Here is a 288,358-nt window from a genome sequence, read left to right on the forward strand (position 1 = left end):
ATCATCAATTAAATATATAAATTGAAATATGAATATATGAAGTATACATCTATATATACATATAGATAGGGATTCAAGAAGATGATCAGTGCAGAAACACATAGTATAGAGTGGAGGGTAGAAAGGCTGGAGGTAGGAAAAACAATGAAGAGCCTGATTCAATAGCATAATTGAGATATAACAAAAGCTGGAACCACAATCATAGGTTCTTGGGTAGAGAAATCTCCTGTGAGTTCCTTGTGGCTAGGGAATGTGTCTATGAACTCTGGTTTATTGTCTTCTCCCGAGTACTTAGTACAGTGCTCGGCACACAGTAAGGGCTCAATGAATACGATTGATTGATTAACTGAGGAATGTTGTGGGAAATCTCTATAGAAAAAACCTGACAGGATTTAGAAATAATTCAAAATACTGAGCGCTGGAAACTAGTGAGGACTTGAGCATAATACCAAGATGGGAGAATGGTAGTGTTTTCAATAAAAATAAGAAAATTAGAAAGAGGAGTGGTTCCGTTTCACACGTGGAGTTTGAGATATTAGCAGATCATCAAGAACAACTTGGAGGCATGAGATATGAGATTATAAATTAGGTGAAAAATAAGAGTTAGAGAGCTAGATTTGGGATCCACCTGTATAAAATTGATTGCTGAAGCCTTGTGAGCAGATGAGCACAGCCAGAGAGTGATAGAAGAGCAGAAGTAATAGGGGATCCAGTATACAGTCTTGCTTGAGGCAGACTGTTCCCTCTCCTCTCCCTAAGCTTGGGAAATCAATCTTCAGATATGCATGGTGACTTGCTTCTGACCCTTAGTAATACTCCTGATTCTACTTCCATTATATGTTACCTCTGGGCTGTGGTCCACAGCCTAGGCCAAGCTAGTCACAAGAGGCAGAAAAGTACAACAACATCAGCTCTACTGGGTAATAGGTGTCAGTCACACAGACTCTTTCACCAGTCACAGTTGGCCTAATTACTTGCAAGGATATAATACCACTGAGATTTCACTCCCAAGAATTTCAGCTCTAAATAAAAAAAACTTGAAGTTTTGGATATTCATTATTTTTTTACTGTTGCTTTCCAAAGAGCTTTGCCATCAATTATCTCATTTTATTCTCACAACATCCCTGAGAGGTAGGGTGAGGTCATCTTGGTTTTATAGAAGAAGGCACTGAGGTCCAAAGTTACACAGCAGGCCAGTAGAAGATTTTTTTTAATAGTATTTGTAAAGTTCATACTATGTGCCAAGCACTCTATAAAGTGCTGGAGTAGATGCAAGCTAATCAGAATAGACAGGTTCAGACACTGACTCAACATAGGAAAAGCATGCTCTGAAAGGACATAACTGTGATATTTGTTAAGTGCTTACTATATGTCAAGGACTGTACTAAGCTTTAGGATAGAATAGAGATAATCAGGTCCCACTCTAAGTTCACAGTCTAAGAAGGAGAAGAGGCACTGAATCCCTATTCTACAGATGAGGGAACTGAGTCAAAGAGAAGTTGAGTGACTTGCTCAAGATCAAGCAGCAGATGTGGTTGTTCCAATCAGATCTGCACTCCAACCAGCAGTCAGGATGAGGTCCCCAGCTTCCCAGAGTTTATTTGGGTTGGGTAGTTGGTTGAAATGGCTGATTGAGGGTCAGAACAAAGAACTCTGAGCCTTACTATGTAAAATAAGTAATGTCTGTGCTTTAAAGCAAATACATGATTTTAAACCCAAGCAGCAGTCAAAGTTTTAGTTCACTGACAAATGGGAAAGTTTTAGGTTTCCTCAAAAGAGGTGCAAGGAGCCTCATGGCCTGGAGGAAAGAGCATGGACCTGAAGGTCAGAGGATCTAGTTTTAAAACTGGCACTGCCACTTGCCTGCTGTGTAGTCTTGTGCAAGTTTTTTGACTTCTCTATGCCTAGTTTTTTCATCTCTAAAATGGGGATTTGATACTTTTTTCCTTCATTCAATCATATTTATTGAGCGCTTACTGTGTGCAGAACACCATACTAAGTGCTTGGAAAGTACATTTCGGGAACCAGTAGAGACAATCCTTACTCAACAATGGGCTCACAGTCTAGAAAGGGGGAGACAGACAACAAAGCAAAACAAAACAGGTAGACAGGCATCAATAGCGTCAATACGAATAAATAGAAAACCTTTTCTCCCTCCCATTTAGGCTGTGAGCCTCTTTTGGGACAGGGACTCTGTCCAACCTAATTGTCCTGTACCTATCCCAGTTCTTATTATGGTGCTTAACAAATGTTGTTATATTAATGTTATTATTATTATTATTATCATTATTATTATCATCATCTAGCAGAAATGCTATGGGTGGCAATATGGTGAGGTTGGTTATACCTGAATTGAATTGAACACTTCTCTTTATCCCTTAGCCAAAAGATGAATGTAAAAAGCATTCATATCCTAAGGGAGGAGAATTAGAAAACACATCAAAACACTGACAGAGCTAACATTCAGTAAAAAGTGAAGCAGCATGGCTTACTGGAAAGTTTGCCAGTCTTGGAAGTTAAGACCTGGGTTCTATTCTCTACTCTCCCACTTGTCTGCTGTGTGACCTCGACCTCGGAAAAGTCAATTCACTTCTCTGCTTCTCAATTTCCCCCGATTAGACTGTAAGCCTGTCAGAGGGCAGGGACAGTATCTGTTACAGATTTGTACATTCCAAGCGCTTAGTACAGTGCTCTGCACATAGTAAGCGCTCAATAAATACTATTGAATGAATGAATGTTTATAAAATTGGGATCAAATATGTGTTCTGCCCCCCGTTCCTTAGACTGTGTTCTGCATGAGACAGGGAATATATCCATCTAATTGTACGGTGTCTACTCAAGTGCCTAGTACAGTTCTTGGCTCATAGTCACTGTTTAAAACATACTATAACTATTATTAAAAGTGTCATCTGTGTTCTGTGAAGGACTGAATGCCCCATCCAAGATTCCGCTACCCTCTCCATTCTGGCTACATTGTGCAACACTACAAACTTTATAAAGAAATGCTTGGATGAAGCTATTCTGAGCTACCTTTCCTACAGAGTTGGTTTTATCCTCCTCTCTGGATTTCCCAATAGACCTGTGAGTCTGGTTTTTGTAGTGTGTCAAAAGGAAAGCTTGCAGGTCCTGAAATGAATCAAAAGTCTCTCTTGCTGTATGGACCAAGTGAGAAAAAAAATAGACATAAATTTGAGGGCCTAGAGGTTCCAAATGCAATGAAAATTATATATGAGATGCTGGAAAACTCTGGATCTGAAAAAATGGGTTCTGGTACCAGATAAGTAGCTAGGACTTAAAAAGATGAGACATAGATCAGGCTAAAACAATTGTTCCCCTTGGCAAATGACTCTATATGAGTGTAGATCCCAGAGAAGATAGACATAGCTCCAAGCAATATGGTCTGGTGTAAAGAACTCAGGCCCCAGAGTAATAAGGCCTGGATTACAATCCTGACTCTTCATAAAATCAGTCAGTCATATTTATTGAACACTTACTGTGTGTGGAGCACTGTACTAAACACTAGGGAGCGTAAACACAACAATGTAATGATATAACACACATTCCCTGCCAACAGTGACCTTATGGTTAGAGGGGGACACAGACAGTAATATAAATTAATAAATTATGGATATGTACATAAATTCTGTGGTTCTGGGTGTGGGATTGGTCAATAAAGGGAGCAAGTCAGGGTGGGTGATGCAAAATGGAGTGGGAAAAGAGGAAACGAGGGCTTTTTCCAAGGAAGGCCTCTAGGAAGAGGTCTTCAAAGACTTCAAAGTGGGGGTTAGTAATTGTCTGCTGGATATGAAAAAGGAGGGTGTTCCAGGGCAGAGGCAGGATGTGGGTAGCAAGATAGATGAGGTCAAGGTACAGTGAATAGGTTGCCATTAGAGGAACAGAGTGTGCAGGCTGGGAGGTAGTGGAGTGTAGCGAGGTGTGGAAGGAGGGGGCAAGGTGATAGAGTGCTTTAAAGCCTATGTTAAGCAGTTTCCCTTTGATGTGAAGGTGGATGGTCAACCACTGGAGGTTCTTGAGGAGTGGGGAAGCGTAGACTGACTGTTTCTGTAGAAATATGATCTGGGCAGCCATATGAAGTATGGACTGGAGTAGGGAGAGACAGAAGACTGGAAGGGCAGTGAGGAGGCCAATATAGTAATCACGGGGGGCTAGGATAAGAGCTCGCCTTTACGTGGTAGCAATTTGGATTGAAAGGAAAAGTTGGATTTTAGCAAATAGATTTTAGGATTTTTGACTGCCACTTTCCTGCTTTGTGACCTGGGGCAAATCACTTAACTTCTCTATGCCATGGTGTCCTCATCTGTAAAATGGGACTTAAATACCTATTCCTCCTCAATACCTGTTCCTCCTCATACTTAGACTTGTATCACCCCAGTGCTAGTACAGTGCTTGGAGCAAAATAAGCTCTTAGCAAATACCAAAATAATTTTTTTTTGTCTTTACCAACTATGTTCTATATATTTTCTTGTATTCGGCTCATTTTCAATTATCCAATTATTGTTAGCAGCAGTAGGGGCTGAAAACCTTTATAATTTGACTAAAGTAAAGTTTAGGAATTATCTTTAGATTTCCATTTCATAGCATGCTCCTGGTCCATTAACATGAGTAATCAACAGTGGTTCAGCACACAAGACATTTCATTCAATCATACTTATTGAGCACTTACTGTGTGCAGAGTACTGTACTAAGCACTAGGAAAGTACAATTTGGAAACAGATAGACAATGCCGACCCAACAATGGGCTCACAGTCTAGAAGGAGACAGACAGCAAAACAAAGCAAGTAGACAGGTAGAAAGGCAATTGAGAGCTTATTATGTGCAGTGCACTGAACCAAAGCCGTAGAAGAGAACAATACAATGAAGTTGTTAGACACAATTGCTGTCCTCAAGGAGATTACAATTTAACGGTGGTGCTTTTACAATCTACTTAAACAATACAGCCTAAAAGGGTGTGTGACCAGTGGACCAGTGTGACCAGTCCACAATGGCTGTAGGAGATATTCCTCATTGTTTTTGGCTCCAAAGCAGTGGGTATTTGAGTTTCTGCAACCTTCTCTTGCTACTAACTATAATCCTGTAGTGTGGCACACATTCATTAATGCCCAACACAAAGAAAGTTTGTATAAGCTCATCTTCTAGACTGTAAGAGTGTTGTGGGTAGGGAATGTGTCTGTTATATTGTTGTGATGTACTGTCCCAATAAACATGATTGATTGACTGAGGGCAGAAGTAGATATTTATTGCTGCCTATGATGTGGGAGACTTTGTAGAAGTACTTAGAAGCAGCGTGGCCTTCAAGAAAGAGCATAGAATGAGGAGTCAGGAGACCCAGGTTCTAATCCCAGGTTTGTCACTGATTTACTGTGTGACCTGGGGAAAGTCACTTAACTTCGCTGTGCCTCAGTTTCCTTTTCTGGAAAATAGGGACTAGATACTTGTTCTCCTCCCCTTTAGACTGTGATCCCATGTGGGTCAGGGACTGCTCTGATTGCATTATATGGTAAGTGTTTAACTGAGATTACAATTAATTAATTGGAGACTTGCTGCTTTAAGATATATAGAGAGTGTTCAGAGGTTATCAGAATTTATAGATGCCAACTTTTCCTCTTGTAGTGGGGGGCTGAAAAGAGGGCAAGAGTTTTAGTGGGGAGGGTCAGATTGCATAAAGCTCACAGGCTGGAAAGCTAATATTTGGGGTCTTTTCAAACCTGTTAGAGAACTCTCTGGTCTTGTCAGAGACTTTAGATGTGTTAGTCTGGGAGCCCAACTCAAAAAGCTCAAAAACTACCCCTACAGAATTGGCACCTTTCATACATTCAGTAGTATTTATTGAGTGCTTACAATATGCAGACCACTGTACTAAGTCCTTGGAATGTACAATTCGGGAACAGATAGAGACAATCCCTGCCCAATGACGGGCTCACAGTCTAATCGGGAGAGACAGACAAAAAAAAGACAACATAATCACAATAAATAGAATCACCTCATTAACAAACTAAATAGGGTAATAAAAATATATATACAAATGAGCACAGTGCTGAGGGGAGGGGAAGGGAGAAGGGGAGGAGCAGAGGGAAAGCGGGTCTTAGCTGAGGGGAGGTGAAGGGTAGAAGGGGGAGGAGCAGAGGGTGGAAGGGGAGCAGAAAGGGAGCAGAGGGAGCAGAGGGAAAAGGGGTTGCTCAGTCTGGGAAGGCCTCTTGGAGGAGGTGAGCTCTCAGTAGGTCTTTGAAGAGGGGAAGAGAGTTAGTTTGGCAGAGGTGAGGAGGGTGGGCATTCCAGGACAGCAGTAGGATGTGGGCCAGAGGTCAAAGACGGGATAGGTGTGAATGGGGGACAGTGAGGAGGTAAGCGGCAGAGGAGCTGAATGTGCAGGGTGGGCAGTAGAAAGAGAGAATGGAGGTGAGGTAGGAGGGAGCAAGGTGATGGAGAGCCTTGAAGCCAAGAGTGAGGAGTTTCTGTTTCATGTGGAGGTTGATGGGCAACCACTGGAGGTTTTTAAGGAGGGGAGTGACAAGCCCAGAGCGTTTCTGCAGGAAGATGATCCTTGCAGTGGAATGAAGAATAGACTGGAGTGGGGAGAGACAGGAATAAGGGAGATCAGAGAGAAGGCTGACACAATAATCCAGCCGGGATATTATGAGAGCTTGTACCAGTACGATAGCTATTTGGATGGAGAGGAAAGGGTGGATCTTGGCGATATTGTAAAGGTGAGACCGCCAGGTATTGGTGACAGATTGGATGTGTGGGGTGAATGAGAGAGCCGAGTCAAAGATGACACTGAGGTTGCAGGCCTGAGAGACGGGAAGGATGGTCGTACCATCCACAGTGATAGGGAAGTCAGGAAGAGGACAGAGTTTGAGAGGGAAGATGAGGAGCTCAGTTTTGGCCATGTTGAGTTTTAGGTGGCGGGCAGACATCCAGATAGAGACGTCTTGGAGACAGGAGGAGATACGAGCCTGAAGGGAGAGGGAGAGAACAGGGGAGGAGATGTAGATTTGCTTGTCATCTGCATAGAAATGATAATTGAAACCACGGGAGCAAATGGGTTCACCAAGTGGGTGAGTATAGATGGAGAACAGAAGAGGGCCAAGAACTGACCTTTGAGGAACCCCTACAGTTAGTGGATGGGAGGGGGAGGAGGAGCCCAAGAAGGAGACCAAGAATGAACGGCCAGAAAGATAAGAGGAGAACCAGGAGAGGACGGAGTCCATGAAGCCAAGGTGAGATAAGGTGTGGAGGAGAAGGGGATGGTCGACAGTGTCAAAGGCAGCTAAGAGGTCGAGGAGGATTAGGATAGAGTAGGAGCCATTGGATTTGGCAAGAAGGAGGTCATGGGTGACCTCTGAGAGAGCAGTCTCGGTAGAGTGGAAAGGACGGAAGCCAGATTGGAGGGGGTCCAGAAGAGAGCTGGAGTTGAGGAATTCAAGGTAGCAAATGTAGATGACTCATTCTAGGAGTTTAGAAAGGAAGGGTAGGAGGGAGGGAGGGTGATAACTGGAAAGGGAAGTGGGGTCGAGATGATTTTTATAAGGTGAGCGGGAATGGGGTCCGAAGCACAGGTGGAGGGGGTGGCACTTGTGAGGAGGGAGGTGATCTCCTCTGAGGATACTGCAGGGCGTGATGGGAAAGTAGGGGAGAGGGTTGCAGGGGGATGGGGGGGAAGCAGAAGAGGGAAGGGTGACTTTGGGGAGCTCAGACCTGATTGTGTTACTTTTTGTGATGAAGTAAGTGGCCAGATCATTGGGGGTAAGGGATGGGGGAGGCGGAGGAACAGGGGGCCTGAGGAGAGAGTTAAAAGTCCAGAACAATAGGACCTCTACCTATCAGCCTTATTTGGCTACTATAACTAGATCAGCATAATCAATTGAGAGGATAATTGTGGTATTTTTTAAGGGTTTAGTATGTGCCAAGCATTTTACTAAACTGTGGGGATAATCAAGTGCTGTGGGGATAATCAAGTCTCACAAGGCTTCACATTCTAAGTAGGAGGGAATACAACTATTGAATCCTCATTTTGCAGATGAGGAAACTAAAGCACAGAGAAGTTGAGTAACCTGTTCCAGGTCACACAGCAGACACACTGCAGAGTCAATATTAGAACCCAGATCTTCTGATGCCTAGGTCCATGCTCTTTCTTCTAGACCATGCTGCTTCCAGAATAAGTTGATACATTTTTTTGTTAAGTTCATCCTATCAACTGTGGACTCACTAAAAACTAGAATAATTCTAAGTGCAATTTTTCACAGTAACAGTGTTTGAGGCTTAAAAAAAAAAGACACTCTACCAGCACCTCTGCACACTCAAAGAACAGCTGCTATTCTCACACATCTCTGTCCAGATCACTGCAATTTCACACTTTTTCCCCTTTAGAATCCTGAAATGGATACCATCTGGGACCCAGTGATTTACTGCACTTGAGTTTCTCAAGTGGTTCCCTAAGTGCTTCTTTGGATACTTCAATGTCTGGTCAGACCACACTGATTTCACCCCCAAGCCCCTGGTGGAACTGGAAATCCTGCAAGGTCCTCCAGAGAAAAGCCACTTCCAAAAAGGAATGTTTAATTAGGGGTTTGTAGAATTGTTGTTACTAAGTAAAGGAAAATGTGGCTGCTGGGTCTTTAAAAGGGTCAGTTTGATGGGGCTGCCAGAAAGGGGCTAGGTTATAAATCTAACAATTTCATCCAGACGGGCCTTATAAAGATTTTGGAAATCTAGTGTTTCATGATATATTACATATACTCATGTTAATCTGCTTATTTTTACTGTGACATCCACAAATCACAGCAAGCATTTATGCAAAGTAAGTTTATTTGTTCAAACAAAGACTCATTTGGCTTTTGGATATGATCTTCATTTGGGTCAGAGTAGTCTGACTACAACAGGATAATAGAAGTTTTGCAAAACATTTTTAGTCTCAACAAGAATGAAAACATCTGTGTTAGAGGAAAATTGATATCTTTTCAATCTTTTGACAGGAAATCTTTTTGTTTTTAAAGCAGAGTACCTTTTAAGGGACTTTTTTTTAAACAATCAAGCATTTTTTTTATACAGGTTAATGCTTCTTTAACACAAATTTTGAGACCCTTTCTGGCCCTGATTTATAGGAAATGTTTTGGGAATCATGGTGGAAGCCTCACATGGAAGTATACATGGAGAAGGCAGACTGTTTTGCATTCCTGTGTTCAGTATGAGGTTGTTATGTGACACCCTGGATGGGGAGTACTACTGATAGCAGGTACACTGGTTGGGCTATGGTGGGGAAGGGAGAAGCTGGGGCAGGGATCAAATGGACATTCTGGTAATGCTGCTAGCATGGCCACCATTTCTCCATTCCTCTGAAAGCCAACATAGCCTAGATGAAAAAGCACAGGTCTGGGAGTCAGAGGACCTGGGTTCTAATGCTGGCTCCACCTCTCATATGCTATGTGATTTTGGGAAAGTCACTGCACTTTTCTGTGCCTCAGTTACCTCATCTGTAAAATGGGGATTAAGACTGTGACCCTATGTGGTATATGGACTGTCACTAACTTGATTATCTTTCATCTACCCCAACACTTAGTACAATATCTGGGACACAGTATAAGTGCTTAACAAATACCATTTAAAAAGTATCTGAATGAGGTATATCAGAGCAGAACATGATGCAGATTTGCAGCTTCAGCAAGCTATTTTGTACCTGAAGAAGAGAGAGAATAAGAAAGGGGGCAAAAAGAGAATGATTTCCTATCCACGGCTCTCAGGAGTATGTTTCAGACTCCTCAGGAACTCAAGAAGAGTGTGGGGTTCATTGTTGGGTACCTACTCTGGATAAGGGTTTGGTTAATAGGGAGGAAAATGTGTTTCTATGGTTACCAAGGAGAGGCTTGTCAGTAATGTATCATTTTCTGTGAAATCATAGTGGTAACTGTTGAAAAAGTGTATTCACAATTTGAGCATATACACTTAGAATAGATTATAAGCCAATAAAGTTAATATTTTATATCATGCTGGAGAGTTTATGCATGAAATAGTCTGCATGATAGCATCTATTAGATATGCTTACTTACTTCTGAACCTTTGTATTCTTCAGTTCCCTATTATTTTACAATTTCAAATGAAGACAGTTCTATTCATTACATTGATTAAGGCTTTTAAAAGTGAGTGATAGCTCTGGGGATATTGCTAATTAGTAAGCATGAAAATGTCCCTTTCCTAGTATTCTTCTTCTTTAAATCCAAAGTGGCTAGTGGGCTTTTTAAGCAGAAATATTAGAGAGGAAAGAGGGAAAAAATGGGATTAGGTACTATAGAATAGTGGAAAAAATACCTTTTTTCACCGCATTATCACAGAACAGTGGGAAAATATGAGACTCAAGGACTCTTTTCTAAGTTCAGGCTTTGTATGAAAGTCATATTAGAACTCATAATTTTGTTCTTCTATTAAAATTAAAATGGTGGTCTGGAGGAAAACTAGCAATATAAGTTGTGGAGAGGGAGCAGGGCTGGCAGCTTTCTATATCTAATTAGACCAAGTTATAAGGGTCTGAGAGATCCTGGAAAAGAGAGAGACAAGAGTAGAGGAAAGGAAGAGAAAGAACCAGATTCCTTAATGCAAGGGCAGACCCAGTCCCTTCCAGAAAAGGAACGAGATACTAACCTAGATTAGTGGGAAGGGCACAGGACTCGAAGTCAAGAGATTTGATTTCTAGTCTTGCCAAGGCCACTTGCCTGCTGTGTGGCCTTGAGCAAGTCACTTAACTTCTTTGTGCTTCAGTTGCCTCATCTATGAAATGGAGATTAACCTCCTGTTCTGCCTCCCACTTAGACTCTAAGGTAGGACAGTCTCTACTCCAGTACTTAGCACAGTTCTTGGCTCTCCGTAAGTGGTTAACAAATACCCAATTATGATTTACTAGTTTATAAGCTCCTTGAGAGCTGGGATTGGGTACTTAAGTGTACTTGCCAAGTGTTGCTTATTGTGGTGCTCTCTACACAGTAAGTGCTCAATAAGGACCACTGAATGTCGGGGGTATACCTACCACTCGGAGAATCCTCTGCCTTCCTGGTTCATTAAGATCACTTGCCCTATCCCAGGAAGATTTAATGAGAAATATTGGAGCAGAAACCAGAGAGAAGATCTAACTTTTGAGCTATTCCTGGAGGCGGTGGGGAATTTTTGGCTAGAGAGCTCAAGTGGGAAGAAGGGCTAGAACCTGCACCCCTAACCCACATTTCCCATTCCCCCTTCTTGAAAAAGAGTCTAAAATTGACTGAATCTCGGTTCTCAACTCATTCTGTCCCACCTGCTGGCTGTTTCCCACTTCTCATCCACTTCTCATCCTTTACTTTGACTTTATTGACCGTGAGGAGTGGGCAGAATGACAGTATCAATAATGAATATCCTTACACATATTAATCAAAATGCACATGAATAGTAGATTGCTCTGTCAAGCTTTCTACTGCTTTGTACTGATGGCACAAAAATTTGAATTACTAACCTGCCTCTGTCAGTGCACTGCGAGGTTGGGGTTTACAATGAAAAGGCTTTCTTTTTCTTTAAAATCAAAGACAGGAAGAAGGAACATAGGCAAGGGGTGGTAGGGAATCATCTGACATTTGGATAGGAAAGGGGGAGAAGTGAAGGGAGAGCCACTGACCCATTGATTTAGTCAGCTCTCATTTGCTAATTTCTCCCAGGCACTCCAAAGAGCCAGAATATTTTATATTGGGACTGAAGGACCTCACAGACTTTTACTTGGCCCTGCCCTCCAGGAGACATTTTAGACAACCTGTAAGGCAAATGACGGCATTTGTGTAAAAAACAATTATGAAGATCCTGCCATTCATGGAACTAAATGTTCAAGTTCATGAGTTTTCTTGCAGAACATTTGGGGTGACTGTATTGTTATAGCTCATTCTCTGAAAGAGTAAATTCCCTTAATGTTGTCAGATGTTGACTGGAAGACAGAATATTGTTTAAATGATGGATCTGATTTCTTTGGAATAGGACAGACCACAGAGAAAGGATCCCATTCCTTCTGCTTTTCTTCTTTTTGGGAGGACAGCTGTTTTGGGTTTGCAAAGGAAAGACACGGAAGAAAGTTTCTGTTCTTGAAAATGAAATCATTTAATACAAGGTTGTGGGAAAGATTTGGAGGTACACTCCTTGTAGACTTGGCCAAGAAACTGTGAACCCCATTTGAGATAGGGACTATGTCTCACCTGATTTTCTTGTATCTACCCAAGTGCTTAGTTCAATGCTTAACCTATAGTACGTGCTTAACACAAACCACATTTTTTAATAGGTGGATTCTCTAATTAGATGTCTTTGGAAGCCAAAGACTTCTCTGGATCCCAGCATAGACAGCACCAGCTTGAATATAGACAGAGTTCAGCTGATTATTTCACTCTTCTATGTTTCCATCTATCAATAAATCTGTAGTATTTATTGGATAATTACTTTATGCAAAGCACTGCAGTGAGTACCTGAGTACAAATGAGGTAAAAGACACAAGGAGTCTTCTAGGAACCATCTAACAGGGTTAAAGTAGACACTAGGGCTATATAGATGGGGAAAAGCTGGGTTTCACCTGACTTCTAAAATTATAATTGTGATATTTGCTAAGTGCTTGTCTTGTCTTATGCTATTGAGTCATCTCCGACCCATAGCGATGCCATGGTCACATCTCTCCCAATACATCCCACTTCCATCTGCAGTCATTCTGGTAAATGACTGTATCCATAGAATTTTCTTGGTAAAAATACAGAAGTAGTTTAGCATTGCCTCCCTCCATGCAGTAAACTTGAGTCTCTACCCTCGATTCTCTCCCATGCTGCTGCTGTCCAACACAGGTGAGTTTTGATTTGCAACAGATTACCTTCCACTCGCTAGACACTGTTCAAGCTAGGAATTAAATGGGATTCCTCTGCTTGGTTCTCCCTCTTGTAGTCGAGACTGGTAGACTACTGGAAACTCTCCAGGTGTGACCCTAAGAGGGGAGCTAAGTGTTTACTATATGACAGACATTGGACTATGCATAGGAGAAGATACAGGAAAATCATATTAGACATAGTCCCTGACCCACCTGGGATTTATAGTGTAAGAGGGAGGGAGAATAACTATTAATACCTATTTTACAGATGAGGAAATTAAGGCACAGAGAATAACAAGGCTTAGTAGCAAGAGCCCAGGCTGGGAGTCTGAAGGTCATGGGTTCTAATCCCAACTTTGCCACTTGTCTACTGCGTGACCTTGGCCAAGACACTTAACTTCTCTGTGTCTAAAGTACCTTATCTGTAAAATGGGGATTAAAAGTGTGAGCCCCAAGTGGGACAACTTGATTACCCTGTATCTACCAGCTCTTAGAACAGTGTTTGGCACATAGTAGGTACTTAACAAATACCATTACTTTGAGAAGTGATGTGGCTCAGTGGAAAGAGCACGGGCTTGGGAGTCAGAGGTCATGGGTTCTAATCCCGCATCTGCCACTTGTCAGCTGTGTGACTTTGGACAAGTCACTAACTTATCTGTGCCTCAGTTGCCTCATCTGTAAAATGGGGCTGAAGGCTGTGAGCCCCACGTGGAACACCGTGTTTACCTTATATCTCCCCCAGTGCTTAGAACAGTGCTTGGCACATAGTAAGCATTTAACAAATATCATCCAAGTCTTTTGCCCAAATTCAGACAGCAGTCAAGTGGTGTACCTGGGATTAGAACCTAGGTTTCCTGATTCCCAGGCCTGTGCTTTTTCCGCTACAATACTGGCAGAGTCCTTCCTCTTTAAGGAGCACTGAGAGTTACTTTCAATCACAGGTTAAAACTTGAGGATCTGTGACCACGAGTTCCACTCTCCTCCACATTTAGGAAAGCAAGGAAGAAGCAGGGAGTAACTCCCTGAAACGTGGTTAAACCAATTAGACGAAAGGATTGGGGAGAAAGTAGAGAGGACAGTCTGGGGAAGAGGAGACAGATCCTCAGCCATCTTGAGGAGAGGAAAAGAGAGTTGTGTGTCTGAAGGAGCGGGATATGGAGACAGATCATGCTGTGGACCCTGGGTGGAGACAGGATACAGGGAGAGATTGGAGAGGATGCTTGGAGGTTCACAGTCCAGCAGCTAAGACTGTAGAAGAGTGAGATTTCTGCCCCTGAGTGGGAGAAGCCTGCAAAGAAATACAGAAAGTCCTGTATAAGGAAGAAGTAAATCCAGGAAAAGGCGAGGGCAGAGACTCAAGTTGACTACATGGAAGGAGGCAGTGGAAAGCCACTTCCATATTTTTACCAAGAAAACTCTAGGGATACACTATCAGAAAACAAACTGGATTTGCTTTCATTTTTTACCTTGTTAAGAACTTATTAGACATTGTGGCGTTTTCATATCTTGGTGTTTGCTCACAGCAGGGACTGGAGGAGAAACTAGTCCTGGAGACACATGAACAAATGAGCTGTGGGTGGGGGAAGGAGCTCATTGCTTTATAATAATAATGTTGGTATTTGTTTAGTGCTTAATATGTGCAGAGCACTGTTCTAAGCACTGGGGTAGATACAGGGTAATCAGGTTGTCCCACATGAGGCTCACAGTTAATTCCCATTTTACAGATGAGGTAACTGAGGCACAGAGAAGTTAAGTGACTTGCCCACAGTCACACAGCTGACAAGTGGCAGAGCCGGGAGTCGAACCCATGACCTCTGACTCCGAAGCCCAGGCTCTTTCCACTGAGCCACGCTGCTTCCCCTAGACCTTCCTGCAACCAGTCCTGGGAGAGGGCTGTTAAACCAGTTCCCTTATGACCTCTATATCTTTGGCGAAATGTTTAGGCTTCAACCGGAGAGTGGTGGCAGGGATAGAGGTGCAAGGACTTGGGGAAAAATGAATAAGATGCCCCAAAACAGGTGCTCGAAGAATGGGACTACTGGAGAGTATTTGGACTAAGTGGAGGCTGACCAGAATCAGGCCTCTCCTAAAAATTTAGCCAGGAGCTCTTTCAGCCAGGAATTAGGGCTAAAATTCCTGATAACATCACAGAGTCCCATGTCATTTGTGTGCTGATGGTCAATTTAGCAAATATGACCTCTTCAAAGGCACTGGATTTATGGTCAGAGTTCTTTCTCCATTCCTCCAGTGTTTTAGAGTGTATTGGACCATGTAAACTCAATCTGTCCCTGCAGCATGCACCCAAATGCTGCTTGATCTGGATCTGCTAGAGAGAAAGGGCCTGAACTCTGTCTCTCCCTCTCCCTTGTTGGGTTCTAGAAAGTCATTCTTCAGGCAGCAGATTAGGAATTTAGGTTTCTCTCCTCCCGTGCATCAAGGAGGTGAGCAGATGTAAGGGGAGCAGTAGGGTGGACTTGGAACCCTAAGGCTCCCTTACCCTCAGAACATGGCAACTCCAAACCCATATCACCAAGGAGACTGGGAACTTTGGGATGCAAGGGGAGTGAGGCACATTGAGCCAGCCTGGGGCTCAGACATGGAAATGGCCATGGATTGTGCTAAAGGACTCATGGTCAAAACTAGAAGATTCCATGGGTGAAGATGGGACACAATCTGGCCCTCCCTCCAAAAGTTTTCTGTATCTTTAGTGACCACCTACTGTGAGAGTGCTGTACTAAGCACTGGAGAAACATACAGAAGTAAAAGACATAATACCTGCTCTTGAGTAGTACACAGTCTAATCAAAAATAATAGATACAAGTAAATTGACCAATTTAAGAGTGAGACAATAGATATAAAAACTCTGCACCTCTAGGCCTGTCCCTTCCCACCTCTAAAATTGATCACTCATTCTCCACCACCACTATTTTCAACCTCTCCCTCCCCCTGCCTTAAAATATGCTCTACTTCTCCATAAGATTGAAACCATCTCTTGATTCCATGCCCCCTCCAGCTATTGGCCCCCATCTTCCAGCTCCCATTCTTATTCAAATGAGTGGTATATATCCACTGCCTTCATTTCCTCCCCACTTACTTTAATAACAATAATTGTGGTATTTCTTAAGTGCTTACTCTATGTCAAGTACTGTTCAATCCATAGGGGTAGATACCAGGTAATCAGTTTAGACACAGTCCTTGTTCGCATGGCACTCACAACTTAATTAAAAGGGAGAACAGGTATTGCATTCCTATTTTTCAGATGAGGAAATTGAGCCACAGAGAAGTTGTTACTCATCCAAGATCACTCAGCAGGGCAAGTGTTGGAGTCAAAATTAGAAACTAAGGCCTCTTGCTTCCAGATTTGTGATTTTTCCACTAGGTCATGGTATTTTCAACTTCTTTACTCCATCACGACTTGCATTCACAAGGACAAAAATGACCTTGGAATAACTAATTCAGAGGGCCATACTTGGTCCTATTCATCCTCAACTCTCAACTGCTTTTTGACACGGTGGACCATTTCCTCTCCAAAGAACCCTTTTAGGTCTTGAGATGTTAGCATCTAAATTTCCCCTTACATTTCTGACTTTTCTGTCACCAATGCACTTACTCGGGGATTGTATGTCAGCTGCATGCTCCGCAGCACTTAATACGGTAATATGTGCATCATAGGTGCTCAATAAATACTGGTGATACAAATGATAATGATGGGGATCATACAGCTGATGCCCAAATTGCAGAAAACAAAATCGTTTTCGGTGCATAATGTTAAAATTTATGGACAGTACTTCCATATATCTAAATTACACTGGCAGCACCCTTCTGTTTGGGTACAGCTAGGAAGCGTGATGAACTGTGAAGGAACCAGTCATTCCCACAATATTATCTCCTTCTGGCCTGACCAAGAGTGGATTTTCCCTCTTGAGAAAGAGATTTAAAGCCCTTGCCTTATTCTTCAAATTGTTCCCTTTGCCTGGTATAGTAATCCATTCAGCCTACCATGGTTCATTTAGTAAATCCCCACTAAATGACCTTTGAAAGAATGAATGACTTTCTGCTTAGTTAGCACCACCCTAAGGGAGCAATTGAATGGGTTATAATCAGGAAGATTTTTTTTCCAAAACAAATGAGTAGATGGTTAAAAAATGACACAACCAAGAGGGTTGAGTTGAAGTATACTACCATATCAATCTACTCAAATTACTTTTATTAAGATCCATCTACACCAGGCACAATCACCACATCTGTCCACACAAAATTTAGACATGGCTTCTGCTCTTTGAGATTTCACCAATCTGAGCTAATTAAGAAATTGTTAGCTCAGAGTGATCTTTGAAAATCTGAATGTCCTGTGAAGGTTGTGATCCCAAACAGTTCTCTCTATTAGCATGTCATACCCAATTTTGGCTGCTTCTAGGGACATGACCTACTTTAGTAAATATATAACAACACCAAAGCAGGTAGATAACATGATTTTCATTTCCTTTACATGCAAGGAGTAGAATCTAAATTACCCATTGCTCTCTTATGGAATCTCACCAGTGGATAAAAAGAAACACACTTAATGGAAGGTCTATCTGAAGATTTACATAATCTCTTGCCTCTTGTGTACTGTAACATTTTTGGGAAATATTTTCTGGGAATAACATATGGTGGAACAATCTTTCAGGTTACCTGTGGTGACCCTGGTCTTGCTTCATGGAGGGAAAAATGTGCTTTCAATTCAGTTAGCCTCAGGAGGATGATATGCTTTATGAATTCAGGTGAAAAATAACTAAGGATCCTGGTCTGTGCCTGACAGCTGGAGCAAGGCACCTGAATCAATAAAACTCTATTAATTCCAGCCCAAGCTCAAGATATTGGTTCAACATTGACATAATTCCACTACATGCTAGAGATCTGGAAATTTCTATATCAGTGTATTTTGCACTATAATATACCTAAGATGGCAAAAGACTACTTAATATGATTAGACTGAGACCATACCACCATCCTTCCTGTCTCATAAAACTGTAACCTTGGCATTATCCTCAACTCATCTCTCTTATTAAATCCACATATTTAATCTGTCACTAAATCCTGTCAGTTCAACCTTCACAACATTGCCAAAATCCACCCTTTCCTTTCCATCCTCACTGCCATCACATTAGTCCAAGCACTTATCCTATCCCACCTTGATTATTGCATCAGCCTCCTTGCTGAACTCCCAGCCTTTTGTCTTTCCACACTTCACTCTGATGGCTAGTTCATTTTTCTACAAAACTGTTCAGTCCATGCTTTTCCACTCCTTAAGAACCTCCAGTAGTTTTCTATTCACCTCCATCTCAATCAATCATATTTATTGAGTGCTTACTGTGCAGAGCACTGTTCTAAGCACAGAAACTCCTTACCATTGGATTCAAACCACTCAATCACCACCACCCCCAACCTTACCTCACTGTTTTCCTTCTACAGCCCAGTCCACACACTTTGGTCCTCCAATGCCAACCTGAAACTGGTCACTGTACCTTCATCTTGTCTATCTCGCTGCCAATCTTTTGCCTATGTCCTGTCTCTAGTCTTGAAGGCCCTCCTTCTTCAGAACCAACAAACAATCACACTCCCCACCTTCAAAGCCTTATTGAAGGCACATATTCTTTTCATTCCATCATATTTATTGAATGCTTACTGTTTGCAAAGCACTTGGGAGAGTACAATAGATTAAATAACAAACAGACACATTCCTGTTCATAATGAGCTCACAGTCTAGAGATGGAGACATACATTAATATGAATAAATAGAAGAATAAATGAAAAAGTAAAAAATATTACAGATATATACATATGTGCTGTGAGGATGGGAGGGGAGATGAATGAAGGAGCAAGAAAGAGTGGCGCCGAAGAAAAGTGGCAGAAGAGAGAGGAGAGTTTAGTCAGAGAACGCTTCTTGGAAGAGATATGCTTTCAATAAGATTTTGAAGTGGGGGAGAGCAATTGTCTGTTTAATATAAAGAAAGAGGATGTTTCAGACCAGACTACCTCTTTGAGTGAGCCAGATGAGACTGAGGTACAATGAGAAGGTTAGCATTAGAGGAATGAAGTGTGCAGGCTGGGTTGAAGTAGGAGAATAGCAAGTTGAGGTAGGAGGGGGCAAGGTGATTAAGTGCTTATAAGCCATTGGCGAGGAGTTTTTGTTTGATGCAGATGTGGATAGACAACCACTGGAGCTTCTTGTGGAGTAGGGAAACATAGCCTGAACATTTTTGAAGGGAAAGGATTTGGGCAGCAGAATGGGGTATGGACTGGAGTGGGGAGAGACAGAAGGCAGGGAGATAAGCGAGTAAGTTGATACAATCAATAATCAAGGTGGGATGGGATAAGTGCTTGCATTAATGTGGCAGCAGTTTGGACACAGAGGAAGGGGAGGATTTTGGTGATGTTGTGAAGGTAGAACTGATGGGATTTAGTGATGGCTTCAATATGTGGGTGGAATGAGAGAGAGGACTCAAGGATAATATCAAGGTTACAGACTTGTGAGACAGAAAGGATGCTGGTGCCATCAACAGTGATGGGATAGTGATCATAGGGCAAGGTTTGGGTGGGAAGATAAGTTCATTTTTAGCCATACTAAGTTTGAGGTGATGGGAGGACATCCAAATAGAAATGTCTTGCAGGCAGGAGAAAATGTGAGACTGCAGAGACGGAGAGAAGGTGTCATCAACATAGAGGTGATAGTTGAAGCCCATGTGAGCAAATGAATTTTCCAAGTGTAGAGGGAGAAAAGAAGGGAACCTAGAACTTGAGGGACACCCACAGTTAGGGAATGGGCAGCAGAAGAGGAATCCGTGAAAGAGACTGAGAATGAGCAGCCAGAGAGATAGGAGGAGAATCAGGAGAGGACAGTGTCAGTGAAGTGAGGTTGGATAATGTTTCCAGGAGAAGGGAGTGGTCAGCTTTGTCAAAGATAGCTGAGAGGTCGAGGAGGATTAGGATGGAGTAGTTGGATTTGGCGAGGAGGAGATCATTAGTGACCTTTGAGAGAGTAGTTTCTGTGAAGTTAAGAAGTTTGGAAGCCAGATTGGAAGGGGTCAAGGAGAGAATTGGAGGAGAGAAATTTGAGATAGCAGGTGTAGACTGCTTGCTCAAGGATTTTGAAGAGAAATGGTAGGAGGGAGATGGGACAATAACTGGAGAGAGCCTTGGGGACAAGATTTTTTTTTTGTAGGATAAGGGAGATATGGGCATGTTCAAAAGCAGTGGGGAAAAAGCCATTGAGAATGAACAGTTGCAGATGGCAATTAGGGAGGTAAGAAGAGAGGGGGGAAGTGTTTTGATGAAGTTCGAAGGAATGGGATCAGATGCATAGGTAGAGGGGGTGGATTTTGAGAGAAGGTGGGAGATTGTCTCTGGAGATAGTGCTGGGAAAGATGGGGGAGTTGAATAAGGTGCAGGAGAGGGGAAGGACTGGAGAGGGACAGGGGAGGATTTGGGGAAATCATGCCTGATAGTGTCAATTTGTTGATGAAGTAAGTGGCCAGGTCATTTGGGGCAAGGAATGGGGGAGGCAAGGGGACAGGGGACCAGAGTAGGGAGTTAATGTCTGGAACAACTGCTGAGGGCGATGGGCATGGGTGCCAATAAGGGTGAAGAAATAGGTATGCCAGGCAGAGGAGAGGACAGAGTTAAAGTGTACAAGAATAAACTTGAATTGGAAAAAATCAACTGATATCGAGATTTCCAAAAGGAAAGCTCTGTGGCTGATGAACAGGAGTGAAGGAGGTGGACTATAGAGGTGATCCAGGGCTGTGGGTAGTGGTACAAGAGCAATGAACGAATAGGGGAGCAAGTTAGTTGAGTTCAGTAGAGAGGCTGGGGTTGGGACAGTCAATCTGGTCATTAAGGGAAAGTAGTTTGGGTATCGAGGCCAAATGGGGCATGATGACTTGAGAAAATTGGATGGGATCAAGAGATCAGAGATCCTCTGTGGAGGAACAGTACAGATTTATGAGGAGGAGATGTGTGGGAGAGAAGGCAGATGAGAGGTTTGTGAACAGATAGAGGGATTTCAGAGTTGGTGAGGGTAGAGACCCCATTCAGGGTCATACCTGGAGAGTTTTCAGTACTCCACCAGTCTTGACTAGAGGAGGGAGAGTCAAGCAGAGGCATACCCATTCCATTCCTAGCTTGGGCAGTGGCTAGTAAGTGGAAGGCAATTTGCTACAATTCAAAACTCCCTTGTGCTGGGCAGCAGTGGCATGGGAGAGACTTGAGGGTGGATATTTAGGTTTACTGTGCAGAAGGAGGTAATGGTAAGCCCCTTCCATATTTTTACCAAGAAAATTCTATGGATTCATTCATTCAATAGTATTTATTGAGCGCTTACTATGTGCAGAGCACTTTACTAAGCACTTGGGATGAACAAGTCGGCAACAGATAGAGACAGTCCCTGCTGTTTGACAGGCTTACAGTCTGATCGGAGGAGACGGACAGACAAGAACAATGGCAATAAATAGAGTCAAGGGGAAGAACATCTCGTAAAAACAATGGCAACTAAATAGAATCAAGGCGATGTACAATTCATTAACAAAATAAATAGGGTAACGAAAATATATACAGTTGAGCGGGCGAGTACAGTGCTGTGGGGATGGGAAGGGAGAGGTGGAGGAGCAGAGGGAAAAGGGGAAAATGAGGGTTTAGCTGCAGAGAGGTAAAGGGGGGATGGCAGAGGGAGTAGAGGGAGAAGAGGAGCTCAGTCTGGGAACGCCTCTTGGAGGAGGTGAGTTTTAAGTAGGGTTTTGAAGAGGGAACGAGAATCAGTTTGGCGGAGGTGAGGAGGGAGGGCATTCCAGGACCGCGGGAGGACGTGACCCAGGGGTCGACGGCGGAATAGGCGAGACCGAGGGACGGTGAGGAGGTGGGCGGCAGAGGAGCAGAGCGTGCGGGGTGGGCGGTAGAAAGAGAGAAGGGAGGAGAGGTAGGAAGGGGCAAGGTGATGGAGAGCCTTGAAGCCTAGAGTGAGGAGTTTTTGTTTGGAGTGGAGGTTGATAGGCAACCACTGGAGTTGTTTAAGAAGGGGAGTGATATGCCCAGATCATTTCTCGAGGAAGATGAGCCGGGCAGCGGAGTGAAGAATAGACTGGAGCGGGGCGAGAGAGGAGGAAGGGAGGTCAGAGAGAAGGCTGACACAGTAGTCTAGCCGGGATATAACGAGAGCCCGTAACAGTAAGGTAGCCGTTTGGGTGGAGAGGAAAGGGCGGATCTTGGCGATATTGTAGAGGTGAAACTGGCAGGTCTTGGTAACGGATAGGATGTGTGGGGTGAATCCACTGGATCCACTACCAGAATGATTGCAGATGGAAGTGGGAGATCTGGGACAGATGTGTCTACGGTGTCGATATGGGTCGGAGACAACTAGACAGCACAGGACAAGACAAGAGGGCAGAGATTGTGCAGTGGCTAGAGATGACGAGATCATCTTCTCCAAGAAGCCTTCCCCAACTATGGTTTCATTTCCTGTTCTCCCACTCCCTTCTGCATCACTCTTGCAGTTGGATTTTCACACTTTATTCATCCCTCTTTTAGCCCTACAGTACTTATGTACATATCCATCATTCATTTATTTATATAAATGCCTTTCTCTCTCTCTAGACTGAAAACTCATTGTGGGCAGGGAATGTGTGTTCAAAACTGTTATTTTGTAGTCTCCCACAAGCTCAGTACAGGGCTATGCACACAGTAAGCACTCAGTAAATTGACTCATTAGCACTATCATGACTGTTTGAAGAACTGTGGATAACCGAGATTTCATTTAAAGTAAGATTTCCTCACCTTCCTGACCTCTTTCTCACATGGAAAAATATTAAGAAGCTTCTACATCAAACTGAGCTTTCTTGGGGTGGACTTGTTCAACTTTTCTTCCTCAGTTTCAAATGTTGAACAAATCCAGTTCAACTAAATAGCTTTGTTTGAACCACTTTGCAACTCAGATGCTAGACCACTATGAAAGATTTCCTAGCTACAGAAATTCTTTTTGGGAAAGTAATATATTTGTAATTGACAAGTAATTTGGAATTAGCTGGGAGTTATCCTAATTTGTAGTATACTTATGTGGGACTATCAATTTTTGTTCTGTACCTTCTCATTTTTGGGTAGGATTTTCCTCTGGTTGGAAGAATATAATTTGGTGAACTTCAAATCCACTTAGCCTTTGAACACTTTCAAAACCAAAACAGAGAGTCCAGATCTATTTGCATGCTTAAGCAATGAGGCAAGGAAAGATCAAGTGAGAACATTGAAAGGATAGAGACTGAATGGAAGAAAAGCAAACATTAATCATTTTTGCAGGGGCTCAGGACAGAGGGAAGAGGTTTTTCTCAGTTAAGCAGAACTCTGTGATAGTGGCTGAATCTGATTGGGCAGAGGTATTTTTAAAAAATATAATATCCTCTGGTTTAGTCTGTATGGACAAGAACATTATTTGACTGTTTGATTTCATCGCGAATGTTTGTTTTGCCTCAAATCTGTGTGGGAACAACTAACCTTAATAATAAATAAGCATCTATGCAGATTGCCCCATGCAAAGGGATTGTTTATTGGCAAGCACAACCCTACAGTCTGCCCTGAGAATTTAACTTCAGAACACCACCTGTTAGACAACCTACACTTACAACACTTATGTAAGTTTCTTTGCCCGGCCTTGACTCTCACAATCATATACAATCCGTATTGTATGTCAGAGTTTCCTTCCTTTCTTCTGTCTCTTTCAACTCACAGGAAAAGGGCAAGGAATGGAACTTGTAACAGTGTAAACTGAAGATATTAATAGATACATCCAGGAAAAAGTAATTTCTCCCCAGAGGAGTAAATACAAGCTAAAGAAGTTACCAACAACATTTTAATAGACAAGAAGGAGATTGTCCTTTTCTCTTTTAGAGGATCCCTTCACTTGAAAGTTATACTGTAGGTCCACATTTACCCATTTGGAATCTGTATGATTTCTTCTTATGCTCTGTCACTACCATGCCAGGTATATAAAATAGGAGACTGTGAAGATCTGTGTTACTGAGAGGATCAAAGTTAGAAGAGGTTCCGAGAATAGATGGTTTCCATTTGAATCACATCGGTTTCTCTGAGCCAGGGCTTGCAGATCTGAGTGACTTTCACTGTGAGCAGCTTTCATTGGATTTAAGCTCTGCCAAGTTACTTGCTGTTTGCCAATAGTTAAAGGTAAAGGTGTTGCCCATCTGTTGCTATAATTAGTCTTTCAAGTTAAAAGTCCATTAAGACGGAAAAGGTTCACACATTTTTAAGATTGTTGTGTTGGTTCCTGGGCTCAATCAGCATGGTACCTGCAGTCAAATGTCCTATGGATCCCTAGTTTGAGGACCCTACTCTTTGTACAACACAACAGTTGTTTTTTTTCTGAAAGAACAAAAGAAACATGTTTCAAGATTTTCCTACATTCTTTCACTGGTGGGATAGGAAAGCATGGAAGAGGCAGTTGTTTACTGTCAAATCCAAAAACTCCTTGACCAATCAGATGAATGACATGGAGAGGTAAAGTGAAATGGAGAGCAGCTGATTCTACTACATTATACAAACCAGTAGTCAAATCTGTAGCATTAAAAATGATGTAGTGAAGGTTGGCATCATTGAAAACCATAGGTATTTCCTTCAAATCATTACTAGTTTACCCCATACCATCCTGGCCAGATGAGGCCAGTGATAACGTAGGGCTGGTCTTCCCCCAAAAAGCAAGAAGTCAACTGGCACATGAGCATCATTTGGCCCGCTCTTTCTGATTTCCTATTAGACAACAGGGTTGACAGGTGCCCAGTTTTATATTGAACAATCTGGATCTCTGCAAGTCCAATCCCTTCCTAGTATGGGTGTCACAATGGGCAACTTTATGTCCAGTAACTTTATTTTCAACTCTCAGTCGCTCCCATCCCTCCACCTCCCTTGACTCTTGTTGTCAAATTTCACAACTCAGAAGTGACTCCTGTGTTCAGAGGGACCTAGGAGGGAAACACAGTGACTCTGGACCTATTGGTGGGTTCAGGAACCCCTTCAGAGAAACATTCTAGGGTTGAGTGACTTCTGAACGATTTCTGCAATTATGTGTGACCTAATTGTGTTATGTTGCATTTGTAGTGTAACTGATGTGATGTCACCTGTCCAAACATCTGATATTTCTGAATGCCAACAGGGTCCACTTAATCAGTGGTAGTTATTGAGTGCTTCCTGTATGCAAAATACTATATGAAACACTTGGGAGAGTACAATATATAGCAGAGTAGGTAAACACATTCCCTGGCATAAGGAGCTTACAGTCTATTGGTAAATTAAATTTTACTTCTTTTAGGCAAATCGCACCCTCTCTACAACCCTACTAGGGTATTCTGCATCCAGTGGGCACAGAATAAATGTTTTTCACTGACTAATTATTTTTTGCTTGGCCTTCTTCCATTTATATCTCAAGACCCTCCAGTGACCCTTGTAAATTAACTTTTGACTTACTTAGGTGCTACACACTTTCTTTACTTGAATTCTGTATATTGCCAGAAATTCTATGAATATTTAACAAAATGCTGACAAAATTCACTTTCATCTCAACTAATGTCCAAAATTATTCCAAAATAAGAACACCAGACTTTATTGAAGAAATCTACATACATAATAATATTGCCATCTCAAAATTAAATTTGACACAGCTTTCCATATTTGATTTGCATAGGCTGTAGAAATTATTTAAGTTATTTTACAGAATAGTTTCCTAGTGTCCATTTCTGATTTATTGAATAATAGTGTTCTGACATTATTTTAGGGAAAGACTGCTTTACAGACAGATTTCAGCTAATTCAACTTTCCAAACCAAGGGTCTTGTATAGTATGGAAAAAAACTACAATTAGCCAAAAATAATTCATAAGAAATTGAGGATTGAATTCTTATTAATTCATAAACCAACTATATGCTTCATATTTCCAATATTCAAGGGCCACATAAGTAATATGGACACAAAGGATCAAATTTGTAAATTGCATTAATCTGACCATTCTTATTGTAGCTACTGGATCCTGTGTTGAAACTTTTTTTTCTGGTCTTAATTGTTGTGTGCCATAACTCCTAACTGAAGAAAAAGGAAAGTAAAGTGATTTTGATGTATGAAACAAATATGGGAGGTCGTAATATGTTTCCAGGATTTGGCAAGTTGCCATTGACCACAACCTCTTGGAACTAGATAAAGTCATTCAAATAGTTAACAGATGTTAACCATAGCTGAACACAAAAGTGCTATTGCTAAAAATGACTTAGGGTCACATTCAAACCTGGCTCTTTGTCCATAACTTAACTGACTTGGCAAATGAAAAGTAGGATTCAAAGGCATAGTGCAGAGTATCAAGGCCACACACCATGTGGGATCTTATAAACTACTGAAAACATGTGTCTGGTGTTAATCCAGGTTGATTAAGAATTAAAAAGGTATTTAAAATATGGGGAAATATGCAGTTACTTTCAAAAAACTATTTTTGGAATAGTTTATCACATCAAATGTTACATGCTTTTTAAAATTTAAAGTCAAAATAATACACTGAAAATCATTTTATAATTGGTGTCAGTCTTCTGCTATTTACTGTGCAGGAATAATTCATTTCCAAAATTACAGTGATTCTACATAATACTTCAACATAACAAACATTTTAAAGAAAGCTCTCTTCCACTGTAATGATTCTCATATGGGCGAGAGTTCAGGGAACTGATCTTCAGAAACTTCCAAGCAAATTCATTCGATTCCAACATTGAAAGAGGCCTGTGCTACTTTAGAGTTGGTGGTCTTATTGACAGCCATGCAAATGAAGTTTCCAGCTTCCATCACTTTATAAAGGTTCACACCCTGAATGGGAAAAAAAAAAGATTCTTATTAATTGTGTCAATTTTGCATGGATAAAAGTACATAATGACATCATGGAAAACTTGGACATAGACAAGAAGATGTCATTACCTAATGGGAAACTGTTCAGTGCTCTGTAAAGGTCAACATTATATCAAAGACCTACAGAAAAAGGTAACTACAAGGAGGAGTTTTCTAAGATCAATAAATCAATAAATCAATCAATGATATTTATTGAGCACTTAATGTATACTGAGCACTTGATGTGGGGGAGAACAATACAATAAAGTTGATAGTCAACTTTACTGCCCTCATCTGACAAAAAGTCCTCTGGCTTTAACTCATCATTATCTTAATTATGGAATACTTTCATCATGTATTAACAGTGTGCAGAACACTGTACTAGGCACTCAGGAACATGCAACATAAGTAAATGACACAGTTGTTATGCTCCTAGAATTTACAGTATAATGGAGAAGACTAACCTTCATCCCCATCAATCAGTAGTATTTTTTGAGTGCTCATTGTGCTCTGCACATACTGAGAGCTTGGGAGAGTTCAATATAAGAGAGTTGATAGACATGCTCCCTGCTCACATTTACAGCTATGTTAGGAAGTCAATAGTTCTGGGAAATTTTTGTATAAAATTATTAATTTGATCAGCCAAAATATTTTAAGTAAAAGAAAACAATGGATGGTTCTCTGATAAAAATGATTTACACAAATGCCCTCCTTTTGTTTTTTGTATATGACTTTCATTATTCCAAAGTACATTCATATCAATCATATCATTTCATTTCAACCTGACAATATCATTGTGAGTTAAGGAAAGGTTGGTATTATTACATCTGTTTTACAGATGAGGTAATCAAGGAACAGAGTTGTTAAGGTCAAACAACAGAACCAGCAGCGTGGCTCAGTGGAAAGAGCACGGGCTTTGGAGTCAGGGCTCATGAGTTCGAATCCCAGCTCTGCCACTTGTCGGCTGTGTGACTGTGGGCAAGTCACTTAACTTCTCTGTGCCTCAGTTCCCTCAACTGTAAAATGGGGATTAAGACTGTGAGCCCCACGTGGGACAACCCGATTCCCCTATGTCTACCCCAGCGCTTAGAACAGTGCTCGGCACATAGTAAGCGCTTAACAAATACCAACATTACCAACATTAACCAGTGGCAGAACTAGGGCTAGAAACTGGGACTTTTGAGTTCCAGCTACTCCTGCTTTATACTAGATCACATGCTCCTCTCAAAATTCTGTTTGTTTGTCTATCAAAGAAGGGAAGGATAAATTCCATTTTATCATAACATAGCAGGGATATGGTCTCAGAAGTTTAATGGAATGTTTAATGCTATATTTTCTATATCCATAAAGCACTTTATAGCAATAGGTATATTGCTAGAAAACACATAGAATACTGATTTTTCATCAGTTAATTTTGTCAACAATTTTCACCTTTATAAACTTTTCTAGGACATTGAATTTTAGTCAACCCCCCTAATTTTAAAAAGTTATTGAATAATCTCTAAACATGGATATATAGCTAAAGCAGTTGTATAATTTTAAACATTTTAAATTCTTTGGACCAATTGTTGTGACAGGGTGAGACACTTGGTACAGGCCCAGTGATGCACTAAAAGAAAGATCATTCTGGACATTTTGGACAAAAAAAGTTCTACTCCCTTATACAATGGCTAAAAAGAAAACTTCCATCTGATTGGCTGTATAATCTCTCAGCTCATAATTATCATCCAACAAATGCTCACATGGGAATGATAAAACTTCATCAGCCACCAGACCCCTTCACCACCTCCAAAGAATGCAATTTTTAACAGTCATTTAAATGTTACCTGTTGAAATAATGAAAAAGGAGGAGAAGGTTGTTTGCCCTGCTCTCTACTTCTCACTTGAAAATGACAGACTGAGAACAGAAGTTTCAGCACTGCTTAAAATGTTTCTGACTAAAAAACATGATCCTGAAGAAGAATGCAACTACTTTTCCTGCTGAGATCAACTCTTCAAACTCTTCACCTATTTCCAGGGATCCAAGCTCAGAAGTCTTTGAATGCTACTGAAGTACAGGTTTGCCTAACAGTTGAAGACATTCAGAACCAGGTTAAGGTTCAAATATATTTTTTGTTGTTGCATGTCGATGTTGAAAAATGCACAATATTAAACATAATGGATAGAATGCTGTGCTATTAATACTAAGCCGCTGGCATGATGCATGGGTACCAGAAAGGAGACACAACTTATGCTTGATTGGAAGAAAAGAAAGCCTAAATGGGAGAAATGATATAGTGAAGGGATTGGAAGCCCTCGAAAAGAGTTCCAAGTAGGCAGTTAGGCAAGGGTAAAGCAGCATATTGTAACAGTACAGGGACATCGTCAACAAGTAGGCCCAAACAGCAGACAGAGGGAGAAGAAGAAGAAGGAGAAGGGGGGGGAGGAAAAGGAGGGGAAAGGGGGAAAGTAAGGAAGAGGAGGAGGAGGAGAAGGAGGAGGAGGAAGACAGGAGCAGGAAGAGAGAAGGAGAAGGTAGAAAAACCAAGCAAGAAGAAAAGAGGGAAGAAAGGATAAAGAGGAGAGAAGAAGGAAATTAAGAGGGCTACTCTAGAGAAGTGGTTGTTAGAAGACAACATATTTTCCAGGACCCTCATTCTCTAGAGTCAGTGTAAGGGCAGGCCCCTGCTACTGGCACTATTCTTGGAGAAGAGACACTGAAAGTAGGGGCACAAGGATACACCACCTTGAGAAAGTCCTCTGAATTCAGAACTCCATTGCCTTTAGATACCAGTTTGCCCCCTGCAGAAACTTTATCCAGAATGGAAGAGATCAAACCACATTCCAATTCCCTCCATTAAGCCACTTTGACATGTGGAAAGGTCAAACTTGTAATGTGTCCATGGGAGGGATCAAGAAAGCCAGAGGAACTGACCCCTGCTGGGTACATAGAGATAAGCCTTTCTGGGAACAAGGTGAGGAAATTCCATTTAAGAGTAGTACATATTTTCATCTTTTCATCTGACAGACCCCTTGCAAATGTGAACCTACTATGCATGACTGCCCCTAAGTAAGTAACCAAGAGAAAGGCTCAAGAACAAGAAGCTAACTGCAGTTTTGGATTGTTGTAGGTATTTGGACAGTGGAGAATAATTTTTAAATCCACATCTGAAAGGGAAGATGGGCCAGAAGAGACGATAATGAAATAAAGAAATAGAGAATAGCAGGGTTGGACAGCACTGATCATTTCGGCTTTCAGCTTTCACTATGAGCATGGCTTTTGAATGCTCTTGTTCATGAAGAATGGACTTACAAGGCATGTGGGGAATACGCAGAGAAGGCCTTCCATGACCAAGCCCTCTTTTCCTCTTCTCCCACTCCCTTCTGCATCACCTTGCTTGTTCCCTTTACTCTACCACTCCCCCTACCCCAACAGCCCCACATCACTTATGTAAATATCTGTAATTTATTTATATTAATGTGTCTCCCTGCTCTAGACTCTTAGCTCTTGTAGGTAGGGAATGTGTCTGTTTATTGTTGTATTCTACTCTCCTAAGTGCTTAGTACAGTGCTCTGCACACAGTAAGTGCTCAATAAATATGATTGAATGAATTGAATGAAAGGAGGATGAACAATATGTAAGGACCTGATACTTTTTGTGGTACTTGTTAAATGCTTACCATTTTCCAAGCACTGTACTAAGCCCTGGGGTAAATACAACATAAGCAGTTGGACTTATTCCTGGTTCCATATGGGGCTTGCAGTTTAAAAGGGAGGGAGAACAGGTATTTAGTTGCTATTTTGCAGATGCTTAAACTGAGGCACAGAGACTTTAAATCACTTGCTCAAGGTCACACAGCAGGACAGTGTCAGAGCCAGGTTTAGAACCTACATCCCCTGACTCTCTCAGGCTCATCCTCTTTCCATTCATTAGGGCATGCTAATTCTCTGGCTAGGTCATTTTGATACCTGCTGGTGGGAGTTCTAAGGCATCTATGGCTCCAAAACATCTGGGATGAAACAGATGAAACATCCTGTAACCAGGTGCACAGTGACATCTCAGAAGTTTGCCAAAGTCACTAAGGTCACAAGAAAGACAGAGCCAATCAGGAAGGAGGCTTATAATGGTCAGCATAGGAAGCCTTTTGTGTTTAGCCCCTTAATTGTTGGATACTAAAGTAGGAAGCAAGATGGTGTTTTAGTCTCAAAGGAAGAAAAGACTGGCCCCTACATCCGGAGAATAAAAAAAAAAAATGACTGCATGAATATGTGAAAGATCAGAAGATTCAGTTCCCTACCCTTCTAGAAGGAAGATGAAGATGCTGCTAGCTGGCAAATCATCTGGGTAAATAAAGTCAGCAAATGACATGAAAGAATCAGTGTCATTGAGTGTCAAACCAAGGATACTGCTTGAGCTGATTCAGATGGGAATTCTGGGAAGATACTTATTTGCCATCAGTGAATACTCAGTATCCTATCTTAGATAGTAATGCTCAGGAAAAGCATGACGGTAGCCCTCCTTTAATACACCCTCATTATTAAGGATAAATCGTTGGACATTCCTATATTTCTCCTCTACAACTCACTTTGAACCTGCCTTCCATGAATCTGTTTAAACCATTATAAATCATCCCAACATCAGACACGTTTCTTTCTAACAGAAGCACATGGGCTAAGTAAACTTTAAGGGTGGTGGGAAAATGTCTACAGGGCAAATTCTATTGGTGCCTTGCGTAGGTGAAAGCTAGGTTATGACAATAAATATACAGAGCACCATGGGCAACTGGAGATATTTTTTAAGGAAAAGGGTACAGGATAGTTCTTTTAATTTCCTTTTTTTCAGTTGTATTTGCTAAGCACTTATTATGTGCCAGGTACTGTACTAAGCACTGGGGTAGATACTAGCTAATTAGGTTGGACAAAGTCCAAAACCCACATGGGTGTCACAGTATTAATCCCCATTTTACAGATTAGGTAACTGAGGAACAAAGAAGTGACTTGCCCAAGGTCACACGGCAAACAAGTGGCAGAGTACGGATTAAAACGAGGTCCTTCTGACTCCCAGGCCCCTGTTGTATCCACTCAGCCATGTTCCTTCTTGTGAGAAAAGCACTGACTTTCATGGTGAGAAAGTTGAGGGAGTAAAGTTGTTTTTTGTACTACTAGAGCAGAAAGGGAGACCTGTTGAGGATTACTAGCTGCTACTGCTCAAAATGATTCAGATAGGAACTCTGGGAGTACACATATTTGCCATTGGTGAAGTAAGGCATTGGAAAATGTTTTAATATAATCTATACTAATAACAAGATTAAGAAAAAAGAATAACAGTGAAAAACACTTGGCATTTTCACTTTGAAAAATGTGACGTCTCAAGTTTTATGTAGATTAGATTTCAGTCACGAAGTTCAAAATATTATTTCTCCCTGTTCCCCTTTTCTTTGAGACAATGTTTGCAATTAACAGTTACAAATTGATTTTGCTCCATTATCATCTCTTACAGTCCCTCTGAAGGACATGCTTATACAAACATTAATTATTCTTGAAGGCATAGCCATTCTGAAATTCTTAATGAGTGTTCATGGGACAAGGTGTCCCTTTGCCTTATTTTTAGGGATAGTTTGTTATTAATTTGGGAGCATAAGAACACAAGGGCAAAGACACAGCAAAGCCAAGTACAAATGAGAAGAGTAATTATGATCTTTTATAAATTTGCTAATGTTGAAAACAAATATGGAAGGATTTGGTGTGGTGACTGGCATATCTTAAATTGATTAAATAAATTAAATTGATCCCTGGCATTTAATGGCAGCATTTAGCATGGGGGCTTTGCTAGCAAACATTTGTGATTTTCCTTTCCAGCTGCATTAAGATTATAATATACTTGCTTTAGTTGCAGCTATTCAATCTATCAATCAATCAATGGTATTGATTGAGTGATTAGTGTGTGCAGAGCACTGTACCAATTGCTTGGGAGAAGATAATACAACAATGCTGGCAGGTATGATCCCTGCCCATAACAAGCTTACAGTCTAGAGGGTGAGAGGAATATTAATAAAAATATAGAAATTAAAGATGTGTACAAACATTCTATAGGGCTGAGAGTGGAATTAATATCAAGTGTCCAAAGGGCTCACATCCAAGTTTATAGATGACTCAGAAGGGAAAGGGAGTTGGGGAAAGAAGGCTTAATTGGGGAAGGCCTCTTGGAGGAGGTGTGAGATAAGACTTGAAGGTGGGGAGAATAGTGGTCTGGCATATATGAAGGAGAGGGGCATTCTAGGGCAGAGGATGTGGGAAAGGAGTTGGCAGGGAGGTAGTTAGGATCGGGGCACAGTGAGCAAGCTGGCACTAAAGGAGTAAAATGTGTGGGCTGGGGAGTAGTAGAGGATCAGTGAGGTAAGGTAGGCAGTAAAGCTGATTGAGCATTTTAAAACTGGATGTAAAGAGTTTCTGTTAGATGTGGAGGTGGATAGGCAACCATCCAAGGTTCTTGAGGAGTGGGGAAATGTGGACAAAATTTTTTTTAAGAAAAAATAAACTTGGTAGCAGAGTGAAGTATGGACTGCAGTGGGGAGAGACAGGAGGCAGGGAAGTCAGTGAGGAGACAGTAATCAAGGTGAATTAGAACAAATGCTGGGATCAGCATAGTTTGGACAAAGAGGAAAGGATGGATTTTAGTGATATTATAAAAGTAACAGGACAGGACAGGATTTGGGGACAGATTAAATATGAAAGGTAGGAGTTGAGAATAATACCAAGGTATCGGGCTTGTGAAATAAGCTCATTGTGGGCAGGGACATGTCTAGCATGTCCAGTTCTTTTATACTCTGCCAAGCACTTGGTAACATGTTCTGCACACAGTAAGTGCTCAATAAATACCACTGATTGATCAATAAGGAAAACAGTGGAATTGTCTACAGTGATGAGAAAGGTAAAGGGAGGACAGGATTTGGATGGGAAGATAAGAAATTATGTTTTGAACTGAGTTTGAGGTTTTAGCAGGACAACATTTGGATATGTCCTGAAAGCAGGAGGAAATGTGAGACTGCAGAAAAGGAGGTAAATTTGGGAATCATCTGTGTAAAGATGGCATTTGAAGCTATGAGAACTAATGAGCCCCAAAGGAATGGTTGTAGATGAAGAATAGAAGAGGACCCAGAACTGAGCTTTAAGGGACCCCCGCTCTCAGAGGGTGGGAGGCAGAGGAGGAGCCTAGATAAGGGACTGAAAAGGAGCAGTCAAAAAGAAAGGAGAACCAGTAGAGGATGGTGTCAGTGAAGGCAATTGGATAACGTTTCCAGGAGAAGGGGGTGTTTGTTCCACACTATCAAAGGCAGCTGAGAGGTCTAGAATGATTAGAATGGAGTAGAGGCTGTCAGACTGGATAAGAAGAAGGTTATGGTTTCTGCAGTAGATGAGACTCAGTTAAAACTCCAATAGGGCAAAATATAGATCAATAGTGTGAAATTTAGAAAACTTCCAAATTTAAAATGGTAGTTTTCTCAAGTTGATCTTAGGATGTAAGAAAGCAAGGTAGTGTCATGTAGTGAGAAGAGCCAGAAACTGGGAATCAAAAATCCCAGGATCAAATCACATCTCTGCCATTGGGCTTTTCTATGACCTTGGATAAATCATTTAATCTCTCTTTTCCTCAGTTTCCTCATCTGTAAAATGAAGATAAAATACATGTGCTCCCTATCACTTAGATTGTGAACCCCATATGGGAGAGGAACCTAATCTAATCTTGTTAACTTGTTTCTATCCTAACATTTAGAACAGTGTTTGGCACATAATAAAAATAATAAATCATTATTATTGTTATTATTATTAGTAGTGCTAGTATTGCTGTTGTGCCCCAAGGTTAGTGGAGTGTCACTGGGAGAAGAGGATTGGCAGATAGGAAATTCTGGACACTTGAATTCCTTTAGGTTTGGTCCCCTGGTGGCAAAGTGCTTCAGGGAAATCCCAGATCCAAATTTGAAGAGGGTGGGGGGCTTCAGACCTTCTAAACAGGCCTGTGCCTCATCCCATGAACAGATCCCTGTTGGCACTCAACTACTTGTTAGCTTAATTAAGTTGCTTTAGATGTTGGAATACCATTGTTTGATACTACCAAATCTTTGTTTCAGTAATGGTCCTTTATTAAGTGTTTGTTAGGTACCAAGCACTGGGCAAAGCACTGGAGTAGAAACAAGAAAATCAGATCAAACATAGTCCCTGTCCCACACAGGGCTTGGAATATTTTACAATTGAGGAAACTAAGACCTAGAGAGGTTAAGTGATTTTTGTCCAGAGTCAAACAGCGGGCAAGGGGCAGAATAAAGATTCAAACCTGGGTCTTCTGACTTTAAGCCACAGGGTTTTTCACCAGGCCATGTTGATTTTTAGGAAACAATCTTGAGACTTGGGGGAGAGTCTTGGAAGAGTGGTGTCAGTACTTGTGAGGACTGTATCATTTATCTTTTGTTAAAAAAAAGTAACACCAAGAAACAGCTTTTGATTTGGGAAGGAAAAGAAAATCTCTGAACTAGGTCATGAGACACAGTGTTTCGTAGTTGATAGAGCATGTGCCTAGGAGTCAGAAGGAGCTGGATTCTAATCCCAGCTCCACCACTTGTCTGCTGTGTGACGATGAGTAAGTCACTTCACTTCTCTGTGCCTCAGTTACCTCATCTATAAAATGGGGATAAAAACTGTGAGTCCCATGCGGAACAGAGACTGTGTCCAACCTAATTAGCTTGTATCTATTCCAATGTTTAGTACAGTGCTGGCACATGATGAGCACTTAACAAATGCCATAAAAAAATACATTTCTGAAACCTTCTGTTACCAGTTGAATTGATGGGTTTATTACATGTCCAATGTCAAGGACAGGAATCAGAGCCTTCTTAATAGTTGTGATTCTACTTTCCTGTGTGTTGAGCAACCAAAAGGGTGGAAGAGGAAAGAGAAGAAGCAAGGGACATCAATTCCGCTGGAAAAAACCTCCATTACACCTGACTTGAACTGTACTGATCTCTCTCCCTTCTCTATAGTCTTTCATTTCCTCCTCCCTTCAAGACATCTCTACCTGGATGTCCTCCCATCACCTCAACCTTAGTATGTATAAAACAGAACTTCTTATCTTCCCTCCCAAACCCTGTCTGCACCATGACTTTCCATCACTGTAGATGGCAGCACCATCCTTCCAGTCTCACAAGCTCAACCTTGGTGTTTTTCTTGGCTCCGCTCTCTCATTCAACCCACATAGTCAATTCATCACTAAATTCTGTAGGTTCTAGCTTCACAATATCTCTAAAATCCAGGCTTCTCTCTCCATACAAACTGCTACCACGTTAATCCAAATACTTATCTAGTAATCACTTATTCAATTAAATTCTTGATTACTGTACCAGCCTCTTGCTGACCTCTCTGCCACTTGTCTCTCCCTACTCCAGTCCATACTTCATTCTGCTACCCAGATCATTTTTCTACAAAAATGTTCAGGCCCTGTTTCTCACGCTTCAAAAACCTCCAGTTGTTGCCCATCCATCTCTGCATCAAACAAAAACTCCTCAACATTAATTTTAAAACATTCAATCACCTTGCCTCCTCCTACTTCACCTCATTACTCTCTTACTACAATGCAGACTCTGAACTTAGCTCTTCTAATGCTAGCCTTCTCACTGTATCTTGATCCTGTCTATCTTCCCTCCAAACTCTCATCTATGTCCTGCCTCTGGCTTGGAATGTTTTCCCTCCTCATATCCAACAGACAATTACTCTCCCACCCTTTAAAGCATATTGAAGGGACATCTCCTCCAACAGGCTTCCCTGACTAAGTTCTCCTTTCCTATTCTCCCACTTCCTTATCCGTCACCCTGATTTGTTCGCTTTATTCAGCTCCCATCCGAAACCCATGGCACTTATGTAAATATATGTTATTTATTTATATTAATGTCTGTATTCCCCTATAGACTGTAAACTTGTTGTGGGTAGGGAATGGGTCTGTTTATTTTGATACTGTATGCTCCCAAATGCTTAGTATAGTGCTCAGCACACAATAAACTCAATAAATACAGTTGAATGAATGAATGAATTAATGCAGGAGGATTAAGACTGCGAGCCCTGTGTGGGACAGGGACTGCGTCCAAACTGATTAAGTTTATAGCTAGCCAGCTCTTAGTACTTAATCAATACCATAAAAAAGTGACTTCTATCCCTTAAGTAATTAATGCTTCTCCACAAGAATACAGAAGCTATTGACTCCTGATCATAGATACTGATACTGTAATTCATGATCTTAACCAAGTATTTCCTCCTGAGCATTCATCTTTGTAGTACTGATTATTAAGGGTGCTATTCAAAGAGCATCATGGCCCCTGCCCTTGATGAGTTTACAACTTTATAGTAGAGGGAATGTCTAACTCCCTGCCTCCTTTTCTTGGGGACTCCAGAGTCAATAAATTTATGTTAGAAATCCCAAAAGCGTAAGTGTCGAGAATTGAAAGAAACTTACTGTATTGATTCCCAGACCATTAAGCATGTATATCACATCTTCTGTGGCAACGTTTCCTGTAGCACCTTTTGCATAGGGGCAGCCACCCAATCCAGACACAGAAGAATCAACAACACTAATTCCCATCTGTGAAAGAGGTGAGAAAAAAATACCCATCATTACTTTGAGAAGAGTAAAGCCTGCTGTGTTCAAATTGTGACATGTTCTTATTAAGAGTTTGAATGGGATAGGGCTGGTGAGGATGGTCTCTCTTAGAATTTGAAAAGCCGATGAAGAAATATAACCTTATGAGAATGTTTCATTGAGTAGACTGTGAACATTATTTTAATAGAATACTCTTGATTTATCTGACTTTTCTAGGTTTTACCTGGGTGCTCTGCCCTCAGAAGGGAAAATGAAGGATAATTTTGTATTTGAGGATGGGAATAATAACATGCCAGTAGTCTATTTAAATGAGGATAGAATAGTGGCAGGAAAAAAAAAAAATCAGCTCCCCATCCTGCTTTCCCCATCCTTCCAAATGCAACTGCAGTCAGGAACCTGGGATTATATGAGAAGCAGCATGGTTCAGTGGAAAGAGCACGGGTTTGGGAGTCAGAGGTCATGGGTTCGAATCCCTGCTCTGCTACTTGTCAGCTGTGTGACTGTGGGCAAATCACTTAACTTCTCTGTGCCTCAGTTTCCTCATCTGTAAAATGGGGATTAATAATAATGTTGGTATTTGTTAAGCAGTTACTATGTGCAGAGCACTGTTCTAAGCACTGGGGTAGATATAGGGTAATCAGGTTGTCCCACATGAGGCTCACAGTAAGTCTACGTGCAGAGTACTGTTCTAAGCGCTGGGGTAGAGACTTACTGTGAGCCTCACGTGGGACAACCTGATTACCCTGTATCTACCCCAGCACTTAGAACAGTGCTCTACACATAGTAAGCACTTAAATACCAACATTATTATTATTATTATTATTATAAGGGAAGGGGTTATTCACTAGAACCTGAGGGTGACTTCTGAGGTTTCATATCAAGTTAAACTTCATGCAAACCTACAGTGTTTATTTTGCATATCATTTAAGAATATATATTGTTCTAGCTCACCAGGGAAGCAGCATGACCTAATGGAGAGAGTACAGGCCTGGGAGTCTGAGGACCTGGGTTCTAATCCTGATTCCACCACATACATATCTGCAGTGTGATATCAGGCAAGTCACTTAACTTTTTTATAGCTCAGTTTCTCATCTGTGAAATAGAGATTAAATCTCAATCCCTTCTGCTTAGACTGTGGGACAGAGGACTGTGTCCAACCTAATTATCTTGTATCTACCCTGCTCTTAGCACAATGCTTGGAACACTAAGCACTTAATAAATAACCTAATAAAGATATATTTCCAGGAAGCCAAATATAAGATGACCAGATTGATATTTGCACCTGGTTCATTCATTCAATAGTATTTATTGAGCGCTTACTATGTGCAGAGCACTGTACTAAGTGCTTGGAATGAACAAGTCGGCAACAGATAGAGACAGTCCCTGCTGTTTGACGGGCTTACAGTCTAATTGGGGGAGACAGGCAGACAAGAACAATGGCAATAGAGTCAAGGGGAAGAACATCTCATAAAAACAATGGTAACTAAATAGAATCAGGGTGATGTACATCTCATTAAACAAAATAAACCAAATAAATAGGGTGATAAAGATATATACAGTCGAGCAGATGAGTACAGTGCTGAGGGGGTGGGATGGGAGAGGGGGAGGAGGAGAGGGAAGTGGGGAGAAGAGAGTTTAGCTGTGGAGAGGTGAAGGGGGGTAGAGGGAGCAAAGGGAAAAAGGGGGGAGCTCAGTCTCGGAAGGCCTCTTGGAGGAGGTGAGTTTTAATTAGGGATTTGAAGAGGGGAAGAGAAGTAGATTGTCTGAGGTGAGGAGGAGTGCTTAACCTTTGCAGCTACATGATACTCCTTTGCATTTCTTAGCCCATCTGTGCATCTCACTGCCCTAATTTCAAGTACCGTTCCTACATAGACTATTCTTTAGGTAGTTCCAGAGTGGCCCTTAAAGTCCCTTCTATCCTCTCCTCTCCCCAGACCTATTATCTTAATCTTCCCTCTGGACATTGCATTACCCCATCCCGTTAAACACCTCTTTGCAAACCTACAGCTAACATTTTCATTTCTCCATTTGTGCAGTCTTTATCCCTAACCATGCCTGTGATTTGCATCCCCCCTTTTATGAATCTCATTAGAATACTTAAGTTGGGTCCTCAGTGGGAGTACTCTTTTCATAAGAGGCATTTAGTGGCTTGACAAATTTTTCTGGGTGTCATCTAAAATCTACAAATGTTTAGTAGAAGGGATGGAACTTTGACCCAGCATAAGGTCAGCTCCCACTGCCATATATGATGCAAACTGATGCCAGTCTGATTCCTACTTCCTGCTCATAGCCCATGGCCACAGTGCTCCTGAGTGCCAGAGTTGCATCTGCCTTGGCCCAATACTGGCCCTGCAGCATTTAAAAAAAAATTTAAATGAAAAGAAAACAAACAAGAGGCTTCTTATTCCATCCCTTCTAAACATCCTAAGGCTGGGGCTGGAGGGTCTGGGGTCTGGAGATGAATTGCATATGGTGGTTCTGTTTTCCCTGCTCTGAGCTGATGATTGGGCAGCTCAATCCCTCCTGAGGATTTGGGAGATCCCCCAGCTGCAGTGGCCCAAATTGGAATCCCCATCCCCTACCACAAGGATCAGGTCCAGGTTCACCCACTCATCCTTCAGTTCTGGAGGAAACGGTGTGCATGCTTGTGTCCCCTGTGCATCAGTCCCTTCTTCCTAAAGAGATTCATGGAAAAGCCATCTCCCTGGCATCACTCCTTGCTCAGAAGATCAAAACCTAGTAATTTAAACTATGAGTGGATCAATCAGTAGACATTAAAAACTGCCCCTTTTTTATACCATCTTGAAGGATTTCACCTGAATAACGTTTTGCACAACAAAATGCTCCAACCTGCCATGAAACCTTAGCCTTGCCCATCTCATGACACGCTGTCTTTAATGTCTCCACAAACCATTCTGTTGGCTGAACATATCACTGCATTTCATGCCCACAAAATTCACTGGGCTAGTCCATTTTGGCTTTTCATTACAGTTTGCTCATGACAGTAGTGCATTCCATTTGCATATCTCATTACATGATTCCATTGAAGTGTATCTTTTATGGGTATGCGTTAAATGCTTATTACCGGCATTGCACAGCACTAAACGCTGGGGTAGATATAAGATATTCAAGTTGGACATGGTCTGTGGCCCATGTGGGGTTCACGGTCTTAATCCTCATTTTACAAATTAGATACCTGAAGCACAGGGAAGTTAAGTGAGTTGCTTCAGGTTACACAGTGGACAGGTAGTAGGGCCAGGATTAAAACCCAGGTCTTGTTCTAACCCCTAGGGTACACTGCTTCTTATTGCTTTACACTATTATATATCTCCTAACAAGATCCCATTCTAGAGGGAATTTGAATGACTGCAGGGGCTCCTAGGAATGTCACGCTCCCTTGCATAGTCTCTGAATTGGGAACTGGACAATTAGCACTGAACTGGAGTGGAACTGTATTGGGCAATCCTTCGGGTGGAACACTGTACTGAACTATTAGAGACATGAAAGACAGTTCTTGCCCTCAAATAATTTACAATCAGATGGAAGAGTCAAAGGGGATGATAAAAAATACAACTGAATAATACTTTGCTAATGGGTGGAATAACCAGGAATATGGAGGATTAGACAAGGAATGCTTCTTGGGAGGCATTGTTTTAGAAGAGCTTTGAAGGGAGGCAGGGATTGGTTTAGTGCACCTGAGAGGAGAGGCAAAATCATAGTGAAAACTTGGAGCTGGTGGTCTGAGTATATAGGTGGTGGCTTCTTGGGATGTGCTGTTCCCAGAGTTGTGGGAGCAGGAAGGGTGGAGGTGGTAGAAGGGAGGCTTGTCTGAAGCCTACAGGATTGGGTAAGTCCTTAAGATATCCCTTTCTGATTACTAGGTGATGAGGTTTATTGATGAGTTACACTACCATTCATTAAAATTAGATAATTCAAATTATCCATGGCATTCTAATTTATGGTATACATTGGAGCCAATTTTCAAGCCTTATCAATCAGATTATTTCCATCTCTGAGTTCTTTTTGTGGCCTCTAAGTAAAAACATTTGATTATTTCCACCAGTGAGATCACACCGTTCTCTAATCAGTAATTGCTTTGCTTAAACCAAACCATAAATAGCCCGATGTTAGCCCCTCTGGGGCATGGGACGTGTTAAATTGCCTTTTATGTTGACAGAAGGATTTCTACTTAAGTAGATCCCTTTCTGAAACATAAGGAAAGTGGTGGAATCAGAATCATTCCAAATGTGAAAGTCAGCTTAATTCCCGCTATGCTCTACTGAAAGTTTCACATCTTTGAAAAAAAAAAGGCCCTCTGCCTTTGTCATTAATTAAAACAGAAGAGGCTTGATTCATGGCCTGAAGTAAAATTCCCACAGAACGCTGAAGAGAGCCTGCCACAGAGCTAGACACTCTTCCAGGCAAATGTTTCCCAGGGCAGGATTCCAGACACACACTATGGTGTGACAAGCAGAACCCTGCAGAGGTGTTACATGAACCCACATATTCCAATTTAAACATGCCAATCCTCTCAGTGAATGAGATACCAAAATAGTCTTTCACTGATGCTCATTTGACTCAGACAATGGAGTATTCAGGCTTCTATGTGACAAACAAATTTGAAATGTTTTTACTGCAGAAGTCACAGAGTGAATGCTAATTCTTTTTCCACAGATTACCTCATTCCCAGGACCAAGCAGTACAGTTTTTCTAATTTATTGAATATAGCAGCTTATATCAATGAGTTTGAATAGAGATATGAAATTAGAACCTTCCTGATGAGAGTTTACTGTTGTTTGAAATGCTCATTTCATTTATTTATGAAAGAGCATAGTCGCTTTGGTTGAAAACTGGATAGGAGAGCACACATACATGCTAGTGATAAATTGCAAAAGGAATCTTGTGTTTAGTTCTTTCCCATTTAACAGTTATATTAATGATCTGGGAGAAAATAGCACATTTGTGAAATGTATAGATCATACTGAATTTGGAAATAGTACAAACACTGGGAGAAGGCAAGAGAAACATAAAGAGTTTAGAATTAAAAAAAAATCAGCTTGGAAAATGCAAACCAATATAGCTGGAGAAAAATAATCTTCAGTACTGCTTTCCTGCAGGTGAAGAAAATTAGAAAGCAATTAAATTGAAAAGTAATGACAGTAATACTTTGTATTTTGATGCTGTGTAGAGGTCAATCTCATTATTCCAGCCAGAAAATTAAGATGTGAAAATAAAATTTCATTTAAAATCAGTTAAGGATAAAATAACTACATTTTAGGGTGAAAGACATATTTATAGCCAATAGCATTAGTTGGGAAGAGACTGGCCTTTCTCCACCTTGGGTAGGCAACATTTTAAATGAAATGACCAAAGAAAACATAAGAATCATTCAATCCAATTTAGTGCTTGGTAATGAGGTGGGAACTGCTTTCTCTAAATAGCTTAAGGCTTTGTATAGAGATAATCTAATTTAACTTTATGACAGTGTCCAGGTCATCAGATCAACTAGCAAAGTACCTACATGTGCACAATGTGGAAAAAAACAGATTTGAAATTTTCTGTCCTGACTTCTGACCACACTCAATATCAAATGACAGGGCCTGATTAAAAAAAATACAACTCTGGAATTTAGGGATCACAAGGAGGAAATGCTCGCAACCACACAGCTTCATTGTGTAGAAAAAAATGAGGAGAATAGATTATAGAGGAGGATACCCAAGGGGGTGGGAGTGGGGGAGAAGAATAATGAATAAAGGCGAGGTGAAGCACTGTCTCTCCTCTTGCCTGCATCCGTGTTCACATTAACTCAGTGCCTGGAAATCCCTTTTAGACCTAGAGCACAGCCCTCCCAAATCCAATCATTCCAACAGTCATTCATTCATCCATTATTCATTCATTCATTCAATCACATTTATTGAGCACATATTGTGGGTAGAGCACTGTACTAAACACTTGGGAGAGTATAGTACAACAATAAACTGGCAAGCTTACAATCTAGAGAGGGGAAGACAGATGTCAGTACAAATAAATAAATTACAGATATGTACATAAGTGCTGTGGGACTGGGAGCAGGGAAGAATGGGTCACCCAGAGGGATTGGGAGAAGAGGAAAGGGAGGGGGGCTTAGTCTGGGACAGCCTCTTGGAGGACGAGATGTGCCTTTAATGGGCTTTGAAGTGGGGGGAGAGTAATTGTCTGTCAGAATTAAGGAGGGTGGGCATTCCAGGTCAGAGGCAGGATTCATTCAATCGTATTTATTGAGCACTTACTGTGTGCAGAGCACTGTACTAAGCACTTGGAATGTACAATTTGGCAAAAGATAGAGACAATTCCTGTCCAACAACGGGCTCACAGTCTAAAATGTGTTCTAAGGGTTGGTGGCCAGAGAGATGAGATCAAGGCAGAGTGAGAAGGTTAAGGTTAGAGGAGCCAAGTGTGAGAGCTGTGAAAGCTCCTTGTGAGCAGTGATCATGACTACCAACTTTATTGTATTGAACTCTCCCAAATGCTTAGTACAGTGCTCTGCATACAATAAGTGCTCAACAAGAGAAACAGTGTGGCCTAGTGGATAGAGGATGGGCCTGGGAGTCAGAAGGAACTGTGTTCTAATCTCTGCTCTGCCACAAGACTGCTGTGTGACCTTGGACAAGTTACTTAACTTCTCTATGTCTCAATTACCTCATTTGTAAAATGGGGACTAAGACTATGAACCCCATGTGACACGTGGACTGTGCCCAAACTGATTAGCTTGTATCTACCCTAGCGCTTAGTACAGTCAGTGCCTGGGACATAATAAGCACTTAACAAATACCATAAAAAGATAAATAAATATCATTGAATAATTATCATTACATTAATTCTTGCATATACATTTATTTAACAGTAACAATAATAGTATTTGCTGAATACTTACTAAGTGCCAAACACTGGAGTAAGATAGAACACATACACATCAGGCACAGCCCTATTCAACACTGGGGAATCACTAAATCTCCATTATCTTGTCTAATGCTGACATGTCACCTCCAACCTGTAGCTACACAATGGACACATCTCTCCCAGATTGCCCCACCTCCATCTGCAATTGTTTTGGTAGTGATCTACAGAACTTTTTTGGTAAAAATTCGGTAGTGGTTTATCATTATTCAGATGAATAAAGTGAGGCATAGAAAAGGAAAGTGGCTTGTCTAAGTTCACAGCAGGCAAGTGCCAAAGCTGGAATTAGATTTCAGCTCTGCTGACTACCAGGTCCCTGCTCTTTCCACTAAGCCATGTTATTTCTCTGCCCATCATCAGCAAATGTAAATATATTCAAGCTTCAGAGGAAGTGTCTTGTGTTTCCATTGTACTTCCCAAATGCTTACTTAATCTAGTGCATTGCACTCTGTGGGTACTCAATAAATACTGGAATTACTATCGCTACTACAAAAAAAGCATTGTTTATTTGCCCTACCCTTAAGGAACCTTAGGAGATCTCTCTCAGTAACTTAAGTAATGTCATTCAGGATATTCCAGTCCTTAGCATTTATGCCTTTAAGTGGCTCTATAGTCATCCCCAAAATTTATTCTACATTTCTGCAGGTTCAGGTGCAAAGGAAAAAGAATGTATTTTTCATCATCTTCTATAGGGTATTGAAAGTATAAGCAATTATAGTTTCCATCAGGGGATAGGCTTTCTAGAAATCCTAAAAGGGAAGTTAAATTTATCATGAATCCAGGAGGGACAATGGTGTTAACCTTAGACATGCATCTGAAACTGTTAGCCATCTTCTTTACATTCCCCAAACCACTTCTGCTTTTCATTGCAAACAGCTGCTGATGGAGGTGAGAGACACAGAGATACTCCCTCAGCCACCAGAGAGTTGTTGCTGCTGAAGTTCCTAAAATCTTTCCAATCTAGAGAATTTAGCTTTCCTTCATCCAAGCTCCCTGGAAACCAGAAAGAGATTATTCTTCCCTTAGAATAAACTTTGGAAATGAAGGAATTATTTTCTTCCTTAGTTTTCTGTTCTTCAGGACATGCATCCATACACTATTGAATATACGCACAAGAATGTGGTTGAGTAAATGTCTTTCCTTCTTGGAAAAAAAATTGAATGCCATTTAAAAAATTAAGTTTTCAGAATGTAGCATGGTTTTCTTTCCTTCCCCCATGTACATTACATAACTCCTTTTAGTACATCTCTAATAAACTGTTCATAAAATGAACATCAGAGGTTGTAATAGCTGCATGCATCTGTTCTCATAAAGAGCACTTATTTTGCACAGCATAAGCACATGACAATAATTATCTGGCTCGCACCCAGAATCATTGCAGCTTGCCCCTGACATGGCCTCATTTGAAGGACTCAGGAAAGTGGATAGAAAGTGCCCTTAAGACATCCAAATACTGCTTGGTAGTACATTTTACTGTGAATTTGCATTTCATTTTTCTTCTAAGGACTTTGAAGTGTTTGATGTAGAATTCCCGATTTGACCTTCCAATATCTCTAGGAGCTAAGTAGATGAGAAGGATCATTATTTCCATTTTTCTTTAGAGAAATTGAGGCCTAGAGAAGTTGCTATTTTCTCCCACTATGCAGAGCTAGATTTAACAATCAGGCACCCTGAAAACTAACCTATAGCATGATCCTGTCCTATCTACTTAGTGCAACCTATACATTAATGATTATTGAATCTGAATTTCAACTAGGAAGAAAGGCTAAAATTATACTTAGCTGCTAGGTTTTTGGAGAATGGGGGAAGGAAGAACCTGTTTCTAGTTGAATGTTTGGCAAAGTAAGAGTATCACTTTTATCTCAATTTCAGACTATATAATAGGATTAAAAACTATGAAGATGTGCAACCAATTCAATCTTTAGAGCTTCTTCAACAATTTATCCTTGCCTATTTTTCTATAATCTAAACGTTTATTCTTAAAGAATCTACCACTGATGGTGAGATTCACTTTTGAGCATTGTATGTGGTTAAAAATTCTACTACAAGACCCATATTCCGGATCACACTGTCACCTCACATAAACTGTTCTTAGTTGAGAAGTTGTATAAGCTGTTTCTGGCCTCTTTCACTTCTTAGTCACATGCTACTCTTGAAGGTTTTGTTCAAAATGAGATGGTTCTCTATGGATTTCAGTGTGACATGCAAGTCTGTCTTGCTGCAGTGTGCAGTGTCCCCCCTGCCAGGTTTCAGGTGAGATGCATCAATGTCTAATGTCTTGTTTTATTTTATAAAGTATTTTTTCTCTGCCATCTTGTTTTCAGTAGTCTAATTTCAGCTCACCATAGAGTAATGGTTTGACCTCTCAGCTGCCTTTGACACTGTCGACCATCCCCTTCTCCTCCACACCTTATCTCACCTTGTCTTCACAGACTCCGTCCTCTCCTGGTTCTCCTCTTATCTCTCTGGCCGGTCATTCTCGGTCTCCTTCGCAGGCGCCTCCTCCCCCTCCCATCCTTTAACTGTTGGAGTTCCTCAAGGGTGAGTTCTTGGCCCTCTTCTGTTCTCCATTTACACTCACTCACTTGGTGAACTCATTGGCTCTCATGGCTTCAACTACCATCTCTACACAGATGACATGCAGATCTACATCTCTGCCCCTGTCCTCTCCCCCTCCCTTCAGGCTCGCATCTCCTCCTGTCTCCAGGACATCTCCACCTGGATGTGTGCCCGCCACCTAAACTCAACATGGCCAAAACTGAGCTCCTCATTTTCCCTCCTAAGCCCTGTCCTCTCCCAGACTTCCCTATCACCATGGATGGTACGACCATCCTTCCCATCTCTCAATCCCTCAACCTCGGTGTCATCTTTGACTCGTCTCTCTCATTCACCCCACACATCCGATCCGTTACCAAGACCTGCCAGTCTCACCTTTATAATATCGCAAGATTCACCCTTTCCTCTCCACCCTAATGGCTACTTTACTGCTACAGGCTCTCATAATATCCCGGCTAAGCTACTGTGTCAGCCTTCTCTCTGATCTCCCTTCCTCCTCTCTCTCCCCACTCCAGTCTATTCTTCACTCTGCTGCCCGGCTCATCTTCCTGCAGAAACGTTCTGCGCATGTCACTCCCCTTCTTAAAAACCTCCAGTGGTTGCCTATCAATCTCAGCTCCAAACAAAAACTCCTCACTCTAGGCTTCAATCATCACCTTGCCCCTTCCTACCTCTCCTCCCTTCTCTCTTTCTACCGCCCACCCCGCACGCTCCGCTCTTCTGCCGCCCACCTCCTCACCGTCCCTCGGTCTCGCTTATCCCGCCGTCGACCCCTGCGCCACTTCCTCCCGCGGTCCTGGAATGCCCTCCCTCCTCACCTCAGACAATCTAATTCTCTTCCCCTCTTCAAATTCCTACTTAAAGCTCACCTCCTCCAATAGGCCTTCCCAGACTGAGCTCCCCCCTTTTTTCCTCTGCTCCCTCTACCCCCGCTTCACTTCTCTACAGCTAAACCCTCTTCTCCCCCACTTTCCCTCTCCTCCTCCCCCTCTCCAGTCCCACCCCCTCAGCACTATACTCATCCGCTCATCTGTATATATCTTCATCACCCTATTCATTTTGTTTAATGAGATGTTCATCACCCTGATTCTATTTATTTGCCATTGTTTTTATGAGATGTTCTTCCCCTTGACTCTATTTATTGCCATTGTTCTTGTTTGCCTGTCTCCCCCGATTAGACTGTAAGCCCATCCGAGGGCAGGTACTGTCTCTATCTGTTGCCTATTTGTACATTCCAAGTGCTTAGTACAGTGCTCTGCACATAGTAAGTGCTCAATAAATACTATTGAATGAATGAATAATGGTTTGATTATTCTACAACAATTATGCCCACCATAAAGGAGTCCTAAGCAGATCATGGCCAGGATAAGGGTTTTGAAGACAATTCGACAGGAATGAAAAGGAAGTTACCTTTTTTTTTCTCTTTTTTGAGGGGGGGCTAGATAAAAATTGGATTAAAATTTTTAAAATATCAAAAAAATTGACTTTTGCTTAGTTTTTAATTGTAAGCACTGCATACAATAATAGTTACTTGACAACTCTTTCTTTGGTAATATTACTTCTCTCTGGCATTTGCAAATAAGATAAATGAATAAACAAAAATATTCAATGGCACAGTTCTCTGTTGGCATATACATAGTAATATTTAAGAATCTAAGAGAAGGCTTCACATTCCAGCTTCAATCAAGACTTGATAATGACTTAATTTTGCTTTGGAGAAGAGAGTTCATTGTCTGCTTGATAAGAATGATGATACATCAAAACATTTTTTAAATTGACATGAGTAACAGTTTCCTAATATATCTTTATATTCTATGCAAAGTGGGAAAATATCTCTCCCTGGGAAAAAAAAATACTGTTCTTTTAAAAATGATCAAATTTCACAGAAATCACATTCCTAAATATATATTGATTCTAACAGTGCCAATGTAGAGACATTGATTATGCATCTCACAAATACGCTAAATTGGCTTAAGGCTATCTGGCAGAATTAAGAAGAATTTTTCAATCACTTTAAGTCTATTTGGCAATGAATGTTTTTATTAAAAATTAAATTAGTCTGAATTCTTAACAATGATTTGCTGCTTAGAAATTGGATTCAATAGTTTAAACTACAAAAATTCTAAACCTTAAATGTGGCAGGGTGCTGAAGACTAATATATATTGAATAGTTGTGGTTGTGAGTGTGTTGGGGTTTACAGTCTATAGTTAGGTGTTCCTGGAAGTGGTACTAAAGAAATAAGTTATAAGAAGCTACACATTAGTAACCTGATCTTTTTTAATATTTTTAGTTTTGACTACAGCTGGGGCTTGGGCTGGTTTAACTATTCGATTAGACTGTAAGCCCATCAAACGGCAGGGACTGTATCTGTTGCTGACTTGTTCATCCCAAGCGCTTAGTACAGTGCTCTGCACATAGTAAGTGCTCAATAAATACTACTGAATGAATGAATATTCTTTTGAATTCAACTGAAAGACTACATTAAGAAGTTCTATTTTGGTCCTATCAGTTAGAAGTATGGTGCCCATGGAGAGCATTTTAACTTATTTGGCTTGGGTTTTCAAGAGATCATTTGATTTTTTTCCACACATTCTTCCCATTTCTTGTAAGTATTTTCCATTTCAAATATATCATTCACCAACTAAAGTTCTTGTTGGTTCTCTTTTTTTCATGGAATAAGCTGAATACATAGAAGAATAGAGGTTATATCCTTCATGAAGCATCCATTGATATAAAACATAGGAACATTTCTGATTCATGGAACTTGGCTTCAGGAGTTGAGGCACAGGGATGCTGGGTGGTTAAAATAATCATACATAGAGGCATTTGGAGCTATATTAATATGGAACAGGGGTCAGAGCCGATTTAAAGTGGTATAAGACTAGGTGAACGGCCACCCTAGCAACAGAAGGCAGCAGAAGCTGAGGTAAGGGGTTGATGGGCATCACCCTTATTCAAACTCTGGACAAGTCAGCCTCCTACCAGAGAGGGTGGAAGCAAGTTGCCAGCTGACATATGGTGCAAACAGCTCTCTGCAGCCCTGACAATTCCAACTTCTATATACCAAGTTCCAAGATATGCTTATTACCTTTGGTCACCTCACTTTCTCATGGATTGCCAACTGCCCATACTTTCGTAGAATCTACCTTGAAATTTATATTGGAATTCAGTTGAGGACTGCTATAGGTGGTACATCTGGGTTTTGCTCTGCTATCTCCTTTTGCAAAGTCTTTGTGCATCCAAAGTCCAAGGAAAACGTGCTGGTTTCTTACACCCATGTGGGCGAGGGTTGCACTACAATGCTCACTGTAGTCCATGTACACCACGACTCGGAGGGAGATGAAAAGCAAGAAGCATCTGCTGTCACCTGGAAATTTGGGTTACTAGTTCTCTTTCTCCTAATTCTACATCCATAATTTTTACCATCTACTTTCATCTGGGGCCAAGGATTGCTTTTCTGCTCTTTGCTCTTCTTTCATATTTCCTCTCATAAATAGCTTCCCCCTGCTTTGCACTCTTCTGGCATTCCTGGGAATGTTAAATCGCTAAAAATTGTTTTGTATCTACTCCCTTACTTACCCAATGTTCCAAGTCTCAAATTCTCTAGAACCTTAATCAATTCACTTTCTTATTCAGAATCTTCAGTTTTTAGGGCAGTAGAATTGTGTTCCTTTACAACTAATTGAGCTAATTAGAGAATTTAGCAATTAGATAAAAGACAGCTAATTGAAATTTTAATGGTCACTGCCAATATAAATTGTTCCTTCTCCCTTACTCACATGTTTTGTGTGGCTAAACATAAATTCGGGAAAAACACAGAATTGGAAAAATATTTGCATCTCATGGTGACTACATTTTCTGCGACTTGGACAAAATTCTCCATTAGTTTTTACTTATCATTGTCTGTCATTCAAAGGGTTACAATCTGATAAAACCCATAATCATGACCTCCTTTTGTAAGATGGCCCCCACACCTCTTAGGTCAAATGATAGGAGGACAACTTGAAGATTTCGGTATACACTCCTTTGTTTCAAATATCACCAAATTTTGGGTGGCTCAACCACAGCACACAGGCACCCATCCATTCCTGTCAGTACTTCAGTAATGTCTGTCTGGATAGATGGACATTGTCAGAAGAACCTTCTCTAATTTCTTCACAGAGATCTAGCCCAAACGCATAGTGAAAACATACATTATAGAAGATCTGAGTTTACATATATTTTGTTAGGAAAGTACTGAACTCTTGATTTTAGTCCTTTAGACCCAGAACCACAAGGTGGTGCTCTTGCCTTAATATCAATAATTTCACCAAATTTGGTGGGACTCAATAGACTATTATGTTTCAGCTATAGAAACTACGGATCCATAGACCAAGATGGCATTTGTTAAGTACAGTTATACTTACCACCAATTTATTTTCATTATTTAAACCTTCAAATTCACATCATTTCTACTCAATGCAAAACAAGAATACAATCATTCATGCAGACAAAATCTTGGAGTGTCAATACATATACGCAAGACAACAATATTTTAGCCATGCTGTAATTTTGATCCTATCTGGGGGCACAGATCTGTATAGGAATCAGTAAATAAATTGAGTGGACTTTCTTCACTAGTGGAAAGAGTACGGGCTTGGAAGTCAGAGGTCTTGTATTCTAATCCCAGCTGCACCACTTGTCTGCTGTGTGACCTTGGGCCAGTCACTTAACTTCTCTATGCCTCAGTTATTTCATCTGTAAAATGGGGATTGAGACTATGAACCCCATGTGGGACAGGAACTATGCTCAACCTGATTGCCTTGTATCTATCCCACCACTTAGAAAAGTGTTTGGCACATAGTAAGTGCTTAACAAATACTGCAATTATTATTATTATTTTTCACTGGCTAAGTAGTCAGTGATGCAAACATAACTAACTCCATCTCTGATTTTCCCCCACTGATAGGAATTTATTTCCCCATTAGCCTGCTTCCATGAAGGATCTCATCACCTGGATGTCCCTACAGAGCATTTAACTACTCCTTTGTATACCAGAGCCCTATCCTATGGAATCATTAGCTCATTAAAGCCTCTGCACATAGTAAGAACTCAATAAATGCCATTGATGATGATTAAAAAAAGATCTTTCTATGCCCATGGGTGGGTTTCTGGCATAATGATAATAATGATATTTATTAAGCTCCAACTATATCCCAAGCACATTACTAAGCACTTGGGTAGATACAATCAGACCCCACATGGAGCTCACAGTCTAAATAGGACAGATATTGAATCTACATTTTGCAGATGAGGGAACTGAAGCACAAAGAACTTAAGTGACTGGCCCAGGATCACATAACAATAAGTGGTAGAATGGACTAGAACCCAGATCCTCCGACTCCCAGGCCCATGCTCTTTGCACTAGCCTTTGTGGGTTCTCTAACTCATCACTGTGTTTGTTCCTACCACCTTTCCCTACCACTCCCCTATGCCTTCCCTAGTCTTTTGTGATATATTTTTCAGCATTCCAGATTGTAAACTCCTTTGAGGGCAGTGGTCATGTCTCTTATTTCTGTTGAACATTCCCAAGAGTCTAATGAAATGTTGTGCATTGAGTAGGTGCACAATAAATACTCTCATTGATAATGATGGTGAAGATGATGATATGGTCATCTAGTGTAATACCAGGGTGATGCCCTTACTTTCCTCCTTCACTTTTCCCTTACTTCCCTCTCACTTTTTTATGACATTTTTAAGCACTTCTTATGCATCAAGTACTGTTTTAAAGACTGTGGAAGGTTCAAGTTAACCAGGTTGGACACAGTACCTGTTCCACAGAAGCTCACAGTCTAAGTACCAGGGAGAACAGGTATTTAATCCCCATTTTACAGTTGAGAAAACAGAAGCACAGAAAAGTTAAGTGTTTTGCCCAAGGTTTCAAAACATGCAATTAGTGAAGGCGATACTCTGATACTCTGATTCTCAGGGCATTATCTTCCTGTTAAATCATGATGCTCCCTATTCTTTCTCCTCTCCCTGACACAATTCCTTGATCTCTCTCTCTCTGAAAAGTTTCACATTTCCTCCTGCCTTCAAGACACCTTTACTTTGATGTCCTGCTGTTACCTCAAAATTAACATTTCAAAAACAGAACTCTTTATTTTCCCATCCAAACTCTGCCTTCTCAATCACTGTAGACAGCACCACCATCCTTATTATCTCACAAGATGGTAATCTAATCTTGGCATTATCTTTGACTCCTCTCTCTCATTCAACCCATATATTTAATCTATCACAAAATCCTGTTTGTTTATCCTTCTCGACATTGCTAAAATTTGCCCTTCCCTCTCCACCCAAAATGCTACCACATTAATCCAGACATTTATCCAATCCTTCCTTTATTACTATATCAGCCTCCTTGCTGACCTCCCTGCCCCTTGCCTCTCCCCACTCCAGTCCATACTTCTCTCTGCTTTCTGGATCATTTTTCTACCAAAACAGTCAATACATGTTTCTTTACTCCTCAAGAATCCCTAGTGGTTGGCCATACACCTGCACATCAAACAGATGCTCCTTACCATTGGCTTTAAAGCATTTAATCATCTTGCCCCCTCCTACCTTACCTAACTGCTCTCCTACTACAACCCAGCCTGCACACTTCACTCCTCGAATTCATTCATTCATTCATTCACTAGTATTTAATGAGGGCTTACTATGTGCAGAGCACTGTACTAAGCGCTTGGAATGTACAATCTGCAAAAGATAGAGACAATCCCTGCCCAATAATGGGCTCACAGTATAAATGGGGGAGACAGACAGCAAAGCAAAACAGAACGAAACAAAACCAGACAACATCATCAAGATAAATAGCATCATGGAGATATACATCTCATTAACAAAATAAATAGGGTAACAAATAATATTTACGAATGAGCACATGCTGAGGGGAGGGGAAGGGGGAAGAGCAGAGGGTGGCGGGAGGGAAGTGGAGGGGGAGCAGAGGGAAAGGGGGGGCTCACTCTGGGCGGGCCTCCTGGAGGAGGCAAGCTCTCAGTAGGGCTTTGAAGAGGGGAAGAGAGTTAGTTTGGCGGACGTGAGGAGGGAGGGCATTCCATGACAGCAGTAGGATGTGAGCCAGGGGTCGATGGTGGGATAGGCATGAATGGGGACCATGAAGAGGTGAGTGGCAGAGGAGCGGAGTGCATGGGGTGGGCAGTAGAAAGAGAGAATGGAGGTGAAGTAGGAGAGGATAAGGTGATGGAGAGATATGAAGCCAAGAGTGAGGAGTTTTTGTTTCGCCAACCTACTCAAAGTACCTCTATCTTGTCTATCTCACTGCCAACCTCTCACTCATGCCCTGCCTCTGGCCTTCATATCTGATAATTACTCTCCTCTCCTTCAAAGCCTTATTGAAGGCACATCCCCTCTAAGAGGCCTTTCCTAAGCCATCCCTTTCTCTTCTTCTACTCCCTTCTGCATAGCCCTGACCTGTTCCCTTTATTCATCTCCCATCCCAACTCCTCAGCATTTATGTATATATCCATAATTTGTTTATTTACATTAATGTCTATCTCCCCTTCTAGGCTGTAAGTTTGTGTTGGGCAGGATATGTCTGTTATATTGTTGAATTATATTCTTCCAAGTGCTTAGTACAATGCTCTATACATAGTAAGGGCTCAATAAATATGATTGATTGATTGACCATCCTGAGGAAAAAACATGGCATTAGACAATGGATTAGCATGGCTCCAAGAGCACAATGAAATCTAGTAAAAGTAGATAGTTGTTATTGAAAGGGACCAGTAAATATGTTTATACACTTTTGTGAGATCTGTTTTTTTATTTCTGGTCATCCAGTGATTTGTCTCAAGTAGACATAGACCATGTATTACGAGCAAAGAGAAGTGTAAAATTGAAAGGAAAGAAGGTATTTGATAAAGTGAGACAGTGTAGGAATAGAGTGCATGCAATATTCTATACTAGGAAAGAAATGAAATATTTTGACTCCAGTAAAGGGAAATTTTAAGATGAGGAAACTTTTTTAATGAATTTTTTAAGCACTTACCATGTGACTGGCACTGTACAAAGTTCTGAGGTAACAATAATTGTGGTATTTAAGTGCTTACTATGTGCCAAGCACTCTTCTAAGCACTGGAATAGATACAAAATAATCAGGTTGTACACAGTCCCATCCCACATGGGGCTCATAGTCTTAATCCCCATTTTATAGATGAGGTAACTGAGGCAGAGAGAAATGAAGTGGCTTGCCCAAGGTTATACAGCAACACGAGGCAGAGCCGGGATTAGAATCAACATCCTCTGACTCCCAGACTCGATATCTTTCCACAAGACCATGCTGCTTCCCTGGATACAAGCTAATCAAGTTGGCTATAGTCCATGTCCCACTTGGGACTCATAGTCTTAATCTCCATTTAACAGATGGGTAACTAAGATACGGAGAAGTTGAGTGACTTGCCCAAGGCAACACCCATGGTTTCAAATGTGGTCTTCTGTTTCTGGTGTCAGGAGACCTGTGTTATAGTTGTAAGTAGTGGAGCCAGGATTAGACCCCAGGACTTTCTGACTCCCAGGCTTGTGATACTAGGCAGTGCTCTTTCTTGATACTGAAGGGTGCTGGCTAGTGTGAACTTGGAATTGTGGTTCCCCCAATTCCAAAAGAACAAGACAAGGGAGCACCCACTGGAGGCTGAAGGTAATAGGTTCAAAACAAGAAAATGGAAAATTTTCTTCCCTGGCATGGAAAGCATATGGAATTTGTTAGTAAAGAAATGTGGGCATCCCAGAGAGAACATCAAGCTTCAAGAGGGGTTTGAATTAATTTGTTGACGAATGGTACAGAATGGGCTATGAGTGGGCAAGTTTGGAATGAAGTAGGGAAGAAATAGATGAGTCACATGATCCATTGCTAACTTTGAAATGAATGTCACCAGAGGCGCAGTTTCTCAGTTTATCCAAACATCCTGTTTCAATTTTGAAGGAAGAATACTGGATTGGATGGTACATTGGCCTGGGTCTTTAAGAGCAATGCTTATGTTATCAAAATACAGAATAAGGGAATAAAAGATACCTAGGTGAATGTGATTTGGAGGATGCTAAGGAAAGGGGAGAGATAATAAGTGTCACTGACAGTCTTCCGGTCCAGGAAAGTCCTGGTTTGTATGAGCTGGGGGGCTTGGGTCAGTGTCAAACCTCACTGATCTAAGAACTGGGGAAGGTGTAAATTAATTAGGTAGACACAGTCCCTGTCCTGCATGGGGCCCACAGTTTAAGTAGGAGAAAGACTAGGTACTTAATCCCCATTTTATAGTCAAGGAAACTGAGGCACAGAGAAGTAAAATGACTTCCCCGAGGTCACACAGGAACCAATGGGCAAAACTGGGATTAGAACCAAGGTTCTCTGACACCCAGACCCATGTTTTTTCTACTAGGCCACTCTGCTTCACAGTCTTTCCACCTTATTCCCAGACAAATTTCCTCAATCCATTTTAGTGTCTGACTATCTGTGAATATTAGAAGTCTCCCTATCCTTCAATACCATTTTCCTGCTCTTAAGTAATTTATCTATCTCTATATCTTATTTCTTAAGGAATATAAGTGATTGTCTTGCATGTTCTGTTTGTTTCTGCCTGCAGTCTTACACTTAGAGATTTCAAAGTTAGACAAAAATGGGAAAATAAACAGAAAAACAAAGTCAAAGGACAGTAAGAGGGAAAGATAAAAGTGTAGTATATTATTCTAATTTTGAAAGAAAAGTCATTTTGTTTTCAATTTCCAAAAACTGACCCTAGAAAATTTTCCTTAGGCAGTTTATAAGCTTTCTCAAGTCAAAAGGGAATTTCCTCTTATCCTGTTCATTAAGGAGACCAATATTACCAATTTTTACTTTCCCCAGTGTTTCCTCAGTGCTAAGCACAAAGCAAATGCTCAATAAATAGCTATAACCAATTAAAATCACACAGCTACCTGAGTGGATCAGGAGGGGAGTAAGGAGCTGAGAACAGACTAGTGATGGAAAATATTTGGAAACTCTTAAAAAGAACCCATAAGAGAGGGGTGAGGCCTGGAGGAGGACAAAGCACACAGGAAGGGTTTGAGAGGAGACAGAGGAGGAAAGAGAGGGGGAAGTAAGCAGAGAAGCAGTGTTGCTCAGTGGAAAGAGCACGGGTTTGGAAGTCAGAGGTCATGGGTTCTAATCCCAGCTGCTCCACCTGTCAGCTGTATGACTTTGGGCAAGTCACTTCATTTCTCTGTGCCTCAGTTACCTCATCTTTAAAATGGGGATTAAGACTGTGAGCCCCATGTGGGACAACCTGATTACCTTGTATCCCTGCCAAAGCTTAGAATAATGCTTGGCACATAGTAATTGCTTAACAAATACTATTATTATTATTATTATTAAGAGGAAAGAGGGAGAGGGAGAGAGAGAGAAGATGGAAAAAAAGAAGAAAAGGTAAAAAGGGAATGAGGGAAAAGGGAAACAGACATTTGTAGCACTTGTTTATTTATACCTATTGTCAGCACTTAGGTATGTTCATAACATGTTAATCACTTATTCATTTTATCATCTTTCAGAGCTTCCAGGTTAAATCCTCACGATCCACAAATACACTGTGTTCACATGACTCCCCCACAGATTACTACCTCATTGAGTGTAGGAAATGTGACTTTTGTTTCTGTAGGATTTTTTCCATGTGTTTATTATAATATTTTACACAATGCAGGTGCTCAATGGATATCATCAATTGATTGTAGGAAAGAGATAAGGGAGAAGGAAAAGGTGGGAAATGTCAGGGGTGATTAGTTAGGGATGGGGCCACTTTCAATGGAAACAAGCAAGAAAGGCAATTAGGGAGGAGACCATTATGGTTCCAATACCATCCCAGCATTCTTGTGACTTTGGGATGGTATGGTGTGCTCTGTAAGGGAGGGAATCTGTCAGGAAGAGAGCTCCTTGAGGGCAGGAATCTTGCCTATCAACTCTATTTTACTGGGGTCTCCCTAATGTTTAATATAGTACACTGCACAAAGTGCACAAGGAATGAAATGAAGAGAAAGAAAGAAAAAAGGAGAGGAGGATGAAAGGAAGGAAGGGAAATAAAGGATGGAAATGGTGAAAGGAAGGGAAATAAAGGAAGGAAAGGATGAGAGGAAGGAAAGGATGAGAGGAAGGAAGGAAGAAAGAAAGAAAGAAAGGAAGGAAGGAAGGAAGGAAGGAAGGAAGGAAGGAAGGAAGGAAGGAAGGAAGGAAGGAAGGAAGGAAGGAAGGAAGGAAGGAAGGAAGGAAGGAAGGAAGGAAGGAAGGAAGGAAGGAAGGAAGGAAGGAAGGAAGGAAGGAAGGAAGATAATTGAGGACGAGAGTTGAATAGGACCAGAAATAAGGATGAGGCAGTGGGAGGGAGAGGGGAAGAAGTCAAGGCAAAATTCATAGAAAACAATAATACCATATTTTATAATATCTTAATAGGGATATCAGTGACAGATTCATTGCAATTATTCAATCAGTGGTATTTACTGAACCCTTACTGTGTGGAGAGCAGTATATTAAGCCCTTGGGAGAAGAGTGCTCTGCACACAGTAAGCACTCAATAAATATGATTGAATGAATGACTACAGTGTTGGTAGATGTGATCCCTGTTTACATGAACCTTAAGTTCAAATAAACACATTGGGTGAAATAGTTTCCAGTTCCACAGTGGGTCTTCCTAAGATTCAAACAACTATCTTTCCAAATGGAAGAATAAATAGTTTGTACTGTGGAAGAATTAGAATCAGAATAGGTAATAGTGTGAATTCTGAATAATAGTCTGCAAAAGTGGAATATCATGGAAGGTCTTTGTGAACAAGCCTAGTTTTCTCTCTCCTCACCATTGCATCATATATTTTAGGAAGCTTCATTGTGAGAAATTCTAGAAACACACTTTTTTCCTGTATCATGGCTGTCCATTTCAGATGACCATATGCATACGATACATGACCTTATTAAGATCACATCTACACCAGCAGGCCTTCCCCAATTAACCCTCTTTTCTCTGGTTCCCTCTACCTTCTGCATTATCTTACAAGGAAAAAACACTGAAAATGTGTGTGGAGTAGGGTTGGAAAGTTGTGTCTTTTGTTCTTGAGTGAGCAAGGAGATGCTTCTGACTTTAATCTCTCATTCACCTATGACTGAGAAAGCCCTGAGAAGTCTGTTCTCATTGCATTTTTTAGTGTAATGTCTAGAACTAGTGGCTTTGGTCACTTCCCCATAAGCCCCTATGGTCTTATGATCTCATATGTATCTTGGCACATAGAAAGTGCTGAACAAATACCACAGTTTTTATTATTACTCCATATTACAATCTCTGTAGTGTTAGTGGCACCTCTACCTTCCTAAATTGGAAGCATGTTGTTACAGCAATATTCCATTAGGTAGTCATCAATGGGCCAGTGGATAATGCTGATAAAGTGTCTGGGAAAATGAAACACCAAAGCCCCGAGAGGCATGGGAAGACTGAGAGAGACGAGGGGGGTGATGAGGTGGGTAGCTGGGAAGCTGGAAACCTTTATTTTTATTTGGAAATTTTACTTGATTCAGCATCCCATTAAGCAGGCCAGGGATGGTCTCTTTTAGGTAGGTGCAATCCTTGGTGGATTCTCAACTGTGAAGCATCACCTCTCCATCAAGCCTTTATACTTCAAAATGTCAGCTTCTTTCCCTTAAGGAAGGACCTGGAGATACAGATTTAACTTTCAGCTGGTAAAGTGATTTCAATTGAAGGCTAGTATGAAGTAATTTAATGTATTCCAATTTGCTGAAATGGTTAAATTAGTGCAGTTCTGGATCCCACACTCTGTCAATAACAGGGCAATTTGATTACTTCCCCAAATTCACATCTCTCCAAAATTCCCAGATGCAATTTGGCTGAAGTCCTAAGGATGACCAAAATGGACTGGGAGTCTTATTTTTCTCAAAATCCCTCAGTATAGTTCTGTCCTGTGTAATGACAGGTATTAATTTTGGATGTATTTCTCCAGCACTTACAGCTTGGAGACCAATGGTTGATTTGAGTAGGGCAGGTATTCCCTGAGCAGCTGCAGATATCTTGAACCCATTGTGTTCACTGCTAACGGCCAGGAAAAAAAATCACATAAAATCAAGTTTCAAATTCTTGTTGAAGGGTCTCCTTGGGGGTGCCAAACCTACAAATAATTTGTACTTATGGCAAGGCAGCCCGAAACTGCTGTCTAACATATCTTCTTTTGTGACATGTGGAAGATAAGTAGTCTTTTACAGGGATTTATTTCAAGATTCTACAGTCAACTTCTTCAGTGTCCCAGCTTAGAAGTCATATGGTGCAGTCCCCAAACCCGAGATACCTCCAAATGCTTAGACCATCTAGAGTTTCTTTTTCAAATTGTCTTGGATTTTCAAGAGAAAAAATGGGTGCAGAGGGGCTAATTTATTTAAAAGCCCCAACTTCTCACTCTAAATGAAAGGGAGGTATTTTTAAAAAATGTCCTTTTTATGAAAGGATGAAAACCTCATCGGGACTATAGAAAAGCAATCAATCAATCAATTATATTTATTGAGTGCTTATTGTGTGAAGGACAATCAATAAATCAGTGGTATTTATTTAGTGCTTTCTATGTGCAGAGCACTGTACTAAGCTCTTGGAAGAGTACCATTCAACAGAGTTGGTAAACATGTTCCCTTCCCTCATAGAGCTTGCAGTCAGTCTGTCGGGGCTGGGGCGGGGGAGGGACACAGACATTGAAATAAATGGCGGATATCTACATGAATGTTGTAGGCTGAGGGAAGATGAAGGAAAGGGTACAAATCCAAATGAAAGGACGGTGCTGAAGGGAGAGGGAATAGAAAAAATGAGGGATTAATCAGGGAAGGCCTCTAGGACAAGATATGATTTTAATAAGGCTTTGAAGATTGGTAGAGTGATTGTCTTTCAGATATAAAGGGGAAGGGAGTTCCAGGTTAGAGGTGGGATGTGGCTGAGGGATTGACAGCAACATAGATGAGATTGAGCTACAATGAGTAGGTTGTTTTTAGAGGAGTAAAGTGAGAAGCTGAATTTTAGTAGGGGATTAGTGAGGTAAAGTAGGAGGGGACAAGGTGATTGAGTTCTTTAAAGCCAATGGTAAGGAGCTTCTTTTTCATGTGAAGGTGGATGGGCAATCATTGGAAGCTCTTGAGGAGTGGGACAACATGGCCTAAATGGTTTTTAGAAAAATGATCCAGGCAGCAGAGTGAAGTATGGACTGAATGGAGAGAGACAGGAGTCAAGGAGGTCAGCAAGGAGGATGATGCACTAGTCAAGGTGGGATAAAATAAGTGTTTGGATCAACATAATAGCAGTGGGGATGGGGAGCAAAGGATAGATTTTAGTGCTGGTGTAAAAGTCGACTGACAAGATTTGGCAACAGGTCGTATATGTGGATTGAATGAGAGAGATTGTCAAGGATAATGTCCTAATGTACAATAAAAAAAAATGTTAGAGAAAATATCTAGCCTCCACCCAGATTTAGTGTTGTACTTCTCCTCTTTTGGGCTTCCTTTCTTTTTACCTGTCATTATCTTCCTGGCATTATTGCTCCCCCAACACTTTTCGTTCCTCTCACCAAGGACACCTGTCTTCTCTGTTTTCCTATTTCTCTAAGTAGTGATCCTCTCTCCACACCTGAATTCCCATCTCAGCCCTAAATGAATGTACAATTCCATAACAAAATATCTACTTATTTGACCACACATAGATCATTGATATGCAATGATATGCAAGTGTTAGTTGACTATGATAATGATAATAATAACAAAAGTAATGATGATAATAATAATAATAATGTTAAGCATTTACTAGGTGTTAACCTCTGAACTAAGCACTGGAGGAGATACAAGAATAATCAGGACATAAACAGTTCCCATCACACATTTCTGTAAAATGCCTTTTCTTGGACTCATGACAGTGGTCATTTCATATTCTCTGAAAAAATTTGGATCGAGCTTAGTAAAGGAGATGACACCTGTCACCAAGTATCTGAAAAATTCAATAGTTCACAACATTTGAAGAGATGGACTGTTTCTAAGTAGCGAACCACTCTGGAAGTAAAGAGCCTCTAGTAGTCAGAGTCTTTATATGAAATAGAGACACAGCATGGCTTAGTGGCAAGAGCCTGGGCTTGGGAGTCGGAGGATATGGATTCTAATCCCGACTCTGCCACTTGTCTGCTGTGTGATCCTGGGCAGGCCACTTAACTTCTCTGTGCCTCAGTTACCTCATCTGTAGAATGGGGATTAAGACTGTGAGCCCCACGTGGGACAACCTGCTTATCTTATAGCTACTCCAGCGCTTAGAACAATGCTTGGCAAAAGCACTTTGCACATAGTAAGTGCTTAACAAATACCATCATTATCATTATACTTTAGAGTAGAGACGGGCTAGTGGAGACATACAGTGTCTAATATTTACTTACTTTGGGATGGTATAAATGTTTTGGTAGTGTTGACCAAAAGAAGCAGAATGGCATAGTGAAAAAAACACAGGTCTGGGAGTCAGAGGAGCTGGGTTCTAATCCCAGATCTACCACTTACTTGATATGTGACCTTGGCCAAGTCAATTTACTTCTCTGGACTTCAGTTGTCTCATCAGTAAAACGGGGGTAAAATTTCTGTTCTCCACCCTAAGCTAACTATTAAGCATTTTTTAACATGTTTCCCAGTGCATATTGGGGCTTACAACTAATTGTGACAAGTCATAATGGAATGATGATAGGCTCTCTTTTTTAGAATTAAAAATAATCTTTGGTCTTGAGACTTAATGAAATGGAATTGATCATTGTGCTAGTGATTTGAGTAACTCCATTCATGCCCTTTCTTCCCTGCCAGTAGTATTCCCACTGGAGCACCAATTGCAACAAGTGAATAGGTGTGTGAAAGTATAGCACATCCTAAATAGTGTTTAAAGCGATGATTCTGGGCCCAGCCCCACAAATTAGCTGGTGGTTGCTTTAGTAGCTGCTGTGGTCTTTGCCATCTGCATACCTACATAGAAAGACCTGCATAGAAAGTCTGTAACACAAGGTAGTGAGCCAGGCAGTGTTCTGCCAAGTTATTCCAGCAGATACATGTCCAACCTGTAGTCATGACATGAAAAGTGATGTTTACTTTTGGACTACAAAAATCAGATTCCTGTAGAACTAATATAAACAGCTGCCTGCCCCTATATCTAGATATAATAATAATAATATTTATTAAGCACTTACTATGTGCCTTGCACTGTACTAAGTGCTCAGGTGGATACAAACTAATTGGGATGGGGAGGATATGAGATGGTGGCCAGGGTCTCCAAAGTCACAGTGCCAGGGACTTAGAAGAAGTCAGGAGAAGCTGAACCATGACCACAGCTTAGATCACATTGTGCCCTTAGGTGCAGTTGTCATTTCTGTCTGCCAATCCCTAGTATAAAACTCCCTCTTTAACCATTAAATTCAGCTTTCTCACCTCCTCAAACTTAACAAGAACTAGTAAAAGGATGCCAAATGGGCTGACTGAAGTTTTATCTCCTTTCTCAGGCATTCCCTGCTGGAAATGCGAGATGTTACAAGGCTATAAAATAGGTTCAGAGGAAGAGAAAAACAAAGGCGAAGGAAAAGTAAGATGTATGAAGAATCCAGAAACTAGACGATTGATTAGTCCCTGAATATCTAAGCGCTTGCTATCATCTGAATTGGGTAAATTTACAAAAGATCTACTCAGGTTACAGATTTGGCACATTTACTCAAAAGAAAATGTTACTTAGAGTTGCCAAATGCTTTTAATTTGGCATCGTCTCTACCTCTCTATTACACTACATTGGGACCATAACTATTTCCTTCTGAAAGAAAATGTTCTTAGAGACACATGAACACATTTTCTGCATTACTGTTATAGATTCCTTGAAATAATTTTTTAAATAGTTTTTTAAGTCTATTCCCGCTATGAATCTTGGCTAATCAATTTTATCTCAGGAAAGCAAATCAAAGTAGCCCAATCTCAACAGAAGTCCTAACTCAGAATAAACTTTTCAAGTGACATCTGGGTGGAAAAACATAAAACATTTAGCTGACCTTCTATAGTTAAAAAGGGGAGCTACAGAAAATTTATAAGCTTCTGGCAATATCTTCTAGCCTTCTTTAAGGCTTCCACCTTTATGGTGATGCTATATGTTTTGGGCTTCAATTTATTCTACTATTATCACCAAAAAAAAGAAGAAATTAAAATCAAAGAGCATACAATTCTGTTCCATAGTGATTTATTTGCAACCAGTGAACTTAACCAAGAATAATGACATAACGAACGCTTTCAGTCATCTACCCATCATTTTTTAGGATTGCAAAGATAGTCTGAGTGAATAGCAAAGGAAGGTTTCTAAATAGTAGAAAGGAAAGACATGTGGAAAGCATTCCTGAGAATTCTATTCTCCAACTGCAAATGATACATGTACTTTTCAAAGATGAACAAAAAGAACTGAGGGTGTGGTTTCTCAACCTAACTTCCTCCAAAGAAAACAAATGATAGGATGTGATTGCCATCAAATGGAATTGCTGTCAAAGTGGTGCTACCAGTGGCCTGGTACTTGTTAACGATAGAAAGAAAAATGTTCTATATTAAAAAATCATGCCGCTACCAACATTGAAATAAAACAGAAAATGTTAGTAGAACATTGGCTTGTTGAAACTGATTTGTTCCTGGTTTTAATTTAAATAGCATATGAATTTACTAAATGAGCACTAACTTTTTTTCACTGAACATTTCAATGAGAACCACAACTGATCTTTAGACTACAGTACAGTTTATACATGATTTCAAAAATACAAAACATCAGGTTAGAAGATAGTGATCACATAGTAAGTAGTTTTTTACAGCACAAATAATTTTATGTAATAATTCCATCGATTTCAGCAAGACAAAAGAGAACTGGAATGAAGAACAATGATAATTAAAGCATCAGACAAGCCAACACAAATTTAAGGAATGGATGGGAAGGACAATATATCTGAAGGTCATATAGAAGTGCTTTTATATTTTCATTTGTCATGCTTCAAGACAGCCCTAACCTTTGTTTCTTTATTGATACTGTTCTTTATGAGCTACGGCTTCCTCAACTACTGCAATCTTCTCTCTTGAGATCTCTCCTTTCCCCAAATTCCAAGGACAGATGATTCCTTTGTATCCAGAATGCAAAGTCATTTCCTCTGTCATCTGCTGATCCAGTCTCTAGCCCCCTAAAATTCCTTCCTTGTTTTTCTTATTTCCAGGGTATCACATCTTTTTCTTCAGTTCGTTCAGAGTCCTATTCCCCACTAGCCCAATCTTCACTTTCATCCTGCCTGCCTGGTTTTTCAATCTGCCTACTGGCATTTCTGCCATTACTCTGTATCTGGAATAAAGCTTTCCTTTTTCCTCCTCAAAGTGTGTTTTCAAGTTTCATTCAATCCTTGAACTTCATTTTCCCTGAATTTCAAACTCTTTAAGAGCAGGGATTATTTTTACTAATTTCATCACACTGTCCCAAGTGCTTAATACAATCCCCTGCATATAATAGGGAAGCAGCATAGCCTGGTGGATAGAGCATGTGCCTGTGAGTCAGAAGGAACTGGTTTCTAATCCCAGGTCTGCCATTTGTCTGCTGCATGACCTTGGACAAGTCACTTAACTTCTCTGTGCTTCAGGTACTACATCTTTAAAATGGGAACTAAGGCTGTGAGCACTATGTGGGAAAGGGATTGTGACCAACCCAATTACCTTGTATCTAACCCAGCGCTTAATATGGTGCCTGGCACAAAGTAAGCACTTAACAAGTACCACAGTAATAATAATAGGTGCTCAGTAAATAATATTGATTTGTGTGTATATCAAGTTCACCCATCTTGCCTAGTGAACAATAAACATTTATTACTAATAATATTGTTAACATTAATTATGACCATCTATTATTCACAAGTAAAATTAGAGAAGTACCGTGGGCTAGTAGAAAGAGGCTTGGGATTCAGAGGATTTAGGTTCTAATCTCGGCTCTGCCACCTTTGTACACTGTGACCTTGGACAAGTGTCTTCGTTTCTCCATCCCTCATTTTCCTCATCTGTAAAATGGAGATTCAATACTTGTTCTCCCTTCTACTTAGGCTTTGTTCTCCTTGTAAAACAGAGACTATGTCTGTCCTGATTATTTTATAGTCACCTTTATGCATAGTACAGTGCTAAGCACAGAATAATACAATAATACAATACAGTAATACAATAAGGATAGAATAATCCTTAACAAATACTACAGTTGTTATTATTATAAGGCATTGAAGAATCAATTGCTCCTTTTGCCCCTGACCTACTCCCAAAACTCTCCATTTGGCTAGCCCCTCCTGACAATCCCCACCACTTGGTCTTGGCTTTGGATGATAAATACTATGTATGGAGTGTCAACTTTTGGAACAAAAATCCACCCTAAATACATCCTATTTATAAGAACTTTAGACTTGTTTAAAGGAGTTTCCCTCACTGTGGAAAATTAGGAAATTTAATATAGGAAATTTAGTTCTCCATTTATGTCCTTTCATTCATTCATTCAATCATATATATTGAGCACTTACTGTGTGCAGATCACTGTTCTAAATGCTTGGAAAGTACAATTCAGCAACAAAGAGAGACAATCCCTGCCCATAGCGGGCTCACAGACACTAAAATAAGCAAACAGGCATCAATACCAGCAATATAAATAAATAGAATCATAGATATATATACATAGAACAAGTAAACAGGCATTAATATAAAGAAATAGAATTATAGATGTGTACATATATACACAAGTGTTGTGGGGTAGGGAGGAGGGTAGAGCAAAGGGCGATGGGAAGGGGAGAGGGAGCTGAGGAAAAGGGGGACTTGGTCTGGGAAGGCCTCCTGGAAGAGGTGAGTCTTCAGTAGGGCTTTGAAGGGGGAAGTGTGATTTACGCCTACTTCCTGTGTACTGGGGTACAGATTGGTTATCTCAAATTCCACAGAAAACTGCATAAGACTTGCCCCCATTTTTGAGGGGTTAAGCACAAGTCTTGGAATATGGGTGAAGGCAAGATGACAAGTAAGCGATATTAGTGAAAGTTAAAAGGAAGGAATTACTAGAAAATGAGAAGAGACAGGGAAGCGTAAGTAAATGGCTATGAAAATGAAAGAAAAATAAAATCCAGACATTTCCTTTTCTAAATTAGTTTTTCCCCTTTCTTTTTTTATTGATGAAATAGAAACAGAAAGAAATTTTCAATTTTGAGAGAATATTTCTTTAACTACAGTTTTAAAATATACAATTGAAACACATAGTTTTGGTTGTAATTATTAGGGCCCTTGCAGATATTCAAACACTGACACTAGAGTTTCTGTCATTTTTCCAAAATCAGTAATCTCAAAACACCTTTCCATGCAGACTCAATATCAGTGTAAAATGGTCTTGGTCTTTTGTTCTGTTTTTGACTGATCTTTTGCTCTCTTTACTGTACATTCCCCTCCTTTTCAGATAGAGCACATGGGATCATCTTTCAGTGTAAAATATTTTTCAGTTCCTTTAAATGCTCTGGCCTCAGCTCTGGGCCAATTCTCGGCATGTGCAAGATCATAAAAATGTTTTAAAAATGAGAATGCAGCACAGGTGGACTCCAGAACCCACAGCACAGCATTTCACTAAAACCGGATTCCATTTTTAGCATTGTATTTTTGCGTCTAGAGAGCCATTCGTTATTCTTAGTGAACTGTGCTCTCTGACCTCCATTTTTGCAATTTCATTTAACCAATGCTATTGGAGACTCCAAAATCATTTGTCTGTCTATGATTACTGTAAAGCTAAATCTTTCCTGAGAAACATCCCTTCCAGATTCAAGGAATTATTCATACATTTCAATTCTTTAAATTAAGTGGAAATCCAGTGTAATCTAAATATGCACATTACAGCAGATTTCCAATGAAATAGTCATATTGAGAGTTCTAATAAAAGCAAATGTTAAAGAATTCAGGTTCTGAAAATTGTGGTTAAAGCATTGTTAGTGCTAGGTATTCTCCACTCAGACCTGGTCCCTGGGGCACCAAGCTAGATGACACAGGCCCTCTTTCCATCTTTGTTTGAGTAGGAGAGAGAAAAAGAGTTTAAGGAGCAGAGATCTTGGGGGTGATATAGGTCTAATTCAAAATGCCTAGCCAATTTCCTCGACCTCAGCCCTGAGATATTAATCCTGGACACTTTGTCTTGGTTTGTATGTGTGACTGTAAGCTCGTCAAAGGGCAGGGACTGTCTCTATCTGGTACCGATTTGTACATTCCAAGCACTTAGTATAGTGCTCTGGCCCATAGTAAGCACTCAATAAATACTACTGAATGAATGACTGAAATGGACAGAGCCAACTAAAAACTCCTGTTTCATTGGCTTCTAACATTAGTAAAAAAATAGAGACCTTTTCTGCAGTGGGATCTAGTGAAAAGAACATGGGGTTGGAGTCAGAAGATTGGGGTTCTAATCCTGCCCTGCCAGTTGATTGCTGATTGACTTTGGGGAAGCCACTTAACTTCCTATGCCTCAGTTTCCTCATCTGCAAAATGCAGATTTATCACCTGTCCTCCCCACTACTTAGACTGGGAGCTGATGATCTCGATTCTACCTCTGTGTTTAGTATAGGGCTTAACACATAATAGCCTGAATAAAAAACATGATTATTATTATTACTATTATTATTATATTTGTTAAGTTTTCTTCTAAGTGCTAAACACTGTACTAAATGCTGAAGTTGATGCAATATCATCAGATTATCAGTTAAGGGAAAAGTAAATTTGACAACCAACCAGGAAAATTTTATAATAATGCTTACAATTATGATGTGGGGAAATGGTTTGGCCTATTGGAAAGTGTACAGTGAAAAGAGGTTCTTAATCCTGATTCCATCACTGCCTGCTATGTGATTTTGGGCAAGTCACTTAACTTCTCAGTGCTTCAGTTTTCTTTATTTTAAAATGGGGATTTAATACCTGTTCTCCCTCCTGCTGAGACTTAAGGCCTGTGTAGAATAGCAACTGTGTCCATTCTGATTATCCTATATTAAGCAGCATGGCTCAGTGGTAAGAGCACGGGCTTGGGAGTCAGAGGTCATGGGTTCTAATCCTGGCTCCGCCACTTGTCAGCTGTGTGACTTTTGGGCAAGTTACTTAACTTCTCTGGGTCTCAGTTACCTCATCTGTAAAATGGGGATGAAGACTGTGAGCCCCATAAGGGACAACCTGATCACCTTGTATCCACCCAGCACTTAGAACAGTGCTTTGCACATAGTAAGCGCTTAACAAATAACATTATTATTATTATTATTACTTAGTACAGTGCCTGGAACATAATTATTGCTTTAAAAATAATAAAATTAATTAATTAGTTAATATTTACTTAACATTTACAATAGGCCAAAGTACTGTTCTAAACATCGGGATAGATCAGATAGAACAAATTCTCCTGACCTCGGAGTGGATGTGGGTGAAGTGGATACACTGTATGAAAACTCTTTGATATAGAAAAGTCTATGCGTTTCAGTGAAACTTTTTTTTTAGGGCTGGACTGGCTCCTTCTTCATGAATGTTATGTCCGCATTCAAATTCAGTGGTCAACCTTTTCCAAAATATGTTCTGGCTAGCATGGAGGTACAACCTTTATGAATTTTGAGGTTTACTTCTGAAAATATTCCCACTCTGGGCCTCTGGATGCTTAAATGAGACCAAGGAAAGAGAAATTTTCACTGGCTAATAGCCATTTCAATCCTCTCCAATTAAAGACCAAATCCCCAGACAAAAGCCACACCGATACTCTACTGTAAATCTGCAAGTTTGTGTCAGTGTTGGTAGGCTATATTCTTGGTCTGCATATATGTATTTCCCCAGAAACCATATAATAAAAATTTTTATTCAAATTTAACATTTCCATTACTACAAACCTGCCCTAATTCATTAAGAATTTTTAGGGAAAAAAACAGTCTAATACATATGATCTTTAGAGGAAACTCACAGAGTAAAAGGATAAGAGTAAGAGTAAAGTAAAAGTAGAGGCTGAACCAAGGAGGTTTTAGGATCCTGGAAATTTTTCTCCTACTGAACTGGAGAGGAGGGGAAAAAGAGGAGTAAGAGGAAATCCCAGCTCTGCCATTTGACAGCTGTGTGACTGTGGACAAGTCACTTAACTTCTCTGTGCCTCAGTTACCTCATCTGTCAAATGGGGATTAACTGTGAGCCTCACATGAGACAACCTGATTACCCTGTATCTACCCCAGTGCTTAGAACAGTGCTCTGCACATAGTAAGTGCTTAATACCAAAATTATTATTATTATGACTGCAAGCTCTCTGAGGACAGGGTGTGTGTCTTTCTACTAGCTCTTTTCTACTCTTCCCAGGATCTACTAGTGGGCCATCTTGCTGAGCCTTGTTTGTATAAAAGTAGAAAGTTAAAGTGTTGAGTGTGTTTTTCTTCCTTCAGCAATCTAGGGTTGGCAATCTAGAGTTTGTGAGCTACATCGGGCTCTTATTGCCCACTGTGGTACTCGGGCCTCAAATCAGTGGCAAAATTAACATGAAAATTTAATCCCAGGTGAAAGTAAAACAATTTTGGCATAATACAATGAGTCAGGTTTCATGTTTTAAATGACTGAGGATGTTTCATATCATGTTGACTAAAAGAGGAGAGAGAACTGCTGCCGCTCACCCTACAGCCCAGTGAGACAGTGGAAATACCACTGTTCCCTAGCCTGGGGTCCACATCCGTTCTCCGCCATCCCCACCTTGGATTTACCACCACACGCTTCATCCTACCACATCCAGAGTCATGCTGGGCTATTACTATCCACTAGATTATAAGCTCCTTGAGGACAGGGATCATATCTACCTACTCAATTGTGCTGTACTATCCCAAGTGCTTTGTAAAGTCTGCCCTCAGTGCATGCTCAGTATATACAATTGATTGACTGATTGAATTATTCTGTGGGAGCAGATAGCATTGCTACTGATTAATGGAAGAAGGGGTTGAACATCTGCAAAATGCTTAACTTGTCTTGTTTCATGCCGTCGAGTTGTCTCCGACCCATAGTGACACCATGGGCATCTCTCTCCCAGAATACCCTACCTCCACCTGCAATCATTCTGGTAGCATATTCACAGAGTTTTCTTGATATATGGAAGTGTCTTACCATTGTCTCCTTCCACACACTAAACTTGAGTATCTTCCCTCAACTCTCTCCCATGCTGCTGCTGCCCAGCACAGGGGAGTTTTGACTTGTAGCAGATTGCCTTCCACTTGCTAGTTGCTGCCCAAGCAAGAATGTAATGGGTATGCCTCTGTTTGAGTCTCCCTCCCATAGTTGAGACTGGTAGAGTACTGGAAACTCTCCAGCTGCAACCTGAGAGGGGAAATGTTTAATTTACCAGCTATCAACTGAACTTCAAAAACTCAGCAAAATGATGTAGGAGCCGAAGTCCTATTAGAGACCAGTGATAATGAATAATAATGATAACTGCTCAGAAGTTTCATTTTGGTGAATTTTGTGTATTCTTCTGCACTCGGTAGTTGCCACTGTGTCTAGCTGGGGAGCCCTTGGTTGACAGAGTTTGTCTCTTATTCAATATTCCAATATCTGGTTCCAAGATCTGGTTCCAAGGCCTCTGTTTCAATGCTATATACATTGTAGATTCTGGAAAAAGGATATTGATGAGGATTATGATTTCTGGAGAAAATCTCCTTGGAGATTTTATAGACTCTTGGAATAAAGAGATTTCACTGTATAATGTTCAGGACTCAAGTGGTGAAAAAACAAAAGATCTTTGAATACATTTAAGGCCTCTAGGCCTTAATCTCCTTGTGGGCAGGGAACATATCTACCATCTCTGTTGTACTGTGCTTTCCCAAGAAGTTAGTACCACGTTCTGAATACAGTAAGTTCTTAATAAATATAAGTGATTGAGTGAACTCTGACTCATCACTGGGATAACATTTTTAAGATGGCACCAGGGTTCTGCAGCCTCACAGCACTATGCAAGGGCTAATGAGAGAGAAATCCCCTCAATCCCTCTCCTTCTTCTGAATCATTCCCAGGGTCAAGAGCAATGTACAGAAGTATCAATAGTGTTTATTGACTGGCTATTTTGTGCAGGACATTTAATGGTGCTTAGGAACATGTAATTGAAGCAATAGATATGACCCTTTCCCTCAAGGAAATTACAAACTAATGAGTAAACAAGCTTTGAGTAAGGGAATAGAGACAAGTAATAATAGATACAACAGAATATGAAAATAACAATCAATCAATTATATTTATTGAGCACTTACTGTGTACAGAGCACACAGTACTAAGCACTTGGGAGAGTACAGTATAACAGAGTAGGTTAGTTGCCTGCCCACAGGAAGTTTACAATCTAGAGTGAATCAATCGATCAATCAGTTGCATTTATTGAGCACTTACTGTGTGCAGAACACTGTAATAAGCATTTGGAAGAGTACAAAACAACAATATAACAGAAATTCCCTGTACACAGCAAAACAAACAAACAAACAAATAGGCATATGAATGCATGAATGCTGAGGGTATTGATGGGATGGCATGCATGAGAAAAAGAGGGAATTAATCCAGGGAAAGCTCTTGGAGAAAGTGGAATTCTGGAAGATCTCCCCATTAACCAAGTTCCTTTGGGTTGGGGAGCCAGTTTAATAAAATTAATGTTATTTCTGACACTGGCTCCAAGGCTCTCTACTAGCATTTTACATCTTACAGATAAATTATGTTTACTTGCCATTACTCAGCTCATTGTCTTCAGTCCTCTCAAGTGCATCTTCTAACTATACAATCCATCAGTCAATCAATTGGTGATATTCTTTGATGACTTACTATGTGCAAGTGTTTGGGAGAGAACAAAACAATAATGTTCAAAGACATGATTTCTGTCCTCTAAGAGTTTACAATCTAAAGGAGGAGACAGACAATAAAATGAATAACAGGCAGGAGAAGTGGAAGAGTATAGGATATTTACATGAATGCTTTAGTGCTGGATGTGGGGTAAATGCCAACGTGCTTAAGAGATTCAGATCCAAGTGTATCTGTGAAATAGAAGATAGGGAAAACAGGGTAGGAGAAGAGAGGTTTCTGAGGGAAGGATTTTTGGAGAAGATATAATTTCAGCGGGGTGTCGAAGATAAGCAGAGTGGTGGTTAATGGATTTGAAATGGGCAAGAGTTCCAGGCAGGAGGAGGATGTGTGGAAGGGGTCAACAGCAAGAGAGAAGAGACTGAAGGACAGAATATAGGTTGGTGTTAGAGGTTAGAGGTGCTGTAGTAAAAGAGAAATGTTAGGTAGGAGCTGATTGAGGATTTTAAGCTGATGGCAAAGAGTTTCTGTTTTATATGGAGATGAACAGACAGCCACTGAAGGTTTTTGAGGAGTCAGGAACCATGCATTAAATAATTATTTTGAAAAATGATCAGGGTAGCAAAGTGAAGTACGGACTGGAAAGGAGAGAAGGCTGGACCCAGAGGGGTCAGTGAGGATGCTGATTCAGTAGTCTAGGCAATTTGTGATGAGTGTTTGGCCCGGCATAGTAGAAATTTGGATGGAAATGGAGGGGTAGATTCTAGAAATGGTGTGAAGGTAGAATTGATAGGATTTATCCCCAGACAGCATATACCTCACTCATATGTCTTTCATCTCTGCCTGCTCACAGTGTTCCTCTGCCACATTGCTCTGCCTTCCTTTTTCTTACTAAACCTGCTAGACCTCAGACTTTCTCCCCCTCTATAGACTGTAAGCCCACTGTGGGCAGGGAATGTCACTGTTTATTGTTGTATTGTACTATCCCAAGCACTTAGTACAGTGCTCTGCACACAGTAAGCACTCAATAAATATGAATGAGTGAATGAATATTTTCAAACCCCTTGTAGAATTCCACCTCCTCCAGGAGCTTTTCCCAATTGTCACACATCAGCTGCATCAACACAACAACCATGCCTAGCACTTTTATTCCTTACCTCTGCATTAATGTAAATGTGCACATTGTATACATCTGTATATTCAGTTCTATGATTATTTGTAGATTCAATTTTTAATTCTATTATTTCTTCTTTGTGTAATTGTACTACTTTTCCTGTTCCTCTGCTCCCACTATTTTTGAAATTTTATTTTGTCTGTCTCCCCAGTTAGATCGTAAGCTACATAAGGGCAGGGAGTGTGTGTCTTGATTCAGCTGTATTCTCCTACCTGTTTCATACAGAACTTTGCATAAGGTGGGCATTTAATGAATACAGTTGATTGATTTACTGTCATCGTATGGTCCACAAAGCCACAGGTATACAGTAGAGAACTGAAACATATAACTCTTTCCTGGCTTTATCTTAATCATCCTTCCTTCCCAGGGATTGAACAATGGGAGAGAAAGGTTTATTTTTTTTTAATTCAGAGGGTTATTATAATGGCACTTTCATTGACTTTATAAAATGATATTTTCAATGACTTTGTAAGCACAGCCAAATCCAATGGCTCCTACTCCATTCTAATCCTCCTTGACCTCTCTGCTGCCTTTGACACTGTCGACCATCCTCCATACCTTATCTCACCTTGGCCTCACGGACTCCATCCTCTCCTGGTTCTCCTCTTATATCTCTGGCCAGTCATTCTCGGTCTCCTTTGCAGGCGCCTCCTCCCCCTCCCATCCTTTAACTGTTGGAGTTCCTCAAGGGTCAGTTCTTGGCCCTCTTCTGTTCTCCATTTACACTCACTCCCTTGGTGAACTCATTCGCTCTCACGGCTTTGACTACCATCTCTACGCAGATGACACACAGATCTACATCTCTGCCCCTGTCCTCTCCCCCTCCCTTCAGGCTCGCATCTCCTGCCTCCAGGATGTCTCCACCTGGATGTCGGTCTGCCACCTAAAACTCAACATGAGCAAGACTGAGCTCCTCATCATCCCTCCCAAGCCCGCACCTCTCCCAGACTTCCCTATCACCGTGGATGGCACGACCATCCTTCCTGTCTCTCAGGCCCGCAATCTCGGTGTCATCTTTGACTCGTCTCTCTCGTTCACCCCACACATCCTATCCGTTACCAAGACCTGCCGGTTTCACCTTTACAATATCGCCAAGATCTGCCCTTTCCTCTCCACCCAAACGGCTACCTTACTGCCACAGGCTCTTGTTATATCCCGACTAGACTACTGTGTCAGCCTTCTCTCTGATCTCCCTTCCTCCTCTCTCGCCCCACTCCAGTCTATTCTTCACTCCGTTGCCCGGCTCATCTTCCAGCAGAAATGATCTGGGCATGTCACTCCCTTTCTTAAACACCTCCAGTGGTTGCCTATCAACCTCTGCTCCAAACAAAAACTCATCACTCTAGGCTTCAAGGCTCTACATCACCTTGCCCCTTCCTATCTCTCCTCCCTTCTCTCTTTCTACCGCCCACCCCGCACGCTCCGCTCCTCTGCCGCCCACCTCCTCACCGTCCCTCGGTCTCGCCTATCCCGCCGTCGATCCCTGGGCCATGTCCTCCCGTGGTCCTGGAATGCCCTCTCTCCTCACCTCCGCCAAACTGATTCTCTTCCCCTCTTCAAAACCCTACTTAAAACTCACCTCCTCCAAGAGGCCTTCCTAGACTGAGCTCCCCTTCTCCCTCTACTCCCTCTACCGCCCCCCCTCCACCTCTCCGTAGCTTAACTCTCTTTTCCCCCCATTTCCCTATGCTCTTCCCCCTCTACCTTCCCATCCCCTAAGCACTGTACTCATCTGCTCAACTGTATATATTTTCATTACCCTATTTATTTTGTTAATGAAATGTACTTTGCCTTGATTCTATATAGTTGCCCTTGTTTTTAGGAGATATTCTTCCCATTTACTCTATTTATTGCCATTGTTCTTGTCTGTCTGTCTCCCCCAATTAGACTGTAAGCCGGTCAAACGGCAGGGACTGTCTCTATCTGTTGCCGACTTGTTCATTCCAAGTGCTTAGTACAGTACTCTGCACATAGTAAGCGCTCAATAAATACTATTGAATAAATGAATCAGAGAATCCTGCTTTTTTCCCAGACTTTCTTAATGAAGAAAATTTAGTTATATTATGGCTGTGTGATTTAACAAATTCCAAATTTAAGAAATAATCTTAATTAAGCTAAAAGCACAATACCCAGAGTTCCCCTTGATCCCAATTTAGATAATGTTGGAAGATTACAAATCATCAAAATTATGATCACACCAACTATAATGCCCCAGTGGCAAAAGACCCACCCAGTGATGAGGGTAACCAGCTGGGAACCACAAAAAAGTTGACCTAAAATCACTGACTATTGGAAAGCAAATGAGAAGGCATTCCTGAGCATAAGTAAGGGGCTTTATGACATTTTCTATACTCAACAATTTAAGAGTGAAATGGAGCCTGAATAGAACCAAGAGCAGAACCACTAAAATGATTAAAGAGTTTGAAAAAAGATCTGCAGAGAGAGGTACTGTCTTTTGCCAATAGAAGGTTAAGAAATGAATAAATATTCTTTAGGAATATGGCAAAGAGGGTACACGTAATCGGTGTATTATAAGAAAGATAAGCTTTTCACAGATTATCAGTTATAAGCTATAGATTAATTGACCACTGGTCTTAGATGGAATTCATTCCAATGAATAAGAAAGTATCAAGTTATATATAAGAAAGTATTGCACCAAGGTGAGAGATATTTATCTTTGGAACATGTGGAAACTCTTTTTTTGAAGGATGTTTGATTTAATTTTCATGTCTGGTTGGTTCAGGGGAAGTCCTACTTGGGAGGAGGGATATGGACTCAATGACCCATTTTGACCCAGTGACTCAACATGATCATTTTTCCTTTTTCTAATTGTATTCTGTAGGTTCTTTCTCCTAAAATGATTTTCCACATATTGGTATAGTCCAAGATCAGTAAAGCCTGATTGGGCCAGCAGAGTTTCAGTTCAGTTTTCACTGATATGTTGCAAATTTTCAATCTCCATCACAACAGCAGAAAATAAAGGCTTTCTTGACAATTCTGCTAACATTCATGCATTCTCTGAATTCCCCAGAAACCAAAATGGGAATCTATGCTTTACCAGAATCCCCTGGGATGTAACTAACAATATTCTACTACATCCACCATTGCAATCCAATTTTAACTAGTTAGATTAGTTACACCACATAACTTTCTCCAAACCACAAACTCATGAAAGAGAGAAGTAGTTGGGGTAGAATCTCCTATTCATACTATTTTTATTTCCTTTTACCTCTATTTTACTCTAGAAAATGATTGTTGATAGTATCCATAAATATTCAAAAACTTCAATATATTATTCAGTATAAGGATCAATCACTTTATCAATCGATGACATTTATTGCATGCTTACTGTGTGCAGAGCATTGTACTAAGCACTAAGCATTGAGAAGCAGCATGGCCTTGTGGTTAGAGCAGGGGCTTGGGAGTCAGAGGTGTGGGTTTGTAAGCCCAGCTGTGCCACTAGTCTGCTGTGTGACCTTGTGCAAGTCACTTAACTTCTTCGTGCCTAAATTATCTCATCTGTAAAATGGGGATTGAGACTCTGAGAGCCAGGTGGGACAACCTGATTACCTTGTATCTATTCCAGTTCTTAGAACAGTGTTAGGCACATCGTATGCACTTAACAAATACCATAATTATATATTTATTATTTATTACTAAGTGCTTGGGATAGTACAATTCAATAGAATTAGCAGACATGTTCACTGCCCATAATGAGCTTACAGTCAAGAGATAAAAATGATATGCATAGAGAGTATAGACTGATATAAAGTGTCAGTACATGGTGGAGAAGGAAACAGCAGATTACTTGAATTCTTAGCTTTAAGAAGTTAGAGACAGACAGGCTGGTCCTGAGACTAGAAATTCTTAGTACAGTGCTCTGCTCACAGTAAGCGCTCAATAAATACGATTGAATGAACTAGAAAACTAAAACCAAAACCATATAACAAACACACACACACAACATACACAAATAACATTCACACAAATACTGTGAGAATCAGTCCTGAATCCACTATCTTGTCTTGATTTCTGCTGGCGTGTCATTTCTGACCCACAGAAACTCCACGGGCACATCTGTCCCAGAACATCCCACCTCCATCTGCAGTAGTTCTGGTAGTGTATCTAGTGCTTGCAAAAACTAATCTCCTGTCAGCCAAAAAGGATTATTCCTTCATTCATTCAATCGTATTTATTGAGCATTTACTGTGTCCAGAGCACTGTACTAAGCACTTGGGAAGTAAAATTCAGCAACAAATAGAGACAATCACTGCCCACAATGGGCTCACAGTCTAGAAGGAGAGAGACAGACATCAAAACAAGTAAATAGGCATCAGTAGCGTCATAAATAACATTAAAATAAATTACATTAATAAAAGTAAATAGAATTATAATTATGAATATGTAGATATATACACAAGTGGTTTGGGGTGGGGAGTGGGGTAGAGCAAAGGGAGCGAATTGGGGTGATGGGTAGGGGAGAGGGGGGGAGCAGAGGAAAAGGGGGGCTTAGTCTGGAAAGGCCTACTGGAGGAGGTGAGCTTTCAGTAGGGCTTTGAAGGGGGGCTTTCCAGCACTAGTGAGTTTGGTACTTCATTCCAACCTTTCTGCCACCTACAGCCTTCATGATTATATAATTGAAGTTTTCTAGGCAATGATTGATGACTCGTCTCTCATACTGGCTCACTTCATTCCTACACCAACCTACTTTCTTAGCTTCAATTTAATCTCCGTTACTTTGATCCCCTAGTCATCCCCTTTCTCTTGCCTGGAAATCCCTCCCACTTCAAATGCATCACCTATTATCTTGTATCTGTAAGCCCTTAAGCACTTGGTATTCACATCATGCTTAGAGTCACAGCACATATGTACATATTTTTACACTGTCATTTCCCCTCTTCTTGTGGTCAGAGCAAGTCATTTCACTTCTCTGGGCCTCAGTTACCTCATCTGTAAAATGGGGATTGAGACTGTAAGCCCCAGATGGGACAGGAACTGTGTCCCACCTGGTTTGCTTGTATTCTTTCCAGTGCTTAGTTCGGTGCCTGGCAGATAGTAAGCATTTAACAAATACCAAAATTATCATTATTATTATTAAATGGCAGAGCATGTATTAGAATCCAGGTCCTCTGACTCTCCGGCCTGTGCTCTTTCCAATAAGTGAGAAACAGCATGGAATGGTGGATAGAGCATGGAGCCTGGGAACTGGAAGGTCATGGGTTCTAATCCAGGCTCCACCACTTATCTGCTGTGTGACCGTGGGCAAGTCATGTCACTTCTTTGGTCCTCAGATACCAAATTTTTAAAAAGGGATTAAGACTGTGAGCCCCATGCATCCAACGTGTTTTTCTTGTAACTACCCCCATGCTAAGTACAGTGCCTGGCACATAGTATATGCTTAACAAATACCATTTACAAAAAAAGAGAGAATGGGGGGAAATGAGTTAGTAAAGACATCTTACAAGACATCTGATTTTAATAGGGCTTTGAATTACTTTATCAATGGAATTCATTGACTGCTAATTGTGTGCAGAGCACTGTACTAAAGTGGTTGGGTAAATACTATACAATAGAGTTGGTAGACATGAATCCCTCCCCTCAAGAATAGGGGAAATGGCAAGATAAGAAAATGTGCATATATGCTGTGACAGTGAGCATGGGGTGAATATCAAGAGCTTAAGGAGTAAAGATCCAAGATAATAGGTGATGCATTTGGAGAGAGTTCAAGGCAACAGAAAGGATGAGTAAGGGATCAACGCGACATAGATGAGATTAAGGCAGAAGATATAGGTTCGTGTAAGAGTGAAGTCAGTGAGTGTGAGAGATGAGTATGCTGTGCTGCCTATTTCACAGGACAATCATCAATCTTGGCAATCTTGGGCAAGGCAGTTAATTTCTTTGTGCCAATTTCTTTATCTGTAAAATGAAGATTCAATACCTGTTCTCCCTTCTACTTAGACTGTGAGCCCCCTGTGGGACAGAGACTATATTCAATCTTATTTTGAATCAATCACTGAACTTGATAAAGTCCTTAGCACATAGTAAGTGCGCAACACATAGTAAGTGCTCAATAAATACAATGGTAACAATACTCTCAATAATTGTCCCTACTCAAAGTTTCATGTAAAAGTCTGAATAAAAGGTTTAAAAATGCTCAGAATTAGAGTCCCAAAGTATAAGCCAAATGTAAATGAGTGATGAGAGTCAACAAGTTTGGGAATATAATGGGATATAATGGGACTCAGAGGATGGGGGCCAAATGGATAGGAAGGAAAACCTCTTTCTCTTGAGTCAAGAGGGTTTGGGGTGAATCAGGCTGGCTCTCTCTCTACGGCGACCTGAAGGCAAGCCCAGCAATGCCCTCTCTATTTCCTTACTGAGCCCTTGAATTCTCTAGGGGATGTAACAAGAAGTCAAGGAAGTTTTGATATTTACCCAGTAATTGCTTCATGACCAAAGAACATATCCTTTCTCCTTCTTATCTCCATTTGTTTACCATCCACCCACCCTTGACCCTGTAGAGTCTATTATCTGGCCCTCTCCATTCAGTTCATTCAACCATATATCCTCCCACCTCTGCCTCTTCTCTTCTAGTTAAGTGACAGGATTTCCATGGTACTGACTGGAATCCCTATTTTCTTGCTTGAATCAGGGCTGATGGGTTGGCTCTGATGGTAGAGAATTCCATCTTGTCCTCATGGAACTATCTGACCAGCTTGGCTCAGTGGTGATCACCAGGTCACTATGGTCGGAGGTAACCACACAGTTATCCAGCTCCAGCAGTATATTGGACAACATGTTAGTTATCTGGTTGATGTGCACAATTGTGCATTCAGCACACAGTATCACTACTCTTATCAATCTATCAATCAATCAATTAATGCCATTTATTGAGTTCTTACTGCATGCAGAGAGTGCAATGCAGAGTGCAATGCAAGAAGCACTCGGTAGAGTGCAATAGAACTGGTAGACCCAGTTTCTACCCTTCAAGGATTTTATAATTCAAGGAGTTCTCCTTTAGACTACTGTTCTAATAATAATAATAGCAATAAATAGATAAGCACTGGGGTAGATGGTAGATACAAGATAAGGATTTTATAATTCAAGTTCTCCTTTAGACTATTGTTCTAATAATAATAATAGCAATAAATAGATAAGCACTGGGGTAGATACAAGATAATCAGATTGGACACAGAGGAAGGAGAACTGGTATTGTATAAATGAGGAAACCAAAACAAACAAGTGATTTGCCATAGGTCAGACAGCAGGCAATTGGGGAAGAGCACATAATATAGAGCCAGAACTTAGTATAGTGCCTGGCACATATGAAGTGCTTAAAAATACTATTATCATTATTGTTATTTTTAATAATGAGAACCCAAGTAGCCACCTATTCTATTTATGGCACATATATATTCATTCTTCCCAAGAAAGAAATTCCTGACCATCTTTGCTGCTTTTGTTTTATTGTTTTCTTTTTGAAAGGCTTCACTAACCTTCATAGTTTGCCACTTTTGGCCAGTTGTGTTACTATCCTTCAGATGAGCCTGTGTGAGATATTTGTTGTTCTGTTTGTTAGTATTTATTGGAAAGCCGATCCAATACAGAAATCAGAAAATGACAAATGCTAGAAGTAAATCTGTACACTTTCTATGTCCATCCAGATTGTAAGCTCGCTGTGGGCAGAGATCATGTCTACCAACTCTGTTACACTGTACTCTCCCAAAAAGCCTAGTACAGTGCTCTGCACAGAGAAAGTGCTCAATAAATAAAATCAATTGATTGAGGAAGATGCAGGTGTATCTTCATCCTCTAGCTCATTTAGGAAATGGAATGTGTTCCCTGCTCAAGTGCTATTAAGTTATTTACAACTAGATCTATAGCCTCAATATTTATCATGGAGCATCAAGCCAAATGTCCCCTTTCAGGAGCACCGAAGAGTAACAGATTAAAATGTTTTCCACATGTCCATTTTAATGTCAGGATAATTTTACAGACGTTTCCCAGCTTCCACAGCTGAGCCAGATGTCACAGGATCCCACAGGGAAGAGGATTGACAGAGATGACGTCCTCCTGACCCCAGCAATGTTTGATCAGTGAGCAGTTTAAAGGCTAAAGGACCATTTCTTGCTGAGGCCTGAAATGTGTTTTGGGCTTTTCCTCTCACAATTACCCAAAATTGCTGACTCTGTTCATCGAGTGATGGGCAAAAGCATATCTTATGACTCCTCTCACACTGCGCTGTAATTGAGGTTTATCTAGGCACAGGAAAAGTAATGAGTCTTCCACTGTATATTCTGATCTCTAGTTTCAGTGACATCGGTATAGGTATAGGTATATAGGTATAGGTACCTGCCACAAGTTTTGTTGCATAAACAGTGACTGATACTTCACCCTGTCAATAACCAGGGTATGGCCTCCAATTACCTGAGCTTGAGAGACTTCAGATGGACAATTTGTAAATTGTAATTGTAAATATTTTCAAAAGCTCCTCCTGAATGATTTTTCTCTCTAATCATTTTCTCTGGGAGAAACTGTGGCTATAATCCATCTAGAATTACAATGCGATATTTCATTTGTTTAAGTAGTTGTTACACATATTTCACTTTGCTATTTTTAAGACTAAGCATCTTTGAAATCTAGTGTTTAATGAATTAGATGCTTGATATTTATATATTTCCTTAATCAATTAACCAATTAAGGTTATTTAATTTAGTACTCATTGTGTGCAGAGTACTCGTTGTGGACAGGGAACGGATTCTGTTAGAGTCTACCAAGTGTTTAGTACAGTGCTCTGCATACAGTAAGCACTCAATAAATATGACTGATTGACCAGTTGATGGGCAGAGTACAATTCAATAGAATTGGTAGTCAGTCAGTCAACTGGATTTATTGAGTACTTATTGTGTACAGAGCACTTTACTAAGCACTTGGGAGAAGCTTTCAGTCTAGAGGGGCAGACACATATTAAGTAAATTACAAATAGGGGAAGTAAGAGAGTATAGGGATAGGTTATAAGTGCTATGGGGATGAGGATGATGTGATTGAAGGGTACAGATCCAAGAGTATAAGTGACATAGAGGAAATGACAGCTTAGTCAGGGAAGGCCTCATATAGGAGATGTAATTTAAATAGACTCTGAAGGAAAGGAAAGTGATAGTCTCTCAGATATGAAGAATGAAGGAGTTCCATTCTAGAGGGAAGACATGGGCAAGAGGTCAGTGACAGTAAAGATAAGATCAAGGTACCTTGAGGGGATAAGCGTTAAAGGAGTGAAGTGTGGAGGGTGATTTGTAGTAGGACACGAGTGAGGTAAGGTAGAAGCTGGAGAGCTGATTGACTGCCTTAGAGCCAAAGGTAAGGAGCTTCTGTTTAATGTGAATGTGGATGGGCCACCACTGGAACTCTTTGAGGAGATGTGGGTTGAACATATTTTTAGAAAAACAACCTGGACAGCAGAGTGAAGTAAGGACTAGAGTGGGGAGAAACTGGAGTCAGGGAGTTCAGCAAAGACTGGCTGATGCAGTTGTCAGTATCCAAGGAGGGCTATTATAAGTGTTAGGGTCAGTATGGTGCCACTTTGGAAGGAGAGGAAGGAACATATTCTAGAGATGCTATGAAGGTTAAGTGGACAGGATTTCGAGTCAGAATGAATATACAGATTGAATGACAGAGATGAGTGAAAGATAATGCCACTGTTACAGGCTTTTGAGGCATGAAGTACGTTGGCTGGTCTACCATGTTCGAAAAGCCTTGGGGTGGACAGGTTTGGGGTGGACAGGTTTGGGTGGGAAGTTGAGAAGTTCATTTTGGGCAGACTGTTGTATTAGAGGGGAAAGTCTTAAATGAATCATATTAATTCTATATTCATTCATTCAATTGTATTTATTGAATGCTTACTGTGCACAAAGCACTCTACTAAGCACTTGGAAAGTACAATACAGCAATAAAGAGAGACAATCCCTGCCCACAACAGGCTTACAGTCTAGAGGGGAGAAGACAGACATCAAAACAAGTAAACAGGTATCAATATGAACAAATAGAATTATAAATATATGTATATAAACTTAAGGGGGAGCGGGGAAGAGTAAAGGGAGTGAGTCAAGGTGAAGTGGAAGGGAGAGAGAGCTGTGGAAAAGGGGGCTTAGTCTGGGAAGGCCTCTTGGGGGAGGTGTGGCTTCAGTATGGTTTTAAAGGGGGGAGGAGTGATTGTTCGGTGGGAGGAGTGATTGTTCGGTGTATTTGAGGAGGAATGGTGTTCCAGGCAAGAAGTAGGATGTGGGCCAGGGGTCGGTGGAGAGACAGGCGAGATTGAGGCACAGTAGGATAGATAGCTCCAGACGAATGGAGTGTGGGGGCTGCAATGCAGAAGGAGAGAAGGGAGATGAGGTAAGAAGGGCAAGGAGATGTAGACCTTTAAAGCCAATAATGAGGAGTTTTTGATTGATATGGAGGTTTATAGGCAACTACTGGAGATTTTTGAGATTTTTGACTGCCCTGAACACTGCTGTAGAAAGATAATCCGGGTAGTGGAGTGAAGTATAAATTCAAAAGGTGAGATAGTGGTGATGAAATAGTTATCAATGTATTTGAGTATGCCTAACAAGATCAATGCTTGACTAAAAACTCCTTCCACACTCTGTCCTTGCAAACAATATTGCTTGTGGGATTCTAGTCATCCATCAATCAATTGTATGTATTGAGCACTTACTGTGTCCAGAACACTATATTAAGAATTTGAGAAAGTATAACAGAGTTGGTATGCACATTCCCTTCCAACAAGCATACAGTCTAGGTGGGTAGACAGACATTAATTATGGACATATACATAAGTGCTGTTGGGCTAAGGGAGGAGTGAATAAAAGGTACAAATCCAAGTGCAAGGACAACAAAGAAGGGAATGGGAGAAGAAGAAAAGATGGTTTAATCGGGGAAATCCTCTTGGAGGAGATGTGTTTTTAATAAGGTTTTAAGGTTTTCAAAGTGGGGAAAGTGATCACCTGTTGGGTAAGAAGATGGATGGAGTTCCAGGACAGAAGCAGGATGTGGGGAGGGGTCAGCAGAGAGATAGACAAGATCAGAATATAATGAGTAGGTTGGCATTAGAGGACCAAAGTGTGGACTGGTTAAAGAAGGAAATTAGGGAAGTAAGGTAGTAGGTGGCAAAGTGACTGAATGCCTTAAAGCCAATGGTAAGGAGTTTTTGTTGATAAGGAGGTGGATAGGCAACCACTGGTGGTTCTTGAAGTGTGGGAAAACATGGACTGAATACTTGCAGAAAAATGATCCGGGCAGTAGAGGGAAGTATGGACTGGAGGTTACAGACTGTGAGACAGGGAGGTTGGTGATGCTGCCTATAATGGTGGGAAAGTCATGAAGTGGGCAAGGTTTGGGTGGGAAGATGAGGAGTTCCGTTTTGGACATGTTAAGTTTGAGGTGTTTGTGGGGGCAACCAAGTAGAGATGTCCTGAAGACAGGAGGAAATATGAGACAGCAGAGAAGAAGAAAGATCAGAGTTGGAAATGCAAACTTGGGAATCACTCATGTAGAGATGGTAGTTGAAGCCATGGGAGTTAATGAGTTCTTCAAGGGAGATGAAGAATAGAAGGGGGCCCAGAACTGAGTCTTGTGGGACTTGCATAGTTGGGGGTGGGAGGCAGGGGAAAAGCCCATGAGACTGAGAATGAATGCCCAGAGAGATAGAAGGAGAACCAGGAGAGGAGAGTGCCTATTAATGCTTCCAGATGAAGGGGTTTGTCCTCTGTGTCAAAGAAAGCTGAGAGGTTGAGGGTATTCTAGATAGTCTAGATTTTAGAGGTCATAGATATTCTAGTATATCTTTTCCTTGAGATCTGTTGTCATTCTCTCTTCCGCCTCTCTGTGTCCAAATCTCCTTTGTACGTCTCTCTCTAAGACAGCCAACAACATTTCTATTGTCCATGTCCCAAGTTTGTTTTTGGCAGAAGGCTACCTACTGTTCACAGCTCTGCCCGCTGTTGGAAGTTTTGCTGCACTGTCTTTAAAGCCTTTTTCTATCTTCCTTGATTATAGTATCTCATTTTAACTCACATTATATCAACTTTTGGGATATCCTGTAGCTATGCGTTATCTTCATTTAACCTGCACAGTAAAGGTCTGATGTAAAGAGCAGCACTTCAATACTGGTGGGCTGATTTTATTCTAGGTCCTCTTTGTTTGGGAACCTGGGAGGTTAGATTAGACACATATGTCATATCACTGGAACTTCTCTAGAAGTCAGGTAAAATAAATTCTCACAGCTGTATAGAAATTGCCCTAGAGACCTTCATTTGGTGTGAAATTTGAAGCTATATTGGTGCCATTCTCTGCTGGATAACCAAGACTGTAAGTTCAACGTGTGCCGGGAATGCATCTACCAACTCCCTTGCACTGTACTTTCCCTAGGGCTTAGTATAGTGCTCTGCAGTGAATCAATCATAGTTATTGAGTGCTTACTGTGTGCAGAGCACTGTACTAAGCACTTGGGAAAGTACAATATAACAGAGTTGGAAGACATGTTCCCTGTCCAGAATGAGTGTACAGTCTAGACAACCATTAGTGAGCACTCAATAAATACCACTGATTGATATATTAACCCTCACAATTTGGCTTTCTATTTCTAGCTATGGTTGAATTGTGGGGGAGAGGATTTAGCTCTGCATTACTGTATTTAGAGTTTGCCAGATAAAAACAAGTACATTATATTGATCTTCGGGATAATTGTCAGGCCATCTGTTTTGCTGATTCTGGATGACTTCTTGAATGGTTATTCCAGAACACAGTTATCACATAAGAGAGCTCTATATTGATAGTTCAAGAACTTGGGATGATTTTCCTAATCTATTGAGTTGGAAGAGTTTCTTGGAAGATCGGAATCACATTTTGATATTTGCGTCCAAATCAATTAATCATATTTATTTAGAGCTTACTGCCTGCAGAACACTACACTAAACACCTAGGAGAGTACAATAATACAGAGTTGGTGGACATGTTCCCTGGCCACAACAAGCTTACAGTCTAGAGGGTCAGACAGACATTAAAATAAATTTTTTTTAAAAAATACCTCTCATTTTTGTCCCAGGCCACACAATCTCTTCCAGCTTTCTAAATTATTTATTGCAGTGAGTATCACTTCATAAAATAGTTTGAATGAGAATGAACCTGGTACATAGTCTTGCTTTACTTCATGGTGATGGGGAAAGGAACAGATGTGTAGTAAACAGATAATTGTGATAAATTATTTTGGGGCAGCCAAACACTGTAGGCCAGAAACACTGTCTGGTCCCTGGAAAATCAGTAATGATAATTGAGGTATTTGGTGATTGCCAGGCATTGTACTAGGTTCTGGGGTAGATACAAGGTAATCAGGTCAGACAAAGAGTCTGTCCCACATGGGGCTTACAACCTAAGTAGGAGAGAGAACAAATATTGAATCCCCATTTTACAGGTGAGGAAACTGATGAATGAGAAGGCAAATGATTTGCCCAAGGTCACACAGCAGATAAGTGGCAAAGCTGGGATTAGAACCAAGATTGTCTGACTTCTCATCCCAGGCTTTTTCCACTAGGCCTCACTAGTTCTCAGTAAGCACAGGATTGATCCCATCATTCCCCCCTGCTTTGGCCTACCCTCCCTCTGCAAGCATCTTTTACCTATCCTGCCAAATCATTCCTTAAAGTAGGTCAGATGCCCCCAAGAGGCAATTTTGGGGGTTGTTTCACTGGACACTCTAGTCAAAATGGAAAAGCAGAAGGAAAGTTTCTTCCTGGATAAGCCTAGATCCCCCCCGCACCATCCAACGCTAATTACTCCTCCCCACTTCCCTTCCCCTCCCAAAGCCTTATTGAAGGCACAACTTCTCCAAAAAGCCTTCCCTGGCTAAGCCCTCTTTTTCTTTTCTTCACTCCCTTCTGCATCATCCTGACTTCCTCCCTTTATTCATCCCCTCTCACAGTCCCACAGCACTTATGTACATATATGTAATTTATTTATATTAATTTCTGTTTCCCCCTCTAGATGGATTAGAGGAGCAAAGAGATGCCCTATGTGACTGTTGAGAGAGCAAGTTGTTTGGACCTTTGGAATATAAAATTGAAGTCCAGGGACTTTTACTTTCATTCAGTTGGTGAAAGTTAATGTTCTTTCTGATCAGCTGAGTTGGTCTGCCTAAAAGACAAAGAACATCAAATGTCTCAAATTAAGGCTATCTCTAAGCCCTGAGTGCTTGTAAGAAGAGAGTCACTGTTAAAATCTGTAATAGACATAAAAAAAGCTTTTCTTACAGAGAGGAAACAACATTCCTATAACACTTTTCAGGAATTTCATGACAAATCAGTGAGCAGTTGATACTGAAACAATTATCTCTCCTAAAAACATTAACTGAATGGTACTTTATTGAATAATGATAGCTAATTTAGAAATTTGAATATCAAGTTAAATACAAGTATAATGAGCCTACATCCTCAAACCTACACCATGTTCCCTCAACCTTTTAACTTCAGTAATTTAAGGTTTTCTATATCCTCTAAAAGAAGACTTGAGCAATGCCCAAGAAATGGCAAGGCATTCAATCATTTGGTATAAACAAGAAAAAAGTTTCCACAAGGAACAATAAAGGACTCACTGCCCTGACTCAATTGGCAGAATTTTTCTCTTCTAATTATGGCCCTAGGGAGAAATCCAAATGTTGGTTAGGTTCTTCTGATTCGAATTGCTTACATGCAATAGACTTGTTCAATATATAGGGATTTGCAAGCCAGACGAAGGGAATCAAAGATGAAGGCAAATGAGTAATTACATCCCTTGGTGCAAAATCCAAAACATGCCAACTTTAACATTGTAAGTTAAATGGCCAAATGGAATCATAGTCTACATTTAAATGGATGAAACTAAAAGTGCCTGGGTTTTAATTTTATATTCCAAAGGTCCAAACAACGTGCTCTCTCAACAGTCTCCTGGGGCATCTCTCTTCTCCTCTAGTCTTTTCAACACATAACAGTAAGATTCCTCTTCTTTAGGTTTTGATTCAGTTGCTTCCTGAATCATATTAAAAACTTTAAGGTCTTCTACCAATGCCCGCCCACCAGCTGATTTTCCTATGTTTTCCACTACAATCCAACTATTTCCCCAACCAAACCAATCTGCTCACCACCTCTCACTTATCTTTTACCTTTTAGCAAAACCACTGCAAATGCCATTCACTCCACCTGGAGTATTTCTGAAATCATCTAAAATGAACATTTTGGTTTCATACTCCTCTGATCTACCTGACCCATTCTTGAACTGATATGCATCATTCCAGTTCAACCAGAGCCTGAGGTACAACTAGTAGCTCACAACCTGGACTCAGAAGGAGACTTTCTCTGCTCTGGCCCTGAGTATTTCAGTTTATCAGTCTCTGGAGTAGCATTTATACCCCTTGCCCTCTGTCTTCTCACAGTCATTGGATGAAGACATTGTCCCATTTGTGAATAGGATTGTCAGATCAACTATTTAACTCGTATCTAATTTTCCTTCTTCCTAACTGTAATTTATCTCAACATGTCACTTCGGATAGATTTTAAACTCTTTGAGAGCAGCCTCACAGCATTTATGTACATAACCTTCTACTCTACTATTCTCCTATCTATAATTTCTCTGTCTTTTCTGTAGACTCTATGCTTCTTGTAGGACGGGATCACATCTGACAACTCCATATTCTACACTCCCAAATTATTTGTATAGTGCTCTGCAACAAGTTAGTTCTTAATGAATACCTTTGAGTGATCGATTGATCTAGTCCATTATCTGTCAAGCTCTCCCAATTATTTAGTATTGTGAAGAGGCATACAACAGGTGCTCAATAAATACTATTGATTAATTCTGTCTTTGTCTCTATGTGTACATTCCACTAAAAACTGTCCTTCATTTAGTCTCCCCATGTTACATTTAAGGTATCTCATGCTTATTATTAATTATTAATACAGCATGGACTATTTCCATTCATGATTTTATGTAGTTTTTGTGTTCTAAATATGGGCAGTTTTATAAAGTAACACAGGATTCCCACATTGTTAGACCAGTATCAGTCTTTGCTACCATTTGGGGATATACTAATCACTTCCCCCTGGGATTTGACATTCTGACAGTTCTTTTCTCTCTAGAATGTAAGCTCGATATGGGCAGGGAACGTTTCTGTACATTGTTATACTGTCCTATTTCAAGTGTTTACTACAGTGCTCTGCACACAGTAAGCACTCAATAATGGAATTACTGCCCGACATGACTCCTTTCCACATTTGACAAGAGATCAGAACCTTAGTTCTTGGCCAAGAGAAAAGTGGAAGAGAGTGTATCAAATGCACTATATGAACTGAGGTGGGGCAAACTCTGGAGAGATCAGCACACCAATATTTCATAACCATAGTGACAACTAGCAGGAATCTTCTCATCATAAGAATAAACAAGGGCAACAACAACACATATGATTTCTCTCCTATATTCTTGCTTGGTCCATAGATCTTGGACTTCAAACCCCCAAACTCAAGACTTGCTAACCTTCCCGCCACTCCCAGCCCAGCCCAATCTTGTGCATTCACACTCAGCCTACCCCTGTGCATTCCTCACACTCCACTTGCTTTAAGTAGGGCCCATAGAAGCAGGCAGCTGAAGAGGCTGGAATGCTCCCCAAGAGACACAGATCAGCTCTTCATTAAAAGGCCACCTTAATATGCAATATTTTATTACAAAAATGTACACAAAATTACTACAAGCTAGACAAATTGTTAAATTGTTAAATTCAATTTTTAGTCCAATTTAACTCAAAATAAAATGTCAAGAAATTTATTGCTCTCCTCTTTCCCCTCCTACCTGGAGGGACCCTCATCAAATCCACTCAGTTCAGGGGACCTTGTTTGTTCCAAAAGCTCCTTCATACTCTTCTCAATAGTTGAAGAGGAAGAAGGATAGAAGTGACAAAAGAGAATAAGAGGGGAATGGGAGGACAAGGTAGAAATGTTATGGGGGGTAAAAATGCCATTTCAAACTAATTTTGATTATGATAGCCTCCCTATTTTGGTGCCACAGAAGTACTTCATAAGATCATCTATTTGGGCAATTACCCTCACACATACACATATTCTGCCCATTACATAGACTTTGCAAGCTCTTTCTCCTACTTTTCTCCCTCCTTCTTGCTCCCTGGAAAATCTGCCCTTTCCACTGTGTATGGTTTCTGAGCTCTATATTACTCAAGGTGGGCTGTCCAGATGGTGGGAGTGGACAGGAAAGGCACAGAGAGTGCTTTAACAAGGAATCTTCCTGATTCTCTTCCTTTAAAAGATCATCTTTGATATGTCCCTGAATTCTGAGTAGGGAGTTCAAAGCTAATGCAATAATGGGTTCATCGAGCTAAGGTAGATAATTTCCCACATAGCTTGAATGCAAATCTGAGTAAAGGGAAGAATCCAGGAGGAATCCAGGAGTGGAAACACTCAGGGATAAATATTGTTACCTTGAAGGGAAGAATTGAGCTCATTATGGAACTCTCCATATATAAATATCATGAAAAAAAAATCCTGGCCCTTTGATATTACACTGCTGACTACTTAGCAAACACAGTCATCTGTAGCATCAAAATTGGAAATTAGTCCATAGTCCATACCTTTTGAGTAACTGGGTGCAGAGCACTGTATTGAGTGCTCTAGCACTGAATCGGGGTGGTAGGCTTATTCATGATTGTAGAAATCAAGCTCTATATTGTTCATTGCCTTGGGATATTGGAATATGAGTTTATTGTGGATATTTTAAATAAATTTAGTATGAATGATTTAATGAATACAAAATGTGCAGGCGAGCCAAAACCTTTAACACTTCCCACAGACTATCAGGGGAGGTATGGAAGGCATTCCAATTCCAAGACCTCTTGATCCTTGGTCGTTTGACTCTGACAGCCAAGACTGGTTCCAGTTACGATGGCAGGAACACTTTTCGTGCTGATGGACTCTGACCATTAACCCATTGGATGACAATAGATCACAGAAGAGTTACCCAATGGAAACAACTTAAGTTCAGTACCAGAGTCAGCAGAATTTAAACCAGCAATCCAGAGGTGAAAGGGTCTGTATTCCATTACCAACTCTGAGCCAAAAAGGCTTTATTTTTTATAAAATGCCCTTGTCAGAATTATTGCAGTGAGGAAAGGGGGCAAATATAGGAAAGTCATGAAGAGAAAATAGAAAATGAAAGGATAAATGTGTTTTATACAAACAACAGGACATAACAACAAGATTTCTGAATTAGAAACACATGTGTGGAGAGAGAAATGTGACAGCTACTTGGTCAAACCGATCCATTGGCTGAAAAATTTAAATGAGTGGAGCTTGAACGAGGGGTAGAAACAGTAGTAGCAAAGAAATAGGGCCTTAATAATCAACTCCCTCTAAGATACTGAATCTACTCTCCTGTATTCCAATGGGGGAAGCATTTCACAGTCTTGACTCACAATGTTTAAGCACAGGATGTAGAATCTTAAGATATATTACTCAGCTGAAGATATAGCTAAGCAAAGAAGTGTGGGAAAGAAATAAATTCTAAGTCTAGTGAGAGAACTCAAATAACTTTTGAGATAAAGATGACTTGTTCCTAAAGCCAACAGAAATCAAATTGATTCCAAACTCTTTTCAGGGTATGTAACAAATATCAATCTTGGAAAATGTTTATTCTGGTAATTACATGTTTAAAATTATCAGTAAGTAAATGATAAAATAATTGAAAATGAACCAAAGGATGCTTTAAAATCATGAAAAGGAGGAAGATGTCCTGGACAGTCAGATAATGTTTATGTTCGAAATGTTGAGGAGAATCCCTTGAAGGAGTTCTGATGCTGAAATAACGGGTCTTGGGAAAAGAAAATCATTAGTATTGGAAGGAGAGTAACTGTCTATAGGAAATCCACCACACCTTTCAGCATCTTATGGGAATAGTTCATGTGAATTGCTATGTATTCTCTTCAAATATGTTTTTAAAATACAAATGGCACTTGCCCAAACCCAGTTTAACGATGCAAAGCAAAATGGAGAAAATAAAGACCATTTCAAAGCTACACAGCCAACAAGGTAGATGCTTGGATGAATTAACCAAATAAATATGAGCAAGCTGAGAGATGCCATTTTAATTTAGACAATGGCAGGATAATTAAAAATAGAGGAAAAAATCATGGCATTAAGGCATAAAGCAAGATGATAATATACAGCATAACTGATACTGCATATAAGGATTGTAATTTACTATGATGAGTTACAAGGAGATGAGTCATTTTCTTCTCTGAAGGCCTTTAAAAGTAGACAAATTTATCTATCTTAAGATAGAAGGTATGGGCCAGAGAATCTCAGGGGATCCAGAATTTAGGTAACTTCACTAGTTTGTAAGATCCTATAGGGCAATCATCACACAAAGCCTTATGCAGGACTCATCTCCTCCAAGAGGCTTCCTTAAATAAGCCCTCCTTTCCTCTTCTCCCACTCCCTTCTCTGTCACCTTCACTTACTTCCTCTGTTTTTCCCACCTCCTAGCCCCACAGTACTTATGCACATATCTGTAATTTATTTATTTATATTAATGTCTGTTTCCCCTGTTTAAACTGTAAGCTCGTTGCAGGCAGGAACTGTATCTGTTTATTGTTGTATTGCACTCTCCCAAGCACTTAGTACATTCATTCATTTATTTGTATTTATTGAGTGCTTATTATGTGTGAAGCATTGTACTAAGCACTTGGAAAGTACAATCCAGCAACAAATAGAGACAATCCCTGCCCACAACAGGTTCACAGTCAAGAAAACTGCTCTGCACACAGAAAGCACTCAATAAATATGATTGAATTAATATCTATCAAATTCCATTGTACTATATTCTCACAAGCCACTGTAATTGTAAATTACTACAACAAGTTACAAGGAGGTGAACCATTTTCATCACATCATCGTATCCACCAACTCCATTGTATTGTACTCTCACAAGCACTTGTAATTGCAAATTGCAATTAACTAGGACAAGTTACAGGGCGGTGAGTTATTTTCTTCTCTGGAAGTCTTTAAAAGTAAAATAGAAATTCTTCTGTCTCAGTGTAGAAGGGATGTGGCAGAAAATCTCAGTAGATCTAGATTTGAAGTTCCTCCTCTAGGCTGTAAGCTCATTCAGGGCAATCATCATATTTATCAATTCTGCAAATTGTATTGTACTCTCACAAGTGCTTACAGTGTTAATAATGTTGGTATTTGTTAAGCGCTTACTATGTGCCGAGCACTGTTCTAAGCGCTGGGGTAAACACAGGGGAATCAGGTTGTCCCACGTGGGGCTCACAGTCTTAATCCCCATTTTACAGATGAGGGAACTGAGGCACAGAGAAGTTAAGTGACTTGCCCAGAGTCACACAGCTGACAAGTGGCAGAGCTGGGATTTGAACTCATGAGCCCTGACTCCAAAGCCCGTGCTCTTTCCACTGCGCCACGCTGCTCCTCTAACATAGTAAGCACTCAACAAATACCTTGAATGATTACTATTCTTTGAAGTCTTAATGAGGTGTTTCAGTTAGTACATGATTCTGTGTAAAGTATAAATCTTATTTGACAAGGATAATAATATCAATAATAATGATTATTGTGCTATTTGTTAAATACCTATGTGCTAAGCACTGTATTTGACAATAATAATAGTTCTTATTGTTCTGTATATTATTTGTTTACTATCTGTCAAACAGTGTTCTTGAAGTTGGGGTAGACACATATTATTATCATTGTTGATAGTAATAATTCAGTAAAAATATTATTATTGTATTTGTTAAGTACTTACTATGTGTCAAGTATTGTAGTAGATGCTGGGGTAAATAGAAGATAAATCAGGTTGAGCACAGTCTTTTTCCCACGTGGGGCTCACATTCTAAGTAGGGTGGAGAATGATTTAACCCCTTTTTTACAGAGAAGGAAACTGAGTCACAGAAATTAAGTGACTTGTCCAAAGTCAAACAGGAGGCAAGTGGCAAAACTGGAATAACAATTGCGATACTTGTTTAGCGCTCATTATGTGCTATGTTCCATACTAAATGCTGGGGTGGATACAAGCAAATAAGCCTGGACAGGAGTCCCTGTCCCACATGGAACTCACAGTCTAATTCCCCATTTTACAGATGAGGTAACTGAGGCACATAACCTTCTCACTGTGCCTTGCTCTTGCCTGTTCTGCCATCAATCCCTGGCCCTGTCCTACCTCTGGCCTGGAATGCCCTCCCTCCTCAAATTCACCAAATGATCACACTTCACCCACTTCACCCCTTCAAAGCCCTACTGAAGGCTCACCTCCTCCAGGAGGCCTTCCCAGACTAAGCCCCACTTTTCCTCAGCTCCCCCTCCCTTCCCCTCCACCCCAACTCGTTCCCTTTGCTCTACTCTCCCTCCCCGCCCCACAGCACTTGTGTATATATGCCTTGTCTTATGTTTTTGAGTCATCTATGACCCATAGCGACACCATGGACACATATCTACCAGAATGCCCCAACTTTATCTGTGCTTTTTCTGGTAATGAATCCATAGAGTTTTCTCGGTAAAAATATGTAAGAGGTTTACCACTGCCTCCTTTCACACAAACTTAAGTCTCCAGCCTTGACTCTCTCCCATGCCGCTGCTGCCCAGCAGAGGGTAGTTTTGACTTGTAGCAGATTGCCTTCCACTCACTAGCCACTGCCCAAGGAAGGAATGGAATGAGTAGGCCTCTGCTTTGCTTTCCCTCCCATAGTCGAGACTGGTAGAGTACTGGAAACTCTCCAGGTGTGACTCTGAGAGGGGGGTGTATATATGTACATATCTGTAATTCTATTTATTATATTCATGCCTTTTTACTTGTTTTGATGTCTGTCTTCCCCCTTCTAAACTGTGAGTCCGTTGTGGGCATGGATTGTTTCTCTTTATTGCTGAATTGCACTTTCCAAGTGCTTAGTACAGTGCTCTGCACACAGTAAGTGCTCAATAAATACAAAAGAATGAATGAATTAATTAAGTGACTTCCCCAGGGTCATACGGCAGACAAGTGGCTAAGCCAGGATTAGAACCCAGGACCTTCTGACTCTCAGGCCCCTGTCCTATCCATTACACCATGCTGCTTCAGATAGAATAATAATAATAATGTTGGTATTTGTTAAGCGCTTACTATGTGCCGAGCACTGTTCTAAGCGCTGGGGTAGACATAGAGGAATCAGGTTGTCCCACGTGGGGCTCACAGTCTTAATCCCCATTTTACAGATGAGGGAACTGAGGCGCAGAGAAGTGAAGTGACTTGCCCACAGTCACACAGCCGACAAGTGGCAGAGCTGGGATTCGAACTCATGAGCCCTGACTCCAAAGCCCGTGCTCTTTCCACTGAGCCACGCTGCTTCTCAATGCAGTAAACTGTTGATCAGATCAGTAGATTTTTCAACTTACATTTTTTAATGTCCTAGCTTCTGAAGCATGTAGACAAATACTGGAATGTAACAGAGATCAGTCAAGCCCCTGAGGGGGAATGACACATGAATGTGGGAATGGATCCATATTTTTTTCCCCAATCTTCTTCAGAAGTCTTGTTCTGTATACACTGCACCTATTCTCCCTAACAGTCATCTCACAGTGCATGCTCTTGGCAAAGGGGGTTGGACAAGAGATTGTGTATAGCTTAATGCAAACTATCATCTCTTCTGCAAAAACAACCCTGCAAAAACAGCTGCTGGGGGTAGAACATACCCTTGTCCCATTAACCACTGGTTCTAAGCAATGCTCACCCAAATGGCAAGGGATCAGAAAAGGTGCTGGATTGTATTTGCATCAAAGTGAACAAGTGTGGAAAAGATTTGCTCAAATATTCACACTGCTGTTGACACTGAGAACTCCCTTTTCTTAGGAAACACACTCTAAACTTTTCAGGTATTATTCTCTTCTAGTCCTCTTAGTTCTCCTGTCAATCCTCCTCTTTATCGATCTTTCACTGAGTCTTCCACTCATTCTCACTCCCTTAATGATGGTAGCTTTCAAAACTTGGTTCTGGGTCCTCTTCTCTTCTTAATAACAATAATGATGGCATTTGTTAAGCGCTATGTACAAAGCACTGTTCTAAGCACTGGAGTGGATACAAGGTGATTAGGTTGTCCCATGTGGGGCTCACAGTCTTAGTTCCCATTTTACAGATGAGGTAACTGAGACACAGAGAAGTTAAATGACTTGCCCAAAGTCACACAGCTGACAAGCTGCTGAGCTGGGATTTGAACCCATGACCTCTGACTCCCAACACGTGCTCTTTCCACTGAGCCAAACTGCTTCTCACTGCTTCACACTGCTTAATTTACAGACATTATCCTGTGGAGCTCATCATCCACTCTCATAACTTCAACTGCCACCTCTGTGCAGTTGACTCTCAAATTTACCTTTATAGCCCTTACTTCTCTCCTCTGTAACTTCATATTCCTTCCAGCTTCCAAAACATCTCTAAATGGATATCCAGCAGGTCCCTCAAACTAAATATGTCCTGAAACTGAACATCCCATGTTGCCTCCCAAATCTTTTCTTCACTTCACTTTCTCACCATAATTGATAACATCAATATCAATATCAATATAATATCAATATCTCCTATTTGCTCAGCTTCACAAACTAAGCATTATCCTTGAAACCTCCATCTCTTTCTTGGAGACAATGTGTCTTAATGGAAAGAGCATGGACATGCAAGAAGAGGACCTGAGTTCTTATGCCAACTCTTCTACTTCCTTGCTCTGTCATGTTGGGCAAGTCACTTTACTTCGAAGCAGTGTGGCTTTGTGGAAAGAGCATGGGCTTGGGAGTTAAAGGTCATGGGTTCTAATCCCCGCTCTGCCACTTATCTGCTGTGCGACTTTGGACAAGTCACTTAGCTTCTCTATGCCTCAGTTACCTCATCTGGAAAATGGGGATTAGGACTGTGAGCCCCATGTTGGACAACCTGATTACCTTGTACCTACCCCAGAGCTTAGAACAGAGTTTGGCACATAGGTTTTAGGTCATGGGTTCTAATCCCGGCTCTGCCACTTGCCTGCTGTTTGACCTTGGGCAAATCCCTTCACTTCTCTGGGCCTCAGTTCCCTCATCTGCAAAATAGGGATTGAGACTCTAAGCCCCATGTGGGATAGGGACTGTGTCCAACCCAATTTGCTTGTATACACCCCAGCGCTTAGTACAGTGCTTGGCACATAGTAAGTGCTTAACAAATACCAGAATTACTATTATTATAATTTACTGGGCCTCAGTTTCCTTATCTATACAATGGGAATTAAATATCTGTCCTCCCTCCAATTTAGATTGTGAGCCCCATGTGGAACAGGGACTGAGTCCAAGCTAATTATCTTGTATCTACCCAGCATGTAGTACTTGTTATGTAGTAAGTGCCTAACAAATACAATAATAATAACTATAATAGTACAGTTCTTGTCACATACCATTATATGCTTAATAAATACCATTATTAAGCATTCAATCATTCATTCAATAGTATTTATTGAGTGCTTACTTAAAATTGAATGATTATGATTATTATTATTTTTTCAACTCCCATATTCAATCAGTCACCAAATCATCCTGATTTTTGTTCCACAACATTTCCTGGATCCACCCCTTCATGACACAGTAAGTGCTTAATAAATATGATTGAATGAATAATAATAATAAGTATTATCATGATTACTACTGTATTTGTTAAGTCCTTTTATGTGGCAAACACTGTACTAAGTGCTGGGGTAGATATATGCAGATTGGACATAGTCTGTACCCCAGAAGGAGCCATGGTGTAAGTATGCAGGAGATCAGGTACTTAACCTCTATTTTAAAGGAAGAAACTGGGGCATGGAGAAATTAAGTGACTTGTAAATGACAGTGCAGGAACTAGAACCCAAGTCCTCTAACTCCCAGACCTATGCTCTTTCCACTGTGCCACATTGCTTCTCTAAACTTCATTTGAAATGCTCCCTTGATGGTACCAAGGCTTGTCATAGCCCAGTTTCACTACTGCATCAGCCTACTCACTAATCTCCCTGGCTCTATTCTTTCTTCTCTACAATCTCTCCTCACTCTGAGACGTAAATCATTTTTCTAAAACGTCCTGAACATATCTTCCTATTCCTTAAAACACTGCTCATTCCTCTCCGAATGAAGCAGGGATTTCCTATCCTTGGTTTTAAAGCACCCAATCAGATCTCTCCCCTTCCTTAACCCTTTTTTACACACCTTACAATCCACCTTGCATAATGTATTCCTCCTAAATCAACCCACTCACTGTGCATTGCTCTAATCTCTCCCACCTCTTATTCCCTCCCTACTGTCAGAAACTGCTTCACTCTTCCTAAATGGAAAATAAAATCTCTGTCCACTAGGCTGTAAGCTCCTTGAAGGCAGTGATTGGGTCTGAAACACATTTCCAGGAGGTCTTCCCAAATTAATTTCTAATCTCTAATCTCCAATTACTGTGTGTGCAGTGTTGAACAAACATTTGGGAGAGTAAAATACATTAATGAAGAGTGACAATCCCTGCCCGCAATCAGCTCACAGTCTAGAGGGGGAGACAGACATCAATATAAAAAGGCAGCAATCAATAAATAAATAAAATTACAGATACCTATATTAGTGCTGTGGGGCTGGGAGACGGGGGAAGACCAAAGGGAGCAAGTCAGGGTGACACAGAAGGGAGATGAGGAAAAATGGGGCTTATTCTGGGAAGGCCTCTTGGAGGAGATATGCCTCAGTAAGGCTTTGAAAGGGGGAAGAGTAATTGTCTGTCGGATTTGAAGGAGGGTGTTCTAGGCCAGATGCAGGATGTGGGCCAGGGGATGGCAGTAAGACAGGTGAGAATGTAGTACAGTGAGAGGGTTAGCACTATAGGAGTGAAGTATGTGGGCTGGGTTGCAGAAAGAGAGAAACAAGGTGAGGTAGAAAGGGACAAGGTAATGGAGTGCTTTAAAGCAAAGGGTGAGGGGTTTTTGTTTCATACAGAGGTGGATCGGCAAGCACTGGACATTTTTGAGGAGAGGGGTGACTCCTAAATGCATGTGACATCTACTCATTATATTGGACATGCAATATCACCATTTTGCTGATGTTCGCTCAAAGCCTGTTACCTTTTATCATGTTCACCTTTTATGTGACAATTATATCGTGGCTCAGTGGAAAGAGCCCAAGCTGGGGAGTCAGAGGTCATGGGTTCTAATCCTGGCTCCGCTGCTTGTCAGCTATGTGACCTTGGGCAAGTCACTTAACTTCTCTGTGCCTCAGTTATCTCATCTGTAAAATGGGGATGAAGACTGTGAGCCCTAAGTGGGACAACCTGATTACCTTGTATCTACGCCAGAGCTTAGAACAGTGCTTGGCACATAGTAAGCACTTAACAAAAACCAACATTATTATTATTATCCTATCACTTAAGCAGTTTGATACTCACCTCAGTCCCACAGCACTAATGTTGAAGCAGCGTGGCTCAGTGGAAAGAGCACGGGCTTTGGAGTCAGGGCTCATGAGTTCGAATCCCAGCTTTGCTACTTGTCCGCTGTGTGACTGTGGACAAGTCACTTAACTTCTCTGTGCCTCAGTTCCCTCATCTGTAAAATGGGGATTAAGACTGTGAGCCCCACATGGGACAACCTGATTCCCCTATGTCTACCCCAGCGCTTAGAACAGTGCTCGGCACATAGTAAGCGCTTAACAAATACCAACATTATTATTATTATTATTAAACATTCTTATACTCTAAAACTTCCCCTAACTAGTAGATAGAGCATGGACATGGGAGTCAGAAGTTAGTGGGTTCTAGTCCTGGCTCCACCACTTGTCTGCTGTGTAATCTTGGGTAAGTCACTTCATTTTTCATGCCCCAGTTATCTCATCTGTAAAATGGAATTAGACTATGCACCCCATATGGGACAGGGGCTGTTTCCAACCTGATTAGCTTGTATCTACCCCAGGGCCTAGTATAGTGCTTGGCACATAGTATAACCACTTAACAAATATCATAAAAAAAAATTAAGTGGTTACTCTTTCGGTTTTACAGGCCAGGAAACAGGTATAGAGTTGAAAAGCAGCTTCCAAGTCACATAAAGAGAATTAGTTGCAGAACAGGGATTAACAAATCTCAACTAGACGCCTAAAAGAAATTAAGGCCGACACAAAGGAAATTAGAAGGCACGCTTCACAGAGATTTAATGGGCTCTACCTCTCCTTACAATTCCCTAATTGTTCACTCTTTATAGGTATTTGTGCTTGTGGAAGAAAATTAGGAAGGGTCTGGTTGCAACAGATAGATGAATGGTCTAGGTATGACTGCTAGCAGATACAAAGGCAGCTTCAGTGCAAAAAACACACAACAATCCCAAATAGACTTTCAGGAACCTGAAAAAAAAGTTTTTGGAGGAATATTTTGGGGGAGAAATCTGTAGAGTGAATTTTATGGATAAATTTCAAGGATACTCTACTTCCCCTAATGGAGTACTTAAAAACAGAATAAACCCCAAGGAAAATCTCTCAAGTAATTAGTACAGTACTCTGCACAGAGTAAACATTCAATAAATATGACTGACTGAGTAGCTTCAGAACAGTATAGATAGTAACATCTGCTGGTAAAAAGAGAGTAATCTCAAAACTGCAAAATAATTAGTCTTGGAATAGGTATCTGATTTAGTTGAAATGTGCCAATCAATCAGTGTTTTCTACTGAGTGCTTACTGTGTGCAGAGCACTGACTAAGCACTTGAGAGAAGACAATACAACTGGTAGATGCCTGTCCTGAAACAACAAATGGTAAACACAGTACTGATTGGGATGGAGTATGGGGTAAAGACTGGAGGAAACCCTGTATCTATTAGGTCAGTGCACACCAAGAGAAAGACAGAAGACAAATTACAGTAAAAATTTGACTATCCAGAAGGCAGAGGCCAAAACCTTCTGGATACAAAAACATTCTGAATAGTGAATCAAATGGTGTTGGGGAAGGAATGTTTTGGGGAATCATAGCCACTAAAAGTAACCCTCTGCCACCTCCTATCACTGCAGTCACCACTGGAGATCACGGAAAGGCCCCTTAGATTAAAACCCCTGAGGTTTTTCATTCATTCATTCATTCAATTGTATTCATTGAGCACTTACTGTGGGTGGAGCACTGTACAGAGAGCACAATAAAACTATAAACAGACACCTTCCCTGTTCACAATGAGCTTACAGTCCTACTTTTTCCGATTGCCACCACTCCTTGACTTAACTTTCATCTCCCTCTCCACCAGGTTAATCAATCAATCATATTTATTGAGCGCTTAGTGGGTCAAGAGGAGGTTCTGCTCTTCTAGGTAACACTCAGGGGCTAAATCTCAACTGGAAGAGATCTTAGGCCTTCCTTCCAGGCTGGGAAGGGAACACATCTATTAACTTCATTGCATTGTTGTAGTGTTCTGCATAGATTAAACAATCAATTAATCAATTGTATTTTTTGAGCACTGTGAAGAGCACTGTACTATGCACTTGGGAAAGTCAAATATCACTGATTTGGTAGACATATTCCCTACCCACAAAAAGATGACAGCCTACAACCTAAACACTAAACAAATACCATTTAATTGATAGATTGGATAACATGCCTCTAAGACTGACTTTCCATCTAATAAAACACAAGTACTAAAAAAGGTTAATATTCCAATAGAAACAACAGGAAAAATTAACTCTGAACAGAACCATCTAACCTTGCTCTTAAAGGCCTCTAACTCAGGGGAGCAATCGCTCTTCCTAAACCAAGGGAGCAACCCTTACTTTCCATATTTAAGAATTAGCTATAACCAGCTAGGGATTTCCAAGCTTCTTCTTATCTGTCATTATAGTTATTCCAACAAAGGGCTCTTGGTAGACAGAACCAGATGTAGAGTCATAAAATAAGTTTGTGCATGTGCACGACATTGAAGAAAGTGTTAGTACTGCCACACAAGTTTCCTTGATAAGTAGCCCCCATGTTATCAGAAAATTGACTGTTCTTATTTATTGGACACTTAAGAATGAAGAGTTAAACATGCTGTTATTGCTGTGCTATGCTCTCCCTGACCTAGGTCAGGAAAGTTCAGAATTTCACTCTACCTTGTGAATATTATATCCCTTACAATAATAATTAATATTTGTGATAATTAAGTGCCTAATGTGTACTAAGTACTGTATTAAGCACTTGGATAGATACAAGATAATCAGGTCAAACACAGTCTCTGTCCACATGGAGCTCACAGTCTTGTGGGGGACGGGGAAGGGGAGAACAGGTATCCCCATTTTACAGATGAAGAAACTGAGGCATGAAGAAGTTAAGTGACTTATCCAAGGTCACACAGCAGGCAAGTGACAGAGCCAGGATTAGAAATAATCAATTAAAATATTACTATTTCCCTGCCCTTACATTGGTTTGAAATAAAATTTCTAGATCTACATGATAGACCTAGACATCCCCAAAGAGTCTGAGCTCTCTGGATAACTGAGTTTTCTAGATCGTAACTGTAAACAATAACTTTGGACTCTTTAATTTATTAAGAGTATGTGACAGCCTGATGAATTTGACTTTCAGCTGAAGGCCAATTAAGCATTCCATGCAGCACCCTCCCGGCATCCCCACCAATGTCTCCAGTGGTAACCAGGAATTGATCACCCTCTCCCAGCCTTGTCTCTGAACTGCCCAAGTCTCTTCTGTGAACCTCATGCCTTCAGCACCCCTCAACTTATTGAATTGTTTGAAAACATGTCCACATGACAATTCAGACAATGGCTATGTTGATGCAAATGTTCATATCAATATATTTGTCAGTTGGAGGTTTCCTGCCCTACTTTCTCAATTGTATCCATTTGTAAACTGGCATATTACTACTTGGATTTTAATTTTCCATTAGATTGCAAACTTTTCTGGGCCAGGGACTATCTCTTGCTAGCATTGTATTCTCTCTAGTGCCTGGTTCTATAAAACTATTGAATAATGGTGTTGGTAAGGGTATTATGGCATTTACCCTTGAAACATATTTATTTTAATAATTAATTTTGGCATTTGTTAAACGCTTACTATGTGTCAAACACAGTTCTAAATATTGGGGTAGATATTAGATGATCAGGCTGGACACAGTCTCTGTCCCATAAGAGGCTTACAATCTAAGCAGGGGTGAGTAGGATTTAATTCCCATTTTGCAGATTATAAAATGAGGCACAGAGAAGTTAAGTGATTCGCCCAAGGTCAGGAGAAAAGTGGTGGAGCTGGAATTGGAACCCCGGTGCTCTGACTCCCAGCCCCATGTTCTTTTCACTAGGCCAAACTTCTGATACTCAAAGCCTTAAAAATGCATGATCTATTGAATTGGGAAAACTTTCCATTTACACCAGCAGTGTGTTCCAAAATAAAGACCTAATAGAGAAATTAAACAACTAAGTATGAAGTAGAATTCACATAGTGAGTAATAAGCATATGGAATACATTACAAGGAAAGAGGACTAAGCAAAATGCATTCATAAGTTCAAGAGACACCTTGGCTTAGCCCTTCAGGAGAAGATTAAGTGGTATGGTGAAAAGACAGGAAGGTGGGGCTAAGATAAATTTTTTAAAAGGACAGGTTTGTTGGACCAGATGGCTTTTTCCCATTACTGAAATATTTCGCGTTCTTTTTTCACCCTATTGATCCAACACTTTAGTTTAGCCTGATTACTAAATTTCCCACCCTATCCTGCAAAAACATAGCTTCTTATTAGTGCTGCTACTGACTCGTTATTTGAAAATGTACAATTTTTGCTTTTTAATACAATCATCTACAGTATACTGCGAGGCATATGTTTAAGTAATAAAAATCTGGGATCCTGAGACTGATGCCTCCACTGCCGTGCTAGTATGTGCTTTCCAGACTGAAAAAATAAGTTCCATTTACAACTCCCATTTGTTTCCTGCTATTAGGCCAACTTTCCATTTATTATATGTCTCTCTGAACCTCAGTGTTCACTTCCAGGACAGAACACTGTAAACCGTTTCCCGGAAAAGCAAAGTGTATGATGTCCCCCACATATCCTGTGTCTGCCTCGGGTGCAGTAGCTTCAAAGCTTCCAGAAAAGCACTGTGCCAGCTGTCTGAGGCCTCTATGCATGATATTCTTCATTGAGCTATGCTTCTCTTCAGTCTCCTCCACTTGAAGATTGAGGCTTCCTTCCAGTTTGGGCCTTGAATGCAGGGAATACTATTTGTTAAGTACTTAGTATGTGCCAAGCACTGTATTAAGCGCTGAGGTAGATACAAAATAATCAGGACCCAAGTGGGGTTCACAGTCTAAATAGGATGGAGAATAGATATTGGGTACCTACTTTGCAGATGAGGGAACTGAAGCACAGAAAAGTGAAATGACTTGCCCAAGGTCACACAGCGGGTACATGGTGGAGCTGAGATTAGAACTTCCGATTCCCAGACCTGTGGTCTTTCCACTAGGCTACTCTGCTTCTTAGGGAAGCAGTCTAATTGCACCTCATAGAGACCGTTTGTGGCCAGTAATGACAGATGTGTAGTAATTTTCCTTTAGTCAAAAGCTGTTTCACCTATAAAATTTCTCAGGTATGCGTGATTTCACGAATCAGTATTGTACCTACTCCCTTTTCTAGGATCATGGAATTGATAGGCAAAGTTACAAACTTCCATATTATCTTTCCCTCAAGTCCCATTTCACCATAGGTACTCAAACCCTGGATACTCTTTGCTTACATGCCTTCTTTCCATTTCTCTCTCTCTCCCGCTCCTGCTCTCTCTCTCTCTCCTCTCTCTTGCTCCTTTCTCTCACTTCTGGGTTCATGTTGATGCCACTGTACAGTAGAAGTGGTAATGGTAATATAGAGCACTTATTCTGGGTAGAGCACTGGGAGTGAACACACAGTTGGGAATTAGACAAGGTCCCTGTCTACCGGATGGAGTCACAATAAATGGGAAAATGTGGCTGAAATGACCAATCTAAGACCATCAGTCTTTTCCACCATCAGCACAGAACCAGTCAATTACATTTGTTGTGCTTACTGGGTTTCTGAGCACTTGGGACAGTACAATATAACAGTATAACAGACACACTTCCTGCCCACAGTGAGACCTTGGTGTGAGCCACTAGTTTTTGGAAGGCCACTTGATTCAGCTCATACTGGTTTGATTGTAGAATGTGGAACCTCTTCCCTCTGCTCCTCCACCTCTCCCTTCCCATCCCCACAGCACTGTACTCGTCCGCTCAACTGTATATATTTTCGTTACCCTATTTATTTTGTTAATGAATTGTACATCGCCTTGATTATATTTAGTTGCCATTGTTTTTACGAGATGTTCTTCCCCTTGACTCTATTTATTGCCATTGTTCTCGTCTGTCCGTCTCCCCCGATTAGACTGTAAGCCCGTCAAACGGCAGGGACTGTCTCTATCTGTTGCCGACTTGTTCATTCCAAGCGCTTAGTACAGTGATCTGCACATAGTAAGCGCTCAATAAATACTATTGAATGAATGAACCTCCATTTCCTCCAGAACCTTTGCCTTCCCCTATCATGTCAGTGTGAAGTCAGTCCTGAGGTGCAGCTTCTGAGACACACAATTTAGAAGCAGGAACCAGGGCTGAAGGATCCTCAGCACCAAAACCTAGACAACAAACATAATAGCACCTGCTGTCATAACAGATTCAGAAGAAGACAGACCAGCAGTAAGCCTACTGTCTGGTGTAATACCAGACTTCAGACCACGCTAAGATTGTTCTTTGCTGAGTTACTCTTGGTTGCTATTTGGAGAGCCTAGTCATTTCTTTATTCTTCTTGAATCAGAATCTTTCCCAAACATCAATTTAAGAAGACTCACCCCTCCTCCTAGTTGTTATAGAGCAGGTTCACTGGCCTACTGTTCTATCAGGGGGTGTTGCTCAGCTCATTCCTTGATAAACGATGATAGAAGTTGCGCTTCAGTATTTCTAAAAGCCTCATGCCCTCTCTGTGTAGGACTTTCCTTTTAGGCAAACCATTCAGGAACTGCTTGGCTATTCTGCTATTTTCCATTACCTGCACATTTTAACTTAGAGATGTCTCTCAGTATATTTTTCTGAGCCTTTTTTAGCATTTAATGTGATACATTGTCTAACTGTGTTGCTGTTGAAAGTGATGGAGAAATCTACACACTGCTGTGGTAACTCAGCTTTAGGCAGTTTGTTATAGATTTTTTGATGTTCAGGTTGGTCTGTCCTAAATCCCAAAACCTCCAATTCCTCCCAAATTCATTCATTCATTCATTCATTCATATTTATTGAGTGCTTACTGCGTGCAAGAGCACTGTACTAAGCGCTTGGAAAGTACAGTACGGAAAAGAAGAGAGACAATCCCTGCCTACACGGGCTTACAGTCTCATGCCTTACAGCTGCCCAAATATGATCTGACATATATTCCCCTTGTAATTAAGGATCAAAAAATTGATTTGAGACACTTAATCTCACGGACAAGGAATCAGAGAAAATGTGGATGGAGGTTAGAAATGTCATCAAGGAAGAAAGCAATACAGTATTGCAAAAAGTCAGGAAGCAGAAAAAGCCAAAGTGTATGTCGAACATAATTCTGGAAGTAGCCAGAAAAAGAAAGAAAGCAAAAATCAGAGGACAGAAGAAACTGGTTAAAAACTGAGCTGAGAATTCCATTGCTCTGCCAGGAAGGACAAACAGGAATATTATAAAGCATATGTCAAGAAATGGAATTCAATAATAAATGTGGTTGGACAAGATCACTATTTCAGAAGATTAAGGAAATTAAGGGAAAATGTCATCCTCGGATTGGCTTTGTCAAAAGCAAAGATGGACTGATGATAAATGATGCCAATGGAATCAGAGATGCAAGGAATACACAGAGGAACTATACCAGAGAGTATACAAGAAGTATTTGAAGAAGTTTCTTTTGAATTAGAACCACTTATCATTGAATGTGAAGTTAGGCCAGCTTTACACCATCTTGCCAAAAATAAGGCATTTGGCTTGGTAGGCTTCCTATTGAGGTTGAGGTGTTTCAGGCAGCTGGAGACTTGTTTAAAGTCCTTACCAAACTATGTCAACAGGTATGGCTAACCAGTCAATGGCCATCTGATTGGAAGAGATCTGTTTATGTTCCAATACTGAAGAAAGAAGAAACAAATAATGCAACAATTATCGTATAGTTTACTTGAACTCACACATCAGCAAGGTATTGCTAAAAGTTATATAGCATCGAATGGAGACCTAAATGGAATGTGAATTGCCTGTTGTTCCAGCAGGATTCTGGAAAGGATGAGGGATGTGAGATATTATTGCTGATGTCCGTTGGATAATTCAGAGGACAAGAGAATACCAAAAGGAAGTCAGCATGTGCTTTACTGATTATAGTAAGGTCTTTGCGTGAATCACGAGGAACTCTGGAGCACATTAAGGAAAATGGGTATGCCAGCCATTAATTGCATTTATATGGAAACTGTATGCTGAACAGGAGGCTACAATAAGAACAAAATAAGGAGAAATGGATTGGTTTCCCATTAGTAAGGGTATAAGACAAGGATGTATCTTATTGCCTTATCTTTTCTTTTTTTATACTGAATACATAATTAGAGAAGCTGGATTGGATTAAGACGAGTATGATGAAGGGATGAAGATAAAGGGGAATAAAGATTGGAGGAAGGACTATAAACAACCTTCATTATGCTGATGGTGCTACCCTACTAGCAGAAAGTGAAGATTTGAAGGGCTTATTGTTATTATCCAACAGAGCAAAAGGAACAGAGCGAAAGGATGGGCCTACATTTGAATGTCAAGAAAACAAAGATCGTGACAACTGGAAGTTTTAACTCATCTGTAGTGGATGGAGAGAAGAGTGAAATATTTGACAGTTTTTCTCTCCTGAAATCAATAGTCAATAATAAAGGAACTAATAGTCAAGAAATATGCTGAAGATTAATGATAAAAAGACTTGCTGTGAAGAGCCTGGAAAAAGTCATGAAATGTGCTGTTGTAACAATTGTCACAAAAATACAAATTGTAAATTCTATGATATTTCCAGTGACAACCTATGGATCTGAAAGGTGGACAGTGAAAAAACAGGATAGAAAGAGTATCGATTCTTTTGAAATGTGGTGTTGGAGAAGGCTTTTGAGAATACTATCGACTGCCCAAAAAACAAATAAATAGATTTTGGAACAAATTAAGCCAAAATGGTGTTTGGAAGGCCAAATAATTCAACTTAGATTAGCATATTTTGGACACATCATCAGTAGGTCTAATTCTCTGGAAAAGACATTAATGCTAGGAAAAGTCCAGATAAAATGTGGAAGAGGCAGACCAGCAGCTAGATGGTTAGAGACCATAACAACAATAACAAAGAAACATTAGAAAAGTTATGGATTATGGCAGAAGAAAATATAGTCATAGACTCGCTGTGAATCGGAAATTCATTCAATAGTTTTATTGAGAGCTTACTATGTGCAGAGCACTGTACTAAGCACTTGGAATGAACAAGTCGGCAACAAATAGAGACAGTCCCTGCCATTTGATGGGCTTACAGTCTAATCGGGGGAGACAGACAGACAAGAACAATGGCAATAAATAGCGTCAAGGGGAAGAACATCTCATAAAAACAATAGCAACTAAATAGAATCAAGGCGATGTACATTTCATTAACAAAATAAATGGGGTAATGAAAATATATACAGTTGAGCAGGCGAATTCAGTGCTGAGGGGATGGGAAGGGAGAGGGGGAGGAGCAGAGGGAAATGGGGGGGAAAAGAGGGTTAAGCTGCGGAGAGGTGAAGGGGGGGTGGTAGAGGGAGTAGAGGGAGAAGAGGAGCTCAGTCTGGGAAGGCCTCTTGGAGGAGGTGAGTTTTAAGTAGGGTTTTGAAGAGGGGAAGAGAATCAGTTTGGCGGAGGTTATGGAGTTTAATAATAGTGATAATAATCTCTTAAACCCAATTCCATAACAAACCCAAAGGAAGAACTTCTCTGTCTGAAAAAAGTTGTGTAAGTGAATTCCAGTGGTAAACATGCTTTAGAAAGTAACACGATTTTCCTTGAAGCTCCAGAATTCCTTGTCTTTGAATGACTCTGTTGTGTTAGTAAATAAAGCGAGAGGCTTGATTGGGCTGTTGGTTTGACTGGGAGCAGGTAAGGGAAGGTTAAAAAGTGGTGATGTGAGAGCCAGTCTTGCTGAAGCAGAGAGCAGATTTAATATAGTAACATTAACAATGTATTTAATTGACATTTCTTTTTTTTTTTGGAATGTGACAATATGTGGACAAAGAGGAAAGTGCAGGTTTAAGAAGTTAATATTTATAAAATGTGAAAGGCACAGTGGCTAGGATAACTTTTTGTGGGGCATGGAGGGTTGTGGAGGGGGGGGAAGTGAAAAGGGATCTTAATTTGTTTCTTCATTTTGGGGTTTGCTTTTGGTGGGCGGGAGGGAGGGTGCTGTTTTTGGCCTGGCCAAGGGCTTTGCCATTTTTCTGTGTACCAGGCTTTGCCTAAAATTTGTGCAGGTGATTAAAAAAAAAGTTTGTTCATTTTCTATAATGATTCTGTGTTTGGCCAGAACTTGACTGTGTCACAGTATTAGCTGTGCCTCAGTTAAAGGTTTAATTTTTGTTTAAACCTAGAAGTGCAATAACAGTTTTACCACAGTCTGCACTTGTAGAAAAAAAAATTCCACATTTATTTTTTGTGCCTACCTCATTGTTTTTATGCATTAAAATAAGAGGTGGTTTACTTTATATGTTTTTAGAGGGAAAAATTGTCTAATTTAATCTTAATATTGAAACCACCAGTTGAAAAGTTTGACTGTTAATCTGTAGTGAGTTTCAGCAGGAGAGAAGAGTTGGTCACAGAAATGGGGTAAACAGCTCTATGGCATTAAAATACTGATGGATGTGATTTGCTTACTGATTTTGTAAAGCGAAGTGCTTCATTTAGTGGGTTCACCATGAATGGCAGATGGCTGAAATGAGTCTTCAATTGGAGAGATTTCACTTTTCTAAATTTGCATTTGAGTAGCGGGCAGATTGACGTTTGGATAGTTCTACAAACTGTTACTATTTTCAGGAAACTCTTGAAGAAGTTGCTTTTCATTTCTAAAAATGCAATGCACTAAAACTATTTTAAGAATGTAGTTAATTCTGTGTATTCATACCACAGTATATATATCTTGGGTTCTAGATGGATGATCCATCTAAAACCTATCTAAGACCCACCCGAAACCCATGAGAAACAGCATGGCGTATGAGAAGCAGCATTATATAGTGGCTAGAGCACAGGCCTGGGCATCAGAAGGTTGGGGTTCTAATCCCGGCTCTTCCACTTATCTGCTGTGTGACCTTGGGCAAGTAACTTCACTTCTCTGGGCCTCAGGTACCTCATCTGTAAAATGAGGATTAAGATTGTGAGACCCATGTGGGACAACCTGATTACCTTGTATCTACCCCAGAGCTTAGAACAGTGTTTGGCACATAGTAAGTACTTAACAAATTCCTATTATTATTATTATTCCCCAGGAGATTAGACTTTAACCCACTGTAGTTCTGTAGTTCTATGTGAATCAGTCAATAAGTCAATGGCATTTCCTGAACACTAACTGCGTGTGGAGGCACTTACTATAGGAGGTGCTTGGAAGAGTATAATACAATAAAGTAAGAAGATGGAATCCCTTCCCTCAAGGAGTTTACAATCTGGTGGTACAGAGAGACATTGAAATAAATTACAATAAAGGAAGCAGCAAAGTATAATGATTTGTCCATATGTGCTGTGGAGCTGGAGGTGGGTTGAGTATCCAAATTGTTACTGGGTAGAGACCCAAGTACTTAGATGATGTAGAAGGGACAGTGAATGTGGTGGGAAAATGACACATGAGTCAGGGAAGATTTGTTGCAGGAAATGAGATAATGAAGATGGAGGGAGTAGCAGTCTGTCAGACATGAAAGAAGAGAGATTCCAAAAGGCCGGAGGGAGGACATACATGAGCAAGGGGTCAATGATGAGAAAGGTGAGATTGAGGCACAGTAAGTAGGTTGGTGTTAGAGGAGTGAAATGAGCAGGCTGGGTTGTAGTGGGAAATGAGTAAGGTTAGGTAGGAGGGGGAGATGAAAAGAATGAAACCACTTAGATATTGATAAGATTTTTAGGCAAGAAAAGATGATCAAAAAACTTCATTCTTCCCCCTAAGAACAACAGAAGTGGCAATACCCAACTAGTTATCTTAACCTCAACTGAAATTATAACAATGATAATAATAATGATAATAATTCTGCTATTATGGCAAGGATCTGGTCTACAAACTCTATTGTTTTGTACTCTTCCAAACTCTTAGGACAGATCTCTGAGCACAGTAAGGGCTCAATAAGTATCAGTGATTGATTGGTATTTGTTAAGTGCTTACTTTGTGACAAGCATTGTACTAAGCACTGGGGTTGATACAATTTAAGCAGAAAAGCTACAGTCCATGCCCACATAGGACTAAGAGTTTAAAAGGGATGGAGAACAGGTATTTCACAGATGAAGTAACTTGCCCACGGTCAAAAAGCAGGCAAGTTGTGGAGCTGGAATTTGAACCTGGATGCTCTGACTCTGAGATTTGGCTTTTTCAGTCAGGCCACGCTCTTTCCCATGAAGTACACTCCTAAACAAGGCAATTTAATAAATCAATTTTCTTAAAAATGGCATGTCTTTTAATATTAAATCTCACAAGCAAACTGTCTTTTTTTTTCCTAGATTCAGCTCTGGAAGGGACACTGAAAGACTATCTATTCCTCTTTCTAATCCTTGGAAATTTGTTCTATTTCCAGTAATCATGATCTCTCCAAGTCTAGAGTTAATGCATTAAATTCTACAAAGACATTCCTCATAATTCAATAGGAGGAAAATCTTTGTGCTGTAGTTTGTGTACAGTAGTCTTGGGAGAAGAAAGTTGGATTGTCCAACTTCTGTGGGCATTTTATAGTCTGGTAAAATCACATTAGCTATTCCTATGTACTTTTCCAGGCATGCTTTGTTCATAGTGTGGAATAAATACCAATGGTAAATTGATTGATTAGATGTTGATAAATGTAATTTTATTGATTTAATTCTTAGAACAATTTAAAGAATGGCCTAAAACAGGGGTTGTTAACTGATGTTATTTTCTACATCAGTCTAGGTTAAAGTTTAGCTCTCTACTGTTAATCTTTGCTGTTGAAAATCTAATTCAGCAGTGTGGCTCAGTGAAAAGAGCCCGGGCTTGGGAGTCAGAGGTCATGGGATCTAATCCCATCTCCGCCACTTATCAGCTGTGTGACCTTGGGCAAGTCACAACTTCTCTGGGCCTCAGTTACCTCATCTGTAAAATGGGGATTAAGACTGAGCCCCATGTGGGACAACCTGATTACCTTGTAGCCCCCCAGTGCTTGGAACATAGTAAGTGCTTAACAAATGCCATTATTACTATTATTATTATTATTATTCTCGTCAGTGTCCATTTGGCCTATTGGAAAGAGCGCAAGCCTGGAAGCCAAAGGACCTGGATTCTAAATCTGGCTTTGCCACATATCTGCAATGTCATCTTCAGAAAATCATTTATTTCTCTGTACCTCAGTTACCTACATCTATAAAATGGGGCTTAAGATTTTGAATTCCATTTGGGGCATGGGACTGTGTCAATCAATCAATAGGTGTTTACTGAGTGCTTATTATCTGCAGAGCTCTGTTCTATGTGCCTGGGTGAGGACAATACATGAGAATTAGTAGACACATTTCCTGCCTATAATTAATTTACAGTCTACAGGGAGAGACAGGCATTGATATGAATAAAAAATTTATAAGCAATAATTTAAAGATATTTAATTTAAAACGTCCAACTGGTTAGTTTGTTCTAACCGCACTTCACACTGCCTGGCACATAGTAATTAACTAATATAATTTTTTAAAGTGTCAAAATTAAGCAAATAAACATTAAGTGGGTTATAGAACTTGTTACGGACATTGACATCTATCTAGTTAAGTCAAATCATGAGTCCAAATTAAGCAAAAAATTCATCAATTTATTCACCTATTTACTTGTTATTGCTGTTATTATTTACCCAAGTTGATTATATTAGCAAATAGTATCATTCTCATTATTAAACTGTATATTCATTACTTAATTCTTACGTGTCTCCTCCATAAGGTTGTAGGTTCCCTGAGAGTAAGGACCACATGCTTAACCTTTTCTGAAAACCCCAAAATGCCTAGCACATTAGACACTCAAATACTTTTGATTATCATGTCACCTACCCACACTGCTATGCTTCCTCCAAGCCTGTTTGTTTTCTTAAAAATATAAACTATAGATTCTTGCTAATCTCCTGATCTAAATAGGTTTCAAACATTCTGTGAAAAGTTAGTCATATTTCAAATTTTATGTGTGCTCTCAACATGAATGTAGTACATTTCTAAATGGTAGTTTGGGTTTTTTTGGTTTGTTTTTAGTCAATTCTTTCTGATATCTTATAAAAATGATCAGTTAGGGCTTTAATAATAATAATGATAATAATAATTGTTCTGTTTGTTGAGCATTTACTACGTGCCAGGCAGGGTGAAGTGCGGCGGTGGATACAAGCAAATCAGGCTGGACACAGTCCCTGTCCCACATGAGGCTCACAGTTTCAATCCCCATTGTACAGATGACTTAACAAAGGCACAGAAAAATGAAGTGACTTGCCCAAGGTCACACAGCAGACAAGTGGCAGAGCCAGGATTAGAACCCATATCCTCCTGACTGCCAGGCCCATGCTCAATCCACTAGGCCATGTTGCTTCTCTTTCAAAGGTATGCCTTACATGTACCTCAGAAGACAAAGATATTGCTGCACATCAAACTTAAAGCTATCCCTAATGTCTACAAATATTCATACACAAACATTCAACTGTATTCTTTTACCCATTCTTTCATTAATACCTTTAATTTGATATTATTCAAATCTAGACTGTGAGCCTGTTGTTATGCAGGGATTGTCTCTGTTGCCAAATTTTACTTTCCAAGCGCTTAGTACAATGCTCTGCACACAGTAAGTGCTTGATAAATATGAGTGAATGAAGAAAAATCACCTTGATATTAACCATCGGAGGAATTAACCTTGCATACCAAGTCCACAATAAGGAAGGATATATTTCATCATAAATTGTTTTATTTTATTAGATAAGACTCTCAGCCTGGATAATATCTCTATACCCCAATAATATAAAATATTTCTTATATATAACCCTCCATGTAGTATCTCATATAATGAAGTACAATAATATGCATTTTAAAGCATTTGCAGGACTAAAATGTTCTTTGGGAAACACATTCCAACTAAGGTTTGTTTCACTGGATGTTAACTGCAGCATTTCTGCATAGATACACTCATCTATTGAAAAACTTTTCTGTACCTGCAGAATCTAGTGCGTATTAATTAATATAAGATGTAAATCCAATTCCACACTCCCCTTGTTGTTTTCAAAAAGAGAGAATATTTTACCTATAGGTTCAATTATTAAAACTAAGTGTCAAATTCTGCAATATGACACATGCAAAAAAAAAGAGTTTGCATCCCATGTCATCTGTACCACTCTTTGCCCCCAGCAGATTCTACCTCTGCCTAATCTGGACTATTCTTTAATTATTCATCCTCTAGTAACTGAGTCTGGGCAAGTGTGAAGTATAGAGAATAAAGAATAAAGGAAAGAAAAAGAAGAAGAAAGTAGAGAGAGCCCAAGATAATACATTAGATTAAATAATCAAGGTCATTATTTTGCTATCAGAAACTACCACCCCTGGGTCAGGAAGTAAAATTAACTGACATGTTCTCTTAATGCTGACAATCTTGCAGGCACACTGATGTACCTGGGATAGACTCTAGGAAGAAATCAGTGGCACAAGGCTTGGAAAATTTTACTCTGACTTATAGCTCTCTCTATGGAGTGGTGCTGGAATTAGATGTGCCCTGGGCAGAGCTAAGTCATAAAATAAAATTTCCCACAGAAAAAATCCTCCCCCAAATAATTTTCTGCAGAGAAACCCATATCATACAATTAAGAGAACAGAACCCCAAATAGATGTTTTCCATTGTTTTTAACATTAGGTTACATTTCCTCCCACTCAAGAAAGAAAACAGTGTACAGTTCCTTTCCTCCGTGATCCCACATAAGATTTTTTCCTTACTTCTCCTTACAAAAGGATTTGTGCACATATGTTTGTAAATCACAATAAACCCTTATTGGGATTTATATTAGCATTCCATTTAAACATCCGCCAGGCAGCTCTATACCAAAGACTAAGGGCTTAGATTTACTTATTGATTTGCACTACGAAAACCTTTGTGTGTGGTCTTATTGACATACACCTCTACTCTGAGAATAAAAGATAGACTGGTTTCAATTGAGTTTAAACAATGTTACTTTGGCAAAAACCAAAAGTCACTACAGTACATTGCTCTTTCAATACAAAAAAAGTCTTAAAAATGTTTCTCTATCATTTGCACTCACATGTAATATGTGATTATTTCTCTGGATTTATTATGGACTCTTTGTGTTAAGATAACCACTGGAAGTCCCTCATTCTATTAATATTAAATAAATTTCAAGGGGAAAGAGAATCTGACAAAATCTAAAGGATATTTTCAAAAAATGATTTAAAAGTGTAAACTGGAAACTCCACTCAGCAATATACACTGAAGACTGAGTTTATTACACTGAGCACAATTCTTAGAGAAGGAGCATTGCCTAGTGGAAACAACAAGGTCCTGAGAGTCAGAGGACCTAGTTTCTAATCCCAGCTTTGCCATTTGTATACTGTGTGATTTAAGGCAAATCAACTTCGCTGTGCCTCCGTTACCTCATCTGTAAAAACGGGGATTAAGACTATGAGCCCCACATGTGACATGGGCTGTGACCATCCTAATTAGCTTGTATCTGCTCCAGTGCTTGGTTTGGTGCCTGGCACATAGTAAGTGCTAAACAAATATCATTTAAAAAAAAAAATCTCCCAAGCTAAAAGTGAAATGTAAGATATTAAGCACCCTTTTATCACTGGACATTTCTCCCCACCTATTGGGGGCTGATAGGTCTCCATATTCCAAGTAACCTACAGGAATATAGTTCAAGTATTCTGTGATTTATCACACAGAAGAGAGATTTCCTGATCTCCCCATTCCAGTGAGGCTCCCATCAGCCTCTGATCCAGCCTGGAAGCAAAAGCTCCTCCGTCGCTCTCTTACTGCCAAACTTCAGGGCTGATTAAACAAGTGAGAGGTTGGCCCAACCCTATGTTTCCAAGGCTCTCACTGGCCCATGATCCAGCCCAGAAAGGACTCAAACAAGTGGCAGCATGGCTTATCAACTTTCAAAATGTTGGGAAGGCCACCATCATGACTACCGCCGTGACTTCTATGACTGTTCTAAACCGTTAAAAGCCTGAAGCCCTGTTGTTTGCATAGTACTTATTATCACCCATGGCACATACTTTTGTTTCCACTTTCCTTAGATGTCTCTCCAAGTGCATCGACCCCATATTCTTAGATTGTAGAGTTCAGTAAAATGTCTATATCTCAGTGCTTTCCAAACAATAGATGCTTAACAAATACTATGGCTACTAGGATACTCCTTCATGAAACTAGTAAATAAATGGAACTCTTTGAGTCTTCAAAACTCCCTGCATGAGAAGCAGGAAAGATAATGATTCCAAATATTTATTTGACTCAAACTGTGAAATACTACTTATGCTTTAAAAACAGAGAAAAAAGTGAAAATTACCTGCAAGGCAGTGAGAATATTTGCTAAGGCCTGTCCATAAGTGTCATGACAATGTACAGCAAGAGCACTTAGTGGGATTTCTTTCATAACACTTTCCAACATTTTTTTCATGTTTCCAGGAGTCCCCACTCCAATTGTATCCCCCAAAGATATCTCATAGCAGCCCATGCCATAGAGTTTCTTAGATACCTGTTGAGAAAAGATGAAGTTCTATTAAAAGTAGGGAACTGAGGAGGCATAAGACAAACAATAAATGATCAATCCCTACATTCATCAGCAAGGATAATCTAAACATAAGAAAAACAGTGTGGCCTAGTTGATAGGTCCTAGTTAGGCCTGGGAGTCAGAAGGATCTGGGTTCTAATCTCTGATCTCCCACTTGTCAGCTCTATGACCTTGGGCAAGTGACAACTTCTCTGTGCCTCAGTTACCTCATCTGTAAAATGGGGATTAAGACTGTGACCCCCACATAGGACGTAGACCTAGTGCAACCCAATGAGCTTGTGTCTATCCCAGTCCAGCACTTAGTAGAGTGCCTGGCACATAGTAAGACCATAACATACACTACAAAAAAAAAAACGTAGTTCCAAAGATGAACCTTCGGAAAACAAATTGCTTTCTATTAATAGAATATACCAGTGTTCAAATTAAAATTCATTAATAAATGGGAAAGCATCATAAATTTATTTTTCTATACTTGTAAAGGTACCCAAAATGTTATACAAGGAGGCTCTTGTCCCTTTAGGAAAATGATCAAGTCAGCTTTCACCTAAGTTAACTTTGTAGGTCAACACACAATAAAGACATTTGGAAATTGGTTTAAAATGCATTTCTAGGTATGTAGGTTTATTCAAGCACACTGAAAATGAGCTTTTTAATTAAGATTTAGCCAACAGAACAGCTGGGCAAATGAATGCACATTTGTTTCTAGGGAGGGATATCATTTGCAATGCCCTGATAATGCATCAGCCATTCAAAAATTTCATAAATAAATTTTGGGGAACACATTTACAGTATTTCCAAGGTTGGGGCCTGATGAAGTACTTTATTAACTTGAAAGAAAAGAGGAATAAATTGTGCATAGACTGATTATTCTGGGCACATATTGCATAAGGTTTAATAATATGCTGTGATTTTTTTTCCCCATAATGATTACTGTTTTGTAAAGGACTGTTATTGGTTAAGCAATTAAACTCTTTATCAATGAGTCACTAAGTCAAAGACAGCAGTAGATTTTGTACTGATGGAGAGTCTTCAAAATAAAGTGGAAGACATGCTATTCATTTTGCATTATTAAGTTTTCCAATTGTTCAGTCAATACATTTTGGAGATACCATAAGTTAAGAGTCTATTAGGTGCTACAACATCATTTATTTCCTTTCTTTTACCATGGAGATCTTTCGAATGGCATGTTATAACTGGGATTTATTGAGTGTTAGCCAGATGATTTTACTAGCAGCTGACTACATGCTCTCTTGAGACCTTGTTCACTAAGACACTTCCCTAGCTCTAGACCCATGGAACAAAAATAACACTTCAAATGGGTCAAGGAGCTCCTTGGCCTGGGCAAATAACAGACTTCAAAATAAATAGCAAAGAAGTCTACCTTTTCACTGGATGAGAAATAATACTGTAATAAGACATGACAGCATCTATTATTGATCTTTGGATCTTCTAGAAACAAGTAGGCCTTCTGCCAAGTAAACTAAAATCCCCCTATCTCAGAGGAATCAGTCTTGCTAATCCAGCATGCAATGCTTCACTGTAATGCCCTCATTATTTTCCTTTTCAGAACTCTAACATTATTTAAAATCCATTCTGTGTTTATATTTTTAGGGTGATATAATGGAATTGAGCATTGTTTGGAATAGGACAGGAAAAATCAATGATAGACATAACAGAAGACAGATGGACTCATACAGCCCTTCAACTTTTAAAAAGAAATCCACAAGGAGAATGGAAACAGATACATATTCATAATGATTCTTGTTTAACAACCTGCCTTTCCATTTTCCCCTGCAGATCTGTTCACCAAATCTCCACTGGTGACAGCTGCTTTCAAGAGCTGGAGCTGGTTCATTCTTATTTCTCATTATGGAATAATATCCTCAAGGTAGACTTTCCTTAAAGTAAGTGCTAAAGGAGAGTAGCTTCAGATGAATTGCAGTCTGCCTCACTTTTTGCTTTTATAATGCTGATTTTCCACTTGTGACATAACCTTCAGTGAAGCTTTCAGTACTGCTTCACTTAGAGCCCAGCCACTTTTACCTTTCATTTTTTATTAAAACCAGCTAAACATATCCCTTAACCTACCATAAAAGGTACCATAAAAACTTAATCACCTGACATGCATGAGGCCAAAACCAGTCCATCTAACTGGATATTCCAGATAATTGAGTTTTACCCTGGCATTATCGGAAGTGCAGGCTTTTTCTGACATGGGCCTAGATGAACTACAGGGCGATATGGGGTCATTGCCTCAAGCCTGGTGGGAGTCCAGGTGACTTCAAGAGAATTCAAGATCAGTTCCTAACTCTGAGCATGTTCCCTCAAGACCCTGAAGATCCCAGGCAGACTCCTTATAGTAGTATTAGGCAGCCTCTGAGAAAGGCTCGCAGAGCTAAGAGATGTGGAATCCAGATAGGGAAGTTTTATCTGCATTTTTCTAATGTGAATAAAAAACCTGAACCACTTTGTCACAAGCTTGTCACATTGGTTGTGCTGTAGGAAACCCATAAAATAAAAGGAAGAAATTAAGGTGAAACAAACAAAAAAAATCACAGGAAAAATCAATGTGCCTCTTAAAAAAAAGTTCTATAAATGATCAAATGTATTAGACAATACATAGAGTGAAGGCCAAGTGGTATGCTTTAAAAATCTAACAGGCCAGGGTAAATCTTCACAAAATATTTGAAGTTAAGGAAAGGACAAGAAAAACCTCAGACTCCAGGAGCAAAGGGGCTCTTTAGCCTCTGCATTCCAGAAGCCATTGAAATATCTTGGGACAAGATTGCTCTCAGTGGACTTGAGTTATCCTCAGGGTTGACTGGCAAAAGCCTCTGGCTACTCTGTTGCTTTGTCCCCTGCTGATAACTAATTCCTTCTCCTCCCACCCCCAATTTCTTCTGGTCTGGGTCTCTGCTAGAAATTTTCCCATGTGGTGAAGTGGTTTTCTCTCAGATTAAGCTTTAATTTAGGGCATTTTCCATCTAAAGCTGTTTCCACTATCCTCTCTAAGCAAAAGCCTTGGTCCCTGTGGCTCCAAGCACAGCTCAGAAAACTATCCGTATTTCTACAATTATCTCTGGGTCTAGAGAGGCCAAACCTTAGCCTTTGTATCTCTCTTCTGATATTTTCATTAACTGTGATATTGAATAAACATTGGCTTTGGTTTACTCTGGGGAAGAGTCTAGTTCAGCCATGATGCCAGAGGCCTTTCCAGTTAGCAACAGATCCTTACTAGCTTCTCTAACTTCTTTTTCCTCTGAATTACTCTGAAAGTATAATGATCCCTATTCTTATTAGTTTTAATCCTAACAGTGTAAGGCAGGTAAGAGGCTCCAATCTTAGGAAGCAGCACATGCTTCTTGTTCTAAGAAGTGGCAGCCCACTTTCACATAACAACCATACTCAAGGGTAGCATTTTTCATCAATGGGAAAAAAGATGAGAGAAATAAAAAGTTCATGCACATTCAGAATTGCTATACTATTCTTGTTATGAAATCAAGAAGGCAATAGATATGTTCTTACTTCTGCCACTTTATCAGGTGCAATGTTTCCTTCGTATGGACAGCCCAGTGCACAAGACACATACCTAAATGTGAAATACACATAAATGTTGATATTTGTATTCTGTATATGATTAACTTTTTTCTACACAAAGAAAAGGAAATAAAAAGTCAAATATATATTACTCAATTATATTTACACACCTCTTATCCTTTCATCCTACATATTTACCATGAATCAACCAATACTAGATTTTTTGGATGTCGACATTATCTACTATGCTGTCTAAAGGCAACCTTGTCAAATTTGACAATATTCAAAATTGTTTCAGAGCAGTGGGATGAAAAACAAACTTGTTTATTAAAAAATCAATTTGATAGCTTTTATTAAGTCCTTACTCTATTCTCCTTCTTCCAGGATCACACTTCAACTATTCAACCTATATAGTATCTGCCATGTTCTCAGATATGTCCAGTAAGCAATTCCAGCTTTCAGTAGTTCATATTGTAAGTACCTCATTGCATCTAATGCAATGTCCCTTCTCCAATTTAAGTCACAGTCATTTAATCAATCATTATTTTGATTTTTTTCAAAATTGTTATTACTAACAATAATAATAATTGTGGTATTTGTGAAGCGCTTATTTTGTGTCAGGCAATGTATGAAGCACTGGGGTGGATACCAGAAAATCAGGTTCAACACAGTCCCTGTCCTTCATGAGGCTCACAGTGTTAATCCCCCATTTTACAGATGAGATAACTGAGGCACAGAGAAGTGAAAAGACTTGCCCAAGGTCATATAGCAGACAAGTGGCAGAGCCAGGAGTGGAACCCGGGAGCTGAGATTAGAACCCAGGTGCCCAGGTGCCCTGTTCCATTCCTTCAGCCACACTGCTTTCCTGTATTGCTTACTCTATGCAGAACCACTGTACAAAGCACTTGGGGAGAGTACAATAGAGCTGAAAGACAAAATTAGTAGACAGTGAGATGGAAAACATCGAACCACTAATCTTCTACCTACCATTATTATATTTAAGTAAATCATCACCCTTCAGCCTTTTTATCTCTAGGCCCAACAATCCCAAATTCTTTTAACCTTCACTCATAGCCTTCCATTTTCCAAAGCTTCAGTGAGTTTGTTCCTCTCTTCTGGACCTTTCTCCAAGTTTTCCACAACTCTCAGTATGTGGAACCCTATACTGGACATAATTGCTCTCACAGAAACCTGAAAAATGACTGGTATAATGAGCGGCTTACTTCCACAACTCCCATTAAGTCCCATTCCCTTGAACATATCCCAGCACTGTCCCTGTTTTTCTTTGTTTAATTAACTCATGCTAGACTGTTGAGAGCTGCTACTCAAAGTTAAACTCAGCCTTTAGTCCCACTATGTAAAGAACATGTGAAAAAATATTACTATTCTTTCAAATACTTACACTTACAAGTTTTTTTCAACACTGCTCTATTGGAATTCCTCAGTTTAAAATGCAAACTGCAGAGGACAGTTCAATCTGAACAACTACCACTTCATGTTATAGCTCTTCTAGCAAAAGTTACACTGGGATTGACTTTCTCCACCTGTCTAAAATTTCCATGTCCTTCCACTGGTTAGGCAGGAAAGGAGGCTTTCACTGAAGTAGAATTCTTGATTCATAGCTAACAAAGAGAAGAGAGTTTCTGGGCAAATTTCTTTATGCCCAGACTCCACATATTTAAAATGTAATTTTTCTTTCCCATTCCTTTATTCTCCAAGCACTCCTTGACACATCCAAGCAGTAGGAGTTATTAAGCACTTAGCATTTTATGCACAGGTTGGTTTTGCATACAGATAATTCTTGTGAACAGTCCTTCCAAACCAGCCCATAAGCCACAATGGCTTTCTATTGACACTGCACTGCTACTGAAACAATGTCCCTTACTTGAGTATACATTTTTTCTGGTGCTTCTGCTGTTTTGGGGCTCAGATATGTCTGGTGGAACAGAGGGAAAACTATGGTTTTTGGGGGTTGCTTTGCTACTGCTGTAGTTCTGTGGGTTTTTTTGTTTTTTTTTTGCTTTTCCCTGGTTTTTGTAAGCGACTCTATCATTCTTGGAGATGTCTTACCAAAAAGGCAAGATTCCAATGGTTTCTGCAAATATTCTATTTGGTGACCATAGACTCCATACCTTTTCCTTATATATCACTTTGTAATTGCAGGTTGAGGAACCCCAGAACAAGAAAATATGGATAGCTCATTGCAAACTAACATCACTTCTGCAAAAACAACTCAGGCCCACTTCCTGCGTACCTATCCCCTCTTTGTCACTGATGTCTGAACAACATTCACCCCAAATGGAAAGGAGTCAGAAAAGTAATACTATACATTTCATGGTGGAGTGTGAAATTAAGCAAGAGAGTCTCAGGAACCTCGGTGTCATCTTTGACTCGTCTCTCTCATTCACCCCACACATCCGATCCGTTACCAAGACCAGCCGGTCTCACCTTTACAATATCGCCAAGATCCGCCCTTTCCTCTCCATCAAACGGCTACCTTACTGCTACAGGCTCTTGTTATATCCCGACTAGACTACTGTGTCAGCCTTCTCTCTGATCTCCCTTCCTCCTCTCTCGCCCTGCTCCAGTCTATTCTTCACTCCGCTGCCCAGCTCATCTTCCTGCAGAAACAATGTGGGCAAGTCACTCCCCTTCTTAAACACCTCCAGTGGTTGCTTACCAACCTCCGCTCAAAACAAAAACTCCTCACTCTAGGCTTCAAGGCTCTCCATCACCTTGCCCCTTCCTACCTCTCCTCCTTTCTCTCTTTCTACTGCCCACCCCGCACGCTCCACTCCTCTGCCGCCCACCTCCTCACCGTCCCTCGGTATCGCCTATCCCGCTGTTGACCTCTGGGCCACATCCTCCCGCGGTCCTGGAATGCCCTCCCTCCTCATCTCAGACAATCTAATTCTCTTCCCCCTTCAAAACCCTTCCCAGACTGAGCTCCCCCCTTTTTTCCCTCTGCTCCCTCGACCCCCCCTTCACCTCTCCGCAGCTAAACATTCTTCACCCCCCTTTCCCACTCCTCCTCCCCCTCTCCCGTCCCACCCCCTCAGCACTATACTCATCCGCTCGACTGTATATATCTTTATCACCCTATTTATTTTGTTTATTTTGTTTAATGAGATGTCCATCACCCTGATTCTATTTAGTTGCTATTGTTTTTATGAGATGTTCTTCCCCTTGACTCTATTTATTGCCATTGTTCTTGTCTGCCTGTCTCCCCCGATTAGACTGTAAGCCCATCAAAGGGCAGGGACTATCTCTGCTGCTGACCTGTACATTCCAAGCACTTAGTACAGTGCTCTGCACATAGTAAGTGCTCAATAAATACTATTGAATGAATAGTTGTACTGTGGTGAATGATTTTTTACCATCATCAACAGTAGCAGCTTCATGGACAAATCCATTATAGAGTATTGATGGGGAATAATAGATTTTTGATAAAGATGTGTATAACTGACAAAAGTATTTTTGTCAAGTAGCCATATCTCAAATTTAGACATGAGGACTTCTCAGACCAAGACCTCAAATGAGGACTTCTCAGACCAAGACCTTAGACAGTAAACCACCAGTTAAAACCTCATCTGGAGAGCTATGATTTGGTAGGCTGCATACCATTTGTAAAGATGATGCCTACATGCTACAGTATCTCTCTTCTTGTTCTTCGAATAGAATTTCTCTCCATCAATTGGTCTGGCTGTATACTCTGAAAAAGAGTCTGTGACACGGGTGGAATTTTGTTGACATGGACAGGATAATCTGGATTATTGTTTGAAAGAAATCAGAGCATTTAGTACAGTGTGCTGCTCACAGTAAGTGTTCTACAAAAAACATTGATTGACTGATCTTCTGCAGGATTTGGCAATTTTTGGTGTATACCATAAAGGCTGTACAAAGCAAAATCACTAGCCAAATAGCGGATGATGTGCTTGAATGGATGTATTCAGCCAAAAATTCATTTAACCTCCCTTTCCCTCCAAGTAAAACCCAAATGTGTGGCCATATGAAACATACTAGTGTTCCTTCATAAACAGATGCCCACAAGAAATAAACAAAAGAAGAATGGAAAGAAGCTGGGGATTTTAGCTCATTGCCTGATTTTCATTAAACCATTTGTTTACTACAGCACGCCAAGGTTTCACAATCAACATGCGTTAAAGACATATCTAAAGTCAAATTAGCCTCATCACTTAGTTTCAGAAATACCCTAAAGTCATAACTATAACTGTTTATGTAGCTGGAAACCCAGCTTCTCAAACTCAGATGTTGATGCTGAACAGCTATTATAATGAAGTAAATTTGGATGTCGGGTTGCCACCTCAATTCAGATGTATTTATTTTTATTGGTCAGACAAAAATGCACATTTATGCCTTTCAGAAAATGCACAGTTCAAGTTGATTTGTTACATGCCCTCATAGAGGAAGCTGTTTGTCAGAAGCAAATTTTGCTACTGGGCAGAGGAAAGGCGAATAAGTAATGAGAGATGTCTTCTTCAAGAAATAACGACATTATCTTCTAGCATTCAAGTTCTGAGCAAACAAATGAATCCACTACCCGCAGGCCATGACATTTCTTTTTCCTTTAAATTCAACTAAATAACAAGCAGATTTCTTTTGTTAGCTGTCTAGCTAAACCCCAATAATCAGACCACTGAAATAACTCAAAGAACAGTCCAATTTTTAAAAGCCACCTTTAAAAAAGGTCTTAAATAATGTCCTATTTGGGCCTAAACCTGTAATGAAAAATGAATATTCATTCAATAGTATTTAATGAGTGCTAACTATATACAGAGCACTGTACTAAGCACTTGGAATGTACAATTCGGCAACAGATAGAGACAATCCCTGTCCAATGGCAGGCATATGGAACAAGAGGAGTTAGAGAAAACAGGAGGTTCAGTGCAGATTAAAGTCTGTTCCAATGCTTTTAGCCAATGACTACAGAGTTCTTTCAGGAAAAACTAAAGGCAAAAACTAGGGCTCCCAAAAATCTATCTGTGAACAAGCAATCAGCTTAGTGAATGAACAAGTGAGTGTTTTAGTCATGTTTAACTTTATAGTTGGTTAATTTGAAGCCTATTGAAATTCCTCTAATCAATCCTATACAGTTCCTTCTTTTGATATCCATAATGAGCCTCATGCATTACAAAATTAATAGTTTAGGAAAACAGAAAAAGTACTAAGAAAAAAATTAAAGTGGGATTCTGTGTCCAAAGAGTCCCTTTTATGGCACCAGAAATTGAAGATGCTCTTTCTAAAACAATTTACAAACTCATCAAAAGAAACAAGGATATATATATATATTATGCATGTATCTATAGATCTATCTATAGATACGTATATCTGGTGTATATATACACACACTCATATGTTTATATATATTTATGTGTGTGTGTATGCATTTGTGTATATATCACAGATTTTACCAGTCCTACCACATTTTCAAGGATCTACCCTAGTGCTCAGTACAATGCTTGACCTATAGTAAATGCTCAGTCTGTCATCCCTGTGGTAGATAGCCTCTCATTTTATAGAGGCTCACTCTACAGAATACTGCATTATACAATTGTTTTGTATACATGGATAATATATATTATATAGACTTTTAGACTGTGAGTCCATTGTTGTGCAGGGATTGTCTCTATCTGTTGCTGAATTGTACATTCCAAGCGCTTAGTACAGTGCTCTGCACACAATAAATGCTCAATAAATATGATTGAATGAATGAATGAATATGCATATATTCCTCTGATTAATAATGATAATAATAATAATAAGGGTTGTTAATATATGTATTTGCACATGCATATATATACAATTATTCTAAAATGATCATTTTCTCTCTCTCTGAAAATGTATATGTGCAAATGTATAGCTCATATACCACAAAACTACAAACAAGGATGGAAATAGTTGGAGATCTAGGATAACCAAAGAATGAACATGATGACAAGATGGAGCTACTAAAATTAATTCAAAAGGAATGTTCCAAAAGAAGAGAGGAGAAGGGAATTTTTTATATACCTAAAAATAGCATGAAGAGAAAACATTTCGCTCTCAAAGGACTCAAGACTTCAGAAAATAGCTAACAAGAGAAAAGCAAAAAGTGAGCAAAATTTTTATGGGAAACTTAAGGAAAGAGCAGTGTTGCCTAATAGAAGGAGCAAAGTCCTGCGAGTTTGAGAACCTGGATTCTACTTCTGGTTCCACCACTAGTCTCCTGTGTGATCTTGGGCAAGTTACTTAACTTCTCTGTGTCTTAGGTTCCTCATCTGTAAATGGGGATTAAAGCCTATTCCATCCTACTTTTACCTCCTACTGTGAGCCCCATGTGAAACAGGGACTGTATCCTACCAAATTTTCTTGTATCTACCCCACTGCTTAGTTCAGTGCTTGACATATACTAAGTGCCTAACAAACTCACTGTGGGCAGGGAAGTGTCTGCTGATTGTTGTACAATCCCAAGTACTTAGTACAAAACTGCGCACACAGTAACTGCTCAATAAATACGATTAAATGAAGTGCCATAATAAAGTTTTACTCTGTCAACACTGTGATACATGGCCTCATTTTATTGTGGCTCCCTGTATAGAATACTGCATGCATTCAACTGCTTTAACTCAAGTAATGAGTTGTGGAACCCAAGATAACAATTACAGTATTTGTTAAGCATTTACTGGTTGACAAGCACTGTTCTAGGAACTGGAGTGGTTACAATGTAATCAGATTGGTCACAGTCCCTGTTCTACATAGGGCTCACAGTTTTAATTCCATTTTATTGATTCAGTTCAATCATATTTATTAAGCACTTATTCTGTACACATCGGTACAGTTGAGTGAACTGAGACCCATAGAAGTGAAGTGACTTTCCAAATTTTCCCAAAGGTCACACAAAGGACAAGTGGCAGAGCTGGGATTAGAACCCATATGAAAACATTATGATCTTTAAAAAAGTCTACCCAATACCAGCATTCATTTTCCTCAATCATTTGACAGAGTATTTGTCTTTACAGTTATCCCCTGACAAAAAACTGAACTAGATAGAACAGAGAGTCAAGTGACTGAGAAAATCAGTCCACTAAGCCTTTTCTATACAAACACTTAAGAATGAGCAAACATTTAGGACAGACCTAACAATGACCAGCATGCTTTCATTCAAGTTTGGAAAGGTTCTGCAGAAAACTTGTTTGCAATTTGCCACTTAAGTTCCTAGGATTTGTGGCAATTTCCTCCAATCGACATTTAGATATCAAAATAACATTTGGAGAAGCCAACAATTATTTTATGCTCACAAATAAATACCATTTAGATAAAGGCAATCCTAATTTTGTTCATACCACAAGGAGAGTATGGTTAAATAAACCAAAAATTATGTGATGAAAAAAAAGTGGTTTGACATTTTCAGAAAGAACCAAATATCAAGCTCTTGAGGAACTGAGTTGAATGAGAATGTTACCGAAGATAATCTAATCTCACAAACTACTTTAGCACACTCAGAAAGCTGAATAAAAAAATAAAAAGAATCGCACATTATCATGCAGATAAAAGCAAATGAAATTTTATAATACAAACACAGAATGACCCAATATCAACTGTTTGTGTGGTCTCTATTATTGCTTTTGTATTCTTACGTCATCTGCACATCTCACAATATAGCATTATAATTCACTTATTTTGGTCACCAAGGAGCAGTTTTACAATAATTATGATATTTTTTAAGTACTTACTATGTCATGCACTGTTCTAAGCACCAAGGTAGCTACAAATTAATCAGGTCAATCACAGTCCATATCTCATATGGGGTACACAGTTCAAGTAGATGGTCTGACTAACCCCCATCTTCCTTTCTCATCCTTTCAGCCTCCCTTAGTACCTATGTGCATATATGCTTATTTATTCTACTTGTTAATTTATTTATTCATTTTACGATTACTTTTATTTTTATCAGTTGTTTCTAACCCAAGTATCCAATTGGTGTTAGCTGGCTCACTTCAGTTGGAAACTCCTCGAGGGAAAAGACCATATCTCTTACTTTGTTTACTGAGTACTGCTATGTGCTGGTCAAAGCAAGCGAATTGCCTTAAGCTGCTATTGCTTGTCCCCCCACCTTCTCCATCAGAGACCACCCAATGCTTCTTGCCTCTTCATTCATTCAACCATATTTATTGAATGCTTACTGCGTGCAGAGCACTGTACATAAGGGCTGTGGGGCTGGGAAGAGGTAAGAACAGAGGGAGAAAAACATGGAACGCTTCACAAACTTGAATTGCTCCCAACATGCCCTGAATATCATGAGCCACCTGAGTGGACTTGGGACACCGCTGATCTCCCCCCGGGACTGTCCTGCCTGGGGGTCCTGAGACTCCTCTGGATATCTGCCACCCACCATCAGGCTTTCAGGGACCTCAGCATCTTCCTCTACTGTACTGCTATGCTGCCTCCACAGGATCTCTCCCTGGCTCTCTTCAGTGTCACTCAGTACCCTCCATCCTGACCTGCCTTTCACCACAATGACAAGGCAGAGAAAAGCCACTGCAGACTGGCACCACTTCCACAAAGCCTCATTCCTTCAATTCAATTGTATTTATTGAGCGCTTACTGTGTGCAGAGCACTGTACTAACCTCAGGAAGTCTGTGGAAGCCAGTGCTGAAGCTGTGGTATTTCACCAAGGCTGTGCTTGTGTCTGTGGGCTCTGTTCTGTAAGGATTCTGAAATCTCCTCTAGCCATGGTACCCTATTGACCTTTGTTTCTCTCTTTTGTGTTTTGTTTCATCTCTCCTTATGTATCTGTCATCAGTCCCTGCTCCCTAATTTCATTGTGAGATTGTGAGTTACCCAAGGGACATGGACTCTATTTCCTACATGTGCATTCCTTCCCAGCACTTAGTACAGTACTGAGCACTGGAGAAGCAGCAAGGCGTAGTGGATAGAGCACGGGTCTGGGAGTCAGGAGGTCATGAGTTCTAATCCCAGCTCGGCCACCTGTCTGGTGTGTGACCTTGGGGAAGTCACTTCACTTCTCTGAGCCTCAATTATCTCATCTGTAAAATGGGGATTGAGACTGTGAGCCCTATGTGGGACAGAGACAGTGTCCAACCTGATTTGCTTGTATCAACCCCAATGCCTGGCACATAGTAAGCACTTAAATACCAAAATTATTATTATCATTATTACTTCACACACATTAAGCACATACTGGCTCTCCCACGAGTCTGCTATGCAACCTTGGGCAAGACACTTATTTTCTCTGTGCCTCAGTTTTCGCATCTGTAAAATGGGGATTGAGACTGTGAGCCCTATGTGGAGAGGGACTGTGTCCAACCCGATTTGCTTGCAACCATCCTAGGGCTTAGTACAATGTGTGGCACATAGTAAGTGCCTAACAAATACCATGTTTGTCATTATTATTATTGTTATTGCAAAAAATAATAATAAATAATCTTGGTACTACCACTAGAACTAGTATTATATTACTACTTTGCGCTCAGTACGTGCTAAATACCCTTGAATGAATGAATAAATGAATAGTCGAATGGACTTCGATCTGATTGATACAATAAAAATAATAATACTATTAATAATTATGGTGATATTTGTGATGTGCTTTCTATATGCCAAAATGCACTTAGAGGTGGGATAGACAGAATGCAGTCAGATCACTCACGGTCTGTCCTTGTCCCATATGGACCTCACAATCTGAGGGGGAGGGAGAACAGCTATTTTACCTCCATTTGGCAGATTCAAAAATCAGGCAAAGAGAATTTAAGTGACTTGCACAAGGTCACATTGCAGTCCAGAGGCCGACACGAGATTAGAACCAGGTCTCTTGACTATCAGCCCTGTGCTCTTTTCATTAGACCACAGTGTTTCTCAAGGTTACTTCAAATCTAAAAATCTTTGCATTTGTCTATACAAAATCATATTTAAAGTTTGACATTATAAAGAGAAACAGTATAGACTAATGGCTAGAGCATGGGCCTGGCAATCAGGAACACCTGGTTTCTAATCCCTGCTCAGCCACTTGTCCAACATGTGACCTTGGGCAAATCACTTAATTTCTCTGTGCCTCAATTACCTCTCCTGTAAACTGGGGATTAAGACTGTGAGCCCCACGTGGGACATGGACTGTGTCCTGATTATCTTGCATCTACCCTGTGCTTAGTTCTCCTACAAAATGGCCTCTTCACTCTCACAAACCCCTGGACAATTCAACCATCTACTCAGGGTATCACCAGATTAATTTATTATTGCTGTCTTTTACCTCAACTACAACTTCACCCATCCCACCATGACCCTTCAATCTTCCCGCCCTCCAGTCAGCCCAGCCCAGTCCTCTCTGTCCACCACACTTCTTCCACCCCCATGCCCCAATCCTTCCCCACCCCCTGCCCTGTCCCCACCCTTGTTCTCAGCCCCATCCCTGTAAATCTGTCTCAGTGCCGCTCCTCACCCCTCTCACCCTGATCCGACCCTCATCAACTCACTCTTATCCTACCCCTCCCCATCCCTTGCGCTGTCCCTCCAGCTCCTCCAAACCATCCCCAACTAGCCTCAACCAAGTATGGCCTATTGAACACCTCCTCCATCATGGGGAAGCTTCCCTTCATTATTGACCTGTCCCTGACCCAGTCACTATTACACAGTCACAACCACCAAACAACCATATTTTCCCCCTTCACTGGGAAAGGAGGAGATGTTGGGTTCTTTCTTTTACCCCAATGTCTTTTTTGCACCATTCCACCTTCCCCATCTATTTATTTTCCTTCCTTAGAAGCCCATATCATGTGCCTCCACCACCAACTCCAGATTCTAGTAACAGTCATATACCAGTCCTATCACTACTCAGGTCCCATCTCTACTTCTTCAATCTTTGATCCCATTGTCACATTTTTTCTCTCTTTCTTTTTGTCTACACTGATCCTTGAGGACTTCAATATCCACATAGATGTTCCTGATGACCCATCCACTGCCTGCCTTCTCTCACTCCTCAACTCCACTGACCTCCTGAACCATCCCACCCCGCCTACTCACCACCTTGGACACACACTCGATCTCATCATCTCTAGGCACTGCACAATCTCTACCCTCACCAACCCTGAAAATCCTCTGATCAAAACCTCCTCACTTGCCTTCTCTCCCACACACTTTCTCCACATAAATCTGCACTGTTCCCTCACAGAGACCTCTGATTTTTTGGTCCCATCCAGTTTTCTCAACTCATCATACCCCACTTAGCCTCCATTCCCAAATTATCTTCCCATGATGACCAAGTAGACTTTCTCAACACCATCCTCTCTACTGTACTCAACTCACTCTCTCCCCTATTCCTTCATTGATCTTGTACCACTAACCCATAGCCCTGGATCACCTCCACAGTCTATGTTCTTCGCTCTTGAGCACAAGCCTCAAAGTCCTGCTGCTGGAAAACTAGATATCAGACCAACTTCATCCACTTCATGTTTTCTCCTGTGTGCTTTAACTCTGCCCTCTCCTCTGCCTGGAATAATTATTTTTCCAATCTCATTGACACCCATGCCCACTGCTCTGGCAAGTTGTTCCAGATATTTAACTCCCACCTCAAACCCTCTGCTCCCCGGTCTCACCCTCCCTTGCCCCCAGTGACCTGGCCACTTTCTTTGTTAAGAAAAACTGACATGATCAGATATGATACCCCTAAAATTCCCCTGCCTCAACCACCTCCTGGACCTTCTTCAACTTTCCTATCTTTCCCAGCATTATCTCTAGAGGAGATCTCCTGCCTCCTCTCAAAATCCACCCCCTCCACCTGCACAACCAACCCCATTCCTTCACAACTTATCCAAACACTTTCCCAACCCCATTCCCTCACACCTTATCAAACACTTTCCCTGTCCCTTCTTCCCTCCCTAACAGCTACCTTCAACAGTTCGCTTTCCAACGGCTTCTTCCCCCACTGCTTTCAAACATGCCCATATCTCTCCTATCTTAAAAAAAATCATCGCTTGGATCCCATGGCTCCCTACAGTTATAGGCCCCCATCTCCCTTCTACATTTCTCTCCAGACTCCATGAGCGAGTTTTCTATACTCGCTCCCTCAAATTCCTTTCCTCCAATTCTCTCTTTGCTGCCCCTCTAATCTGGCTTTCAACCCTTGACTCTATAGAAATCACCTCTCAAAGGTCACCAATGATCTCCTGTCAAATCCAACAGCTCTACTCTGCCCCAAAATCCTTCTCTACCTAACAACTGCTTTCGACACTGTCAATCACCCCCTTCTCCTGGAAACATTATCCAACCTCGGCCTCACTGAATCCTGTTGATGTCCACCTTCACAACATAGCTAAAATCTGCCCTTTTCCTCTGCAATCTAAACTGCTACCCATGCTAATACAATCACTTATCCTCCTTCCACCCACCCTAACTTTGCTCCCTTTATGCCCATAGCACTTATATGCATATCTGTAATTAATTTATTTGTATTAATGTTTGTGCCCCCTCTAGACTATAAACTCATTGTGGGCAGGGAATGTGTTAGTTTATTGTACCCTCCCAAGTGCTTAGTAATAGTACTGTGCACACAGTAAGCACTCAATAAATATGATTGAATGAATGAATGGATGAATCCTGCCTTGAGTTTTATATCGGCCTCCTTGCTGACCTCCCATCTTCTTGTTTCTCCAGTCCATATTTCACTCTGCTGCCCGGATCATTTTTCTACAAAAATGTTCAAGACATATTTCCCCACTCCTCAAGACACTTCAGAGGTTTTCAAACCACCTTCACATCAAACAGAAACTCCTCACTGCTGACTTTAAAGCACTCAATCACCTAGCCCCCTCCTATCTCCCTCTCTACTCTCTTACTAGAACCCAGCCTGCCACTGGTCACTCTTCTTATGCTAACCTTCTCACTGTCCTCGATCTCATCTAACTCACCTCTGACCACTCACCCATCGTCCAGCTTCTGGCCTGAAATGCCCTCCATCCTCAATTTGAGAGCATTTACTCTCCCTGCATTCAAAGCCTGATTGAAGGCATGTCGCTTCCCAAGAGGCCTTCCTGACTAAGCCTTCCTTTTCTCATCCACTTCCTTCTGCATTTTCTTGATTTGTTCCCTTTATTCATCCTCCTTCCCAGTGTCACAGCACTTATGTATATATATGTAATTCAAATTTATTTATATTACTGTCTGTCCCAGTGTAGACTGTAAGCTCATTGTGGGCCAGGAATGTGTCTGTTTATTGTTATGTTGTACTCTCCCAAGCACTTAGTTCAATGCTCTCCACACAGTAAGTGCTCAATAAATATGATTGCATGAATGAATGAATGAAAGAACCTGGCACATAGTAAGCATATAGCAAATACCATAAGAATAAAAAGGGTGGATAATTCCCATGGCAATTCAGGGTAAGCAATACTTAACTACTTTCACTGTTTAACTCATCAGTTGGCAATTTTTATTCCTTTTCAATTTCCCCTGAATCCCCATTTTTTCCATGTGTTTAAGAAGACATGGAGCAGTCAACAGCCTGTATGTTTTTGGTTAGTCTTTTTCTTAAGAATCGGAGAAATACATTTGCTTGGGTCTGAAGATAAATACAATAACTATATTGAATTCATCTGGCTAAGGCCTTCTGTGGGTCAACCAGTGGTCAAATGAGGCCCAGCTTGAGGCTACAAAATGACTAAATCTTACATTTCAACATCTTTTTATGGCCATGTTCTTTAGGGTAATAACACTGGTAACTTTGACTGATAGGTACGTGTTTATTTTTTTAATTTCCTAACAAATACATAAAGATCCCCTATTAATACCAACTTATATAGCAAACTTTTTAGTAGTACTTTTCACTGAGATTTGACATGCTTGAAGATTGGAGTATTTTAATCCTTAAAAAAATGTTTTAACTGTTTCTGGTGACCGATGGGGTAAATCCTAAATGGTTTAGTATTTAACATAGGATGTAGATATCATTTGAAGCCAGATTTCCTAGTGAATTGGGAATTAATGAATTTCATTATCTTGAAAAATATCTACACAATACAGTAGTTAATATTTGATTAATATATTATTATGAATTGCCATTGATAAAATACAAGCAAAAAGGTGTTTGACTCATTTTTTTAATAGTGATGATGGTTTGCACTGAGCCATCCACATCTTCCGTAAATCAACTGCACACCTTATGAAACATTTGGTTAGGTAATTGGCACAGTCTCAGCAGAAGACCCTGCTGTGCCCTCATCTGGTTTATATACATTTAATCTGACACGTCCTCTGTATCTATCATTGTGGTATTCACTAATGATGGTGAATACTGTTGATGGTGGGAGACTTCAAACCTCCAAACCTGCAAAAGTCTTAACCAAGTAGGTGAGCCAGGATATTGGTCACTGAAAAGACAGCAGCACTACTCAGCATAATCCTGTATGACTAAAATAGCCCTATTTAAGAATACCCAGTTTACCTGAATGGGAAAGGGGACTGGAAAAGGTATCTCTATATATGTCCTATCTCATTCAGCTCTACCATATAATGCAGCTACTGTGGTGGAAAATCAATTATAAAGGCTTGTATTAAGGATTGTATCACGGACCATGACAGTATCCTACATGACGATGACAACAGTCATCATCCTGTAAGAAGAACAGCTCTGATAGATGTTAACTGGTCAGATACAGAATCACAGCATTAGGAGAAGCTAAACAACTGGAAGAAGGCCTGCTTACAGAATTTGGTCTCTGATCTCTCAACTGCTTTTTATACTATAGATTACCCCCTGCTCCTTGTTATGCTATCTAACCTTTGTTTTCCTGACACAATTCTCTTCTGGTGCTCTATCAACTTCACTGGCTGATTCTTGTCAACCTTTCACTAGCTCCTACTATACCTCTCATTCTCAAAATGTGAGTGGATAGAGTTTGGGCCAGGGTTCTAACCCCGGCTCTGCCGCATGTCTTTTGTGTGACTTTGGGCAAATCACTTAACTTCTCTGGGCCTTGGTTACCTCATCTGTTAAATAGAGATGAAGAGTGTGAGCCCAGTGTGGGACAGGGACTGTGTCCAACCTGATTAGCTTGTATCTGAGAAGCAGCGTGGCTCACTGGAAAGAGCACGGGCTTTGGAGTCAGAAGTCATGGGTTCGAACCCCGGATCTGCCACTTGCCAGCTGTGTGACTTTGGGCAAGTCACTTAACTTCTCGGTGCCTCAGTTCCCTCATCTGTAAAATGGGGATTAAGACTGTGAGCCCCACGTGGGACAACCTGATTCCCCTGTGTCTACCCCAGCGCTTAGAACAGTGCTCGGCACATAGTAAGCGCTTAACAAATACCAACATTATTATCTACCCCAGCACTTGGAACAGTGCTTGGCACATGGTAAGTGCTTAACAAGTACCATAATTATTATTATTATTATTATTAGTTGAATTCTGGGTTCTGTTCTCATCTCAATATGTACTCACTCCCTTGGAGAGTTCATGTGCTCCCATGGCTTCGACTATCACCAGTATGTGGATGGTTCCCAAATTTACTTTGCAAGTCTTGACGTCCCTCCGCCTTTGCAGTCTCACATTTACTCCTGCCTTCAAGACATGTCTACGAATGTCCCACGGCATCTCAAGCTCAAACACGTCCAAAATGGCTGTACTCATCTGCCTTCCTAAATACTCTCCTCCCCATATCTTTCCCATCACAGTTCACAATTACATCAATACCCCAGCCTCCTCAACTCCAAAACTTGGTCCTCTTCTTGATGCCACCCTTTTTTCCACACCTTTATTCAGGCTACCATCAAATCCTGTTGATCATTCCTTTATAACATCTCCAGAATCATCCCCTGCCTCTTGACCCAGACTGCAAATATGCTGGGCCAGGTATTAGTCCTATCCTGACGACATCCTATCCTATTACGTTTACCTCCTCGCTGACCTTTCTACCCCCACTTTCTCCCTTCTCCAGTTCAAAGTTTGCTCTGTTGCCCAATCTTCTAAAGCCTTACTCTGTACTCACCTCCCAATTCCTCAGAAACCTCCTATGATTGTGCGGTCTTTTCCAAAACAAGCAGAAAGAATGACTAATGGCTATAAAGTCTTCAAGAAACTCTCTACCCCACAAATCCTTATCACTCTTATCTCATTAAAGGCCAACTCATATGCTTAGTTCTTCTCAAGCCAACCAAATCACTGGGCCTCACTCACAATGCATTCAGTGCTAACTTCTTGCTCAAACCCTCCTTTCAGTTGGAAATCTCTTTCCCTTCATGTTTGTCAGACAACTGCTCTCTCCATCTTCAAACCTCTTTTTAGATCACATATCCTCCAGGAGGCATTCCTTTATTAGTCTTTTGCCTCCCCATCCTACAATTGCCTCATCTCAACAACTGCCACATCAGTACTTCTGCATCTCCTAAGGACTTGCGTACTTAGTGTACCCCATCCCCAACCCTGTCACAGTTACATGTAATCTTTATGCTCTACTACTCCCTCCTATCTGTAATTTCTTTTAGTATCTATTGCCCTTACTAAATACTAGTAAGAGAGCTGAAATCAAATATATTAATTTTATTGCATGCTTGTAAACATTTAATATAGAATTTTACATACATACAGTGGGCACTCAGTACATACTATTGATCGATTGAAATTGATGTAGCAGTTAGAATCCTGAAAAATGGCAAAGCACCTGGACACAGGAGCATACCTGTTGAGAACTATAAGCATGGGAAGGGGCAATCTGTTTAAGCACTTATACAAGCACTTCCTCTAAATAAGGCACATCAAGGAAATGTAACAGGATTTCGAAAACACCACGGTCATCACCATCTTCCAAAAGGAAGTCAAAAGATCCGATTGCATAATTATCAAGGCACCTCATTACTTTTCAATCAGTCATTGCCAGTCTTCACTGCCAAACGATTAGTCAGAGTACTCCTGGATTGGCTATTAAAGAATATAATTGAACCACAACATGGTGCAGACAACACAGTCTCTTGCGATGGTTCAGATGCAGTCAAAATACAGGGAAAAGCAGCATGGCTTAGTGGATACAGCATGGGCCTGGGAGTCAGAAGGTAATGGGTTCTAATTCCAGCTTTACTACTTGTCCTCTATGTGAACTTGAGCAAGCTACTTCACTTCTCTGTGCCTCAGTTGCTTCATCTGTAAAATGGGGATTAAGACTATGAGCTCCATGTGGGACATTAAGACAAACCTGATTATCTTGTATCTAACCCAGCATTTTGTACAGTATCTGGCATATAGTAAAAACAGTTATTATTATTGTTATTAGGCACTAAAATATGTTTCTACATCCCTGGGAAACTCTTCCAACTCAAAGAGTTTTGGGCATCCCCCAAAATCCTAGAAACAGTTAAACAAAAATTGCTGTAGGCATATGATTGGTTTCGATATGAAGTGATTTACTATCTGCTTCACCAACTCTCTTATGTGTTTCAGAATGATAAGTCTAAAACAAAATCAAAGTGATTCATCAGTCTAGACCAGGAAAGCCATACAAAAATCTACATTGGAAACCTAGATCTAAACGTGATGAGATTTCTGTTGCCTCAGCAAGGCCCTAATAATAATAATAATGTAATTATTATTATTCATATTATGATTATTATTATGGTATTTGTTGAGTGCTTACTATGAGTCAGGCCCTGTTCTAAGAGCTGGGGTAGGTAAGAGATAATTTGGTTGGACACAGTCCCTGTCCCATATAGGGCTTCTCAGTCTTAATCCCCATTTTACAGATGAGGTAACTGAGGCACAGAGAAGTTAAGTGACTTGCCCAAGGACACCCAGAAGACAAGTGGCAGAGCCAAATCAGAACCCAGACCCTGATCTTTAACATAACTATAGACAAAACAGAAGCACCATGGTCTAGTAGATAGAACAGGGGCCTGGGAGTCAGAAGGACCTGGCTTCTAAACCCTGCTCCGCCACTTGTCTGCTTTGTGACCTTGGGTCTGTCAGTTGACTTCTCTGTGCCTCAGTTACCATATCTGTAAACTGGGGATTAAGACTGTGAGCCCCATATGGAACATGACTGTGTCCCACTTGATTAGCTCAGTGGAAAGAACCTGGGCTTCGGAGTCAGAGGTCATGAGTTCAATTCCTGGCTCTGCCACTTGTCAGCTGTGTGACTGTGGGCAAGTCACTTAACTTCTCTGTGACTCAGTTACCTCATCTGAAAATGGGGATTAAAACTGTGTGAGCCCCATGTGGGACAACCTGATTACCCTGTATCTCCTCCAGTGCTTATAACAGTGCTTGGCACCTAGTAAGCACTTAACAAATACCAACATCATTACCCCAGTGATCAGTACGGTGCCCAGCACATAGTAAGTGATTAATGTACCATTTAGAAAAAAAAAGGAGAAAAAATCAAGTAGGCCAGAACTTCCTTTGTGAGATAGTCAAACAGAATATGGGGCAGCATGGTATTAGGATCCAAACTAAACTAAAAATCTAGAAGGGTGAAGTGCTGCTGCCCAATTTTATCTATGGTTCTGAGACCCGTACTCCACCAAACACTACATTTGACTTCTTGAGAAATTCCATCAGCATCATTCATGGGCTATACTCAACATCAAATGGCAAGGCAGGACCATGACCAATGAAATTCTAGAGCAAAGTCAGTCTCCTAGCATTGAAGCTATGCTCACCTTAACACAGCTGTACTAGGTGGCACATTTGAGGAGAATAAACAGCAACAGGTTCCCCAAACAGCTGATATATGGTCAATTGCAAGTGAAAATCCCAAAGCAAGATGAGAAAGGAAAAGTTTTAAGGTTACTAATAAAACAAAGTCTCAAAACTGCATTCTAGCCAAATACACAAAATGTTACCACCAAGAGGTGATTAAGAACACTACAATAAAGAAAGGGCTGTTCTTTTAGAGCAGATGGCTTTGAAACACTTTAGAGTTAAGGGTGTAAAAGAAAAAATGGTACCAGGTACTCTAAACATAAAACATGACAGCACAACGAGGAACAAACCATTATTATGTGTGCACAATGTGGCTGGGACTTGTATCTTAGCGCTCCATCATGCACAGTGCCCTAATAGGTGAATTCCACCATCAGTAACATTTTCTTCCAAGATGAAAAACAACTATATATACTATGCATATATAAATGCATTTATTATGCACTTTTCATTTTTCCTCTGTCTGTCTTTTTCAATTTAGAAAACTGCTGGAAAAAATAACAGGGGTTTTCAAAAATGTCACCTGAATTACACATTAAAGAATGAAGCTTTTACTGTAGACACTTCAATGCCGTTTCATGTACAAAGTATGTGTAGTAGTAGTTAGCTGACCACACATTTTATAATACTGATTTGGCACAGGATTTTTTGAGGAATGCATCCCAGATGTTATCTGAAGTTTCGTTCATGTACAAAAAGCGCGTGTGTGTGTGTGTATACATATATCTCAAACAATAGACTTTATGGCTCTAATAAAAGCTACTATTTAGACCATATGCACATTTTCTTTTTTATAAACATTTAAACAGTTTCGGTAAACATTTAGAAAATGTGTACTTCTTTATAGACTTTAAACCTGACAGCTGACGGCATAAATTTTCTGGATGATGATCAAGTACATGTTGATGCAGCTGTTGCAACAGCAAGACATGCTGAAGCTTTAACTTTGGTTTCAACTGAACATTTTTTACAAGATCCACCAATGGCCAATGATTTACACTGACTATGTGAATTCTAGATTGCCAGGAAAAATATGAAGTGAAATTTGAACCCTATGTTAAAGAAAAAAAAAGCATTTTTCAAATACACTTCAAAATGTTACTTAACTAATCTCCTAAAAATACATACAATTTTCGAATAAAGTTTTAAAAACAGGAAAACATCCATATGGCAATCTACATAAGATGCCCTTTATACAGAACCTTGGCTAATTTTAACTTCTTAGTAACAAGTAAAGTGACACTTGAATTTTATTCTGGATTTCCTAAAAAAAAACTGCTATAATAAGGTGCGAAAAAGAAAAGGTTGAACATTCTATTTTCAAAGAATTCCTTCCACTAGAAAAATTAGCCCAACAAAGTGCAAAAATTATGTTCATTGCCTCTCACATCTCTGAGCTTATAAAAATTTATTTAGAGTACAACTGCAGGTACTTTTATTTAGCAGAACTCCCACCTCTGGAAAACAACTATTAGGGACTTTGATGTAATTCAGTAGCTTGGGCTTGGTCCAGAAGAGCTCAAAGTAAGACAGATGGCTGAAAGGAAGAGTGTAATCCAGGACCACTGATGGAGAGGCTCAGCCCTGAGCACCCACTTGGCAGAAATGTACAAGAGGCCCTCAAATTCTCAATGAAAACCTGCTGAAATAACCAAACCCTCCCAAATCCCACTGTAGATGCCCACGGGAGATTTGCAGACTATGGTATAGGGAGAATAACCAAAATCGAAAGGGTGGAATCTGGGCTCAAGAAATAGGGGGTTAATGAAAAGAAAATAACCTAATACAATTTAAAAGAAGGAAAAATACACAAAAGGAATGGACATAGAGGAAGTGGGTGATGAAAATGTCAAAACTTTGCAATGAAAACACAGATCTCTATCTAAATAAAAGTTCCTTCATACTCAAAAAATATGCCACTAATTGTGGAATTCACCTATTAGTACGTGTGTGGATGAAGAGGCAAAAGTGAGAGTTGCAGTTGTACAGTTATTACTTGTAGTAACTGCCAGTTTTCACTTCTGCTTCCTTGTGTCAGGATTCTTAAAACTGTCTGATAGAGTAGATCCACTTCTTTCTTGGTTGGTGTGCTATGTTGGACAGCCAATTTTCAGCTGAAATGCAGTAATGTGAGAATCTTTTATTTAGTGTTTCCTTAAGGTGATGGTTCTGCCCCTCTTGCCTTCAGTTTCCCAATTTCACCTCACCATATAAATTACTTTTGTCTTGCTCTCCTCACATGTCCCATCCAGAGGAACTGTGTTGAGGTGAATATAGCTTCAATACTAGGAAATGGACTTTGTTTTTTACTATCCTGTTCTTTCATTGCATGTTAAGTATGAACACTAAGTGGCATTGATGGAAATCTTTATAAAGTCAGCTGTGGCATCTGTGGAAAGTCCAGATCTCAAAAACCAAGAGAAAGTGAAAAGCACTACCACTCTGTAGACCTGAAGTTTAGTCTGGGGCTTATTATCACACTGCCACAACCCTTTGACAGCCTCCCAGTGAAAATGCTTGCTTTCTTGATTCCATTTTCTAATAATAATAACTGTGGTATTCATTAAGTGCCTGCTATGTGCCACACACTGTAGTAAGCATTGGGGTAGATACATGGTACCCAGGTTGGACACAGTCCCTGTCCCTCAATTTGTATTGATGATATACATTTTTGGTTGAGGGTGTGGCTTAACTTGTGCCAGTTGATAAATCACCTTAGTTTTCTTTACAGTGTTGGTAACCCATAACATATCATTGGATTGGGAAAGCAAATTTGCATCTCATCTGGGATGCATGCCTCATCTGTTAAATGGGGATTAAGACTGTGAACCTCATCTGGGACAGGGACTGTATCGAATCTGATTTGCTTATATTGATCCCAGAGATTAGTACAGCATCTGGCACATAGTAAGAACTTAACAAATACCACCATTAAGCCTCTAGAGCACAGTCGGATTGTATTTAGCAATGCGTGGGGCTGTGTTTGGGACTTTGGATGATACTCAAAGCCTATTGATTTGGAAGTGCTTCAGAAAGGAACTGTATTCTCTTCTAATATCCGCATCTAGGCCTCTTGCTACATCCACAAGCATGGATGCATAGAATCTATTTAGTAGGACTAGACTTACTTCATCCCCCTACTTTACCCCATTAGTGATGGGGAATGGAGTGAAATGGAGGTCCCCACCTCTGATAGAACATGCCTGCTGTCATGAGCTAGTCTCAAAAATGTTAATGAACTCTTCAAGCCCATTAAATTTACTAACCAGTTTCCTGAGTCTAGTTTCCTGGTGTCAAATACTTCTGTGGGGTCATGAAAATCACTTAGAATCCTTGATACAGGAAGCAGTATCTGACAAGCTGCAAGATCATATGCACTTTGCTATGCTGTAACAGGTTTTACCTTTGAAGCTATACTGTCACTGTGAGAGGATGGATGGATGATTCTTCATTGACTGACCCAGAGGTACTTTGGCCAGGATCTTGTTGCTGATGCTTCTATTGTGATGCTAATGATTCCCAAATCTACCTCTCCAGCCCTGACCTCTCTCTTTCTCTAGTCTCAATTTCCTCTTGCCTTCAGGACAATTCTACTTGGATCCTTCACAGGCACCTCGAACTTAAAATGTCCAAAACAAAAATCCCTATCCTCCTACCCAAAACCTGTCCTCCCCGAGACTTTCCCATTACTTTAGACAACACCATCATCCAGCCTTTATCACAAAGCAACATGAGAAGCAGCATGAAATAGTGGATAGAGCACAAGCATGAGAGTCAGAATGAAGGTCATGGGTTCTAATCCCGAGTCCACCATATGTCTGCTGTGTGACCTTGGGCACGTCATTTCTCTTGTCTATGCCTCCGTTATGTCATTTGTAAAATGGGGATTGAGACTGTGAGCCCCACGTGGGACAGGGCTGTGTACAAACTAATTTGCCTGTACCTACCCCAGGGCTTAGTACAGTGCTTGGCACATAAGTGTTTAACAAATATCACATTTATTATTATTACTACAAACCCATATCTTTGGCATTTTCCTCAACTGATCTCTCTTATTCAATCCACATATTCAATGTCAGCAAATCCTGTCAGTTTTACCTTTGCAGTATCTCTAGAATCTGTCCTTTCTCCTCCATCCAAACTGCAAGGATGCAGCCCCAACCACTTATCATATCCTGCCTTGACTACTGCATCAAACTCTCCCCTCTCCAGTCCAAACTTCACTGTGCTCCCAGATCACTTTTTCTAGAAAAAGCATTCAATCCATTTCTTCTTCCCACTCTTCAAAAACCTCCAATGGTTGCTCATCCAAGCATGCATCAAATAGAAACTCATTCACTCCTATCTGACCCTTCCCCACCCCTCATGCCATCCTCCCCATAGAACGCCCTCCTTTCAACAACAGCCTCAGACAAACAGTTCCAAATCCTGTGGAACCTCCACTCCATTATAGGAAAGCTCCCCTTCATCCTTGACCTGTTCCTGACCCAATCACTGCTCCTCCTTGCCATCACTGAAATCTGGCTCTCCCCAGATGAGACAGTCTTCCCTGATGCCCTCTCTAGAGGGGGTCTCACCTTCACTTACTCCCCAAGACTCACTGGGAAAAGGGGAGGAGTTGGTTTACTTCTCAATTCCCAAGGTCACTTTCGCACCATTCCACCTTCCCATTTCTCTCTTTCCCTTCCTTTGAAATCTATATCATCAGCCTCTACCACCCATTCCAGATGCTAGTCATGGTCACCTACTGCCCCCCACCCCACCAGGGTGCACATCCAATTTTTTTAACCATTTTGATTCTTTTCTCATATTCTGTCTCTTTCTCCATCCCTACACAGATCCCTGGGGACTTCAAAATCCACATAGTTGTTCCTGATGACACTTCAGCTACCTGCTTTTTACCACTCCTCCACTCTACCTATCTTCTGCTCCACCCCAGTTCTCCCATTTACCCACTTTGACACACACTAGAGATGTGTGTCATCTCTAATCACTGGATAATCTCTACCCTTACTAACTCCATCCAGCCACCACCTCCTCAATTGCCTTCTCTCTCACACAACCCCCTGCAAATCTGTCCTATTCCCCCACAGGGACACCCAATCTTTGGACCCCATCCAATTTTCTCAAGTCATCATGCCTCATTAAGCCTCCATACTGAAACTACCTTCCCTTAATAACCAAATTGACATCCTCAACACCACTCTACTAAACTCAATGCACTCACTCCTCTAACCCTTCGTCAATCTTGTACCACTAACCCGTGGTACACTTCCACAGTTTGCTTCCTTCATTCCTGTGAATGAGGTGCAGAGGCTGTTGGAGGAAATCTAGATAACAGACTGACTTCCTTCACCTCAAGTTCATCCTTGTGTGCTTTAACTCTGCCCTGTCTTCTGCCTGGTAAAAATTATTTATCCATCCTTACTAATATTCTGGCCATTGTCCTTGCCGGTTATTCCAGATGTTTCACTCCCTTCTCAAATCCCCCGTACTCCTGCTTCTGTCTCTCACCCTTAATGACCAGGCTACCTGCTTTATTGAGAAAATTTAAATGATCAGGCACAATCTCTCTAGACTATCCCCTGCTCCTCTCCAGTTCCTCCCTCCTCCTGCCCCTTCTCCAATTTTCTCATCCTACCTATCAGTATCTCTAAAAATCTCCTGCCTTCTCTCATAATCTACCCCCACCACCTGTGCATCTGACCCCATTTCCATGCACCTTATCAAAACACTTTCCCACTCCCACATTTCCTCCTGATTTCAAGACATCTCTACTTGGTTGTACTGATAACACCTCAAACCTTAACAAGTCCAAAGTAGAATTCCTTATCTTCCCACCCAAACTCCTGACTTTCCAATCTCTGTAGTGACACCAACATCCCTATCCTTCCTGTCTCACTAGCACATCACCTTGGCATTATCTTTGACTCCTCTCTCTCATTCAACCCTCACATTCAATCTATCACTAAATCCCTTAGGTTCAACTTCACAATATTGCCAAAATCCATCCTTTCCTCACCATATGAAGAGCTAACATGCTAAACCAAGCACTTATCCCAACTTGATTACTGTATCAAACTCCTTGCCTACCTCCCTGTTTCCTGTCTATCTTCAATTCAGTCCACATTTCACTCTGCTGCCCAGATCATTTTTGTAGAAGAACATTCAGACCATGCTTGCCCCCTCCTCAAGGATCTCCAGTAGTTGTCCATCCACCTCTGCATCAAACAGGAACTGTTTACCATTGACTTTAAAGCACTTAATCACCTTGCCCCCTCCTATCTCCCCTCACTACTCTCCTACTACAACCCAGTCCACACACTTCGCTCCTCTAATGCCAACCTACTCACTGTACCTCAATCTCATCTATCTTGCCACTAACCTCTTGCCCATGTCTTACTTCTGGACTGTAATGCCCACCCCTTTCATATCTGACAGATAATTACTGAAGGCACATTTCCATAAGGCCTTCCCTCACTAAGCCTTCTTCCCCTTTTTCTCACTCCCTTCTGCATCACCCTGACTCATTCCTTTTATTCACCACTCATCCCCCTAGCCCTTATGCACATATCCATGATTTATTTTTTTATATATTCATGTCTGTCTTCAACTTTAGATTGCAAGCTCTTTGTTGGCAGGGAATGTGTCTGTTATATTATTGTGTTATACTCTTCCTAGTGCTTAGTACACACAGTAAACCCTCAATAAATATGATTAACAGATTGACTGAAGGCACTCAATCAGCTTTTGCATTTCTCCCTTATCTCACTGAACTCCGACTACATCGTAACCCACACACTTTGCTCCTCCATTGCCAACCTAGTTATTTTACTTTGATCTCATTTACCTCACCACTGATTCATTGTCTATATCCTCCCTGTGGCCTGGAACTACTTCCTATTCATATCCTAAAATTTACCACTCTCCCCACCTTCAAAGCCAACCTAGAATTACACCTTCTCAAGAGGCATTCTCTATGTCCTTTCTCCTACTTGCTTTCCCCTTTGCATTGTCTATACGTTTGGATCTATACCCCTTAAGCCCATAATATTCACCCCATCTCCAGCCCCACAGCAATATATACATATCCTTACACTCTGCCATTTTCCTTATTTATAATTTACTTTAATGTCTGTCTCCTCATCTAGATTATAAACTCCTAATGGGCAGGTATCATGTCTACCATCTTTTTTATATTGTACTCCCTTAAGTGCTTAGTACAGTGCTTTGCACACAGCAAGTGCTCAATAAATGCCTATTGATTGCATGATTGAATGCATGTTCTTTACTTCTAATGGTGCACCAAAATGAAGATCTGAATCTGAATATTGAAATGGGAAGCAGTGTTGCCTAATTGATAGAGCACAGGTCTGGGATTCAGAAAGACCTGGGTTAATCCTGGCTCCTCCTTGGTCTGCTGTGTGACCTCGAGCAGGTCACATAACTTCTCAATGCCTGAATTCCCTCATCTGTAAAATGGGTATTGATACTGTGAGTCCCATATGGGACATGGACTGTGTCTAACCTAAGTTGCTTGTATCTACCCCAGTGGTAGAGAAGCAGCGTGGCTCAGTGGAAAGAGCACGGGCTTTGGAGTCAGAGGTCATGGGTTCGAATCCTGGCCCTGCCACTTGTCAGCTGTGTGACTGTGAGCAAGTCACTTCACTTCTCTGTGCTGCAGTTACCTCATCTGTAAAATGGGGATTAAGACTGTAAGCCCCAGGTGGGACAACCTGATTCCCCTGTGTCTACCCCAGCACTTAGAACAGTGCTCTGCACATAGTAAGCGCTTAACAAATACCATCATTATTATTAGTAGTAGTATAGTGCCTGGCACATAGTAAATGTTAACCAATGCTACATGGTGTTGTTGGTTTTGCTGAAAGTAGACTTTTTATTTATAAATCATTTGTGTTCATCCAGTGCCAGTCTTAGTAAATTCATCTTCCCATGCCCAGTGCCTTAACTGCTATCTGGTAGGTAGAACATGCGAAAATGCCCATTTGTTGCTGATCTCATTCCCTGGTTCTGGGTCTCAGGGTTTGGCTCCAAGGAGAGATTTTTGTCAGCTTTTGTATTCAGGCTCATCATGATTCATTCATTCATTCAATCATATTTATTGAGTGGTTACTGTGTGCAGAGCACTGTACTAAGCACTTGGAATGCACATTTCGGGAACAGATAGAGACAATCCCTGCCCAACAACAGGCTCACAGTCTAAAAGGGGGAGACAGACAATAAAACAAAACAAGTAGGCATCAATACCATCAAGATACATAGAATCATAGATAGATACACATCATTAATAAAATAGAGTAGTAAATGATATATACAAATATGCTCAGTGTTGTGGGGAGGGGAAGGGGGTAGAACAGAGGGAGGGAGTAGGGGGAATGGGGAGGGGAGGAGGGGCAGAGGGAAAGAGAGGGCTCAGTCTGGGAAGGCCTCCTGGAGGAGAACTCTCAGTAGGGCTTTGAAGAGGGGAAGAGAGTTAGTTTGGCGGATAGGAGGAGGGAGGGCATTCCAGGTCAGTGGTAGGACATGGGCCAGGGGTGGACGGCAGGACAGGCAAGAAGGAGGGGCCGAGAGGATGTAAGCCGCAGAGAAGCGGAGTGTACAGGGTGGCTGTAGAAGGAGAGAAGGGAGGTGAGGTAGGAGGGGCCCAGGTGATGGAGAGCTTTGAAGCCAAGAGTGAGGAGTTTTGTGTCATGTGAAGGTTGATAGGTAACCACTGGATATGAATACAAAGACAACACTTCACTATATTTCCAGGTTAGCCAGAAGACTATCAGCAGGGAAAAATGGTTCTATACAAACCATCCTTCCCTTGACCAAGTCAATGGAGGGACATGGAGGCATAAGAGGAAAATGCAAATATAAAGAGAGAAATAGCTTGTTTGCCTCCTTTCTACTGCCTGGATCCAAGAAACATTACAACAAAACCTCTCAGGTCTGCAGGACCAGCTGACAAGTATTTTGGCTTTCAGTATCAGAAAAATGAGAGGAGCCATAAAAACACATTTTCAGGGGGCTGAAAGTAAGGGGGCGAATAAGTCCTTTATGGAAATCCAATGTCTAAATAATATGCAAGTTTTATACCCTATGTTTCTCCATTTAAAATAAACACACTAGAGGATTATTAGGGGAGGAAGACATGAGAGGATGAAAAAGAATGAAGTGCCATTACCCAGGTCAGGGTTCTGGAATGTCCCCAAATAAATCTGCTTCAACCTTTTCAAGACAATGTCCCACCTAGTAAAATCTCTCTCACCAACTGTAAAATTCCACTCCTCTATTTTTTCAGAATACAGATTAGCTCACCCTCTACATCTTCCATGAAACCTCTTTTTTTTTTTCTTTTTGGTAGGAAAAAAAGGAACAGAGTAGCTACAACTCAAAGTTAACTTTGAGGTGTTTTCCACATACGATGCAAATTTACATATCTATTTAGAAACTGACCCACGAACACATATAGTTTTATTGTTTATGTTCTCTCATCTTAGTTGTATTGGATGGCGTATTGGCTGGGACTGTTTAAGATCATAATTTCCAAAAATACTCCTCTCCTCTTACCCAATGCAAGAATGCATGCCTTGCTTAGAGCAAGGATTTCGATAAGATTGGGACACCAAGGAGGAGCAATGGCTCCCTAATGAGGATATCATTAGCACTGCCTAGTAGACTGGGCTTCCTACATGGCTGTTTCCTGACAGTTGTTCTGAGCCGTGGATGGATGCAGTGCTGCCGGGGACTGTGGAAGCCACTGGATCCCAGACAGTGAGTCTCTTCTTAAATTAGGAAGAAGTCTAGTTTAAGTGGAGAGTATGAAATTTCAATAGAATTCTCCTCCTAGAGGCACAATAGTGCAGCATGAGACTCAAGGGCCAGAACAGAGTTCAGTTTATGATAAATTAAGCCATAAATTGAAGAATGGGACAACAAGGAGGAGCAATGAAAATGACTAGTGATTTAGGATAACATCTGTGAAGGCAGCATCCTTTGCCCTTGACCAGTATGGAAGGAATTTCCGGTCACACATTGGAATGTTAGTCACCCTCAGGATCTCACCATAACTGCATTATCATCCTACCCACAGGCCAAGAACCACATATTCTAAAATACATACACAACCCAATAGATGTTCAATAATTACTTAGTGCCAATGGTTAGTATAAACTCAACTCTCAGAATAGATTAAGAGAAGCAGTGTGGCCTAATGGATAGAGAATGAGGCTGGGAGTCAGAAGGACCGGGGTTCTAATCCCGGCTCCCCATTAGCTTGCTGTGTGACCTCATCTGTAAAATGGGGATTAAGACTGTGAACCCCAGGTGGGACAGTGACTGTGTCCAACCTGATTTGCTTGTATCTACCACAGTGCTTAATACAATATCTGCCAGATAGTAAGCACTTAAGAATTGCACAGTTATCATTATCAAGGCCCAAGGAGGTCTTGGAGAAAAGCACAATTTCAAGTACCTAAGATTTGTTTAAATGACAAAAGAATTTAAAAAAAGCAAGTTGTGGCTTATAAAATGCAATTGCTTGCAAAGTTTCGTAAATACCCTCGCACTGGTATATTCATGTGTCTTGCCGATTTAATGACTGCTTCAAACTTGTCCATGCTTTCGCCAATGGAGCAGTTAATATTCTTTCTGCTGAAGGATTCAGAGGCTGCCCCAAACACAGATACCTCACTGGCTCCTGCTGCGACCTGCAAAACAGGATTCAAAGCTCCCAATCAATCAATCAGTCAATCATATTCACTGAGCTATTACTGTGAGCAGAGCACTGTACTTTGTGCATGGGAGAATACAATATAGTAATATAACAGATGCACATTCCCTGTCCACAGTGAGCATATTCATTCATTTATTCAACTCATTCATTCATATATTTGAAGGCTTACTGTGTGCAGAACACTGTGTTAAGCTCTTGGAAAAGTAACAATACAATAGTAAACATAAACATTCCCTGCCCATAATGAGCTTACAGCCTAGAGGCGGAAGACAGAAATCAGTACAAATACAGAAATTAAAGATACATACATAAGTGCTGAGGGGCTGGAAGGGGGTAAAAACAAAGGGAGCAAGTCAGGGTGACACAGAAGGGAATAGGAGAAGAGGAAATGGGGGGCCGAGTCTGGGAAGACTTCTTGGAGGAGATGTGCTCCAATAAGCTTTGAAGGAGGGGAGAGTAAATGTCTGTCATATTTAAATAGGGAGGGCATTCCAGGCCAGAGGCAGGACGTGGGCCATGGGTCAGCAGAGGACAGGTGAGACCAAGGCACAGTGAGAAGGATAATATTACAGGAGTGAAGTGTGTGGGCTGGGTTCAAGAAGGAGTGTGGCAAGACAAGTTAGGAGGGGGCAAGGTGGTGGAGTGTTTTAAAGCCAAGGTGAGGAGTTTTTGTGTGATGCAAAGGTGGATGGGCAATCACTGGAGATGACAAGTCGTGAACATTTTTGTAGAAAAATGACCTGGACAGCAGAGTGAAGTATGAAGTATGGACTGGAATGAGGAAGAGACAGGTGGCTGGGAGGTCAGCAAAGAGACTGATGCAGTAATCCAGTCCGGGATAGGATGAGTGATTACATTAATGTGGTACCAGTTTGGATGGACAGGAAAGGGCAGATTTTAACTTACAACCTGGGGGGGGTAGAAATTAATATAAATGAATAAATTGCTGATAAATTATAATTTGAATGATTTTTCCAGGCAAAGATGGAGAATAGACTGCCCCATATCTGCAAAGGAAAATGTATTTTCCCAAGAATTCATATGGGCTTGGTCTTGCTTGAATAAACCCTCATTTCCTTTATCCACCCTCATCTATACACTTGGCTGTGGATCCCTAAGCACTTTAATACTTGCTCCAGCCCCAAAGCACTTGTATACATATCCTCATATTCTACTATTTCCCCTAATTATAATTTAACGTCTGTCTCTTCTTTGTATATTGTAAACTCATTGGGTCAGGAATCATGTCTACCAACACTATTGTATTGCATTTTCCCAAGCATTTAGTTAAGTGCTAAGCACAGAGTAAGAGTTCAATAAATAGTTTTGATTGGTTGGTTGAATCACTTTGAAACACTATAGAGAATTGGCCTTGTGTCTGTCACTGCTCCTTCCAGAGCATGGCTGGGGTCTGGCCACCAGCTGTACCCTTGCAATGAGGATGTCATGAAGACTGCCCAGTAGAGTGGACTTCCTACATGGCTGTTCCCTGGCCGTTGCTTTGAGCCATGGATGGACACAGTGCTACCAGGGACTGTGGAAGCCTCTGCATCCAGACAGTGAGTCTCTGCTTAAACCAGGAGGAATTCTAGCTTCATTGGAGAGTATGGAATTCTATTAAGTTGTCCTTTCTCCTCCAAAAAGCACAGGGGTGGAGCATGAGACTGAAAGAGCCAGAATAGAGTTAAATGTAAGATAAGTAAATTAAGCTGTTTATACATTTTGATTATCTATAGCATTTAAATCTGATTACATCCTTCAGAAAATGTTTCATTTTTTTTTACTTTTGATCATTTTGTGCACTGCAACACTAACTAAATTCTTGGAATGGCAAGAACTTTAAAAAAAATTGCCTAGCCATTTTTCCCCCCTAAACTGAATTTCTCTAGCTCAACAGGATTCTGGTGAAAGCAGAGGAAAAATATACACCATATTCACTTCCTCACTCAGAAATCCTAGAGTTAAGATATTTGAGTATAAAATATACCTGCTCCCTCTATGAAAAACCCAAACTAGGATAATTGGTAAATATTTCCATCTTTCTTCAGGGCTCTATTGCTACTTTTTTTTTTCAAAACAAACCTCAAATAAATTTAAAACTGAGCACTTCTGTTTCTTCATGAGTGAATATGACCTTTTTCTGTACTACTCTGAACAAAGAAGAAGCACTTTGGCCTTGCGGATAGAGCACAGGCCTGGGAGTCAGAACAACCTGAATTCTAATCCTGGCTCTGCCAGTTGTCTGCCATGTGATCTTGGGCAAGTCATTTCACTTCTCTGTGCCTCTGTTATCTCATTTGTGAAATGGGGCTTAAGACTGTGGGCCACATGTGGACATGGACTGTGTCCAACCTGTTATGCTACTATCTCCTCCAGTGTTTAGTACAGTGCCTGGTACATAGTAAGTGCTTAACAAATACCACAATTACGATTATTAATGCCTTTCTAGTGTCTGAATCTACTGATAGAATACAATCAGTATTCAATAACTCATGTTTACACGGTGCATTTCTCCAATTTTTTTTGGTTTGTTTTAGAAGTTTCATTAAAGATCATTTCCCCCCACTGTCCTGCTGATTCAGATACCATCTACTCTCATGCATGGTCTCATGCCCAGTGGTGGGCTTTAAGGATAAGGGTCAACAGTACATTCGCTGCTGCTGGTACTATTACTATGAATGATAACGATTATGATTGATGGTAGTAATAATAATAATGATAACAATAATATAATCTGCTATTTGGAATGGATGCTAAACTGGAAAAAAAACAAATAAAAATTAATGTAACAGAGTGTAAGCTCATTGTGGACAGGGAATATGTTTTTTTCCTGTAATAGTGCACTCTCCTAAGTGCTTAGTACAGGGCTTTGCAAAAAGTGTTCAATAAATATGACTGAATAAAGGAAAGACTACTGCCACCTATTGGTAGAAAGAGGAAGACGACCTGAATGGGCCAGATTAAGCACTCCACCACCTTGCCCCCTCCTACCTCACCTTGGTCCCCTCCTTCTACAACCCAGCCAAGATTCGCTCCTCTAGTGCTGACCTTTTCATTGTGCCTCGGTCTCATCTGTCTCACCACGGACTCCTGGCCCAAGTCCTGCCTCTAGCCTGGAACGCCCTGGTTCCCCAAATCCAAAAGACAATTACTCTCCCCTCCTTCAAAGCCTTATTGAAGGCACATCTCCTCCAAGAGGCCTTCCCAGACTAGGCCCTCACTTTCCTCTTCTCCCACTCCCTTCTGCATTGCCCTGACTTGCTCTCTTTGTTCTTCTCCACTCCCAGCCCCACAGCACTTATGTAAGTATCCATAAATTATTTATTTGTATTAATGTCTGTCTCCACCCTCTAGACTGTAAGCTCATTGTAGGCAGGCCACTGAGCGTTTTCAAGGTTGAGCACCCTATAAGAGGTTTAACAGAAATACAAACCACATCCCAGCAAAAACCTTGGGTTGTGCTTTCTTAAGTACTTAGTATGGTATTCTGCACACAGTAAGCACTCAATAAATGATTGAATGCATGCATGAATGAATGGTGTTGATAAGCTTTGTAAAAGGGAGGTTAATCAGCTGTGGGGCACAATCAAAGTAGAGTAATAAATGGCAAGCAAAAAAAAATGATAACAACAGTACCCAAGATTCCTAAATATCCTTCCATTCAGATGGCAGCTGGGAGTCAGGCCTACAAAGGTGCTGAAATCAGATGGGACTGGACTTTTTCAGGCCAGAATGGATCCTATTTCATCTTTATGACAGCTCAATTCTCTTCTCAGCTCTCTCCACCTAAAACCCAAGCCTTTGCTGGGATGTGGTTTGCATTTCTATTAAACCTCTTATAGGGTGCTCAACCTTGAAAGCACTCAGTGGTACCACAAATCCAGTGTGACTTTATGGACAGAGATCCTGTTGTTTGTTTTGTTTTATTTTGTTTTACTTTAATGGTTTTTATTAAGTACTTAATATGTGCCAAGAACAATACTAGATACAAGTTCAGTGAATTACCCAAAGACTGACCATTTCCCAGATGGCTTTACAAAAACAATCATTTTCTTTCTGAACTGTGCTAATACTTGGTTTCAGCATAGCTAGCAAAGAAGGGTTGGGGCAGAGAGAAGAGACAGGTTGGGAGTGCCAGGCAGGGTGGCAATGCCAGCTCTTCCCAACCAGGTCAGGGGCAGCAGGAGAAGGTTCAGAGCATCACACCCCACACTGCCGGGTAGGACACTAGCTGTCAGGAAGGAGAGAAAAAGACATCAAGTCCTCAGGTCCGCTTCTCTCTTGGAGGAGTCCCCAGAAGGACCAGTATGAAGCCAGAAGCTGGCTTCTGGCCCCATTCCTCTCCTCTCCCCCTTCTCACCGCCACACCAGATGTGGGATGGGGACTGAGCCGGGGCTCAGGCCAGGCCAGGGAAGGTACAAGGGCACCCTCAGGATGGAGAGGGTTGTGGGGAAGCTTGCATTGTTTTGAGGCTTCTTTGGGTTTTCCAAAAGCTCGTCTGGGCTCTCCAGTGTGACTAAGCTCAGACAGATACCCTCCCATAAGATCCAAACTGCTTTTTCCCAACCCACAGAATAAAGGAGAAAGGAGGGAGTAGCTTGTTTTCCACATCACTGCCATGGCTGGCAACTGGCACCATCCCCATCCCCAAGTTGTGGAAGGAGATGGGGAGAAGGAGGGACACTGTGGGCAGGGAATGTGTCTGTTTATTATTGCATTATACTCTTCCATGCATTTAGTACAGTTTTCTGCACACAATAAGTGCTCAGTAAATACAATGGAATGAATGAATGGTTGCTCTCAGCTCCCAGCCCCATTGCTGCAGCCCTTACAGCAGATCTTCATCCTAAAGTTATGAATCCAGCTTAGCAACTTCGCTTACCTATGTCATTCTAACATGACCTGATTTGGATATGGGGATAGCCTGTTGAGAGAATTACACTTTCTCTCTGGGCTTTTCAAGGGCCAGTGAGAGCTTACCAGGCACCACTTGAACCATAAAGCTATCCAAAGTTTGGTCCTCTCTCTCAGGGTGAACCCATTTCTGGAGTTCCTACCCTTCATAAAGGAACTGGAACTAGGAATAGCACTCCTGCAGACTTCTCCAACATTGGTTATACTACTACACTGAACAGCTTGTGTGATCATCTCCACCACTCCAGATTTGGGGAATTTTAGCCAGATTACCTTTGGCCCAGATTTGAGACAATGAAGGCTACTTGGAGAACACATAAAATGTGAAACCAAATCAAACCTTAACTGAACTTAAATTTGTAGTTTACTTACGGCTCTGTGAAAACCCTGTAGATTAGGAGTGAGGACAGGATAGTGCACACCAGGACGCTGGTCGATCCCTTTCATGACTTCTGTGTGATCTGCCATCTTGAATATATAAAGGTTTTCACTTTCAGATTGTTGGTTGAATAAATTATGAACAACTAAATAATACCCTGACTCATTAGTAATCAAAAATGTTAAAAATGATATGTCATTTGGGGCCATTGGAAGTCATTTAGGCAGAGGGTATGATGGGTAAATTATAGGAAAAACTATCAAGAATAGGGAATGTTAAGGATGCAAAAGAAAAAGGAGGGAAGGACAGATATCTAGTCAAATAACTGACAAACCGACCCTCAAGTTGTCAGGTATCTGAGATAGAATACTAGGCTGCATGGAACTTTGGCCTGGCCATTGGTCATTTGCATTGTTTATGATTTTATATCAAAATTGAAAATATGTGAATAAGACTGTCTAATTCAGGCACAGTGAAAAAGAACAGTCAATAATTAGTTTAGGACAGGAACTATGATTGTAAGTTTGATAAATAGATCCAATCCAATCACAATACTGCGAAGGTAGGGGAGGGAAAGGCTTATACAGGGGAAGACTTTAGGATTACTTAAATGGTCAGAATTCTAATATTATATATAAAGGTGTCACCTGCACTCTTTACTATTTTTTCAACAGATGACCCCTTTACATATCATCTTAGAATTCTGATGACAATTTAAATAATCCTTAATTCTTCCCCTGGATAAGTCTTCTCTCCTCTCCCTTTGAAGGGTGGAGTAACGGATTGGATAGCATGAAAGACATGGAGCAAATCCAGCATGCTCTCTAAATTGGGAAGGAAAATTATGAAGACAAAAAGCAAGACAAATGGACAAGCTCCTTAAGGCAGAGATAATATCTCCTATCTCCAGTGGTCTCTTCCAAGTGTTTGTACAGTCCTTTGCACATTAAATACTACTAATATTGCTCAGTAAATACTACTAATTGATTTACTGGATAAGAGCAACTGGGAATCATCTGGGAATTTTCACCCTCCCATCTTCTTTCATGAATATGACATAAAACAATGCAATCGAATTCAATCAGTGGTACTTTCTGAGCCCTGACTGTGTGTAGAACCCTGTACTAAGCACTTGGGAGAGTACAGTACTACAGAATTGACATGTTCCCTGCCTATAGTGAGCTTACAGTCTGTTGGGGAATGATGGAGAAAACAACAAAAATAAATTCTCAACACCCTTTATTTATTTCTCCCTTGATCTATCGCTCTCTCTCCCTCTCTCCCGCTTCTTATTCTCTCTGTCTTCTCAAGACAAGAGGCCATGTGCCTAGCAATTTTATATGCTCAGTACAAATGAACCAAAAGAGATATAGAATGTTCAAGAAAATGGGGTAAAATAGGGGATTAGTGACAAATACCTGGAGGTGTTGGGAAAGTTGTTTGTGGGAAAGATTGACTCTTTTTTTTTATTTTAAAGCATGGGGTTTCAAGGGGAATGATCTTAAATTTGAGTTGAACATGATATTTAATTCACATAAAGAACAGCATTAAAAACTCCATGGAGTTTTTCTAGTTTGAGACAGCAAACATGTCTTTATAAAGACAAAAATACAAAGTGATGTATCAACAGGGTAAGAAATCTGGCAGATCTGATTTTAGTCAAATTAACATATAACATAGGCCAAAGTTTGTAAAGGTAGAGTAATAGAATTACAATAACTCTGTTAGATATGCTATATCATAGGATTGAAATATATTCTTTTTTCTTTAAATGTGTTTTGTTTCCTCAGATTCAATATTATGTTCTGTCTTAAATTATCTAATGAAAACAATAAATTTCCAGGTAGTATATTTGACTGCACTGTTGAGATTGACCATGTTTCAAGAATGATATCATATCTGTATTTCAATATAAATTTGCCCTTATGTGTTTATATTATAATTCAATCTTGATGAATTCTAATTTCTTAATGTCTTAGGTTTAACCCCTTTTAAAACAATGATGCATCTCTGACCTTTCAGAACTTTATTTTGACATTATGTCATAATCTATCTGCATCTGGTTTGATTTATGAGATTTTTGAAATATTTTGCTTTGACATTTCATTTGATATCATAAGATGTTCCATAAGATATTTTTTGGTACATACACCACAAACTACATCTTCATTATGATTTAATTTGACCTTGCTGTGTTCTAACATTCTTTTGAATAGCCATGGATTAGGAATAAGATTTCCTAATACTTTGCTATTTTGTGACATTATCCTGACTATAGTATACTACCTGTACCCCTTATATTATTACTTGTTGTGGTCAGGAATGTGTCTGTTGTTATATTTTACTCTCCCAAGTGCTTAGTACAGTGCTTTGCACACAGTAAGCATTCAGTAAATACGACTGAATGAATGAATGAATGAAGAGTGCCCCTAATATTCAGTTGTTTTCTATGTTTGCAGGTAAGACTAGGCATGGAAATGATGTTTATTGATTTATAGCCACAATCAGTCTAATAATAGTTCTTATTGACTCCCTACTGACTGCACAGTGACACGAACTAAGTGTTCAAGTTGAGTTCAGTAGAAGTACACTAAATCCCTGATCACAGGGATATTACAGTCTATCTAAAGCTAACAATCAAGGTAGAGGGTTACAATCATCACTTTGTAGAGACTAGAACTTATTTAGAGACTACTCTATCAATCAATTATACTTATTGAGAGCTTATGAAAAAACATTATTTCAGGTAATAATAATTGTGATACTTAAGTGCTTACTATGTGCCAAGCATTTTATTAAGTGCCTGGATATTTCATCCACCTTCATCAACAGTGACAATTATTGAGCATTTACTGTGTCCAGAGAACTACATTAAGAACTTGGGAGAGTACAATATAACAGAGTTGGAAGACACATTCCCTATCCACAATAAGCTTACAGTCAAGAGGGGGAGAAAAACATTATAAATTAATTCATTTTGGTGCTTGGGCAGAGTCGAGCCACAAGCTGGCTAGCATATTGTGGTGCTCAGTGAGTTAGGCATCTCTGAGGTCCAAATGTAAGGGAGGGATTCTGACTTGGATCCAATTTGGGGGCACAGCAATGAAAAATACTCCAGCTTTTGCTTCTCAAACCTCACTCCCAGCATGATTGTCAGGAGAGGTTTGTGGTTAAGGGGCAGCAGAAGAAGAACAGGACTGCCTAGGAAGCGGCTACCTCGGGCCTTTTCCCTCTCTCTCTGCCCATCTGCTGCTTTCCCACCCCACAACCTTGTCCAAAATCCATAGGTTCTGTGTTTCTGAAGGTATGTTCACAAACCATGGATGGCCCAGAAAAGCAGCAGAGTCTAGTGGAAAGAGCATGGGCCTAGGAGTCAGAGGTCCTGGGGTCCAACTGAGGCTCAGTCACTTGCCTGATGGGTCACTTTGGCAAGTCCCTTAAATTCTCTATGCCTCATTCACCTCCTCTGTAAAATAGGGGTAAAATGTCTGTTCTCACAGCCTCTTAGATTGTGAAACCTTTGCTAGCCTAGTGGATAGAGCACAGGCCTGGGAGTCAGAAGGTCATGCAGTCTAATCCTAATTCTGCCACTTGTCTGCTCTGTGGCCCAGGGCAAGTCACTTCATTGCTCTGTGCCTCAGTTACATCATCTGTAAAATGCAGATTGAGACTGTGAACCCCACATGGAAGAGGGACTGTGTCCAACTTGATTTGCTTGTATCCACCTCAGCGCTTAGTACAGTGCCTGGCACATAGTAAGCACTTAAAAACCTCATTATGTATGATAGGATCTGTGTCCAGTTTGATTGCATTCTAACTAACCAGTGCTTAGTACTGTGCTTAGCGCACAGTAAGAGCTTATCAAAAACCACACATTATTATTAAGGAATTGTATCATCAGTAAAGGTAGGAGCAATGAGGTTCCTGATTGAACCAAGAAGCACTGGGACTATTAAAAGAAACAAGCATGTGAAGACTAGAAATAGAAGAAAAATGAAGGCACAGGAATCTAGGAATACAGGAATCCTCTTGCACAGCCTCAAATTCTAGTCATTCCCAACTTTTCATCGATGCATTTATCAATTGTTGCTTGAAAATCACATTGTAGGAACCAAGTACATGCATGCTAAATTCACCTGGGATGATGGCCTACTTTTTTTTAACCTCTCGCAGATCAAGCCATCAATCAATGGTATTTATTGAGTGCTTATGTTGTGCAGAGCACTGTTCCAAGTGCTTAATGATAGTAACATCATTATCATTATTATAACAGTATAATAGAGTTGGTAGACAGAATCCCAGCCCTCGAGGAGTTTACAACCTAATGATGAAACTACTCTCTGGATGTACACATTTTGCCAAAAGCTTAATATGTAAACTGTAGCCCTTCCCCAGAGATGACACGTAACGCTTTGCAAGCCTAAAAAGTGTTGTTTCAGATCCTGAATTTTACAATCAACCCAGGTTGTTGCTCCTATGAACGTAATGGTGCATATAACAGAATGAGTGGAACTTTTTCTGAAAGTTATGGGTAATGATCCTCTGAGCTGCTGAGAGCAAACACCTGAGATTGAATCCAATAATTCTTTCTCTTTCACAACCTCTTGCTAGGAAACCCATATATCTTCACTTCAGTAGCACGTAGATGATAACTTGGCCTGCTTGGATAAGTGGGACAGTTTTAATAAATCACGGCCTTAGAATAATAAACACAGGAAATCTCTGGAAAATTCAACATCCAGTTCTACCCAATTCCCTGTCTTGGCCTCCATTTCTGAAACCATCTGACAACCTGCTCACAAAGCTTCTGAGGTTCAAAAGACTTAAAAAAAAAAGTTGGATTGAGGAGTGATTTCCTGTATAATTAGTATACTCCTTTACCCTGGCATTTTTGACTGTTCTGCTCCTCTCTCTTGGATGGCGCTTCTGGTTTAGTCAAGAGTGATTGTTCAAAATCTGAATTGCACAAACCAAATAGTGCTTCATACTCCAGAAGCATATATTTTCAGCAAATCTTGAGGTATGATATCACAACTAGAAACAGCACTTATGAGTCCAAAAAATATGGGAAGTGTACCTAAGTGTACACATTGTCCAGGAAATTGGACTAAGGATATTTTTTACCGTGATGAGTAATATTTTAGGTTGTAAAACACTTTTGAATATTATTCTGCAATCAGCATCATTCTCAGATTAATTCCATTCTCAGTACTCCATGGAATTGCCATGTTCATTAGCATTTGCATTCATTAACACCAGAGGCACATGGATCTCCTTCCAAAAGCCTTAGGATATATGTTCACTCTTTCAATTCTGACTGCATGTACAATATGTTTCTGAGTAGGGGCAGAACCCTGATGCTGAATCAGGAGGAGATAAGGCAGGAAGTGAGGCTGTACTGCTTTCGATTCTTAGAGACTTAACAGATAAATAATTGTCCAAGAGGTGAGTCGGTCTCCACTGATGGGTTGGGTCTGGTAGAATGGGAGGATGCATGTCCATAAAAGTTACACCTTCACTCTCTCACTACATGCTCGGGGGGAAAAAATGGAGAAGGGAAGAGAGGAGGATGACATCCACCTGAACCCCAGGCCATAAGTATCAGCTTCATATGGCCTAGTGGATAGAGCACTGAGAGTTAACAAGACCTGGGTTCCAATGCCAGCTCCGCCACCTGTCTGCTTTATCACCTTGGAGAATTCACTTCAATTATCTCTGTCTAGTTACCTCATCTGTAAAACAGAGATTAAGACTGTAAGCTCCATATGGCACAGGGACTGTATCCAATCCGATTAGCTTGTATCCACCTCAGCACTTAGAAGAGTGCCTGGCACTTAGTAAATATTTAAATACCACTACTATTACTATTATTATAATTATTAGAAAATGGGAAGAGCAGCTTGGGCATCGTTCAAGCTCCAGTTAAAGAGTTGCTGCATTCTAGAAGCAGACCTCCCCACCCACTGCTGCCTAGGTTGTGTCAGTGAGTGATCTGTACCAAGCTCAAGCTAACAGAAGCTTTATTGCCTGCTTTTGGTGGTAGAACTATTCCTGCTCTCATCTGAAATGTAATGTTATACTTAATAATAATAATAATGTTGGTATTTTTTAAGTGCTTACTATGTGCAGAGCACTGTTCTAAGCGCTGGGCTAGATACAGGGTAATCAGGTTGTCCCACATGAGGCTCACAGTCTTTCATCCCCATTTTACAGATGAGGGAACTGAGGCCCAGAGAAGTGAAGTGACTTGCCCACAGTCACACAGCTGACAAGTGGCGGAGCAGGCATTCGAACCCATGACCTCTGACTCCCAAACCCGTGCTCTTTCCACTGAGCCACGCTGCAGGGCATGGTGTCACCCGAGTAGACAATCTTCCAGACCGACCTGCAGACCAGGGTGCAGGCATAGGCATCCCAGCAGTGCTGGACCCAGCAGGTCTGGAACTGAGGTGGGATGCGGGGGTCAACGAATACCCTAATTATTATTATTTTCTAAAAGTCTTTCTGCAAATTTATCCCCAGTCTTCCAACGCTTACCCATCCCCGCCTTAAAGAGAAACGCCTGACCATTGGCTTCAAAGCCCTTGATAGGCTCGCTCCCTTCTCCCTATCCACGCACATCTCCCACTACACCCCTGCTCACACTCTTCATTCTTCTCCAGCTAACCTCCTCTCTTTGCCTCCTTCTTGTTTCTCTGGCCCCCGACCTCTTGCTTACACTTCCTCCTCTGACTGGTGCACCACTTGTGTGATGCCCCCCGCCCCCAGCCTCAGACTACAGTGGCAATGTCATCACTGGCCAAAGTGCAACAGCAGATACATGGGGGGAGAGGATGGTGGTGGGTAGCTGAAGTAAATTTGCATCTCCTCTCTTCCTCCTCCCTATGTCCTTCCTTTCTCTTTCTCTGCTTTCTTGAGGTGTGGCATGGCCTTATGGAAAGAGCACAGGCCTGGTAGTCAGAGGTCCTGTGTTCTAATTCCAGCTCCACCACTTGCCTGCTCATAACTTTTGGCAACTCATTTAACTTTTCTATGCCTCAGCAGGAGTATGGATCTTATTTTCAAAGGCCTAAAATGATCCAGTTGCAACATTAGCAGTGCAAATATTTTAGACACATGCATTTGGCTGACTTACTAGCTACCTAAGTGCATTGTAATGACAACAACCTTCTAAGTAAAAATGCAACCTTCTTAGATATTTTAGTACAATATTTTAAAGAAAACCACAAAAGCAGGAAAATGCTCAAATGAATTGAAAATGGCAGAGGTTTAAGGAACCACATGTCATGGAAAAATATTAAAAGTCATACTGACTCGTATTGAGATTAAATGCCTAAATGAAATCAACTTTTCAGTAACAGAAAAAAATCATAGCAAGTGTAACCATTGACTTAAGAGTTACAAGTTGTTCTGAGATGATGCCGTGAACAGAGAGAATTTCAATTATTTCATTTCAAATGACAGTCATTTTATCATTCGCTTTTACAAGGGGTCAACATAGTATTGCTTATTTTTATTATTATCATTAGTATATTTGTTAAGCACTTACTATATGTTAAGCACTATTCTAAGGGCTGGAGTAGAAACAGTTAATCAGGTTAATCAGCAGGCAAGTGGCAGAGCCAGGATTAGAACCAAGGTCCTCATTCTCAGCCCTGTGCTCTTTCCATTAGGCCATACTGCCCCTCATTATGCACAGTAGCTAACTCTCAGTTTCCAAATATTATAGCCAGGAATGTCAAAAACTTTCTTCTCTCAAATGCCTCACTCATATCAAGAAGGATCAAGACAGAAGAAAAATGGTGAAAATGCTTCCTGCAGTTTAGGGAGCTTTTCAAAGCACAGGGCCTCCACCCATAAGCTCCTTTTGGAAGGGTGATCCAAACTAGATTGATTACTAAAGCATCTTTCAAATCTGCATCATCTTATTTCAGCAACTCTATTAACAATGAGACCCTGTCCATTTGTTTGGCTGAAAAAAAACAAAACCAAAACAACTCCAGATTCATGCAGATCTACTCTTCAATTTATCTCCCAATCTTGCCAGGTCTTTCCATACAATATTCCCACAGTCCACCACCTTCCTTTCCACTTAGACAGATATTGTAGCTAGTCTATTTTATCAGCCTCCTCTTTAGTCTTCCTGCCTCCAGGCTCTCCTACTCCAAATTATTCTGTACACAGCAACATAGATCATATGCCAAAGGACCATTCAGGATATATTTATACATTTCACAAAGACCACATCAAGCAAAAATTTCTCACAATTTGTTTTAAGGCTCTCCACCTACTTTCCCACTTTACAGATGTGCTGTCTTCATCTTGCTCTCTTTGTCCCTTCCAAATTAACTTTCTGATTGTACCTTACCCTTAACTCTCCTGCCTCCATCCCTTGCTCCATGCTGTTTTCGCTGGCCTGGAAACTCCCTACCCCCAAAATCCATGAATGGCAGTATTCTTTATATTTAAAGACCTCCTAAAACCCCACCTCCAACAAGCCTTCCCCTCTAAATCTCCAGAACCTCAAGATGTTCACACCTGCCAGCCATCATTAGCAGTGGTGTCTATATGACTCTTGCAAATTCAATTATGTGTTTTAATTTGCAAACTGATTTGTATTTTCTTTTCTGTGTCTATCTCTCAAATTAGAGTATAAACTCTTTACCAGCAAGGAACTTGCCACTTCCTAGTGTTTGTGTTTTCCTAAGTGCCAAATACAGTGCATTGCATCCCGTGGACACTTAATAAATAAAACTACTATGCTGTGGGCAGCTAAATACCATCTTTTGCAGTCCTGATGTGCTGGCCATAGGGAGTGTCTCTTACTTTGCTTAAATCTGCCTCACACTTCTGTTCTTCCCAACACCACTACTCAAGAACAACCATTCTCCAATATTAGTGTTTTGAAGTCAGGAGAGCCCTCACGATTTGATTATAAATATATCACTGCCATATAGCATTACTGAACACCATGTATCATTATTCTTTAAAAAAATTTTCTGTGTAATTTGCTAGTATGTGTTCCATTTCAGTCCACCATTATTCTGCTCTTTTGAAAAATGCTGGCTATTTGTTCTTATGAGCTATGCCCAATAAATTGGTTATTGTGAACATGACCTCAATATTGGAGAATAATCAGGATAATAATAATAAGGGTATTTGTTAAGTGCTTAATATGTTCCAGGCACTGTACTAAGAACTTGAGGGGATACAAGCAAACCAGGTTGGACACAGTCTCATGGGGGGGTGGGGGGTCACAGTCTCAATTCCCATTTTACAGATGAAGTAACTGAGGCATAGAGAAGTGAAGTGATTTGGCCAAGGTCACACAGCAGACAAGTGCCAGAGCCAGGATACTAACTGGGTTCCCCAGCTTCAATATTGGTGTGACAATTTTGCAACATATTGTAGAGAATATCTCATAACTGATGCCAATACCTTGCTTGAAAAGTTAGCCAGACTTTCAGAATTTCCTTCACTCAGGTTTCCCTCCCCACCTTCAATTCTTTGAACAAGCTCTCTGTATGTTGTTTTAAACTGCCATTCCACATCTCCCTCTTAAATTGCACCCTAAGGCTTCTCTCCTCCAAATACTGTAACCTGCCCTGTTCATGACCCTCAACTCCTCCACAACTAATTCTTTTAATGAGTATATCTTAGTTTACCTGATATTAGATTACCTGGTAATCTATAAAGTCTTTTCCATTTCCATTATAAAGTACATGCTCTTTCTAAAGGCAGTTATTTTATCAATGTTAGCCAAATAGATCGAGTTGTAGGATCTTTTTTTAATGGCAACTTGCTACTGTGGAACTTTTTCTTTTGGCTGTTTTCAGTTAGAAATACTCTGCCAAACAAAACAGTAGGAGGGAAACTATAAAAGACCTAGAAAATACTAAAAAAAGAAGTAAGTGAACAAGCAGACATCTAAACATAACTGCGAGTTCTATTCCCATGACCTTTGAAGGAAAAAAAAAGAAAATACACAATCAAGACTAAATTTTGTCTCAGACCAATATAACGATTTCTTTGAAGCATGAATAATTTCCAACAGTATATAAACTCTTAAAACAAAAAATTCAAATTTGATTGTGAGATAAAAGATTTAAAATCAGACAAGTATGAGCTGAATGTGCTCTCCCAAATTACCCATAAAATTAAAAAAAATACTATAGCAGTTTCAAAAAGAAATGAAGCTGAAAATTATCACTGCCTGATTGAGGCATTCCATATTACCTTGAATAATGAGATCAACATAGCTATACGATGACACAGCCAACAGAAAATTCTGCACCAATGGTGAAAATGAAGGATTTTCTGTAAAATCATCCAACTGTAAAAACATCATTGAACATTTTTCCATTATCATCTTGGGAATAACTAGTTCACTTTATTGGGACATAATAGGCAAACACTGGACAGCAGTGAGCAACCTACTCATTGTATCTTGATCTTGTTTATCTTACCACCAACCCGTCACCAATGTCCTGCCTCTGCCCTGGAGCTCCCCCTTTGAATTTGACACACCATTACTCTCCCCACCTTAAAAGCCTTATTACAATCACATCTCCTCCAGGAGGTCTTCCCCGAATAGCCCTTATTTCCCCTACTTCTCCCTTCTGCACTGCCCTTGCAGTTGGATTTGTACACTTCATTCACTCCACTCTCTCAGCCCCACAGCACTTATGTACATATCCAAAATTCATTTTAATATCTGTCTTCCCCTCTGGACTGTAAGCTCCTCTTGGGCAGGTAACATGCCTACTAAATCTGTTATACTCTACTCCCCCTAGCATTTGGTACAATTCTCTGCACATAGTAAGCACTCAATAGATACACTTGATCGACTGATCCAGTGAGAATGAAATTCCCACTGGCACCTCAAGACAAAGATGTCTTAAATGGAGCTACTCATTTCTCCATCTAAATCCGCTCCTCTTCCCATCTTTCATGTCTCAGTAAATAGCATCACCATTTCCTTGACCCAGAAGTCCACAGTCTTGGAGTCATTCTTGACTCCTCTCTCTCCAACTCTAATATTCTGCTTCGCCCCACCCCCCTGCCCCAACCATTCTCTCCTACTTTCCCATCCTTCCCTGCAGTATCCTCAGAGGAGATCTCCTTGCTCCTCACAAGTGCCACCCCCTCCACCTGTCCTTCGCACCTGATTCCTGCTCACCTTATAAAGAACATCGCCCCTTCCCTCATCCCCTCCTTAACTTCTATCTTCAACCACTCACTCTCCAATGGCTTCTTCCCCTCTGCCTTCAAACATGCCCATATCTCCCCCATCCTAAAAAACCCCTCTCTCAACCCCACTTCCCCTTCCAGTTATCACCCTATCTCGCTCCTACCCTTCCTTTCTAAACTCCTAGAATGAGTCGTCTACACTCGCTGCCTTGAATTCCTCAACTCCAACTCTCTCCTGGACCCCCCTCCTGGACCCCCTCTGATCTGGCTTCCGTCCCCTCCACTCTACCAAGACTGCTCTCTCAGAGGTCACCCATGACCTCCTTCTTGCCAAATCCAATGGCTCTTATTCTATCCTAATCCTCCTCGACCTCTCAGCTGCCTTTGACACTGCCAACCATCCCCCTTCTCCTCCAAAACTTATCTCACCTTGGCTTCACGGATTCCGTCCTCTCCTGGTTCTCCTCTTATCTTTCTGGCCGTTCACTCTTGGTCTCCTTTGCAGGCTCCTCCTCCCCCTCCCATCCTCTAAACTGAAGGGGTTCCTCAAGAGTCAGTTCTTGGCCCCCTTCTGTTCTCTATCTACACTCACTGGGTGAACTCATTCACTCCCACAGCTTCAACTATCATCTCTACGCCAACGACACCCAAATCTACATCTCCTCCCCTGTTCTCTCCCCCTCCCTACAGGCTCGTATCTCCTCCTGCCTCCAGGATATCTCCACCTGGATGTCTGCCCGCCACCTAAAACTCAACATGTCCAAAACAGAGCTCCTTAACTTCCCTCCCAAACCCTGTCCTCTTCCTGACTTCCCTGTCACTGTGGACGGTACAACCATCCTTCCCGTCTCTCAAGCCCGCAACCTTGGTGTCATCCGTGGCTCAGTGGAAGGAGCCTGGGCTTCGGAGTCAGAGGTCATGGGTTCGACTCCCAGCTCTGCCACTTGTCAGCTGTGTGACTGTGGGCAGGTCACTTAACTTCTCTGGGCCTCAGTTCCCTCATCTGTAAAATGGTGATTAACTGTGATCCTCACGTGGGACAACCTGATTCCCCTGTATCTCCCCCAGCGCTTAGAACAGTGCTCTGCACATAGTAAGCGCTTAACAAATGCCAACCTTATTATTATTATCCTTGACTCCGCTTTCTCATTCACCCCACACATCCAATCTGTCACCAATGCCTGCCGGTTTCACCTTTACAATATCGCCAAGATCTGCCCTTTCATCTCCATCCAAATGGCTATCGTACTGGTACAAGCTCTCATAATATCCCAGCTGGATTATTGCGTCAACCTTCTCTCTGACCTCCCTTCCTCCTGTCTTTCCCCACTCCAGTCTATTCTTCATTCTGCTGCCCAGATCATCTTCCTGCAGAAACGCTCTGGGCATGTCACTCCCCTCCTTAAAAACCTCCAGTGGTTGCCCATCAACCTCTGCTCAAAACAAAAACTTCTCATTCTGGGTTTCAAGGCTCACCACTCCTACCTCTCCTCCCTCTCTCTTTCTACTGCCCACCCCGCATGCTCCGCTCCTCTGCCGCTTACCTCCTCACTGCCCCCCGTTCACGCCTATCCCGCCTTCGACCTCTGGCCCATGTCCTTCCGCTGTCCTGGAATGCTCTCCCTCCTCACCTCCTCTAAACTAACTCTCTTCCCCACTTCAAAGCCCTATTCAGAACTCACCTTCTCCAAGAGGCCTTCCCAGACTGAGCTTCCCCTTTGCCCTCTCCTCCCTCTCTGCTCCCCTCCGCCCTCGCTCCCTCCCCCTTCCCTCCCTTCACTTCCCCTAAGCTAAGCCCTCTTTCCCTCTGCTCCTCCCCATCCCCCTTCTCTTTCCCTCAGCACTGTACTCATTTGTATATATTTTTATTACCCTATTTATTTTGTTAATGAGGTGTACATCCCCTTGATTCTATTTATCATGTTTATGTTGTTTTGTTTTTGTCCGTCTCCCCCGATTAGACTGTAAGCCCATCACTGGGCTGGGATCGTCTCTATCTGTTGCCGAATTGTATATTCCAAGCGCTTAGTACAGTACTGTGCACATAGTAAGCACTCAATAAATACTATTGAATGAATGAATGAATGAACTGCCAAATCCTGCCAGTTGTTCCTATATAATATCTCATGGACCTTTCCCTTCCTTCCTATCCAAACAATTACCACTTTGGTAAAAGCTCAAGTCATATCAGAACTAGCATATTGTATCAGCCTCCACCCTGGTCTCCTTCACACCTTTCTCCTCTCCCAGCCTCCTTCTCACCAATATGCACTATATGCTGCTGCATCTCTCATCTCTGCACTCCTAATAATCCTTTACTGGTTCCCCATGTTCCTTCTCATCAAACAAAAAACTGCTCACAATTGTTTCCACCATCTCATTCCCCTGAGATATCTGCTTCCTTCACCCTCTACTCTCTAACCCATTTTCTCCATTCTTCCCAAGAGAAACTGTATTTCAGTCTCTCTCTCTCTCTCTCTCTCTTTTGTGATATTTGTTGAGTGCTGACAATGTGCCAGGCACTATACTAAGCGCTGGAGTAGAAATCAGCTAATCAAATTGAACACAGTCCATGTCTCACATGAGGCTCACAGTCTCAATCTCCATTTTACACAGGAGACAACTGAGGCACAGAAAAGCTAAGTGACTTGCCCAGTCACATAGCAGACAAGTAGCAGAGTCAGGATAGCACCCGGGCTTTCCTACTTCTGGGCCTGCATGCCCATGCTGCTTCTCAGACTCTGTCTTGACTTTCTTGACTTCTTCTCACTCATAAATGTTCCCCCAGATTGGAACTCTCACTAGCCCAAAGCAAAGAGACAAAAAGCCTTTTTATGGGCAGGGATTGTTACACTTGTTTCTTTATGCTTCCCGGGTGGTTAATGCAATGAATTTCGCCCTGTCAGCACTTAATAAAAACAACTATTACCACTACTATTACTCCCACCTCAGCTTTCCCCACAGTCAAAGCCCTTCTGAAAGCCCACCTCCTCCAAAATTTCTTCCCTGATTGATTTTCAGCAACCCAAGTTCCATCTCGAGCACTAACATACTTATTCATCCTCTGCATTTATTTCTATAAGTTCATGCAATTGCCAGTTCAATTATTTATTTTTCATCACTCTGTTTGGAAAGGGCTTTATGTCTATCTTTCTCTATTGGAAATTCAAGCTCCTTGGGGACAAAAAAAGTGTCACTTGTTTGTACAGTGCCTCTCCATTAAACAGTCACCACAGAAGTCCAAACACATGTCATTCACTCATTCATTCATTCAGTAGTATTTACTGAACGCTTACTATGTGTAGAGCACTGTACTAAGCACTTGGAATGTACAATTCGGCAACAGAGACAATCCCTGCCCAGTGACGGGCTCACAGTCTAAATGTCATATCACAACTCAACTACCATCACATCATCATCATCATTGGCATTTATTGAATGTTAATTGTCCACAGAGCACTGATCTAAGCAGTTGGGAGAGTATAATACTATATTATTCCCTGTCCACAGTGAGCTTACAGTCTAAAGGGGGGGACAAACAACAATATAAATAAATCCAAATCAACCTCCTTGCAGAACTCCCTGTGTCCATCCTCACTTCTAACCATTCCATACTTTACCTTGCTTCCTGGATAATAATGTTGGTATTTGTTAAGCACTTACTATGTGCCGAGCATTGTTCTAAGCACTGGGGTAGATACAAGGTAATCAGGTTGTTCCACATGAGGCTCACAGTCTTAATCCCCATTTTACAAATGAGGGAACTGAGGCACCAAGTAGTGAAGTGACTTGCCCAAAGTCACAAAATGACTTGCCCAAAGTCACAAAACTGACAGGTGGCAGAGCCGGGATTAGAACCCATCACCTCTGTCTCCTGAGCCTGTGCTCTTTCCACTGAGCCATTCTTCTTCTCTGGATTCTCTGCTTCTCTGCTTCCTGGTTCATTTTCCTAATACACTGTGTGACTTACCCTCACTCCTCTCCCTTTATACTCTCGCTCATATGCTTCCTTCCTCTTAAACCAATCTACTGAGTGTGCTTCATTCTCATTTCTCACATTATAGACCTCTTGCTTCACCATTTTCCTACTTATAATTCCCTCCCTCTTTACATCCAGCAGACAACTGGTCTCTATTTTCAAGGCCCTATTGAAATGACATCAGGAGTCCATCCTGATTAATCTTTAACCCCCCAAAACTATTTCTGCTTATCCCTTAACTGCCACCTCACCATTTCACATCACTAATCACTTGGGTACACACTCACTCACTCTCTCTCTCCTTCACTCATACACACACACCACACCATTGCATTCATGTTCATATCTTCACATTCTATTGCTTCTTCCTACCTGTAATTCATCACAGTGTCTGTTTCTTCCACTAGATTAAAGGTCCTTGAAGATAGGGATCATGTCTACTAATTGTTTTTTGTCCTTTCAAGCATTAGTGCAGTGCTCAACACCAAATAAATGCTCTATAAATACCATTGATTGACTAGCCTCACTGGGCACTCAATAAATGTTATTACTACTAGAACTACTACTATATATATACAATCTGTTCACCCTCCTACTTAGACTGTGAGCCCATGCAGGACAGGGACTGTGTCCAACCTAATTAACTTGCATCCATCCTAGTGCTTAGAACAGTGTTTGACATGAAGTAAGAGTTTAATAAATAACATTAAAAAAATCTCTAAATAAGGCAGAGTGAAGCTAAGAATGATATTTAGCCATTCTTTGTGTTCAAAGGTAATGTTAGTGTCAGTGACCATGTTATGCAGATTTAATTGAAAGACAGTTTTATACACACTATGTATACATATTGTTGAATCTTTTAGTTGCCGGATTTTCATTGTATCACTTTCTCAAAGCTTTTGCTCAAAAACAAAAAAAATCCACTTGCCAGGGTGAAATACTTTCCACTGTGGTCTCACAACACTCCATTGCTCTGCCACATCATTATATATGGATTTTCCCTAGGTTGTCATAATGCATCTTCTGCCTTCCTTGCTATCAGCTTTCCCACTTCAGCTGATTATACATCATCATCATCATCATCATCACAATGAGCTTTGTATTAGGCATATGAACATGTATTTAGAAAAAATCAGTCACAGTTTCAACCTTCAAGGAGTTTATAATCTAGGAGAGAAGACAACCCAATAACCTCATATCCACCCCAGGACTACAGTGCCTGGCACATAGTAAGGACTTCACATATGCCATATTTACTATTACTAATACACAGACAAGTAACAGTACATTATAAATGATTAGCCTTAAATTGTGAACTCCATTGGGATGGGGATTATATCCAAACTGATAACTTTTATCTACCCCAGTACTTAGTACAGTGTTTCGTCTCTAGTAAGTACTTAATTACTGTAATTATGGACAATTTAACCAGCATAAAAAGGCATATGTCTGGTGAAATCGATTATCTCAATCACTTTGCAGTTTTAAAATAGAACTGTGTTTTGCAATAGGTACAGGGGGAGTCAAAGTTATGCACCACGAAACTTAAAGGAGTTACAGAATTCTGACACCTATATAGTAAGCTGTCCAACAATGCTCTGATAGGGAAAAAGATAAAAAACAGGCTGAAAAAAGCCAGCATGGCCTTTGACAGAATGCAAAGTAGAGGACAGCAACAAAGGAGCATCAAGCTCCATTCCATGTTGGAGGTTTACAAAGTGTTGTGGCATCCAATATATAAGACTGAGAGACCTGGACCTGCTACAAAAAATATATCCAGCTACATCCAAGATATTTGAGTCAGGCCTGAGGAAACCCAAAACAATCTACTACAGGAGCCATCTACCACACTACTGTGTGGGCCACCCTATCAAAACTTAGGGGACTATCATCATTATGGTTCTTGTAAAGGGCTTACTATGTACCACTACTGTTCTAATTGCTGGAGTAGATACAAGGTAATTAGGTCAGACACAGTTCCCTATAGAGATGATAGTCTAAATAGGAAAGAGACAAGGCATTTCATCCCCATTTTACAGTAAATGAGGTACAGAGAAGTGAAGTGACTTGCCCAAGGTCTCATAGCAGACAGGTGGCAGAGCTGGGATTAGAACCTAGGTCCCCTGAATCCCAGGTCCATGTTCTTTCCACTAGGCCATGCATCATTGTGTCAAGTCAAGTCAGGTCTGAGTCTATCTTGAGGTTCCAATGGTCTAGAGTGGGTTCTGGACAATGGGTCTGTGAGAGTGGCCTGGGCAAGGTGCGTGTCTTCAGTGAGGGCATTCTGGGAAGGTAGGCAATAAATGAGTGTCACAGGAGTAGGACTTGGAAGATGGAAGGAATCAGTCCAAATGGAGTCCCAGAAAGCCCCTCCCAACTCCCCAGGAATCCCTAGTACTGTTACCACCTTGACCAGGAAGGGTCCCTGTCCAATCTTTCTTTTTTCCTCTCTTGGTGTCAATGGTCCATGACCAATTCCTCAACTAAACTTCAAAGGTGGTCCTGAGTCACCCTAAAGGAACTAGGGTTTGGAATTCTCCTTGCCTCAGCATTTGCAGCAGAGCTACTTCTGTGCGTTAGGTAAGAAGTAACTCCTCACCTCTTGGATATAGGGAAACAGAAGGAAACTGACCTAAGTAAATAAAGCCTCTCATCAAGGACAGATTAAAGGAAACCAAACCCCATCATCATTACTTGGAGGCTGTACCAGCACTGACATGCTGCATTATACATGACAGTGAATAAAAAAGGATGGAGGAGTTCCCAAACTTTCAATTTGCTTGGGTACAGCTTCCAACCCCTCTTAGGATTCAATCATTGGATATTTTATTTTTTCCAGTCATAGCTCCCTGCCCTTGAATATTTTGGGCAAAATAGCATTAGGGGATAGATAACGATGACATCAGATTATAGTCTGAGTACTCTCAGAGAATTCCTTGATGATCTTGAATCATGTCACAATTGACTAACCAGTGAATTTTACCTACCTGAGGTACCCATTTTGCAGAAACAAAGCTAGTCACTTCTATTACTGACAAGCCCGTTTGGGAAAGTTGATTGATGAGCTCAATTTTTATGTTGGTGGGCACGATGGTCTAGGAAAACAAAAAAATTTGACTATACAGATAAAAATAATTTACAAGAGCTTAGAGAACCAAAATATGAAAATATTTTTCTAAATTTAATTGCATTTAAAAGAAAGGCTTGTGTTCAGTTAATATGAATTTAATATACACTATGAATTAAGATAAATAAGCACTTGAGTTATGTCATATTGTTAACTCTTAAAAGAATTAATTGTTTCAACTCACATAAACCTGAAATGTCTTACCTTTTCATTCTGCAAGCCATCTCTGGGCCCAACTTCTACTATTTTAACATATTCAGGAAGGCCAGGTAATTGAGTTGCCTGAAATATAAAATTTGAGTCACTGTAAAAATTAACCACTTTAGGTAGAATTTTAAACTTGACTGTATGAGTATGGTTGCATGTGAGGGTATACACACACACACACACACATACACATAGATATATTTGTCCTTCATATTTGGAGAAGATCCTACTGGTGGTGCACTTCACAATTGACTGCATGTTTGACTGAAAAGGTCAGTAAGGGACTCAGAATCCCATAGAAAAATCACAATTTTCTATTTACAAATGAAAATTTTGCTTTAAGATATCACCTCCCTTCTTGATGGCAGTATATCATGCTGGTCTTGCCCCCTCTTACTTTCTCCTGATCTCCTATTACAGCCCAGTCCACACACTTCTCCCCGATCTTCTGTATCTCATCACCAACCCCTTTCACATATCCTCCCCCTAGCCTGGAATTCTCTACTTCTCCATAGATGTCAGACCACCACTCTCCCCAATTATTAAGGTCATAACTCCTTTAAGAAATCTTCCCTGTTTAAGCCCTCTTTTTCCTGTCTCCCTCTCCCTTCTGTGTCATTTATGCATTTGGATCTGTAGCCTTTGGATATTTGATATTTGTCCCACCCTCAAATCCACAGCACTTATGTGCATAACTTTAAATTATTATACATTATTTATTTATATTAATGTCTTTATTCCCCTCTAGATTGTAGCTCCTTGTGGGCAGGGAACCTGTCTGTTCTAACTAACTCTGTTCTATTGTACTATCCTAAGCACTTAGTACACTGCTCTGCACATAGGAAGCACTCAAATACCACTGATTGAGTATATTTTTGCTGAGAAAGTTAACACCAGTCATTCAGTTAAAAGAATGAAAACTGTGTGGAAAATATTTAAGGCTTGAAGGATTAGACTAGTTACGTTATTTTCATCAAAAATCAGTCTCCTTACTTTAGTGTCCTTAGAGAAAACAGTATGACCCAGTGGATAGAGCACAGACCTGGGCGCTGATGACCTGGGTTCTAATACCAGCTCCTCCATTAGCTTGCTTTGTGTCGTAGGGTGAGTCTCTAAACTTTTTCTGTGCCTCAGTTTCCTCTTCTCTCAATATCTGTTCTCCCTCCCACTTATTCAATCATATTTATTGAGTGCTTACTGTGTGGAGAGCACTGTACTACGCACTTGGAAAGAGAAGCAGCGTGGTTTAGTGGAAAGAGCATGGGCTTGGAAGTCAGAGGTCATAGGATCTAATCCCAGCTCTGCCACTTATCCAGCTGTGTGATTTGGGGCAAGTCACTTAACTTCTCTGTGCCTGCATTACCTCATTTGTAAAATGGGGATTAAGACTGTGAGCCCCACATGGGACAACTTGATTACCTTGTATCAACCCCAGTGCTTAGAACAGTGCTTTGCACATAGTAAGTGCTTAACAAATACCATAATTATTATTAATTATTAACATTATTTAGAATATGAGCCCCAAGTAAGACAATGACTGTGTCTGATCTGCTTATACTGTATCAACTCCAATGCTTAGCACAATGCTTGCCATATAGTAAGCACTTAATACCCTGACTATTATTATTATTATCATCATCATCCTAATTATTATGTCCTTCCCCTCCTGGTGGCCATGAATGCAAGGAAAGAAGAGAGACAATAAGAGCAGTGGGGCAAATAGGGTATATAAGGAAATATAAGGAAAGGAAGAGAAAGGATATTGTGGAGTGAAGACACCCAGCATTCTCTGGCACTGATATAAGTTTCCAATATTAAAGACGCACACAAAAAAATTGCAAAACTCAGTCATACACTTAATTTTTGTATAATAAAAATAATAATTACGGCATTTGTTATGCACTTACTATGTGCCATCACTGTACTAAGCACAGCGGTGGATACAAGCAAATCGGCTTAGACACAGTCCCTGTCCCACATGGGGCTCAAAGTCTCAATCTCCATTTTACAGACAAAGTAACTGAGGCCCAGAGAAGTGAAGTGGCCTGGCCAAGGCCACAGAGCAGCCAAGTGACGGAGTCTGAATTAGAACCCATGACCTTCTGCCGCTAAGACTCGTACTCTATCCACTAAGCCATGCTTCTTCTATGGCATTTAAGTGTTTATGGTATTTGTTAAATGCTTACTATATAATCTCACTGTAGGCAGGGAATGTGCCTGTTTATTATTATATTGTACTCTGACAGATTGTTAGTATAGTGCTTTGCATACAGTGAAGGCTCAATAAATATGACGAAAAGAATGAATGAATATGTGCCAGGCACTATACTAAGTGCTTCGGTAGAAACAAGTTAATCAGGTTGGACAGAGTCCATGTCACATTTGGGCTCATAGTCTTAATCCCATTTTACCAATGAGGGAACTGAGGCACAGAGAAGTTCAGTTAAATTAAGTGGTCACACAGCAGGTGAGTGGTGGAGCCAGGATTAGAACCCTGACTTCCAGGCCCATGTTCTTTTCTCTAGACCACACTGCTTCTCAAATGGAATAGTATAGAGTAATTTGGGGTTCTGAAATAATCATTCATTCATTTAATTATTGAGTGCTTGCTGTGTGCAGAGCACTGTGCTAAGCATTTGGGAGAGTACAATATAACACAGTGTAGCTTAGTGAAAAGAGTAAAGTCTTGGGAGTCAGAGGACATGGGTTCTAATCTGGATCCACCACTTATCTGCTGTGTGACTTTGAGCAAGTCACTTAACTGGGTGGCTCAGTTACCTCATCTGTAAAATTGGGATTAAGACTGTGAGCCCCACGTGGGACAAACTGATTATTTTGGATCTACCCCAGCAATTAGAACACTGCTTGGTGCATATTAAGTGCTTAATAAATACCGTAACTATTATCATAACACATTCCCTGACCAGAACAAGCTTACAATCTAGAGACACGGGTTTAGAGTCTAGAGGGGAAGTAAAACACATATGAAACTTTTCCAATGTCTGCCAACACTTGTCAATTGATGGATTACACCAAGAGATTGAATAGCATAAAGAAGTTGTTGGTAACTACCAGTAACTTCTCAAGGGACTCGGTGTGAGTTAATATGTTGGCAAGTATTTTAGGTACTGCTAGTAGGATGTATGAAAAATGTTGGTTAGTTAGCTTTAACTGGATGCTTATGAGGAATGTACTCAGTAGCTGTTGTTGGTCAACATGCCAATTTATCAATCAATTAATAGCATTTATTGAGTATTTCCTATGTGCAGAGTAATGTACTGAGCACATGAGAGAGTACAATGGAGTTATTCTATGGGATCCCCACTCTCAAGGAAGTAGGATGATATATAGACTTCTAGACTGTAAGCCTGGTATGGGGAGGGATTGTCTCTCTTAATTGCTGAATTGTACTTTTCAAGCACTTAGTACAATCCTCTGCATACAGTAAGAGCTCATTAAATACAATTGAATGAATGAATATTTCTGTCTTTGTTAATAGCTCAGCTGCATGACTTGACATTTCTTTGTCTTTCCTCCTCTTGCCTTGCCCCATGCCTCCCTCCCTCACCTTCTCACCTCTTCTTCTTTGTGTCCCTGTCTTCTGGCTTCCCTGCTTCTCCTCATCCTCTACCACATCAGCTCCCCACCCCAAAACCTCAAACCTGATCCAGTTATGCTTCCCTCCCCTCTGTGACAGTAGTCCCCAAGACCCAAGCACCATTTCTTATTTTGCAGCTGCCTGCATTCCTGTCATGCCGGCTTCATTCCAGAAGCCCTCGTCCTCACCGCCTGAGTTTCCCCAGTCTAACAGTTATGGGGCCAGAGGGCCTGGAAAAGCAGATCCTTAGGTTAAGAGTCAGACTTGAGAGGGCATAAGGGTGCACTTTCACACATGTGTAAAGGTTTAGCTGGGCTTATATCAGCAGGAAATTGAGATTAATGAGGCCCTGCATATTAAGGTGTGATAAGAGAATAAAGCATCCTTTAACGCTGCACCCGAGGGGTCTACGAAACTTACATCTTTCACACCGACTGGAAAATAAAATCCTAAGGAAAAATAGTTCTCACAGGGCTTCTCATGTTGTTCTTAGTTCAAATACATTAAAGCCCCCTGCCTGTGACAACTAGTGGCTTGGTGATATTTATATTTATAGACATCAAACCTCCTGCTGTGCCAGGAACCACACACTGCCCCTTTTCCCACCATATTCACCCCCAAACCCAGTCCTTAGGGAGCTGACACCGCACAGCGGTGGAGATTCCCAGACAGATCTGCCCCAGACATGCCCGACGAACATCACATTACTGCTACTAAACTCGAGGCATAATTTTATGTGTAAATAAAGACTTTATGAGACCTGAAATATCATTCTCGGCTACAAGAATTCCCAGAGAGAACATCTCCACCACTCCACCGCCAGACGAAATGCAAACCATCCTCTGACTGAGAAGGCTGCTGAAAAGGAGTTTTGTATGTGGGAGCCATCATCACCAGAAAACAAAGTTGGCTTTGGGAAGGGGATTAAGTTTCTAAAACCACTGCTTCATTTCTTTTGGGGCTTACTGGGATTCAGCCCTAGGGTTGTGGGCAGAGTCCTAGTACTGCTACAGGGCAAATTAACAGTGCAGTCCCATTTTACCCTCTCCAGGAATCCTCCAAAGCAGATGATCTTTACTCAATTCAGTTTTACTCTACGTGTGAGGGAAGACTGCAAAGTCTGCAATTGAAGAACTAAAAGAAAAGTCTCTTCTTCTCACCATCCTGCCACCCCTTTGACCCTCACACTTTGCAGCCCTGAGAGAGTTCATGCGGGGAGAGCTGCAGATATTGAGTATCTGGCATCTTTCTGAAAGAAAGATAAGCTACTTAAAGGGGATTTGTGATTTTTCAACAGAAAGCAGGAACCATTTCCAAGAACTCATCAGATAGCTTCACAGAATATACAATTCCCTTCCCTATGCTGTTCCATGTTTCCCACTTGCAAGGTTCATTTTTACATATTCAGCAGACAAATGAATCAATATCATCCTTATCACATTTTCCTATTTTCAATGTTCAAAATCTGTGTTTCCCATTGCACACTATACAGAAATTTTAGTTGTCAGCTACCTTATAAGGATGAGGGGTTGAATAAACATAGCTGATATTTGAACCTCCCTCGTCTAAGTGCTCCAAAAATGATGTGTAGACTACAGTGATCTCTGGCAGTTTTATTGAACTGTACTTGTTAATGGACAAAAAGTAAATTATACACATGCATTTTAAATCCACATGTGGGGCTGCCATGGCTGGAAGGATTGAAGCGGTGAAAAGTGAACCATAAAACATAAATAATAATGATAATGATAATAATGGTACTTGTTAAGTGCTTACTAAGTGCCAAGGACTCTTCTAACTCACTGGGATATATACAAATTAATCAGTAATAATAATAACTATAATGGTGGTATTTGTTAAGCGCTTACTATGTGGAAAGCACTGTTCTAAATGCTGGGGTAGATTCAGGATAATCAGGTTGTCACACATGAGGCTCACAGTCTTTATCCCCATTTTACAGATGAGGTAACTGAGGCACAGAGAAGTTAAGTGACTTGCCCAAAGCCACACAGCTGACAAGTGACAGAGTCGGGATTCAAACCCATGCCCTCTGACTCTCAAGCCCATGCTCTTTCCACTGAGCCACGTTGCTTTTCAGGTTGGACACAGTCCCTATCCCACATGGGGATAACACTCTTAATCCCCATGTAATCACACTCTTAATCCACATTTTACAGATGAAGTAACTGAGGCACAGAGAAATGAAGCGACTTGCCTAAAGTCACAGTAGACACGTGGTGGAGCCAGGTCCTTCTGACTCGCAGACCCATGCTCTATCCACACTGCTTAACTGTTTACAATGAGATATATAGTGAGTAAAGAGGACTTGTATGTGGCTTGCAAGCTATCATTTGGCCACCACCCAATTTTGCTCTATTATTTTCCTCCCTCTTGGTAACCATAACTTTGTGGAAGGAACAGAGGCACTGAGAGGAGTGGGGCAAGCTGGCTACCACCCAGACGTACTTCAGGTTACCTAGCCTTATTCCAAACATACTGAGGATACAACCAGTATCATTTGATAATGCTTGAGATTGGACTCCATACTACTCCTTACATTCCAGACCAAAGTAAGGTGAGATACCAAATATCCTTAGGCTGAGATTGCTGAAAACTCAATGAATGGATTAAAACCACAGTGTGGTTCTGATTTTCAAGGCATTTAAGAGACACCTAAGTTGATAACCAAGGAAGTTGTTGAACGGAGAAGATAGAATAATTTAGAATTGGATGATTTAGATGTCAGTGCCTTCATTGCATCTCATTCAGAGGTGCTGTTCTCCTGTAAGGGCCTTATTGAATTATGATAAGCTAAAGCATTACGGCAAGATGCCAAAAGAAAGAAAAAATCAAGGTTTCGTCACCACCAGCTAAAATCTTGGGATTAAGATGTCTTACATTAATGTTCAAGAAATCAGATAAATTTATAAATATGCCTGAAGAAGAAAACTGGATGGTGAATAGAGGAATTCCAAGAGATACAGAGATCTTTAGGATGAATTGTCTTGCTGCAGATTGACTTAGAGAGAAATGAAGGGTGATGTTCAGACCAAAGGACAAATTATTTGCCAAAGTTGAAAAATCCTAATAAAAATCAGCAGAACAAGTATCCACATGGCAGTTTCCTTGAAAGATTCAATCATATGACTTATTTATAGAATATGATGATGGGATGCTTTAGCTTAATCAAATAATTAATCCTTGATATTTAATGAGTATTTAGTGGGTGCCAAATAAATTACAGATAGGGGAAATGGCTAGGTGGAAAGTGCTGTGGGGCTGTGAGTGAGGTGAATATCAAGTTCTTAGTTCAAAGTGCATAGGTGTCTAGGGGAAATGAGAGTTTAGTCTGGGAAGGCCTTTTGGAGGAAGTATGATTCAAATAGGACTTTGAAGACAGAAGAGTGGCAATCTGTCTGATATGAAGGGAGAGAGTTCCAGGCTAGAGGGAGGACATGGTCAAGGGATCGGTGGAGAGGGAGTAGGTGGACACTACAAGTGTGAAGTGAACAGGTTGGGTTGTAGTAGGACATAGTAAAAATAATATTAATTATGGTATTTGTAAAGCACTTACTACGTGCCAAACATTGTTCTAAGTGCTGGGGTGGACACAAGAAAATCAGGATGGACACAGTCCCTATCTCAGCTTTGGGCTCATGGGCTCAATCCCATTTTACAGATAAGGTAATTGAGCCAGAGAGAAGTAAAGTGACTTGCCCAAAGTCACACAGCGGATAAGTGGCTGAGCTGGCATTAGAACCTATGGCCTTCTGACTCACAGACCCATGTTCTATCCACTATGCCAGGACATGATGATGATAATGATGACGGTATTTGTTAAGCGCTTACTATGTGCCAAGTACTGTTCTATGTACTGGGGGAGATACAAGGTTATCAGGTTGTCCCAGTGGGGCTCACAGTCTTAATCTCCATTTTGCAGATGAGGTAACTGATGCACAGATAAGTTAAGTGACTTTCCCAAAGTCACACAGCTGACAAGTGGTGGAGCCGGAATTAGAGCCCAGGATGTCTGACTCACAAGCCCGTGCTCTTTCCACTAAGCCATGGTGCTTCTCTGCGAGTTAGGACAGGGAAAGCTAGAGAAGCAGCATGGCTTAGTGAAAAGAGCACGGGCTTGGAGTCAGAGGTCGTGGGTTCTAATCCTGTCTCCTCCACATATCTGCTGTGTGACCTTGGGCAAGTCACTAAACTTATCTGTGCATAAATTCTCTCATCTATAAAATGGGGATTAAGACTATGAGCTCCAAGTGGGACAACCTGATTACCTTGTATCTACCCCAGCACTTAGAGCAGTGCTTGGAGAGTAAGTGCTTAACAAATACCATTATTATTCATTATTATCATTATTATTATTATTAATGGAGTGTTTTAAAGCCAAAGGTATGGAGTTTCTCTTGCAGAAATGGATGGGAAACATTTAGAGATGTTGAAAGCAGACATCAAACTATAGTATTAATTGAGGGCTATACTAAATGCTTGGGAGAATTCAATACAATAGAGTAGGTGGACACATTCCCTGCCCATAAGGAACTTGTCTAGAAGGGAAGACAGGTAGTATAAATAAATAAATTATGGAGATTTACGTAAATACTGAGGAGCTGAAGGTGGGATGAATATAAGGTACTCAAAGGGTATATATCCCATTGTATAGGCAACAGAAAAGGTAAAGGGAGCCTGGAAAAAGAGGATTTAATCAGAGAAGGCCTCTTGGAGGAGAAGTGACCTTAATAAGGCTTTGAAGATGGGGAAAGTGGTGGTCTGGCATATATGGAGTGTGAAAGTAGTTCCGGGACAGAGAGAGGCTGTGGGGAAGGATAGGCAGTGAGATAGATGAGACTGAGGCCCATTGAGCAATTGGTGTTAGGGAAACTAAGGGTGCAAGTTGGGTTGTATATCAGTGAGGTAAGGAAGGTTGAGAAGAGCTGATTGAGTGCTTTAAAGTCAATCAATGGTAAGGAGTTTCTGTTTGATGCAGAGGTGGATGAACAAAGGATGTTCCTGAGGCGTAGGGAGATTTGTACTGAACAGTTTTTAGAAAAATGATTTGGGCAGCACAGTGAAGTATGGACTGGAATAGGGAGTGACAAAAGGAAGGCAGGCCAATGAAGAGGCAGATGTAGTAGTAGTCAAGGCGGGATATAAGTGCTTGGATTGGCATAGTAGAAGTTTGGATGGAGAGGAAAGGGTGGATATAAGCATTGGTGTGAAGGTTGAACCTACGGGATTTGGCAACAAATTAATAATAATAATAATGTTGGTATTTGTTAAGCGCTTACTAAGTGCAGAGCACTGTTCTAAGCACTGGGGTAGACATAGGGGAATCAGGTTGTCCCACGTGTGGCTCACAGTCTTCATCCTCATTTTACAGATGAGAAAACTGAGGCACAGAGAAGTTAAGTGACTTGTCCACAGTCACACAGCTGACAAGTGGCAGAGCTGGGATTTGAACTCATGACCTCTGAGTCCAAAGCCCATGCTCTTTCCACTGAGCCACGCTGCTTCTCTTATTGAATTGAATATGTGGGTTGAATGAGAGAGATGAATCGAGGAAAGACAAGACATGGACTGAAAATTTTTTTTAGAAAAATCATCTGGGCAGGAGTGTGAAGTATGGATGAGAATAAGGAGAGACAGAAGGCAGGGAAGTCAGCAAGGAGACTGATGCAGTAGTGACAAGTATTTCGATCAATGTCATAGCAATCTAAAGGGAGAGGAAGTGGAGTACTACAGATATTGTGGATGCAAAACTGGCAGAATTTGATGACAGACTAAATATGCAGTCTGCGTGATAGAGATGAATAAAGGATAATGCAAAAGTTATAGCACTTGAGATATGGAGGATGGTGATGTTGTCTACAGTGATGGGAGGACAGTGTGTGTGGATGGGAAAATGAGGAATTATGCTTTGGACATGTTAAGTTTGAGTGATCGGTGGGACATAAAAGTATAGATGTCCAGAAGTCAGGAGCATATGCAAGACTGTAGAGAAGGAGATGTCAGGCCTGGAGAAAGAGATTTGGGAAATATCTGTGTAGACATGAAAGATGAAGCCATGGGAATGAATGAGTACTCCAAGAAAGTGAGTGTAGATGGAGACTAGAAGGGGACCCAAAACTGAGCCTTGAGAGGCCACCCCTCCTTAACCCCTCTACAGTTCAGAGGTTGGGAAACAGAGGAGGACCCAGAAAAGGAAACTGAGAAGGAGCAGCCAAAGTGATAAGAGAACAAATCAATCAGTCAGTGATTTTTTTTTTTCGAGTGTTTACTGTGTGCAGAGCACTTTTCTAAGCAGTTGGGAGAATGTAATACAACAAAGTTGGTAAGCATGTTTCCTTTCCATCAGAAGCTTACCATCTAGAGGAGGAGCTTTGAGCCTACAGGGAGAAAGGATCGTCTCCAGTGCCAAAGGCAGTTTAGAGGTTGAGAAGGATAAGGATGGAGTAGAATCTCTTGGATTTAACAAGGAGGTGTCATTTTCCATGAAGTGGAGGGGGTGGTTAGGAAGGGACGAAAGGAGGGGTCAAGTGAGTTGATAAGGTGCAAATGGATAGGGTTGGAGGCACAGGTGGCAGGGGTAGATTTTGAAGGGAGAAGGAAGAGCTACTCTTGCGATACTGATGGGAAGGATGGGAGAGTCAAAAGGGGGACAAGGAAGAGGGACGGATTGGAAAAGATCAAGGGAAGTTTCAGGGGGAAGGATGGGAGAGTCAAAAGGGGGACAAGGAAGAGGGACGGATTGGAAAAGATCAAGGGAAGTTTCAGGGACAGCATGTCTGATGGTTACAATTTTATCAATGTAATAGTTGACAAGGTCATTTGGGATAACTGATAGGGTAGGCGGAGGGATGGGGATTTGAAGAGTGAGTGAAAAGTCTGAAACAGCTGGTGTGGATAATGGATATGGGAGTCAATAAGGATGGAGAAGTATTGTTGCCAAGAGGAGAGGGCAGAATTAAACCAGGTGAGGATGAGTTTGACATGGATAAGGTCATTAATGTTAAACATTTAATAATAACTTAGTTCATTCAATAGTATTTATTGAGTGCTTAGTATGTGCAGAGCACTGTACTAAGCGCTTGGAATGTACAAATTGGTAACAGAGACAGTCCCTTCCCTTTGACGGGCTTACAGTCTAATCATTATATTTGTGATTGCTGTTTTATATGATATGTATCATATATGTACATATATATACATGTATATACACACACACACACACACCATGTAAAGGGAATTCATATCACTTTTTCAGAAGTCCTGGAACAGATTCTATTTTATAACATCGGAGTCTATGAGAAAATGTGACCCACAACAGAGAACTATCACATTTTTGAGGAATATGGCTCACAATATCATGGGGTTAACCTTATTAACTTTTTTGAAAAATGTATTTTCTCTAAATTTACCTGAACCACTAGCTGAAATAAGAAAAAGTTGTACTTGCCTGTTGGATGTCAATAGTATTTAAGAAGTTTAAATGAAGTAATGTAGGATCATAGGACAAGCTGGTTCCTATAAAAATTGAAACTCCTCAGATAGAAAGGTTAAATTCAGCTATCCGTAGCTTAGTGTTCCTCATCTGTGCACTATCTCTCTCTTTACAGAAATAATTCAGCACTATAGTTGCCCATCTGTAGTTCAAAATCACCAGATTATTATTATTAAGGCAAATACTACAGGTATCTTATGAATGAATGAGTGTCGTGGACTGAAATTGAGGTCTACTAAAATGGAATAAGTGAAATAAATCTCCTTAAACTAGATAGAAATTCTCTTAAGAGCATTTGAAGAGCCAGATGTAGTGAATATAAAGCATGAGGAATCATAAAATTATCAATTTTTAATGAAAAATGATAGTCTTTCTGTAACAGAAAATGAGAATGAATTCCCAAACCAGAACTTCTAAATAAAGTTTTTAAAAAGGGATTAAAAAAGGAAATAACTATGTCTCAATATAAAATAAATGTTATGGAAAATAAATCATTTGTTTTCATTTTATCATTTCTTTAATTAATGATTTCATTGTAATAAAACTACTAATCCATTCTGCCCACTTCCCAGGAAAATGTCCCACCTTTCTTTGAACCAATCTCTAGTTCTAAATGGTGTGCATAGAACTTTTTAGGTTTTGAAATCTAAAGAAAATATTGACTTGAATGTCAAGAGTTTTATTCCCCTCAAACTTCAGCTTTTGCCAAAGATCAGACACAGTTATAACCATTAAGATTGTTTTGCCTTCTGCCAAATTAATTTCCTTTAAAAAAAAATTCAGGAAAAAACTGAATTTCCCAGACTGGGATGTGCTATGCCAAAATACATCATGGAAAAATTTCTCTGTTTTATAAATTGCTGAAAACAGTGGTTTATAATAGAAACTGTAATGAGCCATTCATAATAAGGTAGTTATAAAGTCATTGTGACCCTTCAGCCACAAAGTTTAAGAGAACTATTGGAATGTGTAATTAGGTTTAAGCTGCAACTTTCCCTAATTCCTCTGCATATCTAGCAGGGTTTTCTGCTGGTTAGGTCTGCTTATTAATTGGATTTTGGTCTCGGTTATTTGCTATTAGATAGTCTGGGAGCTTCATGTCCAACTGGCTGTTCTACAGTAATTACCCATCCATAAAAAATTTTAAAAATGATCAAAATATGTCAATGGTCATCTGAGTAGACGTCTTCAGCATTGTTCCAGGATAAACTTCAAGTTCCTGTCCAGGAAGGAATATCAGTGTTCTAATTGCATTTTACAGTTTGGACTTGAGAATCTTGGTACAAAATCTTCATTAGGTTAGTCAGTCAATCATTTATATTTACTTAGTGTGCAGAGCACTGTACTAACTGCTTGGGAGATTGCAATATAACACTATAACAGACACATTCTCTGCCCACAAAGAGCTTACAGTCTAGCGGGGAGATGGACATTAATATAAATAAATTTACAGAAATGTACCTAAATGCTGTGGAGCTGGGAAAGGTGACGATTAAAGGAAGCTAGTCAAGGCGACACAGAAGGGTATTTCAAGCAGTTGACAGCCATGTTTGATCAAAATCAAATTAGAGCCTTCAGCACTGGGGACTGTACATTTTAAAATGATTATTAAAAGATGACTTGCTTGTTAAATGAAAACCACCTTAGGGAGCTATAAGATCATAGTAAAATACCAGAAATGGGATTGTTGTTTGTTTTTCACTTAAAATGGTGGGGGACTTTCCATTCCCAACAGTGAGTTAAAGAAACCAAAAGCTCAGCAAGAACTCTGGAAATGCTTTGGGGAAGGGAAGAGGAGATAAGGTGGGTAGGGGGCTGCCTCTTACCCTCTTGAACCACCTCTACAACTTCTGTGATTGAACTGGCCCACATAATCCCAACAACCATAAACCTTACACAGTATTCACATTTGGAGAGAATCAAATTCTATGAGGATTGGCTAGGAATTGTAACATTGAAGTGTAATCATTCATCAAATAGGGTGGCAGGCAGAGATTCATAATTCCAAAAGCATTTGGTCCCCTGGTCTGCTATGTTATATGGTGTTACTGTACAAAATCATGGGCAGTGGCACATGCTTTTTTGATCGGGCAGTGGTCTGTGTCATTATGAATGTGTACCAGTTCAAAGGTGAGTATTTCATCCACTTGAACCGCACATTGTACTGATTTCAGCAAGAAACCTCTCTCCAATTACATAGCTGGAAAAGGGGGTGTTCAACTGGGCTACAGAAGAGAAAACTGAATGCAACTTGATGAAAAGTAATGCAGGCCCACATTTAGAATCACATTTGTAAATGTACTTATTTATTCATTTATATACTTAATATTTATGACATTTGTTTAACACACTGTGCCCCACACACTGTACTAAATGTTGGAGAAAGGAATAAAGATATTGACTCACATCTGTTTCTTGGTACACAGGGTCTCACAGGAATATTAGGGACAAGAGGGAGAGGCAAAGAAATGAAGAGTTATGAAGAAAACTAAAAGAGAGTCTAAAATTAATACAGAAAGTGTTAAGCAGTTGGAGGGCTCAGGCTGCTGAATGAAGTCTAACCAGAAATAAGGAAGTCATGTGGTGAGCCAAGTAGCATGAAGTAATGTACATTGATTGACCCAGGGCAAACATTTTGGGCAAACCATCAATTATCTTGACAGTTCCTACGGCTGCTCCTACGATAGCACCTAATCTTTACTGGAGCTTCTCAAACAGGTTATTCTGAATAAAGTTAACCTACAGAGGTGAGACACTTCTCTAATATTTTATGAGGGACAGAATAAAGTTGCTTTGCACATCATTAGTAATCTAACTGCTTGTAAAAAAAATGGCTGTGAAAGGATTTATTGTTGATATAGGAACAATTTATCTTCTATTAATACAGTGCTTGTCAGCATCCAAATAATGTCATGTATTATATAGCATCTTTCTGAATGGAGCACCAATGACTTTAAAGAGTCTTTTCCCATTATGGGCAGCATCAACTGGGTTCAGTTTCCAATCCTAACCCTGTCAATGAACTCTCTGAACAGTAAAAGTATGTAAACTAAATAATGCCAGAAAAAAGACAGTAATTTGAAATGCAACTGAGAGCAGTACATGAAGCAGAAGTAATAGTAACTGCTTGTTGAAAATTTGAGGGGAGAAAACGTTCTCCTATCAATCAAATGAACTATAAGATAAAACCAATGATGCCACATGCACAAATTAAAGTTCTAAGGATAGAATGGTCACTTGCCATCAATCAATCAATGGTATTTATTGAGTGTTTACTGTGGGCAGAGCGCTGTACTAATAGCTTGGGAGATAATAATACAAGTTGATACACATACTCCCTGGCCAGAAGGAGCTAGCAGTCTAGATGGAGAACAGACATTAATATAAATTTCAGATATGTACATAAGTGATGGGTTGAGGGTGGGGTGAATGTCAAGTGCTCAAAGAGTACAGATTCAGTTACTTCATACTCTTCAATATGTCGGTGAAACTGTAGTAGATCCTCATTTAATTTAACAAATTATGCCTTTATCAAATGTCCCCTCTTTCTTTCTAGCACACTCACATGCCGTTTATTTAAAAGATTTGGAAGCCTTGATAATCACTTTATATAATTTGATTGGTCCTTAAATAACCCTGGAAAGTATTGTGCCTCTCAAGTGAAAATTATGCAATGAGCAAAAGATGGTATTAATAGATATAAAAGAAACTGAACAAACAATGAGATATTTAATGTATCTCTTCCTCCATCCTATTTTTGCTTAGTTTACAGATTCCCAAATATTTGTTAAATTATTTTAATATCTATCTGCCCCTCTGAATTGAGAGCTCACTGTGGGCATATATATCAACTCTACTGTTCCCTTCCAAGTGCCTAAGTACAGTGTTTGTCACAGTAAGAGCTTAATAATAAATTTCATTAATTGACTAGTTGATTTTACTTAAAATCTAAAATACATTCAAGATATTCCTAGTAAGCATGAACCAAACTCCAAGTCTGAACATTCTAAGTGCTAAAAAATGTAATCTATTCCCCATTCCTTGGAAGCCCTTTCTCAGAGAACCGACACTGATAAAGCATTTAGATTAAAGCCTAAAAATGGCAGGTATAATCTTCAGATGTCTGAAGTCATGGGTCAGTAGAGAAGCATGACATTAAATAGGAAACCAAATTTATGGATTACTAGATAACTAGGATTCTGGTATCCTCTCAGGGTCACACTTGGAGAGTTTCCAATACTCCACCAGTCAACTACAGGAGGAAGAGTCAAGCAGAGGCATACCTATTCCATTCCAAACTTGGGCAGTGGCTAGCTAATGGAAGGCAATCTGCTACAAGTCAAAATCCCCCTGTCCCGGGCAGCAGCGGCATGGAAAAGAGTTGAGGGAGGAGACTCAAGTTTACTGTGTGGAAGGAAGCAATGGTAAACCACTTCTGTATTTTTACCAAGAAATCTCTATGGATACACTACCAGAATGACTGCAGATGGAGGTGGAGCATTCTGGGAGACATGTGTCCATGGCGTCGCTATGGGTCAGAGACTACTCGACAGCATAAAACAAGACAAAAGGATTCTCTTCTTACTACAAAGAGTTGTAATTGGTCAAAATGCAGAGACCATATCAAGGTGCCAGGAAAACATCAATGTTACCTTAGGGACAGCTTTACCATACTAAGCAGTTGGAAAAAATACATAGGTGACAATTAGGCATAGTCTTTGGACCCCAAGAAGCTTAAATTTAAGGCTGAAGAGGGGAGAGAAGTTGGTGACAGATAGAGAAGTAGTAGTAGTTGCATTTATTCAGCACCTACTTAGTATGGTCCATCGTATAATTTGCGTAGAAAGCACAGAATAATTAAATCATATGCTCCCTGTCTACAAGCAGTTTATTCTCTAATGGGGGAAATAAATATAACAAAATTTTAACTATAGAAGTAAAAAATGATAAATAAATAAATTAAAGGACTTATATTCTCGAGTCCTCAGTGTGACCTAGGGGAAATGGCATGGGCCTGGGAGTCAGAAGATCTGGGTTCTAATATCGGCTCTGCCACTTGTCTGCTGTGTGACCTAGGGCAAGTCACTAAATTTATCTGTGCCTCCGTTACCTCATCTGTAAATTAAGACTGTGAGCTTCTTTTGGGATATGGACTAAATCCAACCTGATTATCCTATACAATAATAACAATTATGGTATTTGTTAAGCACTTACTATGTGCCAAACACTCTTCTAAGTGCTGGGAGTAGATGCAAGGTAATCAGGTTGCCCCATGTGGAGCTCACAGTCTTAATCCCCATTTCACAGGTGATGTAACTGAAAAACAAAGAAGTTAAGTGGCTTGCCCAAGGTCACAGAGCAGGCAAGTGGTAGAGCCAGGATTAAAACCCATGTCCTCCGACTCTCAAGCCTGTGCTCTTTCACCTTAACCATACTGCTTCTCTATCTACCACAACACTTAGTGTCTGGCAGTGTCCGGTACATAGTAAGTGCTTAGCAAATACCATTAAAAATTCACAGTAGCTAGAATTAACCAAATCAATTAATCAATGGTATTTATAAAGTACTTACTATGTGCAGAGCACTGTACTAAGTGCTTGAAAGAGTAAAATACAACAGAATTAGTAGACACATTCCCTGTTCATAATAAACTTACAGTCTAAAGGGGGACAGACATTACTATTAATAAATAATTCATAATATACAATTTGAAGATATGTATGTAAGTGCTGTAGGATTTGGGGGTGGGGTGAATATACAATTGAATGAATGACATGTCCAAAGATCACAGATCCAAGTGTACAGATGATGCAGAGGGAAAGGAAGTTCCAGGCTAGAGGGAGGATGTAGAAAAGGGGTCGTCAGTGAGATAGATGAGATCGGAGAACAGTGAGCAAATTGGCGTTACAGGAGCGGACTGTGTGGACTAGGCTGTAGTAGATTAATGAGGAGAGGTAGGATGGGGCAAGCTGAGTGCTCTAAAACCAATGGTAAGGAGTTTCTGTTTGATGTGGAGGTGGATGTGCAGCCACGTGAAGTTCTTAAGGAATGGGGAGACATGATAGACTGAACAATTTTGTTGATAACCAAGCAGCAGAGTGAAGTATGGATTAGAGTGCGGAGATAGAGGAGGCCAGGAGGACAGTGAGAAGGCAGATGCTGTAGTCGAGGTGGGACAAGATAAGTGTTTGGATCAGCATGGTAGCACTCTGAATGGAAAGGAAAGGGCAGATTTTAGCAATGTTGCGACTGAAGGGATGAAATGGCTCAGAGTGCTAAGGAATCAATTGGGGGCAATTTATTGGAAGAGGTGGAGGAAGGCTTTGAAGAGGATAACTTTGAATGTGGGGAGAGCTGTGATCTGGCTGATGTGGGGAGGGAGAGACTTAGAAGAAGGGAACACAGAATAAGCAAGGAGTTGCACGTGGGAGAGTAAATGCAAGATATATCTAGAAGGTTAGCTTGGGAGGAATAAAACAATGATTTTAGGTAGAACAGGAGAAGAGAGCAGATAGGTAAGATGGAGCCTGATTTTTGAAACCAATTGTGAAGAGGTTTTCTGAAGTAGAAATATAGGAATCATTGAAAGATTTTAAAGAGAAAATTGATAGAGACTGAATGATGATCTATGTGGCAGCAATGGAAAGGAAGTAAGATGGAGATTGGGAGACCAATGAGAAGGCCAATGCTACTGTCTACCATGACAAGATCAGAACTCATGCCAGAGGAGTTGCAGCAATATGGACATATAGGAAGGGGCAGATCTGGGAAATGTTCTGCAGAAAGAATTGGTAGGATTTAGCAGTGGTTGTTTATAGTGAAGAGCTGATAATGACATTAAGATTGTATGCTTATGGGATGGGAGGAAAGTGTGCTACTGACTAATATGGGAAAGTTAGTGAGGGAGTGTATTGAGGGGAAAGGATAAGGAGAATGACTTTTAGCAAGGAGAGATGAGACAGTAAGATGGAAAAAATGATTAAAGACATCCTTAAATTGAACTTTTAAAAATGCTAAATAAATGTATATCTTGGAAAGCTTAACCAAGGGACCCTACACACCAAAGAATAATGTAATTTCTGAGACTCCAATTCTTTGTAGCTTTATGCTATCAGAGCAAGCCGGTGAGCAAAGATATGGAAACATTAGTTTGAGAATGCTGAATGGTGCCTCATCCACCCAGGAACATTCCTTTGTCATCTCCCACCCAAACATGAGATAATCAAACAAGTCAAAGCTAGGCAGGCACAATGTTCTTCCAGTAAAAAGCTTTTCCACAGTAGTGGAACTCTAGGAACCATGAAAAGATTCACCCACATTGTAGCAAACTCTACCGGTCTTGGATCAGTTGTATTAGTCACAGATGGTCATAAGTCATATGGAAAGAAAAATTATTTTTGCTCATGAGAGATCAGTGCTGGGGAAGTATTTTCTAATTAAACAAAGTAAAGCGTTAGTGAGAAGAGTTTGGAATTTACTTCTCTGGATAGTTTCTCGTGTCAGGAATGATTTATGTGAAATGAAGGCATGGAGAAAGGCTGAAGAACCTCCAAAAAATTTTAAGGCCATAGTGCTGGGAGGGAGCAGGGCCCAGTGAAGAGAGAATAGAATGGAGAGTCTTAAAACCCAGGTTCTAATCCCTATTCTCTCACTGTAGTAGTGGAAGTAGGAATAGTATTTCTTAAGTGATTACTGTATGCAAACACAGGGAAAGAGTAAATATCTGGGAATAAAACCCAAACCCTGTCCCTCAGTGGACTTACAGTCTATAAATTCTCCATGGGCCCTTGTAAAAAATACATAATCTCTCTGGATTTCAGTTTTCTCATCTATAAAATTAGGATCAGAATCCTGCTCTCGCCCTATCTCTCAGATTGTGAGCACCCATCTGGGATAGGGGCTGTGTCTCATCTGAATAGTCTATGGCTACAACAACTCTTAGCACTAGGCTTTGGCACTTAGGAAATGCTTTAATACATATCATAAATATTATTTGAGTAGTAGTAATAGTGAACCTATTGGTTCCTGGGCATTGTCTCCATTACAATTTATATTCCCAAGTTTCCCACGGAGGAGCAACATGACCAGATGGAAAGAGATTTGGCCTGGGAATCTGAGGACTTGGGTTATAATTCCGTTCCTCCGGTTACATGCTATATGACCTTGGACCTTAATTTCCTTAACTGTAAGAAAGGGTTTCAATATCTGGTGTTGCTCTGATTTAGGATGTGACCTGCTGTGGGACAGGGACTGTGTCCAAACTGATTATCTGGTACCTACTCCAGGGCTTAGAACAGTGAATGGCACATAGTAACTGCTTAAGAAATACCATAGTAATAGTAGTAATATCCCTCTGTTGACCCCTTGGCATGCTTCAGTTATTGCCCAAGTTCCTTCCTAACATTCACAACTACTGCCTCCACTTTCTTGCTTCTAATTTTATCTAGAGCCTCTGCAATCTGGCATCTACTGTCTCCAATTTCACAGAAACTAACCTCTATAGGGTCACCAATAAACTCTTTCTTGCCAAATCCACTGGACTCTACTCCATCCTAATCCTCCTAGGGCCTCTTACTTGATTTTGGCAGTATGGACCACATCCTTCTCCTTGAAACACTCTCGAACCTTGGTTTTACTGATATTATCCTCCCCTGGTTCTCCTCTATCTTTCTAGCTGCTCCTTCTCAGTCTCTATTGCTGGCTTCTCTGCCTCCATCCCTATAATTGTGTTTTAGGTCCCTTCTTTACCCACCCCCTTGGAAAATTAATTTGCTTCCACTTATTTCACTAACATCTCTACATGGATAACTCCCAAATCTACTTCTCTGTCCCTGACCTCTCTCCTTCTCTCCAGTCTTGCATTTCCTCCTGCCTTCAGGATGCCTCCGCTTGGATGTCTCACAACTCATATTTAACATGTTCAAAACACAACTCTTCATCTTTCTACCCAAACCCTGTCCTCTCCACAATTTTTCCATCACTGTAGGCAGCACCATTATCTTCCCGGTAACACAAGCCACACTTTGGCATTAAACAAAACTCATCTCTCTCACTTAATCCACATATTCAGTCTGTCACCAAATCCTGTCCATTATACCATCACAACATCTCTAAAATCCATGGCTTTCTATTCAAACTGCTCCCATGTTGGTCCAACCACTTATCATATCTCGCCTTGACTATTCCATCAGCCTCCTCTAAGACTTGCCTGCCTTCAAACTTTTCGTGCTCCAGTCCATATCTCATTCTGGTGCCCAGATCATTTTTTCTAAAATATCATTCTATGAATATCTCCCCACTCCTTAAAAACCTCTGATGGTTGAAAATCAATCTCCTTATGGCATTGGCTTTAAGGCACATCAATCAGCTCTCCCCATCATATCTCACCTCATTCATCTTTCACTTCACACTTTGCTCTTCTAATACTAACATAGTAACTTTACCTTTATCTACTTTCTTTCACTGTTGACCTCTTACTCACTTCCTCTCTTTAGTCTGGAACTCCCTCCCCCTTGACATTTGACAGATCATCACTCTCCCCATCTTCAAAGCCCTACTGAAATCATATTTCCTCCAAGAGGACTTCCCAGACAAATCCCTTTATTTCCCCACACTATTCATCCCTCCTTTTGTGTCACTTATGTGTTTGAGCCTGTAGTTCTTTAGCACTTTAATCCTCACTCCACCCCCAGCCCATACCTATAAGTTTACTCTGTCATTTTCCTTATCTGTAATTTGTTTTAATGTCTGTCTCCCATATTAAATGGTAATCTCCTTGTGGGCAGAGAATATACCTACCAACTCTGTTATATTGTACTCTCCCAAGCACTTAGTACTATACACAGTAAGCACTCAAAAAATACCATTGATTCATTATTCTAAATGCTTGAGCTATGCTGGGCAACACAGCGTATTTTTTCCTTTTCACAAACATAGAAAAAAAGTATGTCTTTTCCCCTTAAAGCTTTAGCTGCCAACAGACTATGAATGTTTCTACCTGAAACACCCTGAATCTAGAAGCAAGCATGGCTAGGAATGAGCCTGGAGGGGGTCCAGGTTTCTTGCTGCCCAGGAAACATGACCTAGTTACATGTGATGGCTAGATTATGGGGCGTCGTAACTTTCCCCAGATGAGCCTTTTTTGCAATCTATGAGTGTCCACAGAAGAAGGGCCAGAGGGATGCTACTGGTGTGAGGGTAAGGCAGATGCAGGTGCACAGCACCCAGATTGGTAATATAGTCTACTGGTCCTACCCCATGACCTGCACCTAGCTACCAGGGGCCTTCGGGGCTGACCCACGTGTCATTTCCAAGTTTGGTTCCAGGACAGATTCGGCCACTGCCAACTCACAGGCTATGGCTTCTGTCAAATGCCTCAGCCTGGATTCCACACAGTTGAAATGTATTATCTGGCCTCTTAGCAGCTGGCAAGAGGGGTTGGTGGGTCCTTTGTGGCCAGCAGGCTGCAGCTCCTTCACAACAATGAGGTCTGGAGTAGGGCTAACTGCTACCACCTGAAAGTACTCATTCATTCATTCAATCATATTTATTTAAATGTTGGTATTTGTTTGTTAAGCGCGTACTATGTGCCGAGCACTGTTCTAAGCGCTGGGGTAGACATAGGGGAATCAGGTTGTCCCACGTGGGGCTCACAGTCTTAATCCCCATTTTACAGATGAGGGAACTGAGGCACAGAGAAGTTAAGTGACTTGCCCACAGTCACACAGCCGACAAGTGGCAGAGCCGGGATTCGAACTCATGAGCCCTGACTCCAAAGTCCGTGCTCTTTCCACTGAGCCACGCTGCTTCCCCGAGCACTTACTGTGTGCAGAGTACTGTACTAAGTGCTTGGAATGTACAGTTCAGCAACAGATAGAGACAATCCCTGCCCAACAAAGGGTTCACAATCTAAACGGGGGAGATATGCAACAAAACAAAACAAGTAGTCAAGCGTCAATTCCATCGAGATAAATAGAATTAGAGATATATACACATCATTAACAAAATAGGGTAATAAATAATATATACAAATATGCACAAGTGCTGTGGGGAGAAGGGGAAAGAGCAGAAGGAGGGAGTAGGGGGAATGCGGAGGGGAAGAGGGGCAGAGGGAAAGGGAGGGCTGACTCTGGGAAGGTCTCCTGGAGGAGATGAGCTCTCAGTAGGGCTTTGAAGAGGGCAAGAGAGTTAGTTTGGTGGATGTGAGGAAGGAGGGCATTCCAGGTCAGTGGTAGGATGTGGTCCAGGGGTCGACATACCTGCTGCTGGCACCATGATGCTGGAGCTCATCCTACTGCCCTGCCACCTTGCAAGCTATGGGGTGGAATACTGATTGGCTAAGCTTAGCTGATACTGTTTGGGCATATGGAGGTGGTAGTAAGGCTTCTAGCCTCTTCATTTCCTCTCATCTCTGGCTCTGCCTCCCCTCTGCTCCAGCCTCTTTACACACCAGGAACTCTGCCCCCCAAATTTTGAGCTTGACACTTAGATTATGAGCCCCATGTGGGACAGGAACTATGTCCAACCTGACTTATTTGTCCCTGCCCCCTGCTTAGAACAGTGATTGATTGGCACATAGTAAGTGCTTAACAGATACCATAACAGAAGGAAGGAAAGAAAGGAAGGAACAGAGGGAAAGGAAAAGAAAGTGAAGGAAAGGGAAAAAGAGCAGGGAAAGGGAAGAAAAGGGAAGGAAAGCAGGGAAAGGGGAAGGAAAGGGAAGGAAAGGAGGGAAGGAAGAAAAAAAGAAAGAAAAAGAAGGAAGGAAGTAGCAAAGAGTTACTGTAATGGCTCAAAGCTGCTAAGAACAACACTGTTTGATCAGAGGCTTAACTTTCCATTCTCCAAAACTTGTAGCTCCCTTTGGATTTTGCAACCTATCCAATGTAATCAGGATAAGACTAGAAGGTGTAACAAGAGGTTATCTTTCAATTTTAAGCAATGACTTCCAACTATTCTGAATGATGAGACATTATCTCTAGCCATTCTCTTTCAGAAAAGTACTTCACGCCATGTTTGGGCTTTATGAGAACACCGTGATTTGTTTTAAGGCAGTCCCATCCAAACATCAGTTCCAGGTTTTTATGTGCTCAGCTGTGATCTAAGATTCCTCTGTTAAGACTTTTCCATAATCCCTCTGTTCCATATTATATATATTCCTTCAGCACTTCCCTCCCACTGCATCCATCTTCACACCTCCATCTAATCTCTTCTTAACCATCTGCCTGCAAACTAAATGCTCCAGTCCCTTTAAGTTGCTCTTCTCAGAATGCCGAAGAAGAATCCCCAGAGTTTTACCAACATTCCATCATCATTCTCTTGGCTGTTCAACCCACAAGTCTAGCACTCCAAATCTTTATAACACCTTCCTTCCAAGAAAGTCATACCAAACACCATTTCCATACAAAAACAGGGAACATCTGCAGATGGAAATATCAAAACAAAAGTTTCTGGGCAGTTCATTGCAAAACTTACTGGCCACTGCACGTGGGAATGAAGTCCATATTTTTCTCTTCAGTTTCTCTAAATACCAGAGCTATTCCCTTTCTGTGTCTCTGCAGAGGAATATTCAGTTTAAGTAATTATTAAAATGTAATTACTTAACTAATTAACTTCCATATCCCAATAATTAGATAAGCCTCTAGTAGGAAAATAAACTAATAAGAGATTCCTGTCTCATTATTTTTACTAGCTTGGTAATTTCTGTTTTTATGGAATCTTTTTTCTAATGGTATTTGTTAAGTGTTTACAGCGTGCCAGGTATTGTACTAAGTCCTGGAGTAGATACAACCTAATCAAGTTGGACACATTCCATGTCCTAAATTATTATCATTATTAATGGTATATTGTATTTATTCAACTAAGTGCTTGAATAGGGCTCACAATCTTAATCCCCATTTTAGAGATGGGGTAACTGAGGTACAGAGAAGTTAAGTGATTTGCCCAAGGTCACACAGCAGCCAGTGGTGGAGCCGGCATTAGAATCCAGTTTCTTCTGACTCCCAGGCCCATCCTCTATCCAGTAGGCCACGCTGTTTCTTGACAGTTAAGGCATAGAAGGCTTACAAACTAAGGACCATTTCATATTTACATAGCACACTTCTTCTGAAGAGCTAAAAAATGCCTTCACAAGTACTGTCCTCTTTCATATTCTCCCAGTTATACTACCTTGAGGATGGGTATATTTTCACATAGAGGAAGACAGCTCACAGATTGTGACATGCGAAAGAGAACAGATAGTTGAGATAGTTGATAGGCTTGGGAGAAGAAGCAAATCTTCTGAGGTTTGTCTAGTCCTCTTTCCAGTAGCAATGAGACATTGAGTGGTAAGCACGTCTGCAAACAAAATTTTAGGAAGGAAAATCAGTTGATAATCTGTGCCTCAGCCATCAAATCGTAACTGACAAATCACTTGATTTACAGCCTTGTATTCCACTCCTCATGAAATTGACTCATTCTTGAGTATTTTAGTTCAGGTTTCCCAGTGGCCATCTATAACACTACTGCCTGAAGCTGAAATGTTTGGAAACTTTTAATCATGTTCTTCTCACTTGGACTATTCCAATAAAGCCTGCCCACAGCACTGAATACTATAGCATATGTAGAAATCTTCATATTTTCTCCCAGATGTAAAAGGGTAAAAATTGCATTTTCTGATCCCCAAATGGCTCTATGGATTCCCCATTCATTTCACAGTCCATGTCAAAATTTTCCATTCTCTGCAGAGTTCCAGGTTCAGTTCAGGCAGAAAGATGCACACATGCTAAAGCGTGCTAAAAGACATACAGCAGAAATGTTATTACCAGAAAGGGAGTGACTTACAGGGAAAGCTTTAAGGAGCTGCAAATGTTTATCATCACCAAACAACTTCAGGAGAACATGGTACCAGCTTATTCATATTTGAGCTGTTAATTCTAGAGTTGCTAAATTAATTAAGAATGAACAAAGTTGAGTATTCTCCCTCTCGGTGATAAGAAGTAGATTATGGTAATGTCTCTTGGGGAAAAATGCACACATATACTAATAATACTCTCGACATTTCTAATGTCTGTGGTTTCTATGGCAGATTGGAACTCTGTCTCTCACAACTGTTCGGGTGCAGGTTTAATTTAGAGCATGTAGTTTTCCTTCCTGAGATTTGAGGAGATGTCATTTTTAGTTGCTGCATTCTACAAACCTTTAAAAAATATTTCAAAATTACTGAAAAAATTATCTAAATGCATTTCTTTGCATCTCATTGGGGGTGACAGAGGATAGTTCTAATGTAGGGTGGTTTCCAAAACAGCTAAATTGTAAAGGAGACAGTCAAATGTCCTAGCTATGTATTCCTTCTATCTTGTAGTTTAGATTGAGAACCTAGGGTAGCAACAGAATTTTAAATCTCAGAATCTGAAAAAAAGAATCCAGAACATTTAACAAATAACCTGGAAATCAGTTCAATCAATAATGCTGAAGTTGTAAGCCCCTTGAGTTCACACATATGTAACTGCATCCTTCCTCTTTAACAACAGTTTTCACTTTAATACATTTTTCTAGGGACATAAATTCAGAAGAATAAGTTAAGTAAGAAACTGTTTCTATTAATCAGGGACAAACTAAATGAAGACAGACTATAGTGAGTGAAATATTAGATAACTTCATATATTTCTTCAATGAGTGACTGACTGAATGCTTACTGTTTGCAGAAAACTATACAAAGTGCCCAGAAGAGTACAGTAGTTGTTAGGGAAGATCCCTGCCCTCATGGAGCTTGCAGTCTAGTAGAGGATACCAGTGTTAAAACAACTACAAATAGGGGAAGCATCAGAGTATAAGGAAATTTTTTTCATGGGTCCTTTAAACAGAACCCTACACTATTGGACTCACAAGAACCTGAAAATAATTCTCAGCTTTTAAAACTGACCATAGCCCCAAATTTCAGAACCTCCATCTAATCCAAGTTTTGAAACACATACAACATGAGGAAAAGTCACAAGAAACAAGTGCTACTTACAACTTCTTAGTTCTTTTTTTTTTATTAAGTTAACCTACGTCCATTTTCTCTTTAGCTGGGAAAAATATCTCGATTCAGTAAGGAATGAAAGAGTGGATTCCAGCGCCTGTTCACCCAGTGGAATACAGATGCAAGAAAGCGGTGGCAGAGAGCCACTCGGCTTCCTTCAATATCCAAAAACATTTGGAACTAAACCCAAAAGGAAAAGAGTCTGACAGACACCCTCTCTTCAGGGTTTCCTGCCGGTCCTATTTGCCAAGGCTCACAAGCCCCACCCCTTGTTAATAAAGTTCACCAAAGAGACTGGAAGAAATGCTGATTTCATGTGGTGATAGTGTTAAAATAAAGGCACTTTTGTGGAGTTGGAATTCTACTGCCACCTGCATGTCCCTACTGCTTGAATTCCAGGAAACATGATTTAGAAAGTTTAAATAATGCAAAACCCCTTGCAAAGAACTTTCTATTAATGAGAGGTGACATTGAGCAGAAGGGAGACATTACTGAAGCAAGCAGAGGAGTCAGATGGAATATAAAAAGCAGGAATTAAGGCATTTTGGGGATCTAAGAAACAGCACACATTGGATGATGACCTGAACAGAAGAGCTCCTCCTCTGGACTGTTAGCTCTTTGTGGACAGGGAACATGCCTGCCAACTCTGTTCCCTCAGGGGTTAGCACAGTGCTCTGGACATAGTAAGTACTCAATAAGTATCATTGATCAATTGATAAGATATTAGTTCTGCCCTTTTGAGTCCCAACACATCTGATGGGGGAACATTAGAGAGGCATTTAGTGCCAGCTCTTAGAACAATGCTTCGCACATAGTAAGCGCTTAACAAATGCCATTATTATTATTATTTGGGAATAAAATGGGAGAGGTATGATTTATGAATCATTTCAACTGAAGAAATTAAGAAGGGGGGTAGTTTGTTCCCAAAGTATTTCAAAACCTAAATGTATCAATCAATCAATAGTATTTATTGTGTTTACTGGGTGCAGAACAGCATACTAAATAGGCTTGGGAAAGTGCAATACAATAGAGTTGGTAGACACAGGCCCTGACCATAAAGTGCTTACAGTCTACAGAGGGAGACAGATATTAGAATAAATTACTGACAGTGAAACAGTAAGTACTCAGTAAATATGCTTTAATAATAATGGTATTTGTTAAATGCTTATTATGTGCCAAGCACTGTTCTTAGCACTGGGGTGGATAGAGGGTAATCAAGTTGTCCCACGTGGGGCTCACACTTTTAATCCCCATTTTACAGATGAGGGAACTGAGGCACAGAGAAGTTAAGTGACTTGTCTAAGGTCACACAGTAGATAAGTGGCGGAGCCAGGATTAGAACCCACGTCCTCTGACTCATAAACCGGGCTCTTTCCACTAAGCCACGCTGCTTCTCTAAATAAAATAGCAGAAGGTAAAGGTGTGCACATAAGTGCTGTGGATCGGTGCTTAGTGTTATTTAGCAAACAAAAGGACACATTCAACCCAATCTTTCCTCTTTTAAGGCCAACAATCCTTAAGAAATTCCTGGCAAGAGAAATCTCACCTCAAATAAAATAAAGACTCTGTAGGTGACATATACTGTTAATATCACTGTCTCTTCTGAGAAGCAGCATGGCTTAGTGGATAGAGCACGGGTTTGGTAGTCAGAGGTCGTGCATTCTAATTCTGGTTCTGCCACTTGTCAGCTGACTTTGGGCAAGTCACTTAACTTCTCTGAGCCTCAGTTACCTCAACTGCAAAATGGGGATTAAGATCGTGAGCCCCACTTGGGACATCCTGATAAACCTCTATCTCCCCCAGAACTTAGAACAGTGCTTGGCACATAGTAAGTGCTTAACAAATACCATCAATATCATTATTTTTATTTTGCTACCTCACAACTCAAACCTGATGAACCCCTACCTTCCCAATCCTACATATACAGAGGATCCTAGCTTCAGTAGCAGCTTCTTTGAAAAAGATCATCTCTGTGTGCTAAATGCTATTCATTATGTTGAGACAGTTTTTTCACAAAAGAGGCCATTACCCCTGGAGAGGCAGTGGGGAAACACAGCCCTGCTGTGATTGCTTTCTAATTCAGTGACAGGAACAGGCAAGCACCTTGCTGGCCTGGCAGTTATGTGAGACTCTGCTCCCAACCATGCCCTAGTTTGGTACTGTAGCCATCAGGGATTTTTTTTAAAATTGTTTTTGTTGAGCATTTACTATGTGCCAGGCACTCTTCTAAGCGCTGGAGTAGATATAAGCTAATTAGGTTGGCTTCAGTCCATTTCCCACATGGGCTCGCAGTCTTAATCCCTATTTTCAGATGAGGTTAACTGAGGTACAGAAAAGTAAAGTTACCTGCCCAAAGTCACTCAGCATACAAGGGTCAGAGTCAAGAATCTAGGTCCTTCTGACTCCCAGCCCTATGCTCTATCCATTAGGCCATACTGCCAAATAGTGATCCTATGTCCAGGGTTGGCATAAGAATGATCATAACTGGGCCTTCATTTTGCAGCTGCAGGTATGGGAGTGATCACCACTCAATCTCCTTCTACAAGTGTTTTTTGTATTATTATTATTATTTTTAAATGGAATTTGTTAAACACTAAATATAGGCCAGGCAACTGTACTGAATGCTGGGGTAGATACAAAATAATTGGATTGGATACAATCCCTGTCCCACATGGAGCTCACAGTGTAAATGAGGTAATTGAGGCAAAGAGGACTTGCCCAAGGTCACATGGTAGGCAAGAGGCAGGGTTCCCCAGTAGTGTTCAACACCAGCATCACTGTTTATCAGCATCAGTATTTGGTCAGCAGAGCATACTGTATTTTGTGTTGGGGGACACACAATTGGAAAATAAGATTCCCTGCTCATGAAGAGTTTACAGTATGATGAGAAGGCAGCATGGTGTAGAAGGATTAGATACTTGGTGTTACTTGGTGATAATTGTGAGAAGCAAGGTGGCTTAGTGGAAAGAGCATGGGCTTGGGAGTCAGAGGTCATGGGTTCTAATCCCAGTTATGCCACTTGTCAGCTGAGTTACTTTGGGCAAGTCACTTAACTTCTTTGTGCCTCAGTTACCTCATCTGTAAAATGGGGATTAAGACTATAAATCCCCTGTGGGACAACCTGATTACCTTGTATCTACACCATTTATAAAGATAAATATATAATTATATTTATAACTATATAATTACAAGTATCTAATTATCACCAAGTGTAACTTGGTTACATATCAGTTGGCCAAATGGTGTTACCATTTATCTAAAACAGATAAATTACAAAGATACTGTATCTTTGTAATTTATTTTAATGTCTGTCTTCCCCTCTAGACTTCTTGTGGCATTTACATCAATTCTATTGTATCATACTCTCTCGATGCTTAGGCCAATGCTGTGCCCACAGTAAGCACTCAATCAACTTGGTACAGCAAGTTTGCCTCCCCTCTACACTGTAAATTCCTTGTGGGCAAGACGCATGGCTACTGAATCTGTTATACTGTACTCTCCCAATTCACTTAATACAGTGCTTTGCACAAATTAAATGCTCGATAAATATCTCTGATTGATCGATTCCTCAGTTCAGGGTAACCGAGTCAATAGGATTCTTGGAAGCACTCTGGGTGAAGCAAAGGTTTCTCATGGCCTTCAGGAGCTCCTGAGTCCCTGTAGAAAGAGCAAAACTGAAGTAAAGAAATCCTATTCACTCATTGGACAGGCTCTCCTCAAACTTTAGGGAAAGGCAAAGTTGAGCTGCCCAATTTGGCTCAGTGGAAAGAGTCCGGGCATGGGAGTCAGAAAGAGGTCATGGATTCGAATCCAGGTCTGCCACTTGTCAGCTGTGTGACTATGGGCAAGTCCCTTAACTTCTCTGTGCCTCAGTTAACTCATCTGTAAAATGGGGATTAACTGTGAGTCTCACATGGGACAACCTGATTACCCTGTATCTACCCCAGCGCTTAGAACAGTGGTCTGCACATAGTAAGCGCTTAACAAATACCAACATTATTATTATTACCCCAGGTCTGTTTATCTTCAATACTTGCTTACACTGTCCCCAGGGCCTGGAGCTCACTCTCACTCCTTAATTGGCCAGACTTCAGGCCTTCAGATTTTCAAATAATTATATGGTATTTATTGAGCACTCATTACATGCCAAGCACTGTTTTAAATGCTGGCATAGATACAAGAGATGCAGTGTGGCGTAGCAGAAAGGGCATGGACCTAGGAGTGAGAGGACCTGTTCTAAACCCATATGGACCACTTGTCTGTTATGTGACCTTGGACAAATCACTTAATTTCTCTTTGTCTCATCTGTAAAATGGGGATTAAGATGGCGAGCCTTTTGTGGGACAGGGACTATATTCAACCTGATGATCTGTTATCTTCCCCAGTGATTAGTACAGTGCCTGGCACATAGTAAGTGCTTACCAAATGCCATTAAATACAAGGTTATCCAATTGGACACAATTCCTGTCCAACATGGAGCTCACAGACTAAGTAGGAGGGGATAGGATTTAATCCCCATTTTGCAGAAGGGGGCCTATAAAAAGCCTCCCTCAAATCCAAGCTCTTCCAGCATGCCTTCCAACAATACCCTGAGAAAATCGACCCAACAACCATCTCTAGCTAGCTCTTTTTATGGTATTTCTTAATAATAATAATTATGGTATTTGTTAAGCACTTCTTACGTGCAAAGCACTGTTCTAAGCTCTGGGGTTGATACAAGGTAATCAGGTTGTCCCACATGGGGCTCACAGTCTTCATCCCCATTTTATAGATGTGGTTGCTGAGGCACAGAGAAGTTAAGTGACTTGCCCAAAGTCACACACAGCGTGGCTCAGTGGAAAGAGCATGGACTTTGGAGTCAGAGGTCAGGGGTTCAAATCTCGGTTCTGCCACTTGTCAGCTGTGTGACCTTGGGCAAGTCACTTCACTTCTCTGGGCCTCAGTTACCTCATCTGTAAAATGGGGATTAAGACTGTGAGCCCTACGTGGGACAACCTGATTTCCCTGTGTCTACCCCAGCGCTTAGAACAGTGCTCGGCACATAGTAAGCGCTTAACAAATACCAACATTATTAAGTGGCAGAGCCAGTATTACAACCCATTACCTCTGACTCCCAAGATGGGGCTGTTTCCACTAAGCCACGCTGTTAAGTGCTTACTCTGTGCCAGGCACTGTGGTAAACTCTGGGGTAGATACACTGAGGTTAAAGCAGTGTGGCTTAGTGAAAAGAGCACGGGCTTGGGAGTCAGAGGTCATGGATTCTAATCCTGGCTCCGCCAAGTGGGACAATCTGATAACCTCGTATCTATCCCAGCACTTAGAACAGTGCTCGGCACCTAGTAAGCGCTTAACAAATACCTTTATTATTATTACTACAAGGTTGGGCACAGTCCATGACCCACTTGAGGCCCACAGTCTTAATTCCCTTTTTACAGATGAGTTAACTGAGGTACAGAGAAGTTAAGTAATTTGCCCAAGGTCACACAGCAGACAAATGGAGGAGCTGGGATTAGAACCCAGGTCCTTCTGACTCCCAGGCCTGTGCTCTATCCACTAGACTATGCTGCTCATCTAAGCTCTTTGTAAATAGGGATCGGGTCAGTGAACTCTACTGTATTATACTCTCCCAAGCACTTATTACAGTGCTCTGCACACAGCAAATATTCAATAAATACCATTGATTGATTGTGCCCACCACCAGAATTGTGAATACATGTATATTCAGTGGCAGCCTTGGTTTTCCCAGAAAGTGCAAATTCCCCTAATCCTCTACTCTCAAATCCTTTTGTCTGAATTAGCCCCAGACTCTGCAACGCCTCTACCATGCTCAGCACCTGGGGGTGGCTGACTGGATGTTTCCGTCACATGCAATATAGGATTCATTTGTTTTCTGCATCCTACTGAGAGGAATTTAATGCCTTTGTTAATCTGTTCTTAAGTAACAGGACTGAGCTGGCAGGAATGTCTTTTCATCCTTCTCATTCCCCAGCTGCTTAGGGAGTGCCGGTTAAGCAGCCACAAATACCAATGATATCGCCATTCCAAAGGAGGTGCCCCCAAACCTATAGGATGACAAGGAATTCAGGTCCGTGTATCCACTAGGATTCGGGCCGCGGTTTTTAAGGACGGGGAGGCCAGGGAAAGGGAGGTGGGAGTCTTGTGGGGAGCTGAGGGGTGGGGCCTAATGGCATCAGCTGTTGCAAGGGAGAGAAATCGGAGAGAGGATGGGGGAGGATGCAGGGATACAGGAATGGAGAAGGATGCAAGGATGGGGGAGGATGGAGGGATGGGGGTGGATGCAGGGATGGGGGAGGATGCAGGGATGGGGGAGGATGCAGGGAGGGTACCCAGCTGGGACAGAGACATCAGGTGCAGACGGGGGTACCTGCACAGGGGCGGGGAGGACCCCAGCCCCGGGGTCCCCAATCCAGAGATGCTCTCGGAGGAGTTGTTGGTAGCTAAGGCAATGCTTGACAGCGGATGGCACATTCCCCATCGCGGCGCTGGGCTGAGTCCCCCAACTGGTCCCTGGCTCGGAGGCCCGTCTCCCCGCCCCGGCTCCGCCCGCTGGGAGATGGGGAAGAAAAGGTTGGGTGGATTGAAATCCGTTTCATCAGCAACCTCATCTCGCCACTGAGCATGCTCTAAAGCGAGGTATACCTCCTCCTTCAGGTCCTTGCTCTCTGGCCGAGTTTCTAAGAGACTACCGCGTCTCCTGATTCTTAGTGCCTCAGTTCCTCATCTGCAAAATAGAGATTCAATACCTGTTCTCCCTCCTACTTAGAGTGTCAGCCCTATGAGGGGCAAGAACTGTGTCTGATCCTGGTATCTATCCTGGCAGTTAGTACCGGGTTTGACACTGAGTAAATGCTTAACAAATCGCAGCAAGGGAGAGGCCACCCACTCACTGCCTGTTTGCAACTGCGAAGGGCAAGCCCGGGGCAGAGAAAAGAAAACAGCTAGGGGAAGAGAGGGTTAAATTTTATCTAATGCTCCAAAACCCTTACAAGCTGTGGAAACACTGGACACACTCTGGCACCTTTCCTTTATTTTCAGTTTGCCTTTCCTTTTCCTCCCCTTCTCGAACGGTGAGCATTAACTCCGAAGGAACCACAAGCTATTGAAGCTGCTTCGGGAAAGGGTGAGAGTGTGAAAAATAGGATGAGGGAGGAAGGCAGGGAAAGACTGTAAGCCTCATGTGGAGCAGGGGTTGGGTCTGACCTGATTATGTTGTATCTACCCCTGCATAAAATAAAGTGCTTGGCACAGTGAGCACTTAACAGATATCACCAATGGTATTTATTGAATCCTTGCTGGTAGCAGAGCACCATACCAAGAGATAGCAGATTCTATAAAAGATACTATATTATTATCATTATTATTTAGAGTTAATTGCACATACACACAGGTTTACATGGTGGTGATTTAGTGAAAGGACAACCCTGGACATCAAAGAACATAGAGGGACAGTCAGAACAATTAACCCCTAGGAAAAGGGAAACATAAGCACCATTACTAATGAATGGGCTAGTTTGTCTCTTTTCATAAGAAACCTAGAATCACAGAGCATGAAGCTGATTTTCTTGGTTGAAAAGGGAAGGCTTTCTATTTTCAAAGAATTCCCTGGCTGTGCCTTCCTTCCAACAGTATGTCCCTGAGGGGTTTGTTTTCTTCCTATGAAACTGAAGTGATGAAGTCTTGAAAAAGAACTGTCCTGGCATCCTCATTTGCATCACCCAACCAGAAAATTGTCATGGATTGCCTTCAGGACTCTCTACTTGGATGTCCCACCAACACCTTAGATTTGAGATATCCAAAACAGAACTCCTCATCTTCCTATCCCAAATTTGTCTTCCCTTTGACTTTCTCATTATTGCAGATGGAACCACCATCTTCCCTGTCTGACAAGGCTGTAGGCTTAATATTATCTTCAATTTATCTCTCTCATTCAAATTACATATTCAATCTATCATCAAATCCTGTTGGTCCTACTTTTACATCATCACTTCAACCCACCCTTTCCTCTTCATCCAAATTGCTACTGTGCTGATCCAAGTGCATACCATAACCCACCTTGACTACTACTTCATCCTCCTTGCTGACCTCCCTACTCTCTCTCCCTACTCCAATTAGTAGATCAATCAATCATATTTTGGGGGTGTTTACTGTGTGCTAAAGCACTGTATTAATTGCTTAGGAGAGTACAGTAAAACAGAATTGGTACACATTTCCTGTCCACAAGGAGCTTACAGTCTAGAACTCCACTTCATACATTACTCCGCTGCCTAGATCATTTTTCCAAAAAAAATTCAATTCATGTTTCCCAGTGGTTTCCCACCAAACTCTGCATCAAACAGAAACCCCTAATCATAGGCTTCAAAGTATTCAATCACCTTACGGTCTCCTATCTTGCCTCATTTCCTATTACAACCCAGCCCATACACTTCTCTCCACTCCAATTTAGTCATTGTACCTCAATCTCATCTATCTCACCACTGACCCCTTGCCCATATCCTCTTTCAAGCCTGGAACTCACCCTTCATATCCAACAGACCACCATAATCTGCACCTTTAAAGCTTTATTAAAATCCACGACTCCTCCAAGAGGCGTTTGTTTAAAATGGTATTTGTTAAGTACTTATTATGTGCCAAGCACTGTACTAAGCACTGGGAGGTACAAGCTAACCAGATTGGACACAGTCCATGCCCCATATGGGGCTCACACTCTTAATCCCAATTTTGCAGATGAGGTAACTGAGGCACAGAGAAGTAAAGTGACTTAACCAAGGTCACACAGCAGACAAGTGCAGAACTGGGATTAAAACCCAGATCCTTCTGACTTCCAAGCCTGTGTTCTATTCACTACGCCACACTGCTGGAGCCCTCATTTCCCCTACTCCTTCTTCCTTCTGTGTAACTTCTGCACTTGGATTTGTACCCTTTAAGCACTTGATATTCATCCTACCCTCAGCCCCATAGCCCTTATGTACACACCTTTAAATTATGTCCCATCCTAGACTGAAAGCTCCTTATGGGCAAGGAATATGTCTACCCACTCTGTCTTATTACAGTCTTCCAAGCATTTAGTACATGCAGGAATCACTTAATATCATATGTTGATGTGGGTAATTCCATAAAGGTAATCTTCCTGTTCTGTTTTCCCCAATATATGTGTGTCTACACAAGCATTAAATATAATGCAGGTTAGACTCCTGTATGGAAAGTGCCACTGGGCTAGAGAACCCTGCTGAGCCTGAGTGAAATATCAAGTCTGATAATTCATAGAGGTTTCTGAAAATAGCAGTAGGATTTATTGGTAGGGGAGAAATAGATCTTCCTTCATTGTCTCCCTAATTTTCTCTGCTGCTCTCATCACTACTCTGGGCCTAAGGAGCATACTTCCTGTCATCTGGTTCAGGATGACCAGAGTTTTTTTCTATCAACTGAGTGCTTATTGTGTGCAAGAACTGAACTAAGCACTTGAGAGCTAACAACAGTTACTTTGTTACTGTTCCTTTTTCAAATGGAAGTACAAACTCCCAGAGATAATAATAATAATGGTGGTATTTGTTAAGCACTTAATATGTGCCAAGCACTGTTCTAAGCACTGGGGTAGATACAAGGTAATCAGGTTGTCCCACATGGGGCTCACAGTCTTCATCTTTATTTTACAGATGAGGTAACTGAGGCTCAGAGAAGTCAAGTGACTTGCCCAAGGTCACGCAGCTGACAAGTGGCAGAGCTGGGACTAGAACCCATGACCTCTGACTCCCAAGCCTGGACTCCTTCCACTAAGCCACGCTGCTTCAGGATCAGAATGCAAGGCAAAGCACAAGGAATGATCCCACACATCTCCCACTCTTCTGTCATTTTCCAGATGAAGAAATTAGCTGGGTAGGATGTTGAGATTTCTCTGCCCAGGGGACACAAATTAGAGTGGACCTTGGACCATCACCTGGGAGAAAGACCTGCTCAAGGACATCGAGATCTCTTCTCTGAGTGGCTTCAGCCTAACCAGGTCACCAGCCAATGGAACCACTACCTAGTATCTTCCTGCCTACCAGGATTATAGGACATGTCATCCCCCTCCTCAAAAATCTCCAGTGGTTGGCTATCTACCTCCGTATCAAACAAAAATTCCTCACCATCAGCTTTATAGCTCTCCATCACCTTACTCTCTCCTATCTCAACTCACTGCTCTCCTACTGCAACCCAGCCCACACACTTAGCTGCTCTAATGCTAACCTTCTCACTGTGCCTCAGTCTCACCTATCTCACTGTCGATCTCTCTGCCTCTGGCCTGAAATGTCCTCTCTCCTCCTATCCAACAGATAATTCCTCTCTCCCACTTCAAAGCCTAACTGAAGGCACATCTCCTCCAGGAGGTCTTCCTTGGCTAAACCCCCACTTTTCTCTTCTCCCACTCCCTTCATTGTCACCCCAATTTATTCCCTTTGTTCTTCCCCTGTCCCGGCCCCACAGCCTTATGTAAATATCTTTAATTGAATTATATTATCTGTCTCCCCGTCTCTAAACTGTAAGCTCAGTGTGAACAGGGAATGTGTCTGTTCATTGTTGTACTGTACTCTCCCAAGTGCTCAATATAGTGTTCTGCACACAGTAAGTGCTCAATAAATACATCTGAATGAATGGAATGAATTCATCTGCAGAAAATCATAAGGGAAGTTGCTGCCTAGTATACTGCTTTGATAAATACCTTTGACTGATTTATTGCATGTGAACGGCTCTGGCTAACTAAAATGGAGAGACCTAGGTGTGAAGGGGAGAAGGTAACATATGGGGATAGAGATAGAAGAGTAACTAAAAACAAAGTTAAATTAATCATCATCCCAGGGCTCACAGCTCAAGTAGGAGGAAGAATAGCATGGCTTAGACGGAAAAGCATGGGACTGGGAACTAGAGGCCCTAGGTCCTAATCCCAGCTCCACCACATGTCTGCTGTGTGATCTTGGAAAAGTCACTTAACTTCTCTGTGCTTCAGTTTCTTTAACTGTAAAATGAGAATTTAATACATATTTCCCCTCCTACTTCGACTGTGAGTCCCACGTGGGACAGGGACTCCGTCCAACCTGATAAACTTGTATCTACCCCAGTGCTTTTTACAGGGCTTGACCCATAGTAAGCACTTAAACATAATATCAATCAATGATATTTACTGTGTACTTACTATGCGCAGAGCACATAATAATGACAATAGTGATAACAATATATAATAGGGCTTGTGGACTCACACCCCATTAGCACTTTCATATATGTATATATTGCTTTTGCTGCCTGTACTTTATTTCTGTGTCTGTCTCCCCTGATAGATTTTATCACCCTGAGGGCAGGGATCATGTCAACTGACTCTATTGTACTCTCCCAAAAGCTTAGTACAGAGTCTGTACCAAGTAAGCATCCAAAAAATTATATATTTTGATTGAAAAAAAAATTGGTCATGTGAACTACATCTGGAGAGAAGACATCCTCAGCACTAATAATTCATTAAATTTGCATTTTGTTTCCTCAAAGCATTTTCATGTTATTTATCTAATCTTGTGCTCCAAATAGCCCTGTGACTAATTGATTTTTATAGCAGTTTTATAGGTGAGGAAAATGAAGGCCAGAGAGGTTAAGTGATATGCCCAAAGTCTAATGCCAGAGCTGAGACTACGAGTAAGGTCTGCTAATTCACTCACTTACTTAATCAGTGGTATTTATTGAGCGTTTACTGTGAACAGAGCACTGTACTAAGCACTTGGGAAAGCACAATATAATAGATCTGATAGTCGTGACACCTACCCATGAGGAACTTACATTCTACAGGGACTCCCAATGCAATGGTCTTTCTATTCTATCATATTGTACTCAAAAGCCAATCCATATTACATTTAACGCAGCACAGGAGAATTTTATATCAATGGTATTCCAAAGTCAATCAATAGTATGCTTTTCCATAGAAACTAGAGGATTTTATACTCTCTGGACTTAGCTATGGGCTGATGCTATCTTCCAGGGGCCCAGACATGCAATGGCACAGAAAGACTGACAGGCGATTTCCCTGGATGGTTTAGACATTCATCAACTTGGAGGCAGGAGGCTGGACCAGAAGACCTCTTATAAAATCCCTTCCAGATAATTCAGAACACTCAGACTACAGAGTCTCTGATAATCTAATGAAATGCTCTGTGATTTACCGAACATTTCTTTAGAAACTTAAAATCCCCAAGTGCATTGAGATTTTCAACTTGTCATTCCATTTATTAACACTGACAGTTGGAAGCAAAGAAAACCTGTAGGTCCCACCTTCATAACAGTGATCCAAACCTTCAAGGAATCATATCAGAACAAGACCTGAAATTAAACTTGTCTATAAACCTGTTAATGTTTTACAGAAGATGACGTCTTGGGGAGACCAATTTTCTGAGAATCTACTGATATCAAAATAAGAAATTCTCTAGTATAATCTAATACATATGGCATTCCACTTCAGAACAGAGCTATGAAAACTTAGATGTCCAGACTGTTGTATAAAGAGATGACAAAATATAACCTGCTGTTTTTAAAGGGGTTATTACAATTTCTGAAAATTATTTCCTTAGGTGCCCTGTTTTAATATTGCCCATATTGATAAATTGTATATCAAATTAAATTAAAACAAGATGTAAACTTTTGAAATAAAGAGGAATAAATGATTAGATGTTTCATTCAGATGTTTCCCCATTCTTCTGCAATCCAAAAATAAAGGAGAAAGAGATAATTGCCTTTATCAGAAAATTGATCTTTAATACTCAGATTTGCCCTAAACTCAGAAATCTAAACAACTTTAGTTCTATGCTATGTTTCATGGCTACTCTTATCTATGTTAACTACTCTTATCTATGTTATGTATGTGCCACTGTATAGTTTATGTTCTAATTGCGACCTAAGAATCCCATCAATAAAAACTATAGGCATAACTGAATTAAGGGCCTTTAATTACTTATTTTTCATAGTCTTAAAATATGTGGCCCAATCAAATATTACTGCGAATTGCTAACGTAACTGACAATAATCAAACTTTCCATTAAATATGCCTGAAGAGATCTATGGGAAGTGTGTAAAAATCCAAACTTCTTCCAGGGGATAAACCTAAATAGGAGAAAAGAACAAGATGAGGATTGTTTTCTAACCAGCTCCACTTAACCATAATTATCAATTTTACTTGAAATCCCAGTTGCAGTGGAGTGTACAACCTTTATTCTACAGGCAGCATTTTCAGTAATACACAAGCTATCAGCAATAAACCTACTGCCGTTATTAACAATATGTTCGTGTGGCTTTGGGAGGGGCAATAAAAAGTAATGATATAAGAATCTTAATAGAAAAAGGAGTACCATGGAATATCACTGGCTATCTACTCCAAATTTGAATACTGTAATGGTAGTTTTCTATAAACCATTTGACTGGGATGATAAAGGGAATCATGAATTATTAGGAAATACTGAAGAAACTGTACAATTAGGACAGATAGTAAAAATGGACACTTCACTTATCTTAAAAACTTAAAACGCTTTGAGTATTACCAACTCTATTGAAGTCTCCCATGCACTTATACAATATTCTGGACAGAAAAATCTCTTAATAAATACTATTGATAGATTAATGGATTCCACTCAGGGTAATGGGCCAGTCTTAGAACAAGAGGTCACTGTGGGTAATAGGGTGTCTGCAATGGGATCCCACGATTTGTTAAAATTGAACCCTCTTTGCTGGATTCAGATACCAAAAATAACCCATTTGCAGGAGATATTAATTTTTGGAAAGGGAAATATTAAAAAGTGTGAACCACAGTTAGGAAAACTTGGAAAGGAAGGGCTAAAAAAGGTGACATCAAAACACTACCTTAGAAGCTCAAGTAAAACATTGTAAACAAGAAAACCAAAAACCCTACCAGATGATATCAAAAGCAGAAACCTGTTAGGGAATTAATGAGGCCAACCGATGATTATGGTAGAATAGGTATTCCCAGGGTGAAAAGGAGTGGCAAAGATCAAGGAACCTGGAGGGGAAATTGTGCATCTGAGAGCAAAATTGTATAGCCTCGTGGCTCAGTGGAAAGAGCACGGGCTTTGGAGTCAGGGCTCATGAGTTCAAATCCCAGATCTGCCACTTGTCGGCTGTGTGACTGTGGGCAAGTCACTTAACTTCTCTGTGCCTCAGTTCCCTCATCTGTAAAATGGGGATTAAGACTGTGAGCCCCACGTGGGACAACCTGATTCCCCTATGTCTACCCCAGCGCTTAGAACAGTGCTCGGCACATAGTAAGCGCTTAACAAATACCAACATTATTATTATTATTAGCCTATCTTTTCAAATGGCCTCAGGATTGGAAGACTGGCAGATTACTGACCTAAACACCCACAGTGGCAATCCAACTAGAGGGGTGAGATTTATAAGATTACAAATAGGAATTATTGGCAGTTTGATCCACCTCTACATCTTTCTAAATACTGGTATCTATAGTTTAGCTGACCCAATACTTAAACTTATAGCGCAGCGTAGTGGAAAGAGCCCAGGCTTGGGAGTCACAGTTTGTGGGTTCTAATCCGGGCTCTGCCACTTGTCAGCTGTGTGACTTTGGGCAAGTCACTTAACTTCTCTGTACCTCAGTTACCTCATTTGTAAAATGGAGATGAAGACTGTGAGTACCACATGGGACAACCTGATTATCTTGTATCTACCCCCACACTTAGAACAGTGCTTGGCACATAGTAAGTGCTCAACAAATACACAAATACCAGCATTATTATTACTATCCTGTCTTGAGTAAACTGATGCATCCTCCTCCTCACTGATCTCTCTTCCTCCTGTCTCTCCCCATTCCATTCTATACTTCACTCTATTACCCAGATTTTTCTTTAAAAAGTTCAGTCCATGTCTCCTGACTCAGTAACCTCCAATGGTAGATCATTCACCTCCACAAAAAACAGAAACTCCTAAACAAGAATTCTAAGGCACTCAGTCAGCTCTCTTCTTCCAACCCTTCTTTTCTGATCTACTACAACCTTGCCCACAGACTTTGTTCCTCTAATACCAATGTTGGGGAATGGAATGTGCCTGTTTATTGTTATATTGCACTCTCTCACATGCTTAGCATAGAGCTGTGCACACAGCAAGCATTCAATAAATACGATTGAATAAATGAATCAGTGAACCTACTCACTTCAATCTCATCTATATCATCAACAACCCCTTCCCAAAACCTTCCTCTGGCCAGTAACTCCCTTCCCGTTCATATCTGACAGACCTCCACTCTCCCCACCTTCAAATCTAAAATCACATCTCCTCCAAGAGGTCTTTGCTGGCCAAGCTCCCATTTCCCCCATATTTACTCTTCCTTCTGCTTTGCCTGTGTACTTGGATCTGTATCCTTTAAGCATTTGATATTTCACCTACTAGTAGTCCCATGGCACTCAATCAATCAATTGTATTTATTGACAACAATATTATGTTAGGTTATCATTAAGCTATTAACACTAACTTAATAGTTAGTCTTCAGAGCACTGTACCAAGTTCTTGGTAGAATACAATATAACAGAGTTGGTATACATGTTCCCTGCCTATGAGCTTAAAGTCTAGAGGGGGAGAGAGACATAATAGAAATAAATCAATTATGGATATGTACATTAGACCTGTGGGGCTGGAACTGGGGTAATAATGTTGGTATTTAATAATGTTGGTATTTGTTAAGCGCTTACTATGTGCCGAGCACTGTTCTAAGCGCTGGGGTAGACATAGGGGAATCAGGTTGTCCCACGTGGGGCTCACAGTCTTAATCCCCATTTTACAGATGAGGGAACTGAGGCACAGAGAAGTTAAGTGACTTGCCCACAGTCACACAGCCGACAAGTGGCAGATCTGGGATTCGAACTCATGAGCCCTGACTCTTTCCACTGAGCCACGCTGCTTCTCCGAGCCACGCTGCTTCTCCAAGGTAGGTTTGGCAGCGGTGAGATTAAGAATCCAAGTGCAAGGGTGACACAAAAGAGAGTGGCATAAGAGGATATGAGGGATTAGTCGGAGAAGGCTTCATGGAGGACATGTGATTTTAATAAGGCTTTCAAGATGGGGACCATGTTAGTCTATCAGACATGAAGGGGGCAGAAGCTCCAGGGATGAACCAGAACGTGGGTCAAAGGTGGTGTTGAGATAGACAAGATCGAGGTACAGTGAGTAGATTGGCATTAGATGAGTGAAGTGTGAGGGCTGGGCTGTAGTAGGAAATCAGAGCCCTAAGGTAAGGAAGACAAGGTAATTGAGTGCTTTAAAGCCACTGGTAAGGAGTATCTGTTTGATGTAGCAGTGGATGGGAAACCACTGGAGATTCTGGAAGACTCAAGAAATATGGATCAAATGACTTTGTAACAAAACAATCTGGCAGCGAAGTAACGTATGGACTGAAGTGGGGAGAGACAGAAGGCAAGGAGGTCAGCAATGAGGTTAATGCCACAATTAAGGAGGGTTAGAATAAGTGCATAGATAACAGCACTCTGGTACATATCTGTAATTCATTTATATTAATGTCTGTCTCCCACTGTAAGCTCATTGTGTACATGGAATGTGTCAGTTTTTGTGGTACTGTACTCTCCCAAGAGCTTAGTACAGTGCTCTTCACACAGTAAGGTGCTAAATAAGACTGAATAAATGTGTGGTAGCAGTTTGGAGACAGGGAATGTACCTGTTATATTGTACTCTCCCAAGCACCTCTCAGGGTTGCACCTGGAGAGTTTCCAGTACTCTACCAGTCTCGACTATGGGAGAAAAGGTCAGACAGAAGCAAACCCATTGCATTCCTAGCTTGGGCAGTGGCTAGCGAGTTGAAGGCAATCTGTTACAAATCAAAACTCACCTGTGCTGGGCAGCACCGGCATGGGAGAAAGTCAAGGGTAGAGACTCAGGTTTACTGCACAAAAGGAGGCAATGGTAAACTCCTTCCATATTTTTACCAAAAAAACTCAATGGATACACTACCAGAACGACTGCAGATGGAGGTGTGGTGTTCTGGGAGAGATGTGTCCATGACATCTTTCTGGGTCAGACAACACTCAACAGCATAAGACAACAACAACTCTCCCAACTGCTGTGTACAGTCTCTGCACACAGTAAATATTCAATAAATACGATTGATTGACTGATCAATAGAGAGGAAAGGGCAAATTTAGCAATGTGAAGGTTGACCAGAGAGGATTTTGTGAAAGATGGAATGTGCATGACTAAGACATATACTTATACCCTGAAATTTCCCTATCTGTAATTCATTTTCATAAGTCTCTGACTCTAGACTGCATGTTCCATAATAATAATTATGGCATTTGTTAAGCACTTACTATGTGCAAAGCACTGTTCTAAGCTCTGGGAAGGGTACGAGGTGATCAGGTTGTTCCACGTGGGGCTAACCGTCTTCATTCCCATTTTACAGATGAGATCACTGAAGCACAGAGAAGTTAAGTGACTTGCCCAAAGTCACACAGTTAGCAAGAGGCTGAACCGGGATTTGAACCTATGACCTCTGACTCCCCACCCCATGCTCTTTCCACTGAGCCACGCTGCTTCTCTATTTTTATGGATAAGGGTTGGGTCTATCAATTCTATTGTACTGTATTCTCCCAATAATTTAGTACAGTGCTCTGTATCAGTGATTGATTTGTGAGCCACTCTCCTCCGCAAACAAAACAAAATACTAATTCAGTAAGTAAAAATTGTGATTATCAACTGAAATTTGGAGGAGGGCTCAGTAATCTTGTGGTAGAGGACAGCAAAATGCTCAGCAGATCAATATATTTAAATTCTCAAAGGTCCTCAGACAAGACTTTATATCACAACGTATTTTTTTTAAAACCTGACTAGTCATAGGATTGGTGGAAATGTCCTCTAGACTGTAAGCTTTTCTCTGGATTGTAAGCTAATTGAGGGCAGGGAACATGTGTCTCAACTCTGTTGAAATGTTTTCTCTCAAGTAATAATAATAATAATAATGATTGTTAAGTGCATACTATGTGCCAAGCACTGTTCTAAGTGCTGAGGGGAGTGGCGGAGACAAACAAGGTAATCTGGTTGTCCCACGTGGGGCTCACAGTCTTAATCCCCATTTTACAGAGGAGGTAACTGAGGCACAGAGAAGTTAAGTGATTTACCCAAAGTCACACAGCTGACAAGTGACAGTCAGGATCAGAACTCATGACTCCCAAGCCCATGCTCTTTCCACTGAGCCACTCTGCTTCAGTACAGTACTCTGCACACAGTAAGTGCTCAATAATTACCATGGATTGATAATGGATAGTAAACTGGTTAAAATTAGGAAGCATTGGGTAGTGAATGGTAAATGAACCCTTTGAAGAATGGAAAAGTGTAAATAGAGCGTTGCCCCAGGAAACTGTCTGCCCCTGAAGACTCAAAGCACCTTGTGGGTAGAGAATCACGTCAACTAACTCTATCGTATTATATTTTCCCAAGTATTTAGTACTGTGCTTTGCAGATGGGAAGTACCCAATGAATACTATTGATTGATTGATTGAATCTGTGCTGGGTCTGAAATGAACAGCTTCATAAAGGAACTGGAATGGGAGTGGGACCTTCAATTTTACAGTTTTTCCAGGTTCTTCTGTTTAGTGAGCTACTATGCAGTTGGGGATAATCTGCAGGAAGGCCTCATAAAGCGGGTGTGGGGGGAGGGGGACTAAAAAAAAAGTAAGCTTAGTTTCAGTGGAAAAAAGTGCAAAGTAATCCATCAAGGGAAAAATTAACCAAATTGCAACTGTATAATGATGGTGTTGGAACTATCTGCCATTTGGCAGTAAAATGATCTTGGAGTCATTGTGGACTGGTCTTTTACACCCCCTCTGTAATAATAATAATATTAATAATTTGGTCTCCTTTGTGGACTTCTCCCCTATCTCCCACCCTATAACTATGGGAGTCCCTCAAGGTTTAGTTCTATGTACCCTGTTATTCTCCAACTACACTCATTCTCTTGAATAACTCATTCCCTCCCACGACTTCAACTACCAACTCTATCCAGATGATACCCAAATCTACACCTTCTCCCTCGACCTCTCACCCTCTCTCCAGGCTCACATCTCCTCCTGCCTTCAAGACATCTCTACTTGGATATCGTCCCATCACCTCAAACTTAACATGTCTGAAACAGAGCTCCTTATCTTCCCACCCAAACCCTTTCCTCTCCCTGACTTTCCCACCATTGTAGACAGCTGCACCATCGTTCCCATATCAAAAGCCTGTAGCCTTGACATTATTCTTGATTCTTCTCTCTTATTCAACTCACATATCCAATCTGTCAGCAAATCCTGACAATATCTCTAAAATCTGTCCATTCCTCTCCATTCAAACTGCTACCACATTAATATAATCACTAATTCTATCCTACCTACATTACTGCATCAGCTTCCTTGCTGACCTTCTGTCTCTTCCTGCTCTAGTCCATAGTCACTCTGCTGCCTGGATCATCTTTCTACCAAAACATTTGGGACATGTCACCCCCCTCCTCAAAAATCTCCAGTGGCTGCCGAACCACCTCTCTTTCAAACACTCCTCACCATTGGCTTTAAAGCACTCCATCACCTTGCCCCCTTCCTACCTCACCTCGCTTCTCTCCTTCTACAATCCAGCTCGCATACTTCGCTCCTCTGGTGCTTACCTTTTCACTGTTTCTTGATCTCTCCTGTCTCACCACTGACCCATGGCCCACATCCTGCCTCTAGCTTGGAACGCCTTCCCTCCTCAAATCCGACAATTACTTTCTCCGCCTTCAAATCCTTAGTGAAGGCACATTTCCTCCAAGAGACCTTCCCAGACTAAGACCCACTATTCCTCATCTAAAACACTCCCTTCTGAGCTACCCTGACTTGCTCCTTTTGCTCTTCTCTCATCTCCCAGCCCATAGCACTTATGTATACATCTGAAATTATATTTATTTGTACTGATGTCTTTCTCCTGCCCCAGGCTCTGGACTGTAATTTCACTGTGGGCAGGGTATATCACTGTTTATTATTGTGTTGTACTTTCCCAAGTGCTTAGTACAGTGCTCTGCACACAGTAAGCACTTTATAAATACCATTGAAAGAATGACTGAATGCTATTAAGTGCTTACTATGCATGAAGCACTGTAATAAGCACTGGAGTAAATAAAAGATAATCAAGTAGAACACAGTCCCCGACCCTTATGAAGCTCACAGCATAAGTAGGAGGAAGAACAGGCATTGAATCTCCATTTTAATGATGAGGAAACTGAGGCAGAAAGAAGTTAAATGACTTGCCCACATAAAAGGCAAGTGGCAGAGCTGAATGGCAGGTCCACTGACTCTTAGGCCCATGCACTTTCCAATATGCCATGCTGCTTCTTAACCTATGACAGCAGCCAAAAAGACCTTCCGATTTTTGGACATCATCAGGAAGGGACAGAAAATAAATCAAAAATTAGTTTGAAATCAAACTACCAAATCAAGATATGGCTGCATCTGGAATATAATGTGCAGTTCTGATCATCATATTTTAGGAAGGGCCTAATAAACGTAGAGAAAGATGTAAAGGGCAACAGAGATTATCTAGAGGACTGAGAAGCTTCTAGAGAAAATATACTAAAATGATTTAGGCTATTTCAGCCTGGAAAGATGCAGTATTTGAAAGGGCATGATTGAAATTTAAAATAATCAAAAATAATTTTTCTGGTAATTATAGAATTGTTGTCCACTAATGGTGACAATGCCAGGCACTTGAGGGTGGTAAATTCAAAAACAAACAAAGGGAAACATTTCTTCATACAGCGGGTGGAACACATCTGGAATTCATTACAGAAAAAAGGGTGCAGCCAAAAACATCAGTAGATTCAAGAGGGATTTGGATAAATTCATGAACAAATAGCCCTAACAGGTTAGAGAGGGAAAATTTGAGGTGTAAAGGGAAATGTTAAGAATGCTAAATGGTAGTGAAAAGAGCACTGGCCAAGGAGTCAGAGGATCTATGTTCTAATCCCAGCTCTGCCACTTGTCTTCTATGTGACCTTGGGCAAGTCATTTAACTCCTCTGTGCCTCAGTTCCTCATCTGTAAAATGGGGATGAAGACCATGAGGGATAGAGACTGTGTCCAACCTGATTATCTTGTATCTAACCCAGAACTTAGTACAGTGCCTGCCTGACACATAATACACTCAACAAATACTACAGTTATTAATATTATTACATCCTTAAATACTAAGATAGATGTCCAAATGCGCAACCAGCACATGGTTCCTGCAAGTACCTTGTTTCCACTGTTGAGGATAGAATCCTGTGGTAGATGGATCATTGTTTTGACCTAGTAATCATATTCATGTTCTTATACTCTAACACTATTATCAAGTGCTTACTATACACCTAGCACCTTAATGTGCCCCATGGGGCTCCTCACTGTCTAAGTAGGTGGGAAAACTGGTACTGAATCTTCATTTTGCAGCGTGGGTCAGTGGAAAGAGCACGGGCTTGGGAATCATAGGTCATGAGTTCGAATCGCGGCTCTGCCACTTGTCAGCTGTGTGACTGTGGGCAAGTCACTTCACTTCTCTGGGCCTCAGTTACCTCATCTGTAAAATGGGGATTAACTGTGAGCCTCACGTGGGACAACCTGATGACCCTGTATCTACCCCAGTGCTTAGAACAGTGCTGGGCACATAGTAAGTGCTTAACAAATACCAACATTATTATTTTGCAGATGACTGAAGTGAGGCACAGAGAAGCAAGTCAGTTGCCTAAGGTTACAGAGCAGACAAGTGGTGGAGTCAGTTAGGAGCAAGAAGATACCCAGGTCTTCTGACTCCCAGACCCGTGATCTTTCCACTAGGCCATGCTGCTTCCAATCTAACCATCTGAAAATCAGTCATAATTTTGCTTGCAAAAATATTAGCCCACTCTAAATTAAGACTAGGAGTATCCCTGCCCTCCAAGGCATTAAGTTCTGGGGAAAAAAAATGTATCACCAGTAATCAGTATTCATTTTTAGAAGAAATGCATTCACTTTCTGCCTGACAATGATCCTGTCCCCAAACCGAGTTGCTACATCATGTCATCAAAGTGTGGAAGGACAAATGGGCTTCTTCCAGGAGGCAGAGCTTGGGTGCAGAGGAGCCTGGCACTTGTGAGTGCCCCCATTCCCAGAGTTGGTAGCTTAAGGAGCAGTTTGATGACAGCAGGGACAAAATCAGAAGCAAGTGAACTAGTCATAATTCTGATAGTACTAAGTGCCAAACTGGCAAACAGCCAAGGGGCCTGCTAGGCAGGGATCAAAGGCACATATGGTGAGTCTCAAACAACAAATAAGCCATAGAATTTTGGCAAGCTTTACTGAATTAATATGCTCCAGCCTTGAAGAATGAAAGAAGGAAAACAATGGGAGTTACCAATACTGGATGATACCTAAGGGGAAGCAAAGCTTTCATCATTTCAGTTTTATTGCAGAAAAATTAGGATAACTTCTCACATATGTTATGTCTAGCTGATCTCAGTTGATGGGAAGGATAACAGAATGTTGAAAAACATTCTTAGCGTTTTGTCGGTAAATCAAAGTTCCACGAGCAAGAGCATTGTTCAGAAATAGAGCATTCTTTGGAGAATAAGTAATGAGCACTCTTTTCCCCATATAAGACTCCACCCCACATGATGGACACCTGGCATTAGAAACAGACACAGTCAGAAGAGAGACCAAGCTCTATCTCTCCAGATGGAGAACTAATGCAGTTGGATAGAAAAGCAGTAGCTTTGCCGACTTGATTACCATATAAAGACATTAGCTATGGAATGTTCATTAACTACACTAGTCAGCTGTGGTTCCAGAGTGTATTGCTTTGTCCAGGTAACAGTTAATTTTTCCTTTCAACCACCTGTGAAAGAATCTATCACAATATGTAGCATAAGCTTCTCTTTCTAGGTATTAAATGGAGTTTTTCACTACATATATTTATTATAAGGGAGTTGTCTAGTTGGTCTTTATGTTTAATATGGCACAAAAAAGAGGCCTTTATTGTAAAACAGAGGAAATATTAGTTAGACATGAGGAAGTACTTGGACACTCAGTACACTACAGTAAACTACTTAAAAGCTTTGTATCTCTGAGAAACATTCCATAATCTATTTTAATGTTTGTCTCCTCCAGGAGACTGTAAGCTCCTTGTGGGCAGGGAATTTGTTCACCAACTCTGTTGCCTTGTTTTCTCCCAAATGCTTAATACAGTGCTCTGCACAAAGTAAGCACTTAAAAAGAACCAGTGATAAATTTTCTGATTGACTGATAAAGTCAGACCAGGCTAGTGATTAGGTATTCGCTTGCCTGAAAATAAAAATAAGGCCTAACCAGATGATTATTTAAGGTCTCTTTCCAACTCTAGAATTCCATGATTTTACTGAGTTGGACCAATAGGGTGTTATTAATTTTGAAATCCATATCACTTGCATTTCAGTATATGTACCACATACTGTCCTCTGCACTATAGACTAATATTACTGTTCTTTCTAAAAGGAATGATCCTGGGTTTGCTGAATCTAAGGTTGAGTTGCACTAACAATGTTAGCCACAGAATGATGGCAGATGGACTAATTCCACTGTGACTACCACTTCTCCATGCCTTAGTTTGTTCATCTGTAAAATGGGTATTCAATGCTTATCCTCCTTAGACTTTGAACCCAATCTGGGACAACACTTAGTCCAATGCCTGGCACAAAATAAGCATTTAAATACTACAATTATTATTATTATTGGCATATGTTAAGTGCTCAATAACAACCACAATTATTAACTGAACTGCATGTCTCTGGAAATAATGTAAAGTATTTTAGCAAATCCTGGAAGCTGCTAATAGCCATGGCCATCCCTTTCATGGCCATGCTTTCAATCTAATAAGAAATAATTGGTATTTTTTTTGGAGGAGAAGCAAGGTGGCTTAGTGGAAAGAGCATAGGCCTGATAGTCAAAGGACCAGGGTTCTAATCCCTGCTCTGTCACTTGTCTTCTGTGTGACCTTGGGCAAATCACTTAACTTCTCCATGCCTCAGTTTCTTCACCTGCAAAATGGGGATTAAATCCTATTCTTTCCTATTTAAACTTTGAGCGCCATTTGGGGCAGGCACTGTGTCCAACCTGATTATCTTGTATCTGCCCCAGCACTTAGAACAGTCCTTGGCACATAATAATGTTGGTATTTGTTAAGCGCTTACACAGGGGAATCAGGTTGTCCCACGTGGGGCTCCTAGTCTTAATCCCCATCCCCAGATGAGGTAACTGAGGCACCAAGAAGTTAAGTGATTTGCCCACAGTCACACAGCTGACAAGTGGCGGAGCCGGAATTCGAACCCATGACCTCTGACTCCAAAGCCTGTGCTCTTTCCACAGAGCCATGCTGCACATAATTAGTGTGTAACAAGTTCCATAATTACTTTTGATCCCTCTTGAAGCTGGAGGATGCTCAGTTGAGTGTGGGGATCCTGATTCTAAGGATCCTTGATTAAGGACTTGATTAGGGTCTCCTATGATTCTTGATTAGGGATACATATGATTGACAGTTGATGCTCTCTCAGTGTCAGTCTGCCTAGATCCAGAGATTTAATTGGCGACAACACACTAGTAAGAGATGGGAACATAGATGAGGATGATAGAATAAAAACGTAGGAGCTGCTCCCTATCCACCGGTAACCTAAGGGTTCCTGGGCAGGCTTGAAGCAAGATTATAATGTTGGGCCTCTACTAACTTGGCCACATCTCCTGCCCCATCCCACTAGGCTTAATCTTTTAGTCAATCCTGTCCAATTTGACATCTTGTATTACTGCAACTTTCTATTGGAAAACTCCTGCTTGCCTGAGTGATGGTTGTTGGAAGATCTCACTGGCAGTAGCCTACCGGGTGCCCTGTATATTTCACTGTATTTACATATTCATTCATTCATTCATTCAATAGGATTTATTGAGCGCTTACTATGTGCAGAGCACTGTACTAAGCTCTTGGGATGAACAAGTCGGCAACAGATAGAGACAGTCCCTGCTGTTTGACGGGCTTACAGTCTAACCAGGGGAGACGGACAGACAAGAACAATGGCAATAAATAGAGTCAAGGGGAAGAACATCTTGTAAAAACAATGGCAACTAAATAGAATCAAGGCTATGTACATTTCATTAAAATAAATAGGGTAATGAAAATATATACAGTTGAGCAGACGAGTACAGTGCTGAGGGGATGGGAAGGGAGAGGGGGAGGAGCAGAGGGAAATGGGGGGAAAAGAGGGTTAAGCTGCGGAGAGGTGAGGAGGGGTGGTAGAGGGAGTAGAGGGAGAAGAGGAGCTCAGTCTGGGAAGGCCTCTTGGAGGAGGTGAGTTTTAAGTAGGGTTTTGAAGAGGGAAAGAGAATCAGTTTGGCGGAGGTGAGGAGGGAGGGCATTCCAGGACCGCAGGAGGACGTGGCCCAGGGGTCGATGGCGGGATAGGCGAGACCGAGGGACGGTGAGGAGGTGGGCAGCAGAGGAGCGGAGCGTGCGGGGTGGGCGGTAGAAAGAGAGAGGGAGGAGAGGTAGGAAGGGGCAAGGTGATGTAGAGCCTTGAAGCCTAGAGTGAGGAGTTTTTGTTTGGAGCGGAGGTTGATAGGCAACCACGAGTTGTTTAAGAAGGGGAGTGACATGCCCAGATCGTTTCTGCAGGAAGATGAGCCGGGCAGCGGAGTGAAGAATAGACTGGAGCGGGGCGAAGGAGGAGGAAGGGAGGTCAGAGAGAAGGCTGACACAGTAGTCTAGCCGGGATATAACGAGAGCCCGTAGCAGTAAGGTAGCCGTTTGGGTGGAGAGGAAAGGGCGGATCTTGGCGGTATTGTAAAGGTGAAACCGGCAGGTCTTGGTAACGGATAGGATGTGTGGGGTGAACGAAAGAGACGAGTCAAGGATGACACCGAGATTGTGGTCCTGAGAGACGGGAAGGATGGTCGTGCCATCCACGGTGATAGGGAAGTCTGAGAGAGGACCGGGCTTGGGAGGGATGATGAGGAGCTCAGTCTTGCTCATGTTGAGTTTTAGGTGGCAGACCGACATCCAGGTGGAGACATCCTGGAGGCAGGAGATACGAGCCTGAAGGGAGGGGGAGAGGACAGGGGCAGAAATGTAGATCTGTGTGTCATCTGCGTAGAGATGGTAGTCAAAGCCGTGAGAGCGAATGAGTTCACTGAGGGAGTGAGTGTAAATGGAGAACAGAAGAGGGCCAAGAACTGACCCTTGAGGAACTCCAACAGTTAAAGGATGGGAGGGGGAGGAGGCGCCAGCGAAGGAGACCGAGAATGACTGGTCAGAGATATAAGAGGAGAACCAGGAGAGGACGGAGTCCGTGAAGCCAAGGTGAGATAAGGTATGGAGGAGGAGGGGATGGGCGACAGTGTCAAAGGCAGCAGAGAGGTCAAGGAGGATCAGAATGGAGTAGGAGCCATTGGATTTGGCAAGAAGGAAGTCATGGGTTACCTTAGAGAGAGCAGTCTCGGTAGAGTGGAGGGGACGGAAGCCAGATTGGAGGGGGTCTAGGAGAGAATGGGAGTTAAGGAATTCTAAGCATCGATTGTAGACGACTCGTTCTAGGATTTTGGAAGGGAAGGGTAGTAGGGAGATAGGGCGATATATATCATGTATACATTTATATTTATATGTATATTGTGTTCATTGTCATTCCAGTTTCCTTAAAAGGTTATGCCTGTAGGAAACCCCGAGTTATCCTACCCTTCACTGACAAGCCTTGTATCTCCATAGAATTTTTACAGAGAAGAAATCAAATAACAATCAGTGTTCTGTAGCTTCAAGACTGAAGTCTGGGGATCCCTCATTATCAGGATCTGCATCACATCCTTCCTTACCCTCCCTCTTTTCATGACCCAAAATGCTAATTAGTTATTTCTCATATATTAGAGTTTTCTTGTTCTCTTGAACTATTGAAGTTCATTCCATCTTGGAAAATGTGATTTTCTTGCTAGTAGTAAGTCATAGTTTCCTCTGATCCACAGTCCTCTAAAGAATTCATAAGCAGTTTTAACTGACTTAGTGCAGCATGTTTACTGCTAGAAGCACTGCCTGTCACAGTCAAGTGTTTAATCAATATTGTTAAATACTAAGGTCTATGAAAGACAGAGCCAAGTCAATTTCATGGTCAATTTGTCTATATTTCTAGGGGTATAGTTTCCTGTACATAGGATGGGGTAAAGGTACTGTAAACTAGAATGAAAAGACGATTTCTGTGTGCTTGCATGAGGTCCATCTCTTGAAATCTAGAAAGGTTAAAGTTGAAAGAGAGAGTGAGGCAAATTCTATTAAACCATCATTCACTGAGAAGCAGCATGGCCGAGTGGAAAGAGAATGGTCCTGGGAGTCAGAGGACTTGAATTCTAATCCTAGCTTCACCACTTTTCAGCTGTGTGATCTGGAACAAGTCACTTAATTTCTCTGTGCCTCAATTTTCTCATCATTAAAATGGAGATTAAGACCGTGAGCCCTATGTGGGACATTGACTATGCCCAAACTGATTAGTTGTATTTATGCCAGTACTTAGTAGAGTGCTTAGCACATAGTAAGCATTTAGAAAGTACCATATAAAGAATTAAACAATTTTGAGATTGGAATTGCTTTCCTTATGTTTCCCCACTCTTCAACAACCCCCAGTGGTTTCCCATTCACCTCCATACCAAGCATAAACTCCTAACGTTTGGCTTTAAAAGCATTCAATAATCTTGCCCCTAATTTACCTCTCTGATTTCTTTCTACAAATCAGCCTGCACACTTTGCTCCTCAAATGCCAACCTACCCCCTATATCTTGTTCTCATCTCTCTTGCTGCCAACCTCTTGCCCATATCCTGCCTCTGACCTGGAACTTCCTCCCTCTTCATATCTGACAATCACTCTCCTCACCTTCAAAGCCACGTGGCTCAGGGGAAAGAGCCCGGGCTTAGGAGTCAGAGGTCATGGGTTCGAATCCCCGTTCGGCCACTTGTCAGCTGTGTGAATGTGGGCAAGTCACTTCACTGGGCCTCAGTTCCCTCATCTGTCAAATGGGGATTAACTGTGAGCCTCACATGGAACAACCTGATTACCCTGTATCTACCCCAGTGCTTAGAACAGTGCTCTGCCCATAGTAAGTGCTTAACAAATACCAACATTATTATTAAAATCATATCTCTTCCAAGAGACCTTCCCCTACTTTGCCCTCATTCCCTCTTCTCCCACTTCCTTTAGCATCATACCTACACCTATATTTGCACCCTCCCCTCTCCTTCAGCCCCACAGCATTTATGTACACATCCATAAATTATTTATTTACATTATTGTCTGTCTCCCATTCTAGACTGTAAGCTCCTTGGGGGGAGGGAACATGGTCTATCAACTCTACTCTAGTGTTTTCTCCCAAGTGCTTAGGCACAATCTAGGTTGGTAGAATTTTCTAGGAAAAAGAACACTTTTGTTCAACTATAGACTTTTCATTCCTATCAGGAAGGCTGTTTAGATTCAGGGGTATTAGAAAGGCAAAAACATTTCATGCTTTACCAAACATTGTGGGTTATATTATTTCAAAGGTTCAGATGATTGGAAGACCACTTTGAACTTGATATTTTGTATAAATGTTGGTCAACTGTTCTGTCCTTAGGAACCACAGTATCTATTCACTCAAACTCTTAATACTGATGTTTCAACCAAACTTAAGAGTATAAACATTTGATTTTGAAGAGTTACACAATATCAAAATGCTACTGATTTTGTTTCGCTGCACCTTGACATCCACTGCCTTCCAATTTTTCCCCTTGCATTTGAAATGTCATTTCTTAATAGTCTATCTGGCTGCATTTATTTTCAAGGAATAAATAGCACAGGTACCTTTTTGTAGTTTCATGATCATTGTTTGTGAAAAGATTTTGCCCACAGTTTTAGTTGTTGCTGTCTGTAGGATATTCATTAGTTTGGCAGCAAGTATTCTGAAAAAATGACATGATTTATAAAAATTTATACTGGGTTGAGAATTATTGTTTTAGAACTGGAAACATTTAACAGATGTTCTCGTTAATCCCCCCAAGTTCTTGGGCAGATGCCAGTCTTAAATTCGGTGGAATTTCAGATATATCATTTATTTTGGTGGGCAGAAGAGAAAGACTAGGAAATGTTTCCTATATTGGCATAGGAGAAAGTTAAGACAAAAGAAACTCTACAGTCCTGGAGGTGGTGGAAAATATGATTGATGTTATCTCCAAATGGATTGCTTGAATATTTATGATTCATCACTAAAAAAATGTTCTTGAGGCATGTCTCCATACTTGTATAATTTTATCTGCCTCTATTGTCTCTTCTGCCTTTATGTTTTCTCTTTTCACCTATGTACAATTAAAACAACAATCCCCATAGAAGTCTCACTATAAAATTTTTTTCAGATGACAGGTATTTCATTTAACAGTACAGGATTTCATAATGCTTAGGTGTGTGATCACTAACTGCTCACATTCTAAGTGCTTATGTGCATTCTTTGGATTAAAATATAAAATCTAAAATCTGCCACAAAGCCCAAAGTGTCTTTACCAAAACTGTGAAGGAAATCCAAATGAAAGGTTGTTGATAGAACTGCACAGAATTGCATTCCTAGACCTTCTCAAACATATTTCTTCTCTGATCTTAAACTGCTGCATGAAGTCCCAGACACATGGAAATAACCTAGGTTCTTTTCCTTTCAAAGCTGTTTTCAGCAATTAGTTGATGAACTTTCTGTCCCTTGAAGCTAAATTTCACATTAAACTAATGCTTGCCAAGTCAACCTTTTTGCATTTGAAACAGCTGGTGGAAATTATTCAATTTACTACATAGCAATTGCCAAAACAATGAGAAATTAAAAATGTGTATTACTCATAACTAAAATCAGTTGTTAACTTATCAACATGGCAAAAGATTTAAACTAAGTACTACCAACTAAATGAAAAATAAATTGAAATAGTATGTGATGTGGAATTAAAGCAGAATGTTATATAAGTTACAATTTGAACTGATACATGAGATCAACAAGTAATGTATGCAACGTTTATTTCCTTCCTTTACACTTGAACTTTTGTTCAAAGAAGGGCTGCAGTATTAAGATGTCCTAATTGATCTAAGATCTTTAGAACCTTACCTAAATTAGGACAGAAGGTTGTGTTTCTTGGCTTCAGTAACAAATACCGTACCATATTAATGGAAACAACAAAGTTCTGGAGGGGAAAAGAATCACTCGGCAAATATTGGAACCATATTTACTTTTAGTTTCTAAAGTGAAAAGCATTGAACAGCTAGGAGATTCCCTTCTCAGTACAATAATACTGGTAGCACATTAAAATACAGATGTTTTAAAATTTGGTTTGCAGCTATTTTAATTCTGCTCATACATTTTTTTTCTAAAGTAGCAGTAGTTACCTAGTTCTTAGTGTTTTGCAATTTATTTTGCCTTTTCACTTCTCTCAACCTCATTTTATGAGGAAAAGTATATGCAATGAGAAAATGTTAATGGTGAGTGGATTGTGGCATCAGTTTAGTCTTGGCATCATTTTTTAATGGTGTTAAGAGCTTACTATGTATCAAACACTGTTCTAAACACTGTGGTAGATACAAGTTAATCAGATTGGACATGGAACTCAGTTTAAATTTTCATTGACAGTAGAGGAAACTGAGGCACAGAGAAGTTAAATGACTTGCCCAAGGCCACACAGCCAGTAAGTGACAGAGCTGGGATTGGGATTCAAATCCTATGGCTCCCAGACCTGTGCTCTTTTCACTAGACCATGCTTCTTCCCACTTAAATGAAAGCTAATTTGCAGTCCTGAACCTTAAATGTCAGATGAGTGAATTACCCAATGGGTGGTTAACCAATGGGAGTTTTCTTTGTCCTAGCCCAGTATCATTCTCTCATGGCCATATGAGCCACCCTAACAGCTAAAGCTTGAAAAGAAACCAACTGGAAATCGAGGAGGCAGAAGGAGGTATCAGAGAGTTCAAAAGAGGTTTGGGGAAATTCACAGAAGAGCAGTTCATAATGAGTTACAGAGAAAAAAATAGGGATATAGAGAAAATGATAGTGATATTAGATTAAGCATTAATATCCATTAGAATGGATTTTCTGTAGGGCAACCACCACACTTTCTTTAGGTATAATTTGCCACTTTTGGAGACAGACTCCTGGGATGCCTACACCTTTGTTCTGACCCAGTAATGGCAATCTTCTGTTTTCTTAAGTTTACTTTGGATTTGTTATATCAGATATGCGAGAGGATTGAAAAATAATTAATTACCTTGAATTTGTGTGGCCTCTTTCTGAGAAGCTTAAGATATTTAATATTTATTATAATTAACCTATCAATCATTAGTATTTACTGAGCAGAGTTCTCTACTAAGCACTTCAGAGGGTACACTAGAATATGAGTACATGATGATGATGGTATTTAAGCATTTCCTATGTGCCAAACACTCTTCTAAGCACTGGGGTAGATTCAAGCTTATCGGGTTGTCCCATGTGAGGCTCACAGTCTTAATCCCCATTTCACAGATGAGGTAACTGAGGCACAGAGAAGTTAAGTTACTTGCCCAAAGTCACACAACTGACAAGTGGTGGAGCCAGAATTAGAACTCACAACTTCTGACTCCCAAGCCCGGGGTCTTGCCACTAAACCACACTGCTTCATTGATCCCTACTCCCTACCCATTATTATTTTTATAATCTAATGGGGAAAACAGACACTAAAGCAGGAAAATCAACAGAGTTTGGAGCTATATTCATAGGTGCTATTGTTTGCGTGGGGTGAGGTGAGTAACTAAATGTTCATGGGGTGGGGACACAAGTGCATAGATGATGAAGAAGTGTTGAAAAGGCAGAAAGAAGGTAAATAGGGTGAGTAGATGAGAAACTTAAAAGTGAAGATCAGGAAAATATGTGATTTCAAAAAGGCCTTGAAGATGAGAAGAGCAGTGATCTTCCTTGTGTGAAGAGGTAGGAAGTTCAGACAATAGGAAGGATATCAGCAAAAGTTGGCAGTGAGAGAGATGAAAAATAGGCAGGCAGGCAGTCAGTCAGTCAGTCAGTCAGTCAATTGTAATTACTGAGTGCTTACCACGTACAGAGCATTGTACTAAGTGCTTGGGAGAGTACAGTATAACAATATAACAGACATTTACTGCCCACAATGAGTTGACAGTTCAGATGGGGAGACAGACATTAATATAAACTACAGATATGTACCTAAGTGCTCTGAGGCTAGTAGAGGGGACGAGTAAAGGGAGCAAGTCAGGGAGATGCAGAAGGGAGTGGAAGAAAAGGAAAAGCAGGCTTAGTCAAGGAAGGCCTCTTGGAAGAGATGTGCCTTCAATAAGGCTTTGAAGAGGGGGAGAGTAATTGTAATGGCAGATTGTCTGTGGGAGGGAGGGTATTCCAGCTCAGAGGCAGGACACGGGCAAGAGGTCGGAAAAAAGATAGATGAGATAGACGTATAATGAATAGGTTGGCATTGGAGGAGTAAAGTGCATGGGCTGGCTTGTAGTAGGAGAGTAGTGAGGTGCGATTGGAGGGGGCAAGGTGAATGGGTGCTTTAAAGCAAATTGTAAGGAGTTTCTGTTTGAAGCGGAGATGAATGGGCAACCACTGGAGGTTCTTGAGGAATAGGGAAACATGGACTGAATGTTTTTGTAGAGTAATGATCTGAGCAGCAGAATGAAGTATGGACAGTAGTGGGGAAAGGCAGAAGCCTGGGTGGTCAGCAAGGAGGCTGATGCAATAATCAAGACTGGACAATAAGTGATTGGATTAACATGGTAGCAGTTTGGAGGGAAAGGAAAGGGTGGTTTTAGTGATATTGTGAAGGTTTGACAGGATTTAATGATGTACTGAATATATGGGTTGAATGAGAGAGGGGCGTCAAGGATAACAACAAGTCTATGGGTTTATGAGACAAGAAGGATGGTGGTGTCATCTACAGTGATGGGAAAGTCAGGGTTTGAGTGGGAAGATGAGGAATTCTGTTCTGGACATATTATGTTGTAGCTAATGGCAGGACATTCAAATAGAGATGTCTTGAAGGCAGAAAGAAATGCAAGCCTGCAGAGAGGGAGAGAAATCAGGGCTGGAGGAGTAGGTTTGGGTATCATCTGCATAAGAAGTGGTAGTTGAAGCCATGTGAATGAGTTCTCCAAGGGAGTGGGTGTAAATAGCTGTACGTATTATAATTTATGTTAATGTCAGTTTCCCCCTCTAGGCTGTAAGCTCACTGTGGGCAGGAAATGTGTCCATTTGTTGTTATACTATAATGTAGGGCAGTATAATGCTTTGCACACAGTAAGTGATGAATAAATACTATTGAATGAATACATGAGAATAGAGGGGCACCCAAAACTGAACCTCGGGGGATACCCACAGTTAGAATGGGAGAGGCAAAGAAGGAACCTGATAAAGACTGAGAATGAGCAACCAGATAGATAGGAGGATAACCAGGAGAGGACAGTGAGTAGCTTGGCTTGAGAGAAGCTAAATATGAATCATCAAATTAATTTAGATTCTATGAATTTATACATATCCATCCTCAGCCATTTCATATAGGTTTATTCATTGTACATTCAAATATTTTTTCTGGCTACTCTGTTAATATTTTTAAGTTTGTTTCTCTCACTTGAGTGTAAAATCTTCAAGGGCAGGCTGTGTCATTTCTATATTTTGTATTTTCTAAGTGCTTAGTATAGTACATTGCATCAAGTGTGTGCTCAGTAAATTCTACTATTACTAATGTCTGTCTCCCCCTATAAACTGTAAGTTTATTATGGGCGGGGAACATAACTACTAATTCTGTTGTATTGTACTCTCCCAAGCACTTAGTACAGTGCTCTGCCTATTGTAAAGCAATCAAAAACCATCGATTGATTGATACTACTATTATTATATCATTATGAACTAGGGAAATATAAACATCATCTTCCATACTTTAGAAGTGGTTATGCCTTCCAGGGAGGATTAGGCCCCCAAATAATGATGTTCTTGAGAGAAAGAAGGAAAAGGTTATTAGATGGTTCATCCATAATCCTGCAGAAGTATGTCAAAGAGGGCAACCATCATTCTGTTGCTCAAAATATCCATTGCCTAGTGGATAGACCACAGGCCTGGGAGCCAGAAGAACCTGAGATCTAATCCAGGCTCTAAACTTGTCTCCTGTGTGATCTTGGGTAAGTTGCTTCACTTCTCTGTGCCTTAGTTACCGCCTTATAAAATAACCATTAAGATTTGAGCCCCAGGTGAAAAGCGGCTGTGTCCAACCTGACTAGTATGTAGTTACTCCAGCACTCAGTACAATCCCTGGTGTTTATTTAGCACTTAAATACCATGAAAAACCAAACTCGAACAAAAAAAAACAGTAATACACTGAGTGTTCTTGTGTCATTTTGGTGCCTAACAGTGGGAACTGAGACTGATTGATATTTTTCAACTTTCATCTTTTCACTTTATAGTCATCCTAACCCTTCAAATATGCACCTATTCAATTTTTTGTGAATAGTAATAGTGGTATTTGTTAAGTTCTTGCTATGTGTCTGGCACTGTATAAGCACTATACTCTTGACACATATCAGATGACTATTGGAAAATAATTCTCTGAAGAGTAGCAATTGGGAGAGGGGTTATCTCCTTGAGGAATCTCATAAAAAGCAGTACTCTAAGACATGAGATTGAAAACAAAAACCCTTTATGGAACATAACCGATAGAACAGCAGGGATCCATCTTTACCTGCAAAATAATAATAACTGTGGTATTTGTTAAGGACTTACTACATGCCAAGTACTGTAGTAGGCACTGAACTAGAAACAATGTCATCCAAACAGAGAGAGCTCAAAGTCTAAAGCAGAAGAAGAGGTAATTTAATCCCCATTTTACAGATGAGGAACCTGAGGCACAGAAAAGTTGGGTGACTTGTTTCCATTGCACCGCAAGCTAGTAGCAGAGCCAGGAGTTGATCCCAGGCTCCCTGATTCCCAAGCCCATTCTCTTTCCTCTACAGTCTCCTCAAGAAAAGCAATTCACAGACTAAGAGCAAGAAGTATCCGTCACCCAAATGAACCAACTTTTTAATCTATCACTCTAGGCAATTTCAGGGTTTAATCAATCGTATACTGAAGGTACCCTGAGGTCGTGTCTATACAAGAGACAATCGAGTCCTGCCAGGGTGTGAGTTTTACTTTTGCAGTAAGTCTGCATTCACTGCTCATCCAGAGAATTAGACAAAGAGACAAGTTCTTTCCTCACCTTCGTTTCATTTAATTCCTGTCAAAATGAGGTGAGGACTATATTTGGAGAATAGTTAAAGCTTAAGAAAGTCAGGGTTCCTGATTTATTGCTGAAGAACTATAGTGAGGATTATATTTTTAAATATTATGATCATGGGCAATTTACTATTCACAATTTACTTCTGAATTTATCCTCATCATTAGCAACATTCTGCTACTTCCCATTTTGCTTTGTGCCAATCCCTTCCTCTTCCTTCTTTATCTCTCAATCTAGCGGGACCACAGGACATTTTAAAATAACCTGTTAAAATGTTGAGGAATTTCATCAATTTAAGTCTGTTAGCATGTCAGCTCTCCATTTCTCAGCCCTCTACTATATATTCATTGATTCTGTTGTACCTTCAGTTACAGTTTAGTGAGAAGCAGAGTGACCTCATGGAAAGAGCGTGGGCCTCAGAGTTAGGATGTGGGTTCTAATCCCAGCTCCCTGCTGTGTGACATTGGGCAAGTCATTTCACTTCTCTGTACCTCAGTTCCCTCATCTGCAAAAATGGGGATTCAATCCCTGTTCTCCCTCTTACTTAGATTGTGAGCCCCATATGGGATCTGATGATCTTGTATCTACCCCATCGATTAGTACAGTGCTTGGCAGATAGCAAGTGCTTAACGAATACTGCAATGATTATTTTTATTTTTCTTGACTGCTCCCTTTGTAAATAATAATAATAATGTTGGTATTTGTTAAGTGCTTACAATGTGCAGAGCACTGTTCTAAGTGCTGGGGTAGATACAGGGTGATCAGGTTGTACCACGTGGGGCTCACCGTCTTAATCCCCATTTTCCAGATGAGGTAACTGAGGCAGAGAGAAGTGAAGTAACTATCCCACAATCACACAGCTGACAAGTGGCAGAGGTGGAATTCGAACCCATGACCTCGGGCTCCCAAGCCTGGCCTCTTTCCACTGAGCCACGCTGCTTCTTTTTAAGTCTCTCTCCCTGATAGTTGGCTTGTCATTTCTTGGGTTGGAGAGCTCTAAATGTTTAATCCAGTGCATTGCATCAAGGAAAAATGAATATACCTAGATAAAAATATGATCGACTTGATTGGAAACAAACTTTCTAGCTACAGACACTGGGCCCAAGGATCTTCCATGGCTTGCCTTAGGTGATTAAACTAGTTAGGTACAGAACTTCTCAATTGCTAGTATCAGGCATCTTGTGTCAACCCATCTTGCTCCTGATTAACTTCTCAAGTATTAATAAAGACATGGCTGGGATTTTATGCAAGAATAAAGGAAGATGTTGGAGTTAATCATGGAATATGTCATGAATTCTGGTTGCTGGAAGAGCTTTCTTCCTCAACTGAAAGGATAAACTTTAGAGATTAACTTCAAGCCTGTAATTCAGTCTGCCTAATGTGACTTTTACCTAGTTCTTATTTGAGCACTGGACTCTCCCAATTGCTCAGAACAGAGCTCTGTACATAGTAAGCACTCAATAAGGCCTGATTGTAAATAAATAAAAGCAGTGATAAACGCTTCCTCCTCTGTGGTTACTGCTGATTCATGATCAAAACCTTATTGAAGGCACATCTCCTCCAAGAGGCCTTCTCTGATTAGGTCCTCATTTCCTTTTTTCCCACTCCCTTCTCTATCACCCTGATTTGCTCCCTTATTTCACCCCCACAGCACTTATGTACATATCATTAATTTATCATTTATATATATTAATGTCTGTCTCCCCCTTCAGACTGCAAACTCATTGTGGGCAAGGAATGTGTCTGTTATATTGTTGTGATTTACTCTCCCAAGTTCTTAGTATGGTGCTCTGCACACAGTAAGCGCTCATTGGTTGTAGTCTTGTAGCCACCACTTAGACCACCTATAATTTGCATATTGAAGTACTGGAGCTTAGTCATTAGCATTCCAATCAAATGTTGTCCTGACTCAACATTGTTTTGGAATTAGGAATGTCTTGGTGTCTTTCACTTGCTCCATTTTGTGCCACTACTAACACTCTCCAACCTTGCTATCATTGGACAAACCATTCTCTCTCTTCTGTCAGAATCTTTGGATGACTCAAAGGATGCACCATGAAATTAAAGGTCTAAAATGAACTTAATCAAAGTGGCCAATAATGCATCAATGTAGAATATAAGCAGCAGTGAGGTCAAGTGGAAAGAGCCCAGGTCTGGGAGTCAGATGACCTGGTTCTAATCCCAGCTCTGTCAGATGTCTGCAGTGCGACTTAGGCAAGTCACTTAATTTCTCTGTGCCTCAGTTCCCTCATTTGGAAATTGGCTCTTTAATACCTTTTGTCCCTCCTACTTAGACTGTGAGTCCCATTTGGGACTTGATTATCTTGCTTCTACCCCAGGGTTCAGTACAATGCTTGGCAAATAATAAGCACTTAAATAACACAGTTATTGTGACCGAAGAACAACTTTTTTTCTGGTTTTTTACCTCCTTAGTGTCAATGAGAATCATCCATCAACTTCAAAGGATGCCCTTAAATCCTGTGCAGATTCCAATGAAAGGCCTTTGTTTTGTGGATCATTTTGGGGGAAAATAAAGCTTCCTACAGCTTCTTGGTGCTATTTGTCTGTATAGAGTTACATTGAATCATTTGTCAAGCCTATACCATTCTGGGAGCTTTGATTCATGACATCTTCTTTGATCTGACCCTTTTCCTTTACTTCAAATGCTTTAAATAAAATGAGGAGGACACTAAGAGGTCTTGTTGGCCATGCCAGCAGGGAGGAGTATATAGTTCATGCTGCCTCATGGCCTAATGCTTGTTTTAGCTACAGAACTCATGCCAGGACTCCTACTAGCAAAGGGGCCCAGCAATGTGAATCTCTTAGCCAATCCATCAAAAAACAAACATTACATCTAATTTCATTTCAGGATGAAAAAAACCCATATACATTCTTTAACTTCCCAAACTATTTTGAAACAAAACAACTCACTCTTGGGGGTGTGGCACACACGCACATAGTTAGCTGCATATTTGGCCTCAATGGTGAGTTTATATTATTATTTTAATGTGACTTAACATTTGTGTTTTTTAAATTTTCCCTGTTTATGTGTTGTAACCTTATATTTTGTAATCTTAATATTGCATTACCGAAGAGTCGTGCATTTAATTTCCTGGAGGTCTTGGTTGAGACCAAAAAAATTTCCAAAAAATTTAACTACCAGACCAAAATGATAGTTATGCAAGGGGGACCTATTAAAAACATAATGAAAAACCTAATGGAATTTTTGAGGACAACCCACATATGAAGTTTGCAGTTTCAAGGTTCATCTGTTTCTGAATTACTTATGCACCAGTTTATATACATCATCATTGTATAGAGAGATAAATGTATACATATGTATACCTAATACAGTATTTTCTACTATTTTGACAGGAATTTGCTCCAACCTCCTGAAAGAATTCATCATCAGGCGTAAGTTAGGATTTGAAATGCAACCCTTCAAAATTCATTCATTCAATCATATTTATTGAGTGTTTACTGTGTGCAAAACACTGTACTAAGGGCTTGGAAAAGTACAATACACCAATAAACAATAACGCTCCCTGACCACAGTGAGCTTACAGTCTAGACTTGGGGAGTAATTCTGGAATATTTGGATTTCATAATGAAGCTTGGGTTGCAACTACCACTGACATGAAGATATTCTCAATTAAACCACTGCCTATGAAATACACCAAATACATTGTTCCCCCTGAAAAACTGACTTATCTCTGCTCTACAGAAATTGTATATTGTACTATAGCTCTATTCATCCATATCAATAAAATACCATTATTCTTGCTGTCACTCATTAATATGTCCAATAGGCTAACAAATTAGAGACAGACGATCAACCCCCTTACCCATGAGAAGGACAAATTGGTAGCAAAGTGAAATATATAATTAAACTATACAATGAAAAGAACATTGTTTTCTTGGAAGTCCTGCAATTTCTTAAGGCATCCCGTAATTATAGCTCAAGTTTCTGCTGCACAGATTCCAGGTCCAACTGTTAAAGATTCAGCCCCCAAATCCTAACTTGTCTGCTCCATATAATTCCAGGCCTGCCCATTGGCTTAAATCTGTGGGGAGCAGTGTAAAATAATCTCTATCCACAGGAAACAAGAGGTCTTTCCAAAATCCAAGCTACATTGTTTCTGCATCTCTACTTTTTGTAGATAGCAAACGAGCTGGGTCAGCCTTCTCCTAGTAGTGATTGTTCATTCAATAGTATTTATTCATTCATTCAATAGTATTTATTGAGCACTTCCTATGTGCAGCGCACTGTACTAAGCGCTTGGAATGAACAAGTCGGCATCAGATAGAGTCTCTGCCATTTGATGGGCTTACAGTCTAATCGGGGGAGACAGACAGACAAGAACAATGGCAATAAATAGAGTCAAGGGGAAGAACATCTCGTAAAAACAATGGCAACTAAATAGAATCAAGGGGATGTACATTTTATTAACAAAATAAATAGGGTAATGTAAATATATACAGTTGAGCAGACAAGTACAGTGCTGAGGGGATGGGAAGGGAGAAGGGGAGGAGCAGAGGGAGTTGGGGGGAAAAGAGGGATAAGCTGTGGAGAGGGGAAGGGGGAGGGGGTGGTAGAGGGAGTAGAGGGAGAAGGGGAGCTCAGTCTGGGACTCCTTGCCAATGGTAAGGAGTGTCTGTTGGAGTGAACATGGATGGGCAACCACTGGAGGTTCTTGAGTGGAGAAACATGGACTGAACATTTTTGTAGAAAAATGATCCAGCAGTTAAGTATGGCCTAGAGTGGGGAGAGAAGAGACATGGAGGTCAGCAAGGAAGCTGTTGCAGTAATCAAGGCAGGATTTAAGTGCTTCAGTAAATATGGTAGCAGTTTGGATGACAAGGGAAAGGCAGATTTTAGCCATGTTGTGAAGGTAGAACCATTAGGATTTGGTGGTGGATTACAAATGAGGGTTGAATGAGAGAGCTGAGTTGAGGATAATGCCAAGGTTATTGGCTTGTAGCACAGGAATTATGGTGGTGCTGTCACCCTCATCCTGAAGGAAAGGTCAACCTCTGCACATGCAGGCCTGAGGACTGAGCACTACTCACCAGAGCCCAGCGATTGCCTGTGTGTGTCTTTGGAGGGGCCCCTCTGGTCCACTCAGTCCCCCCCTTGCCCATCCAAGAGAGAAGAATCACCAATCCCCCTACCACATCCAGCTCTTTGCACACTGGTATCCCAAAGCTCCACCAAAAAGCAGGAGTGTGGATTCATCTAGGTAGTAACGTGTCAACATTCTCCCATGAACAACTAAGACTTGATAGTGCTGCTCATCTATTCACTCAGGACAGAGGCTATGAAGAGCATCTAATTGCATTGCAGTGGAGTGGATTCCCTCCAGCTGGGAGCTGCTGAGTCACCAGCTACTAGAATAACCTGCTTTGGGCACTGGGTCTACTGCTGCAGCTCTGGACTTTCATTATTTTATGCCTAAATTCCTCTCCCCCGATTTGCCCTCAGCTTCTCCTTCTGATCCTCCACCATCCCTGCCACCTAAACCCAGCACTCCACCTTCTCCCCTCGCCACATGCCACCCTCCCTCAGTTCATTCCTATCCAGCCCCTTCCCACCTCTCTTACTCACCCCATTCCTGAGTCAACCAACCCACTCCCTTTTAATCCCTTCCTACCTCTCACATCCTCCCCACAACATTGTAAGGTCTCAATAAATACTATTGAATGAATGAATGAACCTCAGGCAAGTGCAGCCTCAGGAACCCCCACTCCATCATGGGAAAGCTTCCCTTCGTATTTGACCTGCTCTTGACAGGTCTCCCCTTACTGTTCTTTCCAGAATCTTCTACCATTCCCCCAGACTCACTGGGAAAAGGAGAGCAGTTAGCTTCCTCTAGCTCTTCAATGTTGCTTTTGTACCATCCCACCTCCCCCATCCCCTTCTTTCCCTTCCTGTGAAGCCCATATCATCCACCTCTACTAACCACTCTAGTTACTAGTCATTCATTCAATCATATTTATTAAGCACTTAGTGCTCAGAGTTCTTCTATTGAACTCCCATGCCCCCCACCCCAACCCACCAGGACCCACCCCCAGCTTTCTGAACCATTTTGGTATCTTTCTCACTTTCCTTTTCTCATTCTTCATCCCTTCATTGATTTTGGGGGGCTTCAATATCCATGTGGATATCCCCAGTGACCTTTCCACTGTCCACCTCCTCTCACTCCTCTACTCCAATGACTTCTTGTTCCATCCCACATCACACCTTCACCAACTTGTGCACACACTTGATTTTAGAATCTCTAGTCGTTGTACAATCTCTACTGTCATCATTTCTGAAATTTCTCTATCAGACCTCCCCATTTGCTTTCTTCTGCATACACCCACTCCCTGAAAATCTGTTCTGCTCCCCCACAGGGATCTTCATACTTCTGACTCCTTTCCTATATTCTACAGCCATCCTAGAGCCAGTTGGCCTCCATATACAAACCACCTTCTCTTGAAGCATAAACTAATACCCTTAACTCTACCCTCTCCGCTGAATTCAACTCTCTTGTTCCCCTTTCCCTCTGCCTATCTCATACTACTAACCCCCAACCCTGGATTACCTCCACAGTACACCTCCTCCATTCCTGTGTCTGAGGTGGGGAGTGTTGTTGGTGGAAATCCAGACATTTCTCTTACATTGCCCACACTAAACTCACTTTTACCTTGTTTTGGCCCTCTTTTCTGCTGGACAATGATACTTCTCCTTTTTAATTCAGTTCCACAACCTCTGCCCCGACCAGTTGTTCCAGACATTTAACTACCTCTTCAAATACCTGTTCCTCCACCATCTCTTTCCTTAATAACCAGCCCCATATTGCAACAACAAAATAGAAACCATCTGACATAGTCACCCTAAAATCTCCCCTCCTCCTCTCCAACTTCCCCTCATCCTCTACCTTATTTTGCTTTCATATTCCCTGCAGTAAATCAAGAAGAGGTCTCTCACCTCAACTCTAAATCTACCTCTTCCACCTGTACTTCTCAGTCCATCTCTGTCATGAGGCCCCCTGGCTCGTACCAACTAGGTCCTTCCTGAATTGGGGAAGACCCGATAACATGTAGTAAAGTCAAACCACACCACTGATAACCAAGGTTACTGTGGAAATTTTTTTACTTTGTTTTGCCATCATGGAAGGGAGTGACACATACACTCATTCACTCACTCCACCAAGGGTCCAACACCAGTCTGCTGGTCAAGGGAGTCTCTCTTTTGATTTCCAAGTGCTGCTCTCCTTTTGCTTCTGATGCTCTAATGCTGCTTCTCTGCATGCCTCTGTATGCCTCATGCTGCTTCCTCTATGTGCTTTCAGCATCTCCTCCCGATTCACAACTGCCTCTCACCTAACTTAGGTATTGCAGCTGTGACTCTACATAGCAGTCACTGATTGGTCCAGGCCCATTAATGGGTAGAATGGGGAGAGAAAGCCAGACCTCCCTCCAGACTCTGCCCCCACAGGCCCACAATCACCTGCCTTGAAGTAGAGTCCATTTTTGCCTTTGCGAGTCTCTTCCTTGTTGTTTGAGAGCTCACAAAGTCACTGTTAAGGCAGCTTGTTGTGGGTTCACCACAGTTCCTTCATACCTTCTCTCCAGCTTACTCACCGTGCCTTGATCTCACCATCCACCCTTTTCCCTATAACCTCCCTATAGCCTGGAACTTCCTTACCCTCCACATACATCAGACCACCATTCGCCTCACCTTTAAATCTTCATTATGGTTACAGCTCCTCTAAGAGAGAGAAGCAGTATGGCTCAGCAGAAAGAGCCTGGGCTTGGGAGGTCAAGGGTTCAAATCCCGGCTCTGCCACTTGTCAGCTGTGTGACTGTGGGCAAGTCACTTCGCTTCTCTGTGCCTCAGATACCTCATCTGTAAAATGGGGATTAACTGTGAACCTCACGTGGGACAGCCTGATTACCCTGTATCTACCCCAATGCTTAAAACAGTTCTCTGCACATAGTAAGTGCTTAACAAATGCCAACATTATTATTAAGAGGTCTTCCCCAGTTAAGCCCTCTTTTCACTGGCTCCCTCTCCTTTCTGCATCTATGCACTTGGATCTGTGACCTTTGGCATTTGATATTCTCCCCACTTTTTTGTATATATCTTTGAATTATATATTATAAATTATTTATTTATATTAATACTCATCTCCCCCTCTATTCTGTAAGCTCATTATGGGGAGGGAACATGTCTGCAAACTTTTGTTTTTGTCTGTCTATCCCGATTAGACTGTAAGCCCGTCAATGGGTAGGGACTGTCTCTATCTGCTGCCGATTTGTACATTCCAAGTGCTTAGTACAGTGCTCTGCACATAGTAAGCGCTCAATAAATACTATTGAATGAATGAATGAATGAATGAATGAATGAAAAGTTTAGTAGAGTGTTCTGCACATAGTAAATGCTAAATAGCATTGACTGATTGACTGAAGAAGCACTGGAGACTGAACAGTTGAAGATGGCAGTCTGGGCAGGGCTAAGTATTCCGATAAGGTGTAAAGGATTGGGGGTGGAAGTGCAGGTTAAGGGGGGTGAATTTTGAGGTAAGATTTTAGAAGGGCTTTGAAGATGGGGAGTTTGGTGGACTATCCAGAGATGAAACAGAGGGAAGTTCCATGAAGGAAGGAGAATGTGGGCAAGGAGTTGATGGTGAGATAGATGAGAGCAAGGCACACTGAATAAATTGATTTTATAGGCGTGGAATGTCTGAGATACGTTGTAGTAAGAGAGGTGCAAGAATAGTTAGGCAAGGAGAGCTGATTGAGTACCTTAAAGTCAACAGTGAGGCATTTCTATTTGATGTGGAAGGATAGCAATTAGGGGTTTTGGAGGAGTAGGAAGACAAAGGCAGAATGATTTTTTAGAAAAATGATATGGGCAGTAGAATGAAATAAGGACTGCAAGGGAAGAGGCTAGAGGCAAGGAGATTAGCAAGAAGGCAGATGCAATAATTGAGGTAGGGTATAAGTGAGAAACAGTGTGGCCTACTGGAAAGAGCATGGACCTGGGAGTTAGATGACTTGGGCTCTAATCCCAGCTCCAACATTTAACTGCTGTGTGACCTTGGGCAATTCACTTCATTGTACCTTGGCTCCCTTATCTGCGAAATGGAATTCAATAGCTGTTCTTCCTCATCCTTAGAATGTGAGCCCCATGTGGGACCCGATTCTTTTGTATTTACCCAGCACTTAGCACATAGTAAGCACTTAACAAATACCACAATAAGGATGATGGTGGTGTTGTCAAATGTGATGGGAAAGTTAAGTGAAGGGAAAAGATTTGCAAAGAAATATGAAAAGTTCAGTTTGGGACAGGTTGAGTCTGAGGGATCTGAGGACCACTTCCCTAGCATTTATGAACTGGTCTTGCTTAATTATGTATGGATTGATGTACTTTCTCCCTAATCTTTTTCTGTGTGGATCCTCTATAGGCTGTGGGTCAGGGACTGTGCCTAAATTAATACATAATACAGTCTGTTAGCATAACAAGCTTGTTGGTCAGGGATTGTCCCTATCTGTTGCTGAATTGTACATTCCAAGCTCTTAGTACAGTGCTCTGCACAAAGTAAGCACTCAGTAAATATGATTAAATAAATGAATTAACAAATGTCTTTACTGCTATTCTTCATTTGAGCTGCAGATTCCTTCTTCAGCTGTTGGAGATTAGAATGCCTGTGATGGCCCATCAGAAAATGACAACAGAGGTCAAGTCAGAGATTTTCCCTCATCCAGCATAGGTTGGTTTGTTTGTGTTGTGGTACATGTTCAGTACTTACTGTGTGTCAAACACTGGTCTAAGTGCTTGGGTAGGTACAGGTTAATTAGGGTGTACAAAGTCCCGTCCCTCACTGGAGCTCACAGTCTTAAGTAGGAGGGAGCACAGGTATTGAATTCCCATTCTGCAGTTGAAGAAACTGAGGCACAGAGAATAATAGTAACAATAGTAATTACGGTATTTGTTAAGCACTTACTATATGCCAGGCAACATTTTAAGTACTGGGGTAGATACAAAGGTAATCAGTTTGGACACAGTCTCTGTCCCACATGGGGCTCACAGTCTTAATCCCCATTTTACAGATGAGGGAACTGAGGGCCAGAGAAGTGAAGCAACTTGCCCAAGGTCATACAGCAGACTTTTGGCAGAACCAAGATTAGATCCCAGGTCTTTCTGGCTCTCAGACCTGTGCTCCATCCACTAAGCCATTCTGCTTCTCTAAGTTAAGTGACTTGCCCAATGTCAAACAGCAAGCAATTGACAGAGCCAGGATTAGAACCAAGGTCCTCTGATTCCCAGGCCCATGCTCTTTCCATTTGGCCATGTTGTTTCTAGGGAATGTCAGATCTATTTGCTATGATGTTGCTTCCACACACTAACAATTCAACCTCTCACCCAATCCCTCTGCCTCTTCACTAACTTAATATTGAGACTCTAGCTAATGCTACTTCAAGCTCCTAGCAGAGTCTTGAGGAAGCCAACTGCCTACAACCAGGTAACTCCAAGCCTTGGATTGTATCCAAATAATGGTTCAGTCTAGGTCCCTTGTTAGCAGGTATGGTATCTATCAAATATATTGTAGTTTACTTTCCCAAGTGCTTAGTGCAGTGCTCTGTACATAGTTATAGCTCAATAAATTTCATTGATTAATTGCAGTTTCAGAACTGAACCCATTTTTGAAAACCAACCTCTACCACCAGTTGGCTTTTCTGAAATGCTCCAGGACATTTCTTAGAAAGGGAGTTGTAACATGTCCAATTTAATTCCTTATAGGACTACTCCTTGTAAATTATTGATTGCAATAGCAAAAAAATTAATTCTCTCTGAGTGTATTGAGTAAAAATAACTTCTTCTGGGCTTTGATGTTACTCAATTGAACCTGGCCTGAAGGAAATAATGATTTTAATGAACTGACAATAGTAAAAACAGACCAAAATGAACAATTCACACAGCTAATTGTCTTTATGTCTTTGTTCACAAGCTCCAAGAATAATGTGTAATATGGCCTCATGTTGAAAACTAATTGAATTTCATTTTCAAAATCTTAGGTTCTCAGATCTCATTCAAATATTCCATAAATTGATCATTACAGTGATTTACAGAACATTAAATGTGGTTAAAAATAACACACTTGGGGTACTTGGTTTTGATTATCTCTCATTCCTGGGTCAGAATATTTCTAATGTTTTTCTCTTCTTCATTAGAGGGGATTTATAGGAAATGACTGTTCTATTAAACTGCAGTTTTAAAAATCTACTTACAGGTTTTTTCTACACAAGGAAACCTTTCCAAGATATAGTGGATTTTTTGCCCAAAGCTCTTCTTCCTCTTCCAAATTTGCTGATATCCACAAAATGAGAGAGAATTTTAACATGAAGGCAGAGAAAGATAGGGTTTATCTACCTACAGTCCAGCATGAGAGTTTGGATTTGAAAACTACCAATTTACAACATCCCATGTCACTTTCATCAGTCATCTTATATGGCAGACCTGCTTTCCACATTAAGAAGCAAATTGTCTATGTGCCATGCCTCTGTGCACCAATGAATTCCTTTTGAAAATGTTTGTTTCCATGGTGATATAACTAAAAATTGTACTCATCAGGTGGACAAAGGGAGCTAAAAATCTCCAAGGGCAATAAACTGAAGGTTTTTTCCATGAGTCCCTGTCCTTCGTTCACTGCACCTAAAGTGCCCAGATTCTATTTATGGAGTGTGTGTTGGGGGGAGAGACAGAGTCAGAGTGACAAAGAAAGGAGACCAAGAGAAGTGAAGGGAAGATATGGTGTTGCCTTCTGGGTGCAAAATAGATACTACATTGTTAATAATAATAATGATAATAATAATGGTACTTGTTAAGTGCTTATTATGTGCCAAGCACTGATTTAAGTGCTGGGGTAGATACAAGTTAATCAGGTTGGACACAGTGCCTGTCCCACATGGGGCTCACACTCTTACTCCCCATTTTACAGGTGAGGTAACAGAGGCCCAGAGCAGTTAAGTGACTTGCCCGTCGTTATACAGCAGACTTTTGGCAGAGCTGGGATTAGAACCCACAGACCTATGCTCTATCCTCTATGCCACCCTGCCTCTAAAATGTAATCACTTTCCAGGCATGTGGCCTGAAAGACCATTGCTTGATAGGCAATGACAGGTAGACTTATTCATTCATTCATTCATTCATTCAATCGTATTTATTGAGTGCTTACTCTGTGCAGAGCACTGTACTGAACACTTCAGACTGTAGCATACAACAATAGACAGACATATTCCCTTCCCCAGATTAGCTCACAGTCTAGAAACAGCTTGGTTAGATGCACAGAAAATTAAAAGCCCATTTATCCTGGGACCCTAAGGTCTAGCCAAATGAAAACCCAATAGTACCCTGCTTCTGATGGTAGTAAAATGGGAAGCATAATCCACACATGGAATTGTGTGATTTGTGAATGCTATCTTCACTAGGTAACAAAGTTTTAGTTCCAGTATTTATCACTTAAAAGCAAAAATATTGAGTGTTGGTAATAGCAGCACTACTTCTGAAACTGGTTACACAGAAGCAGTTATTCAGAACTTGAAATGGTGAGACAGTTTTGCTTCCACTGAATGTACACAGTCTAGGTCTGCCAGTCTTTCTCTATAGACTGTAAGATCCTTGAGGGCAGGGATTGGATGTTTTACTTTTAATCATACTTACAAAAGCCACAGTACAGTGCTCTGCACACATGGGTGCTGAATAAATACTACTTATGAACCATTAATGAATGAATGAATATACAGGTCTTTAGTGAGAATAGAAATAATATTTTGTATCATAAGACTTTAATTAAAATTGAAGACTTCAGAGAACAAAAGTGTACTCATTTTAAGAGAGTATCTTCATGAAAAGTACAGTTTTCTTGCTCATAAGGATTGTACTGAAAATGGATAACTCCCTTTACCCCCTCAAAAAAAAAAAGAAAAATAATTGAAAACACATTTCCTGAAGAATGATATCTAAAAACAGTGAGATTCTGCTTTTAAAAACAAACTGTAAATTATATTTCCACACAGTTAACAAGGCAAGTGATTCTGATAATTTTTAACACATGTCACCATGACAAACCAGAAAAGTATGAGTGCTTTTAGCAATCCACCAACATTAGAAGTCAGTCAATTTTGCATGCTTAATTATTGAGTAAACCAAGACTTAATTTAGAACTGGCTTGTAACTCCTGGCTCTGAGACAATAAATAGCATCTCATTTTCAGAAAACATTATGGGGAAGTTTTTTAAACCAGTTGATGTTCTCATGACTATTAATAAGTGTTAACAAAGCATGAATAGGGTTCTTAGCACCGTTTAGGCTAACACTGTAAAAAAATGGTTGTTATGCCTGCTTTCTAGTAGCATATAGAATAAAGAAAAAGACAAGACCGATGTGTGTGTGTGTGTGTGTAGTGGAGTTCACATAGATTAGGAGGATATTTAAGATTTGTCCAAACATATATGAATTCTGCTGTCTTAGGATCATTACCATAACTAAAGGCATTAATGAGTTTGCCTTCCATAACAATACTTCCAGAAATACAATAACTCTGCACTTCCAGTATTACTTCTGGAAAAACACATATATAAAGAGTGTGGCGTCATAAGAAAGATACCCTCAGTTCAGAGGTAAATTTTCTTCCAAATTTGTATATTTCAAACATACCACAATAGAAAACTTCCTTGCTGATGTTTTGTTTTTTTTCAAGAAAGAAAAAGAAAACTCCCCCCTTCAATGAAATACGTATTTTTTCTTGACATTACTCAATTTCCAAGTGACAATTTTTAAAATAATATTTGTTAAGTGCTTACTACGTGCCAGGCACTGTACTAAGTGCTGGAACAGGTACATGTTAAGTTGATAGCAGGCCCTGTCCCACATGGGGCTCACAGTCTTTTTTCCCCATTTTCCAGATGAGGTAACTGAGGCACAGAGAAGTTCAATGGCTTGCCTAAGGTAACACAGCAGACAAGAGATTAAAACTCAGGTCCTTTTGACTCCCAGGCCCAATTGTCGGTATTTAATGGACAGCGTTTCAGTTAATAAGGGAAATCATTTTTAGGTTGGATACATGGCTGTCATAAAGTACCTTAAACTTCTCGTAAGACTAGTTTGATTACATTTTCTTAATAAGAATTCCCTAGCTAAATCTCGAGAGCTATTACACAGCCAAAAAAGGTAAGAGCAGGGTGGAATGAATAAAAACTATTCAATGTGGTATCCATAGTGCAGTGGGTCACCTAGCAGTAGTGAGTGGGAAGGGCATTATGTTGATGACAGAAGCTAATAAAGTTGATGAATTTGAATCTTTGCAAGAAAAGCCACATTCCATAAAACAGCTGCCCAGCAACAAATATATTCTCAGCAGGAATGGCAGAAAAAAGAAACAGAAGAGGAAAAAATTAAAGGAAAATAATGCTCGAGACTTTAGATTCCTCGGATAAGCATTTTGCTACTAAACTGCAGTCCTCATTCTTCAATATCACCAGGCTCAGTGGGGACACAGCAGAAAGGCAAAATGCAGAGAAATGACTGAGATCATCACAATCCATATAACAATCATACTTCCAGAAGTGTTCAGAGACATTATGGGTTGGCGGTGGGGAGGGAGGCACGACAGGTGAGAATAGCCCGAAAATATGGTAGTGACCAAAACATGATTATCAATCTTACTCTGTGTTAAATTGATAGGAAGTGTATAAGCCCTCCATAACCCCTTGTGTACACTGACCTTTTGATAAGTCTAAACATTCATTCATTCAATCTTATTTATTGAGCACTTACTGAGTGCAGAGCACTGTACTAAGTGCCTGGAAAGTACAATACGGCCTCAGTTAGAGGCAATCCCTACCCAACAACAGGCTCATTATCTAGGGTCATGGTCCATCCCCTTCTCCTCCACACTTTATCTCACCTTGGCTTCACAGACTCCGTCCTCTCCTGATTCTCCTCTTTTCTTTCTGGTTGTTCATTCTCGGTCTCCTTTACAGGCTCCTCCTCCTCCTCCCATCCACTAACTGTAGGGGTTCTTCAAGGGTCAGTTCTTGGCCCTCTTCTGTTCTCCATCTATACTCACTCCCTTGGTGAATTCATTCACTCCCACAGCTTCATCTATCATCTCTATGCAGATGACACCCAAATCTACATCTTCTTCCCTGTTATCTCCTCCTCCCTCCAGGCTTGTATTTCCTCTGCCTTCAGGATGTCTCCACCTGGATGTCTGCCCGCCAAAACTCAACATGTCTAAAACTGAGCTCCTTATCTTCCCTCCCAAACCCTGTCCCCTCCCTGACTTCCCAGTCACTGTGGACGGCACAACCATCCTTCCAGTATCACAGTCCCGCAATCTTGGTGTCATCCTTGACTCAGCTCTCTCATTCACCCCATCTGTCACCAAAGCCTGCCAGTCTCATCTTTACAATATTAGCAAGATACACCCTTTCCTCTCCATCCAAACAGCGATCATGCTGGTACAAGCTCTCATAATATCCCGACTGGATTATTGTGTCAGCCTCCTCTCTGATCTCCCTTCCTCCTGTCTCTCTCCACTCCAGTCTATTCTTCATTCCACTGCCCAGATCATCTTCCTACAGAAATGCTCTGGGAATGTCACTCCCCTCCTCAAAAACCTCCAGTGGTTGCCTATCAACCTTCGCATGAAACAAAAACTCCTCACTCTTGGCTTCAAAGCTCTCCATCACCTTGCCCCCTTCTACCTCACCTTCCTTCTCCCTTTCTACTGCCCACCCCGTACACTCTGCTCCTCTGCCGCTCGCCTCCTCACTGTCCTCCGTTCACACCTATCCTGCCATCAGCCCCTGGCCCATGTCCTACCGCTGTCCTGGAATGACCTCCCTCCTCATGTCTGCCAAACTAACTCTCTTGCCCTCTTCAAAGCCCTACTGAGAGCTTATCTCCTCCAAGAGGCCTTCCCAGCCTGAGCCCCAACTTTCCCTTGCTCCCCGTCTCCTTCCCTCCCCTCCACCCTCTGCTCCTCTCCTCTCCCCTCAGCGCTGAGCTCATTTGTATATATTGCCCTATTTATTTTCTTAATGAGGTGTACAACCCTTTGATTCTATTATCTTGATGATGTTGTCTTGTTTTGTTTTGTTCTGTTTTGCTTTGCTGTCTGTCTCCCCCGTTTAGACTGTGAGCCCGTCATTGAGCAGGGATTGTCTCTATTGCCAAATTGTACACTCCAAATGCTTAGTACAGTGCTCTGCACATAGTAAGCGCTCAATAAATACTATTTAATGAATGAATGAATAGAAGGGGGAGACAGTCAACAAAACAAAACAAGTACTTCTCCAAACTTGTTAATTAACTTGGACATCACAGAACTAATGATATACCCTGAAATGTTTTGTCAAATCAGGTTATGTGAAGATTTTTAATTTAAGGTTATTACTGTTTTACATCACTTGAGAACTGTGAAACCCAGAATACATTCACATCAGAGTTTACTTGAAAATTCCTTTTAAAAATACTTGTTGGCATTTTAACCTAGATCTGTGTATATACTCAAAAGTCCTATAGAAGTCTTAGAAATGATAAAAGATCAAAAAAGACCTATTAGATGATTTGGTTCATCGAGGCACTATATTTTTAAGCATCTCAACTGGGTCAGCCTTAATTTCTGTGATTGTTGGAGCAAAAAATGACCTCAAATATTATTGGTGCATTTATTCTGTCACCTAAAGCATACGTATTTCGGCAGATGATAAATGATCTCAACTTCTCATTTTTAGAATCTGTAGGAATTGCTCATGTCCAAAGTAGATTTCCACATCCTCACAAGACAGGCCTGATTATTCATCTATGGTCTAATTAGATGATGAGCAGCAGGGAAGGTAAAAATAGTCTCTGGGGAAATAATGCATGTGAATAATTGACTCCAAAGGCTGATTTGAAATGAAACAAGTGATTTCAAATGTCTCATTCAATTTGAAAATATCTCCCTCCTTTGATTCATCAGCACCAGTGACATTGAACATTTTTGGTGTGATAATCCCCGACTCACTCAAAGTTAGTGGATCCAGCCTTCTATGAAGGATGCCTTATTGAATCATTTAGAAGGAATAAAACAGCCTGGGCTAACAACTGCCAGATTTGCATTTTGAGACTAGGGCATACTGACTACAGCCTAGATTCAGCTGTCCCCTCCCATTAACTCTTTCCAGGAAAATTAGGGCAATGAAATAAGGGACAATCATGGATGTCAGGGATGTCTAGTATTTGACTATTTTAAATGGTGAAAATGAATTAAAGCTACAATGCTCAAGCATAATAGAAAAAAACAAAACAAAAAACCAGAAGCTTTAATGACTGAATGAGAAAACCGATGACAGAATTTCTGTTACATCATTATGGCAATGGGCACCTGTTTCTAGGTTGGACAAAACCACTCAACAGGCTGGGTTAAGTCAAGAAGTCGTCTGCTGGCAAGTGCTGACCTATCTAGTGCTAATTAGGGAATTAAAAATAAGATGAGGAAGGGGGCTGAACTCAGTGGGAGAAATTAGGAGGTTTTTGCCCAGAGAAATCCTAAATTTGGACAACACAAACATGACTACAAAGTTATGGACACAAAGATGGCAACAAAGTGGAAAGAGTCCTGTTTACTGGGATGTTAAGATAAAGTTTCCTGCAACCATATGACACACTTTATTTCTTGCCCAGAATGGGAGTTTGTTGGTTTGATATGCATGGAGATTCTACACTATCTTTGACCCTAGAGACCTTAACTCAACACATTCATGTTGCATACTGGTTTCCTTCAGCAAATAATGTTTTTTTCTTTTGTATAACAACCAGGGACATAATTTCACTAACAATGAGGTAGCAGTGCTGATAGGCTTTGGCCCCATAGGAACTCAGACTCTCATTCTAGTTCCAGCTCCAGATTTAATTGGTTGTGTGACTCAGAAAATTGCTTGGCTCCTGCACCTACTTATTTCCTCTTTCTAATTCTGACAACAGAATGAGGACAGGGATATTCTTGAGAAGGGCTAAGAAATAATTTTAAAACAATTGGCCAACATGAAAGCCTATGGAAATATGTGTGAACAGTTAGAAAATGATCATACCAGGAACCATGGAAATATAAGGGAATTTTAACAGTTAATAATTATGAGTTAATTTGATGTCCATTTGCTGTAACATATTCTCAGCAAGGACAAAGGGTGAAGTCACCTAACTATATGGATGGCAGCCCCCTCATATTTCCATATGTCCTTATTACTGTAAATGCCTTGTTTCCACTTTTACAGCTGGACTCACAAGCTAAATCCCTTAAATTCAATTGCTCGTAAGCTAAATAGCTTATGCTCTAGTTTTAGGATTCATATTTCTGAACTTTAAGCAATGAGTTGTTGCCTGTGGGATGTGTTAAACTAACATATGAGTAATACACCTCTTGAGAGTATGAGAAAAGGAGGGGCCTTATATTCACACCAGATCCCCAAAGAATTTTTCTCATTACTCTTGCAGACAAAATAGTATCATTTTTAAATCAGTACAATAATAGAGAAGAAAGTTTGGAGACTAAAGTGATGAACTGTTTAACAAATTTAATAAAAGGAAACAAGGTCTGTAGAAGAAAGCGGATTGAAAAGTGTTCTTGGTGTCATTATTCACATTTGACAGCCCCACCTGGTGCGAAAGGCGATACAAGAAGCCTTCCTGCAGAGTTATATACTTTTAAAACCCTGATTCACTGATCCTAGAAAGTTGAAATTGGTGTGAAAGAAAGTGGCTCTCCAAGAAGTTCTTTAAAGATTCTTTTTCTTCTATGTTGTTCTAAAAAATAAAAATCAAAGAAATTGAAGACAACAAATGGTTTGGGGAATTTCTTCTTTTTAATCACTTGACAGCTTAGTGGTTCTGTCTGTGTGGGGTAGGATAATTTTTGAAGTGTTTTTCAGGAAATACTTGATTTTGAGTTGTCTATCAGGGAAAGTGATATGCAAATAATACAAGTTCCAGATCCCAAGAACCACCTGTGTTACATAATTTCATTCTGTTGCTGAATTCTGCAACCTAGGCAGCATATTCTCCAAAGATGCATAGAAAAGCAGAGTAAAAAAAAGAAAACAGAATCAGAAATGGGTGTCAAACTCATATCTCCTTTATGGTGGTGCAGCTTGATCTATTCATTCATTCAATTGTATTTATTGAGCGCTTACTGTGTGCAGAGCACTGCATTAAGAGTTTGGAATGTACAGTACGGCAACAGATAGAGACAATCCCTGCCCAACAACAACAAAGTCAGAGGACCTGGGTTCTAATCCTAGCTCTGCCAATTGCCTGCTGTGATCTTAGGCAAGTGATCTTAGAGAAACAGCGTAGCTCAGTGGAAACAGCACGGGCTTGGGAGTCAGAGGTCATGGATTCAAATCCCGGCTCTGCCACTTGTCAGCTGTGTGACTGTGGGCAAGTCACTTAACTTCTCTGTGCCTCAGTTACCTCATCTGTAAAATGGGGATTAAGACTGTGAGCCTCACGTGGGACAACCTGATTACCCTGTATCCACCCCAGCACTTAGAACATAGTAATAGTAAGCGCTTAACAAATACCAACATCATTATTATTATTAGACAAGTCGCTTCACTTCTTTGTGCCTCAGTTCCCTCAACTCTAAAATGGAGATTAAATACCCGTTCTCTTCAGGGAGTGGGACAGGGACTGTGTCTGATCTAATTAACCTATACCTTCCCCAGCTCTTAAAACAGTGTTTGGCACATAGTAAACACTTAAGAAATACCATAAAAGCAAAAAACAAGCAAAAAAAAAAACAAAACCTGGGACCTACTAAAGATGATACAACCAGCTTCTTAAGGAGTTTCATTACTGCCATCTTTGAGCAGGGATAGTGTCAACTAGCTCTGATGTATTTTCCCAAAGATTTAGTACAGTATTCTATGCACAGTAAGTACTCGATAAATACACCTCATTGATTAAAATGGCAGAACAAGATTAGGACAGGGTTCTTTAATGCAGACTGCTCTCTGGCACTGAGACAATTCCTCACAGCAACCTGGATCCTCTGGTGGGAACATCAGAGGACAATGGAGACAGCAAGATGCCCAAGCACCTACTTTTGGGGTGGTGATAATAGAGTGCCCTGTTGAACATTTCAGCCAAGTCTTGATCCTGTCTCTTCCATTGCATTTTGAAGTGTATGGTAAGCACTCCATGAGACACGCCTCATCACTGGTTGTTGTGTGGCTCATGACACTGTCTTCTAGTTAGCATGTTTCTCCTTTACAGCAGCAATATGCATGTCCTTAAATAACTGAATAGTAAGACCATCTCAAGCAAGTCATGAGTTCCCAAGTACTGTTGTCAATACAGTATATTCAGAGGTTGGCCTTCAATATGGCTCTGTTCATTTTTCTTTAGTCACCTGTGGAAAATGCTCCATCAGTAGTTCTCCAAAAAAGATAATCCTAGGAATCCTTTTGCCATTCATTCAATAGTATTTATTGAGCACTTACTATGTGCAGAGCACCGTACTAAGTGCTTGGAATGTACAAATCGGCTACAGATACTCATTCATTCATTCATGTCACAAGATCACACTATCAGAGCTGACCTCTGATTATCATTTCCTTTAATCATATAACAATCCAATGTCTTTGCATTTGAAATGAGATCTTATAAATCTATGCCAGCTATTCACCTTAGTCCATGCAGATGGAGCATGTTGAATTGTTCTGCATGGTGTCCCAGGTTACAAGACTGTATTGTACTTCCAAAGTACTTAGTAGAGTGCTCTGCACACACTAAGCACTCAATAAATACAATTGAATGAATGAGTGCATGAATGATAACAGCAGTATGATGGACATCAATCTTTTTCTTTTGGCTGACTCCCCTTTCTGTCAACCGCCACTGTTTCAACTTTGGTGAACTTTGGTGAACAAGCAAACATGGAGGGGAAAATAAATGAATTAAAGAAAAAGTGAAGCACTCTCAAACAGTGAGGGAGAAAGAGAGAGAGGCAGAGAAAAATGAGGAGGAGAGGGATACAACAGAGAAAGAAAGTCAAGAGTAAGAGCTGTGCTCTGACAGATAAAAAAGGGGAGGGAATTTTAGGCAGGGGATTGGAAGTGAGCAGGGGATTGCCAAGAGAGAAGAGATAAAAACAGACAGTGAGTACATTAGCTTGAGAGGAATGAAGATTATGAAATGGGATGTAGTGGAAGAGGAGGTTGGATTAGTAAAGAATGATAGACCTGATTTACCAGGTGCCTTACAAACCTGAGGCCTTTCCACCAATTCTCTTGACTTTCTACACATTTCTGAGCCCTTCAGTCCACCAAAACTGAACTGTCTGAGTTTACCAATGACCTCCATAATGTAAATCTCCAAAGAGATCTATTTGGTCCTAAACATTCTCAATCCCTCAGCTGCCCATAAATCTGTCAGCAAATTCTGGGGTTTCTACCTTGTCACCATCTCTAGAATCCATACCTTCCTCTCTATACAAATTGCTATCATGCTAATCCAAGCACTTGTCATATTTTGCCTTGACTATTGCATTGCCATTCTTGCTGACCTATCTCTCCTCTCCCGCCCGCAAACCCATAAATTCCTGTATCGCCCAGATTATTTTCCTAAATTAAAAAATGCAGTCCATGTCTCCCCACTACTCAAAAGTTACCTCTATGAAGAAGACTCCAAAATCTAACTGTTTAGTCCTGACATATTGCCCCAAGAACAACTGGATATCTCTAATTCCCCATTTGGATGTCCTAGGGCACCTCAAATGCAACACATCTAAGACAGAAATATTGATCTTCCCTCTCAAACACATTCCTTACCCTAATCTCTGTCACCATTCTCTTTCGCCCCAGAAGCCCATATCCTTGGTATCATCTTGAAATTCTCACTGTCTTTCAATTCTCATGTGTTCACTCGTGCCAATACCTGCTGGTTCCTCTTACCCATCTCCTACATCCACCATTTCCTCTTCACCCAATCACAGTTCTCTCCCTTATTACAGTTATCATATCAGCTTTCTCACTGGTCTTCCTACCTGTGAACTCTTCTCCTTCCAAGATATAACTCAAGGTATGGCATGGATAATCTTTGTTAAGTGTTACTCAGTGCACATCTATCCACTCTTTAAAATCTCACATTTGCTTCCTATTCTCTTTCTGCATCAAGATATTACACTTCATGATTAAAGAGTTTTGTTCCTCTCATTCTCTGATTATGGAAGTCCCTCAGGGCTCAGGTCTGGGTTCCCTTCCATTCTTCATCTACACCCACTTACTTGGAGAACACTTTCACTCTCATGGCTTCAACTATACTCTCTACATAGATGATTCCCAATTCTACCTCTCAAGCCCTGACCTCTCTCCTTCTCTGCAGCCTTACAGATGGTTTCAAGACTTTCCACCAACTGTTGATATTCTACATTTATGCTCTCTTCACATAATACTCCTATCTCACTTTTTATTCCTCCTCTGCCACCCTCCTGACTGTACCTACCACTAAACTCTCCCATATTTGCCCCAATACTCATGCTATTCTCTCAGCCTTGACTTTTCTCTTTCCCCCAAGCCATCAGACCAGAACTTTCTTGTTTTCAAAACCCTACACCCCAACAAGTCTACCTGGATTAATCACCAACATGCCAAACTGTACAGTCACACCAGCCATTTCTAGTTGTTAGGTATTTTTATAAAAAATCCCATCATTAATTGATCAATCAATAGCATTTATTGAATACTTACTATACCAAGTGATGATGATATTGGTATTTGTTAAGCGCTTACTATGTGCAGAGCACTGTTCTAAGCACTGGGGTAGATACAGGGTAATCAGGTTGTCCCACATGAGGCTCACAGTTAATCCCCATTTTACAGGAGGTAACCAAGGCACCCAAAAAGTTAAGTGACTTGCCCACAGTCACACAGCTATCCAGTGGCAGAGCTGGGATTCAAACCCTTGGCCTCTGACTCCCAAGCCCGTGCTCTTTCCACTGAGCCATGCTGCTTCCCGTGCTTGGGGGAATGCAATACAGCACTGTTGACAAACAAGTTTCCTGCTCACAAGGACCTTACACTCTAGAAGGGGAAACAGACATTAAAATAAATTATAGATGTGTACATAAGTGCTGAGGAGCTGAGGTAGGTCGAATATCAACTTCTTCAAGGGTACAGATCTGAGGGCATAGTTGATTCAGAAGGGAGAGGGAGTAGAGGAAATAAGGGCTTAGTCAGAAAAGATCTCTTGGATGAGATGTGATGTCAATAAGACTTTCAAGGTGGGAGTAGTGGTGATCTGTTGGATATGAAGAGGGAAGGAGTTCCAGGCCAGAGGGTAAGGGATTGGCAGCAAGATAGATGAGATTGAGGTACTATGAGAAAGTTGGAGTTTAAGGAGCAAAGTGAAGTGGGAAATCAGCAGTTGGGTAGGCGGGGACAAGCTGTTTAGGGGTCTAATGGAGTTTCTGTTTGAAGCAGAGGTGGATAGCCAACCATTAGAGGTTCTTAAGGAGTTGGGAGAGGTGCACTGAACATTTATTAGAAAATAGTCCAAGCAGCAGCAAAGTATAGACTGAAGTAGGGAGACACATAAAGCAGAAAGGTCAGCAAGGAGACTGATGAAGTAGACAAGGCAAGATATAACAACTACATAATGGCAGTTTGGATAGAAAGGGTGAATGCTTTGAAGACAGAACTGACAGGATTTGGTGAAAGACTGAATATGTGAGTTGAATGAAAGATGAGTCAAAGATAATGTCAAGGTTAAGGGCAAGTGGTACAGGGAGGACAGTGGCGTTGTCTTCAGTGGTGGGGAAAAAAGTGAGAGGGCAGGGTTTGGGTGGAAAGATGAGGAGTTCTGTTTTAGACATGTTAAGTTTGAGATGTTGATAAGACAACCAAGGAGAGATATCCTGAAGATAGGAGGAAATGTAAGGTTGCAGAGAAGGAGAGAGGTCAGGGCTTGAGAGGCAGAATTGGGAATCATCTAAGTAGAGAGTGTAGTTGAAGCCATGGGAGTGAAAGTGTTCTCCAAGTAAGTGGGTGTAGATGAAGAATGGAAGGGAACCCAGACCTGAGCTCTGAGGGATTCCCACAGTCAGAGGGTGAGAAGAAGAAAACTCTGCAAGGCAACATTAGTTCTTCACCCTTATTGACTCCCATGTCATTGCCCTTGTCAGTTGTTCCTGACTAAACCCCCACCTCTAACCCCCGAACCCCCACCACACCCACATCTTGCCCCTAATGATCAAGACACATTATTGAGAAAATTGAAACAATCAGGTGTGAGCTCCCTAATACCTCCCCTGCCCCTTCTTCAACTACCTCATCTTTCCCAATAGTATCACAAAAGGAAATATCCTGCCTTCTCTCAAAGTCCACCTCCTCCATCTGCACCTCCCACCCCCTATTTCACAACTTATCAAAGAACTTGCCACCTCCTTTCTTCCCTCACTGGCCACCATATTCAACTCTTCACTCTATAATGCTTTCTTCACCCTGGCTTTCAAACATGCTCATAATAATAATAATTATGGCATTTGTTAACCTCTTACTATGTGCAGAACATTGTTCTCAGCGCTGGGGTAGATATAGGGTAATCAGATTGTCCCACGTGGGGCTCACATTTTTTATCCCCATTTTTACAGATGAGGTAACTGACGTACAGAGAAGTTAAGTAACTTGCCCAAGGTCACCCAGCAGACAAGTGGCAGAGTCGGGATTAGAACCCATGACCTCTGACTCCCAAGTCCATGCTCTTTCCACTAAGCCATGATGCTTCTCTGTGTAAAAAAGTTGATATTTGTTAAGCGCTTACTATATGCCGAGCACTGTTCTAAGCGCAGGGGTAGATACAGGGTAATCAGGTTGTCCCACGTGGGACTCACACTTTTTAATCCCCATTTTGCAGATGAGGTAACTGAGACATCGAGAGGTTAAGTGACTTGCCCGAAGTCACAGCTGACAGGTGGCAGAGCCAGGATTAGAACCCTTGACCTCTGACTCCTAACCCATGCTCTTTCCACTGAGCGAACTGCTCATGCCACCCCATCCTAAAAAACAACATCTCCTCTCTTGCCCTTTTGGTTCCCTCTAGTTATTGCCTCAGTTCTTCCTATCTTTCTTCTCCAGGTTTCTGAATAAGTTGTCTACACCCACTGCCTCCACTTCCTCTCTTCCAATTCTGTCCTTGACCCCCTCCATTCTGGCTTCCATCTGCTTCACTCCATGGAAACTCCTCTTTCAGTGATCTCCTTCTTGCCAAATCCAAAGCCTCTCTTCCATCCTAATCCTCCTTGACCACTCAGCTTCCTTCATAACTGTGGAATATCTCCTTCTCCTAGAAACATCATCTAACCTTGGCTTCACTGACACTGCAGTCTCCTGGTTCTCCTCCTAGCTCTCTAGCTGCTCATTCTCAGTCTCTTTTTCAGGTTCTACTTTGGCCTCCCACCCACTAATTGTGGGTGTCCCCCAGGGTAAAATTCTGGGTTCCCTTCTATTCTCTATCTACACCCACTGCCTTGGAGAATGCATTCACTCCCATGTCTTCAACTACCATCTCTGTGCAGATAATTCCCAAGTTTTCAATTCCAGCCCTGATCTTTCTCCTGTTTTGCAATCTGACATTTCCTCCTGCCTCCAGGACAACTCAAATTTGATGTCTCACCGACACCTCTGTCCAAAACAAAACTCCTCATACTCCACCCAAAGGTTTTCTTCCCCTACACTTACCCATCACTGTAGACAGCACCACAACCCTTTCTATCTCTCAAACCCATAATATTGGCATTATCCTTGACTTATCTCTCTCATTCAACCCACATATTCGATCTGTCATCAAATCCTGTTGATGCAGCCTTCACAGCATTGCTATTATCCACCTTTTTCTCACCATCCTAACTGCTACCACCTTAATCCAAGCATTTATCTTACACAGCCTTGACTACTGCATCAACTTTTTTGCTGGCCTCCCTGCCTCTTGTCTCTCCCATCCTCAGTATATTGGAAATTAAGGATGTATGTCAGGATTTCAAAGACATCACCCTTGATTAGTATATTCAAGAAGTTAGGTAAGAAAGCTTAATGTTAAAACTTCTCTATGCACTGGCAAAATCTTAGTCTGTATGGTATGGACCAACTATTCATGAATATTGTTAATGCACTGAGGCTTTATGTATAAGTATTGTCACACATTCCATTCTACAGGGGAGAATCAATTCAGGGAAATATTATTTCCTGTTATAGGCATGACCCAAGAATTACTAGGTGATGTAAGCAAAACTTTAGAGTCCTTTGTGAAAGGCACTGAACGCCTCATATGTTTAGTGTGTTTTAATGAAATGACAGCATGCAAATATGGTTTCCTTATTCAAGTGGATTAATTCATATCTTTTGGCTCAATGGAATCATATTCTTAATTGTCCTTGTGGGAAGGGATCACATCCAGTGGGAGGATACTCCCCTGGACATTGCTAAAACCCGCACTTCCTTCCAAACTTCTACTACACTGATCCAAGCATTTACAACTGACCTTGACCACAGCATCTGCCTCCTTGCTCACCTCCCTGCCTTCTGTCTCTCCTCGTTCCAGTCCATATTTCATTCTGCTGCTTGGATCATGTTTCTACAAAACTGTTCCAGTCCATGTTTCCCGACTCCTCAAGAACCTCCAGTTGTTGCTCATACACCTATGTGTCCAACAGAAAATCCTTATCATCCACTTTAAAGCATTTAATCAGCTCCTCCCTTCCTATGCAACCTTGATGATTTCCTCTATAACCCAAGCCACACACTTTACTCCTCTAACATCAGCCTACTCACTGTAACTTAGTCTTATATATTTCACCTCTGACTCCTTGTCCATTTCTTCCCTCTGGCTTGTCATATACGACAGACTGCCACTTTCCCCAACTTCTAAGTTTTATTAAAATCACATCTCCTCTAAGAAGCCTTCTGTTACAAAGTCTTCTTTTCCCCTTATACCTCACCTATGTAGAGAAGCAGCGTGGCTCAGTGGAAAGAGCATGGGCTTTGGAGTCAGGGCTCATGAGTTCGAATCCCAGCTCTGCCACTTGTCAGCTGTGTGACTGTGGGCAAGTCACTTAACTTCTCTGTGCCTCAGTTCCCTCATCTGTAAAATGGGGATTAAGACTGTGAGCCCCACGTGGGACAAGCTGATTCCCCTCTGTCTATCCCAGCGCTTAGAACAGTGCTCGGCACATAGTAAGCGCTTAACAAATACCAACATTATTATTACTTGTGTCTAACCTTTAAGCACTTGATATTAAACTTCACACATATAATAATAATATTAATGTTGGTATTTGTTAAGCACTTACTATGTGCAGAGCACTCTTCTAAGTGCTGGGGTAGATACAAGGTAATCAGTTTGTCCCACGTGAGGGTCACAGTTAATCCCCATTTTATAGATGAGGTAACTGAAGCACAGAGAAGTTAAGTTCGCCCACAGACACACAGCTGACAAGTGGCAGAGCTGGGATTCGGACCCACAACCTCTGACTCACAAGCCCAGGCTCTTTCCATTGAGCCACGCTGCTTCTCATGGCTCATATACATAGCCATGATTTGTTTTAGTGTCTGTCTCCCCATCTAAACTGTAAGCTCCTTGTGGGGAGAGAATGCTTCTACCAACTCTGTTCTTTTGTATTCTCCCAAGTGCTTAGTGCAGAGCTAGGCACACAATAAGCACTCAATAAATACCACTGATTGACATTCAATAGCAGTGTATGACTTGCCTTTCAATTTCAGGTAATTTCACCTTGTGGAAATATCTGGGTTCCAAATTTAGTTTAACAGTAACTGCTTTACTCAGTGAAAATGAATAAAATGAGGGCATTGTACTGTTAATGAAAAACTTAACATTGGGAATGAAACAGATTAATCTGGAATGGGGCCATTGCTAAAAAGTATGTGTCAGCCATATTGGATCTGGGGTAGAAGAAAAATTATTCTTATAAAGAAGTGGTGCTTGAAGGGCTTTTTGTGGACAAAATCCAGCAAATTACCAAAGGTAAAAGAACAACTTTTCAATTATGGGAAAAAGAAGGAATGATTCAGGTTTGTGGTTTCTGGCAAATGGGACAATTAATGGCTCAGGCATCAAAAAGTGACTTGGAATTCAGTTCTTCTAGGCAAGCTCAGAAAGGAAGCAGAAATATTTTAGATTTAATTCTGATGCCTAAGACAATCATTTTTCAGGGGTTTCCTAATGCCATGAGAAGTGGGTTAAAACGAGGGTTTTAATATGTGTATTCTTGGACTATCTACCACTTTTTGTCCCTACCCCTATGAATAAAAACTCCAACTTCCATGACTGTGGGCCAGCAAAATAAATGAATTGGTATAAATTTATGATATTGAAAAGCTGCCCGGTACAGCTGGTGATGCCACCTATCTGATGACAGAAATCCTGGTATCCTTTTCTCTTGAACAGGAACAGGATAAAGAATCAACAGGGGAGATGTGATTGTGAGGGTCCAGGATGCTGAGTGGAGGGCTAGAAGAATGGTTGAGGTGAAGATCTATTAATAATAACTGCTGTATTTGTTAAGCACTTACTATATTTCAAGCACTGTACCAAGTTCTGGTATAGATACATGATAATCAGGTCCTACACAAGACTCACAGTCTATGTTGGAGAGAGAACAGGAGATCTGGAGATGATGATGTATTACTCATATTTGACAGTTTCCACTGTGTACCACTGAAGTGGTTAGTAATAGACTGAAACAGAGCAATATATATATTTTGTAATCAAACTTGGATGGATAACATCTCTGCTGCAGGCACTGGTTTTTGCTTAAGCCACCCTTTCAAAGCTGTGATGAAGCAATTCCACACTATATAGTGGGGATTTTAAAATAACAAGCAGACTATGTGAATCTGAATTTACAGAGTGTCACATCTGATACTATGGAATGAAAACCTTTAGAACTATGGGATTTCAAATATTTTCGATGGTTATGAAGATGACAGCAACTGGGAACATATGAGGCTGCCAATTACAGTGAGGATAAAAAATTCCAGTTTCTGTACCGGCTAGATTACTGTGTCAGCCTGCTCTCTGATCTCCCTTCCTCCTCTCTCTCCCTGCTCCAGTCTATTCTTCACTCTGCTGCCCGGCTCATCTTCCTGCAGAAACGCTCTGGGCACGTCACTCCCCTTCTTAAAAACCTCCAGTGGTTGCCTATCGACCTCCGCACAAAACAAAAACTTCTCACTCTAGGCTTCAAGGCTCTCCATCACCTTGCCCCCTCCTATCTCTCCTCCCTTATCTCTTTCTACTGCCCACCCCGCATGCTCCGCTCCTCTGCCACCCACCTCCTCATCGTCCCTTGGTCTCGCCTATCCCGCCGTTGACCCCTGGGCCACGTCCTCCCGCGGTCCTGGAACGCCCTCCCTCCTCTCCTCCACCAAACTGATTCTCTTCCCCTCTTCAAAACCCTACTTAAAACTCACCTCCTCCAAGAGGCCTTCCCAGACTGAGCTCCCCTTTTTCCTCTGCTCCCTCTTCCCACCCTTCACCTCTCTGCAGCTAAACCCTCTTTTCCCCACTTTCCTTCTGCTCCTCCCCCTCTCCCTTCCCATCCCCTCAGCACTGTACTCATCCGCTCAACTGTATATATTTTCATTATCCTATATATTTTGTTAATGAGATGTACATCACCTTGATTCTATTTATTTGTTATTGTTTTAATGAGATGTTCATCCTTTTATTCTATTTATTGCTATTGTTCTTGTCTGTCCATCTCCCCCGATTAGACTGTAAACCCGTCAAAGGGCAGGGACTGTCTCTGAGCACTTACTATGTGCAGAACACTGTACTAAGCGCTTGGAATGTACAATTCGGCAACAGATAGAGACAATCCCTGCCCACTGATGGGCTTACAGCCTAATTGGGGGAAAAAGACAAAAACAGTAGCAGTAAATAGAATCAAGGGGTTGTACACCTCCTTAACAAAATAAATAGGGTAATACAAAATACATAAATAAGCAAATAAGCACAGTGCTGAGGGGAGGGGCAGGGAGAAGGGGAGGAGCAGAGGGAAAGGGGGGAAGGGGGCTTAGCTGAGGGGAGGTGAATGGGGGGGCAGAGAGGCAGCAGAGGGAACAGAGGGAACAGGGGAAGCTCAGTCTCAGTCTGGGAAGGCCTCTTGGAGGAGGTGAGCTCTCAGTAGGGCTTTGAAGAGGGGAAGAGAGTTAGTTTGGACAGCGGGAGGACGTGGGCCAGGATTCGACAGTGGGATAGACGAGAACGGGAGACAGTGAGGAGGTGAGCAGCAGATCAAGAAGTTGCATGGCCTCATGGAAAAAGCCCGGGCCTGGGAGTCAGTGGAACCTGTGTTCTAATTCTGACTCTGCCAAATGTTTGTTTTGTGACCTTTGATTTACTTAATTTAGCTTCTCTATGCCTGTTATCTCATATGCAAAATGGGGATTAAATCCTACTCCCTTCAACATAGACTGTGAGTCCCATGTGGGACAGGGACTGAGCCCAAACTGATTAACTTGCATTTACCCCAGCACTTGGAACATTGCTTGACACATAATGAATCTGCAACTTATTTGTGCCTGTTACCTCATTTTTAAAATCAAGATTAATACTTTGAACCCCATCTGGGCCCTGGACTGTGTCCAACCTGTTTAGCTTGTATTTACCCCAGTGTTTAGTACAGTGTCTGGTATATAGTAAGTGGTTAACAAATTCCATAAAAAGACTTAATAAGGTTCACCATTACTATTGTCATTATTGCAAGCTTACAATCAATCATATTTATTGAGCATTTACATGTGAAGAACATGGAACTAGGCACCTGGGAGAGTACAATATAACAGAGCTGGGAGACACCTTCCCTTACCAGTCCACAGTGAATAAGGTGAAACAGACATTAATGTAAAGAAATAAATTATGGATATGTACTTATGTTCTGTGGGGCTGAGAGAGGGGTGAATAAAGCATGCAAATCCAAGTGCAAGGGTGATGCAAAAGGGAGTAGGATAAGAGGAAATGAGGGCTTGGTCAGGGGAAGCCTCTTGGAGTAGATGCCCTTTCAGTAAGGCTTTGAAGTGGAGGAAAGTAATTGTTGGATATGAAGAGGGAGGGCGTTCCAGGCCAGAGGCAGGATGTGGAGAAAGTCCGACAGCAAGATAGTTGAGATCGAGGTACAGTGAGTAGGTTGGCATTAGAGGAGCGCAGTGTGTGGGCTGGGAGTAGTAGGAGAGTAGTGAGGCGAGATAGGAGCAGGCAAGGTAATTGATTGCTTTAAAGCTTAGGGTAAGGAGTTTCTTTTTGATGCGAAGGTGGATGGGCAACCACTGGAAGTTCTTGAGGAGTGAGGAAATCATGGACTCAATGGTTTTGCAGAAAAATGATCCAGGCAGAAGAATGGAGTATGGACTGGAGTGATAAAGACAAGAGGAAGGCAGTAATCAAGATGAGGCTTGGATTAATGTTGCAGCAGTTTGGATGGAGAGGAGAGGACACATTTTAGCAATATCACGAAGGTTGAACCAGTAGGATTTGATGACAGGTTTACTACCACTAGTCACCCTCTATATTGTAAACTCCTTAACTTCAACAACCTCCTGCTCCACCCCACCTCACCTACTCTCCAACTTGTACACACACTCAATATCATCATCTCTAGTCACTATACAATCTCTATTCTCACCCACTGTGAAATCCCACTATTCAACCACAACCTGTTCACCTACCTTCACCAACTCCCCCTAGGGATTTCTAATATTTGAACCTTCAGCAATTTTCTAAAGTCACTATGCCCCATTTGGTCTCCATACCCAAACTACCACCTCTTGATGCTCAAATTGATGTCCTCCACACCACTCCCTACACTGAACTCAACTTCCTTGCTTCCTTGTCCTTCCACTGATTTGGTACCGTTAACCTGAAACCCTGGACTATCTCCTCTGTATACTTCCTCTGCTCCTGTGTTCAAGTTGCAGTGCACTGCTGGTGGAAATCCAGATAATTAACTGAGAGACTGCATCCATCTCAAATTCATCCTCATTCAATCGATCATATTTACTTATCTTCTGTATGACCTAGGGCAAGTCACTTTACCTCTCTGTGCCTCAGTTACCTCATCTATAAAATGGAGATTAAGACTGTGAGCCCTATGTGGGATAAGGATTGTGTCCAACCCAGTTATCTGTATCTACCCCAGCACTTAGTACAGGCACATAGTAAACATTTAACAAATATCATTAAAAATAATAATAATAATTTCTTCATTGAGTACTCACATGCTTTAATTCTGCCCTCCCCCTGGCAACAGTAATTCTTCATTCTATTGACTCCTTTACCCACTGCCCGTACCAGCTGTTTCAGATGCTAAACTTTCTGCCCTTCTGCCCTCACATCTCTTGCCAGTAATGACCTGACCATGTACTTTATTAACAAAATTGAAACCATCAGGTGTTATCTCCCTAAAATCTTCCTTTCTTCTCTCCAGTCCCTCCCTCCTCCTGTCCCCTCTTCAAGTAGCCTGTCATTCCCAGGAATATCTCAAGAGGAGATTTCCCTCCTCCTCTCAAAATCTACCCCCTTCATCTGAAATCAGTCTATCAATTATATTTACTGAGTGCTCACTGTGTGCACTGCATTGTATTAAATGCTTGGGAGAGTATAATAGACATATTCCCTGGCCACAACAAACTTACCTGCACCTCTGACAAGAACCTTTCCTACTTTATCAAAACACTTGCCCTCTTCCTTCTTCCCTCCCTAATGTCCATCTTCATCCATCACTTTCAAATATGCTCATAAATCCACTATCCTAAGCAAAACAAAACCCTCGCTTGACCAAATGGCTCCTTCCAGTTATTGTCCCATCTCCCTCCTTCCATTCCTCTTTAAACTCCTTGAGCAAGATGTTCATGCCCATTGTCTCCACTTCCTCTCCTCCAATTCTGTCCTTGATCCCCTCCAATCTGGCTTCTGTTCCCTTCACTCCTTCAAAAATGAAAGTCACCAATGTTCTTCTTCTTGCCAAATCCAACAGCTCTACTCCATCCTAATCCTTCAGGACATTTCTAACTGGTTGTACCACCAACACCTCAAACTTAAACATGTCTAAAATAGAACACCTAAACCTTGTCCTCCCTCTGTTTCACTATAGAAAACATGATTATCTTTCCTATTTCACCAGCCCACAACCTTGGTATTATCCTCAACTCATCTCTCTCATTCAACCCACATATTCAATCTGTCACCAAATCCTATCTGCTCTACTTTCACAACATTACTAAAATCCATCCTCTCCACACTATCCAAACTGCTACTAGATTGCTACAAGCATTAATATCTCACCTTGATTACCTCCTCTCTGACCCCTCTGTCTCCCCTCTCTCCCCACTTAAGTCCACACTTTACTCTCCTTCCAGGGTCTTTTTTCTATGAAATATTCAGTGCATGTCTCCCTGTTTCTCAAGAACTTCCAGTGGTTGCCCATCCACCTCCACATCAAACAGAAAATGATTTCTAGTGGCTCTAAAGCATTCAGTCAGCTTCCCCCCTTCTATCTTACCTTGTTGATTTCCTACCACAACTCAACTAGTACATTTTGCTCCTTTAACTGTATCTTGATCTTGTCTATCTTGTCGCTGAGCCCTTGCTCTTGTCTTCCTCTGGCCTGGAACTCCCCCTCCCACTTCTTATGTGACAACCCACGAGTCTCATCACTTTCCCAGAAAGTCCTACTAAAAATCACATCTCCTCCAAGAGGCCTTCCTCTTTTAAGCCCTTTTTTCCTCTACTTCTTTCTCCCTTCTGTATCACTTATCCACTTGCTTTTTATGGGTTATTATGGTATTGCCTAGGAGCATACTGTGTGTCAAGTACTGTTCTAAGCACTGGATCTGTACCCTCTAAGCATTTGACATTTACACCACCACCCTCAGCCCCACAGCACTTATGTATATATCCACAATTTATGTTAATGTCTGTCTCTCCCTCTTGACCGTAAACTCCTAGTGGGCAGAGAACATATCTACCAACTCTGTTGTATTATACTTTCCTGAGTGCTTAGAACAGTGCTCTACACTAAGTAAGTGATCAATAAATACCACTGATTGGCTGATTGATTGGCACACAATACACAGTAAGTAAATGCTATCAGTTGTTTGAATATCACAACTGTGTATTAACTTGGGCCAGATGAGTTGTTGAAGAGCAGACTATACAAATATTAAGGCTCCTATGGGAGAAAGAATTGAGACCAAAGGTATATTGAAGGGGTAAAAAATGACCTTCTCATTTCTGGAAACTACACTTACAAGAATTTTGTAGTAATGCATTTCCCAGAGAACTGTGAGAAATAGAACTTTCTGAGTGGAGGTGGCCCTGGCTGATAGAGGCACCTTTGGAGAGCTCACTCAATCAATAAATTAGATAAGATTGTAAAAATTGAGAGAAGATGGTTTGCTCATTTTTTCACCCTCTTTTATCTGGTCTTGCCCCATATTAAGCATTTAAGAGAGTACAAAGAACTAGAAGACATGATGTTTCCCCTCAAAGGCCTTACAGCCAAGGCAGACATTTAGATATATTATAGAAAGATGAGTAACAGTGTCCTGGAGAGATGAATCTAAATTCTATGGGTGTTGAGGTGACTTAGCTGCTTAGGTGACATGGAAGGGCTGAGGTGACAGTTGGTGGGATATAAATCAGGAAGATTAGCAATGAAGACATATTATCAAGGAAGTTTTTTGATGAGTACCTAGGCCCAAGTACATATACTCAGGTCAAAGAAAGCATATATAATTGTCAAACTGAGAAGCAGCATGGCTTAGTGGACAGAGCAAAGACCTGAGAGTCAGAAGAACCTAGGATCTCATCCCAGCTCACCACTTGTCTGCTATGTGGCCTTGGGAAAGTCACGTAACTTCTCTGTGCCTCAGTGACCTCATCTGTAAAATGAGGGTTAAGACTATGCACCCCTTGTGGGACAGGGACTATGTCACGCCAGATTCTGTTGTATTGTACTCTCCCAAACTCTTAATACAGTGCTCTGTACATAGTAAATGCTCAATAAATACCACTGATTGATGGATTCTCCCTTTACATTCTCTCTTTTGAGAAGTTTAATTGATCACAGGGTTTCATCTACTATCTCTGGGCAGACAATTTTCAAATCTACCTCTCTATCCCTGAATTCTCATTCAACCTACAGTTTTGCATCTCTACTTGCCTCCAGGACATCTCCTCCTAGACATCCTACCCACACATTTTTATATATATATATATATATATATATATATAGGATTTGATAAATTCTTATTAGGTGCCAAGCATTGTTCTGAATATTGGGGTTGATAGAAGATAATCATTTCAGACATAGTTTCATCCCAAATAGGGATCAAAGTCTAAAAGGGAGGGAGAACAGGTATTTTATCTCCATTTTACAGATAAGGTAACAGGCACAGAGAAGTTAAATGACTTGCCTAAGGTCACTAAAGCTGCTTTTCAGTTGACCTTCTTTCAGAACACACTACCTAAATTACAGCATTTAGTTTGTCTTGGTGAGAAATTTTGAACATAGAGTTTAAACTACCACTTCTTTTCCTCTCAGGTTTCTCAGGGTCCTCAAGGAGAAATCCTGGGAGGGCAGGGAGCCTTGCAGAGGGCAGGAAAGGTGATGCAGGGTCACCCCTGTAACATTCTTTAGTTCTGTAGGGTTGTGGAGAATTGGGTTGCAGATCACTCAGATGCCAATTTACCTGCAGATTTTCCAGCTCATTTCCTATATTGAAAAATAGGGTGCCCCAACAGCTACTCTTAGGTTCTAATGGGTACATCACTTAATTTAACCCATTTATATATTTTTTGCTTAGTGTAGCTGTCACCCAGCTATATATCTGTTTCCTTTCTTTCTCTCAGAATATATACATATGCTTTATCCCCCATTAGAAGGTTCTTTGAGGGAGAGAAGTGTCATTGAATTTTACTGTACTCTTCCCAGTACCTAAAGTAGTGCTCTGCTTAAAGGATGTGTCTGATACATACAGATGATGATAAGGACCTTTATTTTTAAATTCAATAAATAATTTCTAGATTTAATTCAATGTTTTCAATAGGCCTGGATAAAAGGTCTGAAATACCCTCAACTGGTAAAAGGGTAAAGAGATAATCTTTTTCCTCTTGTTCTTAATTAACCCTTAAAATTGAACCATTCATGATTATAAAATAAGTTTGTGTTTGTGGGTTTAGTACTCTGCTTCGGTTCCTAAAACCAAAACATTTGGCTAATGTAAAGTCACTTAACCAAATTCTGGTTGCCTATACCAATGATACTGATATAGAAGTGGGACAAGGGACTGTGCCTGATCTGGTTAACCTGTATCTACCCCAGTTCTTAGAACAGGGCTTAACACATAGTAAGCACTTAAATACCATAATAAGGAGTGAGAAGTAGAAAGAAGAAAGAAGAAGAGGGAGAAGGGTTAATTGCCATATTTTAGCAATCTAAGGAAAAAAAAATTGAATTTGGGACTATCTGAAAGACAGGCCACAATATTTTAGATATCATTTTTTACCAGAAAATGTTTCTTTCCAATAAAATTTATAGACCAAACTAATATCATTAAGTAAAATGTATTCCTTTATAGCATAGAAACACCCATTGATAATTTTCCAGGGATCAGGATTCAAAATCTATTTATGGAGAAGAGTTCTTAGGAAGGAAATGGAAAACAGAAGGGAAACTGTTGGGAACTAAAGAATCTGTGTGGGAAAATATCATACTGAAGAATTCTTTTAGAGCCTTTTGTCATATGCAGATTCTTTACAATCCTTACATTGAAACTTGGCTAGGCAGTACACATTAATAATGTCAAATTTCTTAATAAAATAAAGTCCATTTTTGCCAATATGTTCCCAAGGAAACTGATTTCAAAAACACTCCCTCTCTGACAAACTCCTCTTCTGTCCTTTTTTCTACATGAAGACTCTTCCTTCTTTTTCTTGTAGAGTTAAAAGCTCAGCAATCATTCATATCCAGCATGCTCTTATTTCCATGGTTTGAGACCACAAATATTGCTACTTGCTCAATAATGAGTATCGAACAAAGCCAAACCAGTGACTCATAAGTGGGGCCCTTTTTGGCAATCCTATGGTGACTTATAGTTTTCAGGTAAGGGGCAAGGAAAGGAGGAAATCCAAAAACCATATCCAAAAATATTCCTCTGCTTTTCCTCAGACTGTGGTTTATTGGTCTCTACTGTAAAGTCCTCTTCATTATGAAAAAAAATATGATTTCACTGTTTCTATAACAGTAATTTATCTAGTCCTTTTTTTAAAAGTGTTTCATAACCAGCGTCACGTCTCCCATTCATAAAATCACAGAATCAATGTTGGCAGAAATTTCAAGAGATCACCTGATGTAACCTTCCTCTCTGGGCTACTGAATACACAAACTAGCACCCAAAATGGTTTTCAACCTCTCCTAGAAAGAAAGATGCAGGTGACTTTGCATTCCCCTTGAACATAGAAGTAGGACAATCTTGCACAGTTGTTGACCACCCACTGAGAATGCTGTTCTCTCTATACAGGACTGGAGTAGCTTGAGTACAATATGAAGGGCTGGTAACAGAAGCTTGGTGCTTCCTGGGGGAAAGTCGCTTGCCACTATCAAGAAACAAATGAAATCTACGAATTCGGTCCTGGCTCAGAAACACTAACTCCTTGATCCAAGAAGGTTTAAATGCACATTTCCTTGTGGCTGTTCATTTCCGCTTCTGCAAGGGAGGATTTCAGTCAAGGAATTAGGGGGATTGGGGAAAGCAGGAGGAGTTAGTTATAAGGGGTGAGTATGTCTGTATTTCCTCTACAGCTTCTCTGACTTGGCCACAAAGCTGGGGGATGTTAAATGGATATAATGATATAGATAGATAGATATGTATGTAGAAATACATATACCTATATACATATATATACACATATACATAGTTAAACTTAACAGAGGTGTCATAGTAGTATTTAACAGATATGTCAATACATTGGTCACAGTCAAGGGAAGACACAGTGACTTAGAAAGAAAAGGATGCGCAACACTGATTGCACCAGCAGCATCTTGCAGCACCAAGAACCTTCAACATAAATACTTGACTAAAGTCTTCCATATACCATCACAGTACCTCTGAAGGAGTGAATATGGGTCCAGTCTCATCACAGACAAAGAGGGAATCCTTAAAAGATGGCAAGAACATTTCAATATCATCATCTTCTCCTGAAGGCAATGCTCCACAAAACATACAAAACTTTCCAATAGGCGAAGATACTTGCACCAAATACTGAGGAATTCACCTTAGCATGAGCCAAGAACAATGGAAGAGCACCTGGCCCTGATGTCATGTGACATGAGCCCCCGGTTCATACCAACCAGTACCTTCCTGGACTGGGGGAGTCTCAGTGACACATAGTAAAGTCAAACCACACCTCTGATCACCAAGGTTACTGTGGAAAGGTTTTTTTCCCCACTAAATTTTACCAACGGGCAAAGGAGTCACACATATATACACACATACACCACACACCACACACACACACACACCCCATACATACACACATACTCACTCCACACGGGGTCCAATATACCAGTCAGATGGTCAAGTGAGCCTGGTAAGCCAATGCTTCTTTGTTCTGCTTCCAAGTGCTGTTGCCTTCTGCTGCTTCTAAGTGCTGCTCTCCGGCTGCTTCTGCCGTACTCAACATGCTACCTTCTTGCTTCCTCTGTGTGTGTGTGTTTTTTGCGTGCCCTTTTTATCTGTGTTAGGTTGCAGCTGTGGCTCTAGGTGGCAGTCATTGATGATCTAGGCCCATTACTGGTTAGAACAGGGAGAGAAAGCCCTGCTTCCCTCCATGCTCCACCCTCACAGACCAGCAATCACCTGCCTCAAATAGACCCCATCACTTCCTTCAGGAGTCTCTTCCTTCTTGTTGTTCATGGGATCACACATAGTCACTAATAAGGCAGCTAGTTGTGGCTCACCATATCATGTTTCCTGAGATCTGCAAATGTGGAGGACTTGCATAAACTTTTCTTAACATGTGGACCACTGAGGAAATGATTCTTGATCTCAAATACACCACCATCATCATCTTTAAGAACAGTGGCAAAAGATTGAAATGTGGCAATTAACAAGGTGTCATTATTCTATACTGTCTGCAGATCCTAGGCAGAGTTCCACTGGATTGGTTACCAGGAATAATGTTAATTGAATGCTCCTACGGAATTACTGTATGATTTCAGACCACAGTGGAATATCAAATGTGATTTTTGCTATGTGTCAGATAAAGGAGAAGTGAGGGAAAAGCACTGAGACCTTTACACAATTTTTTTTAGATCTGACCAGAGCATTTTATAGCATCAATAAATTTGGGCTCTGGAAAGTGCTTAAGCAAATTTCTCCTCTTTAAAACTCATCAAGAATCTGAGACTACTTCAACATGGCTGGCAGGTCAGAGCCAAGGGTTTCCTTTCTCGTCCATTCCAGGTTGCAAGTTGAATGAAGTAGGCATGGGTAGTGGGCTTGATCCTTTTCACCTTATTCTAGGAGTCCAATGCTGGAAGAGGCAACAAAATACTCATTCAGTTAAATTCTATGTGCAGATGATTGTGTTTTAAAGGCCCATGTCCAAGAAAACAGGCAAATGACTGTAAACTGCATTAATGCATCAGTCAAGCATTTAAGGGCTGATGATGTTTAAAGTATTAATGAAGCCATAGATAAAACCAAAACTTCATATTCCATATTGCAGAACTGAAAGCTATATACAAATTCTGTTACCTAGACAGAACACTGACAATGATAAAGTCTTGCCTTATTCTGGCAAGTCATTTTCGACCCATAGTGACACCATGGACACCTTATACTGTCAAGTCATTTGTAATCCATAATGATACCATGGACACCATGGTCTCCCAGAACACCCCACCTCCACTGGCAGTCATTCCAGTAGTGTATCCACAGAGTTTTCTAGATAAAAATGCAGAAGTGGTTTACCACTGCCTCACTCCACTTGAGTCTCCTCCCTCAACTCTCTCCCATGCCACTGCTGTTCGGCACAGGTGAGTTTTGACTAGTAGCAGATTGCCTTCCACTCACTAGACACTGCCCAAGCTAGAAATGGAATGGATATGCCTCTTCTTGACTCTCTCTACCATAGTCAAGGTTGGTAGAGTAATGGAAACTCTCCAGGTGACACCCTGAGAAGGACATAAAGAGGTAAAAACCAAAAACAGGCCAGAAAATCCACTGGGAGACTTTCTGAGTGTGGTGGCTGCTTGGTATTAGATTCCACAAGCAACTAAAAGTCTACCAGCTTGGACCAAGGTGCCACACACGGCTGCTTGAGAGGTTCCATCAGTTACTTATGGTCCAGACTTGATGTCAAATGGCAAGAAAAGGACATGAACGAAAAAGTCAGTCTCCTAGCACTAACACTCACCATAACTATGTCAGGTGGAGCCCATGAATAGAATTGAGGAGAACGAGTGATTGAGCTGAAATTGGGAAATGGGAAGCAAGGAAGACAGAGGAAACATTTTAAAGACATGACAGCTGAAAATTAGAAGTCAAGTGTTTAGGACAGACTGGCATGGGGTACAGATATCAAAAAAGGAGTGCCTATCTTCAAATTAAAATTTCATAAGGTATGAGAGAAAAGGCAAAATAGAAAACAGAGAGAGTAATTTAAGACATTCAGCAGGACAACCCAACGAGGAATGTCTTTTTGGTGTTCAATGTAGCTAGGCCAATAGCTCCTAGATTGGCTTTTTCAGAGGTACACACACAAAATCAACTGTATATTTTTCTTTATTTAACTATTTTTAATGGTCTTTGTTAAGCACTTAGTATGTGTCAAGTACTGTTCTAAGTGTTGAGGTAGGTACAAGTTAATCAGGTTGGTCACAGTCCCTATTCCCACATGAGTATCACAGTCTAAGTAGAAGGGAGATCAGGTATTGATTGATCTGATGGAACCTCTAAAGTAGCTACATGTAGCATCTTGATCCAAGCTGGTAGATTTTCAGTTGCCTGTGGAATCTAATACAGAGTCATTTTACAGTTGAGGAAAGTGAGACACAAAGATGCTAAATGACTTGCCCAAAGTCACACAACAGGCAAGGTGAGAAGGAGCAGTCAGATGGATCTGGGTTCTAATCCCAGCTTTGCCACTTTACTGTTGTGTTACTTCTCTGATCCTCTGTAAAATGGGGATTAATACTGTGGACTGTTTCCAACCTGATTAACTGTATCTACCCCAGCAGTTAGAACAGTGCCTGGCACATAGTAAGCACTCAACAAATACAATTTTTTTAAAAAGGGTGGCAGTTCTAGGAATAGAACCTAGGTCCTCTGATTCTCAGGACCATGCTCTCTCAACCAAACCATTGTGCCTCCTGCACTTACTGTGCACAGTACTAAATGCTTGGAAAAGTAAAATACAACACAATTGGAAAATATGTTTCCCAGCCACAAGAATCTTACAGTTTAGAGGGGAAGACAAACATTAAAATTAATTATGGATATGTGCGTAAGTGCTGTGAGGCTGAGAATAGGGTGAATATCAGATGCTTAAAGGGTACAGCTCCAAGTTCAGAGGCAATGCAGAGGGGACAGGGAGTAGCAGAAACGAGGGCTTAGTTGGTGAAGGCCTCTTGGAAGAGAAGTGGAGATCGATCATATATAAAGGGTGAAGGAGTTCCAGGCCAGATGGAGGACAAGGGCCAGGGGCCAGCAGCAAGATAGGCAAGATTGAGTGAGTAGGTTGGCATTAGATGAGTGAAGTGTGCAGACCTGTTTGTAGTAGGAATGAAGGTTGGAGTGGGTGAGTTGATTGAGTCCTTCAAAGTCTATGCTAAGGAGCTTCTGTTTGATGTCTAGGTGGAAGCACAGCCACTGGAGGTTTTTGAGGAGTGGGGAAATGTGAACTTTTTTGAGGAAAAATAATCTGGTCATCAGAGGAAGCAAGGACTGGAATAGGGAGAACAGGAGTCAGGGAGGTCAGTGAGGAGGCTAAAGTAGTAGTCAAGATGGGATATAAGTGCATAGATCAGTGTAGTAGCAGTTTGAAAGGAAAGGAAAGGGAAGATTTTAGCAGTGTTGTGAATGCTGAACCGAAAGAATTTGGTGACTAATTGAACAAGTGTGTTGAATGAGAGAGGCGAGTCGAGGATAATGCCAAGTTTAGAGGCTTCTGAGACTAGGGGAATAACAGAGTTTTTGTAATGGTGGGAAAGACAGGGAAGGATGTGGTTAAGATGGGAAGATGAGAAGTTTTGTTTGGGACATGTTAAGTTTGAGGTGTAGCAGGACATCCAAGTAGAGATATCCCGTAGGCAGAAAGAAATACGAGACTGTAGAGGAGAGAGGTCAGATGAACTTCACTCAGAGGTGACTTTTTCCAGGACTAGTGTCATCTTCAAATGCAAAAGACAGCTACTCAGTGTACTGGGCCCTTGTGAAGTACAAAACTATTATCTATGACTCCCACCATTTTGCTATGCAAAATGACTCCACAGGCCTACTTATCTCTGAGCAGAGTGGCCCCCAGAATTTACACAGCTGTGGAAGTTGATTCCTCATCCAAAGCCAAGCCTTCGCTTCAGTGCTTGTCGTGAAATACACTTGGGCTTTAAACTGGAATTAAAACATCATTGAAAGGTCATCTGGATCCAACTGTTACAGGCAGAGACCTCCACATGTACTAAATGGGCTCATTCAGGAAATGGTTGAAACTTAAAAATTTTCTGTGAGGTGGAGTCCCAGCTTTTCTACATAAATGAATCCAGCATTTTCCTGACATAACTGATTTTCAATCCTAAAACTTTACTGGTTGAGAGTGGATAGGAAACTGTAAGTTGATATAATTGAGAAATATGAAAATCATGAAAGCTGGCATGGTAAAAAACTGGAGAAATAAAGTCTTACATTGTATCAAATATCAATTTGTCTCAAACCTGGGAAAAGTGCATGCATAAACAGAAAGACAACCTGGAAAAGTTCACCCAAAAGGTGCATTTTTTTCAGAAAGAAAACTGAACGAAAGTCAGTGAATGGGAAATGATTTACTTTGACTAGAAGTTTAGGGACTAAGAACACGGAAACCTACATAGATTGAGGAAGGAATCCACATGCTCATAATTGCTTTTTTTTCCTCCACCCCTTCTTAGTGGTCCCCCTGCAGAAACGCACGTTTATAAACGTTTTGTTCTGAATCAAGCATAGTATCAGCAATCCCAATTGTATTCTTAAAAAGTAATGGAACCAGCATGACCAAGCCATGCAAATTTTTTTTTTTTGCCTAGAAACCAGAGTTAAACTGTAGTGCAGTAACTGAACCAGTGTGACAGCCAGAAAAATGGGATCCTGTTTCAGAAATTGAACCCATAAGGAAGTTCCCAGTCAGTTAACCTTCTTCACTTCAGACCACATTTGGATTTAGTTGAAATATCAGAAATCAGTGACTATGCCACCTTGAAAGGGAGCAGTGAGATGTAGTGTTTGTCCAATAGGAAGAACTTTGCAAATACAGTGATGGAAAGAAAGTCCCACTCTGTCTTCTCTCTGTCTTCGATGGGAGAGAATAATGTTAGATCCACAAGTCTTACTTTTAGACTTTCCTATTATGGAAACCAGACCCCAAATCACCATAGATTCACAACAGTGAATTATCTCATTCCTGTTTCTTTAATATTTGCTAAGAAATAGAGCATGAAAGAATTATTCCTCAGCTGGGTTAGTCTGCTCTTTTCCAAAGCAATCCAATCCAAATTATTTTCTGAGCTCTCATCTTCAATGTTTGACTTAAATTAAAAAGAAACAAACCCTACTGCATGAGTAGCAGCCAGGGCGGCAATCTGCGCTAGTAAAACATTGCAGAAGTATTGGAAGTATCTTCTGCCAAGACCGCACGGAACACCTCTTAAACAGCCATGGGAATAGTATTTGAAAGGACATTGCATTCAAATCTCTTTAAAAAACAGTTATCCAGCTTTAAATACAAACTGAAGTGAAAGCCAAAAAGCATTCAAAGTCCTGAAAGTCCACAGCTTGAACTTCCGTACATTGTGTGCTGGAAAAGCCTGTCTAGTAAAGGGCATGAGCAGAGCTGCTACTGACCTTTGCCCTTCTAACTTTGAAGAGCATAATGTTTCATGTTTATAAACATAATCGTGCTTTAAATCATGCTTTGTGAGAAGCAGCATGGCTTAGTAGATAGAGCATGGGCCTGAGAGTCAGAAGGTCATGGGTTCTAAACCTGGCTTTACCATATGTCAGCTGCATGACCTTGGGCAGGTCACTTCACTTCTCTGTGCCTCAGTTCCTTCATCCCTAAAATGGGCAATGAGACTGTGAGCCCCACGGGGGACAGGGACTGTGTCCCACCCAATTTGCTTGTATCCACCCCAGAGCTTAGTACAGTGCCATGCACATAGTTAGCACTCAACAGATACCATAATTATTATTACTAAATAGTCATATACTAGATACAAAATACTTGCTAATGTCACTGGGCACAACTGGTAGAAAATTCAGTAAGTACTTCAATTTAGGAAGTAAAATGATTGCTGGTGAATGAATCAAGCAAGAATGATAATTGTAGAATTTGTCAAGCAATTTCTAGGTGTCAAACACTGTACCAAGAGTTCAAACTCTGTACCAAGAGTTAAAAGAATAGGTAGGTCATAAATAGTCTCGGAACATGGGGTTCACAGCCTAAGTAGGAGGGAGAACTGGTACTGACTCTCCATCCTAAGGATGAGGAAATTGAGCCCCAGAGAAGTTAAGTGACTTGTCCAAAGTCACACAGCAGGCAAATTGGGACAATTCTCTGCAATTAGAAGTTAATTTGAATTATTACCATCTCATATCATACTGATTGTCTCTGAACCGAAATATCTACTACTTATATAGTCCAGACACATTAAAAATTGGGGTAAAGTTAAATATCAATCACTCGGAGGAAGTGGTACAGCTTAAGTGGGCAGGCAACAGTCCAGGTTCACAGGGGGAGTCAGCAGCATGGAAGTAGAGTGGCCTATTGGAAAGAGCATGGGCCTAGGAATCAGAAGATCTGGCTTCTAATGCTGGCATTGCCACTTGTCTGCTGTGTGACTCTGGGCAAGTCACTTCACTTCTCTATGACGCAGTTACTTTGTCTGTAAAATGGGGATTATGACTGTGAGCTCATGTGGGACACAAACTGTGTCCAACCCGATTAGCTTCAATCATAAGATAAGACTCATCCCCTGTTTGACAGTAAGCTCCATGAGGGCAGAGACCATATTTCCTACTCAACTCCATCCTCCCAAGCACTCAATATATAACACTATGCACAGGGGAGGTGCTCAATAAATACTAAAAATTAATTGATTGGTAGCTGAAAACACGCCAAACTACCAGAAGTCTTTCTCCCCATGGTGTTCCTCACTTATACGTGCAGAGAGACAAGGGCACAAGATAGGGAAGGGGCAGGGCAATAGCACAGGAACCTGGCATGTGCAGTAGTTTGATTGTATAAATCCCTATTTAGAACCCACATGTTAAGATCTGCCGACTGGATCAGTTTTCAAGATGTCATAAATTCCTGTATTTACTCTGGTAACTCTACAATTTTCTATATAAATCATAGCAAGTCTTTAACGTACATATCTTCTGGATGTGAAAAAGCAAAAATAAAAACAAAAAACAATAAGGAATCCAGATATGCTAGAAAGAGGGGTAAGGGAAAAAATACCATTTGCTTGTCTAAATGCAAACCAATACTTCTGGAGGAAAATAGCACAGAACACAGAAACAGTAATAAACAAAAAAAGCCACTTGCATGGAAAGCAATAATGCCAAAAGGGACCTGAGGGTAAATTAGAAATGGGTTTGTAATGTGATACTGTAGAACCAATAAAGCTAATGTGAATTCGGACTGTGGGTTCCCCTTCCCACCGACAACAGCTCTATTCTGATCACGATCATCTTGAACTAGGGAAAATTTCACTCCGTCTAGAGCATCTCAGTACTATAAAAACATCAATAAGTGGGTTGGAATGCCAAGAAGAAAAATGAACTTAATTAATGAAAGCTCAAATGATCTTATTTTCAAGGAATCAAGACTACACATGTCTGATCTGATTATCTTGCATCTACCACAGGTTGTACAATAGTGCTTGTCACAAAGTAAACACTTAATAAATCCCATAACAAATACCATAACAAACTAACTTGGTTATGTGGAAGCAAATGTGAGTCAGAAGTAAAAGAAGAAAGGAAAGAAATTGCCGAGAACATGAATTCAAAATGAGTCTTGGCTGGAGAATTGGTCAGTCTAAAATAGAATGTCACTTAAAAGGAATAAATGAAGGGAAGATGTTTAGGGAGAAAAACAAACGACATTGATTTGTAATGAAAAATGATGTTTATTCACAAGAACAACAGAGAAAGATCTGAAGGGCAGATGAATCATCAAGGTTATACTGTTTAGATGATGCTAGGATGTATTCATTTAACATGTAAATCTCAGGAAGTGAGTGAATAACCACTACTCTCAGAATTTGTCTGGGATGTTTTATTACGCTGTATTTTTGGGCTTACATATTCTAAGAGGGACACTGAGAAATCGGAAAGGACCCAGAAATTACAACTAAAAGGACTAAAATGTGAAATATATTCATTCATTCATATTTATTGAGCGCTTACTATGTGCAGAGCACTGTACTAAGGGCTTGGAATGTACAATTCAGCAACAGACAGAGACAATCCCTGCCCAACAACAGGCTCACAGTTTGAACAGGGGAGACAGATAACAAAACAGAGCAGAACAAAACAAGTAGTTTGGTGTCAATATCATCAAGATAAATAGAATCATAGATATATACACATCATTAACGAAATGGAGTAATAATATATACAAATATGCACAAGTGCTGTGCAATGAGAAAAGATAAAGGTAGTAGGGGTTGTGTACACTGAAAATCAAAGATTTAAGGATGACAATATCTGTATTTCAAATTAATGACGTTGTTACAGAGAGAGTGTTAAGCGTATTTTCCTCATTTCTACTGACCATCATGTTTGTGAGAGTGACATAGACAAAAGGAATACCATAAGATGAAATCCATTTAGACGTAATTTTTTTTTTTTGGTTCTATATGGCATTCTCTTTCATATACTCCTAAAGGTATTGTCTTTTAGCCTGAGCAAGGATCATATGCGTGTCAGCATGGCACCAAGGTTCAAACAAAATTAACACTGCACAAAACTGACACTGCATTACCAAAAAAAAGTATTGCTCATGATACCACACTTTCAATGGGTGGGGAAAATAAGGAGAATGGGTGACAGCAAGATGCCTAAACAACTTCTCTTGCTGAGCTGAAATGCAGTTTTCAAATAAAAGTTGTAAGGGTTGTTAAACACTGGAATTGGCCAACAATGAGGTTATGAAATCTCCATCCCAAGTGAACCTTTCAAGCAGATTCCAGTATTAAAAATAAATACAAAAGGTTTAGCACCCCCCATTTTCCAATTCTGAAAATAAGAGTTTTGCCTGTTCATCTGGCATCAACTATTACTCAACCTGGTAGAGTGACTCTTTCCAAGATCCAGTTTAAAAAAAAATTGTAACTTCTCAGTTTCTAAACTTTTACATGATCCATCCAAGTCCATATCTCAACCATTGTTATATTAGGAGAAAGAGGCACAAAAGAACAAAAATGTGATGAAATTCAGAAAATGAAAATAGAGCCTTATGTCCGGAACAAAAAAATGTGTGATTCATTAGACTTTCATAAGACTTCCAAGGACGTTATGGAAGCTCTATTGCTTGAGAGATTCAAAACTCAATTAGAGCAAATAGTTGAGAAAAGTACTGGAGGAAACAATCTTGCTTTGGCAAGGTCAGGACATGATGTCTCATGCAGAAAACTCACAGTGGATCTTCATCCAGGCAGCCAAGAGAATGGAATTGTTGACTAATTCTTCACTTTTCATTCTGTCTACCACATGTCCAATTTTTTGGTTTTGCTTCTTAGAGTTAGCCATATTGAGCATGAGAGAGATGGATTTTTAAAAATTTTTTTGAACATTTCTTCTGAAAAACATGATAAATGCTCCTCAGAATACAGTTCCAAGTCACATTTATTTTCCATTATTTACACAGATAAGGCTGGAACATCTTAAGAACAGCAATTTGAAACATTCAGTAGGATCAGGCTGAATAAATAAAGGTCTTTTGTAACTGCAAGTTTCTTTTTTCATTACAACAGGAGTCTCCACAAGGATTTTCCAGAGGGATCCTGTCCAGGTTCACAAAATAGTTTAGGAAGGCAATATATTTATTTACATGTGCTTTGCATATAATTTGCATAAGCTGCAGGAACTCAAGGATTTAGTTATAAGCCATCCTATGATCCTTTTCTTCCACAGAACATGCAGATCAGTGGTCGCTTATTTGAATGGAATTTTTCAAGTTTAAAATCAATGTTGCTACCTTATACAATTGCAGTTTTATTTTGTTTTCCTTTTCTCCTCTATCTTTCCCTCATTCAAACAGTGACCATTTCCAGAAAGGATTAGGAAAGTGGAAAAAATCATCTAAAGAGAGGTAAGGGGATGAGAAATCATGACCAGAGCAGAAGACATTCTGAAGAACAATAATTCAGAATTTACCCCTAAATGGGATACTTCTTTCTAATTCCATCCCTGAGACAATACATTTAATTTCTAATATATGAAGTAACAATTTTAAAACATGTGCTTAGTCTTGGAACATAAATAAAAATTTGCAAAGCTATTTTTGGGGCAGGCAGTGGTCTACCTAGACCCATATTCTATACTTGAGTTTGCACTCTTTATCACCCCTTTCTCAGCCCCACAGCACTTATGTACATATTCATAATATATTTGTTGATATTAATGCCTGTTTCCTCCCTCTAGACTGTAAACTCATTGTAGGTGGGGAATGTATCTACCAACTCTGTTATACTGTAGCATCTCAAGGGCTTAATAGAGTGCTCTGCACACAATAAGCACTCAATAAAATTGATTAGCTGATTGATTCTGTCTCCAAAATTAGCAATAAGGTGTTGGTTGAATATTATTCTCTTTGACATCCTCCTGAAATTTAAGCATACAACATTTAATACCTCTGATTTTTCCTCCTCATTGCAAAACTTCCCTTTAGTTACTAATCAGTGATTAAAGGGAGATTTCAGGGAAAGATGTAAAATCTTTCAAGCACAATTTGGCTGTCAGTGATTCAATCATATTTATTGAGCACTTACTGTGTGCAGAGCACTCTACTAGAATGTAATAGACACATTCCCTACCCATGGTGAGCTTACACCATGTCTAAAGGGGGAGACAGACATTAATGTAAATAAATACATTACAGATATATGAAAAAGTGCTATGGGACTGAAAGGGGGGATGAATAAAGTGAGCAAGTGAGAGTGGCGCAGAAGGGAGTGGGAGAAAAGGAATGAGGGCTTAGTTGGGGAAGCCCTCTTGAAGGAGAAGTGTCTTCAATAAGGCTTTGAAGTAGAGGGAATAATTTTCCAACAGGTTTGAGGAGGGAGTATGTTCCAAGCCAGAAGCAGGATGTGGGTGAGAAATCAGTGGCAAGACAAACAAGATTGAAGTACAGTGAGCAGGTTAGCATTACAAGAACGCAGTGAGGTGAGGTAGAAGGGGGAAAGGTGATTTAGTTTTTAAAGTCAATGGCAAGGAGTTTCTTACCTCATACCTCATCACATAAATGGGTTCTCTTGTCCATTGCAGTACCTCTGGAAAAATAATGTGTCATCCCTTTATCTCCCACATGATAAAGTGATAAAAATGATTAAATGATTATTTACTCTTAAAAATGTAAAACATTAGCTTATAATTTTAAATAAACGAGGAGACGTGATCTGATAATGAATCTTAGCAAGAGGCTACAAAAGCAGTAACTTCTATGTAGTCTCTCAACTGTAGTGAAGAATGTGTCCAATCAAGTATAAAAAAGTGACCTTCTTCTTAAAGGACTTTGAAGACATCAGCTTTTTCTGAATAACTCTGCATACCTTTGAACACTTCTCCCTATTATGATTTTCTTCAAACATTTTAAAATTCATCTGCCATCTTGAAATATCGATACAAGACTTCTTTATTCCAAGATTTTAGTTGGGGAAAACAACCATTTCTTCATCTGTTTTGGAATCATGTAATGACACACTGAATTAGTGAAATTCAATTAGTTGTTGGTTCATGATTCCTCTGAATGAGAGGCAATTAATTTATCATTACCTGTATCTTTTTTTATCTAAAGTTGCATGTCCAGTTCAACAGCATCTTTGGTTATCTGACAAAAATTATGGTCTGAGCTTCTGCCAAGATCCATTCCTTGTTCATTTAATCTAAAGGTAGGTGGGAAGGGCTGTGAAGGATTTACTTATTTAGCCAGTGACTGCAAATCAGAGCCCAGTTGGGCATATTCTTGCAGTAAGATATCCAAAGATAGTGGTTGTTCCTGAGATGTTTGTAAGATGTTCTGGTTTTAACCTGGGGTGGAGTGTCAAAACTGTCAAACTGGCTTTATTCCTGAAATGGTCATATTGTGGTATTATTGCAATCTTGGGAAGGTCTTTATTTACAGTTGTAAGTGATGTGTATCTTCCTTGGGAACCCAATGGGTCACTGCCAGATAGCAATTATAGACTGTAAGCCCGGGGTGGGCAGGGATTGTCTCTATTGCTGAATTGTACTTTCCAAGCACTTAGTACAGTGCTCTGCTCACAGTAAGTACTCAATAAATACGATTGAGGCCTGGGTGTTGGGACAGAGCCCTTCAGCAGCAGTCACCACACCAACAGAATTGACATCTCTTCCAAGGCTGGGTAAAAGTTGCTTGGGTGGCTTGCAGTTGGTTGGCTTTACCTTCATTCATTCATTCATTCATTCAATAGTATTTATTAAGCACTTACTGTGTGCAGACCACTGTACTGAGCACTTTGGAAAGTACAATACAACAATCCCTGCCCACAACAAGCTTACAGTCTAGGGGGTGGCCCTCAATTCTCACAAGAATGTCGGACAGCAAGGAATGATATTGAGCTGAAGAAGAGGACAGCAGGTGGTGAAAGGAAAAATAGAAAGGAGAATGTAGGGAAGGGGAGAGGACTTGCATTCCCATCTCTCCCTTGAATCTTCCTCTCCTTATTCTCCTTGCTATTTTTCTTTGTCTCCTCTCTACCCCTCCCTCCCAGTTCTCTATAGGCCCTCCCCCATCCTGATCCCTCCCCACTCTGAAATCACCTATCTCTCTCCCCTCTGAAATTCTAGTTTCTGTAGTAAAATCAGCAAAGATAATTTATTTATAGAATTAAACCATTAACAAGAGTGGTGGTCTGTACTACTGATTCTGACTTGTTTGTTCTACTGTCTGTTGTAGTAGTGCCTTTCATCCTCTAGAATAGTCCACTCTTAAAGGTATATATACTATGCCATGAAGAAATATTGTTTCTGTCTGCAGAATTGGCCTAAATCAATAATTACTGGTATTTACCTAGCTTACTGTTTTTAGAGAACTGTAACTAAGTGCTAGAGAGATTATAGTACAATAGAGTTGGTAACACAATCCCTGCCCTCAAGGAGTTTACAGTCCAGTGATGATGGTATTTATTAAGCGCTTACTATGTGCCAAGCTCTGTTCTAAGCACTGTGGGGGTGAGGGGGTGGAGAAAGGGGGCTGAAGAAGTTTAATTAAACAAGGAAGGATGAACATACTGAAAAAAACTATGCCCAGGAGAGAATGCCCTGTCAGTAAATGAGCCAGGTTTCACCCAGAGGATAAGGTATTCCCTGGTTCATTAGTGGTGCAGCACTGGTTAGTGAGAGAACACAGTAACTCTTTCAGACTCCTTAGATTACTAGGGTTCCATTCAGTACCCCTATTGTACTGTATTACTCTTGCAGCCAAAGATTTGATTGTTTGACAACTACAAGCTGGTTTTGCCTAGAGGTTGGGCTCATGAGTTTGATTACTTCTCCACATGCTTTCTGAGAAGGCACACTACATAATTTTAAAGAGTTACATCATTCAAGGCCACAGCT

The 288,358-nt window shown here is 40.8% G+C and overlaps 1 protein-coding gene and 2 non-coding genes across 9 annotated transcripts; 1 reads left to right on the forward strand and 2 right to left on the reverse strand.

The window, feature by feature from the left end:
• The first annotated feature begins 20,934 nt into the window (after positions 1–20,934).
• Positions 20,935–21,072, forward strand: LOC114815682. The gene has a single exon (XR_003763485.1). It is a non-coding gene; the product is annotated as a small nucleolar RNA SNORA7 (small nucleolar RNA).
• Positions 21,073–25,468: 4,396 nt separating this feature from the next.
• Positions 25,469–207,445, reverse strand: HMGCLL1 (3-hydroxymethyl-3-methylglutaryl-CoA lyase like 1). 7 transcript variants are annotated; one of them, XM_029073961.2, is made up of 9 exons: positions 207,244–207,442; positions 174,747–174,824; positions 174,403–174,510; positions 156,240–156,335; positions 150,778–150,926; positions 121,501–121,564; positions 117,751–117,939; positions 37,238–37,363; positions 25,469–26,742 (listed from the first exon to the last, which is right to left on the reverse strand). In XM_029073961.2, exons 1-9 carry the CDS (start codon positions 207,352–207,354, stop codon positions 26,632–26,634), a joined length of 1,032 nt encoding a protein of 343 aa, XP_028929794.1. In that variant the 5' UTR covers positions 207,355–207,442; the 3' UTR covers positions 25,469–26,631. The 7 variants fall into 7 exon arrangements, with proteins under 7 accessions (XP_028929794.1, XP_028929813.1, XP_028929806.1 ...); XM_029073980.2 differs by lacking the exon at positions 37,238–37,363 and having other exon boundaries at positions 207,244–207,445; XM_029073973.2 differs by lacking the exon at positions 174,403–174,510 and having other exon boundaries at positions 207,244–207,443.
• On the reverse strand, positions 95,632–95,769 carry LOC114817283. Its single transcript, XR_003765139.1, has one exon. It is a non-coding gene; the product is annotated as a small nucleolar RNA SNORA7 (small nucleolar RNA).
• Positions 207,446–288,358: the final 80,913 nt, after the last annotated feature.

This window comes from Ornithorhynchus anatinus, chromosome 1, assembly GCF_004115215.2.
Source record: "Ornithorhynchus anatinus isolate Pmale09 chromosome 1, mOrnAna1.pri.v4, whole genome shotgun sequence".
NCBI lineage: Eukaryota > Metazoa > Chordata > Mammalia > Monotremata > Ornithorhynchidae > Ornithorhynchus > Ornithorhynchus anatinus.

Excerpts from the sequence above, each read along its gene's own strand:
- HMGCLL1 (XM_029073961.2), bottom strand. The coding sequence starts at position 207,354 with ATGGGGAATGTGCCATCCGCTGTCAAGCATTGCCTTAGCTACCAACAA. Across the intron at positions 174,511-174,746 it reads ATGGCTTGCAGAATGAAAAG|ACCATCGTGCCCACCAACAT; the intron begins GTAAGACATTTC and ends TTGTTTTCCTAG. Across the intron at positions 121,565-150,777 it reads ATGAATATACCAGTGCGAGG|GTATGTGTCTTGTGCACTGG; the intron begins GTATTTACGAAA and ends TTTCACATTTAG.